We start from the raw sequence: 288,358 nt of genomic DNA, 5'->3' as shown, positions 1-288,358 counted from the left end.
GTGGAATGAGAGGTAGCGAGATATAAGAAGTAGTCTTGGTTGTAGTTGGGAGGATGCAGTAATGGTGCATGGGTCAACGTGTGTTTTAGTGCATCAAAAGATTTGTCAGCTATCTCATCCCAATAGAATGGAGTATTCTGTTTCAACAACCTGGTAAAACCCTTTGTGATCTCGGTGCAGTTAGGAATGAATCGACGTAAAAAGTTTGCTTTCCCTTGCAAACTTTGGAGTTGGTGAAGAGTCGAAGGAGGAGGCAATTTGACAATAGCTTCAACCTTCGAGGGATCGACACGAATGCTGGCTTTCGAAACAACAAATCCCAGTAACCGACCAATTTCTATACAGAAAACACATTTGTGTGGATTCAAACTAATCCGGTAATGCCTACACCTCATAAAGATTGCTCGTAAATGAATGAGATGATCAGCTCTACGTAATGAATGAGCAGGTAAGTCATCAAGATAAGGTTGCACAATGTGCTTGATTTCATGAAACGCGTAAGACATGGCTGTTTGAAAAGTTGCTCCGGCGTTCTTGAGCCCAAAAGGTAATTTGCAAGAAGCAAATGTCCCCCATGGACAAATGAAAGTCGTTTTTGGTTGATCAGCAGGTAGAATATTTATTTGATTGTAACTGGAAAAACCATCCATGAAGGAAAATATTTCACTACCGACACAATCATCAATGATTTGATCGATATAGGGAGTTGGATAATTGTCTTTTGGACAGGCTCGATTAATATCCCTATAATCGATACATATTCTTATTGTTCCCTGCTTTTGTTAACATGAACAATATTCGATACCCAATCCGTTAAGGGAATTGGATAAATGAAACCTGCTTTAAGTAATTTTTCAACTTCTGCTTTAATAGCTGCAGCTTTTCGCGGGTGAATCTGACACAAACGTTGCCGGACAGGTTTAGAATCTGGGTAAGTTTTGATTTCATGAACAACAATTACTGGATCAATTCTTGGCATTTCCTCATATGACCAGGCAAACACATCTCATAATTCTTGAAATAGGGCCTTATATATTTGAAATTCAGCTTCCGTACAAAAGGCACCTATATGAATGTTTTCAACAATTCCAGGTTTGACTGAAATGTCAATAGGAACTGTTTGAGAAATATTTCCCAAATTTAACTCAGAATCAGGATTTTGCAATGGATTCTGAGGTTCTTTGACATAATTAGCCGTAAAAATAGATGAAAAATAATTTTAAAAATTTAGGACCTTGAGGCTGCCCCCTAGACGGTAACTGGCCACCTTGAGTTTGCGGATTTGGAATTGTACCTGACATCATCAGAATATCTTCTACACTCAACGGCTTAGTTCTGTTATTACCAATTAATAACCCTTGTTCAATAGGTTGAGGAGATGCTCTTGAAAAAGTACCAGTAAGTGACTGATACCCAGAAGGAACAGAAGGACCGCCATATAAAAATGTTTCTAGAGATTGAGAAAACATGGATGACTGTCTCGACATATTCAAAGGAGGATAATAACCTCTAGGTGTTGGATGAAAAGGAATGCGAGGTGGTGAAAAACTTAGTCCCGGGTTTTCTAGAAAATTGGTCAATGAAAGATACCAAGCGTCCCTCCTAGGTGGACTGTAAAAGATCGATTCACGCTCCCTAAGTTCTATAGTTGGTTGATTTTTAGGGATAGATATACCTTCTTCTAGAGTGACAAGTTCTTCAATAGAAATTAGTCCAGAAGGAAGATTTTGGGTAATGACTCTTTCTACCCTGGGTGAACCAGGACCACTGGAAGTTGGAGAGGAAAATCCTGATGATGGAGTAGCAGCAGGTTCAGTTTCAGGTTCAGAAATTTCAGGTTCCTCGGCTAATTCACTAGTAGAAGAAAAACTACCAGTAACTTCAGAAAATGAAATAGGTTCAATAATATACTCTGGTGCTTGAACTTGATAATCAGGATGTACAACTAAAGAAGATTCTCCTTCTTCGGGTGACCCAACTCTACTGTCACTAGGAGTTACAAGGGCTCGTAGCCCTTCAAGCTGGCTTGGTGAAAACTCAGGAGGTTGGCCCCGAAGTCTACGGGACTACCTCGGTAATTCAGCCATGATTAAAAATTTTAATTACTTCACACACAAACAAAGAAAAATCTCAATGAAAACCACCTAAAGTCTCTAAAGAACAAAACAATTTGAAGCACACGCCTAAAGAATCTAGGAGTTCAAACCATACAAAAATAGTAACTTTCTGTACTGAAAACAATAGTTGGTGATGAAATCCAACCTCGCAGAATTCAATACAGAAATGGCGGTTGGAACAGTTACCCCGACAACCTGCTTAATGAATAGACTGGCACAAGTTTCTCCACTAAACCGTCTCGAGTGAAGAGAACCTCCCAGAAAATCCAAGTGAGTCTAGTCGACGTCTGCTCCAGGTACAGTGGGATCTTCCCTCCACCATCACCATAGAAAATAATCCTATAGAATATGGTCACTATGGTTACCAACGGAAACAAATATACCTGGGGGAACAGTCTGTGATCCGATACACACGCAAGGGCAGAGAAGCAAAGCTCAATCCCCTTGAAGGCTCCTTGATATAATCCAAGGTTTACCAACAAGTGACCCCAAGCTCCTCGACAATGGTTAATCCGAGGTTTGCCATTTTTAATATGTGTATATCTGCTATTGTTCCCAATGAGGAAGGATTGATTACCCCACCGATTCGGATATGACCTCGAGCTTGACTCCTTTAAGAGGAGCTTCCCAGAGCATAGATGTAACAATTTGAATTTATCTCCTACCACAAGATACAGCTACTTGTTTGTTTTACTATCTTGGAGAGTTAATTACTCCCTACTCCAAGATACTAGCCTAAGCTATGTTGGTGATAAAGAGCCCTAGAAATAAAAAGATTACTAGATAGATTTTACTTTAAGCGTTTATTTTTATGGTTGTTTCTTAAGTCAAAAGGTGCGGAAATGAAACTTTATGGTGTGAAGACTTGACTCCAAAACACTAAAAATGCACCTAAGATGATAAACAATCCTTTTTCTTCAATGAATTTCTAGCTGAAGAAAGAGTTGAGAATGCAATTGCTTGAAAAAACAAATCTTTCCTTAACAAACAAATGAAAAAAAACAACTTTTTTGTCTTTTTCAATAAACTCAAAAAACGGGACTACTAATTATGCTCATGAAAATTTCCCTTTCTTTTCAACACTCAAATACTGCAAAAACAAACCTTTTCAAAAGATATTTTTTATTTTTATTTTTATAAAAGACTCAAAACTATTAAAAAAATCCTAATCTTGAGATCTATAAATTCTAAAAATCTAATTGAAGTAAAAGCTTACAAAATTTCTTTTCAAGGACGTTTTACTTAGTTATCAGCAAACTAAGGACTAACTTGTTCAGAATAACAAATTAATAAAAAAAACCAGCTTTTGTTTTCTTTTTTAAAAATAAAAATCAAAACTTTCAAAACAAGTTCTTTTGAAGCTTCGCAAAGAGAAAAATGAGATGTATTCCTCATCAAAGGCAGATTTTACAAATCGGTCAGACTCATAAAGAAGACCAGCAAAAACCAGGTGATCTGAGGTTTCTAAGGCTTCTAAGCTCTGAGTTACTACAAAGACCAAACGAAAATCAAGCCAGGCACACAAAACTTCTAGATATTCACCTAAAACCTAAATGCCAATGGAATTAACCTACAAAAAGTTTCTGACAAGACACGTGCAGATCTGGGCAGAGACTAAAACACATAAACAAATCCTAGGCTTAACTGAATGAGAAAATTCTAAGTTTTTCAAAATTTTGACAGGGTCCGCAGGCTCCCAGTACAACCAGGTGTGGTACTGCTCTGTGTATAAAGCAAAAGTGCGGGGATGTACGCACTGTGTTACAACCAGAACGTGCGGTCCTCTTCCAAAAGCATGAAAAACAAAAAACAATTCAAGATCTAAAGAAGCTACCCAATCCCACACACATCAAGCAAAAACCAGAAACAAAGAAACAGTTTCTTAGGTCAAAGTAAAAGAAAAGGCAAAAACCAAAATTCAAGTCCCCAATGGAGTCACCATTTTGTCAGGCAGATAAATCATTCTTGCGGACAAGACCGATCTCCCTAGTATCTATGGATATCTAGCGACAAACAAACCAAACAAATTCTATCTTTCTCTAAATATGCGATTTATAAATAAAGGCTAATAGATGTTTTAGGCCTACCTCGGGTCTAGTGCTAGTTTGTGGAAGCCACGCTCCATTTGTCCAAATGAGTTCACTTTTGAAGAATCTGCAAACACAAATAGGCACACATATCAAATAACACCTGAAAAGCCAATATAATAAACCATATTTATCATGGTGATCAAGGAATTCATGAAATAAACCATAGAAGACAATTTATTGAGAAAAATGAATTTGATTGTATTAACTTTAAACAAAGAAGAACTTTACAACCTTGGTGCCTTGATGTTGTACAAGCTACTCCCAGGGTCCAGCAAGAATCTCCTCTACTTTGACAAGTTTCACTCTCTTCCCAAAGAAGCCAAAAGGTATGTAATCTCTCCTCTCAAGCTCAATTAGGAAGTCTAAATTCCAACAACATTTACCCTAAAAAATGTTCAGCGTTCAACCTCCCTAGCAACTAGCCCAATGCCTCAATTTATAGTGCAAAGGAGGGAAGTTACTAGGTCCTCCTTCAAAGGGATAGAGTCCTCCTTCAAAGGGATAAGCTCCTCTCATCAAGGGGTTAGCTCCTTTAGTTATGGGATGCATGAACCACCTAGGAGCAAACTTGCCACCTCAAGATTCCTTCTAGAAGCATCCAGAATTAATCCAAAGTGAGTTTTTAATAATAAACTTGCGCCTTTTTTACTTTACAGGGGTCCGCACCCACTCCTTTAGAGACAGAGCGGGTAGGTCCGCAGGTAACATGACTAGGGGGTGCGGGACCACAGGTAATGGTAAGAGAAAGTGCGGAACCAGAGTTTTAAAGCTTTTCAAGGAAATTCTCTCATTTTAAGGCTTTGACATGAAGAGCTGAGGTTTGAGACTTGCATAAGAGGACAGTATGAGTGATGATAGACTCACACTGATTGCAGAAATTCATGGTGACAATATTTTGTGTAACACATACAAGAAAAAAAGAGTAAAGGGGACAAAATAAACTTCATTATTTCATTTGATTCAATAGCAAAAAAAAAACAACAACAACAAAAAAATAAATAAATTAAAAATTAAAAGATGAAACCCAACTACTTTGATAGGTTCAACTGTCCAAGATCGACTGGTTATGGTTTGTAGTGGTCCTCAAACATTGTGTCCTGTTTTAATAAGATTCTGCAAATTAGCTGTGGAATGCAGCCTAATTCTGCAGTTAATTCTAAGGTTTAGCAGGGTACAGGCATCCAATGAAGACATCGACCACATGGGCATCTTCGGAATCATCCCGACATGGATCCTATCTTAGTCACCTAGCCCAGATTGATAAAAAAACCAGCTTAAGATCTTAGTCAAAGTCCTGTTTTTAGCATATTTTCCTTGAAGTCTTTGCTGCTTGAAATTGAAAATCATTGATCATTCTTATAAAATTTCACAATTTTAGAGAAAAAAAAAGGAAAACAATCTATGGCTATCTTCAATCCTAGATTTCACTGTGGCCTCAATAGAAAATGTTCATCTCGGTTCAAGCTTTGGCCTTAAAACAAACTAGCAAAAACATTTTAAAAAAAAATTAAAAATTAAAAAAAATATTAAAAAAAAAAAATCTACAAAAGCCTTCTCTAGTTGTTTGCTTGACTCTTGTAATCAACAGTAGTAGGCCAATGTTAGTGAAAATCTTCAGCCCTTTGTAAGCAACCCATTTGCATTCATCTGGATCATGTATCTTACTCATATGGAGAGCTTTCAATGGATTACAGAAATTGCTAAACAAAACTAATAGGAAGATTGTTGCTAAGGTGCAAGACGGCCTGCCAAGCCACAAAGAAATCACTGTTATTTTTCTTCCAGATTTATCTACATGCTTTCCTTCTTCAGAGAGTTGGAAGGGTCAGTATTTAGAGCATGAAAAGGCTAGAATTGAGAGAGAGTGTGAAGCTGCACTGCAAGTGAAACTTCTATTTTTTTCCTTTCTTTTTCAATCTGGTATTTCTATGCGGATAGTTAACAGAGTAGAGAGAAAAAAAAAACACAGTTTCAGATTATAAAATGCAAACTCGGCAGATAAAAAACCGGTGTGTTATTTAGGAAAAGTCTGACAGACAGTTGCTATCTCCAAGCACATAAAATCAATGCAAAGCTCCATGTGGTAGGTTTTCACTGTGGCTGCTCATAATACTGCTGCAAGAATTTTCCAAGACGCTCATGAACCTGCAAATGAAAAAAATTCAACCACAATAATCCACAAAAATTCAAAACGGAGAAAAAGTCAAACTTTAACTGCACGATCTGGCCAAACAGAGACAAATTTGGGAAAAATAAAACATGGGTTTTTTCGGCAATAGAGTCAGTTAGATAACCTAGAAATCATTTTAAGGAATTTGAAGCGGTTTGGGATATCTCCTTGGTTCTTTGAAGCTCATTTTTGCAGGCCGTGAGAAGAAAAACAGAATTTGAATTAATTAACTGGCAGTTGATTTAATTCGGCTGCTTCCGATTTGAAATCAATGGCGTGCTGATAATTAACCGTTTGCTGATTATACATCTCCCACCTCTTGCCACCCGTCTGTAACTCATTAACACCTGCTCTGCCACTTCCCGTTTAACAGCAAGATGGTTGAATACGACACTATTTGAATGGTTACTTAAATGACATGAGTGTTTCAAATTCAGAAGGAAGGACTCTTAGACAATTAAATTCAGAGGTTATTAATGAACTGATAGACGTGGCTTTTCCTCACCGAAACTCTCCACCACGTCCCCCACCATGCCTCACGCCTTCCGTTTTTAACTCGTACATCATTATGCCAAAGTGTCGTGGTCTATTTGATTGAAACTCTTGCAGCTCTATCTCTGTATTTTTCGGCTGTGGCTCTTGATGTGGCTCAAGGAATAAATTATTTGCACAGTAAATTGATCAATATGCCGCAAAGATTATTTCTGAATGCTAACAGAATGATCCAAATCTACGGCCTTCATTGGGAGAGCTTGTCATTGCTGAAGCTACTTGTTTCACCTCTGTGAGAAACATGGCCTTGTTCTTTTCACTACAATAAGAAGTTGTAAGTATCTAGATACGGATAAGATCATATGCTCTGAGAAACCTTAGATCTATTTTTTGGTTCAAGTTGTAGTAAACATGAGCTATGGCTCAGTATATGCGTACCTGAACTAAAAACAACTAAACTCTATTAAAGGAAATGTAGAAGACCATGGCTATCTCATTCAGCAACTATGAAATTTTGGGAAATGGTTTCTTGAGAATTGTCAAATCCAAAACAAGTTCGAGTGTTGCAGTAATTGGTCTGCAGAATAATCCTCTGTATCAAAAAAAAAAAAAGCCTGATGATTGGCTGTCTTTTAGCTGCGGAATGCATCTCTGTTCCGCAGCCAACTAGCAATTCCGCAGCCATTTTCATACTTTTGTAGGTTACAGGTGTCAAGAGATGAAACAAACCACAGGGGTAGTTTGGAAAATGTTAGTACATGGATGGTGTCCTATCCATTTGATCCAAATCGATGAAAAAGACCCCGGTCAAAGGAAGTCAAGGTGTGTGTCATCACTAAGTCGCCACGCTAAGTCGTCGCATGTTAAGAAAAAAACAATTTTGAATCAATGAAATGAATAAGTTTTGCTCACTTTTCTAAAGGTATTGATTAATTTTGGACTGATGATGAAAGATGAATGGCTAATTTTTTTCAAGATTTTTAGCTACAGAAACTATGCACATTCCACAGCTAAAGTCCAATTCTGCAGCTGTTCTCCAATTCTGCAGCTGAAAAACCTCAATGTTTAAATTAGCCTAACTTTCTCATACGAAATTAGATTTTGATGATTCAAGTATCATTGGAAAGATCTCAACAAGATCTACAAAATGAGAAATCCATCATTAGAGTTTGAAATGGTAAATAATGAAATAAATTGCTGAAAAGAAGCAACATCAACTTGAGGCACTAATTCCAAAACAGGTATAAATTCTTTTGATTTTTCCTTTGAGAATTTGTTTCATTAATACAAATTCTTAGTTTTGTGTGTAAATATCATAACTAGAGAGATTGGTCATCTCTCTCCTTTGATAATCTTACATTCCATTGCAGAAGAAGTATTAGGTTTTTTGCAGGTTCCAGGAGGAAGGACAAATGACTACAAGTGAATGGTGTCTCTCTAAGAGACCACTTTATTTTATAAGAGGATGATCAACAGGAAAGAGGAAATATGCTAATGCAAAAGCAGATCCAAATACTTGAAACTTTCAGATACCATTGTCTCCATCACATCCATACCTCATAATAAACCATTCACCTCATTTCACTTCATATTTTCCATTTACATTCACATACACTTTCCATCTCTTTTTGTCCATTCATAACCCAAAAATAAAAGCAAGAGGCTCATTCACATGCTTATTGCCCATTGTCATTTCTGCTCTCCATTTCCATCTTCCATTTTCATCTTTTATTTCCTGTCATTTTCATTTCGCAAATAAGACCTGCTTCAATGCAAATTATTAAGTCCATAGTCCTTTGAGTCTAAGTTCTTTGTAAAAACATCTTGAGGCTTGCATGCCTTAATGGCAAGTCCTCATACTGACAAACAATGGGAATACATTAATGTCCCTTGTTCATCAGATCTTCTAGGTGGCTCGACATCGGCAAAACTCTTCGTACCTAGCAAGATTTGTTTGTGCATCTTGACTCTCATTGCCATCAATGGTGAGAGTTCTCGTGTTGACTAGTGGCATCAATTAATGGCCACTAAGTCAACAATTTCCTACTATATTTGACATCAGAACATCTTTTCACATAGTAGGAATTGTGCCAATGAATTTTGAAGACATGAAGACTATTATTTTCAACATTTTGGAGCAGATTCAGCAAGTTTTAGTAGAAGCAATAAAAGGTCATCTTAACTCTTTATCCATGACTCCACTTGAAGAAGAATATGATCAAAATTTTTCAGCCACCACACATACAACTCATCCATTCCAAAGGGTAAGTTAAGGTACATCATTTTCTAACTTTTGACCATAGAATTCCATAAAAAGCTAGAATGATAATTGTTGGAAAAACATTTCTTTTCCTCATTTCATAAAATTGCCAATACCATCTGTTGGGGTGAGAATACATTCATATTCATATCTTGCCATGTCCATATCATATTTAGGAGCCCACATACTTCCAACATATATTAACTATTACATCGTTATTATGAGCATACACTGGCTTTTCAAAAACTGCTTAAAGGATAAATTGGATACAAACACAATCATAGTTGTCACACAAGAACCAACTATCATGCAATCCAATAAAGATATACTTTGCGACAATAATCAAAATATCATTATGCAAACTTCAAAGATCAAACTAGAATGCAACAACAAAATATGGTTGTTACACAAGAACCAACCATGTTGCAATACAAGAAAAACACTTTGCAAAAGTATGAAGTTATCAAATGATATCATGCAAAGTTAAGCCAAAGCTCAAGGATCACAAGAATTAATGTAATATATATTGCATGAGGACATGCTATAGCTTTAGTTGGGGGGTATGTTGGGTCTTGAAAATGTCATTCATTTCCATTACACTTTCACTATTATGTCCATTATATCACCTCCATTTCACCTCCATTTCATTACTATGTCATTACATTCATCCCACTTTCATTATCATTGGGCCACATTTATGTTTTTCCAAACTTTATTAATTCTTAGCCTTTTTAAGTGAATTTGTGGTTAAAATTAGAAAATAATGTGCATATGCTTATGCCTAACAAGTGGGTTGAAATTGTTGACATGTATGTCAAAAGGAGGCTTCTAGAAGACCTTTATATGGCACTCTAAGGCCAAATTCAAATTTGAGTGGAGAGAATGATGGGATCATGAGAATATGTGTCACATCTCCTAATTCTATTGAAACTCTAAGAAGACATGTGTCTTATCAGTTCCTATTTTGATTAGGAATCTAGAGGTAGAGGGAGAGATTCATGGACTCTCATTAATGTGATGACTTCTCATCTTTCTGTATAAATAGGAGATCTCTCTCCTTAATTTGTTAGTTCTTAAGCTTAGAGTTTAGAGTTGGTAGATTGGAGCTTGTAGTTCTTCTTTGATGGCTTTGGAAAGCTTTGGAGAGCTTTGTTGTACTTTGTAATTTTGAATAATCTGAATAAAGCTTTGATGTTCTCAACATGGAAGGAGATGTGAAGTAGATGTCATGCAGCCCATTAGAATGTAAGGTAGAGTAGATTTTATTTTGTAGTTTTTCTTTGATTTAATTCAAGTAAGTCATTTTATTGCTTTCAAGTTTGATAGATTAGAGTTTACATTCATGCAATTTTAATTCATGCAACTGTGTTCAACCAGTTGATTGTAGATTAGTTTTTACATGTTCTTGTATTTGCTTATCAGTTTTTGCTCGAGCTTTTTAATGTAGTTTTTGCATCAAGTAGTAGTCTGAGATTTGCTTCTCTGCTGATTTTTTATCTTTTAAATTTCAGTTGTTATGCATTGATTCTAGTGAGATTTGTTTGCTACTATTAGATAGTTTAGACCTCAATTCTTCATGTTATTTGACGTTATCTCCGGTGCCATGGCTTAACCCGAGAAGTTAATTGGCAAGCTATCAAATTATAAGTGAAGTAATTTGATTTTTCTTTCATTAATCTACAAGTAGGTAATTTAGATATCAATTCTTCATGTTATTTGACATTATCTCCGGTGCCATGGCTTAACCCGAGAAGTTAATTGGTGAGCTATCGAATTATAAGTGAAGTAATTTGATTTTGTTTTCATTAGTCTGCAATTTTTGGTTTTGAGTGCAGTAGTTTATATTTTATTTCTATAATTAGATGGACAACAGAGATAGTAACTTCATGGTCAACACTTCATCTTTTGATTGATTTAAGTAGTTGCATATTTACACTTTTGTTCAAATACTAATTTTATCAATAGCATGTTTGGAGATATTTTGAAGTGCTAAGTTTTGGAAGTTACCATGAGGGACATAAACCTTATCTTGAAATCTACATTCATATTTTACCTTTAAAAGTATTGTTAAGACCTTAGAATAGGATTTCCATTTGCATTAGACACTTTAGGAGATCAACAAGAACAAAACCCCAAAACAAGATAAAAGCTATAAAACAACGAAGTAAGAAAAAAATGTTAACTAAACACATATGTGCACCACACTTCATCAGCTTACGATACCCGGATTGATAATTTATGTAGAGCAATTTAAGACGTTAAATTGACTAGACAGTTGCCACCAAAACCTAAGTAGCCCTCTTAGCCAAATTTCTACACCCTGCAAGATAGTTGAACACAAAAGCCCTCTAGGGCAAGACTCCCCAAAATTCACTAGAAGCAACCAACCAAGCTAGATATATACACTACCGAATTCATTAGACACTGCTCGGGGCCAAAGAAGGTGAATTGAAGGGACAAATGTTACTAGCTCATCAGGAAAGTTGTGTTAGGCCCCTATACTACAAGTGTAACCCCTTATTGTTATTAGTACAACCCACTTATTATATTGATGTAGCCATGTAGTGCCCATATTGTTACTATTGTGCCCCATAGAAGCCCACTATTGTTATTATTGTGCCCTTATATTATTATTGTTATGTCGGCTCTGATTATGTTATGACCCCTTGGACTCCTATATATAGAAAGGAGGTATTTTCATTTGTATCATCCAATAATTGTTCATTTATGTAATGTAAAGGAGGTTTCCCCCTTGAAGAGGCTGAATTCTAAGGCGTTGATATATCTTTTCTATCTTTTCTTGAGCTGGTTTCATAACATTTGGTATCAGAGCTTTGGATTCTAGGGTTTCGCTGCTCCAAACAGGTCATCGTGGAATTTTCACTATAACGTTTTTTCTGTGATGTTTCAGAAGTCACCGAAAAAACCCATTTGAGAAGAAATCATGCTGAACCGTAGGTCCAAAATTCAGATATTTTCACGCTATATTGGCAGAGATATGATCTGAGGAATGTGGTCTTTTTGCAGACTGCTGAATTACATTCCAAACAGGTGACCTGGGGAAAATCATCATAACTTTCTCTCTGGGGATCGGATTGAAATTTCATAAGAAGGTACAGAAAGAGGAAGGATTGTAGTTTTCTTGTATATAATTTTCAAAGTCAAAGGTCGAAACAGTGACACGTGGCACTTCATACAAGTTCGCTCCACTGGACTAGTCTATAATCAGGTCACTGCGGGAGATTGTGCATAACTCTTTCTTCGAGAATCCAATTTGGATCAGACTAGTGGCATTGGAAAGAGGACACAGAAGGCTAATACAGATCACAATTTCAGAATATAAAGATCTGAAAGTACAGATTTACAATCGTTTCAAGGTCGAGCTCCTAAAATCAAGAAAAAGCAAGATGAGGAAGTTTGATGGCAAGGATCCGGTAAATTGGATACTTCAGATGGAGCAATATTTTGATGTACATGGTGTACAACTGTTAAAAAAGGTAGGTATTGCATCTTCATATTTAGAACCAGATCAATTTTTATGGTATGAAGGGCTTTGTTCTTGTAAACAACTTGTTACATGGTCAATTTTCACGGAGGAAATGATAGCGCATTATGAGGATACAAAGAGAAACACCTTCTTTAGAGCAACACCACAACAATTGGAAAGAGTAAAAGGGCTTTGTGACATATTGGAAAGAAAAATTATGGAAACCAAGAAGCATACCCCTCACAACTATAAAGATGGAAGTGTTGTTTCTCCTAGCCTTCCACAACCTACAAGGGTTACACCACAACAATTGGAAGAAAAAAGAGAAAAAAGGGCTTTGTTACAATTGTGATAGCAAATGCACTAAAGGTCATAAGTGTGCTGAGAAGAAATTATTTTACATAGAATATGAAGAGGGGGAAGAAAAGGATCAAGAAACATCAAAAGAAGAAGACATACACCAGGACCCCACCCCAGAGAAAGAAGAAATGAATCAGACCATATCTTGTAAAGCATTGGCAAGAATTACCACTCCTCAAACTCTCAAGATAGAAGGACATATCAAGAAGAAAAAGGTGAAAGAAGTGAAATATCACATTGAGAAAGAAGAAAGGAATCCAACCATATCTTGTAATTCATTAGTTGAAATTACCATTCCTCAAACTATCAAGATAGAAGGACATATCAAGAAGAAAAATGTTCAAAAAGTGAAAGATCACATCGAGCATCAAGAAATGAATCCGACCATATCTTGTAAAGGATTGGAAGAAATTACCACTCCTCAAACTCCAGAGATAGAAGGACATATCAAGAAGAAAAAGGTTCAAGCAGTGAAAGATCACATTGAGCATCAACAACAAGTTCTCCAAATTTTAAAGGATAATGCCACTTCGATGCAAAATCAAACAAAACAACAGGTAGATCAACATCGTGGTGAAAAATGTTTTGATGTAGGTGATTGGGTATTTTTATTGCTACATCTCAAGCAAGCTATTTATGAGAAGGAAATGTTGGCAATACTACATGCACTTAAAAAATGGTGACCTTACCGAATGGGAAGACTCTTCAAGGATGAGGATGTGGAAGCATTGTTTTGTGCTATTTCTATTATCCAACCAGATTGGATAAACGAAGCAAGGGATGAATGGAAGAAGGACGAAGAAGTATGGCCACTTATTCAAAAGTTGCGAAAGATCCCAATTCAAACAATATTGCCAGAAATTGAAGAGGAAGGAAAAATCATATCGTAACTTGGAGCAATCACAGAAAAAAGAACCCAACAGCTATGAAATTGATCAATTTCAGAGTATCTCATCAAGTGGAAGAACTTACCCGCTGAAGATTCCACATGGGAGGACAAGAATTTGATACAGAAGCATCAAGAACTACTCAAGCATTGAGGACAACGCTTTTTGAAGGAGAGGGGCATGTTAGGCCCCTATACTACAAGTGTAACCCCTTATTGTTATTAGTACAACCCACTTATTATATTGATGTAGCCATGTAGTGCCCATATTGTTACTATTGTGCCCCATAGAAGCCCACTATTGTTATTATTGTGCCCTTATATTATTATTGTTATGTCGGTTCTGATTATGTTATGACCCCTTGGACTCCTATATATAGAAAGGAGGTATTTTCATTTGTATCATCCAATAATTGTTCATTTATGTAATGTAAAGGAGGTTGCCCCCTTGAAGACGCTGAATTCTAAGGCGTTGATCTATCTTTTCTATCTTTTCTTGAGTTGGTTTCATAACAAGTTGCTTCAAGCTTCGAGGCCTCCCTCAACTAAGTAGCATTCCAATTGTGCATCCATACCATGCAACTGCTGACTGCGTGAAAATTGGTCATGTTTCCTGGGCCCTAAACCCAACAATTCACACCCTCACTCTCAACTAGACCTCTGACCCTGTCACTGGGACTAACTTCACTACGAAACAACCACGAAGTAAGGGGCATGCACAATCAACTAGCCTATGCATACTCCTCAACATTATCACCACCCTCCTCAGCTCCCATAACTACTATGAAACTCTGTCTCCAACTACTTACATACATCCTTATTGTAATGCCCCTAATAATAATAAAAGTAATAAATAATAAATAATATTAATATATATAAGTAAATAAATAATAAATAAAAGATAATAATATTAAATAAAAAAATAAGAAAATATAATAATAGTAAATAAATAAACTAATAAATAATGAAAGTTGTAAATAAATATATATAAATGTAAATTATAAAAATAATAAAAATTAGTAAGGTTAACAAAAAGTGAAAATGAATAAAATAAGAAAGAGTTAGATTAAAAGAAATATTGAATTAAGTAAAACTTAAAACAAAGAAATAAAAATTGCATGTTGACACATGGATTGTGTGCATGCGGATCCTTTTCCAATTCCCTTTCGTTTTTGGAACAGTTGGTTCTATTTAATGGACGAAGAGGGGAATGAGATGATCATTCTTCGGGAGAAGAGTGTTGAGAGGCAAATGAAACCTTGGTAGTAGTACATTGACTGAGGACTCAGGGGTGACTAGCTGTAGAAAGATTATGTGCAGCTGAGCCTATGGTTGGGTGGAGAGTAATCCCAAAACATTGTTGTGGTTATCGATATTCAAGTAGTGTTCAACTGCGAAATCACAAGTAACGAATGTCATCGCTACAAGTAAGTTGTCTATGCTCACGTTTTTCGAAATTCTATGTCAATTAGTTGAATAGTTGTGCATTGATTATAAATCACATAATGAATCTAATTAGTTGTATATTTAAATTATGAGTTGTTACATATGGTATCAGAGGGAGTTCAAACTCTGTGTGACCTCTAAATATATATTTGAAAAAAATACTTTATTAGATTTATCAATATATTTTTGAAATACAATATACTATTTTTTAACAATATATAAAATTATATATATGTTTTCTAAAATTAAATATTATTATATAAATTATTAAATAAATACCATATCATTTCCTTTAAGAAAGTAAATAAACTTTTTATTTCAATCATTAAATATAAACTTTAGATTTTTCTTATGTGTACGTTTGCATACTCTACAATATACTAACGTACAAATAACTCTACAATATACTAACATTCATACTCTAAATATGTTATTATAATTTTTTTTGAAGTAAAAAAAGCACAATCCCATCTTATCCATCCATGACCGCTATTGAATCACTATTGCCAACGCCATTGCTATTGACTCGTTGCTATTACCAACCAACATCAACATCGTTCATCCCTAATCAACATCAACATCGAACTCGACATGAATCATGTAACCTAACCATAAAAGCATTAGGTGTTACCACATAATAACATTCTATTTCCACTAAATTTGGCTAATCATGTTTGTTGTCAGTGCCATGAAAAGCCACACCATTCTTATGCTTTCGATATTGAATAAAATAAAACAACTATATGTTACATTTTTGTTTAAGGCCATCGGTCAGCTTCCATAACTCAGGTCTTCATTAAAACTAAAAGAACAAAAATATAGAGGAGATCAGGAAAAACATAGAGAACCACAACTACAGCTGCTCAATTACACCAACAATAAAAAACTGGGAGTGGATGATCTTTGCCTCTCCGTGATCCTTCTATTTATAGAATATTTTTATGTCGGTTACATCAATTAAAATATATATTTTTAGGCGGTGCTGCCCTTTTGTTTCTGGAGGTAGTGAGGCTGTGAGGTAGTGGTGACTTCTGGAAGATTCAAGAGCCAAGGTGGTAGCAGTGATGGTGACAGTAGATGTGAAATAATTATTCTTACATTTTTCCCCTTAATTATTTCACAAAAAGAACAAAACTTTGCTATTACATCAAAATGTTGTTACACCATGCATACCCCTATGTTTTCCCTGTGAGTTTGAAACAATTATTTTCCCAACGGTTTTGTAAATATGTCTGCAAACTGGTCTTTTGATCTGCAGAACTCCATACATATTTCATTATTGCTTACTAATTCTAAAATAAAATGATACCTCGTATCAATATGTTTACTCTTCTTATGGAAAACATGATTTATTGATAATGCAATAGCAAATTTGTTGTCACAGAAAATATGAGTGGGTTCTTTATGTTCATGCAACAACTCTTTCAAAATTATTCTCATCCACACAGTTTGACATGTTGTTGTTGTGGCTGCAACATACTCTGCTTCAACTGATGATAGAGTTGCAATGGATTGCTTCACTGATGCCCATGAAACTGCACCTGAACCAAAACTGAACACATACAGAGATGTGCTCCTCCTATCATCAATATTGCTTGCAAAATCACTATCTATATATCCAGTTAGTTTAAAATCTAAGTCAGATGCACACATGATACCATAATTCCTTGTTCCAGCAACATATCTTAAAATCCTTTTTCCAACTAGCCAATGGGTACTCTTCAAAGACTCCATGAATATGGAAATTAAACTTACACCAAACATTATATCGGGCCTTGTTGCAGTCAAATACATAAGACTTCCAACCAATTGTTTAAACAAGGTTGGATCAATATCTGAACCATGATCATCCTTATTGAGTTTTGTACCAATTGCAATTGGGGTTACAACTTGCTTACAGTTTCCCATCCTGAACCTTTTCAATATATCCTTTGCATACTTAGATTGAAAAATGAAAATACCATCTTCACATTGAGTTACTTCAATACCAAGAAAACATTTCATTAGGACTAAATCAGTGATATAAAATTCTCTTTTCATGCTTGTCTTAAAATCATCTATTGAGATATATCGAGTGAAAATCAAATCATCAACATACAAGCACACAATCAATTTTTTTCCATCCTCGTTTAATTTTGTATACAAAGTTGGCTCACTTGGACTCTTGATGAATCCATTGTTATTCAGATATTCATCAATTCTACTATACCATAATCAGGGTGCTTGTTTCAATCTATATAATGTTTTCTTTAATTTGTAAACTTTATCTTCTTGACCATCAATTTCATATCCAAGAGGTTGTTTCCCATAAAACTCTTCTTCCAAAAAACCATTTATTTTATCTGATATATTTCCCATTTATTTTGTGCAAAAATAGCTAATACCATTCTTATTGTGTCAAGTCTAGCTACAAGTGCAAAAGTTTCATTATAATCAATACCAAGTTGTTGACTGAACCCCTGAACTACAAGTCTTTCTTTATACTTTTCAATTTCACCTTCAACATTCACTTTAGTTTTGTAAATCCATTTAACACCTATAGTATTTTTACCTTTAGGCAAATTTACAAGTTCCCAAGTATTATTTCTTTCTATAGCATCAATTTCTTCATCCATGGCTTTTATCCAAACTTTTTCTTTCACAACTTCATCAAAATTTACTGGATCATATGCAAGTAATGCAAAATTTGAAACTTGATCTATTTCATCATTCTGCTCATACAATTCCTTTAAGCTTCTAGTCTTCTGACCTTTAATTCTATTCTTCAATGTAGCTATTGTAGGATTAGAATCATTACTTACCTTTGATCCTGTTGTTTGTTGTCCACCATAACCTGATGGTTCGCCATGTTCATGATTTATCGATGTTCTGAATTGTAATGGACTGACTCTTGGTGATTGCCTTGATGAGGTGCTTGCAGCAGGTGTATATGGAATTGGTTGTCCACCTTGTGCTTCTTTCTCATCTTCATTATCATCTCCATGAGATAATACAGTTGTCTCTGCAACAGATTTATCTATGCTTCCATCCCAAGCTTCTTCTTCCTTGAACTCAACATCTCTACTGATAATATATTTCTCGGTGATGAGATTATAAATTCTATTTTCTTTAGACTCGTCACTATATTCAATAAAAATGAATTTCTCACTTCTATCATCTAACTTATTTCTCAATTCTTTAGGAACATGTGCATAGGCAACACAACCAAAAATTCTTAAATGAGATATATGAAAACTCTTACCATTCCAGGCTTCTTCGGGAACTCGATCCTTCATTCTCTTAGTTAGACTTCTGTTAAGAATATAAACAACACAAGCTACATCTTCTCCCCAATATTCATTTGGTAGATGCTTTTCTTTCAACATACTTCGAGCCATATTCATAATAGTTCGATTCTTCCTTTCAGCTATTCCATTTTGCTGTGGAGTATAACATGTAGTAAACTGCCTCTTCATTCCATGCAATTGACAAAACTCAATGAAATCTGTTAGCATATATTCACCACCTCTATCTGATCTCAAAATTTTAATATGATTTCCACTTTCCTTTTCAACCATAGCTTTAAATATTTTAAATACAGAAAATGCTTCATATTTCTATTTCAAAAGATAAACCCATGTTTTTCGACCGTAGTCATCAATAAAAGTCAAAAAGTAAACATTACTCGCCAAAGAAGGTGTTTACATTGGTCCACATAAATCTGTGTGAACAATCTCCAATGGAGCTCTTTCCCTATATGAAACTCCAAATACAAATTTCTATCTATGATGTTTTGCAAGTATACAACTTTCACATGAGCTCGTCGGTTGTTGAATACTGGGTAACCCTTTCACCATCTATTTCTTCTGCAACAAATCTAGACCACCAAAATATAAATGACCATATCTTAAATGCCATAACCACGACTCGTCGAAATTCTTAGTTTTGTAAGAATTCAAGGAGGGAGTCAATTCATTTCTCATTACAAGCAGAAACATCCTATTCTTTGTCATTTCTACTCTTTCTATCAGCTACTTACTTGGATATTTGTCAATGATAGTACACACATTATTATTGAAGAACACTCTATACTTTTTCTCTATCAATTGTCCAATGCTCAATAAATTCCATTTCAAGCTAGGTACATAATAACCATCATCAATTGTTCTTCTATCACCATCTCTAGTATAAAAAACAATCATTCCTTTCCCTTTAACACATACCTTAATATCATTACCCAACTTGACTTTAGACTGAATACTGGTGTCTAGATTGGAAAACAAATCCTTGTTTCCAGTCATGTGATTTTTTCAGCCGCTATCTAAAAACCAAATATCATTCGAACATTCTTGAGTTACGTTACAAGTCATAAACACTAGCTTCTGACTGTCTTCAAATTATTTTGAGATGTGTGTAGATTGCTTACCAACATCTGCCTGCCTCTCGAAACACTTATTAGCAAAATGGCCATATCTTCTACAATAATAACATTGAAATTTAGACATATCATACCTTTGATTTCCTCGATGCCAGGTTCTATTGTAACTCCCCCTTAAATTAGGAGGACGTTGCTGATATTTCTCTTCATGATAATAATTATCTCGCAGACGTCTTTGATCAACTACTCTACCGCCTCGTCCTCTATTACTCGATCTTCATCTGCCTCTTCCTCTAAGAAATTGAAGCTGAGTTTTGAAGGCATTCTCCAATGTGCTATCATCATATCTTGACATCCTGGATTCATGTGCAATTAATGAATGAGTCAACTCTTCAATTTGCATTTGACTTGTGTCCTTAAACTCTTCTATGGATACAACAATCACTTCAAATTTCTTTGGCAAACTTCGAAAGACTTTCTCGATCACCCTCTTGTTTGAGAGTTATTCTCCATATTGTCACAATTGATTAACAACACTCATGGCTTGAGTCATAAAATCATCCACGGTTTCACTGTCCTTCATTTTCAGATTCTTGAAATCTCTTCTCAAATTTTTCAACTTGACACTCTTTACTTTTGCTACACCTTGATAACAGGATTCAAGAATGTCTCATTACTTCTTCAAAGATTCTACATTTGATACTTTTGAAAGTATCATGTCATCTAAACCTTGTTGAATAAGACCAAGAGATTTATTGTCCTTATTTTTGTTTTCTCTCAACAACGTTTGTTCAACATTTGTAAGAGCCATCTTTGCTGCCTCATTAGAAGGCTCAAGATACCCGTGAGTAACAAATCCCCAAATATCATGAGAACGCAACAATGTTCTCATTTGAATAAACCAAGAATCATAATTTTTCTCAGTTAAAATAGGAATTGACTGAGTAGTATTGGTATTTGAAGCCATTTTAAATTAGTTTACAAAGTACTTTAATTTCTCCAAAAAAAATCTCTTCCTTGACTCAATCCACAATGGTAAAAAAACTTTAACTAAGCTAAGTAGAGCCACACACAGTGAGACAAAAAAACTCAGATGGAAAAATAAATATATCCAATGCCAAAGCAAGTAGAGGTTTAATATAAATTCCTTCCTTTAACGTGTAGATAAAATTGCTGGAAACTTTATAACATAAATGTCCCCATCTACTCAACAATTGAAAATTCTTTGAATTTCAAAAAACATTCTATGAAGTCCTTCAAACATGGAATTTGAAAAATAATTCTACTTATAAAATCTGCCAATCAAAAACTGGCACTATCATGACAGAATAGCTTACAACATTTGTAGTTGCGACTTATGGTAGATTTATCTCTTCTTCTGACTCCTTCAAACTTCACAATGCCCCCTCCAAACATTGCACACTGGCCTCACAAATCTTCAACAGAATATTGCAGCTCTATTCGACCATGCTCAACAATGGATCCTCACAAAATAAATTCTACTTCACTCTCAGATTCCAGCACTGCACAACAATTATGGTTTCAGTGTAACATTAAACAACTCCAACTATTTCAGTCACAAGCGCTCTGCACAATAGTTCTGTTCATCCTCATGCAACAATGAATTTTAGGGACACAACAATGGCTTCTCACAGAATCTCAGGGAATAAAGACTTCCAACGAACTCCAAACTGGCTCTGATACCAGATGAAAGAACATTAAGGAATAAAGACTTCCAACGAACTCCAAACTGGCTCTGATACCAAATGAAAGAACAAAAATACATAGGAGATCAGGAAAAACACAGAGAACCGCAACTACAGCTGCTCAATTACACCAACAATAAAAAACCGGGAGTGGATGATCTCTGCCTCTCCATGATCCTTCTATTTATAGCAAATTTTTAAGTCGGTTACATCAATTAAAAAAATATATTTTTAGGCGGTGGTTCCCTTTCGTTTCTGCAGGTGGTGAGGCGGTGTTTCTGTAGGCGGTGAGGTGGTGGTCACTTCTGGAAGCTTGAAGAGCCAAAGCGGTGGCAGTGACGGCATACGTGAAATAATTATTCTTACAAAAACTACCAAATTATGCATGCATCCGCGTTGATCTAGAAGTTTTTAATACACAATGATTAATAATTTTAATACAAAATAATTAATAACTTTACTTTCGATGATGTGGAAAAGAGAATTATTAAAAAAACAAACACAATCGTATAATTTTTAGCAGATCCTTCTATTTATAGCAGATTTTTATGTGGGTTATATCAACTAAAAATATATATATTTTTAGGCAGTGCTGCCCTTTCGTTTCTGCAGGCGGTGAGGTAGTGGTGACTTCTGGAAGCTTGAAGAGCCAAGGCGACTTCTGGAAGCTTGAAGAGCCAAGGCAACTTCTGGAAGCTTGAAGAGCCAAGGCGGTGGTAGTGACGGTAGATGTGAAATAATTATTCTTAAAAAACTACCAAATTATGCATGCATCCGCGTTGATCTAAGAATTTTTTAATACACAATGATTAATAATTTTAATACAAGATAATTAATAATTTTACTTTTGATGATATGGAAAACAAGAATTATTAAAAAAATAAACACAATCGTATAATTTTTTAACAAAATTTAAAGTAATATACACATTTTAAAATCAAATAATTATTACATTAATTACTAAATAAATATCATTATTTATTTAACTTTTTTCTTTTTCGATACGAAAAAAGCTTGATATATATTATATTGATAATAGATATACATGTGGCATATTTATCAGATGCCATTTTGGGCGAAAAAAAACAATATATAGAGCCCATGATTTTCAATAGTTTACTGTGACCCTAAAAAAAAGTCGAAAGTCATGTACATCAAGTCAATATAGATAACATAATATGCATGATACAGTTCTCTGATGATAATGACATCAAAGAGCATATATCAGCAGCAAAAGTCTATGAAGTAGACAAAAACATCAGTTGTAGCTGTGTTGTTGACTTGCATTCCTATTGTAATAGATAGTCCCCCCTCTGGAGAAACCTGTAGCAACGGAAGGACCTGTAACATTTGAAACCAATCCAGAGGAGAAAAAGTTGTATCAATATAAACACAACTTGGTCAGCAGAGTGATGAAAAAACTTTTGTTTTGTAATGACACCATCTAACGAGGAGGCTCAAGAAAGTCCCTCGTAGAGGACACTGTTTTTGCCCAGTGGCCAGGCAGTCAACTTCAAAATTTTCAAAAAAGAGCATTTATGCATCCATGCAAAAACTAACACAGCAATTATAATAACAGTTGATCAGCCTTTTTAGGAAACTTGCTGAGTGTTGATTCTCCCAAAGAGAAGTCATGGGAAAATTATACATTATAAACCTATATAACAAAAATTTACACAAAATAAAGACTTTGAGAGGCTTGCATAGAGAAGGTTAACCCGGGTTTGGAAGGTTCTCCATGTCATATATGATCTGCTCCCATGTAATCTCTAGATACCATTGGTCAATGCTTCCCTGTAATCCTTTTTTTGATAGTCTGTCTGCATCCTTGTTAAAGCATCTTCCAATGTGTTGGATTGTGTATCTGTCTTGAGATTTCCATAAAAGTTCGATTCTTTCCATCCATCCTTGTAGTCTAGGATTGTTGATGGATGCCCTCCCCAAAACTTGGTCGATTATGATTCTTGAATCACCATATATATGTAGCATGGGGTTGCCAAGGAAACTGTTGAACCATAGGAGTCCCCAAAGAGCTACAGCTTCAGCTTTAGTATTAGTGCCAATCTCGCAATTCCAGTGCATCCTGTATGTCAAGTCAGCATTTATTGCAATCAAAAAGCCACAGGCACAGTTGTTTCCTTGCACGGCCCCATAAAAAAAACCCATAGGATAAGAGAATTGTAAGTCATTCCTCATTTTAGATTCCTCTTTAGAGCATAATGGTTGTGCAGAATAAAAAGAAAGATTTGTGATAATTTTTTCAATTATTATAGAGAAATCGTCTCTACTGTTTTGGAAGATGCTTCTATTCCTCCACTTCCAGATTTCCTAGAAAAGGAAAAGAGGGATAATTCACCAGGCAGGTTTTTGAGTGCTCCACCATTCCAAAGAATATCTAATACAAGTGTGCTGAATATAAGGGAAGCCAATGAGGGAAGAAATTTTTTTCCAAACCCAAGTAGTGAGGAGGCATTGTAAAAAAATGTGGTCATTTTCTTCTGAGTGGTTTTTGCATATGCAGCATATGCCCGGCCCATACCAATTCCTTTTTTGCAAGTTTTCCCAAACAAGGTTTCTATTATGGTAAACAAGCCAGCTGAAGATTATAACTTTGTTTGGAGCTTTTGTTTTCCAGAATGCATAAAGGGTATGGTTCTCTTCTTTCCTCGCAACTTTTTTTGTTAATATCTGGTAGGCGTCTGCTACAACTATGTTGTCAGAAAGCATTTTGCCCGACCATATAATTTTATCCTGGGTCCCTGATCGACATATGCCTAGTTGTTTCATAGTTGTGATGATCTGAATCCATTCTTCTTGCAAGTGACTGGTTAATCCCAGTTCATAAGCATTTTTCCAGATGGGGAGATTGCCCTGCCAGCCATTTATGACTTGGCCCCAGAAAAAGAAACCATGATCATTTAGGAGCTGTGTGATATTGTCTGAGATGGAGAGGTTCGGTTCAACACCCAGAATTGGGTCAAAACCAATCAGGATATTATTTCCAGTCTGGAATTTCCATGTCAGTAGTTGAATGAAGCGTTTCTCAATTTTCAGGAAACTTGACTAGATCGTTGAACCTTGTTTTTTCCCAATTGAACCAAAACAATACCAAAAAATGAAATCTTTGTTTTTTAGATATTTGTGTTGTATAATATTACTCCAATTACTTGCTCCAAATAAACCCCTCCAGAGCGATTTGATGAGTAAATCCTCGCTGAAACGACGAAGGTCTAAAATTCCCCATCCACCCATGTCTTTTGGAAGAGTTATATTTGACAGCTTGGTCAGATGGAATTTTTTCCTACAGTGTGCACCCGCCCAGATGAAATTTGCCATGAGATGGTTTATATCATTTATAATGGAGGAAGGAATATGAAAAAGATGTGCCCAATATACTCCGAGCTGTGTTAGAACGGTTTGTGATAGAATGGCCCTACCCCCTATGGATAGACATATAAATTCCCATCTATAAATTCTTTTATAGAACTTTTCAATGAGCCATTTCTAATCAGATATTCTATAACACGATGGTTTAAGTCTAAACCCTAAATACTTCAAACCATTTTGCATATTTATCATATCAGATTGACTATAATAAAGAATTGATTTGTTGGAATTCATGTACATTCCCGAAGCATTTGCAAATCTACTGAAAATATTAAAAAGATAATACCAAGAGAAACGGCATAACATACCCATTATGAGGATGTCATCGACAAAGAGGTTGTGTGAGATGTTTATATTGTTGCCCAGCTTCAGTGATTTGAAATGCCCCTCTATCACCGCTCTTTTGATATGCAGACTCAGACAATCCATTACCAGTATGAATAATAATGGAGATAAAGAGCATCCCTAACGAAGTCCTCTTTCAGATCGGAAGAATCTTGTTGGAAGACCATTTATGATGATACCATAATTTACATTTTCCACACATGCCATAATCCAGTTTATACACCTTGGCTGTAAACCAATCTTGCTGAGGATTAGTCTAAGGAATCCCCAATCCAAACAGTCATAAGCTTTACAGAGATCTACCTGCAGAATAGTCGCATCCATGTTCTTTGTGTGGATAGAGTCCATACTTTCCTGTGCATTTTCCACCGCGTCGTGTATGATTCTCCCTGGAAGGAAACCGTGTTGTTCAGGGGATATGAAAAGAGAAAGGGTATTGCGCAATCTCCCCGCAATAGTCTTTGATATGATTTTATATATGACGTTGCACAATGAGATGGGTCTGTAGTCCGAGAAGTTCTCAACAGATTTGTTTTTCGGAATCAGAGTGATGTATGTTGAGGAGATCTTTTGTTGAATATAGCCCATATTTCTTGATTCTTTGATCATACCCAGCAGATCCATCTTGATAATTTCAAAGAAGTGTGAAAACAGTTCAATAGTCCATCCATCAGGCCCAAGACTTTTGTCACATTTAAAAGACTTGAGAACCCCCAGCAACTCTTCCTCGGAGACTTCCTTAAAAAAATCCTCATTTTTCTCCAGATCAAACATGTTGGAATAAGGTTCAATACCCCAGATCATATCTTCCACAGAGGCATCTTCATTCCTTCTATAAGCATTTTGAAAGTGGTTTACAGCAGCATCACTTATTTCTTCTTGTGTGTGGAGTATTCGTCCATCCATGTCGGATATTTTCCATATGGAATTTATATTCTGATGGAAATTTGCATATCTGTGGAAGAATTTAGTGTTTCAGTCTCCCTCATTTAACTAGAGAGCTCTACTCTTTAGTCTCCATGTAGCTTCTTCCATCATTAGAATTTCCTTCTTTCTGTGTTCCAGTTTTTGAATGTTGGCTCAGATATGATCTGGAAGGAAATGTGCGGACATGGAAACTTGAAGATAGTCCAGTTGTTCTTGGATTTTTACAAGTTCTTTTTTGTTGTCTCTAATTTTCTTTTTCTGCCATAATTTTACTGATCCCTGGAGGGAATCAAGTTTCTCCAGGATACTGATCATAGGAGAAGAACCCGTAATATTAATATTTCCCCAAGTGTCATGTACCATCTTATTGAAATCAGGGTCCTATAGTAATGTTCTATTGAATTTGAAAGGGAGCCCCAAGCGGGGCACTCTTTCTCTCCATTGTAGAGTGATAGGTCTATGATCTGATATAAAGTTGCTGATGGTATTTACTCAAACATCTCCCAAACGATCCAGTAATTGTTCATGTATGAGGAAGCGATCCAGTCTTTTGGCCACATATGCAGAGCCCGAGCGACCATTGTCCCATGTCGGAGAGATTTTGTAGGGACATATATCCACAAAATTGTTCATGATGATGGCATTTTGGATTTTCCCTGCCAGAGGGTCAGTTTTCCTGAAACAACCCCAAGTTTCATCCAAGCTGATAGTGCAGTTTAGATCCCCTATGATAATGAGGGTCTGTAGTTCCATTATGCCAGATGATATGAATCGGTCCCAGAATTCCCCTCTTTCTCTGTATGGGGCATATATATTTAAGATATGAACACAACCCGGCATGCCACGAATATTTCCTTCCAGGAGAATACCTGCGAAGCATTTGAAAGCTTTAATGCTAACCCATCTCGGATCCCATAAGGCCACCAGACCTCCCGAGAGACCCATAGCAGCTGTTGCGGATATATGACAGGTTGGAAACATTTTTCGGAAGTATTGAATAGCATCAGGAACATTGTGCATCATTTCTTGAATGAGGATAATGAACAGATGTAGAGATAACAACAGGTTTTTGAGGGCTAGATATTTAGGGGTAGTCCCCAGACCCTGAATATTAAGAGAGATGATGCACATCATCGTAGGTCTTTTTCGGGCATTCGTGCTCTAAGGGCCTGTGAGGGGGAGATGTCAGCTATGGGGATGTCAACGAGAAACCTGTCCATAGGAGAAGAAAAAGGATTTTTATTGGGATGACCCCGAAAGTGGCGACTGCCATGGTTTTGTTTCCTGCGCACTGTGATGTTCCCCGCCGAGTTTGGGCTGATATGGGGGGATGAACTATCCACTGGTTTATGGATGGTGAGAGTACAGAGATCAAGGGTCTTCTTTTGTAGAAGGAGGTCAAGGTCACTCCCCACCGAATTTGTCGACGAAACAGTTGGGGAATTTGGTGGAGTAACACTGAGGCAAGGTCCTTTATCTTTTGATTGTTGGCGTGGCGGAGCTAGAGGAGAAACATATGCTATTTGTGAGGTGGATGGAATATCTGGGTAAGGATGTGGAGCTGTCAAGGGGATAGGAATGTCCTGGAAGTTTACAGGCTCTGGAGGTGGATGAGACATAAAGGCTGGTGGGCTGTCAGATGACGGAAAATCTGATTTGGCCGAATTTATCAGAGATGAGGGAATAGTAATGGGTGAAGAGACAATTGATCCAAAAGCATGTGGAAGGTGAGAGTTCTGGTGAGAGTGTGTACCTGATTGCTGTAGTGGAAACTTATGTGTCATGTTCTCTTTCCCTTTTTGAATCTGATGACCTTTTCGACCCGTTTCCAAGAGAGGTCCCGAGGTTCCATTATAGCATCTTCTGCCATGGAAGCGACCGCCCGACTAGAAAGGGCACTATTGTCACATGTGACTGGTTCTGTGGCAGAAAGAGCATCTAAACAGAACCCCCCAAAATCTTTGTTGGAGAAAGATGTCACCCCAATGCAGCTCAATGTGATCAGGGAAGCCCCCTCTGTAATCCTTTTCAATAAGGATCTAGGTGACCCTTTTGTCCTGTGCACCCAGGCAGCGTGGGTCCACGTATATAAATTTTCCAATGGCATTTCTGATGTCAGTAAGAGCCTGTTTTGTCCATAATTCCAGAGGGAGTCCTGGTAATTTTACCCATACCAACTTGTTGGAGGGGGTGTTACAAAGGGGATTGTACCCAATGTACCACTTATGGAGAGCTAGAAAATTTTTCCCATGAATCCATGGAATAGCTATAATTTTCTCCAAATCTTCCTGACTAAGGAAGTGAAAACTGTACCATCCCTTCAGAAGCCTAACGACCGTAGGCATGTACCCTAACATCGATTTCCACTTCTTCTCAATCCATTTATGTGTATCAGAGTCTTCCATCTCTGAAAAGTACCATCTACCTACTAGGGCTCGTTTTTGTAGACTAGTAATGCGGTCAACCAGAGTATCATTGTCCAAAGCCAGTGCAGGAGGAGGAGGGGCAGTTTTAATGGAGCGATATTTGGAACGACGATGTTGTTGTACAAGTCCACCAACCAAAGAATCAAGAGGCCTCTCCGTGACATCTGGCATGATACCGTCACCTAATATAGAGTGCCATGCATCAAGTGAACATGGGCTGTTTTGGCTGACATGGATATCAGCACCGATTCGCTTGGATTCGGCCTCTACAGTGGCACGAATGAGTGCAGAGGTGGCAGAGACATCTGATGGGTAATCCGCCATGATAATCGGACTTTTGAGAATAGTATGGTGAGTAAGATGGTGATAACTGACAGCTTATTTAAGTCACATATGGCCTGAAACGATATGGGAAGGATGTGAATCTGATGAGATTAGATGTGCATCCCTATTGGGATTGCCAATTCTGAAAAACCATGCAGTTCAGAAGAGTGCAGGTACCGAGGCTTAAAGGGTATTTTATGTTCGGATGCCGCCGTTGACAAACCTAATTTGGATTTATCTATTAATGAAACTCCCCAGAAGGCAAACTCAGACAGTAACAGGAAGTAAGAGCATCTTGTTTTCAAATACTTAACCCAGAAAAGAATATAACATTTTAGTTCCATCTGAGAGAAACAAAATTTGGAAGTTGACCCGAAAAACGTTAGACAAAATCTATTTCTCTGGGTTTTTGCTTTCAGTTAGTCTTGAGAAAAACATACATTTTTATGCAAAACCGTGATGTTTTCCTCTGTGGTCCATGCAACAATCAGCAACATGCCTTCTTCTTTGCCAAAAACTCGAGTGATAAACAGAAATAGGAAGAAAATTTTCTATGACAGAAACACCATCTACCCAGGAGACAGCGAAAATTTAAAACATACCAGTCTGAAACTGTCAATCCTAGAAGAGGACATTGAAAGCCCAGTGGCCAAGCTGTTAACCCATTACAGGCCAGGAATTCAAGCTAACGAAAAGAAAAACTATGACAGGGGCAATCTAAAGCCTCGTCAAGCTCAGCACGCAGGTGGTTGGGTGTTTTAGGCCTCCTGTCTTTTTCTGTGTTATGCCTTCCCTCTTGCAGGAACATACCCTTGATGCTAACGCAACTCTGTGCTTTAGGTCTATTCTCTACAAAATATTAATATAATTATACATGCTACCCCATAAAATATTATTCTAATATTAATTTAAAGTAATTCTATATGAACTCCAAATATATTATCATCATTTTTTATCTGGGATGAACGAAGGAGGGGGCCATTGGGATCGTGAAGAAATAGGCAGAAGCACCGGAGGATAGGATTCTGGTTCCGTCTTAGTGGATAGAACCGCTATATGTAAGGTCATTACATATGACCTCCCGGATTCAACCTAAACAAATCAACCATCAGAGTAACAGTCGAAATTTAGGGCCTCTTTCCGTGGCCTCCATGGTGCTTTATGAGAAAAGCAAAGCCATATTTGGTGATGTCTTGTCCATAGAGTTTCTTGAATATTATTAGTATTTTAAATTGCCTGTGTTTAGTGAATTTGCGATCGACCGAGGTTCGATTTTCATCTGTCATTACAGATAACTGCAGTGACCATATGGATTTCCACTATCTTTAGCGAGTGAAAGTATATTCATTAAGTAAAGAAGGATATGTGGGAATTAAAGTAATTGGCGAAGGCACCTCCTCTTAGTGATAACATATCTGGTAATTTATATTAGTCATACAACCATTGTTTTGTTTTCCAATGTGGAAAGTACCATTTCTTAGGGATACTCAAAGAACCCTCAGTTATTTCTATAAGGATTTAAGTTGAGTCGATTTGGAGATTGAAACATGGAATAGGAAATCCTAATTTGTAGTGTTATTTTAATTTTTGTCCTTCGCCTACATGGATGTATGCATTTTTAATGATTCATGCAATCTTCAGTTATAATTGTTCAAATATTCATGGGAATTTTAGCTTAAGATCATGTGCCAGCCTTTTTAAAGTTATTGGGATGATTAATAAAACGATGAATGCTTAAAAGGCATAATATAAACCAAAGTGATAAAAATAGTTAATAGTCAACACAATTTGTTTGGGGAGAAATATTTAACAGGTTTATATAATAGTGATTTTAACCACCATTTTTAATTATTTATATATATATATATATAAACACAATTTTTTTAATGTTAATAAATAAAAGTTTCCAAATTAACTTGAATTGAAGTGTATCAAGAGGTTAACTTCCTTTTTGACGCTTTCATTCTTTTAAGTTAGCTTAATGGTTTTTTTAACAATTTTTTGAGAAAGAATTCATCTTGATAAAGTAGTATTAATCATATAAATGATAAATTTGCAATAATAACATTTTAATTTATAAATAAAACTTATTTTTATATCAAGAATAGTTTTCTTTGAACTTTCCTATTAAGTAAGCATAATAATATTTATGTGTGTATTGGAAAGATAATTGTTCCCTCTATAACATAGTTTAGTTTGCATTTATAATTGTCCTGATCTACTCCAAGAGGAAAGGCATTAAGACAACTTTTTTATAATATTTATGTTGCTAATATTAAGTTTACGTAAACCTTAAATAATATTAAAATTCTTATTTCATAGGTATGTTTAAGTTAATTTTAAGTGGTATTATAATTTATTTATATGTTGGAATGATTAATATAATAAAATATTTTACATTTTAAATGTCAAATTTTCTCTTCACATGGTTTTTTTAATAAGAAGTTATAGTTTCAATTATTTGTTTATGTTAATCTGGAAATGTTGGATGTTTCACGGTGTGACGATATCTAGTAAATGAGACAAAGTTTCTAATGAAAGGTTAATGATGTCATGCACATGTGGTGTTTATATATTTTGTGATAATGGTGTGTACTTCCATGATGACATGTGAGAGTTAGCATGTGGATTTTTATTTTTTTGATATTATGGTGATATAACTAATGCATTGATTACATGTTGAGAGTTGATGATTGAAAATAAATCCACAAATGAGCCGAGATGGTCGGTTTATTTGATGATCTTGTGGGAGCCCATACCTACGAGGGAGAATATCTAACATCATATGGGATGGAGACATACTCAATCAACACTACATATGCTAGTGGTTCCTTTGTCTTGTATAGCTCTTGATGGATAGCTCTTGGAAGGTTATGGGACCTTCTTGAGGAGGCCGAGTGCTCGATATTAGATTGGGATGCCAAAGTCTAGTGGGGGTGTAAGGACTTCGATGCATGGGGTTGTGCACCATAGTGAGTGTGGAGGGAGTGGGCCAACCTTTCGATATGCCTAGAGTACTACTACATGGAGTACTGAGTCGGGTGTCTGCCTTAGGGCAGATGAGGTATGAGCTAGATACGAGCCTTGGGGGCAGCCTTGGGCTATGGTACACAATAATGAGGCTTTATGCCTAGTTCTGAAAGTTGGGAAAAATGACAGAGATTCCTTGGGATTTCCCACGGTGATGTGAAAACTTTCAATGACTACTGGTTATACTAGTTCAACAGAGGGTGTAGGGTAAACATGAAGTAATAAATAACTAAATAATATAAAATAAAAGTTAAAAGATTCAACTTAACTTCAGGACAAAGTTCTTTAAAGAGAGGTAGTATGTAATGCCCCCTAATAATAATAGTAGTAGTAAATAAATAAAATAATATTAATATATAAGTAAATAAATAATAAATAAGAAAGAAAATATAATAATAATAAATAATTAAGACAATATAATAATAGTAAACAAATAAAATAGTAAATAATATGTGATGACGACAGTCCAGTTCAGCCCCGCCAACCGAGAGGTAGGGGCCGCAAATCAGCCTCACAGCTAATGCATGACGCAACCCAATCCTACCAGACAAGTACCCCATCTCAGGTCTGAAAACTTATCTCAAATTGGGAGAGAAATCTTAACCAACAGGCAGAAGCAGAGATTCAATTAGAATATTGGAGAGACCCGGTCCCTGACCCTGGCCATTCTAGAGGTCGTACACCTCAATTCAAACAGACTGCTCACCTCTATTGGTTAATGAAGAACATTGTGGCCAAGGCCATAATGAACCCTCCAGCTGGCTCCTTAAGTTTGATCTTGATCTTCTAGAAATCCAGAAGGAATTTCAACTTATTCATTTCCAAATTCAACGGTAGAATGTCTGCCTCAACCGCATTGAAAAACACATTCTATGTCCTCCCTAGTCTGAATTATTGGGTTCAAGTGAAAAATATCCATCTCCAATGGATTCCTTTAATGAATAGTAGTATGCTTGGTTTTACCTGGTTTGAAATTTTGTTTAACTCTATATGGTAAATCTCCCATCAAGGTTATTATGTTTCAGCTACTTAGTTCTTTGAAGGTTTCAAGGCATTCAATCATATAAGGAACTATTCGACAGACTCAAACTTTTATGTTTCTAGATGGCTTATAATGTTATTCGGTGGCCAACATACCTGGTTTCCCTCTGGGCAAGTTGAGGCCACTGAACTCCTTGAATTATGGTTGTAACCTACTTTTTGAAGAATATGAATGAAAAGGTTCTACCAAGCTTACAAAAAAAGTAAAATAGTAATAATAAAATGGAGTTGTATATATATATATAAACTATAAAAATAGTAAAAATAAGTAAAGTTAACAAAAAGTGAAAAGGAATAAAATAAGAAAGAGTTAAATTAAGAGAAGTATTGAATTAAGTAAAACTTAAAACAAAGAAATAAAAGTTGCATGTTGACACATGGATTGTGTGCATGTAGATCCCTTTCCAATTTCCTTCCATTTTTGGAACAATTGGTTCTATTTAATGGATGAAGAGGGGAATGAGATGATCATTCTTCGGGAGAAGACTGTTGAGAGGCAAACAAAATCTTGACAGTAGTATGTTGATTCAGGTCTCAAGGGTGGCTAGCTGTAGAAAGATTATGTGCAGTTGAGCCTATGGTTGGGTGGAGAGTCATCACCAAAAATTTGTTGTAGTTAGTGAGATTCAAATAACGTTCAACTCTAAAATCACAAGTGAGGAATATCATCGCTACAAGTAAGTTGTCTCTACTGATATTTTTTGAAATTCTATGCTAATTAGTTGAATAGTTGTGTGTTGATTATAAATCACATAATTGATCTAATTAGTTGTATATTTGAATTGTGGGTTGTTACACTTATAACATTAATGCGAGTGTCGAACGTTCCAACGGTTCCCCATCTTGCGCTCCACTTGCCCTCATACTTAGTTGTCATCTAACACTTACGTTCCTAAAGTATTAACACCCCTGTCACCAATACTTGATTTCCTTAGGACCAACACCCCCACCAAGGTTATTAATTTTGTGTTTTTAGAAAAGCTTTATTTATTTATAAAATTAATTAATTTTACATTATACTTCCATTTAAATTTCAAAAATAGTTCACTATTATCAAATTATATAAATTAAATGGTTCATAAATGGTAATAAACATCAATCCATCATATGCATCAAAACACTTATTTCATGATATATTTCACATTGGAAAAGATTAAAAAAATCATAATGATTAACTAAATTATAACCTTATTTTAAATTATTGCTATTATTAATTATATATATATATATATCTATCTATCTATATATATATATATATATATATATATATATATAGTAAGAAACGCATGTGACAAGATTCTTAACTATGGAGATTCATGCCTACTTAGCTATGGAGTTCTTACCTTGTCAATAAGCTCTCTAGCAATATCATGGGTTGTCCAAAATAACCCATAACTCATTTCATATGACACTTATTTATATGACATTTTTTTTAATTCATCAAATTAATTAAAGGGGTAGAGAAGGAAAAACTACTTTTGAGATAAATCTCAACCTTACATATGTGACTAATACTAAAAATATTCTAGAATATTCCATGGAAATTAACTCCATACCATCCACCTTATAATTATTGATGATTCAATTAAAGTTCTAGAAACTCTATTATGAAATAAACACACCTATCGACATAATTATATAGTAAAAAACATTTTAACTCCGCATATATATATATATATATATATATATATATATATATATATATATATATATATATATATATATAAAATTTATTCTCATTTCCATGATGTAATGCATCCGCCATATTAATCTCGCTGGCTTTAGGGAGGCTCAATTTTCAAAGTTTCCATATCTCAGCAATATTGATAACAGGTGGTAGTGTTCATCATTACGAACCCAACGACGTGAATGACTCCTTAATTGGAGTTGTATGACCATTTTATGACCATCAAAAGTTTGCAAGTCGTAAGGGAATGTGGAACCCGCTTTGCTTATGCGGCGATGAAATGACCAATGAGCCTTTGACATATGGCACACCAGCATTGGCCTCCTTGCCCTACACAAAACACAAAACAAAATATTAAAATAATAATAATAATAATATAATAACCAAAACTCAAAATAAAGGGTTATTATATTAAACATAATGGTTATTAAGTTAACAACCACCTAAGCCTAAGTTTGGAGGTCAAATGAAAACCAACGAACATATTTTTGAAATGTTGGTAAGCGATATTAAATGGCATAACAAATTTTTGTTACATATGGCCATACTATATATTAACCACATTCTACAAATGAAAAAATGAACTTTGGGTCATTATAACGTGTGACCAATGACCATTATACATGGCAAAGCCCAATTGGTGGTCAAAAATTTTGGTTATAATATACCATGTGTATATGGTTCCAACAATGATGGAATTAAACTTTGGCTATACGTTATATTTGTGGTTATAATGACGGGAGGTACATGTAATAAATGGGCTCGATGGGTTTTGAACCCTAATGGACCCACCAACAGAAAATATATAATTTCATGTGCTGACCGATCTACCAACCGATAATCTCTTGACTTACTCGTTGGTTCTCAAACATATAAAGGATCCTCTTCATCCGACAACATAGGAGCACGAAGACGAACCACAAGGGAGCCGAGAGCCAGTTGAACAATGGCAGGTGGTGGAACATTGAATAGATGGTGGAACCATGATGCGGTGGAACCTTGAACTTGTGGAACCATGATGAACGGAATCTTGAAGGAATCTTTTAGATTTTTTGGAACTGAATTTTGACACAGACAAAATTATGCCAAGTTTATACTCAAACGAACCAGAACTTCACCAGGAGTTTGATAGCATGATTAAATTTATCATCTGAGAAGAAAATATTCAGTCAACTTGCAGAGAGGAATGTTTGTGGAATCACGAGGAATCTAAAAGATTCCCTAAGGGTCAAATTTTGACAGTTTCAGAACCAGGCCAACTCTATACTCATTTTACTCAGTTTTTCGCAAGGAGCACAACGATGAATTCAGATCTGTCATATGAGAAGCATAATTCCAGTCAACCAGTGAGAAGGGATCTTTGAGGAATATTTGATATTCCTGAGGGTCCAAATTTTGACCGAAGTAGAAAGAGGTCGAGTTTATAGTCATTTGAAATGATTTGATGCCAAGGATTCAACAGTTCATTCCATTTCTTCAGCAAAGGTTTGAATTTTCAGGTCATCCCTAGAACTGGAGGTATAAGGTGCATTTTGTACATGCATGTAATTTGATTTTTGCTAAAGATTGAATAAAAAGGCCTCCCCACTTTGAGTAGATCCCAGAGATGTAGCCCACTTTGGGTGAACTCCGTTATCAACCTGTTGTGTCTTTTCTTCTCATGGTCATCATTTATTTTTGCTTCTTTTATGTGTATGCATCTTATGACTACATTTTATTTTAAATGAAATTATGTATGCATCTTTGAAGTGAAAAGATCTAGATAAAGTTTGGTATCAGAGCGGGTCTTTTGTTGATGTGAATTGCAAATATATGATAACCAGGGAAAAGCTCCAAAGAGGTGAAGGAAAACTTAATTCCTTTGATCTAGAAGCGAGGTGTGCAACACGAAGAGGAAAAATGGCAGATGAAGATGCTCAGTTGGAGGAAGAGTGAAACTATTGCAAGGCCAATTATTCCATGGTAGAAAAAATGGACAAATTGTTTGCAGAGTATGAGAGGACAATGGAGAAACCAAAGAAGAAGGACCATATGATCATGCCTCAGTGAATCATGAAGGAGGAGGAGAAGAGCCTCCTAAACCTCCCTCTCCATCTTCTAGTGAAATTTCTTCTTCTTTCTCTTCTCGTCATTCTAGAGGCAAAAAAACTCACAAGAAACCCTTTTTCAAGCTAGATGCCAAGTTTGATCTACCTGTGTTTAGTGGATAATCTAATGCAGAAAAGCTAGATAACTGGATCATACAGGTTGAAGTATATAACTGCATACATTGAATCAAAGAGGATGAAGCCAGGATCCATCTAGCATCCCTTCGATTGAGTGGCACTGCTCTCATTTGGTGTGAAGGAAAACTGCAGAAAGGTGGTTAGAGTAGTCGTAAAATTCTTTCATCTTGGTTTGAGTTCGTTTCTACTTTAAGAGAACAATTTCACCCATTGGGTTACAGACAAAATGCCATGATGAAATGGAAACATTTGAAATAGAGTAAAGGTCAAACTGTTCAGAATTTTACAAAGGATTTTAGGAAACAAGCATTAGCATTGAATGTTCCATTAGACACTCCTGAGACGTTGATGAAATATATTGGATCTTTGCATAGTTATTTGCGTCATTCATTGTTATTATTTGAACCTAAAACTCTTGATGAAGCTAGTGTGAAGGTTGTACATCTTGAAAACAGGGGGAAGCATGAGCAAGAAGACAACCCAAAGAGGAAAATAACAACTAACAGAAAGGAAGCAAAGCCTTGTTGCACTCATTCTGAGAAAAAAGGGCATGATGAGGAACATCGCTGGAAATTGCATCTGGAATTGAGGCCAAAGAGGAACAATAGAAAAGAGAAGCAGAAGATAGTTGCAACTGTGCAACAAGACCAAGAATCTGAATGAGAGGATGATGAGAAGATCATGGATGCAGGATTTTGATGTGTTGGAACAATTGACCTAGGAAGAATCAGGTGATGAAATGAAGATTGCAGCTCTTGGGATTGCAAAAGATGGACCTATCGACTTGGATTCCAATTCAGGCGATGAGACAAACATTTCAACAGATGTTTTACCAAAAATAAGGAGGAAAAAAAATACTCCATGGCTCCAAGAACTCGAAGAGATGAACCAAAGCATTCAGGCAAAGAATGTTGAACTAGGAAGACTCCTAAAAGAAGCAAAGAAGGAGAAACAAAGGTTGCGACATCAACTACAAGCTAAGGAGGAGGCCTTGCAAAAGTTGTAGAATGACAAGCCTGAGGTAAAGAGTGATCCTTCAATTTCATGTTCTTTTTATGATTATGATTTCGCTATTTTTGAGAAACATACTATAGGAATTGGATCAAATTTTTTGAAGAAGATGGGGTATCAAGGAAAGGGCCTCGGAATTAATGGCCAGGGCATTGTGAATCTCATCAAAGTGGAGGAATTTCCTCGTTATGCAGGACTTGGGTATGTTAGAAAAGAGTTTGGAGAATGCTCTAAGACAACCAGTGACCAACCAAAGACGGATGATGGGATAACCTCATCACATTCCACTGATAGTGAGGATTCCACGGGCACTTACCAGAGGTGCACCAGGAATAAGCGTTCCAAGACGATACAAAAAGTTTGGAGGAGAAAGAATCATTGTAGTCACTGCAACAAGGATGGACACCAGAGAGCCACATGTCAGATACTCCATGCCCAAAAAACACCTATGAAGGAACCATTGGTGAAGACGTTCAACAAGAAAATTAGCCACAGGGGATGAACCATTGACTTTTCTAAGTGAGATATGGTTTTATTAGATATAGTAGGTTGTCGTGGCCATATTATTGTAAATCATATGTTGTGAAATGATTATAAAAGTGATGATGTGTCTTCCATCATTTTTGAAAGCAACATGATGATTTTTTGGCCTCTTTTTGTTGATAGCTAGGGTATTGGTTTCTATTATGATGTACACTTGACCAAAGAGTGTGCGTTTATAAACTCTTGGAAAGTATGGGATGCTTGGGTCATGATTGGCCATGTAATTGAACATGTAGTTCGCAAATATTGTACTACATGTTTGCAGAGAATGTAGGTGGTTATTTGTCGCTTATGGCTTTCAAGTACAAAGGTGAAGGAGAAGGAAGTGTGGATTGATAGGGCACTTTCAGGTTGCATATTGTGTTCATGCTTTTGGAGGACCAAAAACTCCTTAGTGGGGAGGAACGATCTAGATGGATTTAGGGAGGCTCAATTTTCAAAGTTTCCAGATCTTAGCAATATTGATGCCATGTAGTAGTAACCCAACGATGTGAACGACACCTAAATTGGAGTCCATATGACCATTTTATGACCATCAGAAGTTTGCAAGTCGTAAGGGAATGTGGGAACCACTTTTCTTATGTGGCAATGAAATTACCAATGAGCCTTTGGCACATGGCACACCAACATTGACCTCCTCACCCTGCACAAAAGACAAAACAAAATATTAAAAATAATAATTGTAATAATATAATAACCAAAACTCAAATTTAAAAAAAACAAAAAGGGTTATTATATTAGACATAATGGTTATTATGTTAATAACCACCTAAACCTAAGTTTGGAGGTCAAATGAAAACCAATGAACATATTTTCGAAATGTTGGTAAGCCATATTAAATGGCATAACAAAGTTTTGTTACATTGAAATGTTGGTAAGCCACATTAAATGGAATAACAATTTTTTTGGTACATATGGCCATACTATATATTAACCACATTGTACCAACGAAAAAATGAATTTTGGGTCATTATAACGTGTGACCAATGGCCATCATACACGGCAAAGGCCGATCGGTGGTCAAAATTATTGTTTATAATATACCATGTGTATATTTTTTCATTTTGGGTCATTATAACGTGTGACCAATGGCCATCATACACGGCAAAGGCCGATCGGTGGTCAAAATTATTGTTTATAATATACCATGTGTATACGGTTGCAACAACGATGGAATTAAACTTTGGCTATACGTTATATTTGTGGTTATAATGAGAGGAGGTACATGTTAAAAATGGGTTTGGTGGGTTTTGAACCTCAACCGACCAACCAAGAAAAAAATTCTAATCTTGTGTTTTGACCGACGTACCAACTAGGAAGCTCTTGCATTATTTGTTGGTGCCCAAACATATAAAGGATCCTCTTCATTTGGCAGCGTAGGAGAGCTGAGAGGAACCATGAGGGAGCCGAGAGCCAGCATAACAACGATAGGTGGTGGAACCATGACGTGTTGGAACTTTGAATAGATGGTGGACCCATGATGGAGTGGAACTTTGAACCTGTGGAACCATGATGTAGGGAATCTTCAAGGAATCTTTTAGATTCTTTAGAACTGAATTTTGATAGAGACAAAATTATGCCAAGTTTATATTCAAACTAACCAAAATATCACCAAGAGTATGATAGTGTGATCAGATTTATCATTTGGGCAGCGGATCTTCAGTCAACTTGCAGAGAAGAATCTTTGTGGAATCATGATGAATCTAAAAGATTCCCTAAGGGCCAAATGTTGACAGTTTCAGAAAAAAGTTGACTTTATGCTCATTTTACTCTATTCTTCGGAAGTTTTGTAGTGGTGAAGACAGATTTGTCATCTGAGCCGCAGAATTCTAGTCAACCAGTGAGAAGGAATCTTTGAGGAATCTTTGAGATTCCCGAGGGTCTAGCTTTTGACCGAAGCAGAAAGGGGTCGAGTTTACAGTCATTTGACACGATTTCATGCCAAGAATTTAACAGTGCAGTCCATTTATTCAGAAAAGGTGTAGATTTTCAGGTCATCCCCAGAAGTGGAGGTATAAGGTGCCTTTCATACATGCATGTAATTTGATATTTGCTGAAGATTAAATAAAAATGCCTCCCCACTTTGAGCAGAGCCCAAAGACGTAGCCCACACTAGGTGAACTCCGTTATCAACCTGTTACGCTAGTTACAAGTTTAGATACAGTTAAAGTTGTCTTAGTCATAGTACATAAAAACAAGTGCAAAGTTCATGAGATGGATGTAAATTCAATGTTATTAAATGGAATTTTTGAAGAAAAAGTGTATCTAGAGAAACCACCAGTATCTTTGATAAATGGCCACAAAGATAAGATATACATGTTGAAAAAATATCTCTATGGACTTAAGCAAGCTCCTAGAGGTTGGTATAGCAGGATTGATTCATATGTGATTTGTAATGGATTTAGCAAAAACAACAATGATCCTACATTGTATACAAAGGTGAATGAGCAAGAACAAATTCTAATTATTTCTCCGTGGAACACAAGAATTGATCTTAATGTACACTCCAAGAATCCTGATCTATGGAAACATCAAACATTAATTACTTTCACATGCGCTACATTTCTCCGTGGAACACAAGAATTGATTTTAATAATTTCTCGGTGGAACAAATGAATTCTGACCCATGGAAACATCAAACCTCAATTATTTCTCCGTGGGAAAAATGAATTGATCTTAATATACACGCAATTCGATATCACCCATTAACTAATTTCACATGCGACGAATTTCTCCGTGGAACAACTGAACGGATCTTAATATACACTCCAAAAATTCTATAAAGGAGAGGCTATTAAGAGGAGTTTGACCCACGGAAACATCACAAAACAATTGCTTTCACGTCTGCTTAATTTCTACGTGGAACAAATGAGTGAATCTTATTACATTCTCCATTAATTTTATAAAGGAAGGCTTATAAAAAGGAGTTTAACCCACGGAAACATCACAAATCAATAATTTTCACATGAGCTAAGTTTCTCCATGGAAAAGATGAATGGATGTTAATATGCACTCTAGGAATTCTATAAAGGAGAGGCTATAAAGAGGAGCCTCACCCATGTACAGTTCGGCAATCAATTATTTTAATTTGCAGTAAATTTATCTCCGGAACAAATGAATGGATATTCAAAATAGGAGCATATATTGGGTAAAATAATCTAATATAAATAATATGTTTTTTTCCAATATTATGGTTGATTCCCATTCTTATAGATTTTTTTTATTATTATTAATTTTTTCATTAAAGATGAGTGGAGGGAGGAAATATTGAGTAAAACATGTATTAGAGATAGGTGGATGGAGGAAATATTAAGTAAAATATATATCATATGTTTTTCCCTTATGTTTATTAATCCTTCACACTCTCACAATATAGTGGAGGAGGGAAAATATTAGGTAAAACAAGTTAGTCATATTACATAGTAAGTAAGATACATAACATGTTTTACTCAATATTTTCCTCATCTAACTACTCCCTCTCTCTCTTTCTCTCTCTCTCTCTCTATTTGGGTAAAATAATGGACAAAATATAATACATTATATATTTTGTCCATTATTTTGCCCTCACAATCTTATATAGCCTTTATATATGATAGTGGGGGTTGGGGGGATAATGGGGAAAATATAATCCCCCACCCATATGGAGGTTAGGCGAGGCAAGGGGGGAATAATAGGAAAAATATACAAAATAATGGTGAGGGTGAGAATAACCAATAGGTAAAGAGGGTATGGGTGTGAGGGAATAATAGGAAAAATATAATCCCCCCACCCTCATAAGGGTGGAGCAAGGCGCTGTGAATGGGATAATGAGAAAAATGTATTAGATAAGGTTGAACGTCACAGGAAATATCAATTAAATTATTCCCACCACCCCCACCCTATATCTCATATATTTTTCTTGCACCTCTCAGCTCCTCACTCATAGGGGTGGGAGACTATATTTTTCCCATATTCCACTCCTCCCCAACCCTCTACCCAGTATTTCCATCCACCCCCACCACTACCTCATATATTATTGGAAAAACATAATATTATAATAATATTATGTTTTTCCCAATATTTTCTATACAGGGATGGGAGAAATATTCGGTAAATTATAATATTTACGCAATATTTCCACCACTTTCACCCTCATAATTATGTTTTTCTCTAAATTTCCCAAGTAGGGGTGATAGAAAAGATTGGTTAAATTATAATATTTTTCCTAATACTTCCCTAACCCAACCCTTATATGCCCACCCTTATATATGAGGGTAAGGGTGAGTGTGGGTACTGGGGAAAATATTAGAAAAGACGGTTTTATTATAATATTATGATTTTCTCTATAATATATATGGGTGAGGGTGACACTGACGTAGGGGGGAATATTGTGTAAATTATGAGCGTGAAAGTGTTATTTATGTTGAAAAAATGGAGCAAGAAAGACTCAATTTGACTTTAGCCTTAGTCAAATTGAGTAAATCGAATTTCCACATCAATAGAACAACTTGGAGGCAGTTAACTTGTGTGACATGGCTCTTGTCACTCAATTAGCTCAGTAAATTCGAGTTAGAGGTCTTAGAGTTCAATTATGCATGTGTGATTGCTAAATTTTAGTGATCTAGTTTAGTTATTTTCAGTTAACTGACCTCTAACTATTGTTAGAGTCAGTTGAAGGTTAGTTGTGTAGTGGGACAATAGTCTATTTCAGAGATTTGTTAGCTAACTAATCGATCAACCTCAAAATAGATAGTGCATGCAAAGAATTTGAGTTCCTCAGCTGAAGTGGAGATGACAAGGAAGTGTAACAAGCAGTTGTAAACTAGTTTGAGTGTACAAGTGTTGCATGCGATCATATGATCAATCCTTGGGAATTGTGCAAGCAATTAGAGGAAAATTCCTAAACAATAGGGGAAAATTTCCTGAGGAATTTTGCAAGGAAATTAGAGCCTTGGTGAGCTGATATTTGGCTAAGTGTTGGCCAAAGTCTGTCATTGAGTAGGAAAACATTTATTCTTTTGTAGGTTTAGCTCAAAGATGGAGTTAGCAATTGTAATAGTTTCTCTATTCAACTAATTAATGAAAAGAGGCTTGAGGGGTTTTCCCAGTTGGGTTCCCCTAGAAATCACTGTGTATTTGCGGTTTTTCTTATTGCATGTCTATGCATGTTGTTATAAATTGTGAATTTGATTCTGTGGATTAGTAGAGTAGAATTGTGTCTCATAACTTTTAGTTAGAATTCTTGAGCAGTTGCAATTTCTATCAAATTTCTACATGGTATCAAAGCCCTGAATTCACATTAGAACTAGTATTTCGAACTTTCCTCTCAAGAATTTTGAATTTGCAGACTTCTTGTAGCAGTTTTTCTTGAGGATCAGGAGAATATCTTTCAACGGGCTAAGGTATGCCCTAGAGGGTAGCTTTAATTTCATAGCCTAGAAATATCGAATGGAAGCAATGCTCGATGACAATGGTGTATTAGAATATGTTAAAACTGACATTGCAAACCTCCATAGTCATATGCACAACAATTAGCCCAATGGAAGGAGGATGCTGCAAAGACTAGGAGAATTCTACTAGAAGATGTGAGGGACCATGTGGTCTCAAATTTCCATGGCAAAGAGAAACCATTTGTTATGTGGAAGCCACTGACTTAGCTATTCAAAAATAACAATGACCATAGAAAATTGGCCTTGAAAGACAAACTTTGAAACATTAAAATGAAAAATAATGATACTATTATGTAATATCTCACTAGATTTACACAAGTTCGGGATGAGCTTGGAGGGGTTGGTGTGACTGTTGCAGAAGATGACCTGGTGAGCCTAGTTCTTCTAGGCCTTCCAAAATTATGGCACAACAACTAGGGCTCTATGAATGGAAGGGAAAAATTACCAAATTGGGAATGGTTGTGGTCCGATTTGGTTCAAGAAGAGTTCAGGAGAAGTAAGCAGGATGGAACTTCATCTAGAGCATAGGATGAAGAAAATTTTGCCTTGGTTCGAAAGGGGAAGAAGAACCAAGGCAATCTTGAATCCAACCAAAATAATGGCAAGATGAAAGACTTGTGCAAGATCATGTGCTTCCACTGCCACAAGTTCATTTACTATGCAACAAAATGTCCACACAAGAAGTCTACTAGGAAGCCTTGAAGAGGAGCAACAGGTGAAGTAATGGCTTCATAATTCGAATTAGACTTCACCCCAATAGCATGCATGGCTAGCACTATTATGGGGAGTGTGTGGTACCTTGATTCTGGTGCCTCATTACATATGAAAGGGTGCAAGGCATTTTTCAGTAGCCTGGAGGAGAAGGATCTGTAGATGCATACCAAAATGGGGGATGATGGGAGGTACAATGTAATAGGAATTGGTATTGCCACCTTTGAGAGGGAGAAAACCTCTCCTCTTCCCCTCAAAGATGTTATGTTTGTACCTGGGTTGAAAAAGAACCTAATCTTTGTAGAAGTTTTGGACGATCATCGCTATGATGTAATTTTCAGTAAAGGGAAAGCCTTTCCAAGACACATAGATACTGTGCAGGTGAAGGAGATCGGGGTTCGACTGAAGAACCTATACAAACTAGAGGTGGGAGATTGTGCTACATTGAGCATCAAGGCTGATAAAGTTCCAAGTAGAGATATTGGTGAACTCTGGCATAGGATATTATGTTATCTACACCATGGTGCCTTAAAGATCATGCAACAAATTACCCTCAACCTCCCTAAAGGCTCCCTTGACCAACGGGACATCTGCAAGGGTTGCACATTGGGGAAATATGCTAAATCCACTTTCCATGATCGTGAGAGTAGAGTAGATGAAATCTTGGAGCGAGTCCACTCTTATGTTTGTTAACCCTTTTCTATAGCCTCCACAACAAGACATAAGTAATATGTTATTTTTATTGATGATTTCTTTGAAAAGTGTTGGATCTTCTTCATGTTGAAGAAGGATGAAGTTTCCTCCAAGTTTTTTGAATTCAAGGCACTGATGGAGAAGGATATTGGGAAGAAGGTGAAGGATCTTAGGAGAGACAATCGAGGTGAATTTGTTTCGCATGCCGTCAAAGATTCCTATGCGAAAGAATGCATTCAAAGAGAGTTGAAAACACCCCATAACCCACAACAGAATGGGGTAGCTCAAGGGTAGAACAAGAGAATAGTGGGATAAGCAAGGGCCATGCTGCATGATTAGGGGTTTCCATTGCATATATGGGCAGAAGCATGCAACACCACGGTCTACTTACATAACCAGAGTCCTCACAGTATTCTTGGCATGATCACACCAGAGGAAGATTTCTCTAGGAGAAATCCTCATGTGTCTCATTTCATAATTTTTGGAGATTTAGTTTTATTTCCATGTCTCCAAGGATTCAAGGAAGAAACTTGTAACACCATCATCCCACATTTACCCAACTTAACCAATTTGTTAGGGTAAACATGTGACAAGAGAATACTATGATGTGATTCAACTCCCCATGTATAATTAAGGAAGTGGAATCAATAAAAAAAAGGACTTTGACCTTCAACACATGCTACAAAACCTTCAGGAGCCAACCAACCCTTCCAGGTGACCAACCCCTGAGGAAAATTTCTTTTTCACTGCCCTAGAGCCTCAGTTTCTCCCATGACAAGGCATGCATTCGATTGGGACCCTCCAGTCGCTCCCACAACAAGGCATCCAAGCAATTTTGGCATTTTTCAGGTAGTTCTGTGCCAGCGACCGCAGATTCTGTGCCAATTTTCAGGGCCAAGGCTCAGGCCACTTCATAAAATTTCATGAAACTTCTAGAAATTATAAATAACATAGAAACACAGATACTAATGCAAAAATTTAATCAATGAATTGAATGGGACCCTTCTAGCCATGAAAGGAATTTCGTCAAACATATCACATATATGTCATATACAGGTCATAACAACAGATGTGAGCATAGGGGTCTCATACTAATCTATGATTTGTAAGGAAGCATTGATTCCTTATAAAAATAGTTGTATTATCATATATTAGGTCATATATTCATTGTTCATTCATTTTCTAATCAAAACATGAGGAGATCCATACATCAAGACTATCATAGAACATCATCAGAACCAACATATATTCAACGTAAATAAAAAATATATAACAACCATAAAAACAACATATGAACAAGTATATTTACCCATCAAATACAAGAGGATAGGAGCTATTATTAACATATGAAAAATGCAACCAGGTCTAGGACTTCCACGTACCACCCGACCATAGATTGGCTGAACCAAATATTTCTTTCAGCCAATCACCCTCGTGCCATATTCTAAGCATGAATGTGGGATCTCATGGAACAAATCAAAGAAAACAAAACTAAGGCTTCCAGAGGGCAAACCACCTCAACCCTCAACCAGTGATTCCACCTCACAGTTAGACCTAACTAACCATCACCATATTTGTATCTACCCAATATGTCTAGGGCTCTAGAGCTTTTGTTCCAACCAGGGCTTCCAAGACTAGTAACTCAATCCATAGTGTCGGGCTTCCAGAGCGTTTTCCCAACCAGGGCTTCCAGGACTAGTAACTCAACCCACCAAGGGCTTCCAGTGATTTTTTCCAACCAGGGCTCTAGGACTAATAACTCAACCCAAGCTATTACAGGGCTTCTAGAGAACTTATCCAGCGAAGGCTTCTAGGAACTAGTAACTCAACCCATTGTCATAAGGAACATGAGAACCAACCATAAAATAAAAGGAAAGACACCCATAACACCATGGCTATCCAGGAAATGGAAAGGATAGGAAAATCCACCATTAATCTAGGAAATCCTCCATGCCAATGAAAAATCCTAACCAAGAAACCACATGCATGTGCCATCCATGCCAAAACTAGCAAAGAAATCATACATGTGACTCAGTACCTACAAGAAAAACCCATTGTAGTTGTTGATCTCGATGTCCTCTTGTGATTTCCTGCTCTTATTTTTCCTTCTTGCTCCAAATCCCAAGTATGTTGCACTCCTCCAAGAGTGCTCCAAGAAAACTCTAAGTGTCCAAGAGTATGAGAGAGAGAGTACAAAATGAGAGCTCCAAAACTAAACTAGCAAAAAGCTAAAAACTAATCCTCATAAGATTTTTATTAATGAGGCCTATATTTTCTTCATTTTCCATTATTTTTCCTTCATTTTCCTCCTCACATGCAACCTATGACCTTTCACCTCCCTTTTCTCCTAATTTCCTTTAATTTCATAAATAAAATTCCAATTAATGCCACTTTTCCTTTCCAAATCCTTTACCATTTCCTTTGCCAATTTCCATAGCCAATAATTAATCACAAGTGATCCCCATCACTATGTTTTTTCCCAACATTCATCTTGGAATACATGTCCCATGACCATGGTTATTATTTTTCCTTTATTAACTTTATTACATGGATTTTTGACCACGGTTGTTACAGAACCCTCCCCCTTTGGGGAACACCGTCATCGATGTTCAATGATGCCTACAACCAACAATAATTTTGAAAAACAAAACATATTTCCCATGGAGGTTTATAACTTAGCTCATTGCAGTATTTACAATGATCATCCTATTGAGAAGAAAACCAACATGAGAAACATAACCACATGACAAACATAACAACATGACACCCATACTGCTTATTGGAGCTTTATAACACAACTTGTGGTAGTATTTACATCCATATACATATACATTTATACCAAACATCACACCAAAACATATGCCAAAAACATGCGCTCAACCAACGAATAGAGAAGGATACATGGCCCGCATATGATCCATCATGTCCCATGTAACTTCATCGGGACTAAAGTGCTTCCACTGCACTTTAACCTACTCGAGTTTTGGGTTCTGGAGGATGAACATATTTGTTTGAAAAATGCACTGAGGTTTCGACTAAAATTCCCCTCCTGGTTCCACATGCAATACAAACTAGTCCATCACATGATCAACATATTTAACATACTTCTTAAGAAATGAGACATGGAAAACATCATGGAATTTCAATGTCGGAGGTAGTGAAATTTGATAGGCTACTGGTCCAATCCTCTTAAGAATCTTGAAAGGTCCATAAAACTGAGGTGCTAGCTTAGCACATGATCCAATCCTCAAGGAGCTCTTCTTGGGCTTGATGTATAAGTACACCTATTCCCCAACCTGTAACTCCTTAAACAACCTGTTCTAATTTGCATAACTCTTCTATCTATCCTATGTTTCCTTCAGATTCTTCTTGATTACCTGCATTTCATATTCCATCTCTACCAACATGTCGGGTCCAATCAATAACCTATTCACTAGATCACTCCAACTTATGGGATTACTACAATTCCACCCACACAATGCCTCAAACGGACTCATCCTCAAATATTCCTGGTACCCATTGTTTTAAGCAAACTCAAATAGTGTAATATACTCTTCCCACTTCCGTGGATGATGCATCACATACATCCTCAACATATCCTCCAATATCCTATTGACCCTCTCTCTCTTTCCATCTATCTATGGATGATAAGTTGTGCTGAATGCCAAATTTGTACCCAAACCTGCAAGTAAGTCCTCCCATAATCTAGAAGTGAAATTGGCATCCCTGTCTCACACAATTTTATTCACTACACCATGTAACCTCACTGCATCACTGATGAATACTTGTGCTACATCATTAGCTGAATATGTAAACTTCACTACAATGAAGTGTGCTACCATTGTCAACCTGTCAACCACAACCATAATAGAATCATGTTGTCTAGATGTCCTCAGAAAAACTGTAATGAAATCCATGGAAATGACCTCCCATTTCCACTTTGGAATCAGAATCGGTTGTAGTAGACCACCTGGATTCTTACACTTTGCTTTTACATATTGACAATCCAAGCATCTAGCCACAAAATCTGCCACTTCCTTCTTCAAGTTCAACCAATAGTAGAACTTCTTCAATGTTGTCAACGTCTTTTGATATCTTGGGTGACCTGAATATGATTTAGCATGGAATTCCCTTAAGATAATATTCTTGAGCTCACTATTTTTCGACACATATATCCTGTGCCTAAATCTTACCAAACCATCTACTGTAAGATGATAGTCCACATCCTGATCACCTATACCCTATTGTAACATGTGCATAAGCTCCCTATACCAATCATCCTAGTGTCCTTCCTGCAAGATCTGATCCTATAAATATGTCCCATAAGAACTCATAGTTGCTATGTGATTTACCTATATCTTCTTGCTAAGAGCATCTGCAACCATGTTATCTTTACCTTTAATGTACCTGATCTCAAAGTTGAACTCACTGATCATGGCCAACCATCTAGCTTGTCTGGCATTCAGATTTAGTTGGTCAAATAGATACCTCAATCCACTGTGATCACTCATCAAGATAAATTGACTGCCAAGAAGATAGTGCCTCCATATCTTCAAAGCATGGATGATCGTTGCCAACTCAAGATCATGTGTTGGATAATCCTACTTGTGCTCATTAAGTTTCCTTGATTTATAGCTTACTATCTGTCCTTCCCGCATAAGGACTCCACTGAGCCCTCTCTTGTAAGCAACCATACATACCACAAACTCTTTTTTTGGATCTACGATCTTAAGAACTGGAGAATTTGTCAACAACTACTTTAACTGCTCAAAATTGGCTACACATTCCTCTGTCCATTCAAATTTATTACTTTTTCTTTGCAACAACGTAATAAGATAAGAAATCTATCAGAAGTTCCTCATGAACCTCTTGTAGTAACCTGTTAACCCCATGAATGATAGCTCTTATCTTTTTTAGATCCACTGCTACGCCTTCCTTGGAAACCACATGTCCCGAGTAATGTACCTCTATCTGGAAGAAACTACATTTGTTAAGCTTAGCATACAACTGATGCTCTCTCAACAATCTCAATAATACTAAATGTTTGGCATGTTCTTCTTCATTCTTAGAATATACCAATATATCATCATTGAATACAATAACAAACTTATCCAAATAAGGATGCAACACACTATTCATCAGGCACATAAAAATAGCTGTAGCATTAGTCAAACCAAATGGAACTACAACAAACTCATAATGCCCATACCTGGTTTGGAAAGATGTCTTGTAGATGTCCTCTTCCTTAATGCATACCTGATGGTATCCTGATCTTAGATCAATCTTCAAGAACACTGTGTCTCCCTTCAACTAGTAAAACAAATCATCAATCCTCAGCAACAGATAACTATTTTTTATGGTCACCTTGTTAAACTACCTATAATCAATGCATAACCTGAGAGAAACATCCTTCTTCTTCAGAAGAAACACTGGTCCACCCCAAGGCAATACACTTGGCCTAATGTATCCCTTGTCAAGAATTTCCTTCAATTGTAACTTCAACTCCACCAACTCTGGTGTGCTCATATTGTAAGGTGCCTTTAATGTTGGCGGTTCCCCTGATACCATCTCAATAGAAAATTCCACTTCCCTATGAGGCAAAAACTCTAAAATATCTTCCAGAAACACATCCCGAAACTGTTGTAAAACAGACTACCTGCTCAAGACATTTGTATCCTCAAATTACTTACCTTTTTCATTGGAAATATGCACTGTGAATAACACACACCCTTTCCTACGATTGTGCTTCACCTGCATACTTGTCACCATTCTAATTGATGTTGCCTTCTTCTTACCCTACAAGACTCTTTGTTCCCCATTGTCATCCAGACACTCAATAGCCTTGTCATAACAATCCACCTTGGTCCTATGAAGATACAAGCAGTCCATGCCCAACAACATATTATATGATCCCAACGCCAGTACATTCAAATGTGTTGATGTAGGGATACCACTCAACTAAAATGCATAATCTCTTACCCAATGATGAACTCTCTTCTTTGTGCCTATAGCCAACTGCACTAACCAAGATTCTGCATGCACTTCTTTATTCAAACCACACTTATCCACCAGGTCATGGTTAACATACCTATAATTAGATCCAGGGTCAATAAAAAGAAAAACAAATTGATCAAAAAGCTTACCGTCCATCTCAATAATAGATGCTTGGTGATCTTCCTACATGTTCTCTAATGTTGCATAGATCCATGGAATGATTTTTCCTACATCCCCCACTATCTGCACTTATTGTGCACTATAGATCTGCGGTCTACCACCTTGATGTTGTGGATAATCTCTCCTACGATTCTCTCCACCACAATTCCAACACTGTAAAGGTTTCCAACCTTCACCCTCATTCTGCTCCTCAAACCGAAATCCATGTCCTGTATTAGATGCATTGGACTTATTATGTGGTGCTGCATTCTCTTTGTTACTTGTATATTAAGGTCTTGTTCGCTTCTTGTCCCATTTTCCTTTATTATTTTCATTAGCTTTCTAGTTTGGCATCATCTTAGATCTATGCTTTGATTGCTCAATATAATTCTTTAGCTTCTGGATGGCCTCCTCGAATGATCTAGGCTCATCAAACTCAATCTTGTCCTTGAATGCTACCAACAACCCACTGATGAATCATTGTATCTTGGCCTTCTCCTCCTTGAGGTAAGGCACATACCTCAATAACTCCAATAATTTTCTAGTGTACACCTCATCGGTCATATATCCCATCTTTATCTCAGAGAACTCTTTTTCCCTGTCGTTATAGTATCTCTTGGATAGATACTTCTTCCTGAATAGTCTCTCGAACTCACTTTAAGTCAACTCCTCTTCATGAATACCTCTGACATTATTTACATATTCACACCAGATATTTGATTTACCTTTAAGACTTAATGTCGTTATCCTAGGCTTCATGTTTGCTGAGTAATCATGCAACCTAAAGAACTTGTTCATCCCAAGCAACCATGCTTCAGCATCCTGTGACTTCTTCATTTCCCCATAAAATGTAGGTGGCTTTTATTTCTTGAACCCATACAGAAAATATCCCCTGTGAGTCCTCTTGTAAGGATGATAATGATGATGACCATGATACCTGTCTGAACCAGAATTAGAGTAAATCCCATGTCAAATCCTCATCTATCGGGTGTATCCAAGAATCTTCCATATCTGACCGTGTCATCGCTATCCAACTTGTTCCCAGCATGTGGCTTGCTACCATATGATCCATTAGTCCTATCCTCGTGACCGTGAATGATTATAAGTGGTCCATGTCTCTGCAAGTCTAACAAGCTCTAAAGGATCACCGCATTAACCTCTGCTTGTTTCTCCTATGCCCTAGTAAGTCTCTCTTGTGATTGAATGATTCGGTCATTATCTTCTTTGAAAATCCTTATTTCTTCCTTCTCTGATACACATATGTAATCAACATGTATGCATGACCAACACACACTGCCCATCTAGTCCAAGGGGTGATCCATGCTCTGATACGACTCTGTAACACCCTCAATTTCCGTTTGGGGTAGCTCAATTGTCAATGGCCGTGGAAATGAAGTCTCAGGGAACCATAAGCCTTGGGTTCAATAATTGTGTTATCCCCCCAATCGGGGTGAGAAGTTGGACATCATGAAGATGTAGTCCTACCAAACTTACAAAAAAAAGATAATATTTTCCTTGTAAAACCCAAGGGCCAAGAACTAGGGAATCTTGGCTAGGGTCTTAACATCCTGCTTCAAAGTAAAATTCCACTCAATACAATGTTTAATAAAGTGTAATCAATTTTCAATGACAATATCATCAAGAAGAGATTAATACAATCACAAACATTCCACATTTTTTGGGCCACAAATAACCTCTAAACTTGACCATAATAGGTGTAATTATAAGATATTAGAGTGAAAGACCTTGCCAATGGTTTTCTCACATCAAGTGGAAATTTAAGAGCATTTAAATTCCTCTAGAGTACCTTATAAATTTAATTATATTCATCGATTTCCCTAATCACTCATTTGTCAGATAGGTCTTGTGCCTATGTGGGGACCTTCAAGGTATCCATGTCTCTACAATCCTTCAAGGTACAACACAAATCGTTTACTGTGAAATCCTTTGGCATGATAATTTTTGGGAAACAAAAAGTTTCATAGATTCTTCTTCATGCTTTGATGTGATTTCATTAGCGTATATCAAATCATTCAAAACTCCAAATCCAACCAATGAAGAAGCATCATTTAATATTTTGTACATATAACAATAATTCTTTTGTAGCTAACTTCTAATATGCTAAGTTAACTATGCGTATTTAACAATCATGTGGATACATTGAAACTATTTAATCTAATATATTTGACAATGTTTTGGTATTTCAAAAATCTTGAATAGATGAAAATTTGTTAAATTTAAAATTTCATTAGCATAGATACATACATACATATATCCATTCCATGGGTAAAATGATTCATAATGAATCTAAATGACAACCAAGCCAATTTTTCTTCCCCTTTGAGATGTTCTAAGGACTTGTTTCAAATTACTCAATTATTATTATAAGATGAATATATTGGCTTCACCTTCCAGTATTTGGCAAACATGGCGCATGCGCAGCGTGTTCTCTAGCTCTGGGTGACAACACAACAACACCAATTTCAACACCTTCTCCGTCTCGCCCACATCATATTTGTCCTTCCCCAGCTTTGTATCCGATGCCTCCAGCAGCCTCTCCTCGCTGTACAGCTCCCATGCCCATTCCACTAAAATCGTTTGCTTGGCGTCCTTTGATAGATCCATGGGCCTCCTCCTGCATGCCACTTCCAACAGAAGAACCCCAAAACTGAATACATCTGAGCTGGGAGTGGCCTTCCCCGTGTATATGAGCTCCGGCGCTATGTACCCCAATGTTCCGACCACATGAGTCGTCCAAGGATTCTCGCTCTGATCATGCAGTCGAGCGAGGCCCATTCAGCTCAGAATCTAGAAGTACGTTGCTTGCCTTGATGTCTCTGTGGATGACCATTTTCTCCCATCCCTCGTGCATATACAATAGTCCTACTACCACGCCTTTCAGGATCGCGTACCGCCGAGGCCACGACAAGACTATGGTTGGGTTTCCAAATATCAAATTATCCAAGCTTTCGTTAGTCATATAGTCGTAAACTATGAATAATTATTTTTCCCTCCAGCACCAGCCTCGGAGATGGACCATATTCCGGTGTTGTAGACGCCTCATGCTCGAGATCTCTACGACGAACCCTTTCATTCCCTCCATGAACTCCTTCGTTATGCACTTCACTGTGACTTCTTGGTTGCTGCTGGGGAGGATGCCCTTGTAAACTTTGGCAAAACCCCCTTGTCCCAAAACATTATCACCCCGGAATCTGCTGGTGGCGATGCTGAGCTCGTTGTAAGTGAATCTATGGGGCCAGTACTCTTCCTCCCATTCTTCGATCGTTTCCCTGTTTTTATCTCTTTTGAGAACCAAGGTGGCCACGGTGACGTCGACTATGAATCCCCAGCGTGAAGAGAACCAAGGTGGCCACAGTGACATCGGCTATGAATCTCGGGTCCAGACGTTTGGAATACATGTTAGCAAGTGAAGGGAGACGCGACACATTGATGGGCGGCGCCGTGCCTTCGTTGGTGAAGCTCCACACCATAACGTAATGGCCTTCCACTAACATCTTCTCTTTTAGAACACTGTGAAGATCAATTTTCATAGATATTAATGGCCTGTGCGGTCTCGGCAAGCCGACCAACGTGATGGTCATGTTGAGGCGGCTTTGAGGATGATTGTAATCGATCCAGGTCTGTACGTTCTGTCCATTCTTTAGGCTTAGTCCATGGAAGCTTTCCACACCATCCTAATAACTGGCATGCACGGTCTTCTCCGAGATGAGGTTGTTGATGTCTACACCCACGTGGTTGTTGTCGGGATCATTGAATTCCAGAGTCTTGGTCGTATCGAACTCCACTGCAAATAAGTAATTGTATGGCTGCCCATTGCTGGTGAGGTCTAACAAGCCCAAAGACTGGCACGCCATAACGCGAATGGGAGATTTGTGGGGCATCATGAAGAAGGCTAGTCCATGTCCTCCGTCGTTAGAGGGAGGATGCACAATGGAAAAAACGAAGGTAGTGCTAAAGGAGAAACGAGTCTCATTTCTTTTCATCTGCACGGGAATTGAATAGAGCGCACGACTGATCATAAAATGTGATTGCTTTGTGAGAGCAAGCACAGATTTGGAGCCGATGACAAAAGCCTCCTCTTCCAAGATCAGGTGGGTTCCGTTAAATCCGTCGAAGATGAAAGTGGTGTGTGGATGATCCTCATCGGCCTGTGCAGGAATAAGTGGTAAGAAGAGGGAGGTGCAGGCTATTAGGAGGAGTTTGTGCCATGGTATTAGCATCATTAGCCGTTTCTTTGGGTGGAGCTAAATTCCCCAAAATTCCTTCTTAGGAAGAATAAATAGATGATGGATATTAATACATTTTTTTATAAAGAAAAAAACACTAATATTCATTACATTGAAAACCATTTCATGGTGTAATATAGTCCATAATTGTTACCATCAGCCATAAGCTATATCTACAGACTTAATGAACTAACATAAAAAATATAACCATAGCCATTCTAAAGTCCATGGTAGATAGTTGCATCCCAATACAATGACCTGATCTCTAAAAAGAGATGTCCCTCTATCATCATCGAATACTATAAAAGTCCTACATAATCAAAAGCATATAAAAACCGAAGTATCAACCAACATTAACGATTGCTACATAAAACTATCAATAGAAATATTTAGCCAAATGGTATAGAGCCATCCTCCATCCTCGTACCATTTCGAAAGAACTGGAAATGCAAGCGCCCAGAAATGATGGATATTAATACATACTCAAATGAGGGATATTAATACATACTCAAGTTGTTAAGTGTGAAACCAAATTCATGCAGGATTTTAGATCCTTCTACACTGCCAGTAGTTTCTAGAATCAAATGCAGGATTCTAGATATTTCTACACCGCCATTAGTTTCTAGATCATTCCAGATCTCCATCTGAATCAGATACAGGATTCTAGATCCTTCTTTTGCTTCTATAAATTTGTAATTTCTCTGGCCAAGGAAAGCAAGTAAGCCAAGGTCCAGGCCTATTACGTAATGCAAAGTGATTTCTGTTCTCCAGTGATTGTTTTATATATTTCGCTGTTTTTTATTAAGTAATCTTGTTGTTTCTCCATTTGTCTGTCTTCGAGTATAAATCCGCTATGTGTTATGTATGCTTTGGTCTAACAATTGGTATCAGAGCTAGGGTTGAATATCCATTGTGCAAGCTTCTTAGTGCCATCGCCTTACTCTGGAGGCGTTCGTTAAAACGTTGGTTGTTACCCCTCGAGCTGTTGAAGGATCTGTCCAGGAAATAGTTGAGGAATGCTGGAACTAAAAGATAGTTGCTGCAAGAAAAACAAGGTCGTGGATCTATGTTGAAACGTGTTGCTGGAGTTTGAAACGTGGAGATTCGTGGAGTTTGGAGTTGAAACCTGGTGTTTGTAAGTTTTTTTTTTTCACATCAAGCTTGCACATATATGTCAAGTTTTTTCTCAAACCAACATATGTATGTGTGAAATGTGAAAAGGTTAAAACATTATATATGTTTTTATATTTATTATGAAACATATATAATTATATGTTGGAATTTTGAAAAGTATATTTTCAAAAGGAGCAGGAATTTTGAAAAGGGAATTTTAAAAGGAGAAAGAGTAATAATTAAAGTTTTATTTTTAAGTGGAGTTTTTGTGTTTTGGGGCATGAATTTGATTGAAAATGGAGACAACAGTTACAAATATGGAGAAGTTAAGCGTGGCTAACTTTGACCTATGGAAATCACAGATGGAGGATATACTGATTTTAAAGGATCAGTATTTGCCGATTGAGGGCAGAACAAAGAAACCCTCATAAATGACAAATGAAGAGTGGAATATGCTAGATAGAAAGGTGATTGCAACAATCCACCAATATTTAGCAAAGAATGTGTATTTCAATGTGTCCAGAGAAAAGACAGATAAAGGATTATGGAAGAAGCTCCTTGATCTATATGAGAAGAACACGACATCAAACAAAGTGTTCTTGATGAAGAAGCTTTATAATCTCAAAATGAAGGAGGGTGCTTTAGTTGCTGAGCACTTGAATGCATTTAATATTATTACTAATCAACTTGCCTCTGTTAAAATCATTTTAGATGATGAAATTAGAGCTATTTTGCTAATGTGTTCTATGCCAGATAGCTGGGAAAATTTAATTGTAGCTATGAGCACTTCAGCAACTATAGGGACCTTGAAGTTTGATGATGTCAACAACAGTTTAATGAATGAGGAGTTGCGACGCAATTCAATTGCGGAAAACTAGGGAGGAGAGGCTCTAGCTCTAGCTGATCGTGGTAGGAGAATGGATCGAGGCCGGTAAGGGTGATCAAGATCGAGAGGCCGATCAAAATCAAGGAGAGGCAGAATCATCTGCTTTCATTGTGGCAAACTCGGGCACATGAAGAAAGAATGTCGATTTTGGAAGAAAGGACAAAAAGATCAGAGACCGTCTAGTACAAATCACAAGTCATCCAACACAAATGAAGGTGAGACTACTGCTATAGCTACATATCGTGATGTGTTGTTTATTGTTTCAATAGAGGATTCATGTGTATATACATCTAACAGTAGCTTTGATTGGATCCTTGACTTTGCGGCATCTCACCATGTAACCCCATGCAAAGATAGTTTTGTTTCATATAATCCTGGTGATTATGGTAGAGTGCATTCGGGGAATAATCATTTTTGCAGTATTGTTGGAGTGGGAGATGTCCAGATCAAGATGAAAGATGGATAAGATATATTGTTGAAATAGTTCAGGCATGTACTAGAAATGTGCACGAATTTAATCTCTATGGGACGATTGGATGATGAAGGCTATTCGACAAGCTTTGGAAAAGGGGGCTAGAAAACTAGAAAAGGTGCATTAGTCGTGGCCAAAGGACCCAAGACAGGAACATTATACACATTGAAGACACTGATAGGAAAATCAAATTTGGCTGCTGTCACAAAAGAAGGAAATTCAACAGATCTGTGGCATAAGCGTTTGGGTCACATGAGCGAGAAGGGCTTAAAAATCCTTGTTGGTAAAAATTTATTGCCAGGTTTGAAATCCTACAATCTTGATCTTTGTGAGCATTGTATATATGGTAGACAAAGAAGGGTTTCATTCCTTAGAGGTGGTCATGGCAGAAAGAAAAATGTGTTAGAATTGGTACACTCAGATGTGTTTGGGCCTGTTAACATCAAATCATTAGGAGGAGCATCATATTTTGTAACATTTATAGATGATGCATCCAGGAAGGTTTGGATATATCCTATGAAAAATAAAAGTGAAGTGTTTGGAATATCTCAAAAATTCCATGTTGTTGTTGAAAGAGAGACTAACAAATTGCTGAAGTGTTTAAGAACATATAATGGTGGAGAATATTGCTCAAATGCATTTAAGGAATATTGTAACAAGTTTGGCATAAAGCATGAGAAGATTGTGCCTGGTACTCCTCAACAGAATGGTGTCACAGAAAGGATGAATCACACCATTATGGAAAAGGTGCAAAGTGTGTTGTCCAATTCTAGTTTGGAGAAGAATTTTTGGACTGAAGCAGTCAAGACGGCTTGCTACCTCATAAATAGATCTCCAACTACAGCCTTGGATGACGATATCCCTGTAGAAGTTTGGACTGGTAAGAATTTGAATTATTCTCACTTGAAAATCTTTGGATGTGAAGCATCGTACATATTCCCAAAGAAAATAGAACTAAGCTAGATGATAAATCTATGAAATGAATTTTTTTTGGATATGCGGATGAAGATTTTGGTTATCGTCTATGGGATTGAGTCAAACATAAAATTATTAGAAGCGGGGATGTTATATTTAATGAGTCAGAAATGTTCAAGAGGACTGTAGGAGAGTTGGAGGTCAAGAAGGTTATTGACAGGTTTGAAGAGCAGCAGGAAAACATACCACCAATACAAGAAAATGAACAGCAAATTCAGGAGCATGAAGAACAACAAGTGGAAAATGATGAACAACAAGAAGAAGGAATCTTACAGGAACCTTTATAGGAGATTCAACCTGATAATGCACCACCACAGTTGGTTCGCAGATCTTCTAGGCCTCATAAGCCTTCACAAAGGTATCCTCCTTCAAACTATATTTTGTTGACTGATGAAGGTGAACCTAATTTTTTTCAAGAAGCTTGTAAAGTCGAGCACAATAAAGAATGGAAGAAAGCAATGGAAGAAGAAATGAACTCTTCGGAGGAAAATAAAACTTGGGAGTTGGTAAATCTCCCAAAAGGTAGAAAGGCTCTACAAAACAAATGGGTGTACAATATTAAGCATGAAGGTGACGAAAAGAAGGAGAGGTATAAATCAAGGCTGGTGGTGAAAGGTTTTGCCCAAAAAGAAGGTATTGACTTCACTGAAATTTTCTCACCTGTTGTTAAAATGTCATCCATTAGAGTCATTCTTGGTCTAGTTGCTGCTTTAGACCTAGAATGTGAATATTTAGATATAAAAACTGCATTCCTTCATGGTGAATTGGAGGAAGAAATTTATATGGAGCAGCCAAAAGGCTTCATAGAAAAAGGCAAAGAAGGCCTTGTTTGTAGGTTGAAGAAGAGTCTCTATGGGTTGAAACAGGCACCTCGATAATGGTACAAGAAATTTGATTCATTCATGTTGGAACATGGTTTTCGGAGGTTGGAAGCTGACAATTGTGTCTATATCAAGAGGTATGATCAAGGAAAGTATATCATATTATTGTTATATGTGGATGACATGTTGATTGTTGGGCATGATAAGAATAAAATCAATAGGTTGAAGAAAGATTTGGGTAGCAAATTTGCAATGAAGGATTTGGGACTAGCACAACAGATATTGGGCATGCATATTATGCGTGACAGGAAAAACAAAAGGTTGTGGCTGTCACAAGAAAAATATATCAAGAAGGTGCTTGACAGGTTTAATATGAAGGATGCCAAGCCAATTGGTACACCCCTTGCAGCCCACTTCAAGCTGAGCACTGAGTTATGTCCTAGTAATGACAAGGAGAAAGAAGAGATGAGCAAGATTCCTTATGCTTCAGCGGTTGGCAGTTTGATGTATGCCATGGTATGCACATGACCAGAGATTGCAAATTCAGTGGGAGTAGTGAGTAGGTTCCTTGCCGATCTAGGCAAACAACATTGGCAAGCAGTAAAATGGATTTTGAGGTATCTCAAGGGTACTAGTCATTATTGTTTATGTTTTGGTCATGATGAGACTGTGTTTGAAGGATTTACAGATGCGTATATGGTTGGAGATATGGATACCAAAATGTCCACTAAAGGTTATTTGTATACATTTGCAGGTGCAGCAGTATCTTGGGTGTCAAGGCTACAAAGAATAGTAGCCCTCTCTACAACAGAAGCAGAGTACATAGCTACAACAGAAGCTTGTAAAGAGATGTTGTGGATGCAGCGATTCCTAGGAGAGATAGGAATAAAGCAGGACAAGTATGTGTTATATTGTGATAGTCAGAGTGCCATTCACTTGGCGAAAAACCCAGCATTTCATTCAAAAACCAAGCACATTGACTTAAGATACCATTGGATCTGGCATGTGTTGGAGGAATTATTTGAACACGTTATTTACCACCGAGTTCAAATGTGTTAACATTCCTCCAACACATGTCGGATCCAATTGTACCTTAACATGTGTTCAAATGTGTTAACATTTTCTATACTTTATTATCAACATGAATATATTTATTATGTTTTTCTTTGTATTTAGTGACTATTACAGAATTGCCCTTATTATAAAAAGTGAAGTTAGAAACTGCCTTCGTCATCAAAGATGACATGAGGAGATCTATTAATCTAAACAGGGATGACGGATGGAAAATTAGTAGTTGTTGGATCTCTCTCAGGTTTTCTCCTTCTTAGTTTAGTGCCCAGATTTTCACATTTTTTCCTTCATTTTGGTTTCTTCTATTTTCTCCCTTTGGGTTTATTCATTCCTCTTTGTTTCCCTTTTCCTTTTTATATTTTATATATTATATTTTTATGGATCTTAATTTATTTTGATTTACGAATTTATAATTTAGTCGACTTTCTTATTTATTAAGCTTTGTAATAAGAATAAATTTCCTTTACTTTGATAATAATCCCTAGCCTCAATTTATGAAATGTGTCCTAATATTTCATCCCTATATATATATATATATATATATATATATATATATATTTCTCATAATTCTTAGTCAAGTCAAAAGTTAGCTTGGAATCTAGGATTTTAAGTTATATATATTTAATTATTTAGATTATTATTAGAAGATTAATTTTTTAGTTAAGTAAAAAAAATCAAATTTTAGGTAAGAAAAGGAAAAGATAATATTAATATCTATTTATATACATTTCACTTAATTATTTAAATTATGATCAATTTAATTCTTCACCTATTTTTTACCCAGTCAAAAGTAAGTGTTTTTTTATAGCCAAAGGATATCTCTATCTATCTAATTCTTCATCTTGTGGTGATGATAAACCACACTAAACATTGGTTAGTTCTAAACGCGTTGACAAATATTCCTTGATGTGATTATTACTGATTTTTTTATTTTGTAAATATGAATCACAGGAGCCTAAACTCGATTAGAAATATATTATTTTATAACTAATAAAAATATGTAATTGATATCTATTTAGTCTTTACTATCAACTTATTCTATAACTAATAGAAATATAAGACAATATAGGCTCATTAATAAAATATTTGGTTTTCAAGAAAAGATACTTAAATACTACAAATATTCGTTTGGATGAATATTCTAGCTAGCAGCAGGAAATACTAATATATATATATGTTTTATTTTTTATTATTTTTTTAAAAATCTAGTTTTTATTTTCTATAATACAATAAATATAAATATAGTTTTGAAGTTGTATTATTTTTTATTTTTAATACGAATTATTTTTTTGTTTTTTTTTTTCTTAATAATTTTTTATTTAGTAATTACAATATAATAGAATTTTTATGAGTAATAATTTTAAGCAAATTCTTATTAAGTTTGTGTTTTTTTGTTTGGCAAAAAGATTTTATTATTTGTTCAAAAAATTACATTTAATTTGTTATTTTTGTCTTGCTCTCCTTGTTGCATTTTGACTGGATTTATTAGCTAGGAGAGTTATGTGAAAACAAAAACCAAAGTGTCATACATTACATCCAAAACTCAAGTCATAAACACCGATACACCAGAAAAATTCGGGATTACAAACAAAACAAATCATTATCAGAAATTTCTTGGAGGTGTGAGGCCTTGCCCGACATCTGGGGGGTCTAGGGGTCAAATTCCATCATGAGCATGGTATTCCAAGCGATCGATGCTTTCGTCAATTTGGTCCAACCGCTCCACTATGTGTCATTGGCTGCACTAGATAGAATCCATCCTATCCATCATGACCCATTGGTTGTATTAGATGTCATTCAAAAATGTGATCAACTCATTTCTATCTTCATGTCGTTGTTGCCTCATCTCTCCCAAGTCTTCCATGACCAATTGGAGCTAACTAGCTATTGATTCCAAGGAGGGAGAGGTGGTTGCTAGCCCAAGCACTGGTCCAAATTCTTGGGCCATTTCTCCATCAGACACACCATTGTGTCCACCTCTACCATGCTCGACCACTACTCTACCAACTCGGGACGACATATCACACCGAGGAGCTCCGCCATGCCTGCCCCAACCCCTTTGGTGAATCATTTTACACTCTTTATTAAACCAAGTAAACACCCACCAAGTCCCACAGTGTCTACTTTTCCTAGCCCCTGCCCACTTCATGCAAGAACAACTAGCAAAGACTGGTGTGCAGAGACTCCCCACCAAAGGGAGTGAGACTAAGAAAAACCAGAAAATTCCACAAAGTACCAAGTTGCAACATTCAAACAATGTAGAATTAAGACACCACCCACTACCAACTCTCCTAGTTGCCACCAAAACTTGAGTACCCCTCTCAGCCAAATTCCTACACCCTGCAAGATAGTTGAACAAAAAATCCCCTCCAGGGCAGAACTCCCCAAAATTCACTAGGAGCAACCAACCAAGCTAGATATATACACTACCGAATTGATTAGAGACCACTCTAGGACAAAGAAGGTGAATTGAAGGGACAAATGTTACCAACTCGTCAGGAAAGTTTCTTCAAGCTTCGAGGCCTCCCTCAACTAAGTAGCATTCCAATTGTGCATCCATACCATGCAACTGCTGATCGCGTGAAAACTGGTTGGGTTTCCTGGGTCCTAAACCCAAAAATTCACACCCTCACTCTCAATCAGACCTCTGACCCTGTCACTGGGACTAACTTCACTGCGAAACAACCACGAAGTAAGGGGCATGCACAATCAACTAGCCTATGCATACTCCTCAACATTATCACCACCCTCCTCAGCTCCCATAACTACTATGAAACTCTGTCTCCAACTGCTTACATACATCCTTATTGTAATGCCCCTAATAATAATAAAAATAATAAATAATAATTAAAATAAATAATATTAATATATATAAGTAAATAAATAATAAATAATGAAGAAAATATAATAATAGTAAATAAATAAACTGATAAATAATGAAAGTTGTAAATAAATATATATACATGTAAATTATAAAAATAATAAAAATTAGTAAGGTTAACAAAAAGTGAAAATGAATAAAATAAGAAAGAGTTAAATTAAAAGAAATATTGAATTAAGTAAAACTTAAAACAAAGAAATAAAAATTGCATGTTGACACATGGATTGTGTGCATGTGGTTCCTTTTCCAATTCCCTTTTGTTTTTGGAACAATTGGTTCTATTTAATGGACGAAGAGGGGAAGGAGATGATCATTCTTCGGGAGAAGAGTGTTGAGAGGCAAATGAAACCTTGGTAGTAGTACATTGACTGAGGGCTCAGGGGTGACTAGCTATAGAAAGATTATGTGTAGTTGAGCCTAAGGTTGGGTGGAGAGTAATCCCAAAAATTTGTTGTGGTTATTGAGATTCAAATAGTGTTCAACTGCGAAATCACAAGTAAGGAATTTCATCGTTGTAAGTAGGCTGTCTATGCTCACGTTTTTCGAAATTCTATGTCAATTAGTTGAATAGTTGTGCGTTGATTATAAATCACATAATGAATCTAATTAGTTGTATATTTAAATTATGAGTTGTTACATATGGTATCAGAGGGAGTTCCAACTCTGTGTGACCTCTAAATATATATTTGAAAAAATTACTTTATTAGATTTATCAATATATTTTTGAAATGCAATATACTATTTTTTAAGAATATATAAAATTATATATATGTTTTCTAAAATTAAATATTATTATATAAATTTTTAAATAAATACCATATCATTTCCTTTAACAAGGTAAATAAACTTTTTATTTCAATCATTAAATATACACTTTAGATTTTTCTTATGTGTACGTTTACATACTCTACAATATACTAATGTACAAATAACTCTACAATATACTAACACTCATACTCTAAATATGTTATTATATATTTTTTTTGAAGTAAAAAAATCACAATCCCATCTTATCCATCCATGACCGTTATTGAATTGCAATTGCCATCGCTATTGCCAACGCCATTGCTATTGACTCGTTGATATTGCCAATCAACATCAATGTTAGGCCCCTATACTACTAGTGTAACCCCTTATTGTTATTAGTACAACCCCCTTATTATATTTTTGTATCCATGTAGTCCCCATATTGTTACTATTGTGCCCCATAGAAGCCCACTATTGTTATTATTGTGCCCTTACATTATTATTGTTATGTTGGCTCTAATTATATTATCACCCGTTAGACTCCTATATATAGAAATGAGATCTTTTCATTTGTATCATCCAAGAATTGTTCATTTGTGTAATGTAAAGGAGGTTGCCTCCTCGAAGAGGCTTATTTCTAAGGTGTTCATCTATCTTTTCTATCTTTTTGTAAGCTAGTTTCATAACATTTGGTATTGGAGCTTTGGATTCTAGGGTTTTGCTACTCCAAATAGGTCCTCGTGGCATTTTCGCTATAACTTTTTTCTGCGACATTTCAGAAGCAAAAAAAACCCATTTGAGAAGAAATCGCACTGAACCTCTGGTCCAAATTTCAGAGCTTTTCGTGCTACAATTGCAGAGATATGATCTGAGGAAGTTGGTCTTTTTATAGACTCCCGAATTACATTCCAAACATGTGACCTGGGGAAAATCGTCATAAATTTCTCTCTAAGCATCAGATTGAAATTATGTAAGAATGTAAAGAAAGAGGACTGTAGTTTCCTGTGTATATTTTTAAGAGCCAAAGGTTGAAACAGTGACACGTGGCACATCGTACAAGTTAGCTCTACCGAACTAGTCTATAATCAAGTCATTGTGGGAGATTTGGCATAACTCTTCATTGGAGAATCAAATTTGGATCAGACTGGTGGCATTGGAAAGAGGACATAGAGGGCTACTATAGGTCACAATTTCAAAACTTAAATATTCGAAAGTACAGAGTTACAGTCGTTTCAAGATCGAGCTCCTAAAATCAAGAAAAAGTAAGATGAGGAAGTTTGATGGCAAGGATCCAGTAAATTGGATACTTCAGATGGAGCAATATTTTGATCTACATGGTGCACCACTATTACAAAAGGTATGTTTTGCATTTTCATATTTTGAATTGGATCAATTTTTATGGTATAAAGGCTTTGTTCTCGTAAACAACTTGTTACGTGGTCAATTTTCATGAAGGAAATGATAGCACATTATGAGGATACAAAGAGCAACACCTTCTTTAGAGCAACACCACAACAATTGGAAAGAGTAAAAAGGATTTGTTACATAGTGGAAAGTAAAATTATGGCAACAAGGAAGTCTACCCCTCACAACTATAAAGATGGAAGTGTTGTTTCTTCTAGCCTTCCACAACCTACAAGGGTTACACCACAACAATTGGAAGAAAAAAGAGAAAAAGGGCTTTCTTACAATTGTGATAGCAAATGCACTAAAGGTCATAAGTGTGCTGAGAAGAATTTATTTTATATAGAGTATAAAGAGGAGGAAGAAAAGGATCAAGAAACATCAAAAGAAGAGGATATGCACCGAGACCCAACCCCAGAGAAAGAAGAAATGAATCTGACCATATCTTTGCAAAGCATTGGCAAGAATTACCACTCCTCAAACTCTCAAGATAGAAGCACATATCAAGAAGAAAAAGGTTCAATAAGTGAAAGATCACATCGAGAAAGAAGAAATGAATCCAACCATATCTTGTAATGCATTGGCTAGAATTACCACTCCTCAAACTATCAAGATAGAAGGACATATCAAGAAGAAAAATGTTCAAGAAGTGAAAGATCACATCGAGCATCAAGAAATGAATCCAACCATATATTGTAAAGAATTGGAAGAAAGTACCACTCCCTAAACTCTCAAGATAGAAGGACATATCAAGAAGAAGAAGGTTCAAATAGTGAAATATCATGAAGAAAAGTATCAAGAAACATCAAAAGAAAAGGATACTCACCAGGAACCAACCCCAGAGAAAGAGGAAATGAATTCGTCCATATCTTGTAGTGCATTCGTCGGAATTAACACTCCTCAAACTATAAAGATAGAAGGAAATATCAAGAAGAAAAAGGTAATAGTGTTGATTGATTTGGGTAGTACCCATAATTTTATTAATTGTAATATAGCCAAGGACTTGAATTGCTTCCTAGATCCAGCACCAGAGTGTCAAGTGACGGTTGTAAGTGGAGGAACCATAAATTGCTTGGGAAAGTGCCATAATATCAAGCTATCCACGGGAGAATATGTATTGAATAGCCCAATGTTTTCCGTTCCAATGGGTGGTGCTGATGTTGTACTAGAAGTCCAATGGCTACAATCCTTGGGTACAATAGCTTTTAATTTTCAAGAAATTTTTATGAAATGTTATTTAGAAGGAAAGGAAGTTGAATTAAGGGGTATCGCAGGGAAACCAAGAAAGATAATCAACTCTGACGGAATGACAAAGCTTCTAAAGAAAGAACAATGAGGCATAATTGCACAATTATGTTCGCTAACTATTCCCACATCGAAATCATGTATTTCTCCATATCTCCAAAAAGTCTTGGACAATCATTCCAAGGTATTTGAGACTCCCAAAGGTCTCCCACATATTTGTTATCATGATCATGCTATTCATTTTATTCCAGGATGTGTTCCTCCAAACATCAAGCCTTATAGATATCCATATGCCCAAAGGAGTGAAATTGACCATATGGTTGTAGAAATGGTAGAGGTTGGCACAATTATCCAACCAAATTTGATAAACAAAGGAAGGTATGAATGGAAGAATGGAAAAGCAGGGTGGGAACTCATTCTTAAGTTGTCAAATATCCCAGTTCCAACAATATTGCTAGAACTTGACGAGGAAGGAAAAAGCATATTGGAACCTGAAGAATTTACAGAACCGAGAAGTTGACAGCTATGAAATCGATCAATTTCAAAGCATTTCATCAAGTGGAAGAACTTACCTATTGAATACTTCACATGGAAGGACAAGAATTTTATATAGAAGCATCAAGAACTACTCAACCATTAAGGATAGTACTTTTTGAAGGAGAGGGGCATGTTAGGCCCCTATACTACTAGTGTAACCCATTATTGTCATTAGTACAACCCCCTTATTATATTGTTGTACCCATGTAGTTCCCATATTGTTACTATTGTGCCCCATAGAAGCCCACTATTGTTGTTATTGTGCCCTTACATTATTATTGTTATGTTGGCTCTGATTATATTATCTCCCCTTAGACTCCTATATATAGAAAGGAGGTCTTTTCATTTGTATCATCCAAGAATTGTTCATTTGTGTAATGTAAAGGAGGTTTCCCCCTTGAAGAGGCTTATTTCTAAGGTGTTCATCTATCTTTTCTATCTTTTTGTGATCTAGTTTCATAACAATCAACATCGTTCATCCCCAATCAACATCAACATCGAACTCGACATGCATCATGTAACCTAACCATAAAAGAATTGGGTGTTACCACATAATAACATTTTATTTCCACTAAATTTGGCTAATCCTGTTTGTCATCAACGCCATGAAAATCCACACCATTCTTATGCTTTCGATATTGAATAGAAAAAACAACTATATGTTACATTTTTGTTTAAGGCCATCGGTCAGCTTCCATAACTCGGGTCTTCATTAAAACTGAAAGAACAAAAGTATAGAGGAGATCAGGAAAAACACAAAGAACCATAGCTACGGCTGCTCAATTACACCAACAATAAAAAACTGGGAGTGGATGATCTCTGCCTCTCCCTGATCCTTCTATTTATAGAATATTTTTATGTCGGTTACATCAATTAAAAAATATATTTTTAGCCAGTGCTGCCCTTTCGTTTCTGGAGGCAGTGAGGCGGTGAGGCAGTGGTGACTTCTGGAAGCTTGAAGAGCCAAGGCGGTAGTGGTGACGGTGACAGTAGATGTGAAATAATTATTCTTACATTCTTCCCCTTAATTATTTCACAAAAAGAACAAAACTTTGCTATTACTTCAAAATGTTGTTACATCATGCATACCCCTATGTTTTCCCTGTGAGTTTGAAACAATTATTTTCCCAAGGGTTTTGTAAATATGTCTGCAAACTGGTCTTCTGATCTACAAAACTCCATACATATTTCATTATTGCTTACTAATTCTCAAATGAAATGATACCTCGTATCAATATGTTTACTCTTCTTATGGAAAACATGATTTATTGATAATGCAATAGCAAATTTGTTGTCACAGAAAATATGAGTGGGTTCTTTATGTTCATGCAACAACTCTTTCAAAATTCTTCTCATCCACACAGTTTGACATGCTATTGTTGTGGCTGCAACATACTCTGCTTCAACTGATGATAGAGTCACAATGGATTGCTTCACTGATGCCCATGAAACTGCACCTGAACCAAAACTGAACACATACACAGATGTGCTCCTCCTGTCATCAATATTGCCTGCAAAATCACTATATGTATATCCAGTTAGTTTAAAATCTAAGTTAGATGCATACATGATACCATAATTTCTTGTTCCAGCAACATATCTTAAAATCCTTTTTCCAACTAGCTAATGGGTACTCTTCAAAGACTCCATGAATATGGAAATTAAAATTACACCAAACATTATATCGGGCCTTGTTGTAGTCAAATACATAAGACTTCCAACCAATTGTTTAAACAAGGTTGGATCAATATCTAAACCATGATCATCCTTACTGAGTTTTGTACCAATTGCAATTGGGGTTACAACTGGCTTACAATTTTCCATCCTAAACCTTTTCAATATATCCTTTGCATACTTAGATTGACAAATGAAAATACCATCTTCACATTGAGTTACTTCAATACCAAGAAAATATTTCATTAGGACTAAATCAGTCATATCAAATTCTCTTTTCATGCTTGTCTTAAAATCATCTATTGAGAGATATCCAGTGAAAATCAAATCATCAACATACAAGCACACAATCAAATTTTTTCCATCCTCGTTTAATTTTGTATACAAAGTTGGCTCACTTGGACTCCTGATGAATCCATTGTTATTCAGATATTCATCAATTCTACTATACCATAATTGGGGTGCTTGTTTCAATCTATATAATTCTCTCTTTGATTTGTAAACTTTATCTTCTTGACCATCAATTTCATATCCAGGAGGTTGTTTCCCATAAACCTCTTCTTCTAGAAAACCATTTAAAAATGCAGCCTTAACATCCATCTGATATATTTTCCATTTATTTTGTGCAGCAATAGCTAATACCATTCTTATTGTGTCAAGTCTAGCTATAGGTGCAAAAGTTTCATTATAATCAATACCAGGTTGTTGACTGAACCCGTGAACTACAAGTCTTGCTTTATACTTTTCAATTTCACCTTTAGCATTCACTTTAGTTTTGTAAATCCCTTTAACACCTATAGTATTTTTACCTTCGGGAAAATTTACAAGTTCCCAAGTATTATTTCTTTCTATACCATCAATTCATGGCTTTTATCCAAACTTTTTCTTTCACGGCTTCATCAAAATTTATTGGATCATATGCAAGTAATGCAAAATTTGAAACTTGATCTATTTCATCATTATGCTCATACAATTCTTTTAAGCTTCTAGTCTTCTGACCATTAATTATATTCTTCAATGTAGCTATTGTAGGATTAGAATCATTACTTACCTCTGATCCTGTTGTTTGTTGTCCACCATAACCTGATGGTTCGTCATGTTCATGATTTATCGGTGTTCTGAATTGTAATGGACTGACGCTTGGTGATTGCCTTACTAAGGTGCTTGCAGCAGGTGTATATGGAATTGGTTGTCCACCTTGTGCTTCTTTCTCATCTTCATTATCATCTCCATGAGATAATACAGTTGTCTCTGCAACAGATTTATCTATGCTTCCATACCAAGCTTCTTCTTCCTTGAACTCAACATCTCTACTGATAATATATTTCTCGGTGATGGGATTATAAACTCTATTTTCTTTAGACTCGTCACTATATTCAATAAAAATGCATTTCTCACTTCTATCATCTAACTTCTTTCTCAATTATTTAGGAACATGTGCATAGGCAACGCAACCAAAAATTCTTAAATGAGATATATGAAAACTCTTACCATTCTAGGCTTCTTCGGGAACTCGATCCTTCACGCTCTTAGCTGGACTTCTATTAAGAATATAAACAACACAAGCTACATCTTCTCCCCAATATTCATTTGGTAGATGCTTTTCTTTCAACATACTTGAATCCATATTCATAATAGTTCAATTCTTCCTTTCAGCTATTCCATTTTGCTGTGGAGTATAACATGTAGTAAACTACCTCTTGATTCCATGCAATTGACAAAACTCAATGAAATCTGTTAGCATATATTCACCACCTCTATCTGATCTCAAAATTTTAATATGATTTCCACTTTCCTTTTCAACCATAGCTTTAAATATTTTAAATACAAAAAATGCTTCATATTTCTATTTCAGAAGATAAACCCATGTTTTTCAACTGTAGTCATCAATAAAAGTCAAAAAGTAAACATTACCAGCCAAAGAAGGTGTTTGCATTGGTCCACATAAATCTGTGTGAACAATCTCCAATGGAGCCCTTGCCCTATATGAAACTCTAGATACAAATTTCTGTCTATGATGTTTTGCAAGTATACAACTTTCACATGAGCTCGTCGGTTGTTGAATAATGGGTAACCCTTTCACCATCTGTTTCTTCTGCAACAAATCTAGAACACCAAAATATAAATGACCATATCTTAAATGCCATAACCACGACTTGTCGAAATTCTTAGTTTTGTAAGAATTCAAGGAGGGAGTCAATTCATTTCTCATTACAAGTGGAAACATCCTATTCTTTGTCATTTATACTCTTGCTATCAGCTGCTTACTTGGATATTTTTCAATGATAGTACACACATTATTATTGAAGAACACTCTATACTTTTTCTCTATCAATTGTCCAATGCTCAATAAATTGCATTTCAAGCTAGGTACATAATAACCATCATCAATTGTTCTTCTATCACCATCTCTAGTATAAAAAACAATCATTCCTTTCCCTTTAACACATACCTTAATATCATTACCCAACTTGACTTTAGACGGAATACTGGTGTCTAGATTGGAAAGAAAATCCTTGTTTCCAGTCATGTGATTTCTGCAGCCGCTATCTAAAAACCAAATATCATTCGACCATTCTTGAGTCACGTTACAACTCATAAACACTGGCTTCTGACTGTCTTCAAATTATTTTGAGATGTGTGTAGATTACTTACCAACATCTGCCTGCCTCTCCAAACACTTAGTAGCAAAATGGCCATATCTTTTTTAGACATATCATACCTTTGATTTCCTCGATGCCAAGTTCTATTGTAACTCCCCCTTAAATTAGGAGGACGTTGCTAAGATTTCTCTTCATGATCATAATTATCTCGCGGACGTCTTTGATCAGCTACTCTGTCACCTCGTCCTCTATTACTCGATCTTCCTCTGCCTCTTCCTCTAACAAATTGAAGCTGAGTTTTGAAGGCATTCTCCAACATGCTATCATCATATCTTAACATCCTAGATTCATGTGCAATCAATGAACCAATCAACTCTTCAATTTGCATTTGACTTGTGTCCTTGAACTCTTCTATGGATACAACAATCACTTCAAATTTCTTTGGCAAACTTCGAAGGACTTTCTCGATCACCCTCTTCTTTGAGAGGTCTTCTCCATATTGTCGCAATTGATTAACAACACTCATGACTTGAGTCATAAAAGAATCCACAGTTTCACTGTCTTTCATTTTCAGATTCTCGAAATCTCTTCTCAAATTCTGCAACTTGACGTTCTTTACTTTCGCTACACCCTGATAACAAGATTCAAGAATGTCCCATTCCTTATTCGAAGATTCTGCATTTGATACTTTTGAAAGTATCATGTCATCTAAGCCTTGTTGAATAAGGCCAAGAGCTTTATTGTCCTTCTTTATGTTTTCTGTCAACAATGTTTGTTCAACATTTGTAAGAGCCATCTTTGCTACCTCATTAGAAGGCTCAGGATACCCATGAGTAACAAATCCCCAAAGATCATGAGAACGCAACAATGTTCTCATTCGAATAAACCAAGAATCATAACTTTTCTCAGTGAAAATAGGAATTGACTGAGTAGTATTGGTATTTGAAGCCACTTTAAATTAGTTTACAAAGTACTTTAATTTCTCCAAAAAAAATCTCTTCCTTGACTCAATCCATAATGGTAATTTTTTTTAACTAAGCTAAGTAGAGCCACACACAGTGAGACAAAAAACCCAAATGGAAAAATAAATATATCCAATGCCAAAGCAAGTAGAGGTTTAATATAAATTCCTTCCTTTAATGTGTAGATAAAATTGCTGGAAATTTTATAACATAAATGTCCCCATCTACTCAACAATTGAAAATTCTTTGAATTTCAAAAAACATTCTATGAAGTCCTTCAAACATGGAATTTGAAAAATAATTCTACTTATAAAATCTGCCAATAAAAAACTAGCACTATCATGACATAATAGCTTACAACATTGGTAGTTGCGACTTATGGCAGATTTATCTCTTCTTCTGACTCCTTCAAACTTCACGGTGCCCCCTCCAGACATTGCACACTGGCCTCACAAATCTTCAGCATAATATTGCAGCTCTATTCGACCACACTCAACAATGGATCCTCACAAAATAAATTCTACTTCACTCTTAGATTCCAGCACTGCACAACAATTACAGTTTCAATGCAACATTAAACAACTCCAGCTATTTCAGTCACAAGCACTCTGCACAACAGTTCTGTTCATCCTCACACAACAACGAATTTTAGGGACACAACAATGGCTTCTCACAGAATCTCACGGAATAAAGACTTCCAACAAACTCTAAACTAGCTTTGATACCAAATGAAAGAACAAAAATATAGAGGAGATCAGGAAAAACACAGAGAACCGCAGCTATAGCTGCTCAATTACACCAACAATAAAAAAATCGGGAGTGGATGATCTCCGTCTCTCCACGATCCTTCTATTTATAGCAAATTTTTATGTGGGTTATATCAACTAAATATATATATATATATATATATTTAGGCAGTGTTGCCCTTTTGTTTCTGCAGGCGGTGAGGCGGTGGTGACTTATGGAAGCTTGAAGAGCCAAGGCGGTGGCAGTGACGGCAGATGTGAAATAATTATTCATAAAAAACTACCAAATTATGCATGCATCTGCGTTGATCTAAGAATTTTTTAATACACAATGATTAATAATTTTAATACAAGATAATTAATAATTTTACTTTTGATGATATGGAAAACAAGAATTATTAAAAAAATAAACACAATCGTATAATTTTTTAACAAAGTTTAAAGTAATATACACATTTTAAAATCAAATAATTATTACATTAATTACTTGATCCAAATGGATCCTAGAATACTCTCTAAATCTTCAAAATCTCTTAAAAATGCTTAAAAGATCAAAACCATCGCATAAGGGGAACCCTCCAAAAGGCGGAAAAACACTATCGGGAAGTGAAAACATAGAGAAAACAGTGAAAACAGAGCAGTGGAGGCTTGAACAATGAATGCACAGTAGCCGTCAGATCTGGCCGATCAACAGTCTAGATCTGATTGGAAAATTGCAATCGGCATAGGCAGACGGAGGATATCGGTGCATATCATATATGAGTTGCGATGGCGATCGACGGAGTCAACGAGGACCATCGATCAAGCATGCAGATTGATGGCCCACGTTGCATCGCAACATCGCAATCGGAAACCACAATAGAGTGCTTACAACGGACCGGGGTTATCGCGATATGCGATTGCGATCAATCACATCACGATATCACAATCAGAGCTACACAGAGGACTTATACATATATATGTATGCGATGCAACCAGCCGGACTCGATGGTTATATAAACATTATTGCATAAGATTTGAGATCCGCAGAAAGGGCATTTTAATGTATTTTTGCATGTTTCGTTTATTAAACGAAATGCGAAGGATAAAGCATCGATGCAATAAACCAGACCCAAAAGGGTTCGTGAATGGAAATATATATTGTTTCAAGTCCGGAGGGAGCCGTTTTTACATTATTTTCATAGTTTTAACGTGTTTTTAAAATGCAAAGGAACAAGGCTGAAGCGACTTGTGATAGCGATTGAGGATGGACCCGATAGGAAAATAGACCAGATTTAAGGACTTTTGAAGTCCGAAATGAACAGTGTTTTGGCGGAATTTCACAGTTTTGAATGCATTTTCTTGTGTTAATAGAGAATGACCGCTTTTGGGATTTCGAAGGATTTCGAAGGCCCGATGACTTATTCCGTTACAGTACAGGTGGCCACCATCCCTAGAAGCGTTTAGAAATGATTGCTAATGCTCAGAAAGGGGTCTGAGTGGACAGAGGTTGGGGAGACAGAAAGCCGAGAAGTTGAAATGAACAGGCAGTACAATTTGGCTTTAAAGCCATAGAAAACAGAAGACAGAGTAGGCAGTGCCGAGGCAGTGCCAAGACAGAGCCAAGATAGAGACAGAGAGTGATTGAGAGAGTCTGTGTACTCAGAGAGGCTTGAGAGGTTCAAGCAAACTCTTGTTGTTGTATCTATTGTGTGTTGAGTCTCAAATGGAGCTCACACTGTTGTAAAACTCTACTTGAAGGCATAATAGAGAGGCCATCACTGAAGGCTAGACCAGGAGATGTAGCCCAGGAGTATTGGGTGAACTCCTTATTAAATTTTCTGTGTTTATGTGTGTTGTCTATTATGCTTCTTTACTACTTCTTTGTCTATGTATTTCGCAATCTTATCGATCCATTGCATAAAATAACATAGGAAAATCCATGCACATGAGTCTGTAATACCTTAATAAATGTCTTAGATCTCATTATCAAATCAAGTGGTATCAGAGCTTTAGGTTTGCTAAGATTAGACAAGCTTGTGCTAGATTGTTGAATGCTAACTAGGTTAAAGCTCAAATTAGGAGAAGGAGAATTGGTTGAGACTAACCCAGAAATTGGTAGAGTCTATCCTAGGAGGAAAATGATAGAGGAAATTCCCTTGGAATCAAACTCTCAGTTCATGGATAGTTTCATGACCATGAGAGCCATGGTAGAAGAGATGTACCGAGAATTTAAGAAAGGTCAAGATGAAGATACTTCAACCTCCAAACAGGAAAAAGGAACAGAGGAACCTCTTCTAGATGGCCATTCTGAAGGCAAAGGGAAAGGATAAAAGCCTTTTACATCAACACCTCCTGATAGCCCCGAAATTAAAGAAGAAAACATCTTTGATTAAGTTAGATGTAAAATTTTATTTGGCAATATATGATGGAGAATTAAATGTAGAAAAGCTAGATAATTGGATTAGATAGATTGATGTGTATTGCACGTGTAGAATATTGATTCATACAAGAGTAAAATTCAGCTGGCTAGCCTATGCCTTGGAGGAACTGCCTTAGTCTGGTGGGAAGGCAGGACACAAGCTGATTTGAAGAAGCATGGTAAAATTCTTTCTACCTAGAGTGAATTTGTTTCTGCCATTAAAAGACAGTTCTATCCACTAGCTTATATGCTATGACGAGTTGGCAAACTCTTTGCCAATTAAAAGGGCAAAGTGTACAAAGCTACACCCATAGTTATTTGAGGCACACCATTCTCATGTTTAACCCTACTAGCATAGATGTGGTATCTATTCAAGATACACATCTAGAGGCTAGAGGCAAGAATGTGAACCCAGAGATTGGGGATCATCAAAACCTACTGCAAGCAAGAACAAGGAAAAGAGGAAGCAGAAATGGAAAGAGAGGAGGGAAAATACTGTACAGAAGGCCAAACCTTCATGCACTAACTGCAAGAAGGATGGACATGATGATGAACATTGTTGGCCTTTGCATCCGGAGCTGAAACGCAAGAAGTTCGATGGCAATAAAAAGAAGACTGCTGCTGCTGTACAGAAGGATTTGGGGTCAGTCTTAGGTGATGAAACAACAATTATAGCTACAGGTATAAAAGGTTATCTACTTTAGAGAATGCGGAGATCAAGAAGCAGGTACAGGAGTTGCTCGAAAAAGGGTTCATAAGACCAAGAACATCACCATGTGGATCTCCAATTTTGTTGGTGAGAAAGAAAGCTGGTTCATGGAGGATGTGCATTGATTACAGAGCACTAAATAAAATAATGATCAAGAATCGTTATCCCCTTCCTCGCATTGATGATCTATTGGATTTTACTTTTCCAAGTTGGACTTACGTAGTGGTTACCATCAGGTCAGAGTAGCAGAGCAAGATGCATGGAAGATTGCTTTCAAAACAAAGCAAGGGCTGTATGAATGGCTAGTTATGCCTTTTGGCTTAACTAATGCTCCTGCACTTTCATGAGAGTTATGAATGATGTACTCAAGCCTTTTATTGACAATTTTGTAATTGTATATCTAGATGACATTCTTGTTTTTAGTAAAACATGGGAATAACATTTGAAGCATGTAAAGCAGACTGTAGATGTTTTGAAAAAAGAAAATCTCTATGTTAAGTTATCAAAATGTGAATTTGGTAAAACATATTTAAATTATTTAGGTCATATAGCAGGGGGTGGTGAATTGAAGATAGATCCCTCTAAGGTCGAAGTCATTGTGAACAGGCCTAAACCCAAGTTTGCTACAGAAGTTAGAAGCTTCCTAGGAGCAACACAATATTGGAGAAAGTTTATTGCTAACTTTTCCTTAATTGCAGCTCCCTTACATGCTTTGATAGGATAAACAAGGTTTTTTAGTGGGGAGGCAAACAACAAAAAGCCTTCAACATCTTGAAAGAAAAAATTAGTACAACACCAGTACTAGCATTGCCAGATCTTCAAAAACCATTTGAAATCAAAACAGATGCCAGTGACTATGCCATGGGAGCAGTGTTGATGCAACATGGTAAACCCATATGCTACCATTCTGAGACATTTAATTCTGCAGTAGTTAATTATCCCACACATGATAAATAATTGTATGCATTAGTACAAAGTGTGAAAAAGTGGAAACATTACTTAATGGGCAAAAAAACAGTTATACACACTAATCATCAACCACTTCAATATTTTCTCTCACAAACTAAATTGCAGCAATCAAGACACTATAGGTGGATGGGTTTTCTACAACAGTTTCATCTAGTCATCAGATATAAAAAGGGCATATACAATAAAGTTGCAGATATGTTATCCAGACCAATTATAAATGCATCTACTAGACTTAAGCATAACTCAGTATTGTAGGAAGGCAACATTGAATAATATGCTCAAGATATAGATTTTAAAGATGTATATGCAACTTTAAGTCATGACAAACAAGTAGAAGAATTGGATTATCATGTTAAGGACCAACTTTTGTATCATTTGGGAAATCTATGCATTCTAAAAACTGAAAGAGTTAACATAATTAGGGAAGCACATACTTCTCTGATATCAGGTCATTTTGGTCTAAGTAAAATGTTGGGTTGTGTTATATTCTTTCCACGACTAGCCCATGTAGTTAACCGGGGGGTTAGAGGGGGGGTGGAGCCCCCCTTTGTTGCACCGATTGTGTAGCAGGGGGCGATCACACGGGGTTTGAGGTGTACCCATAACCCCACTTTATGGGGTCTGGGACAGCGCCTCGGAAAATTTTGGTTTTGGACCCTATGTTAGGATGGGCAGACCCACCTATGGTTTTGTGCATGATTTTCGCACATGTTTTTGGACGCGATGGTTTTCGTTACATGGTATTGGACGCGATGGTTTTCGGTCCACGGTATTGGATGCTTCGGCATGTATAAATATGTATTATAACATTGAAAGGAACATAATGAAAAATCAAGCTGGTAGTCCCAGTTTTGGGATCCAGGGGAAATCTCTGTGTATATGTGTTTTATGTGTTATGCTCTCGCATTGTTTATTTTCCGTGTTTTAGAATTCGTATGCAGGTAATTTTTGTATGGGGTTAAAACCTATATTTGGTATCAGAGAAGTTTTGGCTTCAAGGGGACACCTTTGTTGCTGAGGGGTTTCGCTTAGGCATGTGGTAGACCCTGTTCAGTGGGAGATCTGTGAGATCGATTCTGGTGGTGAAAGAAGATGGCGAGCAGTGGAATGATAGAGATCGAGAAATTTAATGGTCAGAGTTTTGAGTTGTGGAAACTCAAGATGGAGGATCTATTGGTGGATAACAATTAGTAGATTGCGGTAGATCCAGATACTAAACCAACGGGAGTGTCCAATGAAGAATGGAAGAAGTTGGATCAGAAGGTAAAGAGCACAATACGATTGTGTGTCTCAGATTCAGTATTGCTGAATGTATCAGGGGAAGCTACGGTGAAGGCTTTGTGGGACAAGTTAGGGACTCTGTACCAATCTAAGTCTCTGGTGAATAAATTGTTCCTGCGGAAAAAGCTATATAACCTGAGGATGAAAGATGGAGACTCAGTGACAGAGCATCTAAACACATTTAATACTGTGGTAAGTTAGTTAGCATCTGTTGATATTAAAATTTCAGATGAAGATAAGTGCATAAGTTTTTTACATTCTCTACCAGATTCGTGGGATAGTCTGGTTATTGCAATACGTAGCAATGCAACTGCCTTGCAGTTTGATGAAATAGTCTCATCCTTGCTAATGGAGGAGATGAGACGGAAAATATGGAGAGCCAGAATGGTGATGCCTTGTCTGTATGAGCACAATCCCAGAATAGAAACAAAAATAAGTCATCGAGTGGGAGATCTAAATCTCCAGGAAAACCTGTAAAGGTGGTGTGCTGGAAATGTGGAAAGGAAGGGCACTACAAAAGGGACTGTAAATCTAAAGCTCCTAATAAAGGAAAGGGATCTGATGATGATCCTTCTACAGAGGCAAAAACCACCTCAGATGAAGGTGGGGATGTGTACATGGCTTCTTCAAGTACACATGTAGATCATGAGGCATGGTTGATTGACTCAGGTGCATCCTTTCACTTCACTCCCCACAGAGAGTGGTTCTGCGAGTATGATAAATACGATGGTGGTGATGTATTCTTAGGGGATGATAGGAAGGCTAGAATCATTGGTCATGGAAAAGTAAAGTTGAAGTTGCAAGGTGGAAGGGTTAGAACACTTCTGGGTGTTCTGCATATTCCTGCATTGGCCAGAAATTTGATTTCTGTAAGCAAGCTGGATGATGCAGGTGTAAAAACAGTGTTCGAGAAGGATACCTGAAAAATGGTTCGGGGAGCACTGGTATTGATGTGGGGAGTTCGAATTGGAACTCTATACAAGCTGCAAGGTAACACTGTTATTGATGGGTGCAACAGTTCTGTGGTTCCTGAAAGTGGAGCAGAAAATCTAGTGGTCTCTGGAGAGAAGACCATGTTGTGGCATCAAAGGCCTGGACATATTGGAGAGAAGGGCCTTCGAATACTTCATGGTAAAGGTATTGTAGAAGGTATGAGTAATAGCTCTCTAGATTTTGATTTATGTGAAAATTGTGTATATGGGAAGCAGAATCGGGTGAGTTTCCCCTCTGGTAGTAAGAGGGTGAAACAGATATTAGAGCTTGTGCACAGTGATGTGTTTGGACCTGTGAAGGTTCCATCATTGGGTAAGTCTATGTACTATGTATCATTTATAGATGACTTCTCAAGGAATACATGGATATATTTCCTTAATAAGAAATCTAAAGCCTTTGACAGGTTTAAAGAATTTAAGGCTCTCGTGGAAAATCAGACAGAGAAGAAGATAAAGGTGTTGAGGACAAATAATGGTGGAGAGTTTTGCAGCAAGGAATTTGAAGAATTCTATAAGAAGTGTGGTATAGCACGACAGAAGACTACTCCATATACACCTCAGCAAAATGGAGTTGCAGAAAGAATGAATAAGACATTGATGGAAAGGGCAAGAAGCATGCTCAGTGGTGTCGGGTTAGGACAAGAATTCTGGGCAGAGGTGGTGGATACTACATGTTACCTGGCCAACAGGTCACCTTCATCAACGTTGGAGGATAAGACTACACAAGAGTTATGGACTGGTAAGAAACCCTCTCTTTCAAATCTGAGGGTATTTGGATGTGTTACTGATGATGATCCCATAACTATGAAGGAAGCAGTAGATTCAGAGGATGGAAAACTATGGAAAGAGGCCATGGTTGATGAAATGGCATCTTTGCACAAAAATGAGGCTTGGGATCTGCTGGAGTTTCCGGCTGGAAGGAAACCCATTGGCAGCAAATGGGTGTTCAAGAAGAAGACAAATGCAAAAGGAAAGGTGGAGAAATACAAATCTCGATTGGTAGCAAAATGTTATTCCCAAGTGTCGGGAATTGATTTTGGTGATATTTTTTCTCCTGTTGCCAAGGTCACTGCTATTAGATTACTTTTATCTGTTGCCATTGCTTTTGATTTTGAGGTAGAACAGATGGATGTGAAGACAACATTTCTTCATGGGGATCTAGAAGAGGAAATATACATGAAGTAGCCTAAAGGCTTTGTGGTGAATGGTAAGAAAGAACTGGTATGCAAGTTAAAGAAGTCTTTGTATGGGTTAAAACAGTCACCAAGGATGTGGTATCATAAATTTGATACATTTATATGGGGACTTGGCTTCACTAGAAGCAAAGTAGATCACTATGTGTATTTTAAATTAATTGGTGACCATGTTATTTATCTGGTCTTGTATGTGGATGATATGTTGTTGGTTGGAAATGTCAAAGAAATTATCCAGGATTTGAAGACCCAATTGTCCTCCAAATTCGACATGAAAGATCTTGGTGCTGCAAACTATATTTTGGGCATGGAAATTAAAAATGATCGGGCAAAGAGGAAGCTCTGGTTAAACCAGAGGAAGTATGTCAAGATAATACTGCAGAGGTTTAATATGCAGGATAGTAAACCGGTGAAGGTTCCTATTCCTGTAGGTGTGAGGTTATCTGCTGAACAGTGTCCCAAGACACAAGAAGAGGAAGAGGACATGTCCCGTGTTCCATATGCAAGTACAGTTGGTAGATTGATGTATGCAATGGTCTGTACTAGACCAGACATTAGACATGCAGTGGGAGTATTGAGCAGGTTTATGTCAAAACCATGGAAGGAGCACTGGACAACAGTGAAGCAGGTTTTCAGGTATTTGCATGGCACTAGTGATTATGGTTTGTACTACCAAGGAAGATCAGGATTGGACAGAATGTTTGATATTCATGGCTTTGTTGATGCAGACTGGGTTGGAGATCTGGATCAGAGAAGATCTACAAGTGGGTATGTGTTTAACCTATTTGGAGGTGCAGTCAGTTGGATGAGTAAGAAACAATCTATAGTGGCACTATCAACTACAAAGGCTGAATACATGGCAGCCACTCATGCAAGCAAGGAAGCAGTTTGGTTGCAGAGATTGTGTTCAAGTATGGGGTTAGTACAGGGAGCTATAAGGATAGACTGTGACAGCCAAAGTGCAATTTTCTTGGCAAAGAACCCCGCATATCATTCAAAGACAAAGCACATTGATTTTCAGTATCACTTTGTGAGGGATATGATAGAAGACAAAAAGGTGTTGCTGGTAAAGGTGGACACTTTAAAGAATACTGCAGATGCATTGACAAAATCTGTGAGCTCTGAGAAGTTCTCTTGGTGTAGAGAGACAATGGGCATTTCAGGGCTGGAAAAATGACTAAGCTCTCTTGTGGCACCCTATGGAAAGAAAACAACAAGTGGGAGAATGTTGGATTGTGTTATATTCTTTCCACGACTAGCCCACGTAGTTAACTAGGGGGTTAGAGGGGGGGCGGAGCCCGCCTTCATTGCACTGATTGTGTAGCAGGGGGCAGTCACAGGGGGTTTGAGGTGTACCCATAACCCCACTTTATGGGGTCCGTGGTAGCGCCCCAAAAAATTTTGGTTTTGGACCCTATGTTGGGATGGGCGGACCCACCTATGGTTTTGTGCATGATTTTCACACATGTTTTTGGACGCAATGGTTTTTGGTCCATGGTATTGGATGCGATGGTTTTGAGTCCATGGTATTGGATGCTTCGACATGTATAAATATGTATTATAGCATTTAAAGGAACATAATGAAAAATCAAGTTGGTAGTCCCAGTTTTGGGATCCAGGGGAAAATCTCTGTGTATATGTGTTTTATGTGTTATGCTCTCGCATTGTTTATTTTCTATGTTTTAGAATTCGTATGCAGGTTATTTATGTACGGGGTTAAATCCTACATAAAATAGTTGCACAACTACAAAGATACTGCTATTGGCCAAAAATGCATGAAACAGTTTCTAGATATGTAAAAGGGTGTACCATGTGTGCTAAAAGCAAGCCCAACAATAGAAAACTAGGCTTGTACACTCCACTTCCAATTTCTTCTCGTCCTTGGGAAAGTGTTTCCATGGACTTTGTTGGGGATTGCCAAAATCTAGAAAAGGTCATGACTATTTATATGTTATTGTGGACAGGTTCAGCAAAATGTGTATTTTAATACCTTGTAACAAGCAGATTACAACTGAACAAACAACGAAGTTGTTCTTTCAGCATGTCTGGGTGCATTTTGGGTTACCCACTTCCATATTATCTAATCGAGATTCCTGATTTGTTGGGAAGTTTTGGTCGAGTCTGTGGGAATTGATGGACACCAAATTGAAAAAGAGCACAACCTTTCATCCACAAACAGATGGCCAAACAGAGGTGGTCAACATGACAGTGATCCAGTTGCTCAAGGGTTATTGCAGCAAGCATCCCAAGCTTTGGGATGAACATTTATGTTATGTGCAACATGCTTACAATCGTGCCAAGCATTCTTCTACACAAAGATCTCCTTTTGAGACTTATTTTTGTTTTATACCAAGGTATCCATTGGATTTTGTCTTTGAAAAGGACATAGCAGTTGATGGAAAAAGTAACCAGGTTCATTGAACAGATCTAAGAAATTCACTAGACAGTACAAGAACAGCTGGAAAAGAGCCAAGTCAAGTACAAGGCAAGGCATGATAAGTATCAGATGGAGCATAGCTTCCAAGTTGGTGATCAAGTTTGGTTGTATATCAGCAAGGTGAAGGAAAGAAGCTGAAGCCAATAAGGTATGGGCCTTTTAAGGTACTTGAGAAAATTGGTGAGAACGCTTTCCGCCTTGATCTGCCAGCATACATGCACATCTATTCAGTGGTAAATGCAGAAAAATAAAGACTATTTGAACCTTCATTAATTGAAGATCACCAAGAGCAAAGTTAATTGCCTTCCATTGATGATCTGTTGCCTGAATATCTTAATGAGCTGCAGGAAGATACAGTTCTGGATAGGAAGGTGAGAACCACATGCAGAGGGGATGTGGAGTACCTTAGAATTGGGCTCCAAGGTTCAAAACCCAACAGTGCAAAATGGATAGAGATTGGGCAAGTGAGGAAGCTGTATCCTCACTTGAGCGATGCTTGAAAACCAACTTTTGGTGGTCCAAAAGCCTTTTCAGTGGGAAGGCGTGATCCAAATGGATCCTAGAATACTCTCTAAATCTTCAAAATCTCTTAAAAATGCTTAAAAGATCAAAATCATCGCATAAGGGGAACCCTCCAAAAGGCTGAAAAACACTATCGGGAAGCGGAAACATAGAGAAAACAATGAAAAACAGAGCAGTGGAGGCTTGAACAATGAATGCATAGTAGTTGTCAGATCTGGCCAATCAATGGTCCAGATCTGATCGGCAAATCGCAATCGGCACAGGTAGACGAAGGATATCGGCGCATATCATATATGAGTTCCGATGGCGATTGGCGGAGTCAACGAGGACCGTCGATCAAGCGTGCAGATCGACGGCCCACGTTGCATCGCAACATCGCAATCAGCAACCACAATAGAGCACTTACAACAGACTGGGGTTATCGCGATATGCGATTGCGATCAATCGCATCGCGATATCGCAATCAGAGCTACACAGAGGAGCAGGACTTATACATATATATGTATGCGATGCGACTAGCCGGACCTGATGGTTATATAAACATTATTGCATAAGATTTGAGATCCGCAGAAAGGGCATTTTAATGTATTTTCACATGTTTCATTTATTAAACGAAATGTGAAGGATAAAGCGTCGATGCGATAAACCGGACCTGAAAGGGTTCGTGAATGGAAATATATATTGTTTCAAGTCCGGAGGGAGCCATTTTTACGTTATTTTCATAGTTTTAACATGTTTTTAAAATGCAAAGGAACAAGGCCGAAGCGACTTGCGATAGCGATTGAGGACGGACCCGATAGGAAAATAGATTGGATTTAAGGACTTTTGAAGTCTTAAATGAACAGTGTTTTGGCGGAATTTCACAAATTTGAATGCATTTTCCTATGTTAACAGAGAATGACCGCTTTTGGGATTTCGAAGGATTTCGAAGGCCAGATGACCTATTCCGTTACAGTACAGGTGGCCACCATCCATGGAAGCATTTAGCAATGATTTCTAACACTCAGAAAAGGGTCTGAGCAGACAGAGATCAGGGAGACAGAAATTCAAGAAGCTGAAACGAATAGGCAGCGCAGTTTGGCTTTAAAGCCATAGAAAACAGAAGACAAAGTAGGCAGTGCCAAGGTAGTGCCAAGACAAAGCCAAGAAAGAGACAGAGAGTGATTTAGAGAGTCTGTGTACTCAAAGAGGCTTGAAAGGTTAAAGAAAACTCTTGTTGTTGTATCTGTTCTGTGTTGAGTCTCAAATGGAGCTCACACTGTTGTAAAACTCTGCTTGAAGGCATAATAGAGAGGCCACCACTGAAGGTTGGACCAGGAGATGTAGCCCAGGAGTATTGGGTGAACTCCTTATTAAATTTGCTATGTTTATGTGTGTTGTCTATTATGCTTCTTTACTGCTTCTTTGTCTGTGTATTTCGCAATCTTATCGATCCATTGCATAAAATAACATAGGCAAATTCATGCACATGAGTCTGTAATACCTTAATAAATGTCTTAGATCTCATTATCAGATCATTACTATAAATATCATTATTTATTTAACTTAGTCTGACTTCTAGATTGCATGTCTATTCTCTACAAAATATTAATATAATTATACATGCTACCCCATAAAATATTATTCTAATATTAATTTAAAGTAATTCTATATGAACTCCAAATATATCATAATTTTTTATTTTGGATGAATGAAGGAGGGGGCCATTGGGATTGTGAATACCTAGGCAGAAGCACCAGAGGATATGATTTTGGTTCCGTCTTAGTGGATAGAACCACTCTATGTAAGGTCGTTACATATGACCTCCCAGATTCAACCTAAACAAATCAACCATCAGAGTAACAGTCGAACTTTAGGGCCTTTTTCCGTGGCCTCCATGGTGCTTTATGAGAAAAGAAAACCCATATTTGGTGATGTCTTGTCGATATAGTTTCTTGAATATTATTAGTATTTTAAATTGCCTGTGTTTAGTGAATTTATGATTGACCGAGGTTCGATTTTCATCCGTCATTACAGATAACTATAGTGACCATATGGATTTCCACTATCTTTAGCGAGTGAAAGTATATTCATTAAGTAAAGGATATGTGGGAATTAAAGTAATTGGCCAAGGCACCTCCTATTAGTCATACAACCATTGTTTTGTTTTCCAATGTGGAAAGTACCATTTCTACAAGGATTTAAGTTGTGTTGATTTTGTCCTTCGCTACATGGATGTATGCATTTTTAATGATTCATGCAACCTTCAGTTATAATTGTTCAAATATTCATGAGAATTTTAGCCTAAGATTATGTGCCAACCTTTTTAAAGTTATTGGGATGATTAATAAAACAATGAATGCTTAAAAGGCATATGATAAAAATAGTTAATAGTCAACACAATTTGTTTGGAGAGAAATATTTTACAGGTTTATATAATAGTGATTTTTTAACCACCATTTATATATATATTTTGTTGTGTTAATAAATAAATGTTACGAAATTAATTTGAATTGAAGTGTATCAAGAGGTTAACTTCTTTTTTCATGCTTTCATCTTTTAAGTTATTTTAATGTTTTTTTAACAATTTTTTGAGAGGGAATTCATCTTGATAAGGTAGTATTAATCATATAAATGATAAATTTCCAATAATAACATTTTAATTTATAAATAAAACTTATTTTTATATCAATAATATTTTTTTCAACTTTCCTATTAAGTAAGCATAATAATATTTATGTGTGTATTGGAAAGATAATTGTTCCCTCTAACATAGTCTACATTTATAATTGTCCTGATCTACTTTAAGAGGAAAGGCATTACTATTTTTAAGCGATAAGACAATTTTTTAATAATATTTATGTTGCTCATTTTAAGTTTAGGTAAACCTTAAATAATATTAAAATTCTTATTTCATATGTAGGTATGTTTAAGTTAATTTTAAGTGGTATTATAATTTATGTATATGTTGGAATGATTCAATATAATAAAATGTCTTACATTTTAAATGCCAAATTTTCTTTTCATATGGTTTTTTTATAAGAAGTTATGGTTTTAATTATTTGTTTATGTCAATCTGGAAATGTTGAAGTATAAGTTGTAATGATGTTTTACTATGTGACGATATCTGGTAAATGAGACAAAGTTTCTAATGAAAGGTTAATGATGTCATGCACATGTGGTGTTTATATATTTTGTGATAATGGTGTGTACTTCCATGATGACATGTGAGAGTTAGCATGTGGATTTTTTTTTTTTGATATTATGGTGATATAACTAATGCATTGATTACATGTTGAGAGGTGATGATTGAAAATAAATCCACAAATGAGCCGAGAGGGTCGGTTTATTTGATGATGTCGTGGGAGCCCATACCTACGAGGGAGAATATATAACATCATATGGGATGGAGACATACTCAATCAACACTACATATGCTAGTGGTTCCTTTGTCTTGTATAGCTCTTGATGGATAGCTCTTGGGGGGTTATGGGAGCATCTTGAGGAGGTCGAGTCCCTGATATTAGATTGGGATGCCAAAGTCTAGTGGGGGTGTAAGGACTTCGATGCATGGGGTTGTGCACCTTAGTGAGTGTGGAGAGAGTGGGCCAACCATTTGATATGCCTAGAGTACTACTGCATGGAGTATTGAGTCGGGTGTCTGTCTTAGGGAAGATGAGGTACGAGCTAGATACGAGCCTTGGGGGCAACCTTGGGCTATGGTACACACTAATGAGGCTTTATGGCTAGTTTCGAAAGTTGGGAAAAATGACAGAGATTCCTTGGGATTTCCCCAGTGATGTGAAAACTTTCGATGACTACTAGTTATACTAGTTTAGCAAAGGGTGTAGGGTAAATGTGAAGTAATAAATAACTAAATAAAATAAAATAAAATCTAAAATATTCAACTTAACTTCGAGACAAAGTTCTTTAAAGAGAGGGATTATGTAATTGTTATAGACATATTTGGGCACTACAACCCCAATCTCATATGTCCATAAACCAAGGTCTTCTAAGCCCCTAAAAGTGTTGTTGCATACCCTAAAGGAACAAGGTCAGTTGATTACATCATCTCCCAGAAGTTCTCCCTAAAAAACTACTCAAAACTGGTCAAAACTGGACCATACAGACTGCTCAGTGCTAAGGGTGTGATGCATCTCACCTGCCATATGCAAAAAGTGCGATGCATACTGAAAAGCCCTTCTGAAGGGTGCGATGAGTGAGAGTAGACAAATGGCAAAGGCAGTTGGCTAGGTGGAAACCCAGAGAATCTTCTAGAAACTGTCCATTTGAAACTTTCCTCTCTGAATTCGCCCAGGGATGAGTAAGAGATCATGAAATATCCAAGTGGAACCAAGAACTATCAACGAGATGACACTAATCAAAATCCCAGAAGCTGACTCACCCACCTGCAAATATCTATATATGGAGCCCTCATCCTAGAGATCCAGAGGCTGGAATTTTATATTTTGTAAGGAAGTGCTGTTGGTTTCTTTGTGAAATATTGTATTGTTGGGTGATCTAGCTTTTCATGAGGTGAAGAGGGATTTCATGCTGGGAGGATGGCACTGGGTCAGACCAATGGGTTGTAATCCGCTCTTCTATTACTTCTATTAATAAAGTTATTTGAGTTTTCCTCCATATTCTTGTATATCTCTGAATCTTATATTGATATATGCATTTGTATGGTTAATATACATCTAATCCTATATTGTTTATGGTTATAGATCTCTATGCTTTGATGGTATTATGCTGCTTTGACTCTACAGGTGTTCTTTGAAGCGGGACAAGGAAGGAGTGGCGAAGCTCTGTCAAAGGAGGGAGGAAACAAGCAAGGAGCCAAGCGAATGACTAAGGTTGGTACTCTCTGCTTCTCTCTCATCTATCTCTCATAAAGGAAAACAAAAGTAACTTTAGTTTGTTTGTTTCTAAGATAGCTATCCATCTTAGTGGGACTGGCAACTTTGAATGGACACTAGTTTTCCCGATAATAGTGATGCCCCCTAATAATAATAATATTATTATTATTATTATTATTATTATTAAAATAATATTAACATATAAGTAAATAAATAATAAATAAGAAAGAAAATATAATAATATTAAATAAATAATAAATAATGAAGAAGATATAATAATAGTAAACAAATAAAGTAGTAAATAATATGTGGTGACAACAGTCCAGCTCAGCCCTGCCAACCGAGAGGTAGGGGCCGAAAATTAGCCTCACGGCTAATCCACGACGCAACCCAATCTTAACAGATAGGTACCCCATCTCAGGTCCTAAAACTTATCTCAAATTGGGAGAGAAATCTTAACCAACAAGCAGAAGCAGAGATTCAATTGGAAGATTGGAGAGACCTGGTCCCCGACCCTAGCCATTTCAGAGGTCGTACTCCTCAATTCAAATAGACTACTCACCTCTATTGGTTAATGAAGAACATTATGGCCAAGGCCATAATGAACCCTCCAACTGGCTCCTTAAGTCTGATCTTGATCTTCTAGAAATCCAAAAGGAATTTTAGCTTATTCAGTTCCAAATTCAGCGGTAGAATGTCTGCCTCAGCCGCATTGAAAAACACATTCTATGCCTTCCCTAGTCCGATTACCGGGTTCAAGTGAAAAATATACATCTCTAGTGGATTCCTTTAATGAATAACAGTATGCTTGGTTTTACTTGGTTTGAAATTTTGTTTAACTCTATATGGTAAATCTTCCTTCTAGGTTATTATGTTTCAGTTACTTAGTTCTTAGATTCAGGTTTCAAGGCATTCAGTCATATAAGGCACTGTTAGATAGACTCAAACTTTTATGTTTTTGGATGGCTTATAATGTTATTCGGTGGCCAACAGACTTGGTTTCCCTCTGGGCAGGTTGAGGCCACTGAACTCCTTGAATTATGGTTGTAACCTACTTTTTGAAGAATATGAATGAAAAGGTTCTGCCAAGCTTACAAAAAAAAATAGTAATAATAGACTAGAGTTGTATATATATATATATATATATATATATAAATAAACTATAAAAATAGTAAAAATAAGTAAAGTTAACAAAAACTGAAAAGGAATAAAATAAGAAAGAGTTAAATTAAGAGAAGTATTGAATTAAGTAAAACTTAAAACAAAGAAATAAAAGTTGCATGTTGACACATGGATTGTGTGCATGTAGATCCCTTTCCAATTTCCTTCCATTTTTGGAACAATTGGTTCTATTTAATGGACAAAGAGGAGAATGAGATGATAATTCTTCGGGAGAAGACTGTTGAGAGGCAAAGGAAATCTTGACAGTAGTACGTTGATTGAGGTCTCGAGGGTGGCCGAATGTAGAAATATTATGTGCATCTAAGCCTATGGTTGGGTGGAGAGTCATCCCCAAAACTTTGTTGCAGTTGGTAAGATTCAAATAACGTTCAACTCTGAAATCACAAGTGAGGAATATCATCGCTACAAGTAAGTTGCCTCTACTAATGTTTTTCGAAATTCTATGCTAATTACTTGAATAGTTGTGTGTTGATTATAAATGACATAATTGATCTAATTAGTTGTATATTTCAATTTTGGGTTGTTACACTTATAACATTAATTCGAGTGTCGAACGTTCCAATGGTTCCCCATATTGCGCTCCACTTTCCCTCATACTTAGTTGTCATCTGACACGTTCCTAAAGTATTAACACCCCTGTCACCAATACTTGATTTCCTTAGGGCCAACACCCCCATCGAGGTTATTAAGTTTGTGTTTTTAAAAAAGCTTTATTTATTTATAAAATTAATTTATTTTACATTATACTTCCATTTAAATTTCAAAAATACTTCACTATTATCAAATTATATAAATTAAATGGTTCATAAATGGCAATAAACATCAATCCATCATATGCATCAAAACACTTATTTCATGATATATTTCACATTGGAAAAGAATAAAAAAATCATAATGATTAACTAAATTATAACCTTATTTTAAATTATTGCTATTATTAACTATAAAAAGTGTGTATATATATATATATATATGTATATATATATATAGATAGATAGATATATATCTATATCTATATAAAGAAAAGCATGTGACAAGATTCTTAACTATGGAGATTCATGCCTACTTAGCTATGGAGTTATTACCTTGTCAATAAGCTCTCTAGAAATATCATGGGATGCCCAAAATAACCCATAACTCATTTCATATGACATTTATTTATATGACATTTTTAATTGATCAATTTAATTAAATGGGTAGAGAAGGAAAAACTACTTTTGAGATAAATCTCAACGTTCCATATCTCAGCAATATTGATAACAGGTGGTAGTGTTCGTCATTACGAACCCAATGATGTGAATGACACCTCAATTGGAGTCGTATGACCATTTTATGACCATCAAAAGTTTGCAAGCCATAAGGGAATGTGGAACCCGCTTTTCTTATGTGGCGATGAAATGACCAATGAGCCTTTGACATATGGCACACTAGCATTGACCTCCTTTCCTTATACAAAAAACAAAATATTAAAATAATAATAATAATAATAATATAATAACCAAAATTCAAAATAAAGGGTTATTAAGCTAACAACCACCTAAGCCTAATTTTGGAGGTCAAATGAAAACCAACGAACATATTTTTGAAATGTTGGTAAGCCATATTAAATGGCATAAAATTTTTTTGTTAGATATGGCCATACTATATATTAACCACATTCAACAAATGAAAAAAAGAACTTTGGGTCATTATAACATGTGACCAATGACCATTATACATGGCAAAGCCCAATTGGTGGTCAAAAAGTTTGGTTATAATATACCATGTGTATATGGTTCCAACAATGATGGAATTAAACTTTGGTTATATGTTATATTTGTGGTTATAATGATGGGAGGTACATGTAATAAATGGGTTCGACAGGTTTTGAACACTAATGGACCCACCAACAAAAAATATCTAATTTCATGCGCTGACTGATCTCCCAACTGATAAGCTCTTGACTTACTCATTGGTGCCTAAACATATGAAGGATCCTCTTCATCCGACAACACATGAGAGACTAGACGAACCACGAGGGAGCCGAGAGCCAATAGAACAACGACAGGTGGTGGAACCATGACGTGTTGGAACTTTGAATAGATGGTGGAACCATGATGCAGTGGAACCTTGAACCTGTGGAACCATGATGAAGGGAATTTTGAAGGAATCTTTTAGATTTTTTGGAACTGAATTTTGACACAGACAAAATTATGCCAAGTTTTTACTCAAACGAACCAGAACTTCACCAGGAGTCTGATAACATGATTAGATTTATCATCTGAGCAGAAAATATTCAGTCAACTTGTAGAGATGAATGTTTGTGGAATCATGAGGAATCTACAAGATTCCCTAAGGGTCAAATTTTGACAGTTTCAGAACCAGGTCGACTCTATACTCATTTTACTCAGTTTTTCGCAAGGAGCACAACGGTGAAGTCAGATATGTCATATGAGAAGCATAATTCTAGTCAACCAGCGAGAAGGGATCTTTGAGGAATCTTTGATATTTCTGAGGTTCCAAATTTTGACCAAAGTAGAAAGGGGTCGAGTTTATAGTCATTTGAAACGATTTCACGCCAGGGATTCAACAGTCCATTCCATTTCTTCAGCAAAGGTGTGAATTTTCAGGTCATCCCCAGAAGTGGAGGTATAAGGTGCCTTTTGTACATACATGTAATTTGATTTTTTCTAAAGATTGAATAAAAAGGCCTCCCCACTTTGAGTAGATCCCAGAGACGTAGCCCACATTGGGTGAACTTCGTTATCAACCTGCTATGTCTTTTCTTCTCATGGTCGTCATTTATTTCCACGTCTTTTATGTGTATGCATCTTATGACTACATTTTATTTTAAGAGAAATTGTGTATGCATCTTTGAAGTGAAAAGATCTAGATCAAGTTTGGTATTAGAGCGGATCTTCTGTTGATGTGAATTGCAAATATATGATAACCAGGGCAAAGCTCCAAAGAGGTGAAGGAAAACTTAATTCCTTTGATCCAGAAGCAAGGCGTGTGACACGAAGAGGAAAATGGTAGATGAAGATGCTCGGTTGGAGGAAGAGAGAAACTATTGCAAGGCCTTTTATGCCATGGAAGTAAAAATGGATAAATTGTTTGCAGAGTATGAGAAGACAATGGCGAAACCAAAGAAGAAGGACCATATGATCATGCCTCGGTGAATCATGAAGGATGAGGAGAAGAGCCTCCTAAACCCCCCTCTCCATCTTCTAGTGAAAGTTCTTCTTCTTTCTCTTCTCGTCATTCTAGAGGCAAAGAAACTCATAAGAAATCCTTTTTCAAGCTAGATATCAAGTTTGATCTACCTGTGTTTAGTGGAGAATCTAATGCAGAAAAGATAGATATCTGGACCAGACAAGTTGAAGTATATAGACGCATACAATGAATCAAAGAGGATGAAGCCAGTATCCATATAGCATCCCTTCAATTGAGTGGCACTGTTCTCGTTTGGTGTGAAGGAAAATTGTAGAAAGGTGGTAAGAGTAGTCGCAAAATTTTTTCATCTTGGTTTGAGTTCGTTTCTACTTTAAGAGAACAATTTCACCCATTGGGTTACAGACAAAAGGCCATGATGGAATGGAAACATTTGAAATAGAGTAAAGGTCAAACTGTTTAGAATTTTACAAAGGATTTTAGGAAACAAGCATTAGCATTGAATGTTCCACTAGACACTCCTGAGACATTGATGAAATATATTGGCTCTTTGCATAGTTATTTGTGTCATTCATTGTTATTATTTGAACCTAAAACTCTTAATGAAGCTAGTGTGAAGGTTGTACATCTTGAAAACAGGGGGGAGCATGAGCAAGAAGACCGCCCAAATAGGAAAACAACAACTAACAGAAAGGAAGCAAAGCCTTATTGCACTCATTGTGAGAAAGAAGGGCATGATGAGGAACATTGCTGGAAATTGCATCTGGAATTGAGGCCAAAGAGGAGCAATAGAAAAGAGAAGCAGAAGATAGTTGAAACTGTTCAACAAGACCAAGAATCTGAATGAGGGGATGATGAGAAGATCATGGCTACGAGATTTTTACGTGTTGGAACAATTGACCTAGGAAGAATCAGGTGATGAAATGAAGATTGTAGCTCTTGGGATTCCAATTCAAGTGATGAGACAAACATTTCAATAGGTGTTTTACCAAAAATAAGGAGGACAACAAATACTCCATGGCTCCAAGAAATCGAAGAAATGAAGCAAAGCCTCCAGGAAGAGAATGTTGAACTAAGAAGATTCCTAAAAGAAGCAAAAAAGGAGAAACAAAGGTTGCGACATCAGCTACAAGCTCAAGAGGAGGCCTTGGAAAAGTTGTAGAATGATAAGCTTGAGGTAAAAAGTGATCCTTCAATTTCATGTTCTTTTTATGATGATGTTTTCACTGCTTTTGAGAAACATACTACAGGAATTGGATCAAAATTTTTGTAGAAGATGGGGTATCAAGGAAAGGGCCTCGGAATTAATGGCCAGGGCATTGTGAATCTCATCAAAGTGGAGGAATTGCCTCATTATGCAGGACTTAGGTATGTCAGAAAAGAGTTTGGAGAATTCTCTAAGACAACCAGTGACCAACCAACGACAGATGATGGGATAACCTCATCACCTTCCAATGATAGTGAGGATTCCACGGGCACTTACCAGAGGCATGTTACATAGCATTTTGTCACTATCCCTGTACTCCCCGTTCCACGATCCTGGAGGACCTCTACAGTGAACCATACAAGATTTCCCATCATGTCCCTCTTCATGAGCAGAGAAATTCCCTTTTGCATCATTTCCCAAGAATCGTCCTTTTACCCCAGTTTACAAGACCGGCGCTAATGACCCGTTTCCTCCTTGTGCCGATTTGCAGAGATTAAAAGTAGGACTAGCATCGTACGGTGCTACTGAGCCTTTTCTCAGTCGCGCCGATCCTCTTTTGGAAAGTTTTTAAATATGGAGTCGAAGCTTCTAGGTCTAGAAGCTTCGTAACGGAAGTCTGATAAATGGTTGGGTTGGATGGAGTTGAGGAAGTTAGTTTGGGATCCTTTCCCCTATTAGGATGGAACAAACCCAAGGGATAAGGCCTTCTCCCATGATAAGAGGAACCATCTCCCCTCCATCCAAGCTATATAAACCCCTCCTTTTACAAGCTAAACTAGTTTCAGTCTTAGTATTTTTGGAGCTTGAATAATCACCAAGACATCTATAGCTTGTAGCTCTCTAGTTTATGTTTGAGGGAGAATAGTGTGTTTGGTTTGGTTTGATACTAAAGGGAAGAATCATTAAAACTTCCATTGTTGGGGCTATCCATGAGATGCTAGCAGAAGTGTGGGAACTCAGATACATCGGAGGAGACCAGCAACATTAAGGCATTGGTTGTAATCTCTTTCTGAACTTATATGAATACAACTATTGATTTATTTCCTACATTAAAGTGTTATCTTACATTTGATGGCTTAATATTCCTTGACCTGTTAAGTAGGCTAAATGCAATTTGTATGTTATCACATTTGTTGTTGTTGTTTGTTTGCTTGTTTCAAGTATTCGATGGAAGGAAACGAAAAGTAGCAGGGGTAATAAAGCTAGATCATCACCAAGCGGAATAGCGTTCTAAGAGGTAGGCCCTCCTATTTGATTCTAGATTAAGGAATTTTTCCATAGATTGTTTGTTTGTGGCTAGACCCGCTCTCTCGGGCTAGAGGAATTGTCTTTGTCCGCATCGAGAATTTACCTATACCACAAATTAGCGGCTCTGTTGGGGAGCTAATCCTTCTGTTTGATTTATTGTCATTTTATGGTTTTGTGTGAACTTTTCTATTATCACCATTTCCCTTTAGTTTTCTCTACTTTGCCTGGTTTACTGCTCTAAGTCTGAAATTTATAGTGGCAAGTCAGGTTTTAGCCTTTGAAATTTTTTATTTTTTACCTTGAATCCTCGGTCAGCACGTTTATTTTTCTGACAGGCAAGTTTCTCTAAAATAGTCACGCCAACCCCCTTGTGGCGCTTGTTGTCAGTTAGGCAGTCATGCCGATTCTTGTAGGTGAAGATCAGGGTTTCCCCTAGATCATAACCAGTGTGTCTTTCCCTCTTGATTTTTGCCTCTTAGCTTGTTCTTCCTGTGTTCTCCCTATCTGGAAAGCTTCATTAGCTTGGTTTATGTGCTTGTTTGGTTTGCCTTTTCTTTACTTGGTTTCTTGAGTCCTTGGAAGGTTTGTGGCCCTAGGGCATCTAGGTTGTCATCCATTCAGCTGTTTGTGTGCTCAACAAGTCAAGTTGTTGGTTAAGTTGCTCCTTGCATTTTGTTTTTAGTCCTTTTGTTGCTTTGATTTCCATTTAACAAGTTTGAAAAGTTTCAATTGTTGATTAAGTGTCTCTTTTCGGGCATAGATCACATTGCTCATCTTTTTTTTGGTTAAGTCTTTTCATCATTAGTTTAGAAGGAATTCTCTTTTGTGCTTTGCATTTGCTTGAGGTTGATTATTTTGAAAAAATTTCATTGAAGTGTTTGTGAAAGATCCGTTTTATCATTTCATTGAAAAATACATAATTCTAGTTTTCTAAATCAATATGTTACATTAGCTAGCATCATTGAAGACTAGAGTTGCATCGTCATTTGCATTGGAAAAGAAATGAATTCTCTTTACTATTGAAAGGACTACTTGAAGTGTGTTTGATAGGAAAAATAGGAATGGTAAAGAGTTTTTCATTATTTTGTTTTCAAAAAGAAAAGTAGTGAAAAGGTCATTTTTCTTTCAATTGCTTGTTTGTTGCATTGATTGTGGTTTCTACTCTCATTAGTGTAAACAATTCATCGAATTGAAAGGGTCTTGTCTCATTTAGCTGCATATAGGATTTTTTCGAGTCACATCGATAAGGCCTGAGAACCGAGACATAATTTCAAGATAAACTTTAAAATGTATTCAATTAACCTAAGGTGCATTTGAAACCTAATGATCACATTTAGAAGGTCTAGGCTAGAGATGTGTTATGGTGTCTTTAACCCTAGCAGTTGTCATTCGCTTCGGCACTAGAAAACGCTAGTACGGACTTGTGCTCCCTGTACCATCATGTATATAAAGGGAGACCCCATTAAACACATATTTAATTAAATTTGGAATTAAATAGTAGATCTAGAATTTCAAAATAACCAAAAATCTAAATTCTAATCATGTCCTTGTAATAAAATATTTCCAATTTTAATGAAATATGTGTTATTAGGTTGAAATCCTTTATCCATAGGAATTCGAGTCTACTGCCTTGTAAACATGATACACCAAAGACAACATTCAGGGAGATTGTCTGCCCGTACTTCTCGGTTCACCGGGAGGTATTCTGTAGTTCACGGTTACCTGGTAATCATTTTTGCCTAGATTATCCTGAGTAGTCATTTTGATCTTTTGACTCCCTAAATATAAAAGATCATCTGAGTACTTGTCCTTTCGAGCTCGTTTCAAACCAAAAGTGATAGAGTCACCTCTTCTTTTTCTCGACTCTTAAAAGATGAAAAAGCACCAATTTGTTTTTGCGTCTTAAAAAGTTGTTGCCCACGATCATATAACATTCCTGTTAGTCTTTTTCTAGACCACATCGTGAGTATACCTTTAAATACATTTTAAAAACCTTGGAATCAATATCTCTCTTCTTGTTAATTGAGACAAAGTCATTGTGGCTGAACCATCAGGTTCACCTAGGTCCTCTTCCTCTCCTCTATCTGAAAGATCGTCTGAGGAGCCTTTTCCTGAATTGCCATAGTCACTTGAGGACTAAGGTGTTGAACTTGGAATTGTTCTGAGCATTCAACATTTGTCATCTCATCCTCCCCCTCCCTCGGATACTGGGTCACTTTCTGACATTGGCCCAGAATCTCCTGATAATCCTATCTAGACTCCTGAGAGTCCGTCGACTTCTGAAGGTCAGCTAGGACTGGTTGTTTATCCTCTGAATCCTTTGTTCGATCCTGTTGTGATATCACCGCAGCATCTGTATAGTCCGTACGATCAGCCGAGATGGAATTATCCCCTCGAACATCTTCGGTCATCCGTCGTCATTTGTTTCCACCCATGGAATCAGAAGGCGAAATCCCAGTTTCCTCTCTAGGTCACTCAGAGGTTTCCACTCCACACACTGTCGACAAGCAGGAATATCCTTTCCCTCGTGAAGGTTTCCCTTACACGGGAAGCATTCTGACCAGTGTTCATCCAGAGTTACCGTGTAATTACGTGACTTTAGCTTAGTTGGTTTCAGGTATGCCTAGTGCCTCATTGCCTATCTGGTCATCTGGAGCCATACCTATCTCATGTCCATTCATTCAAAACCTGACCTCCCAGCCGATTGTGCATTCCGGCAGTTACTTCAGTTCTGGTGCAGCCCACCATTCTGAATCCTCTTGTTTCATTAGTCCAAGTAACCCATCCGGTTCAACCAACAGTCTCGAGTCATGTCTCTACCAGTTCTTCGATCCCTCCAGTAAGTGGACAGGATGTGCCACTGCCTGGGGGGAAAAGTCTGAATGTTTCTATGATGTCTGGCACAACCAATGTGAGTGGCTCACAAACTCACATGGTTGGGATGAACTAGCCCTCTTCGGGTGGCATTCCAAACCCTGCTGGTCCTGTTGGATCGAGTAATGTCCAGTACCAATAGACGAACCCTGTTGGTCCATCTAGGTCAAGTAACATCGAGTACCAGCAGCCCAATGTGGCTCAGGTTTAGTACCAACCTCCTTATGTTCCATATGGTTCACAAGTGGTGGTTAATCCACCTTACATCCCTCAGCCTGGACCTTATGTTTAGCCTGGCTCGTCCGTCATGCTTGGTGGATATGGCCAGATACAGTTTGGGAACTTTCAAGGTGTCACTCCGGGAACTGTTCAAGTACCCTTCCAGCAGCAAGGACAACTTTTGTAGCAGCAAGGGAAACCTTTGTTGTAGCAAGGGTCATCCATGCAGTAGCAAGGGTAGATAATTCTGCAACAAGGACAACTGCAACAATCGTAGGGGAAACCCTTGCAACCATTGCAGTAAACCATGCAGCCATAAATGTAGTATGTTCAACAATCCTCCCAGCCTATGTCCTTGTAAGGTCAACCTCTACAGCTGCAAGGACAACCTTTACATCCGCAAGGCCAGCCCTTGCAGCAACAAGGTCAACCTGGGCAACAGCAACCCTTATACTCATATCAACAGGGTCAACCTTTGTAAGGGCAGGGTCAGGGTCAAGTCCTGCAGCAACAGGCCCAAAATCCTTATGTCCAAGGGCAACAGGTTCATAATCCTTTTGTCTAAGGGCAACAGGTCCAAAATCCTTATGTCCAAGGGCAGTAAGTGAAAAATCCTTACGTACAAGGGCAGTAGGTCCAAAACCCTTTTGTCTAGGGGCAACAAGTTCAAAACCCATATGCTCAGGGGCATGAGGTGCAAAATCCATATGTCCAAGGTCAATAGGCTCAACATCCTTTTAATGCGTATGTTGCTTATTAGCAGCCTATGGTTGGACAGTTTCAAGGCTTTGAAGGTCAGAATCATCCCTACGGGAAAGGTAACCTACAGTGGGGGCAAAATCAGATGCCATATGGACAAAACCCTCCACTATGGGGACTGAATCCTTACCAGCAAGGATGGGTTCCACTGGCTGGGTCCACTTAATAGCCTCAAATTCCTTTCCATACCCAATTGTCGTTCTTGGCTACACTGGAGTTGCCAGATGTGTCTAGGCTCATGAATGACCTAATTCTTCATTCGCCATACTAGCCTCCAGTTCCATCCAAGATCCCGAGCGATTGTCTGAAGTTTGAAGGAAAAGCGAAAGAGGATCCACAAGCCCATGTGATGACATATCACCTCTGGGGCTCCTCGAATTCCTACATTGATGATTCCATTCATCTTCGACTTTTCCAACAAATTCTTATAGGTGCTACAACCAAGTGGTATATCGATCTGCCTCGAAATACCTATCATGACTTTAACACTCTCGCCATGGCCTTTCTCACACATTTCGAGTTGCCAGTTCTCTATGAAACTGGCACCCATCTGCTAACGTGGCTCAAGAAAGACACTGCGACCCACATCTCCAATCACATCCATGAATGGAGACGTAGGCGTCGCCTGATTAAGTTTGAGATTGTCGATCAGTTGTTGACCGAGTGGTTCACCAAATCATTCGTCAGCAAAATTGCTGAGGAAATTTCTATGGGTGGATGCATCACTGAGGAACAAGCCATCACGCATGCCCAGTATCTAGACCTTGTCTATTCACAATCTGGCACGTTATATGATATGTTACCCGATGCGCCCAGACCATCATCTGATCTAGGGACATCTAAGTCTTCGGCTACACCTCCTGTTGATGGAGTAATTGGTTTAGTGACTTAGACCCCCACAAAATCTTCTTCCAAATAGAAGTCGGTCTCCAACACTGCTTCCAATGATTCCTCTCGCAATTCACCAGGCCCTGGTAAAACCTCAGAGGTTCACACTGTCCAGTCTACCACAATGGACAAATCCTCTAAAGGTAAGAGGAAAGGAAAAGGCAAGCTGATGAGCCCCAGAAATGGGTAATTATATGGGCTCATTTGGCCTTCTAACTTAACTTAATCCACCATTATCATTATTTTATTGCATGTTTTTTATTATATTTATGCTAATAGAGTGAATTGGATTAATCATTATGCCAAAAAGTCTAATGTGTGCTTTATGTAGATTTTTGGTCAATTTTGGGACAAATTCAAAGGATTAATGAGCATTTGGCAGCCAATATTCGAGGAAAACAAGGGAGAGGATTTGTAGGAGGGTGTCCCCCTCATTTATGACTCCCTACCTCGAATCCTCCTTTAGAAAACTTGGAGCACACACAACCACATTGATGCATCAAAGGGGCAGCCGAGCAAGTGAAGAAGAATTGTTGTCTATCTCTAGTCTTAGGAGCCGAGCCTCCTTGATTTTAGGAGAGCTGTTGGAGGCTCCAATTGTATAAATAGGAGGGCTTAGGTGCTCAGTATTTTAGTTGGTTTTTAGTCAAATTTTTTCACTTTTGTTGCAGCTCTTTCTAAGCTCATTTTCGAGCTTACTCTTGTGAACAGTTTATGTAATGTGACTTTTATTTTGATAATGGAGATCAAACATTTTCTGAGCCAGCACTGATATCTTTCGGAGGGCTGAAGCTCTTGGGTTAGGGCCCATCCAAATCTTCCCAACACCTCTTGCTTTGTACCTATATATTTTTGCTTTAGTTCATGAATTAATTTCTGTTAGATAGATTCATTTTACCTTGGTTAGAATAGATTGCTTTTGTTGGTTTACATAGCTGTTTCCATTTCAGTTGCTAAAGTAGGTTAAATAGTGGTAAGAGAAAGATACAAAAAGGCTATCAATAGAGCCTGACCTCTTTTCCTCCTTTGGGGACCATGAATTGAGGTCAAGATCTGCTTGTTGCCATAAAAACACAGTTTTTCTTTCCCCATGCAATTTCTAGTGTTATAGTTTGATTCAGGGGTTAATGTTTTGCTTCAGATCCATTTTTCCATGCTCATTTATGTTTCTACAATAGGTCTCTTTACATGCTTTCCTACTCATATAGCATTTTTCAATATTTTATGTTTCTAGGTCAGAATTTAGGTTAACATAAGAGATAACTCTGTTCTTTTGGTACATTTAGTTCTTTTCTTGCTCAATTTCAGTATCTTGACTTGCAGCTCTCTTACATCACACCTATACTCATGGTACATCAATAAATCAGCCATCATTATCTATTTTCTCACAGGTTTCACAAGTCATCCACAGCCCTTCACAAATCTGCCCTAATTTCTGCATTCTTCTCATAAGCTTCCCTCTTGTCTCTTGAACAAATCCAACCATCATTTTCTTTCCTAATCATCCTTGATGAGCTTCAGACACCTTGACACCTCCCTCTAATATTCATCTACCCTTTCCCACCATTTTTCCACCTTTAAAACCTCTAAAAATAGCTCGCGGCATCCTCCTCTAGATCCTCTTGTAGATCCCCTGCAACCTCTTGTAGAATTTTCTGAAAGTGACTTTTTGAAGTCTGATTGTAGAGGAAGTCTCCAGAAGGTTACCAGAGGCTTCTTTGGACTCCCCCACACTTTCCTACACATTTTCAAACCCCAAGGTCGTCTTCCATTGCCACCAAATCTCTGCCACAATCACAAATAGATAAATTACAAGCATAACAATTTCACATAAAACACTCAAAAACCCAAAAAGAAATTTTTTTTTTCTCATTTCCTTTTAGAAGTAGCTTGAATAGATGTAATTCACTTTCTCAGTAGTCAATGGCACTCATTTCATCAGTTTTCATCTTTTTTTCTGCAAAAGTAGGGTTAGTTGGAATAATTAGGGTTGCTAGGGTTTTCTTTACACTCCAGTTTTATTTCTCTTTTTGCAAGTAGAATAGCCTCTTTAGAGGTAGCTTTCTTTCATCACAACTAAAATATTCTTCTGGAAACTCATAGAAGTTGGCTTGAGCTCCTAGTGATCTTGCGCTAGCTGACCAAGTGACAGCCTACAGTAAGAGCTAGTCCTTGTGCATACAAAATCGTCACTTCCAAGTTTGTTACGAACTACCAGGTTGATAAAAGTAAAGTAGGAAGCCCCAGGAGTTGCAGCATTGTTGCTGCAATATTGGTGCTCACCAATTCTTGGTGTCGTTGCCTGGGAAGCGTCAGAGTATTTTGTGATTACTGCTTTTCTTCTATTTTCTACTGGAACATTCTGCTAAGTAGTTCATTTTAGAAAAAATAGAGTAGTTGTTTCTTTCAATTCCTACATTTCCTTGCTTTCATTTCAGTTCTGCAATTTCCTTTCAGCAAGTTCATTTCAGTTAGTTGCAATTTGTTTGTTCAATCAATTTCAGTTTTGCAGGTACAAGCAGTGAAGAAACAAAAATCACCCAAAAAAAAGAGATTCCCTTTCATGCCTCATAGGAACAGAGATAATTCAGGGAAATTCCTACCCAACACCCCCACCACATCACAAAGCCACCCTTCTCTCTTCTTCAGTGGCAGTGATCCAGAAGATCCTTTAGGAGAACAACCTGAGATATTTGAAGAACCTATAGGAGAAGAAGAGGAAGACACCATCCCTCCTGAGACAATGGCTGAAAATAGAAATGCTAGGGGGAATGGAGAAAGAGTAGAGGGTACCTTTCCCATCCGAGAGACCAATGGGGACACTAAAATGAAGAACATAAGCCCTTCAGCCCTACCTCACTTCCATGGATTGACTATGGAAGATCCTGACACCTTTCTGTTTGAGTTTGCGGTTATCTGTCAAACCTATGACTATGCAGGCGATGAGCAGAAGTTGAAACTATTTCTTCTACCCTCAAGGATGTAGCATTGCATTGGTTCATGGGGTTACCTGGCAACAACATCATAACTTGGGCTTAGATGCAGCAAGCCTTCAATAATAAATATCGGGACTACTGTAGGTCAAAAGATACCAAGGAAGAAATATTCTGAATGACCATGGGAAGTGATGAATCCTTGGAGGATTATGAAGAGAGATTCTAGCTCAGTTATAAAAGGGCCAAGTGCACACTTGACCCCAAATCTCTGAATTTGTTCCTGTTCAGGGGAATTCCAGAAGACCTTCTAGACACCCTCCATTTACTCACTTGGGGAGACATCTACCAGCTACCTTATGAAGACATAAATACTATCTTTAGAAACCATTCTAGGGCAGCCAAAAAGAGAGGTAGGGGGAGTCAACCCATAGCCAGTACCTCCTTGTCCATTTCATCCCTCAAAGGTGAACTTGGAAACATGCTGGAAGATTTCAAGAGTGAGATGCTACAGACTCTTGCCATGCAAATGGATACCTTGCATATCAAAAGGAAACAAGAGGAAGCAGAGAGGGCTTTGGCCATTTTTTGTCCTAGGTGCACCATAAAGCATCCTAGGAATGAATGTCCAATGAACTCTATAGAGGTTTGTTCAGTCTACGAAGAAGATAATTCTACAGATAAGTGCCCTTTCTTGCTCGGACTTAAAGCTGTATACCAAGGGGCCGAAGGAGCCACTGAGCCACTCTATTTCATAAACCAAAGGAGGCCGCATGGACCTAGACCTTACTAGTAGGGAATGCAAGGGACATCCCAAGCATACTACAACCCCAATCAAGCCACTTCCATGCCTTCTTGGGGCCCCCCTGCTCATCATTCCTGGTCCACAACACCTCCTTGGTCATATCCATCTCAATATCATGCTCAACCAGCTGCTCATTCATTTCACTCCTATGCTCAGCCATAGCCTCAGTGGAATGCACCTCATTAGGGGTGGAGGCCCCAGTACAACTCTCCTCCCACTCATTTGCCTCTACCACCTACTCCACCTCAACCATTTCCTCCTGCTTCACCAAGGCAACACCAAATTCCTGCTCAATCGTGTTGGAAATACTGAGAGGGGGGGGGGGGTGAATCAGTGTTTCTTTCAATTCTTTTTAATTATTCTAGTGATTCCCAAAAGCGTATATATATTTGTATATGTATACACAAACCACAGAAATCTACAGTTGGAATTAATGATTTTATTAAAGAAATGCAAAACAGTGCAATGAAATAAATACAGTATTAATATATATCTAATTGTGAACAGTTGCCAAGCTCCAACTTGGACTTCAGTGAGGCTCCAACCTCAAGAGCACCAAATCTGTTTTGCCAAGACACCTATCTTAGACTTAGGAGCACCAACTCCCAACGACTTCAATCCTGTTCAATTCTGAGGCTCCAACCTCTTTGGTATACACTGGTGTGCTGCTGCACTCTTTTCAGCTTCCACTGCTTCTACTGCCCCCTTTGCCTCTACTGCTTCCACTATCTCATACTCATGTTATACCATACACCAACAACAACCACAGTTCTCTGTTTTTGCTGCTTTTATACATTCCATGCCTCTGTCCATTCATTTCCTCTTTCTCGCTGGCTCTTCGGCTTCCTCAACGCTTGCTTAATCTTCTCTGTTCGCTTGACACTTCGGCTTCCCATTCCTTTGCTTCTTCTGTCTATAAAAGTGTTCCAATATTCGCAGGATGTGTTGTATCAATGGCAAGCACTGAGTCAGTGTAGAGGACCATATTCATAAGACTGTAACAGCGCTGCTTTGCCATTGATTGCAGGTATATACAAGTCAACATAGCTTAACAGATAGCCACGTCCCAATCGCAATCGATTTTGCCATGAATCACCCCATTCAACTGTTGTTCAACCTTCTGAACCATCGAAACAGCGATCACAAGCCTTTCGGCTTAAAACACCCCATGCAAGCCTTTCAACCATGGATTTACAGCTCTATCGGAGCCTTTTCCCTTATCGGAAGCCACTACCCATGAGCTTTAAAGCTCGCAAGCACCACATTACATTAATCAGGAGCAACCCATCCACACATCATATAATACATGGAAACCATATATATAAAAAACCCCCTTTTTATAACCGCGGCCACATACATATATATGTATATGGAAACAATACAAACCCCGCTTTTATCAAAACGCCGGACTTCAAATTATATATATATACCTTTGCAATTTTCGGCAGGTCCGATATCGGCCGTCGCAACAACAAATATTATACCGCGGACCCGATGACCCCCGATTTGGTTGCGGACCCGATCTGCAATGCACCACAGTTTATATTTTATCGCATCCGCCTCCGCCCAATGGTAATTCGTTGGTGATCGGCGATCGCTCGTCGCGGGTTATATCTGTATGCATCCGCCAATACAGAACCGGACCCGACTTGGCATTTCAACCCGATATATATTATATCGCGTCCGCTCTCATCACTAAGGGTTCCGATACGATATCGCTCCGACATGCCAATATCCCAATGCGATGGTATTATTGGACCTGATAAGCTCCACAGGAAAATTTAATATGATTTAAAGTCTACCAGTGCTTCGCTAAGGGTTTTGGCATCGATTCTCTATGTTAATAGCTTCTCCGCTCTCGGACTTTAGTTAACCCAGTTTTGCCTCCACTCCCGTTAATGTTAATACATGCATATGTGGGTTTTGATTGCCCGAACAACTCCCGATAGTATTAATGAAGACATATATGGGTTTTGATTGCCTGAACAACTCCCGATAATGTTGTCTGAGGCATATATGGCTCTGTTTGCTTCACTTGCTCCTCCGATGGCTCCTCTTGCTTGGTCTGCTCCTCTTGGCTCCGTCTGCTCCTCTGATGGCTCTGTCTCCTCCTCTTGAATATTGCCATATTGACATCAATGACAATCTGTGTCCAACAATCTCCCCCTTTGTTATTGATGGCAATATTCTTCTACTCTCTCCCCCTTTGACATCAATGGCAAAGGAATGCATACGAACTCCCCCTGTCAAACTGCTCCCCCTGTCCTGCTGCATCTTTATGAATGAACTTGAGTGATGATAAAGAAATAACCCCCATCTTTTGACGCAGATGTTTGAATGCTTCTCGAGGAAGAGGTTTTGTGAAAATATCAGCTATCTGCTCCTTAGTACTGATATATTCCAGGATGATGTTTTGTTCAGCTACTTGCTCACGGAGGAAATGATACTTGATTGGTATGTGTTTGGTTCTTGAGTGCATCACTGGATTTTTGCTGAGACTGATAGCACTTGTGTTGTCACAATAAATGGTAATTGGTTGATCTGTACATATGTCGAGATCTTTTAGAGCTTCCTTCATCCATAGTATCTGAGAACAACAGTCTGCTGTAGCTATATACTCGGCTTCGGCTGTGGATAATGATATGGATTACTGTTTTTTGCTGAGCCAGGATACTAAACAATCTCCTAGGAAGAATGTATTTCCACTAGTACTTTTATGATCGTCTATACTTCCAGCCCAATCAGCATCGGTGTATGCAGTTACCATCAGTGTTGAGTCCTTTGGGTACCAAAGACCAAAATCAGAAGTTCCCTTCAAGTATCTGAGAATTATTTTTACAAATGATAAATGAGATTGTTTGGGAGTAGATTGAAATCTTCCCACCATTCCTACTACTTGCATTATGTCTGGTCGTGTAGCTGTTAAGTATAGAAGGGCTCCAATCATTGACCTGTAATGAGTTGCATCTACTAGAGGAGAGTCATCATCTTTGCTCAATTTGTAGTTTGTGTCCATAGGGGTACTCACGGGTGCACAGTCTGGTTTGAGATACTTGAAGTCCAAGGAAGTGGGACAACTCTCCTATCATTGACATCTCAAACTCTTTTGCCATGCTTTGAGAAAATTCATGGCTCATTTAATTATTATTACTAGCAAAAATCAGATCATCGACATAAACAAGAGCAACTAGTAACTTACCTTGATCTGTCTTTATGTATAGATTGCTTCCAGCCATTCCATTTTTGAAGCCTTGTTGTTGGAGATAGTTATCTAGTCTTGCATACCAAGCTCTAGGAGCTTGTTTCAATCCATACAAAGCCTTTTTCAACTTACAAACTAGGTCCTTTCCTGCTGTCAGATCAAAACCTTCTGGCTGCTCCATGTAGACTTCCTCCTTGAGTTCCCCATTTAGAAATGTTGATTTCACGTCCATTTGATAGATTTTGAATCCTTTTGAGCAAGCAAATGCCAAGAACATCCCGATAGCTTCCATGCGGGCCACGGGTGCAAATGTATCTTCAAAGTCAACTCCTTCAATTTGTGAATAGCCTTTGCAGACAAGTCTTGCCTTATTTCTGATAACCTGTCCTTCCTCATTCATTTTATTTTTGAACACCCATTTTGTTCCTATTATGTTTTTGTCCTTTGGATGAGGTACCAGCTCCCATGTCTTGTTCTTCTCAATTTGGGACATTTCTTCTTCCATTGCTTTTACCCAGTGAGGATCCTTACTTGCTTCTGCAAATGTTTCTGGTTCTATCATAGATAGGAGGGCAATGACTTTTCTCTTGGGTGTAATTGATATCCTTCTTTGGGTCTGCACACCTTCATCTTTATTGCCAATGATCTGCTCTTCTGGATGATATCTTTCAATATACTTCATCTTTGAAGGGGTATGAGGTGGTTCTCTTTTCTCTTCTTCTTCTTCATCATCTATCTTTTCTTCTTTAGGTTCTTCTTCTTCAAGGAGAAAGTCATCTTCATGTTCTTCAATTTCCTTTGCTGGAAGATCTTCATCAACCTTTACATCAATGCTTTCCACTATTTTCTTCAGTCGATAATTGTAGCACTTGTAAGCCTTGCTCTGTGGAGAGTATCCAAGAAATATCCCTTCATCAACCCGAGAATCAAACTTTCCAGGTGAGCCATCATTTATTTTTATGAAGCACTTGCTTCCAAATATCTTGAAGTACTTCACCGAAGCAGGTCTTCCTTTCCATAGCTCATAAGGAGTTTTGTCACAATTTGGTCTTAATTGAGTCCGATTCAGTGTATAGACAGCTGTCCCTACTGCTTCTCTCCAGAATTTAGGCTGTAGGTCTGCTGCTAATAGCATGGTTCTTGCCATCTCTTGAACTGTTCGGTTTCGTCTTTCAACTACCCCATTTTGCTGAGGTGTTCTAGCAGCCGAGAATTCCCTTTTAATTCCATGAATATTACAGAACTCACTAAACTCGTTTGATGTGAATTCTCCTCCTCTGTCTGTTCTGAGGCACTTAATTTTTGAATCTTTTTCATTTTCTACAAGGGCTTTTAGATTCTTAAAGCACTCAAAAGTTTCAGATTTATACTTTATGAAATATATCCACATCATTCTAGTATAATCATCAACAAATAACACAAAGTACCTTTCTCCTTGGAGTGCTTGATTTCTAGTTGGCCCACACACATCAGCATGGATGATCTCCAAGGGCTTCGATGTACAGTGTTCCTTTGTCTTGTGGCTGGTTCTGGTCTGCTTTCCATGTTGACATGGACCACACACTGCTTGATTTGGTTTGAACAGCCTTGGGATATCTTGTACAGCTTTGATCTTGCTGATATTGATCAGATTTTTGAAGCTTGTATGTCCAAGTCGCTTGTGCCACAACCAACTCTCATCTGTCTGACTCAAGTAGCATTTATTTTCCTGAATCTTGTTGAAAATGTAAATGTTGTCTGGTGTTCTCACCCCTTTTGCTACAAGTTTCCCTGAGGCAGAGTTCCTTATCTCACAGTCTTTGGTGCTGAAAACAACCTTATGTCCTTGATCACAGATTTGGCTGACACTCAGAAGGTTGTGTTTGAGTCCGTCAACTAGCAGAGCATCTTGAGCTTTTCCTTTTCCATTTATCACAGTAATTGTTCCTTTTCCTGCAATTTTGCCAGTTTCGCTTCCAAAAGACACATTCCCTTCCTTCTTGCTCAGTGAGATAAACTTCCTTCTGTCTCCTGTCATGTGTCTAGAACACCCACTATCCACAAGCCACTGGTTTCCATTATTTTGGGCAAAAAGAGCCAGGCCGCATTTGTCCATGCCAGAGTTCTTGCTACTCGTCTTTCTTCCTTTGAGTGGGCAGTCTTGTTCATAGTGTCCATTATTGTAGCAAAAAGAGCAAGTCAGATCAAATTTGGTCAAGGGATCAAATGAATTGAATTGTCCCTGCCTTTTGGGGGCATATGAGTTGATTACTCAGTCCTTTTGCGTTGTATTTTCACTTCTGCGAGCCATACAGTGTCTAGCTTGGTGACCAAAGTTTTTACAGTGAAAACAGTGTCCAAGAAAGATGGTTTTGAAGCAACCATGGTTTAAGTCAATTTCCTTCCTGAGAATTACTCCTCCCTCGTCCTTTGGATTTTTGATGGGCACTTGTTGGAGTACAGGTTTGTATTTGCTGTAGTGTCCATGATTCGACCCCACATTCTTCTTTGGAGTAATTTTTTCTTCATTCTTGTTATCTAGGATGCACTTTTGATAACATACTTTTTCATCTTTTGGATTGCAGGAAAGTGCATCGGCATAGCTTTTCGCACTTTTCTTAGTGCTTGAGGATTCTCCTTTGAAACCTATTCCAGACTTATCATGTTGAGGTTTTTGATTTTTCAGAATAGTCTCAAGTATTTGAGAGCTTTTACAACCCTTTTTAATTTGCTCCAACTCCTTTCTCAAAGATACTATTTCGGCCTCGCGTTCTTCACAAGTCTCTTCTTTTTCTTTAAGTTTTGCTTCTAAGAGATCTTCTCTCCTTCTCATTTCCTCGTTTTCCACTTTGAGAGAAACGATTTTGTTCCGTAGTTTCTCGTTTTCTTCAATGGCGCTTATTAACAGTTCATCTACATTTCCTTCTAGTCCCGAGTCATCATCATCATCTGTGAGTGCCATGAATAATGCTTCTTGGCTTTCATCATGATCACTTTCCTCATCTGATTTCTTTTTGATGACCATAAACTCATCCTCATCAGACTCATCTTGTTTAGAGAAGAAGTTTTTCTTATTGAACCCTTTCTTTTTATATGCCATTCTTTTAGAATTTCCTTCATCATCACTGTCATTTTTATGAGGACATTTTGCTGCATAATGACCTATTTTACCACATTTGAAACAGATAAGAGGATACTTGCCTTTAAGCTTAGATCCTCTCTTCAGCTTTCGTACATATTGAGCCAATTCGGATTCCACATCTGACTCATCACTACAATCATTCCTTTCTTTCCCTTTCTTTGACTTTGAGGCCTTGAATGTTGTATCTTTGGAGCTTGGGCCACCTTTCCTCATTTCATAGGCAGTAAGAATTCCATGGAGTTCATCCATTTTGAGGGTTTCAAGATCCTTTGATTCTTCTATAGCACTTATTTTGGAGTCAAATCTGTCTGGAAGAGACCTTAATACCTTTTGAACAATGGTACTTTCTTCAACTTTTTCGTCCAATCCTTTCAGGGAATTTACCACTTCAGCTACTCGGAGGAGGTATGCTACAATGTCTTCTTCATCTTCCATCCAACTTTCAAATTGTCTTCTGTGAGTTTGAAGCTTTGCCTTTTTGACTTTTGAGTCTCCATCGTACAAGCCAACTAGCTTCTCCCACATTTCTTTGGCAGAGTTACAGTGCATGATTTTTGTAAACTCGGAATCAGTGATTACACTAGTGATAGAGTTCAAGGCCTTTGCATTTGCAATGTAGGCTTTCCTCTCGTCTTGGTCTATTGGAAGAGTGGAAGTCGCTTGGTATTCAGTTTGACAAAAATGGTAGACTTCAGGTCCAAGGGACATTAAGTAGTAAGTCATTCTTTTCTTCCAGAACCCAAAGTTAGTGCCATCAAATAGAGGAGGTTTTCCTGATGCTTCATGATTTCTCATCATGGCTGCTGATCCTTCTTCAAGCTGTTAGGCTAGTATGAAGAAGCCTGCTCTGATACCAACTGTTGGAAATACTGAGGGGGGGGGGGGGGTGAACCAGTGTTTCTTTCAATTCTTTTTAATTGTTCTAGTGATTCCCAAAAGCGTATATATATATTTGTATATGTATACACAAACCACAAAAATCTACAGTTGGAATTAATGCTTTTATTAAAGAAACACAAAACAGTGCAATGAAATAAATACAGTATTAATATATATCTAATTGTGAACAGTTGCCAAGCTTCAACTTGGACTTCAGTGAGGTTCCAACCTCAAGAGCACCAACTCTGTTTTGCCAAGACACCTATCTTAGACTTAGGAGCACCAACTCCCAAGGACTTCAATCCTGTTCAATTCTGAGGCTCCAACCTCTTTGGTATACACGGGTGTGCTGCTGCACTCTTTTCAGCTTCCACTGCTTCTGTTGCCCCCTTTGCCTTTACTGCTTCCACTATCTCATACTCAGGTTATACCATACACCAACAACAACCACAGTTCTCTGTTTTTGCTACTTTTATACATTCCATGCCTCTGTCCATTAATTTCCTCTTTCTCGCTGGCTCTTCGGCTTCCTCAACGCTTGCTTAATCTTCTCTGTTCGCTTGACACTTCGGCTTCCCATTCCTTTGCTTCTTCTGTCTATACAAGTGTTCCAATATTCGCAGGACGCGTTGTATCAATGGCAAGCACTGAGTCAACGCAGAGGACCATATTCATAAGACTGTAACAACGCTGCTTTGCCATTGATTGCAGGTATATACAAGTCAACATAGCTTAACAGACAGCCACGTCCCAATCGCAATCGATTTCGCCATGAATCACCCCATTCAACTGTCGTTCAACCTTCTGAACCATCGAAACAACGATCGTAAGCCTTTCGGCTTAAAACACCCCGCGCAAGCCTTTCAACCATGGATTTACAGCTCTATCGGAGCCTTTTCCCTTATCGGAAGCCACTACCCGTGAGCTTTAAAGCTCGCAAGCACCACATTACATTAATCGGGAGCGACCCATCCACACATCATATAATACATGGAAACCATATATATAAAAAACCCCTTTTTTTTTAATAACCGCGGCCACATACATATATATGTATATGGAAACAATACAAACCCCGCTTTTATCAAAACGTCGGACTTCAAATTATATATATATACCTTTGCAATTTTCGGCAGGTTCGATATCGGCCATCGCAATAGCAAATATTATACTGCGGACCCGATGACCCCCGATTTGGTTGCGGACCCGATCTACAATGCACCACAGTTTATATTTTATCGCATCCGCCTCCGCCCAATGGTAATTCGTTGGCGATCAGAGATCGCTCGTCGTGGGTTATATCTGTATGCATCCGCCGATACAGAACCGGACCCGACTTGGCATTTCAACCCGATATATATTATATCGCATTCGCTCTCATCACTAAGGGTTCCGATACGATATCGCTCCGACATCGCCGATATCTCGATGCGATGGTATTATCGGACCCGATAAGCTCCACAGGCAAATTTAATATGATTTCAAGTCCGCCAGTGCTTCGCTAAGGGTTTTGGCGTCGATTCTCTATGTTAATAGCTTCTCTGCTCTCGGACTTTAGTTAACCCAGTTTTGCCTCCACTCCCGATAACGTTAATACATGCATATGTGGGTTTTCTTTGCCCGAACAACTCCCGATAGTATTAATGAAGACATATATGGGTTTTGATCGCCCGAACAGCTCCTGATAATGTTGTCTGAGGCATATATGGCTCTGTTTGCTTCACTTGCTCCTCTGATGGCTCCTCTTGCTTGGTCTGCTCCTCTTGGCTCCATTTGCTCCTCTTGGCTCTGTCTGCTCCTCTGATGGCTCTGTCTCCTCCTCTTGAATATTGCCATATTGACATCAATGAAAATTTGTGTCCAACAATCGAACCTGAACCAAAATAACAGACAGGCTCAGTAAGTATATAGTGGGGAACCATCATGCCCAACCTATGCTTTGGAGATTCAGGAGATTAACCTATGATCTGGGAAGGTTCTCCCAGATAGCCAACCTCCCCCTAAGGAGGATGAGAAAGATAAAGAGGAAAGTGAATCGAAAGTAATTCCACCCTTTCCTAAGAGATTATCTGGAACAACACAGCCTACCCCAGAAGAAACTGAACTTCTGGGAGAATTGAAACAATTATGTGTAAAGATACCACTTCTCCAAGCCATAAAGGATGTGCCTATATACAACAAGATGATCAAAGAGAAGTGCTTTAGGCATCTAGGCAAGCGTAAGAGAGATGCCCCAACCATCAATGTCATAGGACAATTGTTTGACCTGATGTTGGGGCAGGTAATCTGTCCAAAGTATCTAGACCCTGGAAGCCCAATGGTTGATGTCCACATCAATGGCACCATGATCCCCCATACCCTGATTGATTTGGGGGCTGCCATTAATGTGATGACCAAGGACACTATGCTCAAGCTCAACCTCTAGGGCTCCTTGAGAAAGACCACAACAGTACTGCAGTTAGTAGACCGCTCCACCGTGACCCTTGAAGGGATTGTGGAAGATGTAATGGTCTCCATTGATTCTTGGGAGTACCCTGCTGATTTCCTAGTTCTCCAGCCGAAGGCAAAGCTCACTGGGTATCCTCTCATCTTGGGAAGACCCTGGTTGGCTACTGCAGATGCCTACATCAGCTGTCAAGCTGGGAACATGACAATCAAGAATGGGCATATGTCCAAGCAGCTAGTCCTATACCCTCCTGCCCAACCTTTGCTAGAACATGATCTACCTCTCTGGTTGGAGGAGGAAGATGAGGATGAAGTCTATTATGCACCACTATGTGCAGTGGAAACTGCCATGGTGGGGGAACCACAAACTGAGGATGATATCATTGAAAACTTAATTCAGAATCCACCCCCCAGTATGTTGCCATTAGAAGAGCTAGTGAAAGAAACCTTAGACAATCCCTTAGCTGATTTCTGTGTGGTAGACCCGACCTCTCTCTGAGTTAAGAATATAGAGTTTGACCCAGAAAGAACCTTGAAAATCAACTCATCCCTATCCACCTCCCAGGAGAAGGAGTTGTGTAGCTTATTGAGAAACCATTTAGATGCCTTCGCCTGGAGCTATAAGGAGATGAAGGGAGTGCACCCTTCAGTTTGTACTCATCACATTTACATTAAGGAAGATTGCAAACCAGTCAGGCAGCCTCAAAGGAGGATGAATCCAGCCCTTAAAGACATTGTCAAGGAAGAATTACAAAAGTTACTGGATGCAGGATTCATCTACCCATCTCTAATAGTGAATGGGTCTCTCCTTTAGTGCTAGTGCCAAAGAAAAATGGTAAGTGGAGAATCTATGTTGATTATCGGGAACTGAACAAGGCCACCAAAAAGGACCATTTCCCTTTGCCCTTCATAGATAAGGTGTTAGATGGTCTGGCGGGGAAAAGGTTTTTCTCCTTCCTAGATGGGTTCAATGGGTACAATCAGAGCCAAATCAGCCCGAATGACCAAGATAAGACCACTTTCACTTGTCCTTGGGGTACCTTTGCATATTGGGTCCTTCCTTTTGGTTTGTGCAATGCTCCTGCCATTTTTCAGAGAGCAGTGTTGAGTATATTTTCTCAACTGGTTCATGATGCAGTGGAAATATATATGGATGATTTTACTCCTTATGGTTCTAACTTTCAGGAAGCTTTATCTAACCTAGGAAAAGTTTTGGACAAGTGTATTGAAATGAACCTGTCCCTCAGTCCAGAAAAGTGTGAATTCTTTATGACTGAAGGGATCGTGCTAGGTCATGCAATCTCTCAACAAGGATTACAAGTGGACCCCAACAAAGTTGCCATCATCCAAAGGGTCCCACCTCCTCAAAAGGTGAGAGATGTCTAAAGTTTCTTAGGCTTAGCGGGATATTACAGAAGATTTATTAAAGATTTCAGTAAGCTAGCCTCTCCATTGTTTGGTCTTTTGGGAAAAGATGTTGAGTTCATATGGATTGACAACTGTTAAGAAGCCCTAGATACCTTGAAAAGTAAACTTGTGACTGCCCCAATTTTGAGAGGTCCAAACTGGGCCCTACCTTTCCACATTCACATAGATGCCTCGAACAAAGCGATAGGAGCAGCTTTAGGGCAAGTTGATGAGAAGTTACCTTATGCCATATACTTTATAAGTAAAAACTTGTCAAAGGCAGAGTTAAACTACACTGTGACTGAGAAGGAACTCCTAGCTGTAGTCCATTCCTTAAATAAATTCAGACATTACATCACAGGCTATCAAACCTTTGTACACACTGATCATGCTGCAATTAGGTATTTAATGAAAAAACTAGATGTAAATGCTCGCATTATTAGGTGCTTGCTTTTATTGCAGCAATTTGATTTAACCATTTTTTATAAGCCTGGTAAGGAAAATGTTGTTGCTGACTTTTTGTATAGAGTAAATTTGACTGCAAGTGAGGAAGGAATGGTGGATGATCAAATTCCAGATGAACACCTATTTTCTATCTCAGTACTCTGTCCATGGTTTGTTGATATAGCAAATTACTTGGTTTCAGCATAGTTCCCACCACACCTGTCCTCAAAAGAGAAGAGCAAGATTGTGAGGAAAAGTGCCCCTTTCACTTGGGTTGGGGGTAATCTCTTCAAACTTGGCCTAGATTAGATTTTGAGATGATGTGTTAGGGAGGAAGAAATTTTTGACATTCTCCTGACCTGTTATGATGAGCCTTGTGGAGGCCATTTTGCAGCAAAGAGGACTGCCTTCAAAATTATGTAAGCAGGATACTATTGGATACCTATACCAATAGGTTTCATATTTCATGATTGGCAAGAGAAAGTCCAAATATGCTCTGCTTTGAGTTCACAAAGATCCCATATTTCCTAAAAGAGCAAGGAGGTGTGTAAAGTGTTTCAAACGTTGATGACCCTATTACAAATTTTGATGGATGATCCAACAGTTTAACCTGGATCATGCCATATTTCAATTTTGTGTTATAGAATAGAGAAAGAAGTCTGTCCAAACAGCCTAATCTTGGCAGACAACTAGTTTAGGTAGAGAAGAAAAGGATCCCAACAGTTTAATCTGGGACCTTGGAAGAGATAAGGGTAGAAATAGATAGAGAAAAGAATAAAGAAAAAGCCAAAGAAAAGAAAAGGCAAGTAAGGGTTTGCAAGTCCAAGTGCACCCTCCAAGGAGAAACAAAAAATGCTATGTAAGCAGCTGGGTAGGTAGTCGGGGTCGCAGAAAGTGAGTCCTATCATTGCAAGAATGGTGATGATGGGCAGCAAAGTAAAAGACTACAGCAGGAGCATGACTAACCTCCCTCTCCCCCTTCATTTCATCACTAACATTCCCTCTCTTTTTAGCTGAGATTTATGGAGAAAGATCATGGTTTTTAGGTGGTTCTGGTTCATTCAGAAGCCACATTTCTTGTCTAAAATCTTTTCATTTTGATCTACTCTCAAAACTGAATCACTTTCATATAAACTCAGTGAGATCCCCTTCATTTGCTCCCTTCATTCATATTAACACTAATTCTATTGTATAAATCCTCATATCGCCTATTCCCCTAATATTACTAACACCAAGGTGTATAAATCCCAAACTCTTATAAATACCCACCCCCTTGGCATTATAGCCAATAAAGTTACAAGTCAGGGATCAAATGACATCAGGTCATGTTGATAAACCTATGCCAAATACCCCTTTTCCTCATAAGCCAGTTCCTCTATCTCTACCCCCTTTTGCACATAAAACCTTTAAAAAGGGCCCTAAACCCCACCTTACCCGCTTCAAAGAGCCAAAAGAGCATAAAACCCACTTTCCGCCTGTTAGCCAAGGTTGGCGCATATAATTGTTTTTATCAAAATACATTAGAAAAGCGCTCAAAAGCAGGTTTATTTGCCTCCGCCCTCATCCGTATATTCCACATATGTCACCTCCCCGACCACCATTAGATCAAGGGCCTACAGATCCGACGGCCCTGATCGCGTTGGACCCCTTCCGACGTCTGACCGATACCTGTACTAACCTCCCGTCACATCTGCCTCGCGTCCACCGTCCGATCAAAGTCTGTAGATCTAACGATCATCGTGACGTCGGAGCCCATCCGATGACCGATAGATATCTCCCGACGTCCGTATCTGGAGGACGTCATTCCACTGCGACGTGCCCTCACCACCATACGTCGGAGGTACTACTGACCGATACCGCCCCGTACAAGAGGCGGTGCGATATGAAACCACTGCTGGTTTCCGGATTTCCTTATCCCGCCCACCCACGTCATCACCGCATCAGCAACGCGTCAGCAACACGTCAGCGCCCCGTCACCCAGGTACGCTGCCCCGTCGACCTCCCTGTCCCTGCCATTGGTCCACCTGTCCTGCCATGTCACCGCCACCGTGTACCAACCAGACAGCGCCACGTCACCCAATGACGTCAGTATGACGTCATCCGACCTTGACCCCACCCTATGACGTCATGCTGACGTCAGCACATATTCGCGCCAAAAGCGTAAAAAGGTCTATTTCACCCAAAATTTCGCGTTTTTTGGTCATTTTGTGTGTTCGTCGTTATTCTGCTCTGCATGCAAACAACGTCCAAATTGTCTACCAACCTGCTAAACTGACCAGAAGACCTCCAGCGCACCAGTTCAAGCTGCGGTCACGACTTCTGCGCGTTGTTTTACCAGGTATTCCTCATCATTCATCCTCTGTGCGCCTGCAATTATCTATTTAACGCCTTAGAGAGCTTAAAGAAAGCCGAAAATCAGAAATTCACCACTGAATTCCTCAGCAAAGCCTTGAAGTTCCAATTATCACTTCGAAAAACACCAGCCGAGCCTTTTCCCAGTGGCATTCTGCTAAGAAACCAGGCCCTGTCTGCGCAATCGTGGCAGGCGCATTTGAAACCAATTTTTAACATTGAAAGGTGCCAAAAAAAGGGCTAAGCTTCGCTCTTAATTACCATAAAGCAGCATTTCAACTGCTGCACACCCTGCATTTACCTCCCACTTGCATTTCCATCCCTCTACAAAGAAACTTTGCTGTTGTTACTCTGCATAGTAACACAGCCCCTGAGTAAGAGTAAAATTTGCAAAGGAAAATCATGGACCCCCCTGTAGCTCCCATAGCCCTCAATGTGGCTCCCCTGAATGTTCCTAATAGAACATTTGACACCAGAGCATTGGCAGACCTGGACTACAAGATAGCAGAGGAAATGATGAGCAGAAGCAGGTTCCATCTGCAAATATTAAACGAGATAAAGATCAAACATGAGAGGGGGACAGACATCCTGGGAATTTGGGAGTCATTCCTCCCAATATTCAAACTTCCTCAGGTTAATCAATTCCCTGAGCTTGTGCACATAGTTGCTGAACACTATGATGCATCCCAGAGAGCAGTGCTAGATGCTGAAGGTTCAATCCTGTTCCTCATGACCCCTGAAGCCATCAGGGAGATGTTGCAATTCCAGACAGAGCATAAGTTGGTCCCTCTGTCACTAGCTGATTTAATAGTACAGGGAGCCAGAACCACAGAGGCCCAAATCACTAAGGTCAACCAGCTCTTCGTCAAGGCTGACACTTTGCAGATTCCTCCCATCAACTGCGTTTACCTCAATCAATTGGGCCAAGACCTGGTTGACATGATCAGTCCCATCCTGGGATATGATTCAATAGAACATATTGATGAAACAGTTATACAAATGATGCTTATGTTCTCCCCAGGAAGGAAACCAATCCACTATGATTATGCAACATACATATCAGACAAAATGCATGAACAGTTGATGAATTTGCCAAGAGAAAGAGTGTTTAGGTACACCTCCTACCTATATCATTTGCTCATATACTTCCAGCATGATAAATTCTCCTTCCCAAAGAAGAGAGTAGATGCACAGGGCAATCTGAGATCAGTAGTATATTGGACATCTGTTTTCCACGTATCATGCTACTCTCCATATACCTACTGTGAGTTTATTGATCTCTTCATCCATCCAGCCTTGACTCTACTGATTGGTTCACCTCCTCCTAGACTGACAGAGGACATGAAAAGGTGCCTACATTTGTCAAAAGTATACAGTATTGGGGACTGGTATCTTTACCAACACCACACCGTCATCAGAATATATGGGTGTGAGTTACCCCCATTTAGACTACCCAAATTTGTGCCCATGAGGCTATTTGCCTTAGAATACTTCAGGCAGTTTGGCTATGTGGATATGTTCCACTTCTCAGGCAGAGGCAAGAAAGCACAGCTGAAAATCAAGAGCCAACTTGGCCATTTAGTCTACAATGAAAGGGATGAAGGGTGGAAGGAGGCAGATAGAATACTGGTGGGACTTGGTTTGAAGTACAGTTTTATATGGAAACCCTATGACCCCAACAACTTCATCACAATGAGGAGACTCAAATATAAACTGTCTGCTTACGGTCATCATAGCCTCCCCAAAATTGAAAAATATGCCAATCAAAGCAAGTGGAAAAGGGGAACTCTAGAAGAAGATATAACTCAAAAAGAGCTTGATCAAAGAGCTCTGAACAATCAAAAGAAGATGGCTGACCTTGAGTTTTATGCACAGGTCCCCTCACTGCCAAGCACACAAATTGGAGCAGCAGCCTCCTCTTCAACTACTCCACAGCAAACTACAAAAGTTGCTGGAAAAGTATCAGAAAAAGGAAAGGAAAAGGAAATGGAGGCAGAGCAAGAGCAACAGCAGGAACACCAGCAAAATCAAAATCAGCAAACACAAGAACAAGTAGAAGGACTACAGCAAGGGCAGCAGGAAGACATAGGACAGCAAGAGGAACAACAGCAAGAAAAACAAGGGCAGGAGCCGCCTGCCCAGCAAAAGGAAACAGTGGATACTCCCCAGACCACTGAACAAGTCATGCCTACAAGGCAAGACTCTACATTTGATGCCTCGGTCCTCCAAACCCCTCAAAAGGAGGACACATTTCTCTTTAGGAGAAGGGAAAGAGAAACTCCCTTGACATCCTCTATCAATCAAGGAGAGAAAAGGCAAAGACTCAACGATTTTCCAGAAGAGGATATAGCCATCCGAGAAGCATTGGGCATGGGCCCACCAAGTCAAGAAATTTCAGCAAGTTCCTCCCAGCAGGAACTAGACAGGACAATGGGAGGGGAAGTCACCTCCTCCAGCCAGCAGAAAGAGGAAAGAGTGAGCATAAAGCAGCAGTTCATAGGCATTAAGAGAAGGAGTGACCCAATCAAAGTTCAATTATACAATCACCTACTTAACATGGCTCCTTCCAATCAGCAGAGACTCATGTCTGCTTTTGATGTAGGTGAGGGCAAACTGACATTGAGTCATTTTATGCCTACGGCACTCAAGCCACAGTCTTCTGCTGATTATCTCAGGACCAATTTAGAGGTCCTTGCCAAAGATATACACCCCATGGACAAAATTGAGTTGCATAAACAAACAGGGGAAATGGTGTATGCTTCATTGGCCGATAAGACCTTGGACAACTACAAGTTAACAAGCAGTCTGAATGCTACGGCTTCCCAGCTGGAGCTAGAGAGAGCCTCTTCTCAGGCCAAAGACAACATGATCAAAACCCTGGAAGAAATCATCATAGAGATTGGGCACAATCCCAATGATATTAAAGGGATACAAGAGATCTTAAAAATCAGAGATGCTGATATGGCTGCACTAAGGAAGAAGGTTAAACTTCCAGCCACTATCCATCCACAGACCGATGAAGTGGCAAAACAAAGGTATGAGCAGGATTCCACTGCTCTGTTAATTTCTGTTTACAAAGAACTTCTGAAGGCACAAGAAAAATTGGGGCAATATGAGGCCACACAAGCACCTTTGAAAGGATCATCAACACAAGCGCAAGAGGGGCAAACATCTCAGCCCCCTCCACAGGTCATTAATCTTGAGGAGACTGCTCCTACTACTGCACCTCCACCTCAGCAGGTTGAACAACCAGCCACATCTACCTCAGCAGCACCCACCAGCACAGATCAGAGCTTAGACATGCAAAAGCTAAAAAGCGAAATACAAGCTTTAGAAGCACAAATGATGCAGCTGAATGAAACTAAGGAGCAGCTGGCCAAGGTGAATGAAAGGCATGACAAAACAAAAAGAGAAGTAGGAGAGAAGGCCAAAGAAATCAAAGCTCTTAAAGACAAAATCAAGGAGCTTGAGAAAGAGCTAAAGCTAGATAAAATCATAGCCGAAATCAGAGCAATGATATGGTCCAATATTGGTAAGTCCATCAATAACCAGTGGCCATACATTGAGACAATCCATGAGCAACTGGAGCTCATTCCAAAAGCACAGAGGGAAATCAGAACATCAAGGGCCTTGTTGGGGAACATGCCTGAAATTGCAACAAAAATGATCAATGTGCTCAATCATAAGACCAGTTCTCAGTTGACCATCATGGGAATCGCAAACAGAACTGATACTATCCAAATGATCAAGAGGGTTCTTACTCTTAGAAGTCTGATGCAAACCTTAGACAGAAGAACCCAGGATATGCAAACTGAGGTAAACAGGTTCTTTGAGAGGTTTCGGGTATTGGAAAGTAAAGGACTCCCTAGCTTACTGAATAGTGGAGGGAGATTATTCACCCATGAAGAATATGCCAAGAGAGTGAATGTTTTTGCCTCATCACAGGTAAATGAGAAAGCTAGCACCTCAGAAGATACAGGGCCTATCACAGGACAGATGTTCTATGGTAAGATAGAAAATCTACTTTTTATAATGAATGAAATGAATCATCTATTTGATGTAGCCCCCAACTTTTTCAAGTATACAGAAGCCGAAGAAACAATGCAGGCCATCCTCAAGCATCAGCTCCCTACACAGGAATGGTGGACAGATGCTATCCAGAGAATTTTGTAAACATTAAGCCATGCATCAATTTCTGTTTTTTCTATAAATTTGATGGAAAAAACAGTCAGCAAAATCAGCAGGCATCATAAAGTCAAAGCTGAGCCAACTCAGCAGATGGAGCAGCCAACAAAGCAGGAAAGACAAACGCAGCTGGCAAAGCCGAGAAATTCATTGCGCAGGCAAAAGTAAATGCGTACCTACAGGATCGATACATAGTAATGTAACCGACTCAGTGACTCCTTAAAGTCAAAACAATCATCTGACAGACATAAAGGGCATTTACTCTGCATTTAACGTTGTAATAACTCCCTGCCTACTTTCTGAACACTACTGAAGATATTTTCTCTCTCTCAGATGACTCAATGCCTGAGATATTTTGTATACTTATTTCTATATAAACCCCTGCGCATGATAGAGCAGGGGTTGTTGTAATTTTCCTTTGAAGAGCTCTCGCTTGCTGTAAGATTCTCAGAGAAATAATACAAAGGGAGAATGGAATTTCCAAAGCTTGGTGTACTTTGATGCGTTGTGGTGAATGGTGAATGTTGCAGGATTCCAGACTGTTTTCATAAAACAATAAGTTTTCTCAAATCTTTGTATTACATGTTTTCGAGTCTTTTGTTCTCTTTTATTGTTCAGATGTTTTACACTTAATAGCAAAGTAGAAGAATGGTTCCAGGACTTAATCCATGATTACCCTGAACTCAAACTGAGCTATTATCCATGTTTTCCTCAGATACAGTAACAGAAGTGTAATTCTTATTTGCTGCACTTTGAAACTATATCTTTCGCTGTGATAGACATTCCCAGGGATTCAAGTTTGCCCCTGTGACATCTGTCTTTTCTCATAACCAGTTTGGTGGAAACATTTAAAAAATGAGTGAAAATTCTTGAATGCTTTCATTGTTTGTCTTACCTGTTTCCTGTTATTAATCAAAATTTGTTCTATGAAGCATCCAAATGGCCCTGTAAGTTTCACCGGTTCATCTCAAAGTTTCTAGACGCCTACAGCCACAGACTCCATTGCCCAATGATACTTGACTCTCTGAATATTACGTCACAAGAGATCTAAAAGAGATTCTCCAACCAAAGTATAAACAAAACCTGTGCTCAATACCTAGCCTAAAACATTATCATTACAGATACAAATCATAAAGAGAGAGCCCTCTCTGATCACAGTTTGGCTAGAAACAGTGATCAAAAGATTGGTTAGTGGTTACCCCGGCCGTATTCCCTTGGGAGTCATAGGGAACAACCTGGGTGTTAACAGATACTATTGGCCCACTCTTCATCAAGATGTGAGGAGATATATCAGCCAATGTGATCGGTGCCAAAGGATGGGGAAACATACTCCAAAGGATGAAATGCCCCTGCAACCTCACGTGATTTTTGAGCCTTTTGAGAAGTGGGGCATGGACTTTGTGGGTCCTATCAACCCTCCATCAAACCAGAAACAATACATCATTGTGTGCACTGATTATCTAACAAAATGGGCAGAGACAAAGGCAATCAAGGTAGCAACAGAAGAAAAAGTAGCTGAGTTTTTAAGAGAGAACATATTCTATAAGTTCGGGTATCCAAGAGAACTGGTTACAAATCAAGGCAGTCAGTTCACCTCCAATCTGATTGAAGACCTGCTCATACATCATAAAATCAAGCACAGGACTTACACCCCTTACCATCCACAAGCCAATGGACAGGTGGAAGTCACCAACAGAGCTTTAGAGGGAATTTTGACTAAGGTAGTGAGCGGTAGCAGGAAAGATTGGGCAGATTGATTGGTTGAGGCCACCTGGGCCTACAACACCACATGGAAGACCACCACAGTGTTTACACCCTACGAGCTGGTCTATGGGAAGAATGCTTTGCTGTCAATAGAATTTGAATACAATACACTAAGGATGGCAGCTCAGCTAGACCTAGATCTCAGCCATGCACAAAGGGAAAGGTTACTCCAGCTAAATGGATTGGATGAACAAAGATTGCAGACCTTTCTCCACACAGAAGTAATCCAGCTTCAGAGGAAGATATGGCATGACAAAAACATCAAGGAGAAGCAATTCCAAGAAGGAGATTGGGTGCTGCTGTATGACTCAAGGTATAAAGATTTCAAGGGCAAGCTGAGGACAAGATGGCTGGGACCCTACACGGTAGAAAAGTGCAATGACAATGGTTCAGTTCTGATCAGGACCATTGATGAGGAAGCCATCCCCATGCTTGTCAATGGGCATAGGTTGAAAATCTACAAGAATCCCCTCTCCAAGCAAGAATTTATTGAAGATCTGAGTAAAACAGTGTTGATAGTGGAGCAGGTCTCTGCCTCCACTCCACCCACTCAATAATAAAAAAGAAAAAATAATAAGGACTCCAGTGAAAACCTCTATGAGGCGCTTGAGTCCCATCATTAGGCTGAAAACCTCTTTTGAGGCAACCCAGTGATGAAAAAAAAAGAAAAACGAAGAGAATAAAGATCCCTGGGTGAAAACCTCCCTTGGAGGCGCCCAGGGCAGGTAGGTAGGGTGAAAACCTCCTAGAGGCACCCTAGTTGTCTTTTCAAAAAAAAAAGAAAAGAGAAAAAGAGAAAAAGAGAAAATTGACTTTTTGAGTGCATTATAGGTCACAGATGGACCCCAGGTCACAGAGAGCCTGTAGACCATCCTACAGCCATCCACCATCCTAACCCTCCATCCCACACCTGCACCACCTCATTTCCAATTATTTCTTTCCTTCCTGCAAATAAAACACAGAAACTTGTTTTTCAAAAAAATCGAGGAAATAAAAAACATCACCCCTACAACTCACCTACAGCCTACCAGATGCTTCTCCATTACCATCAAATTCTTCAAGAATCCTCCTCATATCCCCCTGCATAAGCCTCAGCTAAAAATTTTAGAGGGAGAAGCAACTACAGGAGCTCCTATAGGACTCCTGTAGCAACTGATCCCCTTAAAAATCAAGCTCCAGCAGCAGAATAGGTGCAGCCACAGGTATGCAGAAGATGTCCAAAGCAAGATCCAGCTAGAGAGCACCTGTACAAAGTGACTGAGCCACATATCAAGAAGCCACAAGCATATGGCAGCAGGAGTACAGATATGCAACACCAGAGTCTGAGCATGCAACAGCAGCAAAGCCTCGCAGCACTGTAGCACGAACATTTCGACTTGTAGGTTCCTCTATTGCATCTGTATAATTCGAAACTGCATAAACAAATGGAATGGTTGGGATCAAACTAGAAAGGTGGCCGGTTAACTAGCCACCCTGATCTAGTTCGATCACGCTCATCCGAAGATCACACTGCATGTGTGTCTAGTCAACTCACGGAAAATCTAAAAAAACAGGTAGTGGCGGATGTTTTGAAATCCAGCACCAATGATGGGAATTGATTGCGGGCAGAAAGCATAAAGTCTCATGATGACACTATAGTGGGGACCAATGGTCCGAATAATGGTAATGTACCCTTTTCACCACCTCACCTCGTCGCCGAAAACCTCTCCCGTAAGAATAAGTACGCTCTCTCGAGCTTATTCACCACCTTTGTTTCCATTTTTATCATCGTGCCCTCGACTGCAGCGAGCTCCTTACCACCTCCAGAGCCTCAAAACCATCACTCTCTATCATTTTCAGAACCCCTCCACTTATCAGGTTCTACAGGAACATTATCAAGTTCTACAGGAGCAGTAACAGGTCCTGCAGGAGCCTTTTCTACAGGAGGGCCAGTGAGCAATCTTGCAGAAGAAAAAACGGGATTTTCATTCAAATTCAGGCTCGAAGAAGTAGGCTCAGTGCAAACCCACTTTGCATATTCGTATATACGAAGGGTGATGTGATTTTAAGAAAGAATTGAGCCTGAAAAGGAAGAGGAATTGCATTCAAAAGTTATGCCTGCTTCTTAAGAAAAAACACAGTTTTTGTATACTCTCTGTTTCTGAAGTATTGTCTCCTTCTCCACCTTGGTACTCACATATACAAGGAGTGATGCAATTTTAGGGAGAATTAAGCCTAAAAGAAAGAGAAATTGCATTAAAAAGTCTGTCTGTTTCTTAAAGAAAAACACAGTTTTTTTTCCTCTGTTTCCTGGTTTTTGAAAATTGTTGTCTCCTTCTCCACCTGAGGCATTCCAAAGAGTCTAAACATAATGATAGGAGGATTTATGCGGAAGGAACCTCTAAACTCAACCAGGCTACATGAACACCCTGAGGTAGTAGCCCTTTTTACCAGAGCCAATTGGATGCCATTCTTTGAAAAACTTCGTGGGTATGATCAAGAAGTAATGCAAGAGTTTTCCCTATCCTTGATACCTCACTCAAAAACCCATGCCACTATTAGTTTTAGGGGTCTCAACATGGAAATCACCCCAAAGTTCATCAGTAGGATTACCGGTCTCCCACTTAGACTACCCTGGAGCAAGGAGGAAAAACCACTGGGTCAAGTTGCCAAGAAAACCTTCTTCCAGCCAAATGAGCATCCTGTAGAGGAAAAAAATGGCATTAGGAGAACAAGCATACCTTACCCTTGGGATGAGGTCAGTTATCAGATTATCAAATACATCTCCTGTGAAGGAAGGTACAACATAGTTTATGGGTACCATTTCAGACTTTTGCATGAGTTAAGATATGGCATGGATCTTCCTGCACCCCAAAAACTCAGTATTCCCTATTTTCTCCTCCAGTCCCTAATAGATTCCAGCATCAAATTGAAGGCAGGAGGTCCAAACCAATTGGCTCACCATGGGCTAATTAAACTGCTGGTGGAAGAGGCCCTCCACACCTTCACAATACCCATAGCCTGGGAGATTTTTAGAAATATGACAAGGGAAGATGATGTAAAAGCCCTCACATATGACCTCAGTCCATCTGAAAGTGAGGGAGAAGAACAAAAAGGGGAAGATGAGGAGGAAACCAAAAAAGAGGAAGAGAAAACACAAACAGAGAAAGAGGAACCTAACACAGGGAAGGAAGAAACCCAAACAGAGAAAGAAAAACATGAAACAGAGAAGGATAAGACCAAAGCAGAGAAGAAGGAACCTAGGACAGGAGGACAAATGACTAAAACAGAAAGGAAAAAGAATAAATTAGTGAAGACAAAGACTACAACAGAGAGGGCAGAAACTAAACAAGAAGAAGAGGAAATTAAAACATGGATAGAAGAAACAAAACTAGCAGAGGCAGAAAAGACAAAAGAAGAAGAAACAGAAGCAAAGAAGGCAGAAGTGTCTCTTGAAACACTGGAAAGGGAGGCAGCAACTATTCTTGCTACACTCAGCACCCTAGTTAAGCCCAAACCAAAGAGAAAAAGGCAACCATCCATGTATTTCAAGGCTCGAAAAAGCACCAGGATAAAAATAGGGAAGCCACAACCACCCTCAAAAGAGCCTATCACCATTGAAGATTCTCCTACTGCCAAAAAGGAGGAATCTCCATCCAAAACCCCCATCACCTATGAAAGAGGAAGCCCTAGATCTTCCACTTGGAAGGAAAGGATAAAACTACAGGACTCTAAAACTGTCCTACAAGAGGTGTAGACCACTCTATAGGAGACCTTGACAAAGCTACAGGAGACTGAGAAACTGGAGAAAAGGGTAGAAGAGCAGACCAAGGGGAAGGATGAAACAATAGGGATACCAGAACCTGACCCTCAGCCCAGTTTAGGCTCTTATTACAACCTTCTGGAAGGAGGGAAAATCATCCCACAGAAGTTTGCAGTCCCTCTTTTCTTTGAACTGGAAAAAGAAAGGGTAAGGAGCCATAGATGGATGTAGATCGCAAAGTCCAAAGGGGTGGAAGACATTGGGCACATGGAAAACAAGTTGAGAGAAATGGGCAAGGAATTGAGCACTGTAAGACATACAGAAGCCATCAGAAGATTTCACTTGGAAGTAGAGAATGAAATGTTAAGAAAACAGCTGCAAGAAAGGGAAACCCAGGTAGGGACTGAAATGTTAAGAAAACAACTGCAAGAAAGGGAAACCCAGTTAGCATGCATGGCTAGCTGGGCTATGGAGGCACTACAGTGTAGACAACCAGCCAAATATGGAGTATACCTCAAAGATCAGTGGCTACAGTTCCAGATCAAGACTCTGGCCCAGAGAGGCACCATACCTTTCCAGGACTATAGACAGTTCATGGATTTATGTGATCACAGTTCAACAAAGGACAAGGTGAAGTTGGCAGAGTTTTATTTACATAACATGGCCCTTACTGATATGAACCTATGGGACCCCAATGCTAGGTTAGGAGACTTGCAGCTGATGGCCATGGCATCATGGATGAGTCATGAGGAGAAAAGAGCAACAGAAATCAAGAAGTTGATGGCAAAAGAACAAAATGAACCCCTGATGATTAGAGCAGAGCTAGCAGACCCTATGGCTCTCCTTAGCACCCACCAGCAACTTGCAGCTGATCCTCAAAGTGCCCCCAAGCACATCAATGATCAGGCCCAGGCTATTGCACATTTTGAGGACATGGAGAGATTGCTTGGAGATGACTGCATTCATGCCTGCATGAGAAGGTGGAACACACTGCCACACAACCTACAGATCAGGGAGTATCACTCCCCAAACAGGATGAGAGAAGCATTGAGGAGAGTGCCACTATATAAGCACTCTATGCAAAGTTTGAAGGCCAATTAGATTGGCCTCAAGTTGAGTCCCCCACTGTTGCTAGGACTGCTAGAGGGCACAAAGGAGGAAGAAGAAAGACAGTAGTGGGAAGAGGTGGAAAGGAAGGCTGGATTCCTTGATAGGGAAGAGGATCTCACAACAGAAGCCTGGAATTTTAGGGAGGCCATCAGGACCATCAAAGATGAGGAGATAGACTAGTTGCTCAGAGGATGAGCAACCCATTTAGTAGGGGGGTGATGATGAGCCCCAGAAATGGGTAATTATATGGGCTCATTTGGCCTTCTAACTTAACTTAATCCACCATTCTCATTAGTTTATTGCATGTTTTTTATTATATTTATGCTAATAGAGTGAATTGGGTTAGTCATTATGCCAAAAAGTCTAATGTGTGCTTTATGCATATTTTTGGTCAATTTTGGGACAAAGTCAAAGGATTAATGAACATTTGGCAACCAATATTCAAGGAAAACAAGGGAGAGGATTTGTAGGAGGGTGTCCCCCTCATTTATGACTCCCTACCTCGAATCCTCCTTCAGAAAACTTGGAGCACACACAACCACATTGATGCATCAAAGGCGCAGCCGAGCAAGTGAAGAAGAACTGTTGTCTATCTCTAGTCTTGGGAGCCGAGCCTCCTTGATTTTAGGAGAGCTGTTGGAGGCTCTAGTTGTATAAATAGGAGGGCTTAGGTGCTCAATATTTTAGTTGGATGTTAGTCAAATTTTCGCACTTTTGTTGCAGCTCTTGCTCAGCTCATTTTCGAGCTTACTCTTGTGAACAGTTTATGTAATGTGACTTTTATTTTGATAATGGAGATGAAACATTTTCTGAGCCAGCACTGATCTCTTTCAGAGGGCTGAAGCTCTTGGGTTAGGGCCCAACCCAAGCTGCCCAACACCTCTTGCTTTGTACCTATATGTTTTTGCTTCAGTTCATGAATTAATTTCTGTTAGATAGATTCATTTTACCTTGGTTAGAATAGATTGCTTTTGTTGGTTTACATAGCTGTTTCCATTTCAGTTGCTGAAGTAGGTTAAAAAGTGGTAAGAGAAAGATACAAAAAGGCCATCAATAGAGCCTAACCTCTTTTTCCTCCTTTGGGGACCATGAATTGAGGTCAAGATCTGCTTGCTGCCATAAAAACACAGTTTTGCTTTCCCCATGCAATTTCTAGTGTTATAGTTTGATTCAGGGGTTAATGTTTTGCTTTAGATCCATTTTTCCATGCTCATTTATGTTTCTACAATAGGTCTCTTTACATGCTTTCCTGTTCATATAGCACTGTTCAGCATTTTATGTTTCTAGGTCAAAATTTAGGTTAACATAAGAGATAGCTCTGTTCTTTTGGTACAGCTAGTTCTTTTCTTGCTCAATTTCAGTATCTTGACTTGCAGCTCTCTTACATCACACCTCTACTCATGGTACATCAATAAAGCAGCCATCATCATCTCTTTTCTCACAGGTTTCACAAGTCATTCACAGCCCTTCACGAATCTGCCCTAATTTCTGCATTCTTCTCATAAGCTTCCCTCTTGTCTCTTGAACAAATCCAACCATCATTTTCTTTCCTAATCATCCTTGATGAGCTTCAGACACCTTGAAACCTCCCTCTAATATTTAGCTACCCTTTCCCACCATTTCTCCACCTTTAAAACCTCTAAAAACAGCTCGCGGCATCCTCCTATAGATCCTCCTGTAGATCCCATGCAGCCTCCTGTAGAATTTCCTAAAAGTGACTTTTTGAAGTCCGATTGCAGAGGAAGTCTCCAAAAGGTTACTAGAGGCTTATTAGGACTCCCCCACACCTTCCTGCACCTTTGCAAACCCCAAAGTCGCATTCCATCACCACCAAATCTCTGCCACAACCACAAACAGATAAATTACAAGCATAACAATTTCACATAAAACACTCAAAAACCCAAAAAGATGTTTTTTTTCTCATTTCCTTCCAGAAGTAGCTTGAATAGATGTAATTCACTTTCTCAGTAGTCAATGGCACTCATTTCATTAGTTTTCATCTCTTTTTCTACAAAAGTAGGGTTAGTTGGAAGAATTAGGGTTTGCTAGGTTTGCTTTACACTCCAGTCTTCTTTCTCTTTCTGCAAGTAGAATAGCCTCTTTAGAGTTAGCTTTCTTTCATCACAGCTAAAAGCTTCTTCTGGAAACTCATAGAAGTTGGCTTGAGCTCCTAGTGATCTTGCGCTAGTTGACCAAGTGACAGCTTGCAGTAAGAGCTAGTACTTGTGCATACAGCACCATCGCTTCCAAGTTTGTTACGAACTACCGGGTTGATAAAAGTAAAGTAGGAAGCCCCAGGAGTTGTAGCATTGTTGCTGCAATACTGGAGCTCACCACAAGTGTAAAGTCGATGCCCTGAAATAGGGCCCTCCTAAGTCATCTGCTGGTGATGCTTCCCAACGGAAGCCCAAATATCCATGCCTCATCTGTGAGTAGGATCACTATACTAAGGATTGTTCCAGACGATCTGAAGTTAGTCGTTTGCTCAAAGGGACACCAGTTGTCCTAAAAGAGCCCTTACTATCCCAGCAGACCCAAATGGTAGAACAACCTCAGCTGTCTGCTTCCTCAGGTTCACAAGTGTTCATGATGAATACATCGATTAACGTGGCTACCAGGTCAAAAGATTATCAAACTCCTACCCCGACAGCAGGGAAAGAGAAAGAAGGTACCCCTTCTTCTTCTACCCTCTCCAGTTCTGGTCCTCTCCATATAGAGCGACCTAATCTTGATTCCGTCATTCGACCACATTCTCGAGGTGTGCTATGAAAGTCCTCGTACAATCCAACACTCGAGCTGCTCAACATTATAACATTGTTGAAGATTTGGCACAAGCGAGATCATTGACGCTAATCTTAACTATAATATTCTACTCAGACGGAGTTGGACTCATGCCATGCATGTTGTAGCCTCCTCCCTTTTCCACGTGATTCATTTTCCCCATCAAGGGAAGATAGTCACAGTCAACCAATTGTCCTTGTTTGCCTCTTCATCCTTGGATGGCAATTTTCCTTATGTAAAGCACATCGGTGCTCCTTATGAGAGTGTGGGGGCAAGACTCTTTAAAGATCTTGCCTTGATGGGTATTTTTCCGCTCCCACCTCCTCATGTTGCCTCTGTCAACATGATCTCAGTCAAGTCTGATCCTTGGGTCATTCCCTCACCAGATCTTGTTGATACATGGGGCGAGGTTATGCCATTAAGTCCCGTCGAAATTAACTATGTGGAGATTGTTTCAGCCTCAACTTTGGTTTCCTCCGATCATCCTGTTTCAAGAACATCTCTTGATGCTTATTCTCAATTCCTGTGGCTTGGTTCTTCAAAATCCCCTGATCCCTTAGCCGTGACTTTTCTTTCTGACGAGAGTATCATGGAAGTTATGTCTCTAGAGGAAGTACCTTGGAACGACACTCATCATCGTTCCTCGTTCTTACCTGGCCCAGCAGTCATGTCTACTTGTCTTGAGAAGTTCTTTTCTCAGTTTCCGACCCTACCACTTCAGACATCGATCATGACTCATGAAGTTTGGTCGGTAGGGAACATGGGTAACATTACCCAAGCAATTCCAATTGATATTTCTATCAAGCCTGGTGTCATTGAAAATGTCCATATCAGGGTAACTTGTTCTCTAGATGAGATCAAACTCTACACTCGTTGGTTCCAAGAGTTCCAGGATGTTTTTGTGTGGTCATATGAAGAAATTCTTGGCATTTTCCCAAGTATTGTCATGCACGAAATTCTGACTTACCCTCATGCAAAGCCTGTTCACCAATGGCTTTGTCCAATGCACACCAGAAAAGAGGACACCATCAAGGGTGATGTTGAAAAACTTCTTAAAGCTAGATTTATTTATCCAATCCCTCTTACAGATTAGGTGTCGATATTATACCAGTGACAAATAAACAAGGCACTATTCACGTTTGTGTCGATTACCATGATCTGAATCGTGCTTGTCCAAAGGATACTTACCCCACTCCCTTCATTGACCAGATCATTGATGAATGTGCTGGGAGTGAAATATTTTCCTTTATGGACAGTTTTTCTGGTTACAACCAGATAAACATTGAGCCGACTGATCAAGATAAGACAACCTTTTTCTGTCCGTGGGGGACCTTCACATATAAAAAACTTCCTTTTGGCCTTAAGAATGTTGGGGCTACATTTCAGAGAGAGATTTCTTATGCGTTCCACGACATTCGGAACATCATTCAGCCTTACTTGGATGATCTCCCCACTCATTCTCGTAAGCGCCATGATCATCCTGATCATCTCCGACAAATTTTTCTTCGTTGTAGACACTACAACATTCGGTTGAATCTACATAAATGTGTTTTCTACATCGAATCAGGATGACTCCTCAGATTTATCGTTTCTAAAGAAGGCATTTGCCTTTATCCTCTTAAAGTCGAGGCCATTGTTAATTTACCCCCTCCATCTTCGTTGCATCAACTACAGAGTCTACAGGGAAAAGAAAATTTCCTTCGTTGTTTTGTACCGAACTATGCTGAGCTAGCTTCAGCGTTCACCCGGTTGCTCAAGAAAGGAACCCCATTTGTTTGGGATGAGGCTACCCAAAAGTCTTTCAATGACCTAAAAGATGTCCTCATAAATTCTCCTTTGCTGCACCCTCTGAACTATCATCGCGATTACTTCCTTTATTTAGCTTCTGCCTCTAGTACCATCGCTATGGTGCTGGTACAAGACGATGACGAAGGCAATGAACATCTTATTTACTACCTCAGCCACAATCTCCTTGACATTGAGACGCGTTATGCTCACACCGAGAAGTTGGCTTTGGCTGCCGTATAGGCTGTTCAATGCTTCTGAAATTACATTCTCCTCTGCACTACCATTGTGATTTCTGAATGCAACCCCATGACCTACATCTTGACTCATCAGTTGCTGGGGGGAAAGTATTCTAAGTGGATTTTCATCCTCCAAGAATTTGATTTGGTGTTCACTACTGCCAAATCTAAGAAATCGTTGGTCTTCACTGAGTTGATTTGCTCCCTTCCCTCTGCTTCTCTTCCTACTGGTGCTGATGAGTAGCTCCCGGATGAGACTCTTTTTCTGATTAGTACTCTCGACCCCTGGTATGGTGATATTATCGTGTATCTCCAAAAATCCACCTTATGGTCTGCGTTGACCAAGGATGATCGCCAACGCATTCGGCATCAATCCCAACCTTACTGTATCATTAGAGATACTTTATACCGTGTCGGTGTCGATTCAATTCTTTGTCGATGTCTAACTCTCGAGGATGCTGAGAGAGTATTGAATGATTTCCATTCTGGTGCATGTGGCAGTCATCTGTCTGGATATGCTACTACTCAAAAAATACTTCGTGGTGGTTATTTTTTGCCCTCCATCTTCAAGGATTTCATCCTTACTATTCACAAATTCCATGAGTGCCAAATTTATCAGCGAAAAATGCACACCCCGCCCGCTCACCTACACCCCGTTATTACCGTTGGTCCTTTTGCCAAATGGGGCATCGACTATATGACATGTAACCCTCATTCAGCCGGGGGGCATGGTTATATTATTGTTGCCATGGATTACTTCACCAAATGGGCCGAAGTGATGCCTACATACTCTGCAGATGGTAAAACGATGGCTCAATTTCTATTCAATCACGTTATTTCTAGGTTTGGAGTGCCTCAGGCCATTGTCACCAACCATGGCTCCCATTTTTGAGATTACATTATGGCTGAGCTAACTTCTACATTGGGCTTGTGCCACGATGGCTCAACCCCGTATTACCCTTGGCCAATTTCCAAGTTGAAGCTGTGAACACAGTCTTGGTTACGATGCTTCAACGCACCATTGGGATGCACAAGTTAATTTGGCATCTCATGCTCTTTTCATCTCTGTGGGATTACTGAACCTCAACCTAGGAAGAAACTGGATTCACACCGTTCCAGCTAGTCTATGGTCTGGAAGAAACTTTACCAATTGAGTGCGAAATTCCCTCACTCAAGCTGGTTGTTGAACTTCTCCCTGAGACCTCACCTCAAGAAGAGCACCTCTTGTATTTAGAACGATTGGATGAGACTCGTTGTCTTGCTGCTTTGGTCATCGAAGCACAGAAAAAGTGGGTCAAGTCCCATTTTGATCAGTTGGTCTCCCCTCATGCTTTTTCTGAGGGTGATTTGGTTTTATTGTATGATCAGGCTAATGATAAGCTGGGGGCAGGTAAGTTCAAACCCATGTGGCATGGTCCCTACATTATTAAATGTGCATTACAGAAAGGGGATTATGAGCTAATTGATTATGAGGGAAATCCCTTAGACAAGCCCCATAATGGGCTTTATCTCAAAAAGTACTATGCCTAGGTCATCTTGCATGGCTACTTTTGTACAATAGTGTGTTATTCATTTTTGTGCAAATTGGTTTGGTGTGTTTTTTTTTCAAGCAACTTTCCTGCTTATTATGTTTTTACCTATTTTGCAAATGTCTGTGTCTCCTCACGTCAGTTTCGTTGATGTTGCTTGTCGTAGTACCCGAAATCTATCATCTGTGGCACGGGCCATTTATGACCCCCATGGTGAGTTGATTGATCTTCAAGGTATTTGTTTAGGTCGAACAACTAATAGCATTGCTGAGTATAACGTAGTTATCGAATTGTTGTCAAAAGCTATTGCTCTTGACATCCAGGAATTGGTTGTCAACCTTGATTCACAACTTGTTGTTCTTCAACTCAACAAGAAATATTCTATCAGAAACCCTCAGAAATTGAGAATGTATTTGCGGATTCATCTATTGGAGAGAAATTTTGATTACATTACATATCATCATATTCCTAGGCATATGAATACATTGGCAGATGCATTAGCTAATTATGTGTTGGATAGACATTTGCAAAACACGTGAAAAAAAAAAAAAAACATTTGTACCATAGTAAGCAAGGAAATATGTATATATGTATATATATATATATATATATATATATATATATATATATATATATATATAGATATATATATATATGTCGATAATGTTTGAGTGTCATACATCAAAACCCCAAAAAATAATATATGTGTTCAAATACATCCGTGGCTCGTAGGCCACAAAAATGTAAAATGCTAATCCTATGGACTACTCGGCATTATCCTCATGATAGCACGTAACAGCTCGAACTACACGAGTCAGTAGTGGGCGGATCCGATCAGATACCCCCACTGTGTGCCTCTGATACTGGCGTGGGATGTCACCCACCCAGGCATACTTTGGGATACCTCTGGTCAATCCCTCGAGGTTTCACGTGATTTCCTCCTCATTATCGCTTCCTTCCTAATAAGGAGCGATATCAAACTGCCAAGCAACCCACCTGGCAATTGGGGACATCCTAGCAGGACGCTCTGGTCCCACATCTACATTTACAAAATCAAAATGTCATGAATCCATGTATTTCAAAAACAATAAAAAATCAAAATTTAAAATTGTTTTTACCTCCATCATCATAATCTTCTCCCTCTGGGAGCAGCATATCTGGATCGCTGCGGAATTCGGTACCGCTATAAGGCCAATCCTCTACTACGATCAATTGTTGCCATAGCCACGAAAAGAAGGTAGGCTTATATGACGTATGTTGGCCCCTGGTAATTCTAGGCATCAGTGCACTCCAATGGACCATCCGTGGGTCTCATGGAAATAGCGGATTCACCTCAGCAAGATGATAGTGAAATAGTGGGATCCACTCCAAAAATAAGGTCACTAGAATGGAACCATATCCGAACTGCTTCAGGTTTCCTGCCTTGGCTTTGGATAGCTGGCATTTCATGTTTACCTTCATGGCTTCCACCCAGTTGAAGATAGTTGGCGTCGTACAATCTATAGCATACTGAAACTTGGACTTGTTGGACTCATGTTGTGCCTGAGCCCCAGCCACTCTGTTTATGGTCAACAACAGCTCTTTTAGCACAAGGTCCCGAATAGTCATGATCCCTATCTTGCTGCTCTTTTATTTTAGTGCTTTCGAGCAGTGTTCTGTGAGCAACATGTTCACACTTGCCCCAATAGGCTTGGACCCATATAGATTGACTGTTTCCCCTCTTCAGGATAGTCCAGTGATGAAATAAATGTCGAAAGTTTCCAACTCTAGTTCTTGGTCCCGGATCATAAAAACTTCCTGATTGACATCCCAAATATTGATCAAATACTGTAGCAATTTGGGTTGAGCCCGAAGACCTAGTGTGAGGAAGAATTTAAGGAGCCCACAGTTCCTCAGGGAATTTAAGAAGTCTGGGTCTGCCATTGTGTGTGAATCAATGTGCTCATGGTCACGTTCCTTCCAATCAACCATTTTTCGCTGTGTTTTCCCTGCAAAAACCATAAAATCAAGTCAACAATCATCCTTGGTTGAAGAAATTTGGATCAAAGCAGAGAAATCTGGGCAAAAATCAAAATTTTTGTGTTCATGGCACTGGCGTGACTGTTTTAAAAATAGTAGTGCTGATGGCATGATTCACAGAGTTAACAACCCTTGATCGGTGCGATTACGTGCCGAAAAATCGCGCCGACCGAGGGCGATCTTTTTTTGCTAAATCCTCCTCAAGAAATCTGAAAAATGATTAAAAACAGGAAAAATAAACATTAAAATGAAGCTAAAGGTCTCGACTCTTACCTGCAACTGACGGATCGTTGAGTGGCCTCCCGAATCTCGCGCAATCTGCTCCTGAAAATCTAGGGCACAAATGGGTGAAAAGTTCTCCATACCAGGTAAAAAGGTAAAATGGTAAAAATTATTTACTTTGTCCTTCTTTAATTCATTTTTCATGAAATATTAGGGTTTTAAAAGTATTTTCAACCAATTTTTACCTCAAAAATTGGATAATGCGTTTACCTTTTGTGCAGGGACAGGTGACAGATTACTGATGATGGTACTGGAGTCGTGTTTAAGCTCTTTTCTCGACTCGTAAAACTCAAATGAAAATATCGTCGAGTATTTTTCCCTTTTTGACTTGTCAAAGAGAATAAAACAGGGGGTCTTCTTTCAAGCTCTTTTCTAACTCTTTAAACACGAAAATATTGTCGAGCTCTTGTCATTTTGAACTCGTTAAAGGTTGTGAAATGTCATTTACCCAGTATACGTTTTGTAGGTTTTAACCCTGTACAGAAATTACCTGCATACGAATTCTTAAACAAAGAAAATAAACAATGCGAGAGCATAACCCATAAAACACATATGCACAGAGATTTTTCCCTAGATCCCAAAATCGGGACTACCAACTTGATTTTTCATTATGTTCCTTTCAATGTTACAATACATATTTATACATGCCGAAGCATCCAATACCATGGACCGAAAACCATCGCGTCCAATACCATGGACCGAAAACCATTGCGTCCAAAAAACATGTGCGAAAATCATGCACAAAACCATAGGTGGGTCCGCCCAACCTAACATATGGTCCAAAACCAAAATTTTCCGGGGCACTGCCCTGGACCCCATAAAGTGGGGTTACGGGTGTCCTTCAAACCTCCTATTAACTACATGGAAAGAATATAACACAACCCAACAATCTCCCACTTGTTGTTTTCTTTCCACAGGGGGCCACAGGAGAGCTTAGTCATTTTTTCAGCCCTGAGATTCCCATTGCTTCTCTACACCAAGAGAACTTCTCAGAGCTCACAAATTTTGTCAATGCATCTGCAACATTCTTCAAAGTGTCCACCTTTACCAACAACACCTTTCTGTCTTCTATCATATCCCTCACAAAGTGATATTGAACATCAATGTGCTTTGTCTTTGAATGATAAGCAAGGTTCTTTTCCAAGAAAATTGCACTTTGGCTGTCACAGTCTATTCTTATAGCTCCCTGTACTAACCCCATACTTGAACACAATCTCTGTAGCCAAACTGCTTCCTTGCTTGCATGAGTGGCTGCCATGTATTCTGCCTCTGTAGTTGATAGTTCCACTATAGATTGTTTCTTACTCATCCAACTGACTGCACCTCCAAATAGGTTAAACACATACCCACTTGTAGATCTTCTCTGATCCAGATCTCCAGCCCAGTCTGCATCAACAAAGCCATGAATATCCAACACTCTGTCCAATCCTAGTCTTCCTTGGTAGCACAAACCATAATCACTAGTGCCACGCAAATACCTGAAAACCCGCTTCACTGTTGTCCAGTGCTCCTTCCCAGGTTTTGACATAAACCTGCTCAATACTCCCACTGCATGTGCAATGTCTGGTCTAGTACAGACCATTGCATACATCAGGCTACCCACTGCACTTGCATATGGAACACGGGACATGTCCTCTTCCTCTTCTTGTGTCTTGGGACACTGTTCAGCAGATAACCTCACACCTATAGGAATAGGAACCTTCACTGGTTTACTATCCTGCATATTAAACCTCTGCAGTATTGTCTCGACATACTTCCTCTGGTTTAACCAGAGCTTCCTCTTTGACCGATCTCTTTTAATTTCCATGCCCAAAATATAGTTTGCAGCACCAAGATCTTTCATGTCGAATTTGGAGGACAATTGGGTCTTCAAATCCTGGATAATTTCTTTGTCATTTCCAACCAAGAACATATCATCCACATACAAGACCAGATAAATAACACGGTCACCAATTAATTTAAAATACATACAATGATCTACTTTGCTTCTGGTGAAGCCAAGTCCCCGTATAAATGTATCAAATTTCTGATACCACATCCTTGGTGATTGTTTTAACCCATACAGAGACTTCTTTAACTTGCATACCAGTTCTTTCTTACCCTTCACCGCAAAGCCTTCAGGTTGCTTCATGTAGATTTCCTCTTCCAAATCCCCGTGAAGAAATGTTGTCTTCACATCCATCTGTTCTACCTCAAAATCAAAAGTAGCAGCAACAGATAAAAGTAATCTAATAGAAGTTACCTTGGCAACAGGAGAAAAAATATCACCAAAATCAATTCCCGGCACCTGGGAATAACCTTTTGCTACCAACCGAGCTTTGTATTTCTCCACCTTTCCTTCTGCATTTGTCTTCTTCTTGAACACCCATTTGCTGCCAATGGGTTTCCTTCTAGCCGGCAACTCCACCAGATCCCAAGCCTCATTTTTGTGCAAAGATGCCATTTCATCGACCATGGCCTCTTTCCAGAGTTTTCCATCCTCTGAATCCACTGCTTCCTTCACAGTTTTGGGATCATCATCAGTAACAGACAAAGCAAAATTTGAACTGAAAGCAGATGGACTATACCTTTCTTTCTGCCTTCTTTCTCGAACTAATCTTCCCACAGCCGGAGTTTGTGGCTCTTCATCTTCTGATTCCTCCTCTGCTGCAGAGTCTGATTCTTCCTCCTTTGGCTCAAACTCTATCTTCTCAGGTTCCTTTGGTTGGACCTCATGTTGAATAACATCTTTTACCTCTCTGAACAACACATCTCGGCTGTACACAACCTTCCGTGTGACTGGGTTCCAAAGCTTATAACCCTTTAAACCATCCTTATACCCAATAAAGATGCACTTTTCAGATTTACTATCCAACTTGGTTCGTTTCTCCTTTGGAACATGTACATATGCATCACATCCAAATACCCTTATATGTGAAAGAGAGGGTTTCTTACCAGTCCATACTTCTTGTGGAGTCTTATCCTCCAACGCTGATGAAGGTGATCTGTTGATCAGGTAACATGCAGTATCCACCGCCTCTGCCCAGAATTCCTGTCATAATCCGACACCACTGAGCATGCTTCTTGCCCTTTCCATCAACGTCTTGTTCATTCTTTCTGCGACTCCATTTTGCTGAGGTGTATATGGAGTAGTCTTCTACCGTGCTATACCACACTTCTTACAGAATTCTTCAAATTCCTTGCTACAAAATTCTCCACCATTATCTGTCCTTGGCACCTTTATCTTCTTCTCCGTCTGATTTTCCACCAGAGCCTTAAATTCTTTAAACCTGTCAAAGACTTCAGATTTCTTCTTAAGGAAATATATCCATGTATTCCTTGAGAAGTCATCTATGAATGATACATAGTACATAGACTTACCCAGTGATGGAACCTTCACAGGTCCAAACACATCACTGTGCACAAGCTCTAATATCTGTTTTGTCCTCTTACCACCAGAGGGGAAACTCACCCGATTCTGCTTCCCATACACACAATTTTCACAGAAATCAAAATCCAGAGAGCTATCATTCATACCTTCTACCATACCTTTACCATGAAGTATTCTAAGGCCCTTCTCTCCAATATGTCCAAGCCTTTGATGCCACAACATGGTCTTCTCTCAAGAGACCACTAGATTTTCTACTCCATTTTCAGGAACCATAGAACTATTGCACCCATCAACAACAATGCTACCTTGCAGCTTGTACAGAGTTCCAATCCGAACTCCCCGCATCAATATCAGTGCTCCTCGAACCATCTTGCATGTATCTTTCTCGAACACTGTCTTTACACCTGCATCATCCAACTTGCTTACAGAAATCAGATTTCTGGCCAATGCAAGAATATGCAGAACACCCGGAAGTGTTCTAACCCTTCCACCTTGCAACTTCAACTTTACTTTTCCCCGACCAATGATTCTAGCCTTCCTATCATCTCCTAAGAAGACATCACCACCATCGTATTTCTCATACTCGCAGAACCACTCTCTATGGGGAGTGAAGTGAAAGGATGCACCTGAGTCAATCAACCATGCCTCATGATCTACATGTGTACTTGAAGAAGCCAAGTACACATCCCCACCTTCATCTGAGGTGGTTTTCGCCTCTGCAGAAGGAGCATCATCAGATCCCTTTCCTTTATCAGGAGATTTAGATTTACAATCCCTTCTGAAGTGCCCTTCCTTTCCGCATTTCCAGCACACCACCTTTGTAGGTTTTCCTGGAGATTTAGATCTCCCTCTAGATTTAGATCTCCCACTCGATGACTTATTTTTGTTTCTGTTCTGGGACCGTCCTCGTACAGACAAGGCATCACCATTGATCTTCTCAATCTCTATCTTTCCACTTCTCGCCATCTTCTTTCACCACCAGAATCGATCTCACAGATCTCCTACTAAATAGGGTCTACCACAGGCCCGAGCGAAACCCCTTAGCAACAAAGGCATCCCCTTGAAGCCAAAACAGCTCTGATACGAAATGTAGGTTTTAACCCTGCACAGAAATTACCTGCATACGAATTCTTAAACAAAGAAAATAAACAAGGCGAGAGCATAACCCATAAAACACATATGCATAGAGATCTCTCCCTGGATCCCAAAATCGGGACTACCAGCTTGATTTTTCATTATGTTCCTTTCAATGTTACAATACATATTTATACATGCCGAAGCATCCAATACCATGGACCGAAAACCATCGCGTCCAATACCATGGACCGAAAACCATCGCGTCCAAAAAACATGTGCGAAAATCATGCACAAAACCATAGGTGGGTCCGCCCAACCTAACATATGGTCCAAAACCAAAATTTTCCGGGGCGCTACCCCGGACCCCATAAAGTGGGGTTACGGGTGCCCTTCTAACCTCCTATTAACTACGTGGAAAGAATATAACACAACCCAACACGTTTACCCCTTTTTCGAGCTGGGATAACTATTTATGAAAAAGGTACTCCTTGACTGAAATGGTCAAGCGGTTCTCTCAAGTATCGTTTTCTACCTTTTTGGGCTCGAGAGACACAAATGTATGAAAAGGGAACATGTGGAGTTTTCTTTTCCACATCTTTTTCAAACTCTCTAAACATGAAAAATATACCAAGTTACACCTTTGTCGGACTCGTTAAAACATTAAACGATATTAGATTCGTCACCATGACAGATATGAGCTTCTGCTTCCTATGGCTCATTAAAATTACTAGGTCAGATTCATCTGAAGGATGAACTTACAGTGCAAGCACATGTTATCCCCTTCAAGATTGTGATTAAAAAATAATTGGGGTACCTGCCAAAAATGGTGGGGGAAAATGGGAAATTCTATCAGTTGTGTCAGTAGCTCACTCTTGAACATGACACTTTCTGCTTTGTTTCAAGTTGGGATATCCTCACTTCATCACTGACCTTCCTGGGTTGGACCGTGCATTTTTTGCCTTCGATTTGATCTCTGCCATGTCATGATGACCACCGATCCTATGGATCCAAAAGCTGCCAAACTCTGGAGTCGTGTCGTCGATATGTTCAAGAGTTAGTCCTTCTATAGTTACACTTACTCCTGATTCTCTATATCATCTCAAATCATTACATCCCTTTGTATCGTGTCGATTGTAGGTCTTAACCCCGTACAGAAATTACCTGCATACGAATTCTAAAACACAAAAAATAAACAATGCGAGATCGTAACACATAAAACACATATACACAGAGAATTCCCCTGGATCCCAAAACCGGGACTACCAGCTTGATTTTTCGTTATATTTCTTTCAATGATACAATACATATTTATACATGACGAAGCATCCAATACCATGGACCGAAAACCATGGCATCCAATACCATGGACCGAAAACCATCACGTCCAAAAAACATGTGCGAAAATCATGCAAAAAACCATAGGTGGGTCCAACCAACCTAACATAGGGTCCAAAACCAAAAATTTTTGGGGCGCTGCCCCGGACCCCATAAAGTGGGGTTACGGGTGCCCTTCAAACCCCCTATTAACTACGTGGAAAGAATATAACACAACCCAACATTCTCCCTCTTGTTGTTTTCTTTCCACAGGGGGCCACAAGAGAGCTTAGTCGTTTTCCCAACCCTGAAATGCCCATTGTCTCTCTACACCAAGAGAACTTCTCAGAGCTCACAGATTTTGTCAATGCATCTGCAGTATTCTTCAAAGTGTCCACCTTTACTAGCAACACCTTTTTGTCTTCTATCATATCCCTCACAAAGTGATACTGAACATCAATGTGCTTTGTCTTTGAATGATATGTAGGGTTCTTTGCCAAGAAAATTGCACTTTGGTTGTCACAGTCTATCCTTATAGCTTCCTGTACTAACCCCATACTTGAACACAATCTCTGTAACCAAACTACTTCCTTGCTTGCATGAGTGGATTCCATGTATTCTGCCTCTATAGTTGATAGTGCCACTACAGATTGTTTCTTACTCATCCAACTGACTGCACCTCCAAATAGGTTAAACACATACCCACTTGTAGATCTTCTCTAATCCAGATCTCTAGCCCAGTCTGCATCAAAAAAGCCACGAATATCCAACACTCTGTCCAATCCTGGTCTTCCTTGGTAGCACAGACCATAATCACTAGTGCCACGCAAATACCTGAAAACCCGCTTCATTGTTGTCCAATGCTCCTTTCCTGGTTTTGACATAAACTTTCTCAATACTCCCACTACATGTGCAATGTCTAGTCTAGTACAGACCATTGCATACACCAGGCTACCGATTGCACTTGCATATGGAACATGGGACATGTCCTCTTCCTCTTCTTTTGTCTTGGGACATTGTTCAACAGATAACCTCACACCTATAGGAATAGGAACCTTCATCGGTTTACTATCCTACATATTAAACCTCTGCAGTATTGTCTCGACATACTACATCTGGTTTAACCAGAGCTTCCTCTTTGCCTGACCTCTTTTAATTTCCATGCCCAAAATATAGTTTGCAGCACCAAGATCTTTCATGTCGTATTTGGAGGACAATTGGGTCTTCAAATCCTGGATAATTTCTTTGTCATTTCCAACCAACAACATATCATCCACATACAAGACGAGATAAATAACACAGTCACCAATTAATTTAAAATACACACAGTGATCTGCTTTGCTTCTGGTAAAGCCAACTCCCCGTATAAATGTATCAAATTCTTGATACCACATCCTTGGTGACTGTTTTAACCCATACAGACACTTCTTTAACTTCCATACCAGTTCATTATTACCCTTCGCTGCAAAGCCTTCAGGTTGCTTCATGTAGATTTCCTCTTCCAGATCCCCGTGAAGAAATGTTGTCTTCACATCCATCTGTTCTACCTCAAAATCAAAAGCAGCAACAATAGATAAAAGTAATCTAATAGAAGTTACCTTGGCAACAGGGGAAAAAATATCACCAAAATCAATTCTCGGCACCTGGGAATAAGCTTTTGCTGCCAACTGAGCTTTGTATTTCTCCACTTTTCCTTCTGCATTTGTCTTATTTTTGAACACCCATTTGCTGCCAATGGGTTTCCTTCCACCCGGCAACTCCACCAGATCCCAGGCCTCATTTTTGTGCAAAGATTCCATTTCATCAACCATGGCCTCTTTCTAGAGTTTTCCATCCTCTGAATCTACTACTTCCTTCACAGTTCTTGGATCATCGTCAGTAATAAATAAAGCAAAATTTGAATAGAAAGCAGATGGACTATAGCTTTCAGGCTGCCTTCTTTCTCGAACTGATCTTCTCACAGCCAGAGTTTGTGGCTCTTCATCTTCTGATTCCTCCTCTACTGTAGAGTCTGATTCTTTCTCCTTTAGCTCAAACTCTATCTTCTCAGGTTCTTTTAATTGGACTTCATGTTTAATAACATCTTTCACCTCTCTGAACACCACATCTTGGTTGTACACAACCTTTCGTGTGACTGGGTTCGAAAGCTTATAACCCTTTAAACCATCCTTATACCCAATAAATATGCACTTTTCAGATTTACTATCCAACTTGGTCCGTTTCTCCTTTGGAACATGTACATATGCATCACATCCAAATACCCTCAGATGTGAAAGAGAGGGTTTCTTACCAGTCCATACCTCTTGTGGAGTCTTATCCTCCAATGCTGATGAAGGTGACCTGTTGACCAGGTAACATGCAGTATCTACTGCCTCTGCCTAGAATTCCTGTCCTAACCCGGCACCACTGAGCATGCTTCTTGCCCTTTCCATCAAGGTCTTATTCATTTTTTCTGCAACTCCATTTTTCTGAGGTGTATATGGAGTAGTCTTCTGCCATGTTATACCACACTTACAGAATTATTCAAATTCCTTACTGCAAAACTCTCCACCGTTATCTGTCCTCACCACCTTTATCTTCTTCTTTGTCTGGTTTTCCACCAGAGCCTTAAATTCTTTAAACCTGTCAAAGACTTTAGATTTCTTCTTAAGGAAATATATCCATGTGTTCCTTGAGAAGTCATCTATAAATGATACATTGTACATAGACTTACCCAGTGATGGAACCTTCACAGGTCCAAACACATCACTGTGCATAAGTTCTAATATATGTTTCTCCCTCTTACTACCAGAGGGGAAACTCACCTGATTCTGCTTTCCATATACACAATTTTCATAGAAATCAAAATCCATAGAGCTATTACTCATACCTTCTACCATACCTTTACCATGAAGTATCCGAAGGCCCTTTTCTCCAATATGTCCAAGCCTTTGATGCCACAACATGGTCATCTCTCTAGAGACCACTAGATTTTCTGCTCCACTTTTAAGAACCACAAAACTATTGCACCCATCAATAACAGTGCTACCTTGCAGCTTGTACAGAGTTCCAATCCGAACTCCCCGCATCAATACCAGTGCTCCCCGAACCATCTTGTAGGTATCCTTCTCAAACACTGTTTTTACACCTGCATCATCCAGCTTGCTAACATAAATCAGATTTCTGGCTAATGCAGGAATATGTAGAACCCCTGGAAGCATTCTAACCCTTCCACCTTGTAACTTCAACTTCACTTTTCCACGACCAAAAATTCTAGCCTTCCTGTCATCCCCCAAGAAGACATCACCACCATCATATTTCTCATACTCGCAGAACCACTCTCTATGGGGAGTGAAGTGAAAGGATGCACCTAAGTCAATCAACCATGTCTCATGATCTACATGTGTACTTGAAGAAGACAAGTACACATCCCCACCTTCATTTGAGGTGGTTTTCGCCTCTGCAGAAGGAGCCTCATGAGATCCCTTTCCTTTGTCAGGAGCTTTAGATTTACAGTCCCTTTTGTAGTGCCCTTCCTTTCCACATTTCTAGCAAGCCACCTTTACAGGTTTTCTTGGAGATTTAGATCTCTCTTTAGATTTAGATCTCCCACTCGATGACTTATTTTTGTTTCTGTTCTGGGTCCACCCTCGTACAGACAAGGCATCACCATTTTGGCTCTCCATATTTTTCCGTCTCATCTCCTCCGTCAACAAGGATGAGACTATTTTATCAAAATGCAAGGCAGTTGCATTGCTACCTATTGCAATAACCAAACTATCCCACGAATCTGGAAGAGAACACAAAAAACTGATGCAGTTATCTTCATCTGAAATATTAATATCAATATAAGCTAATTGACTTACCACAATATTAAATGCATTCAGATGCTCTGTCACCGAGTCTCCATCTTTCATCCTCAGGTTATACATCTTTTTCGGCAAGAATAGTTTATTCACCAGAGACTTACATTGGTACAAAGTCCCTAACTTGTCCCACAAAGCCTTCGCCATAGCTTCCCCTGATACATTCAACAATACTGAATCTGAGACACACAATCATATTGTGCTCTTTGCCTTCCGATCCAACTTCTTCCATTCTTCATCAGACACTCCCGTTGGTTTAGTATCCGGATCTACTGCGATCCACTAGTCTTTATCCGCCAACAGATCCTCCATCTTGAGTTTCCACAACTCAAAGCTCTGACCATTAAATTTCTCGATCTCTATCTTTCCACTGCTCACCATCTTCTTTCACCACCAGAATCGATTTCACAGATCTCCCACTGAATAGGGTCTGCCACAGGCCTGAGCAAAACCCCTCAGCAAGAAAGGTGTCCCCTTGAAGCCAAAACAGCTATGATACCAAATGTAGGTTTTAACCCCATACAGAAATTACCTGCATACGAATTCTAAAACACAAAAAATAAACAATGCGAGATCATAACACATAAAACACATATACACAGAGATTTTCCCTTGGATCCCAAAATCGGGACTACCAGTTTGATTTTTCATTATATTCCTTTCAATGTTACAATACATATTTATACATGCCGAAGCATCCAATACCATGAACCAAAAACCATCACGTCCAAAAAACATGTGAAAATCATGCACAAAACCATAGGTGGGTCTGCCCAACCTAACATAGGGTCCAAAACCAAAAATTTCCGAGGCGCTACTGTTATAGACATTTTTGGGCACTGCAACCCCAAGCATGAAATGTCCATAAAACAAGGGCTCCTAAGTCCCTAAAAGTGTTTTTCTAACCCCTAAAGGAACAAGGTCAACAGATTACAGCTTCTCCCAGAAGTTCTCCATGAAAAACTACTCAGAATTGGTCAAAACAGGATCATTTCAGCTGCTCCACAGGCCAGGTGTGTTGCATCTCACCCAAATACACTGTGTGGGTGCGTTGCATTTCAAAAAGCCCTTCTATGGGGTGCGATGGGCGAGAAATGACAAATGGCAGTGACATTCCGCGAGGTGGAGAGGAAATGGAAGCTTCCAGACACTTCCCCTGTGACACTTGCCTCTCTGAATTCGACCAAGGATGAGTAAGAGACCATCAATCTCCAAGTGGAAGCAAGAACTATCAGAGAGAAGACACTAATCAAATCACAAGCTGACTCATCCCCCTTACAGATATCTATATATGGATCCCTCATCCCAGAGATCCAGAGGCTGGAATTTTGCATATTGTAAGGAATTGTTGTTGGTTTCTTGAGACAAACATCAGATTGTTGGGTGATCTAAGCTTTGTATGAGGTGAAGAGGGGCTTCCTTGCTAAGAGGTTGATGCTGGGTCAGAAAAACTAGTTGTAACTCCTCTTGGCTCTTTCTTGTTTATCAATAAAAGCTATTCAAGTTTTCCTCCATACTCTTGTGTCATTTATGTTTGCTGCATTTGTATGGTCAATTTACATCCGATCCTAGATTGTTTATGATTATAGATCCATGTCTTTGTATAGTGCTATGCTACTATGATCTTACAGGTACTTTGTGAAGCTGGGCGTGCAAGGGAACAAGTAGCGAAAGACTATCAAGGAAGAGAGGAATCAAATCAAAGGATTAGCGCAAGACAGAGGTTGGTCCTTATGTTCCTCTCTATCTATAATTCATAAAGGAAAAACAAAAGTAGCTTTACTCTATTTGTTTCTAAGGCAGCTGTCACACCTTAGTGGGATAGAGCAGTTCTATATAGACACTTTTCCCTGTAACAAAATGGCGACTCCGCTGGGGACGAATTAGTTTGTTTGTTTATCATTATTTGTTGTCTTTTTCATAAACTTACAGGTGGCATTTGAACTACATTTGCCATAAAAAATGCAAAGTAGATAAATGTTACTTCAATCCATCTACTGGATCTGTTTATGATTTAAACAACTAATTCACAAACTATCTGATTGCCCTTGTGATAGCTCTTAGATCCTCCTTAGATCTACCCCTGATTGTTGTATTACTGATTACCTTTTGCTCGGCCAAAACCCACGAACTGAACTGCAAACTATGACCCGGAACCCAAACAGAGTCTCGTTTCTGGCCCAGCGCAGGTACTGTTCAGAGAATCTGAACTTCAGCGCACTTCCCAAGTGGAGAAGGTGCGCTGCATTTCAAATTTCCTGTGTTATAGGTGCGCTGATCAGATTAGTCTTTGTGTAGTTTTGGTTTTTGTGATTCATTCTTTCCAGTTCTATTCCTGAGTTTTGCTGCCTGTGATCAGTATATGTCTGTTTGAAACCCCTTTTCCTTGCTGTTATTCTGCCTCCTTTGTACAAAAGAACTGTAAATTTTTTTGTGTGTTTTTTGAGTCATTTTCAGTTCTCCTTTGCAAAAGTAGCATAATCGTACTGTCGTCCTTTGATTTGAAACTATCACAAGTGTCGATTTCGATCATAGGAAAGAGTTTGATTGCTGTTGATAGTCGATTATCCTGTTACTATTGTTTTTGGTCTGAATTTGTAATTTTCTAGTGTCAAAAACAAGTATTCATTTCAAAATTGTAAGGTGTTGTGATCGTCTCCATTTTTGATTTCGAAAAGAAACTTGTTGATGTTTGTCGCTTGAAAAGAAATTCAGATTTGTGCATCAACTTTCTTCTTATCATTCATATACTAAGAAAGTCGAAAACAAATACATGCATGTGCATTTGCATATAGACAGTCTGATTGGTTTGATTTAGGAAAGTGCATTTAGAGTGTGCTCTTTGCTCTTTGTGAAAATATTCTGTCTTTCTTTCCTTAGTAGCTAGAATTTTCATTGCACAAAGAAGATAAAAAGATTGTTTATCATCTTAGATTGTATTTTAGGAATTACATCTACATCTTGCGGTGAACCTGAAAGGCAAACTTCATAAACAAGATCAACTATAAAATAAATTCAATGGATCTAACAACGCTTTGGAACTTAACGCACAACATTTAGAAGTCTAGGCTAGAGACATATTCCGGCGTTGTAAAGCCTGGTAACTGTTGTTCTTACTGATGGTTGGGTGATTCCTCCACTTTAAGACGATAAGTGCCAGTACGGACTTGTGCTCCCACATACCGTCGAGTATATTTTGGGAGACCCCAATAGGCTTAATCCTTTATCCATAGGAAGCCGTGTCTGCTGCCCTATCGATCGCAATGCACTAAACACAGCATTCGGGAAGATTGACTGCCATACCATAAAAAGTATTCTGCAGTTTTGCGATTGGTTTGGTAATCCCTCTACCTAGATTTCCAGAGCAGTCCCTTTCGTTCCTTTTCAGACTCTTTAACAGAAAAGGTCCATCTGAGCACTCGTCACTTCAGGCTCATTAAAAATCAAAGGCAACTAGAGTCATCTTTTGTTTTTTCTCGACTCTTAAAAACTGAAAAAAACAAGTTGTGTCAAAACGTCTAAAATTCATTTAATTCAGAAACATACTTCCCCTTTATTTTTAGTTGGTCCAGTAATCCGCAATCGTGGAAGAAAGTCAATTGAAACCCCGTCATTCGCGAAGGCTTACGAGTCAACCGTCTTTGTCTCCAGAATTGAAGCTAGTACGGACAAAGCGAACTCGTTTAACCGGTTCCAAATCTCCTGTTAAAGTTAGAACAAGTGTTCCAACAACATCAGAGACTCCGGTTACTCCAAACATTTCTCGTATCCCTGCCTCTACAGAAGAAGTTTAGCAGCCACAGAAGGACAGTAGTACTGATCCTGGTCTGAGGGTAAACACTTGTGTTACCGAACCAGTTCCATTTACAACCGGTTCGGAGAGTCTTGCTCCTCAAACATCTGTCGCCGCCGATTCCATACCTTCTTCGGCACCAGAAATATTCTACGGACCTGACGGTCTACCCCTTCCACCTGGTTTGATTGCCATAGAAGAGATTGTGGAAGATCCTCCAACCAGTAATCCATCGCAATTTGGAGTCGGGATCACTCTGTATCCTTCTTCATCAGAAGTTAGTCTACCGCCTGCGGAAGCTCCTGTAGAATCGCTAGGTAATCTTTTGGATAGACTAGAAATGTCTGAACAACCGTCAACATCTAGGACTATGTCGTCTGACACAGCGACAACAGAACTCCCTGCTATCACTCCAAAAATGTTCGCCGATATACCATCTATCCTAACTAGCTCTCAATCGCTAGAAGGAGCCCACTCAGGGGCCATTTCGACGGTATGGTCTGTTCCTGTTTGTTCATCCGGAATAATATCCGGGAACTCTTATGTTGAGTCTCAACAAATTGATCCATTTGGAGGTCAATTTGGGCAGTCCGGCCCTCAAGGGCCCTAAAGGGGGGCAGTATGCCCTTTCATTATCCCCTTAGGGAGGACAACCATACGGGAGTTCACAACAAAATTCGGGTTATGCTGGAATTACTTCAATCGGTTGGGTACCGATACTACCTCAACAACCAAGAGTTGTATATTCGATGCAACAATGCTTACCTATGTCAAATATACCAACTACGCCAGCTATTGTGACGGTGTCGCAAGTTCAAGCGCTGCCTGTTGTATGCCAACCTCAGGTTTCTTTGGTTGTAATGCAACAGCCCCTTGACCCTGCGACTCAACCACAATCGCCGACTGGTGGAATGACACAGGTTCAGACGGGTACAATTACCCCTCATCTTGGTCAAACAGTTAGTATTGGGCAACAGCACATGGCTTCAAAAACATGGCTATTACAATACCAACAACCGCAATTCCAACAAGTATACCAAGGTTCTGAGCAACAAATATTTGCAAATAGTCGGCAGCCGTATATTCAAAATGGTCAAAATCAACCATTTTACAATTGTCATGCCCACCAACCCTACCAGAGTTACCAACATCAAATGAATTATGCCGGTATGCAAAGACCAATTGCTCAGGCAATCCCATCTTATCCTGGGTATGCTTCACCTAACTTGAATCAACAGTTACCCTTCATGGAAACTTTAGAGTTACCTGATTTAAATCGGTTAACAAACGATCCAATCACTTATGCCGCTTGGTGGCCAGCGATTCCATATAAACTTCCATCAGATATTCCTAAATTTAATGGAAATCCGGGTGAAGATCCATCGAATCATGTGATGAAATTTCATCTGTGGTGTTCTTCAAACACCCTAAATGATGATTCGATAAGGCTTTACCTTTTTCAGAGGACGTTAACTGGTTCGGTGGCAAAATGGTACATCGAATTGCCTAGAGCTTCGTTCGACAACTTCAACACCTTAGCCACAACCTTTTAAACCCATTTTCAATTACCAATAAGGTACGAAACGGGAACGAAACTCCTTACCAACTTCAAACAGACAACGGCCACTCACATATCTGATCATATACATGAGTGGCGACGTCGTCGTGGAATGGTAAAAACGTATGTTCCCGATCAGCTCTTAGTTGAATGGTTTATCAAGTCATTACTACCGTCCATCACAGAAAATGTGGCAAAGGGGGGGGGGGGTCGTAACAGAAGAGAAAGTTATCGCTCGTGGGAAATATTTGGACTTGATTTACACTCAGTCTGGCACGCTCTACGATAAAATACCTGACGCCCCTAGACCGGAATTCTCGGTTCCTCCTCCTCCTAAATCAAACAATGACTTTCATGCTGGCGATGGCATGATTGGCGCAACAGACATGAAATCGACAAAGGCTACATCCAAAAAGGCCCGTAAGATTTCAGGTCAAAATGCAAAAGATGAACTTCTTGCCTCGGAAGTAAATGCCGTATCGACAGATAAAGGCAAAGAAACCAAGCAACCAGGGGGCAAGAAGAAAGGCAAAGGGAAGAAGAAGAAACAGGAAGAATCATGACCTGAAAAATCTTCTGCAAACCCTCCTGGAGATAGGAAACAAAAATTTCCATGCATGATATGCGATGAGGATCATCGGACACTAGATTGTCCACACAGAGCTGAGCTTAAAAAATTCTTCAAGAATTCAAAAACCTCCACAGTGTTAACTGATCCGTTTCCAAATCCAGGAACAAATCTGGTTGACAGTGGAAATGCTTCCCTGTCTCAAGTGCTAATGTTGTCGGTTTCAAAACAGCAAAATGATGCTTTGATATCGACAAGGAACAAAGATTATGGGAATCCACAGCTGTCGAACAACAAGGATAAAGATCAACCTAGTAGTTTGACAACAACTTCGACAGAAGTTGCACCGCCCATCATTCCTGAATTGACAATAAAACCGCCGAAGGGAGTAGTACACAAGTCGACGTTTAATCCCCGCGCTAGAGTGGCACAACATTATAATATAGTGGAAGATTTGGCCCAATCGCCATCCGCTATGTCAACTCTTGAAGTACTACAAAATTGCCCATCCCAAAAGCAGGCTTTATTATCAGCCATCGGTGGGATAGACCCAAAGGATTCCAATCTTGTATCCTTCGATCATAAAGGATACGATCCTCAATTACTAGCTCAACTAGCTTTCCTTGTTCAAGTGAAAGCCCTCAACAAAACTGTTCATCGAACAATTATTGATGAGGGGGCATCTACATGCATTATGTCGATGAGTTGCTGGAAAACTTTACGATCTCCAACCTTGTCGCGATCTTCGACGACATTAAAAGCATTCGATGGAAGGACATATACCCCATATGGTATTCTAAGTAACTTGAAGGTTGAACTAGGAAGGAAAACAATAGAAATAGATGTTGAAGTAATCGACGAAAATCTCAATTACAACATCCTGCTGGGAAGACCATGGATATATGCCATGGCTGCTGTTGTGTCGACCTATTTTAGGAAGATTTCATTTCCTTTCCAAGGAGGAATTACAATCGTCGATCAACAAAACTTCCTCCCCAATGGTTCTCAAGTTACGAGAAGCATTCCTATGATCCATGGAAGCCCCCATTCGCTTCAAAATATCAGAGTAGGCCTACTAAAAGATCCTATATTAATGGGAACTTTCACTCTTCCACCTCCAATCAATCTGGTGGAAGTAGCATCGGTAGGAACCTGCAATATGATATCTTCTAAAAAGATCTCAGAAAACGATATCGACATGGATCATGCAATGGTTTTGCCTCCAAGCCTAACGGAAATATTGTAGCAATCAATGTTCCTAGCCTAGATGGCAAACCGAAATCAACGCTCATCGAGTGTTTGGATAGATAGGTATGAGGAATATGGTACCCCTTCAGATCCTTGGTCGCGAGTGCATGTCACCGACGAAGGAATTGTCCAATCAATGGTAGTTGAAGGAACACCATGGAATGATTCCCACCATCATTCCCTTCTTCCAAATTACGAAGAAGATACTCCTGATGACCTTTATCATCCTTCAGTTTTTGATTTTCTATCAAATATTGTAAACACGGTGGATTCCGAGCGAAACTTGTCCAACATTGAAGAGACTATCGCCATAAATATCTCGACCAAAACAGATGTTGTAGAGAATATTTATGTTGGCAAATGTTGTTCTCCTTCAGAACTAGAAATATATAAAGCTCTTTTTCGTGAATTCAGAGATGTCTTTGCTTGGTCATATATTGAAATTCCAGGCATTGACTCGAGTATCGTTGAACACGAAATTAAGATGTATCTAGATGTCAAACCAGTACGACAATGGCTACGGCAGGTGCACCCCAAGAAAGCCGCTGCCATTAAGGCATAAGTTGAGAAACTTCTCCATGCTGGTTTCATTTACCCGGTTCCTCTAACCGGTATCGAACATTGTCCCTGTTATGAAAAAACAAGGAACAATTAGAGTGTGCGTCGATTATAGGGATGTAAATCAAGCTTGTCCAAAAGACAACTACCCTACACCCTTCATTGACCAGATAATTAATGAATGCACCGGATGCGAAATCTTTTCATTCATGGATGGATTCTCTGGGTATAATCAAATAAATATCCGTCCATAGGACCAGTCAAAGACTGCATTTATTTGTCAGTGGGGCACATTCGCATATCGAAAATTACCCTTTGGTTAAAAGAACGCAGGGGCGACATTTCAGAGGGCAATGAATTATGCCTTCCATGACATCAAAAGCATCATTCAACCATACCTCGATGACCTTCCAGCGCATTCGCGAAAGCGGACTGATCATCCGTAGCATTTAAGAGCGATATTTCTACGTTGCCGACACTACAAGATACGACTCAATCCACACAAATGTGTATTTTGCGTCAGTTCTGGTCGTTTACTTGGCTTTGTAGTCTCAAAGGACGGTTTTTGTCTCGACCCATGTAAGGTTCAGGCAATCATAAATTTGCCTCCACCTTCGAATTTGCTTCAGATTCAGAAACTCCAAGGGAAAGCAAACTTTCTGAGGAGGTTCATTCCAAATTACGCCGAACTTGCTAAAGGTTATACGCGTCTTTTGAAAAAGGAAGTACCCTTTGTCTGGGATCAAGCTGCGCAAGCTTCCTTTGATGCTTTAAAAGAATCCCGAATGAAAGCATCATTAATGTACGCTCCTGATTATCAAAAAGATTTTAACCTGTATCTGGCTGCAGCGGATACGACCATCGCTATGGTTTTAGTTCAAGAAGACGACGGAATCGAACATCCTATATATTATTTAAGTAAAAACTTAAATGATACAGAAAGAAAATATTCTTACGTTGAAAAGCTAGTACTCGCAGCTGTTCAAGCGATACAGAGATTTCGACACTATGTCCTCTTTCGAAAAACTACCATTCTGTCAGATTGCAACCCCATGACTTATATATTGTCGCGAAAGTCACTGGGGGGAAAATATTCAAAATGGATAGCAATCCTACAAGAGTTTGATCTGGAATTTGTAAAATCCAAGTCAAAGAAAGCTCTGGTTTTCGCAGAATTATTATGCGATATTCCATCGTCATCCAACGATGAAACATCTGATGAAACAATCGTGGAGGAAAGTTTGTTTCTGATATCTTCAAGCAATCAGTGGTATGGGGATATAATCATTTATCTCCAAACCCAAAAATATAGGTCAAATACATCTCGCTCTGAACAAAAACGTATTCGATACCAAGCAAAAGACTACATGATCGTCGGTGATACACTTTACCGTCGCGGTATCGATACAGTTCTGAGAAGGTGCCTCACCCATGAGGAGGCCTAAAAAGTCCTGAATGATTGCCATTCGGGCGTGTGTGGGGGGCATCAGTCCGGTTATGCTACAACACAAAAAATATTATGAGTAGGATACTTCTGGCCAACAATGTTCAAAGATTGCATAACCACAGTCAGAAGTTGCCATGCTTGTCAAATTTTCGATAGCAAAACCAGAAGACCACTCGCACCTCTGCAGCCAATAGTTGTTGTTGGGCCATTTGCCAAATGGGGCATCGATTCATGACATGTAACCCCACCTCGACCGGGGGGCATGGGTATATCATAGTCGCAGTTGACTATTTTACCAAATGGGCCGAGGCGATGCCTACATTAGATAATACTAGTGAAACAGCTGCCCTCTTCTTTTTCAATCATGTAGTCACCAGATTCGGCGTACCACAAGCTATAGTCACAGATCATGGATCTCATTTTCGCAATCACATGATGGTTGAATTAGCTGCCAAACTAGGGTTGTCTCACGATAGCTCTACTCCATATTATCTGCAAGCCAACGGACAAGTTGAAGCAATCAACAAGGTCCTGAAGCGCATGCTGCAAAGGATGATTGGAGTTCACAAAAGAAGATGGCACCTAATCTTGTACTCAGCTTTGTGGGCTTATCGAACATCGGTAAGGAATGCAACCGGGTTTACACCTTTCCAATTGGTATATGACCTGGAAGCAGTCTTACCAATCCAGTGCGAAATCTCGTCTCTCAAACTCGCAATTGATCTCCTCCCCGGAACTTCAGAAGAAGAAGCTCGTTTCTTGGAACTAATCCAATTGGATGAAACCTGTCGTGATGCCGCTTTGGCTAACGAAGCCCATAAGAAACGAGTCAAAGCGCAGTTCGACAATAACGTCAAACCCCGTGTCTTCTCAGAAGGTGACTTGGTCTTGCTTTACGACCAAGAATCCGATAAATTGGGAGCAGGTAAATTTAAGTCTTTATGGATGGGCCCCTATATTGTTAAGCGGGTGTTAGCAAAAGTAGCCTACGAGTTAATGGATTATGACGGAATTCCACTGGCGCAACCTCGTAACGGGTTGTACCTCAAGCGTTACTATGCGTATTTCAGTATGGTAACCTGTATGCTTTTGTTACGTTTTTGTTTTTGCTAAAGTGTTTATTTTGGTCAAGTAATCCACTTTTTGAATTCATTGCAGATGTCAAACCTATTGGAGTCATGTGTTGGATATGCCGACGGAGTGAGTCGTAGTTCGCGGAACCTATCTTCCGCGGCATGGACCATTTTTGATCCAAGCGGCGAGTTAGTAAGTTTCAGAGGGGTATGTATTGGTCGATCAACGAATAACATCGCTGAATATAGCACATTGATAGAACTTCTCTCTGATGCCATCACACATGGTATATGCCAACTGATTGTCAGGCTAGACTCACAACTCGTCATACTACAACTCACTGGTATCTACTCTGTTCGAAATCCAGCTATTTATCGCATGTTCCTAAGGGTTAAGATTTTGGAAAGACAATTTGATTTTATTCAATATCAACATATTTCCAAAAACTTAAACACATTAACTGACTCATTGGCAAATTATGTGTTAGATAGACATTTGCAACATTTATAAAAAGAAGCAAGCATACCATCAATGTTTGCATTTGGATCATGTAATTTAACCAAAATAAAACTCCGAAAATCAAAAATATATATAACTGTTTATGTTTTACACATAATGTTCTGTAACCAAGACAAAATTAGTCAAATGACCAAAAAACTCAAAATGCTAGGGGGCACCCTAGTCTAATGATGCTCGTGATAGCAAGTCACAACCTGTGCGATCATGTGTAAGAGATGAGTCCATCGTCTTGGCACACCAGTAGTATGCTGCTGCAACCTCAAAGGCAGCTCGTCAGTCCTCACATCTGGAATACCAAGAGTGAGGCCCTCAACTTGCTCCTGTAATGCTGTGAGAGGCTCGGCCACATCGAGGTCGCGAAGGATAGCCCTTCCAACAGCCTCCCCTGTTGGGGCGGCAGCTGGCACTCTCAAGTGTGCTACTGGCCGAACAGGACCAACATCTGCATGAACACATGAGTTTGATTAAGTCTTGACAGAATAAAGCACAAGGACATTATAAATGAAAAACGATAAACAGGAATATGGTCAAAGAATTTACCAATGGTGCCCCACTGTTCGCCATCCAGCAGTACTAAATCTGGATCACCCCGGAAGTCCATGCTAGCATATGGATACTCGGAATAAACCATCTCCTGATGATCAAACCACCTGAAGAAGGTATTAGAAAATGAAATCTGAGACTGACCAGCGTGCCTAGACATATGGTCAACCCATCTCTGCATACGTGGTTCAGCAGGTGAAGGTAAATCGAGTGCAATATACTGCGGCTGTATCAGTGGTATCTTTTCCAAGGCAAAGGCGGTCAAAATAGAACCATACCCAAAGTTCTTCAACCTCCTGCTCTTTACCTTGGACAACTGTTCTTTCATCACAAGAAGTACCGCGTCACACCAGTTGAACACCTTTGGTTGGAGGCATTCCAAGGCATACTGCATATAAGATCGGTTGGCTACAGGAAGAGCTGCACCACCAACCATCCTACCAAAAGTAAACAGAATAGTCCTGAGGGACCTGTCAATGACATCACGGATGATGATCTTGCCGTCTTTACTCGGCTGAGATCTCTCTCTGCAATACCGGCGAACATAATCTCTCACAGATTCACCTCCTCGGGCCGAACCTGATAAAGAGATGGGGGCACCCTGCCTCGACAAGCCAGTCAAGAAATAGATGTCTACTACATTCAAGGGGATGGATTTGCCCCTGATCTGGAAAACCTGGTTGGTAGGATTCCAAGCATCGAGAAAATACTGCAGTAAGTTGATCTGTTGTCTCATGCTAGAAATGCGGAAAAACTTCAGCAAGCCACAGTTCCGCAGTGCGTTTACTGTAACTGGATCATGAAGGGCAAGCATGTCCTCTTCTTCATGCTCATGTTCTCACCATGTAATAGTCATCTTACTCCAAAGATCTCTGAAAAACAAACAAGAGAGGAGTTAGATCTTGATTTTGGTAAGAAACAGGCAAAATTTCCATCAAAAACTGTGCATAAAATTCCTTCTCTGCGCCCATCGCACCTACAGTAGTGCTCTGGGTGCGTTGCATGTCAGATGGCCATTGTACAGGCCAAAATCCAACGCACCTTTCGATACACAGAGGGTGCGCTGAAGGCAGAACGAGTTTTTCAAACCCCAGAGGCTCAGAAAAACCAGGGATCAAGCTCAGAATGCAAAATGGAAAGCATGAAATGAAAGAGCTCAGGTTTAGCTCCTGTTACACTAAAATTTGTCACCATGACTATTTGCAGTTAGTATGGCTCCATCAATAACCATACTGTCCTCTTTGGCAAGTCTTATACCTCTGCTCCTCATGTCAAACTCCAAAAAAGAGAGAAAGCCTTTAAAAAATCAATATAACTCTGGTTCCGCACTTTCTCTTACTCTTACCTGCGGGCCCGCACCTCAATTACATAATACCTGCGTACTTGTACGCTCTGTCTGTAAAGGGGTGGGTGTGTACCCCTTTAAAAGTCAAAAAGCGCAAGTTTTACTTCAAAAAACTTACTTGCGGTCAATTCTAGAGCATTCTAGAAGATGGTTTGACGTGGATTGAGCGCCTCCAGATGGTTCATGCATCCCAATGAAAGAGGAACTTATCCCATGAAGAGGGGAGCTATCCCTTTGAAAGAGGGGCTTATCCCATTGATGGTGGACCTGTTTAACTTCCTCCAAAGCATTATAAATACAGGCATTGGGCCAGAGGCAAGAGAGGTTGAAAGCTGAACATTCCTAAGGGTAGATGCTGCTGAAATTAGGACTCCCTTATAGAGCTTGAGAGGAGAGATCACATTCCTTTCTTAGCTTCATTTGGAAGTGGGTGAGCTGATCAAAGTAGAGGAGAACTCTTGCTGGACCCTGGGAGGGACCTGCACAACACCAAGGCGTTGGTTGTAAGGTTTCTTTTGTTTCCAATTAATACAATTAAGTTCATTTTTCTCAACAAGTTGTTATATATAATTTGTTTCATAAACTCCTTGGTCTTTATGATGAATATGTTTTATTATATGAGTTATTCAGGTGCTATGTAATCGTTTGCTTGTTTGTGTATGCAGGCTTCAAGGAGAGGAGCTCATCTGGATCGAAGAGGCTTGGCCGCTACAAACAGCGTTGGACTAAAGGTAAGCCTTAAACACCTGGTTGCTTTTATTTTAAATGCATATTTAGGGAAAGATAGTGCTTGATTGTTTTGTTTGTGATTAGAAAAGCCTTAGTTTCTAGGGAGGTCGGTTTTGTCCGCAAAATTGACTCTTTCCACATGACAAAATGGCGACCATACTGGGGAATCGATGGATTTGATTGATTTCTCTTTTGATTGATACTTTGATTTGAGAAACGTTGATTTCTTTCTAGTTTTTGACTGATTGACTGTGAATTTGGGTAGAATAGCTTAGGATTGAGTTAGCTTTTTATTTTTCTTGTTTTTCAGAGAAGTACGCACCCTCTGAGTTAAGCACAGTGCGTATCTGTACGCACTTCTGCTTTGCACACAGAGCGGGGCCACACCTGTGCAAACGGGCTGCCTGCGTACCCTGTCAAAAGTTTAGAAAAATTCAATTTTTGTTTTCCTTTTTTACCTATTAGATCTTGTTTATAACTTATTTATTGCTGCCCAGATCCACTGGTTACCTGTTAGAAGTTTTCATCTACGCTTGTTTCATTAGCATCAAGGGTTTTAGTGAAGTTCATAGAAATTCTAGCCCTAGGTTTGATTTTTGTATTGGTCTTGTAGTGACTCTGGATTTAGAAGTTGTAGAAACCTTGGATATCCCTGGTCTTTTCAGTATTCTTAGGAGTTAGACCATTCGTAAAATCCACCTTTGTTTGAGAAACCTACCGTTGTGTTGTCTCTTTGCGGAATTTCGAGAAGGCTTGTTTGTTAAGCTGTGAATTTCATTCTTAAGAAAAAGAACAAGAGCTTTTATTTTTGTTTTTGACTGATTTATGATTCTGCATGAATTAGTCCTTGGTTGAATTGTAACTGAGTAAAACAACCTGGAATTACATTTTGTAGGCTTTTACCTCATTGGATTTGCTTTTAGATAAATTTCTCTCAGATTTTCATAGATCTTAAAATTGATTTTTGTTAAGTAGTTTTACATGCTTTGTTAAAATAGGAAAAATACAAAACCTCTTTTGAAGAAAGTTTGTTTTTGTAGTGATTGAGTGCTTTGAAAAGAAAAGGGAAATTTGTGTGAAATAGCTAGTTGTCTCGTTTTTGAGTGCTTTGGAAAAGGAAAAGCTCTTCTTTTAATTTGTTTGATTGAGAAAGATTTGTGTTTACAAAGTATTTGCATTCTCAAACTCTTTCTTAGTTTAGAAGTTCATCGAAGAGAAAAGATTGTTTAAATCATCTTAGGTACATCTTTTTAGTGATTTCGAGTCGAGTCTTTACACCACGAGTTTCATCTCCACCACCTCTTGACTTAAACAACAACCACTAAAATTAACGCTTAAAGTAAAATTCACCTAGTAACATTTTATTTCTAGGGCTCTGATACACCAACTTAGCTTAGGCTAGTGTCTTGGAGTAGGAGAGTAATTAACTCTCCAAGACAGTAAAAACAAACAAGTAGATGTATCTTGTGGTAGGAAGAAATCCAATTGTTGCATTTATGCTCTGGGAAAGCTCCTCTTAAAGGAGAAGCACGAGATCGTGTCCGAACCAGTGTGGGAATCAATCCTTCCTCATTGGGAACGACGCCAGATATTCACGTATTAAAAACGGTAAACCTCGAATTAATCATTGTCGAGGAGCCTGGGGTCACTTGTTGGTAAACCTTGGATTATGTCAAGGATCCTTCAAGGGGATTGAGCTTGCTACTCTGCCCTTGCGTGCGTATCGGATCGTAGACTGTTCCCACAGGTGTATTTGTCTCAGTTGGTAGCCTTAGTGACCATATTCTTTAGGTTTCTTCCTAAGGTGACAGTGGTGGGAAGATCCCACTGTACCTGGAGCAGACGTTGGCTAGACTCACTTGGATTTTCTGGGGGGTTCACTTCACTCGAGACGGTTAAAGTGGAGGAACTTGGTCCAGTCTATTCATTAAGCAGGTTGCCGGGGTAACTGTTCCAACCGCCATTTCTGTACTGAATTCTGCGATGTTGGATTTCATCACCAACTAGTGTTTTCGGTCCGGAAAGTTACTGTTTGCGTGTGTTTGATCTCTAGATTCTTTAGGCGTGTGATTCAAATTTGTTTGGTTCTTTAGAGGCTTTAGGTGTTTTTCATTGAGATTTTACTTTGTTTGTGTGTGAAGTAGTTAAAAGTTTTTAACTGTGGCTGAATTACCAAGACAGTCCCGTAGACTTCGGGGCCAGTCTCTTGAGGTTGTAACCGTGGCTGATTTACTGAGGAAGTCCCATAGACTTCGGGGTGAACCTCCTGAAGAAGTCCCGAGCCAGCTTGAAGGCTTGAAAGTCCTCGTAACTCCTACTGGCAGTAAAGTTGGGTCACCTGAAGAAGGAGAGTCTTCGTTGGTTGTTCATCCTAATTACCAAACTCTAGAAACAGGTTATAATCCTGAAGCTATTTTGGTTTCCGAACTTGCTGGTAGCTTTTCATCTACTAGTGATATAGGCGAAGAACCTGAGATATCTGAACCTGTTACTCCAACATCGGGGTTTGTCTCTCCAACTTCTAGTGCTCCTAATTCACCTAGGGTAGAAAGAGTAATCACCGAAAATCTTCCTTCTGGTTTGATAGCTATTGAAGAACTTGCTCCGGAAGAAGAAATAGGCATCCCTATCCCTGAAAATCAACCTGTTATTGATCTAAGGGAGCGTGAATCCATATTTTACAGTCCACCTAGAAGTACTACTTGGTATCTTTCTTTAACTAATTATTTGGAAAACCCAGTGTTAAGTTTTTCACCACCTCGTGCTCCTTATCATCCTAGGGGTTTTTATACTCCCGTAAATATGTCAGGTCAGTCGTCCATGTTTACTCAATTGCCTGAATCTTTTTTGTACGACAGTCCTTCTATTCCCTCTGGGTATCAGTCACTTTCTAGTACTTTTTCGGGAGCATCTCCTCAACCCATTGAACAAGGGTTATTCACTGGAAGCAATGGTGCAAAGCCGTTGAGCGTAGAAGACATTCTTATGATGTCAGGTTCTATTCCCAATTCTCAACCTCAAGGTGGCCAGTTACCGCCTAGGGGGCAGCCTCAATTAATGCCTGGGGGGCAACCTCAAGGTACACAATTTGCATCTGGGGGGCAACCTCAAGGACAGTACGTGCCTACGGTGCATTACGTTCCTCAAGGTCAACCCGAGACTCAATATGTACCCCAAGGTCAACCCCAGTATCAATTTATACCTCAAGGTCAACCCCAGTATCAGTACATGCCTCAAGGGTATCTACCCCAAGGTCAGTACTCGAACCAAGGTTTCCAACCACCCCAAGGTCAATCTTATGTTCAAGAAACGGGAAATGTACCTTTCAATTATCAATCCTACCCTCAACCCGGTTTTGGATCTCAATATTCTCAACCTGTTATGGGTCAGTACCCCGGAATGAACATAGTGTGGGATCTATCACAAACTCAATAGGTGTTGCAGCCAAATGTACAGTTGTCATCTCAAACTGGACAACCCTTAGTTTCTGGTTCACCCCAGCAACCAGTCTAGTCTAATATTCAAACTTCTGTACCTTCGGTAGTTTCTCAGTCTGGGCCTATTGCGCCTCATACTCCATCTCAAACGACTGCTGCAACTGCCGCAACATCTGTTCAATCTACCCCACCTACTTCTGGAGTATCGACAGCTCCGGTTTCTACTGTTCCTGTATCTACTCCTCAGACATCTTTACCACCGTCTGGATCCACGATTCAAACTACAGTTCAGATGCCTGTAGGACAACCTGGTTTAAAAACGGTTGTCACAAGTCAACCACAATTCACTTATCAACCGTACCAGGGACAGTACCAATTTGGTCCTGCTGTCCAGCAGCTAGTTTATCAGTATCAACCGTATCCTGGGTACACTTATCAACAACCACAACAACCCCAGTACGGTCCGGTTAATCTTGGTTTTCCAGGAGGATACAATATCTCGAACGCGATTCCTATTCCTAGTTATCTTGGATATCCTCCTCCTGGGGCTGGTCTCATGACCCAGAGTTTTAGGGATCCTAATCGGCAGCTACCATTTATCGCAAATTTGGACTTACCAGACTTGTCGCACCTAACGAACGATCCAATTAATTATCTTCCGTTTTGGCCGCCAATGCCGAATAAGTTGCCCAGTGACATTCCCAAGTTCGAAGGTAAATCTGGAGAGGGCCCGTCGAACCATGTGATGACTTACCACCTCTGGTGTGCGTCTAACTCCATCACATATGATTCGATCCGTCTTAGACTTTTCCAGCGCACTTTAATTGGTCTCGCGGCCAAGTGGTACATTGAGTTACCGCGAGGCACTTTTTATAATTTTAGTCAGTTAGCTACCTCGTCTTTAACTCATTTCCAGTTGCCAGTCCGATATGACAATGGCACATAATTGTTAACTTCGCTAAAACAATCGACGTCCACGTACATTTCAGATCATATTCATGAATGGAGACGTCGACGACGTTTAGTGAAGGTATTTATTCCGGATCAAATCTTGGTTGAGTGGTTTGTAAAATCTTTGTTGCCAAGGATCACTGAAGATGTTGCTAAAGCCGGAGTTGTTACTGAGGAGCAAGTCATTGCTCAAGCACAGTACCTTGACTTGGTCTATACTCAGTCAGGTACGTTACACGAAAAGATCCCCGATCTTCCCAAGTCAAATCAAATCGCTGCAGCTCCTTCGGGGTCTCATGCTGCTGATAGCATGATTGGTACGGTGAACACAAAAAGTAAGAAGAAGTCTTCCAAGAATTCTTCTCCTATCATAACCTTACTAGATTCCCCGACAGGAGATTCTTCCGCTGAACTCTCCGCCGATATTCATGTTGTAGAGTCATCTACAGCTAAATCCAAATCCGGTGGGAAGAAGAAAGGGAAGAAGAAGAATAAAGCAGACAAAACTCCAAAGGAGAAATCCGAAAAGGCAGAATCCAATGATGAAAAGCGCAAACCTCATTATCCATGTCTCATTTGTGACGAAGAACATTTTACAAGAGACTGCCCTCATCGAGCAGAGGTTGCAAAAATCGTCAAAGGTTCCCAAACTCCTGCTGTTTTGAAGGATCCATTTCCAAATCAAGATAGCAAGATGATAGGTTCTTCCTCGAGTGCCAATGAAGAACCCATATTGATGATGTCCCATGTAAGGATTGCGACTCGATCGCAAGATTATGGTAGTAAAAGTCCTGTTGATGGCAAAGAAGCAGAATCTTCTCATTCTAATCCATCAACCTCAGCTCCCGGTTCCGATCCACTACAGATCGAGAAGCCTAATCCAGACTTAGTAATCAAACCGCCCGCCAAGGGTATACTTCGAAAGTCTGCTTTCAATCCACATGCAAGAGCGGCCCAGAATTATAACATTGTTGAGGACTTAGCTGTTTCACCCTCAGCAATGTCGACTTTGGAAGTGCTGCAATCATGCCCAGCACAGCGTAAATTACTTTTGTCGGCTATCGGAGTTGTTGATGTTCAGGACCCGAACCTAATAATCTTTGATCTAGAAAATAGTACACCGCGTTTGCCTCATCAAATGGCTTTCCAGATCCCAGTGATAGTAAAAAATAGGCCTATTCATCGGACTGTAATTGATGAGGGAGCTTCAACGTGTATTATGTCGATACAGTGTTGGAGATCGCTTGGTTCTCCTTCACTAAATCAATCCCCGACAATTCTTAAGGCCTTTGATGGCCATGGGTTTCATCCTTTTGGCATTCTACAAGATTTGCCTATAGGGGTTGAAGGAAAAACCGTTAGTCTAGATGTGGAGGTGGTTGATGCCCCTCTAGACTACAACCTTCTCTTGGGTCGAAGTTGGTCTTATGCTATGACAGTGGTCGTTTCATCAGTCTTCCGAGTAATAAAGTTCCCACATAATGGAAAGATCGTCACAATAGACCAGCTGGCTTACTTTTCATCCGACCCAGCCTCTTCAGAGAGTATTCAGTATGTCGGTAAAACGACTATCCCATATAAGGATGTTGGAGTAGGATTAGTTAAAGATGCCGGTTTACTGGGAACTTTTCCTTTTCCTCCAATCAATGCATCATCTTCATTTGCAACCATTCATATGATTACATCAGACACTATTTTTTATGACAATCCTTGGATCGTTCCTTCTGAATCTGAAATAGACTCATTTGGTAATTTTATGCCTTTGAGTCCATATGAAATTGCCTATGAAGTCGTGCAGTCTTTTACCGACCCGTGTTCAACCGAAAAAGACTTAATGAATGTGGTCTGTGAGGAATCACTTTTCACATCAACCTCGGATTTAACTACGTTTTCTGAACTTGTTCACTCTGATGAGCAAATTCGTGAAATCCTATGTGTAGATGATTTACCATGGGAAGATCTCCATCACAGATCTTCGTTTTTACCTGAGGATGATCATTTTGAAAATGATTTCTCATCAATCTTTACGATTGAATATGTCAAGGAACCTCAGAATCCAATGAAACATTCCGATTCAGAGTTAAATTTGGGAAACATCTCTCGAACTATTCCCATTGACATTTCGGTTAAGCTTGGAATTGTTGAGAACATTCATATAGGTGCCTCGTGTACAGATGACGAAATCCAATTATATAAGGCCATATTTCAAGAATTTCGTGACGTGTTTGCCTGGTCCTATGAGGAAATGCCAGGAATTGATCCCGCGATTGTTGTTCATGAGATCAAAACTTACCCGGATGCTAAACCCATCTGGCAACGTTTGCGTCAGATTCACCCACGAAAAGTTGCTGCAATTAAAGCAGAAGTTGAAAAACTATTGAAAGCAGGTTTCATTTATCCGATCCCGTTAACGGATTGGGTATCGAATATTGTTCCGATTAACGAAAAACAGGGAACAATAAGAATATGCATCGATTATAGGGACATTAATCGAGCTTGTCCAAAGGACAACTACCCAACTCCCTATATCGATCAAATCATTGATGATTGTGTCAGCAGCGAAATATTTTCCTTTATGGACGGTTTTTCCGGATACAATCAAATCAATATTCTACCTGCCGATCAACCGAAAATGGCTTTCATTTGTCCATGGGGGACATTTGCTTATTGTAAATTACCTTTTGGGCTCAAGAATGCCGGAGCAACTTTTCAAAGGGCGATGTCTTATGCGTTTCATGACATCAAACACATTGTGCAACCGTATCTCGATGATTTTCCCGCTCATTCATTACATCGAGCTGATCACCTCGTCCACTTACGTGCAATCTTCATGAGGTGTAGGCATTATCGTATTTGGTTGAACCCACACAAATGTGTCTTCTGTATAGAAACGGGTCGATTACTGGGGTTTGTAGTTTCGAAAGCCGACATTCGCGTTGATCCCTCGAAGGTCGAAGCTATTATCAATTTGCCTCCTCCTTCGAGTCTTCGCCAACTCCAAAGTTTGCAGGGGAAAGCAAACTTTTTACGACGATTCATTCCTAACTACACCGAGGTTACAAAGGGTTTTACATGGTTGTTGAAACATAACGTTCAATTCTCTTGGGATGAGATAGCCCAGAAATCTTTTGATGCACTCAAGCATGCGTTGACCCATGCACCGTTGTTGCATCCTCCCAACTACAACCAGGATTACTTTTTGTATCTCGCCGCCTCCCATTCCACCATTGGAATGGTCTTAGTTCAGGAAGATGAATTCAGAACGGAACATGTGATATATTACCTTAGTCGAACGTTAAATCCAACTGAGCTAAAATACTCACATGTGGAGAAATTGGCATTGGCAGCCATTCAAGCTGTCCAACGTTTTCGTCACTACATTTTACTACGTAAAACTACAGTCATTTCGGATTGCAACCCTATGATCTACATTTTGACCAAACAATTGCTAGGGGGCAAGTACTCTAAATGGATTGTTATCCTGCAGGAGTTCGACTTGGAGTTTGAGAAATCTAAGTCTAAGAAATCTTTAGTTTTTGCAGAGTTAATGTGTGACTTCCCGCGTGCTGACACGGAAACTGTGGCAGAGGAGCCCATTGCGGACGAATCTTTGTTTCTAATCAGCACTTTAGATCCGTGGTATGGGGATATCATTGTCTATCTCCAGACCCAATCCTTTCGGCCCGAAGTTTCAAAGTCGGAATGTTGGAAAATTCGATTCCAGTCCCAACAATACAAAATTATTGGAGATACTCTTTATCGCTGTGGGGCGGACTCTATTTTTCAATGTTGCTTAACTCACGAAGAGGCTGAAAGGGTTCTAAATGACTGTCACTCTAGAGCGTGTGGCGGTCATATGTTTGGGTATGCCACAACCCAAAAGATATTGCGCGCTAGCTACTTCTGGCCATCCTTGTTTAAAGATTGTATTACTGCGGTCCGAAAATTCCACAACTTTCAAGTGTTTGATCGAAAGATGCACGCTCCACCTTCTCCTCTCCACCCTATAATTGCCATTGGTCCTTTTGCCAAATGGGGTATCGATTTTATTACATGTAACCCTCACTCGGCCGGGGGGCATGCGTATATCATCCTTGCGGTAGATTATTTTACTAAGTGGGCCGAGGCGATGCCTACAATCGAGGCAGACGGCAAGACAGCTGCAATTTTCGTGCTCAATCATATAATTTCTAGGTTTGGTGTCCCACAAGCGATAATCACTGACCATGGGTGCCATTTTCGAAACGTTATGATGACAAAACTTACAGGCCAGCTTGGTTTGCGTCACGATAGTTCAACTCCTTATTATCCACAAGCGAATGGTCTGGTTGAGTCCATCAACAAAGTTTTAGTTATCATGATCCAACGAATCATTGGTATTCATCGGTCGAATTGGCATAACATGTTATTTTCAGCGCTTTGGGCGTACCGAACCTCAGTGAAAACATCAACAGGGTTCACTCCTTTCCAACTAGTTTATGGTTTGGAAGCTGTGCTACCCATTGAATGCGAAATCCCGTCACTGCAAATGGCTATCGAGTTACTTCCAGCCACTTCCGAAGAGGAAAATCATTTATTATACTTAGCTCAATTAGATGAGAATCGACGTGATCCTACATTGGCGATCGAGACTCACGCAAAACGTATGAAAGCTCAGTATGATCGAAATGTGACCCCTCGAAATTTTTCGGAAGGAGACCTAGTGTTATTGTATGATCAAGCTAATGATAAATTAGGTGCTGGAAAATTTGTTCCTATGTGGCATGGGCCCTATATTTTCAAGCGAAAGCTAGCAAAAGGGGCCTATGAGTTGGTAGACTTTAACGGGGACTCTTTAGGTAAACCCAGAAATGGTCTTTACTTGAAGAGGTATTATGCTTAAAAGAATGGGTATGGAGATTTTTAGTTAGGTTAGTTTTTCTTTCTAGCAAGTGTGTTTTGGTTTAAAAAGTGTGCTTAGCTTAGAGAGTGTTTTTCGTCATTATTCTGGCTTATCTTGGTTTTACTCTTGATATTGCAGATATCGATGCCTCTCCAAACATACATTGGATTTGCTGATGGTGCTTGTCGTAGTACACGGAACATTTCTTCTGCAGCTTGGGTTATCTATTCGCCCTCTGACGAGTTAGTTTCTATGCATGGGGTAAGCCTCGGTCAAACAACAAACAACATTACCGAGTATAGTGCAGTGATTGAGTTATTATCTGAATCTATTTCATTTGGGATTCGGAGTTTGATAGTGAGGTTAGATTCTGAACTCGTTGTATTACAGCTTAATAGAGTGTATGCCATTAGAAATCCAGTGTTATTAAGATTATTTTTGAGAGTGCGTCTCTTGGAACGTGAGTTTGATTACATTGAATATCAGCATATTCCAAGGTCTTTAAATACATTAGCAGATGCAATTGCTTCTCGAATGTTAAATAGACATTTGCAATAATCATACATGTGAATTTAAAACCATTCCATAACATGATTTACAAGATAAGCCTGTAATAATGATATATATATATATAGGAGTGTGTCAAAAAATACATCGTCTTTGATCATAGGTTGAAAAACACCTTATGATCGGCAAAAATGATAAGTACAAAAAACCAAAATGTCACATGTGTCTACAAAACGACCATCCAATCACTGGTGATGATCTCTATATGACACCACTGTACGGGCCACCCTACACAAGAACCTCCTAAAAGGTCCTGGGACCCCGACTACATAACGCTGAAGCCTGATTGGAATATCATCTATGGTAGTCTTCGGTATATCTGCTGTAAGATGCTCCAGGTGACTTTCCAACTCAGCCAAAGTCTTTGTGGCCTCGTCCTGTGGGACCAGTGCCGCTGCAGCTGGTAGTCTCCTCTCGTAAGGCCGGAGATTGGCTGGACGTCGTGGGCCTACATCTGCATTTTGAAAATTATTACTATCAGTTTTGGGACGATATAAAACAAACAAAAATAATAGATAGTTTAAAAAACTTGTGAAAATGAAGTTACCTATATCATCCCATTGTTCTCCCGGTGGAAGAACCATGTCCGGATCTCCACGAAAATCAACTCCGGCATAAGGAAAATTGTGTATAGCAAAGACCTGGTTTTCTAACCAGCGAAAGTACTCCGGAGTAAATCGGACGACCTCCGTCCCCTCATCAGGATGACGGGCCATAACCGCAACCCATCGCATCAATTTGGGCTCTCGAGGAAGCCCAACCTCAACAGTGAGCTGCCGTGGGATCAGCATCGGAACCCTCTCTAAGCCAAAACTCACAACTAAAGCCCCATAACCAAAGGTCTTTAGCTGTCCGTTTTTGGTTCTAGTCAGTTGGCCTTTTACATTGGCCAACACAGCATCACACTAGTTGAAAATGGTACCTCGATAGCAATCAACTGCCATCCGCATCTGGGATCCAGTGGCAATGTGTAAAGCGGTAGCCCCGCCAAGTCTGGTAACTGTAAAGGCAATCACCATAACTTCAGGACGGGATATAGTTTTGATTTCTATCCCCTTCTCCTGAGACTGAGTGTTACACCACTCTAGTCGGAGACTAGCGACAGACTGGCCACCTGGCCTAGTCCCGAACAGAGTCAAGTGTTCGCCTCTCTTGGGCAAACTAGTGATAAAGTAGATATCTGCCAGCTCCATCTCAAGCTGGTGCCCTCCAATATAAAAACACTGGTCCTGAACGTTCCATCTTTCTACTAGCCACTCTAGAAAGCTCACTTGGGCCCTCATGCCAGGTATGGCCCAATATTTATAAAGGACGCATGCCTTCAAAGCATCAATTGACGGTTGATGATTAATGGCGGCCAAATCAACATCTTCGTGCTCTCTCTCACGCCAATCGAGCATGGTGAACAATCTACATACCATAAAACATCCATTAGATTCCATAAAATCAAAAAAATTTGGTCCATTTTGGAGAATTTAGGTTTTAAAAACTCGTTGCATGGGGTACGCACCCCGCCTTTAGGAACAGAGCGTAGGTACACAGGGTCCCTGAAGGCAGGGTGCGGACCCCTGACATTTTTCCAACTGAGAAAATGTCGGGGTCTGCGGGTCCCTAGTGTGGCGCCTGCATACCCCGAGAGGCGGTTTTTGAAACCATAAAACCTCCCAAAAATGAAATCTGGGGCCTAAAAAAGAATTCTAAACGGATGAAATTGAAGAGGAGGATGTTGTAGATTACCTGGAAGAGATGGCGTTCGATTTCGACGGTCGGATTCTCCGCAATGTCCACGGGAAGTTTCTTGCCAAAAGCCCTTTTTCTCTCCTCAAATAGTAAAATGGTAAAAATGAATTGGTAAAAGCCCTTTTTATTGGTTTTTTGGGTAAATAAATGGTAAATTTGTTTATTTTTCACCATGAAAAGGTATTCTTCAAAGTATTTTTATCTATCTTCAACAGGTATGAGTAATGTGTTGGTTTTTGTGCAGGATAAAGGATTTTCGGGGAAAATTGTCATTTTTTACAAACAAAAACATCAGAGTCATCTTTAAACTCTTTTATGACTCCTAAAATGTGAAAAGATTGCCGAGTTTTCTTTTTAGCTCATTAAAACAGAATTAAAAAGACGGTCCTCTTATAGCCCTTTCCTGACCATAAAAACATGAAAAGATTACCGGATTTTTGTCGTTTCAAATTCGATATTGGAAATAAAACGACGTGTCCTTGATCGCTTTCTAATTTTCAGATCAGAGACACTAATCATGAAATTACTCCTTGGTCGTAAAGATCAAGCGATTCTCTCAAGTATTATTTTATACTTTTTTGGGCTTGGGAGACACAAATTTACGAAAAAGGTCAACCCTGGAGTCTTCTTAAGTTTTTCAGACTCTCTAAAATTGAAAAACGCCGAGTTTCTCCTATACTGGACTCGTTAAAATTTCACAGTAAAGGACCTGTTCGATTACAAACAGGAACGGACCACTCCTTCTTAGGGTTCGAATCTAAACTAAGTTGGACTCATCCGAAGGATGAGCTTATAATCAAGCAAGTGTTATCCTCCTCAAGCTTGTAAAAAATAAAGAGGTACTTGCCAGAAATGGTGGGGGAAAAGAGATGAAAATGAGCCTATTTGTTATACTTTGTCTCGGAAAAACCTTATCACCACTCTTGAACACGACACTTTTCATTTACCTGGGTTGGGAAATCCTTTGCCTAATAGTTGATCAAACCACATTGAAAGTCTTCAGCCGGTTTCCGGGTATTAACTTTGGGACAATTGTCACCAAACCATCTGTAGTGTCGTTATGTGTTCAAGAGGAGTCTTGCAAATAAACCATTCATCTGCAAAATATCTGTCATCCATCTTGACCATCCCTGAGTCAGTCCTTACAGCTACATTTCTTCAACTTGATCTATGATTTCGTGTTGTGGGCTTGCCTGCAACGGATCGCTTTCTATCGACTTCAGTTCATTATCTAGAAATCATCAGTACCTTGGGATCTGCATGCCTCAATGGCAGGTTTCTCGCCTTTGATGACAGGTTACATCAATGACCTTCGATAAAGGGATTCTGTGACATGTTTGACATCAACACATTCATTCACATCTCATGGATTGTACTGGGTACTTTGAGAGCCATTGACATCACTGGTGGTCTCTCTCACACTTGTTAACAGTTTACATCATTGACTGGTAATCAAGTGGTTTCTACCATGTTCGACATCAACTCATTTATTCGCATGGATAGAATCGTACTATTTCGGGAAGCAGAAATGAAGACCCTGGATCTAGTTTCCGCCATCCAGGCTGCGAGGAGTTTTGTATTCATTATACAGTAGACTAATTATAAACAAATGGCTGCATCCATACTGTGTCTACATATGTCTATGATTATGATGTATTGCGAAATCATTCCTATATCAGAGCAGTAGTTAGTTTGCTAGTTAAGTTTTTAATCTGAGTATGGGAATGCCTACCTCAGCGATGATATGATCTCATATATGTATTTTGTGTTGAATATTTGCAGGTTCCGACTGGGCTCTCCACAAGATAATCCTCGAGATGATAAAGTGATTCACCCTTCCTAGATGATATAGAACCCTGATCTACTACAGACCTCGCACTTTAGGGGGTAATCTGTTACACTAAAATTTGTCACCATGACTATTTGCAGTTAGTATGGCTCCATCAATAACCATATTATCCTCCTTGGCAAGTCTTATACCTCTGCTCCTCATGTCAAACTCCAAAAAAGAGAGAAAGCCTTTAAAAAATCAATATAACTCTGGTTCCGCACTTTCTCTTACTCTTACCTGCGGGCCCGCACCTCAAGTACATAATACCTGCGTACTTGTACGCTCTATCTGTAAAGGGGTGGGTGCGTACCCCTGTAAAATTCAAAAGGCTTTACTTCAAAAAACTTACTTGCGGTCGATTCTAGAGCATTCTAGAAGATGGTTTGACGTGGATTGAGCGCCTCCAGATGGTTCATGCATCCCAATGAAAGAGGAACTTATCCCATGAAGAGGGGAGATATCCCTTTGAAAGAGGGGCTTATCCCATTGATGGTGGACCTGTTTAACTTCCTCCAAAGCATTATAAATACAGGCATTGGGCCAGAGGCAAGAGAGGTTGAAAGCTGAACATTCCTAAGGGTAGATGCTGCTGAAATTAGGACTCCCTTATAGAGCTTGAGAGGAGAGATCACATTCCTTTCTTAGCTTCATTTGGATGTGGGTGAGCTGATCAAAGTAGAGGAGAACTCTTGCTGGACCCTGGGAGGGACCTACACAACACCAAGGCGTTGGTTGTAAGGTTTCTTTTGTTTCCAATTAATACAATTAAGTTCATTTTTCTCAACAAGTTGTTATATATAATTTGTTTCATAAACTCCTTGGTCTTTATGATGAATATGTTTTATTATATGAGTTATTCAGGTGCTATGTAATCGTTTGCTTGTTTTTGTATGTAGGCTTCAAGGAGAGGAGCTCATCTGGATCGAAGAGGCTTGGCCGCTACAAACAGCGTTGGACTAAAGGTAAGCCTTAAACACCTGGTTGCTTTTATTTTAAATGCATATTTAGGGAAAGATAGTGCTTGATTGTTTTGTTTGTCACTAGAAAAGCCTTAGTTTCTAGGGAGGTCGGTTTTGTCTGCAAAATTGACTCTTTCCGCATGACAGCTCCTACCTGGTCCAGACGGCGCCGAGAATCGTCCACAGAATCTCCCGAAATTAGCTGATGAAAATGAAAGGGGGAAAGCACCTCCAAAGCTCCAACAAACCAAAGTTCAAATGAAATGGTAAAATGAGAGGTAAAAGCACTTTTTCATTACTTTTTACGTAGTTCAAGGTAAAATATTAGTGTTCTAACTTATTTTTCAAGCATATATTGTTCATTTCTGACTAGTTTGATGAAGCAATTGAAAATACAGTACAATCTTTGAAAGAACAAAGCCATTTATGGTAAAGTCAAAAAAGGACCATTTAATCGAGCAGTTTTAGCACATAGTTCAAGCTCGTTAAAAAATAAACATAAGCCATGAGCAAATGTTCCCCCCCGCGTTTAAGCTCATTAAAAATGAACTATTCCTCGGTAAATAACCATCGTGAATGTAGTACTTCAGCCATTAAAGCCTTGGTCGTGTTTGCACCGTCACCTCCACTTTTGCATTGGCTGATCATTCACCTCCATTTGATTGTTTACCCATTTTGAGGAACAGGTGCGAAGAGTGATCTCACTAGCCATCCTTGTAACACTGCCGTGATTGGAAAATTCCAAACCTTACCTGGAATCAGTTGCTACCCATTTTATCACTCGTTCCTCAAAAGACGAGTCTCCTTTAAGCTCTTTTCAACTGACTCGTAAAATATGAAAAGATTGCCGAGCCATTGGCCTCTCTAGCTCGTTAAAGGGATAGGAAGTGCTATCCCTCCTCTAAATTTTAATCTTTTTGGACCTGAGGGATTATTACACAAAAAGATCGAGCGCTTGTTTTGTTCGGCTCGTTAAAAGTATCGAAAATTCATCCCTTTTGTATTGTTTTATACTTTTTCGGACTTAAGGGATTAGATGACGAAAAAGGAATTTTGGAGTTACCTTTACGTTCCTTTTCAGACTCTCTAAAATTGAAAAGGACTGAGTTATCTTTGTCGTTAAACTCGTTAAAATTCTTAATAGTGACAAACTTGTCTATAGACGAGAACGAGTTTCACTATCGCTAGGCTCGTTAAAACATAGCGATGGGTTTGCCCGAAGGGAAAATTATAGAACAAGCATATGTTATCCTCCTTAAGCTTGATAAAAATAAAGAGGTACTGGTCAGCAATGACTGGGGAAAAATTGGGAAGAAAACTTGAAGAAACTTTGTTGGTAGCAAGTCGCTCTTGAACATGACACTTTCACTCCACATCCAAGTCGGGTTGGGTTGTTTCAGTCACCAGTCACATCACCATGGTCCCATCATACCATCCACATTTGGGGTTAATGCTGCCAATCCATCACGTCAGTGTCACCGATATGTTCAAGAGAAGTCATTCAGAGAGTTCACCTGTGTCTCACCCACTACAATACACTTATACTCCATTCTTTCATGACCGCCACCCTGAACCTTATATCACCATATTGTTTTCACCTCCATTAAAATCATTTACTCCGTTCTGTGTCATTGATGTGGGATTCATTAAGGCCCTCCTATGACAGATCACTTCTTGTCGACATAAGCTCATTATCCAAGAAGTTGATCTAGGAACACCCCATTCAGTACTTTGAAGCTTGCATGCCTCAATGGCAAGTTTCTCACTTCCGGCGACAAGTTTACATCAATGACCTTCGACCGAAAGATTTTGCGTGGTGTTCGACGCCAAGTCCTTTATTCACACCACGTGAATTGTACTGCAGTACCTTGAGGGTCATTATCATTATCGGTGATTCCTCTCGTGCTTGTTAACAGCTTACATCATTGGCTGGTAATCAAGCGATGTCTTTCCATGTTCGACTTCAGAACATTTCTCACATGGATCGACTTGTACTATGAGTGAAGATCGAACGATATTGAAGACCCCGGATCTAGTTTCATCCATCCAGGCTGCGATATATATTCAGGAAAATAAAGACATCAAATGTACATCATTGCTGCACAGATAATCATCCAATCAAAGGGATGATGGCTCTATTAGAATCATCAGTCTTCACTCAGACGATTGTCTGTCCTATGTACATGAAAATGAATTTATAAAGCTGAGCATGGGAATGCCCGCCTCAGCTAAATCATGAAAATATTATGAAGATAATGTATTGTATTGTATCTTATTACAGGTCTCCTCCCGGCTTGAAAGAACTTCGGATCCTCATAATAAAGTATTTCACCCGACATCAAAAGATTAACAACCTCATGCTTTCGGGGGCAACTGTTATAGACATTTTTGGGCACTACAACCCCAAGCATGAAATGTCCATAAACCAAGGGCTCCTAAGTCCCTAAAAGTGTTGTTCTAACCCCTAAAGGAACAAGGTCAACAGATTACAGCTTCTCCCAGAAGTTCTCCATGAAAAACTACTCAGAATTGGTCAAAACAGGATCATTTCAGCTGCTCCACAGGCCAGGTGCATTGCATCTCACCCAAATACACTGTGTGGGTGCATTGCATTTCAAAAAGCCCTTCTATGGGGTGCGATGGGCGAGAAATGACAAATGGCAGTGACATTCCGCGAGGTGGAGAGGCAATGGAAGCTTCCAGAAACTTCTCCTGTGACACTTGCCTCTCTGAATTCGACCAAGGATGAGTAAGAGACCATCAATCTCCAAGTGGAAGCAAGAACTATCAGAGAGAAGACACTAATCAAATCACAAGCTGACTCATCCCCCTTACAGATAGCTATATATGGATCCCTCATCCCAGAGATCCAGAGGCTGGAATTTTTCATATTGTAAGGAATTGCTGTTGGTTTCTTGAGACAAACATCAGATTGTTGGGTGATCTAAGCTTTGTATGAGGTGAAGAGGGGCTTCCTTGTTGAGAGGTTGATGTTGGGTTAGAACAACTGGTTGTAACTCCTCTTGGCTCTTTCTTGTTTATCAATAAAAGTTATTCAAGTTTTCCTCCATACTCTTGTGTCATTTATGTTTGCTGCATTTGTATGGTCAATTCACATCTGATCCTAGATTGTTTATGATTATAGATCCATGTCTTTGTATAGTGCTATGCTACTATGATCTTACAGGTACTTTGTGAAGCTGGGCATGCAAGGGAACAAGTAGCGAAAGACTATCAAGCAAGAGAGGAATCAAATCAAAGGATTAGCGCAAGGCAGAGGTTGGTCCTTCTGTTCCTCTCTATCTATAACTCATAAAGGAAAAATGAAAGAAGCTTTACTCTGTTTGTTTCTAAGGCAGCTGTCACACCTTAGTGGGATAGAGTAGTTCTATATAGACACTTTTCCCTGTAACAACTGCCCCAGACCCCATAAAGTGGGGTTACGGGTGCCCTTCAAACCCCCTTTTAACTACGTGGAAAGAATATAACACAACCCAACATTGATGCTGTGGGATACATCATGGCCCTCCTTCGACATGGTCACTTTCTATTGATTTCAGCTCATTATCCAAGAACCTGGCTGAGAGACTCCCTTTCATTACCTTAGAGCTTGCATGCCCTAATGGCAAGTTCTTCGCACTCGATGAAAAGTTCACATCATTAGCTTTTGATTGGGTGATTTCACGGGTGTTCGACTTCAATTCCTTTATTCACATTCTGTGGATTGTGATGCTGGTACCTTGAGAACCATTGTCATTATTGGTGGTTTCTCTCACGCTTGTTAACGGTTTGCATCATTAACTGGTAATCAAGTGACTTTCTAGCATGTTTGACTTCAACACATTTATTCACATGTTAGAATTTGTACTTTGATCGGGTCCTGTTGGAGCGCAAGACACTGGGCTTAGATTACAGAAGTCTAGGTTGCAAGGCAATGTGACATGATCATGTTGATATACATGTCTCTTTTAGATGGATGGTTGTGACCATACCATGAGTTGTCATATGTGATCCTTCTCATTATTGGATAGCTGCGATCATACCTTGGTTTCGATATGGTCCTCCTTACTAGATGGTTGCACCCATGCCTTGGATCCATTTACATGATCATTCTCTGGATGGCTGCGTCCATACCATGATTCATGTATCATTTGTCAGATTTTTCAGTGATGTATATGTATCTATGCTTGCTTGCAGGTTTTCCGACGATAGACTCTGGTTCCCCGCATCTACTTGTAAAGCATTTCACCCCTCACTTTAGTTCGGCCTTCACGCTTTAGGGGGCATCTATTACACAACATTTTGTCACTGTCCCTGTACTCCCCATTCCACGATCCTGGAGGACCTCTACAGGGAACCCTACATGCTTTCCCATCATGAAGAAACTCCCATCATGTCCCTCTTCATAAGCAGAGCAATTCCCTTTTGCATCATTTCCCAAGAATATTCCTTTTACCCTAGTTTACAAGATCGGTGCTAATGACCCATTTCCTCCTCACGCTGATTTGCAGAGATTAAAACCAGGACTAGTGTCATACGGTGCTACTGAGCCTTTTCTCAGTCATGTCGATCCTCTTTTGGCAAGTTTTTAAATATGGAGTCGAAGCTTCCAGGTCTAGAAGCTTTGTAATGGAAGTATGGTAGATGGTTGGGTTGGATGGAGCCGAGGAAGTCAGTTTGGGCTTCTTTCCCCTATTAGGATGGAACAAACCCAAGAGATAAGGCCTTCTCCCATGATAAGAGGAACCATCTCCCCTCCATCCAAGCTATATAAACCCCTCCTTTTACAAGCTAAACTAGTTTCAGTCTTAGTATTTTTGGAGCTTGAATAATAAACAAGACATCTATAGCTTGTAGCTATCTAGTTTATGTTTGAGGGAGAATAGTGTGTTTGGTTTGGTTTGAGACTAAAGGGAAGAAGCCTTAAAACTTCCATTGTTGGAGCTATCCATGAGATGCTAGTAGAAGTGTGGGAACCCAGATACGTCAGAGGAGACCAACAATGTCAAGGCATTGGTTGTAATCTCTTTCTGAACTTATATGAATACAACTATTGATTGATTTCCTACATTAAAGTGTTGTCTTACATTTGATGGCTTAATGTTCCTTGACCTGTTAAGTAGGCTGAATGCAATTTGTATGCTATCACGTTTGTTGTTGTTGTTTGTTTGCTTGTTTCAGGTATTCGACGGAAGGAAATGAAAAGTAGCTGGAGTAAGAAAGCAGGATCATCACCAAGTAGAATAGTGTTCTAAGAGGTAGGCCATCTTATTTGATTCTAGCTTAAGAAAGTTTTCCATAGATTTTTTGTTTGTGGATAGACCCGCTCTCTCGGGCTAGAGGAATTGTCTTTGTCCGCATCGAGAATTTACCTGTACGATAAGGCGCACTAGGAATAAGCATTCCAAGACGATACAAAAGTTTGGAGGAGAAAGAATCATTGTAGTCACTGCAACAAGGATGGACACCAGAGATCCACATGTTAGATACTCCATGCCTAGAAAACACCTATGAAGGAATCGTTGGTGAATATTTTCAACAAGAAAACTAGCCGTAGGGGGATGAACCATTCACTTTTTTGAGTGAGAGATGGTTTTATTAGATATAGTAGCTTGTCGTGGCCATATTATTGTAAATCATATGTTGTGAAATGATTGTAAAAGTGATGATGTGTTTTCCATCATTTCTGAAAGAAACATGATGATTTTTTGACATCTTTTTGTTGATAGCTAGGGTATTGGTTTCTATTATGATGTACACTTGACCAAAGAGTGTGTGTTATAAACTCTTGGAAAATATGGGATGCCTGGGTCATGATTGGCCATGTAATTGAACATGTAGTTTGAAAATATTGTACTACATGTTTGCAGAGAATGTAGGTGTTGGTTCGTCACTTATGGCTTTGAAGTACAAAGGTGAAGGAGAAGGAAGTGTGGATTGATAGGGCACTTTCAGGTTGCAGATTGTTTTCATGCTTTTGGAGGAACAAAAACTCCTTAGTGGGGACGAACAATCTAGATGGATTTAGGGAGGCTCAATTTTCAAAGTTTCCAGGTCTTAGCAATATTGATGCCATGTAGTAGTAACCCAGCGATGTGAACGACACCTAAATTGGAGTTCGTATGACTATTTTATGACCATCAGAAGTTTGCAAGTCATAAGGGAATGTGGGAACCTCTTTTCTTATGTGGCGATGAAATTACCAATGAGCCTTTGGCACATGGCACACCAACATTGACATCCTCTCCCTCCACAGAAGACAAAACAAAATATTAAAAATAATAATAGTAATAATATAATAACCAAAAATCAAATTTAAAAAAACAAAAAGGGTTATTATATTAGACATAATGGTTATTATGTTAATAACCACCTAAACCTATGTTTGGAGGTCAAATGAAAACCAATGAACATATTTTTTAAATGTTGGTAAGCCATATTAAATGGCATAACAAAGTTTTGTTACATATGGCCATACTATATATTAACCACATTGTACCAATGAAAAAATGAATTTTGGGTCATTATAACGTGTGACCAATGACCATCATACACGGCAAAGGTCGATTGGTGGTCAAAATTATTGTTTATGATATACCATGTGTATACGGTTGCAACAATGATGGAATTAAACTTTGGCTATACGTTATATTTGTGGTTATAATGAGAGGAGGTACATGTCAAAAATGGGTTCGGTGGGTTTTGAACCTCAACCGCCCAACCAAGAAACAATCTCTAATCTTGTGTGCTGACCGACCTACCAACTAGCAAGCTCTTGCCTTATTTGTTGGTGCCCAAACATATAAAGGATCCTCTTCATTTGGAAGCGTAGGAGAGCTGAGAGGAACCATGAGGGAGCCGAGAGCTAGTAGAACAATGGTAGGTGGTGGAACCATGACATGTTGGAACTTTGAATAGATGGTGGACCCATGATGGAGTGGAACCTTGAACCTGTGGAACCATGATGCATGGAATCTTCAAGGAATCTTTTAGATTCTTTAGAACTGAATTTTGACAGAGACAAAATTATGCCAAGTTTATACTCAAACTAACCAAAATATCACCAAGAGTATGATAGCGTGATCAGATTTATCATCTGAGCAGTAGATCTTCAGTCAACTTGTAGAGAAGAATCTTTGTGGAATCATGATGAATCTAAAAGATTCCCCAAGGGCCAAATTTTGACAGTTTCAGAACCAAGTTGACTTTATACTCATTTTACTCTATTCTTTGGAAGTTGCGTAGTGGTGAAGACAAATTTGTCATATGAGCAGCAGGATTCTAGTCAACCAGTGAGAAGGAATCTTTGAGGAATCTTTGAGATTCCCAAGGGTCTAGATTTTGACCGAAGTAGAAAGGGATCGAGTTTACAGTCATTTGACATGATTTCGTGCCAAGAATTTAATAGTGCAGTCCATTTCTTCAGCAAAGGTGTGCATTTTCAGGTCATCCCCAGAAGTGGAGGTATAAGGTGCCTTTCATACATGCATGTAATTTGATTTTTGCTGAAGATTAAATAAAAATGCCTCCCCACTTTGAGCAGAGCCCAAAGACGTAGCCCACACTGGGTGAAATCCGTTATTAACCTATTGTGTCTTTGCTTCTCATGGTCATCATTTATTTCCGCTTATTTTATGTATATGCATCTTATGATCACATGCTCTTTTAAATACAATTGTGTATGAATCTTTGAAGTGAAAAGTGTTCACACCTAATCATCAGGATTGGGTGAATAAGTGTAACTGATGTAAATAAATAATGGAAAATATGAAGAGTCACCGGGAGATGAAATGAACAGTCTCTCCCTCATGTATATAATAAAGACCAACCTGAATGAATATAACGAATTGTTTTTGAGGAGTTACTGCCTGGTCTGACATGGTATCAGAGCCAGTGCCATTTTTGGCTTCCCTCTGCTTTGTAACTCCCTATTCTGACACTGAATCCTATGCAGACTGGCTAGCCTGGCAGCTCTGACGCTTCCACTGGCCTGAACACATCATTATTTCCCTGCTATTCACTATTATTCTTTGCTACGCTGCTCCTGTCCTGTCCCTGCTCCATCTGAATACAAAATGCTCATGGTTATTGTCTGTTATGATCAGTCGCAAAATGCCCACCGCCATCACTGTATATCACTGCAGCAGGAAGGACTGTTCATTTTGGCAATCTCGGCTCTTGGCTCTCTCCACTCCTGCTATCACACCCTTTACTATGAGTGTCATACTCAGCTTGACGCGCTGTCCATACCAATCCACTCTTGCTCCTGCTCTCATTTTTTTTTACATTTCATTTTACTATGATATTAAGCTGTCATAAAACATTTGCACCCTCGGCTTCTCACGCTGTATATTCCAGACAACGTATCATGTGCAGCAGAATGGTATCATCGTATCATCATTCCTGTATTTTACGATTTAAAACCTGAGCTCGTGACTCGTCGGTGAATTGTTGACAACGTCCATCATGGTTGATTGGCGAGAGGATCATGAATATCTGAGTTAAGTGATGATGCACAGGAGGTATCTGAATAGTGTATGCAATCGTGGTTTGTGGCTTTTGTTGTTGTAAGCCTGCTCTAGTTTTTTGGATGGTTTTAATACACTATTTTTTTAATACATCATTTTAATACATGCGCACTTGGAAAAGACAAGGGGGAGATTGGATCTGCTTCTCAGGAGTTCTGATCCCATGGCGTGTTGTTGAGCGATTTAGAATAGTATTTTTGATCTATTTACATATATTGATCTATATCCGGTTTTGGATGGTATTTATATGGTTAATATTCAGGGCTAGCAATGGTTAGAAATTTAATGCAAATCACTATAGAATACCGGCGTATTTTTGGGCTTTTGACGCATTGATATAACATGATGCTGATCTAGTTGAAATGAAGTGAACTGGTATCTACTATCTATTCGTTTTTGAAAGGATGGCAAATTGATGAATAAGTTTCGACCGTGTAATTTTCAGTTCATTATTTGTGGAATGTAAGATGGTTTCTTTGGAAAGTTAATACAGAGGCAGCAGCCAGGCAAACGTCCGAAGCCGTGAGAAAATGTATATGGCTTGGATGGTATGGATCTGTATACAGTATATGCTTCCTGTGCATTAAACATTTTTGGAGACTGCATTAAATTTTTTTGAAGACTATGTATGCATGCTCCGAATGCTTTTTATTTGGTGCATTGGATTTTTAAATATGAATGCATTGGCTCAGAAATATGTATGGTATCCATGGTGCATGCGTTGAGAAAAGACATCATTAAAAATCAATTGAAATCTTTTATATGTTGAGCCATATGTGATCGATATATAATGGGCATATAATATAAGAAGTGCATGTCAACAAAAAAAAAATCTATCAGCAGAAGTTTTTTGCCAGCAGAAGTATTTTTACAGCACTCAGATTTTACAATGCATTCAATCATATCTTCTTCTGAAAAGGCTGTGTGCCTTGCTCATAAAGAAAAGAATCTCGCCCAAGATTCTTCCAGAGGAAGAGATGGTCGAAGAGGAAGAGGAAGATATTTCAGAGGCAGGGGGGGCAGACACTTTCAAGGAGAAAAGTCAGATTTGCACTGCATACACTACAAAAGAAATGGATCACATGATGCCTCCACATGCAAGTTACCTTGGGACAAAATTGAGTAGCAAAGAAACCAACCTAAAGGTAAAATTAATGACACAGACAAAGGTAAAGCACCTGAATCCACTCATTATGTTGTGGCACAATGTAATATTGGAGTAAATGAAGTTTTATTTAATGCTTCACTTGCTTCTTAGAAAAATGATTGGTTACCTGATTTAGGAGCAACTTGCCACATGAATCATAGAAAAGATTTTTTTGAAGAATTTACTGACAATGTTGATGGAGCAGTATACTTTGCAAACCAATAAAAAATCAATCCATCAGGGCTTGGCACAATCAGGCTTAAATTCCCTGGTCTTCCAAATTTTCTTCTGCATCATGTTTTATATCTCCCACAGTTGAAGAGAAACTTGCTACCCTTGGTCCACATCCACCAGCAAGGTCACTCCATTCATATGTTTGATGGCAAGCTTGAGGTGAGAAAAGCATCTGACCACTCACTTGTCATGAGGGGGATAGAGGAAGAAAGGCTTCTCAAGTTGCAGGGTACCTCTGCTCGTGCACAACATTTCTCATACAAATCTCATTATCAAGAAGGTACACTTCCATCAAGTTTATTATGGCATGCTAGATTTGGAAATTTGAACTATGACAGCCTCCGCTTGTTGAAGAAAAATGGTGTTACTAGTTTGCCTAAAATTCCTAGGAAACTTAAGCAATGTGATGCTTGTATTCTAGGAAAGCATAGCAAATAGTCTTTTCATGATTCACATTCAAGAGCACATAGGAAACTTGAACTCATTCATTCAGATTTATGTGGTCCAATGATTGTTCCTTCTACAACTGGAAACAAATATATGATGACATTTATTGATGACTACACCAGAATGTGTTGGGTTTATTTCCTGAAGAACAAATCTGATGCTTTTCAAACATTGAAGAACTTTCATAAATGGATTCAAAATGATGCACAATCTCATATTGGATATATTCGCACTGATAATGGAAAAGAATACACTTCAAATGAATTTGAAAACTATCTTCGCCAACATGGGATGAAACATCAAACAATTGTGCCTTATAATCCCCAATAGAAGAGTGTAGCTGAAAGAATGCATTGGAAAATCTTAAATATGGTGCACTCCATGATGTTTTTCAAAAATGTAAAATTGATGTTTTGGGCTGATGTAGTTCTATGTGCTATATATATAAAGAATAGATGTCCATCTAATGCTATCAGAAACAAGACTCCCTATGAAATGTGGTATGGGCACATTCCTTTGGTAAAGCATCTCAGGGTCTTTGGTTCCACCTGTTATGCCTTGATACCAAAGGTACATAGAAACAAACTTGGTGCAAGAAGTCATAACTGTATCTTCTTGGGGTATTCAAACACCTCCAAAGCATACCATCTCTATGATGAAGCCAATAAAAAGTTTGTTGTATCTAGAGATGTAATCTTTTTTGAATCATCCAAAACTGACAATGTTGTTGAGTGGCAACTTGATCACTTGGATAGACTCGCAAATGCAAAATCATTTCAAGAATTTGATAATCAGATTCCACATCTTGAAGGGGGGATTCCTATACTAAATCAACCTATGGAATCTTCTTCTTAAGCACTATCTCCCCCACATGAAACTCCAACAACGGATGAGACTTTAAGTGATGTGATTGATAGAATTGGGAGACTCAATCTTGATTCAGTCCCAACTCAATAAACGGAGCAGCCTGGACCATTTGAGAAAGGTCCCCCAAAGTGGCTGACAAAGACACTTGAAAGTGTTCATCCTGATGAGGTTGGAAAGACAGGAACTAGAAATTCAAACCGGAAAAATGGAGGTGATGTAGATGACTCTGATTCACCTATTGATATGGATGTTTCTTATGATTGTGAATTGAATTTGTCTACAGATTTCGAACCAACTTCCTTTAAAGAAGTTGCTTCTCATGATGAATGGAAAGAAGCGGTGCAAAAGGAGTATGACGCCCTAATAAAGAATGTCACTTGGAAGCTGGTTGATCCTCCATTAGGAACAAAACCAATTGGCTGCAAGTGGGTCTACAAGAACAAGTACAAAGTTGATGGCTCACTTGACAAGCACAAAGCCAGGCTTGTGGCAAAAGGTTTTGCACAGAAGGAAGGGGTTGATTATGAGGAGACTTTTTCCCCCACAACAAAATGGGTTACCATTTGGACACTCTTTGCCCTAGTAGCTCACAACAGTTGGAAAGTCCATCAAATGGATGTAAAAACTGTTTTCTTGAATGGAGATCTAAAAGGGAATGTTTTTATGTCCCAGCCTAAAGGATTTGCTGTTAAAGCACATGAACATAAAGTATGCAAATTTGTGAAATCCTTGTATGGCCTCAAACAAGCACCGTGAGCCTGGTATGAAAAACTAACTGAGCATCTTCTGAAACTCAATTTCAAACATTATGATCTTGGTGATGCAACTTTATTTGTCAAGAAAGTTGGAAAAACAGTTGTATATCTTGTGGCATATGTAGATGCTCTTTTGATGATAGGGAACAATGAAAGCTACATTGCATCCATAAAGAAGGAATTGAGAAAACGTTTTGAAATGACTGTTTTGGGCTATGTTCATTACTATCTTGGTATTGAAGTAACTCAACATTCGAAGTCCATATTTATTTCCCAAAAGAAGTACATTGGAGATCTGTTGAACAGGTTTGGCATGACAGAATGCAATCCTCTTACTACTCCAATGGAACAAAACTTAAAGCTCACATCCATTGAAGGAAAAGAATTTGAGGATGCAACAAAGTATAGACAGCTTGTAGGAAGTCTCAACTACCTAACTACTACCAGACTAGACATTTCGTTTGTTGTTGGAATCCTCTCCAGGTTTATGCAAAAGCCTTGTGAGGGACATTGGTCTGCTGCAAAAATAGTTCTAAGGTACTTGAAGGGAACTCAAGACTTTGGAATCAAGTATACACAGGTGGACGACTTCAGCTTGATTGGATACTCTGATTCAGACTTCGATGGAGACAAAGAAACTGGGGTATCTACTTCAGGTTATGCTATGAGTCTTGGATCAGGAGCTGTCTCCTGGAGATCACGCAAACAATCAGTTCCAACAAATTCCACAATAGAAGTAGAATATGTGGCAGCAGCTGAGGTAACAAAAGAAATTGTATGGCTCAGGAAAATTCTTGAAGATTTGCAGGTAAAACAAGTACAATAGACTCCACTCATGATTGACAATACCTCAGCAATAAAGTTGGCCAAGAACCCAAAGTTCCATGATCAAACAAAGCACATCAATACTAAATATCATCTAATTCGACATCATGTTGAGGCCAAAACAATCCATCTCCGCCATTGTTCCACTAATGAGCAAATTGCAGACATCTTCACCAAAGTGCTTGGAAGAGAAAATCTTGAAAGATTTAGAATGATGCTTGGACTCACCAACATCCCTTCAAATTAAGGTGGGGAATGTTGACACCTAATCATCAAGATTGGGTGAGTAAGTGTAACTAATGTAAATAAATAATGGAAAATATGAAGAGTCACCGTGAGATGAAATGAACAGTCTCTCCCTCATGTATATAATAAAGACCAACCTGAATGAATATAACGAATTGTTTTTGAGGAGTTACTGCCTGGTCTGAAAAAAAGATCTGAACCACATAATAATGGATCTGCTACTAATAACTTTGCTAAATTATTTTTTCTCAAACTTCTTCAATTGGAAAAATTCCTAAACATAAGTGAGATAGTTTTATGGTGACTCCCTAAACGTGATCATTCGGATGAATGAGAAATCAAAGATAAAAAATCACACTCTCCTTCCTTTGTATCAAAACATCATTAACGGGGTTAGGAATGTATCACATCTCTCCTTCTGCCATGTATATAGTGAAGGAAATCATGAAGCCAACCTCCTTTCATAAAGAGGACTGGTGTTGGCTAAGGGTCAATGGGAATTTAATGAAAATAGGGAAGGAATGCTCAACCTTCTCTAGCTCCACCCATGGGAATAATTGATTTGTCTGTCAGTAGTGCCTCATTGATTTGATATGTACCTTAGCAGTTCCTTTCTCAGATGGAATTTTATGGAGAATTATATATGTTTTAAGTAGAATGTCTACATTCTAACTGAAGGATTCTTATCTCTATTTTTGTGGGGTGCATCAGTCTTTATCACACATAGTACTCTGGGATCTATTTGATTTTCTTTGTTATTCTTCCACACAGGTTTGGAGGTGGCTCAAGATACATATGAGACGTATATTTGGGCACTGGATGGTTGGAAAACAATTTATTTTTTAGCTGGACAAAGTCAAATTTAGTGATTACTTTAATGAAGGGAGAAACACATATTTTTTTTAGCTTCCTTTGTTATATGTATATGTTCAATAATGGATATTTGCATAGGCATCTTGGTTTCCCAGATCTCTTGGAATGCCATAAGCATATATGATATTGTATTTTGTTAAATCATAATGGAATACTATGTTCTTTTGTTTTGAATATGTGTGTGTGAGTTTGTGTGTGTTTTTATGTTAGTTTGTTAATGTGATTCTCACTTTGGAGTAATTTATGGTCTAAGAAATGGTTTAGTCTAATTGTTATATTTTTTTGCCATTTTGCTAGAATTGTAGGATAAAATTCTTAGTGGTATTGTAATTTTTAATTTAAATTACATTATTGAATGTATAAAGAAATCAAGTATTCTAAAAAACCATTTAAGCACTTAGATTGTGCATATCATACAAGGACAAAATTACTAAAAATATCCCTTGAAAAGAGAAAAAGTGGAACATTTAGAAACCTTTACCTAGGGGTATCTAAGCCATCAAAATCACTTGGGATTAAATCTGAACCACACCAACTCTTAACATGGATATTTTTATTTTGAATATTCTCTCAACAATCATAATTTTGAACCTTGGCTATCTTAAAAAATAAAACCCTTAAAATCTAATATATTAAAAAATTTGACAAACACACACACATATAATTTAACTAATTTATATTTGATATTATACTCTATATACTTATTTTTATGAATTTGATATGTATATATATATATATATATATATATATATATATATATATATATATAGAAATAGCAATTGAGTTAGCCTTGTATTTGCTTGACATAGGGTCAATTTTTCTTGCTACCACTATACTTCTAGACCTATGACTTGCCCTCTTCTTTGTAGACTAGATTACTTCCGAGGGATTTGAACCTTGAATCTTTTAGTTTACATAATGCTTCATATAATAATGATCACCAACTAAACTACACTTATATATACACTTATATATATAAGCTCGTATACACTTATATATATATATATATATATATATATATATATATATATATATATATATATATATATATATATATATATATATATATATATATATATATATATATATATATATATATATATATATATATATATATATATATATATATATATATATATATATATATATATATATATATATATATATATATATATATATATCTATCTATATATATATCTATATATATATATAAACTACAAATAGCAATTGAGTTAGGCTCGTATTCACTTACATGGGGTCGATTTGGTTTACTGCCACTATGCTTCTAAATCTATAACTTTCCCTCTTCTTTGTAAATTAGATTACTTCCAAGAGATTTGAACCTTGAATATTTTAGTTTACATAATACTTCATATAATAATGATCACCAACTAAACTACGCCAAAAAAAATTATTTTATATAATTTATAAATAAATTATATTTAATAAAATTAATTAACATTTGTTTTAAACAAAATAACTTAACAATAAATAAATAATATAAGTATTAGTCATTTCTCCTTAATTCAAAAATGACATTCAAAATAAATCGTCGGTGAAAACATCAAACTTTTTTAACAATATACGCTCATTAAATTTTATTAGTCGTCATCTATTCCATTGAAGCATACCAATAGATTCTTTGGCAACACTTAAATTTCTTGTCGGAGCAAATGAATGAATGTAGTACTTTATAGATGAACAGTGATCACGGTTCCCCTCGGAGGAAATGAATGAATGTAATACATTATAGATGAAGATAGTTTTATAGTTTTCGGTAATTTATATAGAATAAGGTACACTGGCGTAGCGGTAGTCCCTGCCGATGTGCAAGATGTGAAATTTCAAAACAAAAATGCAATTTCAAAACATAATTTTTTGTTGCTTTAATGTTACAATATTTATGTTATTCAACCCACTCGGTTATACATATTTTGTCCATTGCCATCATTACGCGGCGTGTCATTGCACATTGCTTAACCCTTGCTACATTCACACTTTATCTCACAAGCAATATCATGAAACAATGCACAGAAAGTCGATCTCATTAATTTTTGTCAATGCACACATCAATATATAATCATTTTGATTCCATTTCTTTGTGTAACTCAAGTGGGCACAATGACATCAATCAGAAAATCACATTGGAAAATGTCTATGAACGCGGGTCCATACGTGAAGAAAAAGATAACCACGTGGTCGTTCATTTGCATGTACCCAACAATTGTCTTCCCATGGCACTTACATGATACAAACAATGTTCTCGCATGGCACTTACATGAAACAAACAGTGTTGTAGGATGCCATTTCCATGAAATGGCAAGAATGAAGATAACAATATCCATTATTATTGACAATCTTTTTCTCTCGGCCTTTCGAATCTTTTTCTCTTGGCGTTTCGCCTCTGTGTGCAGTGGCCATTATTGACAATCTTTTTCTCTGTACCCAATTTTTAGGGCTCTGCAATAGCCATCTCTACTCCTAACTCTGCCTATTCCCTGGTCAGTGGTGCGAAACATAAAACCACCTCACATGCATGATACTTCTCTTAGCTGCGGTATAGCTTTGGGCTCACTCTTTCCTGGGGAGGCGAGGGGATATAATTCATTTGTAGAGCCCTGAAAATATGCGACTACATTCATGCCGATAGGGTCGATAAAGCTCATCGACTTGCAAATTCAATCTTAGAACAGCATAATGACCAACTCGTAGCTATTATTTCCCATATTCAACCCTCATGTCATTACCAATAGTGTCATTGCTAAATTTAGAAGCTTAAAAACCAAAAACAGAGATAAAGTCAGTGGACGTAACATAGATATATGAATCTAAAAGCTCTGCATCGCTGCATCATTAGTCAAGCCAAATTTAGAAGTGTAAAAACCAAAAACATAGATAGAGTCAGAGGAAGTAACATACATATATGAATCGAAAACCTCTGCATCGTTTCATCATTAGTCAATGGGGGTACGTGTCGACCATCCAACGCCTGCAAGCATTGTATGACTATTTAAATTAAGGACTGCAAGTAGGAAACATCTATTTCTGAACAGATACTCCTTCAATGTGCCTTTGTTTCATCGCCTAAGAGAGCCTATGTAGAAAAAATTTCATAATAGGGTGCATCAGTGGATGGCTTCTTTTGCTTCGTTACTTTATGGATGGAGAAAATTTGGAGAGGGACAAGTTACTCTATGGATGGAGCAGCTTTGGAGAATGACAAAGACAGGTATGAGGAACACGTGGAAGGAAAAAAATACACATGCATGGCGAAGATACACATGCAAGGTCATGCTATGTCAGCGTGGAAAAATGGTCAACAGATGGGCGCATGCAAGACATCTCCTGTCACCTAATTTTGTGATCTTCACCATTGGTTGATGGTTAATTAAGGGTTGCGATAATTTGAGTTACATGCATAGTCAATTCCAGCCATGTATTACAGTTTTTATCCATCCCTGTTCTCTTACGACACCCACACCAAGCCCCTTAATCAAAATCAACAAGAGGCGGTCGCGAAGACCGTCTGAGAATCCCATAGGAAGTAGATCCACTGGTTTAGGGGCTATGGTAGCAACTGATATGGAGGCTAGATTGGGATGGAGGCGAAGGCGTCAGGGAAACTTGTTGCGGCAAATGCCTGTGGATCATCTTGACCAGTGAAAAGATACAAGTGTTTGGGGGTAATCTCAATGAGGTTACACTCACCAGGTAACTCTATTTGGAGAAAAATGAAATATAAAAATCATGTAGGAGCCCTAGCAAAAGACAACTACTTTCAACCTAAACCAAGGCTGGTCGAAAGAAATTGAGAGCTAGTCCAACCTTCGGCTCAGAACATTTAATGCCTTTTCCTCAATGCAAGTCGAGCTTATGCATTGAACCCATTAGTTGGGAAAAAGGTTGGTCGGTCAAAGTAAACCTAGCTTGGTCAAAATAAATTGAGGGGTAGTCCAACTTGTCTCAGGCTCGAGCGGGTTTTGGTTTATGCAACAATATTTGATGCTACTAAACATTCATTTATAAGCATTTATAAAACGTTGTTTATATTCTTACTGGCTAACGCATATGTGTATGGTTATGCAAGGGAGAGTGTTAACTCTTTTTTAGATCATGTATGCATTTATGGTAGTAGTTGTATATATGTGTTTATACCAAGAAGATGCAAACTCGTATGCATAATGATGAGGTGACGTGACTCTGTTCAGAGGTTCAGGAATTTTTGCACCTTTGTTATACATGCTAATGCGATGATGGAAGAGTCCAACTCTACAAATTATAACAGTAGAGGTATGAATAACCAACATTTTGAAATGCTTACAGATCATAACAGAGTTAAAATGCTTATTCCTTCCTGAACATTTGTACCTATGATTGAGGCCACCATTTACCTTCTTATACCTTCTTATTCAACATTGAAAGCATCAAAACGAAAACAAAAACCTTGTTTTCCAGTTTTTCCTTCCTGCAATTTTAAATTACAATTTTCTTCTTTCCTAAACATATTTAGGTATGATTGAGGCCACCATTTTTTCCTTCGACCATTCTCTCTTTGTACATTTGCACGAAGTCCATTCTCTCTTTGTATATTTGTACGAAGTTATGTAGTCTATGACATCAACGCCAGGGAATAATACAATGAATAGAGATAAAGTGATTTGCAAGTATAAACAAGAAATAAAACCTAGAAAATGTAAGCACGTATTGCTATTTCTTTTTTTGTAATTATAACAAAATCACTAGTGATTGATATTTTTACTCTAGCTCTTTTACTATATATTGAATAATTGTTAAAATTTGAACATACCTTTCAGTGTGTTGGTTTCAGTTTTTCCACTGTCTTGGTTTTTGTTTTTTTCTTTGAACACCGTTGAGCTTGGCATGAACACTTTTGAGAGAATTTTGGGATTTCTTTTTTCGTTGAAGACTGTTGAGCTTGCTATGAACACTTTTGAGTGACTTTTGGGACAGTATGAATACACTGCTACTCAGAATCTGAGTGTTTAAATCCATTCTACAATTGACAAGATGACACTCTACAAATTCTAATGTATCTGTGTGAACTATATTTGCAGGAAGCAAAAGAACCACTCCAGAATTTTTGAATCACTTCGCAAATTCCTCCGTAAATACTTGGAGGGCATGAAAAAATGCAACTAGGGCAGAGGCAGAGGGGTTAAGAATCTGTAGAGCTTGAAGCTCATATGGTGGCAGGTGTACAATGGTGGCAGAGCTTGAATGAAGATGAGGCATTGCCCCATCGTAGCTTGGTCATAAAAATCTATGTGGTCTAAAACAAACCTAATTACTTGAAGGAAGTTACTATTTCTTAACTTTCATAGATGATTATAGCGCAATACTTGGGTCTATTTTCTTGCAAAAAAATATGACACAGTGTAGATAATTCAAGGTAATGGTAGAAAAGAAAAGTGATCATTAGATTAAAGTGTTAAGATTAGATAGAGGAGGTAAGTATGATTGAAAAGATTTTCATAACTTCTACAAGCATCATGGGATCAAAAGATAGTTCACAACAATGTACAGAATACAACAAAATGGTATAGCTAAGAGGAAGAATAGAGCCAAAATGAATATGTCTAGAAGCATGTTAAAGGCAAAACATTTATCAATTTTTTTATGGAGAGAAGCAATAGCTTGCTAAGTTTATGTTTTGAACAAATATCCCACTAAAATTATAAACAACAAAGTTCCATGAAGTGTGGACAGATATGATTTGTAGTGTAGAATACTTCATGGTATTTGGTTGTGTGGCATATGCTCATGTGGCCAAAGAGTTGCGAAGGAAGCTAGATTATAGAAGTGGAAAGTGCATTTTTATTGAGTACAGTTATCACTCCAAGGCATATAATTTTTTTAACTCAATAAGAAATAAATTGTCAATTATCAAATATTTAGAATTTAAAGAAAATGAAACATGGGTTAAACATGGGATGGAAACATTGACAAATCTATAATAGTTGGAGAAACAATACCTTAAGTAGAAGACAAGGCAAAGGAATAATTTGTTAAAAGAAGATAGCAAGGTTCACAAACCCAATCATCAATTAAAAGTACTCCAAGAAATCCAAGACACTCTATTCAAGGTGAATCATTTAGTCTAACTACTTAGTCTACTCCTACTACTCAATCAAGTAGTGATTCTAATCCTACAATTGATTCCTTAAGGTCTAGAAAGACTAGAAGTTTGAGAAAATTTTATGAAGGCTTATATGTGAATTCAAATTTTGCATTGTTTACTTGTCAACCCATATGTTTTGAAGAAGCAACAAAAAATAAAAATTGGGACAAAGCAATGCATGAAGAGATGGATTCCATAAAGAAGAATGATACATGGGATTTAGTAGAATTTCCTAAAGGTAAAGATTGCACAACTATAAAATGGGTTTATAGAATAAAGCTCAATGAGAAATGTAAAGTTTAAAAGTATAAAGATAGATTGATAGCAAAAGTTTTTTCATAGCAATGTAGAGAGGATAATGGTGAGACATTTATGCCAGTTACAAGTTTAGATACAGTTAAAGTTGTCTTAGTCATAGTACATAAAAACATGTGCAAAGTTCATCAGATGGATGTAAATTCAGTGTTGTTAAATGGAATTTTTGAAGAAAAAGTGGATCTAGAGCAACCACCAGTATCTTTGATAAATGGGCACAAAGATAAGATATACATGTTGAAAAAATATCTCTATGGACTTAAGCAAGCTCCTAGAGCTTGGCATAGCACGATTGGTTCATATGTGATTTGTGGTGGATTTAGCAAAAAAACAATGATCCTACATTGTATGCAAAGGTGAATGAGCAAGAACAAATTCTAATTATTTGTTTGTGTTGATAATATAATCTTCGTGGGGAATCTATTAGTAGAAAAGTTTAAATTCGCTATGAGGCATGAATTTTCAAATGCGAAATGAATGAGATTCCTTCTTGATATGTCATGGATGTGTTGAAGAGGTCCGGGATGATGAACTATAAACTAACAAATTACAGTATGAAGAAATCTTAGTAAAATATAAATAAGATCCAACATAAATCTAACTCTACTAAAAAGATTGGTTGATAGTCTTATGTATCTTATTAACACTAGAGTAGACATTATATATATTGTTAATTTTATTACCAAATTCATGGAGTCTCCAAAAGATTCTCATTAGCAGAATGAAAAAAGAATTCTAATATATATAATATATTATAGTGTAACATTAACGATAATATCGTTGTGATGACTGATTTTACAATTATTACAAATGACTAAAAGATTACTTCAATATATATTTTTCATCTTCTTTTAAGTTAATTATTACAATCTCATTATTAGTCCCTGCCTCCGGCATAGCAGGGACTATAGCATTCGATCGAGCGTTGACCAGGTATTAGTTGCCGTTGACTACGCTGTTCACCAAAGTTTAAGCCAAGGTTTGGGCATTTCAGTTTCGCGCAATGAAGTTTTAACCAAACTTCTGAATTTAGCCTCTTATTGCAGGCTTCACGTGCCCCAATGCTGTTTTTAGCGAGGGGAAGCTATTTTATCCTAAGTTTTTGAACTGACGGTAAAGTTTTTGAAACAAAGGTCGAAGCAAAGTTTTCAAAAGCTATTTTATCCTAAGTTTTTAAACTGAAGGTTGGGGCAACCGGTAGAGCTTACAAGCTTACACTTGTCACTGTTGGCTGCCAGGATTGTTTACAGCTTGCGCTCTTCATTCCATTGCATGTTAGCTTCCGCTCGGGTACCTGAAATTGTTTACACTTCTTCCTGTACGTAGGATTAGTGGCAGCATCAATCCAGCTTGATAGAAGGGCGAATACACCCATTTTCACCGGCTTGGTAAAATAGACAGCAAAATCACAGGGGGTTGCTAGCGCCATTTAAATTCTGTCGAGAAATCCTGCAGAAACAAGGCAATAGACACAGATATCTGATCTCTGCCAGCGTGATGGTAATGACCAGAAGAATAAACCCCTAAAAATTTGTTAGCACATATTCATTCAATGTTTTCTTTTCTTTCCATGCACATATTCTTGTTGTAATGACAGTGTCCAAATTATCTATTGGATTTGGGACTTTATATTATCATATTCCTTTTGTTGATAGAAACTGGAAACTGAAAAACAGTATCTATTTCTACCTTTCCTGTAGCTGAACAGAATGGCAAAGATGACAATGGAATATAGGGATTTCAAAATGTTTAGTGCATTAACAATGCTGATTTCCTTGACATGGCCAACAAATTGTAAGGTTAAGCTGAATACATTTTTAATGTTTTGATCTAAAAATTCTTTTGAGGAATCTGATTATGTCTGGTACTTTCAAATCCTTTTGTAGTTAACGCTGCAGTGTACCTTGATTGTGCCACTACTCCCTGCGTAAGTGACACTAACTGCACTACAGCTGGGACTCAATGTCAACACGTTAGAAAACATTTCAAAGCTTGTTGCAGTGCAGATTGGATTCCCCAAGCTACACGCAAATTGCCGAAGCCTGTTGCAGGGAATTAGTTATAGACTGTCATTTACTTAAATCTGTTACATAGATAATGGAACAGATGTGTGAACTTCCCAAAGATTTATGTTCATGCATTCATATATTGATGGTTGTAAGTACGTTTTCACATTATCTTTGTTTTCATTAATTAGTTTATATTACTCTACTTCTAAAAATAAAAATAGAAAGGGAGATTGCTCGTTCAATACCTGGAACATTGATGTTCTTCCAGGACATCTTCTCCAATGAGTTTCTGTGTCCCAAAACAAGCTCCCCTGCATTCATGGTATGCCCCATTTTATCCAGTAAGGAATCATTACTTTGAAGCCTTCATTCTATATAGAAACCTCATAAAATTGTCAATATATACCTTTGTTAGTTGTTTTCTGAACATAATTTGTTTACCTGCAAATTATGGTTTTGAGTGCGCCCTACAAAATGAAGAAACAAAATATAATCCTATAGCATAAACAGAACTAGCACTAATAAGCACAGAGCAATGTGTTCTGGTACGTCAGGTCATTCATTTTGCTCACTAAGACATTCACATGTACCTGTCTCAATTAAGGCACATCTTAAATAACAATAAAAATTATTCAAACCAAAAATTCGGAAACATAAAATAATTAGAAAACGCGATTTAATTTTGATTGCACTTTGAAAAGTTACAGGTCGAAATAACTTTCCTTTTTATCCTAATCGAGAAGAGAGACTATGTATGCTTTGCAACTTTTGAAACTGCAATTAGTCATGCCTATTTTCTGTACCTTTCAATCAAGGAATGATTTTATGGGTTTTCAGCATATCGATCCATTCAAGACAAGACCTCTCTGTGTTCCTAAACCCCAGAAAACCATAGTCCTTGCTCTTCTTCATGCTCATGCTCATGCTCACACCCTTCATCAAACTCCTGTTCAATATTCTGTCAACAGATAATCACCATTGTTCCCCCACTTCTTCAAGCCTGCTCTCCACAAGCCCCTTCTCCTTCACTATCTCCTCCCACACACCGCTCTTACTTTTCATTTCCTCTGCCAAGGAAAATCAACGCCCCTCATAATCACCCGCCTCCACCTCCAGCTTCTCTGCAACCACAGTCCACAGATTTTTCCATCTGAATACATCCCCGTTGCTCACATTAAATACCTTGTTCTTCCCATTTGGTTCAATGCACGCCCATATCTGCTGCTCTGCAATGGGTTCTGCATCTGAAGCCTCCGAAAGCCCCTCCCATGTGATGGAATTCCCCGGGAATCTGAACTGCGTGCCCTCCTTCTTGCAGATCGCAGCGTAAACTGCGAGAGAAACCAGGAAATTCATGGAGGAGTAGCTAGTCAAAGGAGAGAAACCGAATAATATTACAGTGGGGCGATTGATGGACCAGCTGATCTTAATATCACTCTCTCCTCCTAATTTTTCAAACAGTACGTCCTGCAACTTATCATGGTGGCTGAATTTCGAGCCATTAGTCAGCCTGGGCGGAAATATCATGAACGCCCGGATAATGCTCCGTTCCCGTTTGCAGACACACATGTTCCAGATTGGGGGCATTGGGAATAAGACAATCCAAGACATTTGCAAGCATTTTACTGTTCAAATTGGCCTCTTCGATTCCTCGGCGGGCATTTGCGATCACCCAGAAGACGTGCGTGACATCAGTGAGAGGCAACGTGGGTTGCATGCAAGCACGATGTGGACCCACAAGTTTGTTGCGTTGTTTTTATCTCCTGATGTGAAATATTGTTTTAGTGAATATAAAGATTTTGATGATAGGTTTATTCGCTAGGGTGCAAGCATGACTGGTAGGGCCCATTAACACAACTCAACATCCCTTTATTATTGTTATTTGCAGATCTGTCAATTTGTGTGTTTCAAATTGTAGTAACTGTGTGATCTAAATATTATATCGGCTTTTAGTTAAGTGCCCTCGTGTTATCATATGATATCTATGCTCTGTTTGGTGATGGATCAAGTATGGTCTCTAACCTATATGTTCGGTTTCCTTTAAATATTGGTTTCGCTATGAGAACATTAAGATTAAGATTGAATTCAAGAACATTCAATACAAGTATGCTTGGTGTCCAAACCTACTCACTAAAAAACAAAGCCAAACCTCACGGAATAGCTCACTATTGCATATCAGCAGGGGCTATTGCCACCTGCGGATCTTGTTTGAAGTAGATAATTAGGAACAACAACAACAATTTAACTACATGGGTTATTGGGTGATCTATAAAAAAGAACACGACCAACTAAAAGTGTACCTTATTAGTAGATATAGTAAAGCATGGTAAGCATATTGATATCACATATCACTTCATTGGTAAATAATGTAAAAATCTATTGTAATCTTGTAAATTGAAAGAACAATTCACAAAGCCACTAACCAAAATTGTATTTGAGTTTCATGGACAAAATTTAAAGATGGTAAGCGGTTAAAGCATACATAGAAATAATTACTCCCAATTAATTTTTAATTTCTCGTAGTCTACTCAAGTCTAAATTAAAAAAAGAAAAAGAAAAAGTCTAACATGTGTTCAAGATCTAAAATAGGAGTAGCCATTATTAGCTCTCTAAGTGCTTTCGCAATTTGGTTTCCTCCTGTCCATCGATTCATAAGGCGACGACTACGACTATTTCATCAAATTACGACTATTTGACCAAATTAGATGAATATTTGTTATTTGGTTCACTCATTGCTCCAGGGAAGCATAACCAGTCGATTCTTTCACATCAGCTAAATTTCTCCTCAGAGCAAATGAATCCGATGTAATACATGGATGAATGTATATTTAGAATACTTGGATGCAGGATAATGATTTTTCTTATCTGATATTGCCGTTGGCGTCTCTCACTCCCGAGGTCCACCCCAATTTAGAAGGCGGCGACGACCACTAATTCATCACATTAGATGACTCCTTTTTATTTGATTCATTCATTGAGCCGAGGAAGCACGGCCAATCACTAGCTAAATTTTTCGCCGGAATGAATGAATGGATCTTAATATCACACGAATGAATGGATCTTAATGAGAGGAGTACTTACGTAAACATCACACGACAATTACTTTCACATGCGCTAAATTTCTCCGTGGAACGAATGAATGGATCTTAATATACACTCCAAGAATCCTGATCTATGGAAACATCAAACATTAATTACTTTCACATGCGCTACATTTCTCCGTGGAACACAAGAATTGATTTTAATATACGCTCCAAGAATTCTATATCACGCATCAATTTCTCCGTGGAACAAATGAATTCTGACCCATGGAAACATCAAACCTCAATTATTTCTCCGTGGAAAAAATGAATTGATCTTAATATACACGCAATTCGATATCACCCATCAACTAATTTCACATGCGATGAATTTCTCCGTGGAACAACTGAACGGATCTTAATATACACTCCAAAAATTCTATAAAGGAGAGGCTATTAAGAGGAGTTTCACCCACGGAAATTATGGGACCAGCCCGTACTTTGGTTTATGACTCTTATTGATATCAGTCCCGCGTTATGATTAACAATGTGTTATTAACAATAATGTGGGATCATTCGACTTATGATTAAACACTAATCAAACGTTAATCAACTGATATTTCTCGACGTTAGATGGAGCATTTATGGTAGCTCTTAATGTGGTGTCTAAGCTGTACTTACCTCGATTCTTGTTTCCGGCTCATCGAACTTGGCAAAACCCTCAGCATTTTCGCATTCGGTCACTTTGGTTTTTCACTTTGCATGGTGAATACAGTGAGGGTTTAGTTTGTAAGAGAATTGTTTTGGCTGTGGATGGTTGGAAACGAGCCACAGGCTCTGCCTACACTGGCTATGGGCTCCACTACTTGCCAGTGTGGCTCTGTTGCTTGTTTTGATGACTGGTTTGCTCGGCTCTTTGGCACAGAATGGTGGTTCTGTTCGCTTGCGTGAGTGAATGCTACAATATGTTCTTGTGCGGTTGCTTGACTTATATTTGCTCCAATGTTATTGTTTTTTTTGTGGTCGTTCTGCTGGTTAGACTTGATTAATGGTGTTGTGCATACTACAGGTCACACCTACGGTGGCCTCCTCCTGCTCGCATTTCGCTCCAGGTAATTATTCCTCCATGATTTATTTTACTCTTTCTATTTTTTGGTTCTAACGAAAATCATTCCTCGGTCTCAAGTGGTCACTGAGATTTTTGGCTCAATGGTTTGCGTTCTGTCCGTGCTGCTAATCCTCCAAGTAAAGGAAAAAACTCTCTCTGTGTGTACAGTTCTTTGTTTCTTTTCCCTTTCTCTGTTGATAGTTGGGCTAACAACCTTGCCCTATTTCGATTTCGTAGGTCGGGGGTTTGCTATTGGGCATGCTTGGTATGAACGCCACGGCCCTCTCCCGATAGGCTCTACCACTGTTTCAACTTGTTTTAATGGCCAGTCTCTATCGTTTAGGTTGATTTGAGTCCCAGTACTTGTTTGCTTATGTGCCTTTGTCATCACTATGCGACCTGGGTTATTTGGCACAAACCCTTGTTTGATTCTATAAGGTTTGTAATTATACAATGTTTATAAGAGACTGTTTGAAAGGCTGTTCGAAACCCTTGTCTAGGGTTTTACTGGTTCATTTGGCTCTTTAGCTGTTCGTTGGGTTATACCTGGACTCTGTCATATGTATACAGACATTTCATTTTTGTAATGAAAAGAATTACAGTGGAATTCGTTTGCATTTGTTACCTTTGTCCTGAATGTGGTTACTCGGCATTTGTTTTCTCATTCTGGACTGAACTTATTCGAACCGTGCCTAGTTATTTTGGTTATGGACTCCATTTGTTGTTTGCCAGCCTTCGTGCTGGGAGTTCTCATGCAATTTCCTTTGCTTGGCTTCCGTTATTTAGAAGAGAAAATAAATGAAAGAAATATGCATGCACTGTATCTGCTTATTATAGGTTATTCGATGACTAGGAAAACGTAGATAAACATGTCAATGATGTTACAGATGGATTCGAAATGAAAGAAAATTCTTCTCTGTCTTCTATTATTGTATGCGTATGCTGAACCCCTCAGAATGATTTACATTTTTCATTTGTACTTTTCGTCCATAGTTATCTGAACTATGCATAGTTACTTTTCAGTTTTTATTCTATTAGTTACATAACTATTTATGCATTCGGTTCTGCTTGCACTGCAAGATTTTACATTTGACATGATTGTCTTTTTTTCTAAAATGAAAGAAACAGTTATAAAACAATTATTCACTAAAGACAGACAATTGTGACAGTGACCCTAACTAACTAGACTGTTCCCTAACTAATACTGAAATTAAAAAGAAACAAATTCCTACATTCTGCTTTGACTAATTAAACATAAAGAAACCAAACACTGATAAAACTTTCCACCTTGGTGGAGACCAACACCTGGTCATGGTGCCCTTAGCTGGATGCTCCTGCATCAGGCTCCTGGGGTAAAAAGAAATCATGACTCTGGTCCATGAGCTTCTCGACTGAATAACCCGCCTGCTCTATCTGCCTGGCATCAAGCCACGAACTATCCTCAATAGGACGGTTCTTCCACTTGACCAGATATTGTAGATACTCTTTCCGCCGAGTTCATTTGGCCACCTGAGTGTCGAGGATTCTCTCGATCTCGGGAGGCTGAACGTAAGGCATTTGTCTCATCCAAGTTTCACTTCCGTCTTGGGTGTCCCGTGTAGGCCGTGTGGTTCTATCTTCTTCTGGATCAACGGTGTATGGAAACGGGTCTGCCACATTAAAGATGGGTGAAATGCCTATTCCTGGTGGCAGTTGTATTTCATAGACATTTGCTGAAAATTTTCGGAGGACTTTGCAAGGACCTGTCTTCTTGTACTTTAGTTTGTTATACGCACCTCTAGGGAAGCATTCCTTGTGCAAATGTGCGAGGACTTCATCCCCCACATTAAACTGCACTTCTCTCCATTTCAAATCTGCTTGTTGCTTGTATTTTTTACTGTTGTCCTGCAATTTAATTTTCACCTGCTCGTGCAAATCTTTCATCACGTTAGCGAAATCTTCCCCATCAGCACTTCGTCTTTCCTGTTGTCCTAGATCTCGCAACTCATGCACTCCGTGAGGATGCATGCCATACAAGATCTGAAAAGGACTATAACCCGTGTTGCGATTGGGCAAGTCATTATAAGCGAACTCTGCCTGGGCAAGTACTTGATCCCATATTCGTGAATTTTCACCAATCAAGCTTCGTAGCAGGTTCCCCAGACTCCTGTTTACCACCTCTATTTTCCCGTCAGTCTGCGGGTGATAAGCAGAGTTAAATCTTAACTGTGTGTCCATCTTCTTCCACGGGGTGCGCCAAAATTTCCCTGTAAACTTCATGTCCCTGTCAGAGAGAATGGACTTAGGTAAACCATGTAGCCTGACAATCTCTGTAAAGAACAAGTGGGCCACGTGAGTGGCATCGCTGGTCTTTCTGCAAGGGATGAAATGCACCATCTTCAAAAACCGGTCCACTACTACCATCACCGAATCATAACCCCGTTGTGTCCTTGGTAGACCCAAGATGAAGTCCAAGCTGACTGAGTCCCACGGTCTACTTGGAATGGGCAATGGTGTGTAAAGTCTCATATTTTGACTGTGTCCTTTTACTAACTGACACACTTTACATCTGGTCACAAATCTCTGCACATCCCTTCGCATTTTTGGCCAATAATAAAAATGGCTAAGCTGCTCTAATGTCTTGTCTATGCCGAAATGTCCGGCTAGACCTCCACTGTGTTTCTCCCGAATGATATTCTCTCTCATTGAGCAGTTAGGAATGCATAACTGTCCTCCTCTAAATAATAGCTTCTCCTGCAAATTATAGTCCAGCCACGGACTATTGTCTCTTACCAAAGGATTCTGACATGCTTCATAAGCTTCCTTGAAATCCATGTCAGTCTGATACAAATATTTCAAGTGCTCAAAGCCCAGCACTTGTATAGTACTCTCCTGCAAGAGTAGGGCTCTTTTGCTCAATGCATCCGCCACCTTGTTGGCCTACCCGTTGATGTGTTTCAACACAAAGGTGAAACTCTGCAAATATTCAACCCACTTAGCATGTTTGTGATTCAGCTTGTGCTGTTGCATCACATATTGCAGTGCAGAATTATCTGAGAACAAAACGAACTCATTCCCCAACAAATAGTGTCTCCAGTGCTTCAGTGCTTGGACGACAACATATAATTCCTTGTCGTAGGATGAATACTTCTACCTGCTTTCATTCAACTTCTCGCTGAAAAATGCAACAGGTTTATCCTCTTGGCTAAGTATAGCTCCAATGGCGGTACCGCTTGCATCACAGCAAACCTGAAAAAGCTTTTTAAAATTTGGCAATCTCAGGATCAGTCTCTCTGTGATCTTCTTTTTCAGTAGCTGAAAACTCCTTTCTGCTGCCTCAGTCCAACGAAAAGGCTGACTTGCCTTCTTTATAGTGTCCAACATAGGTGCGCAGATTTCACTGAAATTTCTTATAAATTTTTGGTAAAAACTCGCCAGCCCATGAAAACTACGTACCTCAAACAAGCTTTTCGGGGATGGCCAGTTGACTATTGCTGCAATCTTCTCTGGGTCCATCTTCAACTCATTTTCTGCAATTACAAAGCCCAGATAAACCAATTCTTTTTGTAGAAAAGTACACCTTTTTAGATTTATCAACAGCTTATTCTGCTGCAATTTTTCTAGCACTTTTCGAACATGTTGAAAGTGTTCCTCTTTTGTCTTGCTGAAAATTAATATGTCATCCAGGTACACTATTACGAACTTCCCAATGTATTCTTTCAGCATTTCATTCATTAATTGCATAAAGGTACTGGGTGCATTGCTCAGTCCGAATGGCATTACCAGCCACTCATACAGTCCCTCGTTAGTCTTGAAGGCTGTCTTCCACTCATCCCCTTCTCGAATTCGAATATGATGATACCCACTCTTTAAATCAATCTTAGAAAAATATGTTGCCCTGCTCAGGTAGTCCATCATGTCGTCCATCCGTGGCAGTGGAAATCTGTACCGGATGGTGATCTTGTTGATGGCCCTCGAATCTGTGCACATTCGCCATTCTCCTCCTTTCTTGGGAGCGAGAACTGTTGGAACTGCGCAAGGGCTCAAACTCTCCCTTATCAGCCCTTTATCTAGCAATTCCTGCACCTATTTTCTAATCTCCTCATTGTCTTTGGGGCTCATCTGATATGCTGCCTTATTCGGCAAACTTGCTCTGGGTATAAAGTCAATATGATGACTTATACTTCTTTTAGGGGGCAGTTTATCTAGCAAGTCATCCACCACTATATTGCTAAACTCCTCCAACATCTGCTGAATTTTTGTGGGCAAATCTGACACCTTTGTGTGTAGCAGCATTGTCTTCACTCTTTTTACAACAGCATACCCTACCTCACTGTTTTCAATTTGATTCAAAAATTGCTTTCCACCCATTATTAGCACTCTCGTCTCACTTGTCCCCGCTGTCTCCTCCTCCTTGATGGGCACAAGCGTGTGCTTGATCCCATCTTTGACAAACTTATAATAGTTTGTCTTCCCGTCATGTACCACCTTCTTGTCATACTACCATGGCCTGCCTAGCAGTATGTGACATACATCCATCGGCATTATGTCACAAATGACCTTATCCTTATATCTGTCGATATGGAACTCCACTTCGCATTGCTCATCTACCAACAGTTGATGGCCTTTTTGCAGCCATGATACCTTGTAAGGAGTGGGGTGCTTCAACCGCTTCAACCCCAACTTCTCCACCATCTCCGTGGCAACCAAATTGTCTGTACTCCCACTATCGATAATCAACTTACAACATTTTCCATGTGACTTACAAACTGTCCGAAACAAAGCTTTCCTTTGAGTCTGTTTAGTTGTTTCTTTGGCTGGTTTTAACAACACCTTGTTCAAAACTAAGACTTCCCCTGTTTCCGACACATTTTCTGCTTCTTGGGGAGGTGCCTATGCTTCCTCTGGTTGTGCGACATATGCACCTCTCTATCCAGCTTGTTCTGCCTCAGGACACTCAAAAGATCTGTGCCCCCACTTGTGGCACCTGTAACATTGATAACTAGCTCCTCTACCTCGGCCATTTCCCCTGTCTCGCTGATATGGCCTACCACCTCTCGTGTTGTTGATGAGCCCCAAAAATGTACAATTATTTGGGCTCATTCAACCTCCTAATTTGACTTAATCCACCATTCTCATTGGTTTCTTGCATGTTTTTGATTATTTTTATGTTAATAGAGTGAATTTGGTTAGTCATTATGCCAACAAGTCTAATGGGTGCTTTGTGTAGCCTTTTTGGTCAACTTGGAGACAAAATTGAAGGTCTTAATGAGCACTTGGCAGCCAAATTCGTGGGAGAACATGCTAGAGGATTTGTAGGAAGGTGTCCCCTTCATTTATGGGCCCTTACCTCGAATTCTCCACCATCAGCTCGGATTTCAAGGGCCACCGAATCAATCAGCACAAGGGCAGCCAAGCAAGTCAAGTAGGACTGCTGTTAACTCCAAGTCTTGGGCAGCCGACTCCCTAAATTGTAGGAGGACTGTTGGGTCCTCAAATTGTATAAATAAGAGGGCTGAGGGCCTCATTTCAGTTAGTCATTTTGGGGGAGCTAGGTGTTAGTCATTTTGTAGCTGGTAGTTAGTCATTTCATAGTCTTGTTGTAGTCATTTTGTAATTCGATTTTTAGGCAATAGATTAGTTTTGCTGTCAGCTCATTTTCAAGTTCTCCTTGTGGACAGTTTTGATGTAACTCTTCATTCTTGATTAATAAAGATGAATCCAGCTTTGCACCAGCTCTAAATCTCTCTTGGGAGGCTGTAGCTCTTGGGGTTGGGCCCATCTCAAGCGCTCAGTACCTCCCTTGTTTATCTTTATGTGTTTGCTGCGTTCTTAAAATGAAATCTGCTCTTTAGATCTTGCTTTGTTATTTTGGTTGTTTTTGATGGTTAAAGTAGCTTTTTATGGTTAGAATCGATTGGTAGGAGTTTGTCATGCATTTAGATCTTTTTGAATGTTCTTACTCACGTGATGTACATGGTTCTCTTTCCAAACAGAGCTGCTGTTTATTCATTTCATTGACAGTTGGATTAAGTTAGCTAGGACTTGTTTTGTTTGCAAGGATTCATTGATTCGTTTGAATGAGCATTGTGCAGGGCATTTCTATCACCTTCATCACCTCCTCGTTCATCTGAGCCTCGTCCATATCAGCTCCTCCATCACCAAGTCTGTTTCCTCATCTCCCATCTGCTCTTTTGCCACGTAACCCCACCTTCTTGCCTTTCCATTGCCTAAACCTTCTTTGATGCAAGCTAGACTTCCACACCCTCTCATCACCTCATCCCTCAGCCATTGGGTCATTCCAGGCCCCTACCCTACCTCCCTACCCATTCATGCATTCTCTCCCACTCACCTATCAGTCAAAAACCCAATCACGAAACATCCTGTAGAAGAATTACAGAACTTCCTGTAGAAACCCCTGCAGACTTCCTGTAGAAGTTCATAAACACGGTTGCATGGCATCCTGACTTTGTGAAACTCTCTGAAAGGATGATAGGGATCCCTTAGACCCTCTCCGAACCTTCCCAACCTTTCCCAAGCATTTCTCCTCCTTGATCCACCTCTGCACAGTGAAAAGCTAGTTAAAAGCACATGCATGATAATTCTAATAACTTAATCAAAAATACAAAAAGATGTTTTCTTCAGATAGTGATAACTTAGACACATGCATTTTACCTTCCTAGAAGTAATGGAATCTCTTCTCGTAGTTTGCATTCTCATTTTTGCATCAGTAGGACTAGTTGGTAGAATTAGGGTTTGCTAGGGTTTGCTAGGGTTTGTATTTCTTTTTGGCTTTCAGTTTCTTTCCGCAAGTAGATTAGCTTCCTTTGAGTTAGCTTTCATCCATCAGTTAAAAAACTTCTTCTAAGAGCTCATAGAAGTTGGCTTGAGCCCCTAGCGGACTTGTGCCAGCTGACCAAGTGACAGCTGCGGCAAGAGCTAGTACTTGTGCATACAGCACCGTCACTTCCAAGTTTGTTACGAACTACCGGGTTGATAAAATTAAAGAAGGGAGTTCCAGGAGTTGTAGCATTATTGCTACAATACTGGGGCCCACCATCTTTTTGGTGCCGTTGCCGGGGAAGCGGCAGAGTATTGGTGATTGTTGCTATTCTTCTATTTTCTACTACAACTTTCTGCTAAGTAGTTTATTTTATTTCCCTTATGCAATTTCATTTATGCAAAAGTAGATTAGCATTTCTTGCTTTCATAGATTAGCATTTCAATTCCGCAATTTCATTTCTGCAAGCGTAGATTAGCATTTCAATTTCGCAAGCGTAGCCTAGCATTTCATTCCTGCAATTTCATTTCAGCAACATAGATTAGTCCTTTCCTGCTTTCATTTCAATTCCGCATTTTCGTTTCAGCAAGATAGTTAGTTGCAATTCAACCTATTTTAGTTTTGCAGGTGCAAGAAGAAAAATGCAAAAATCAACCAAAAAGATTTCATTTCATGCCTTGTAGGAGTAGAGATAAGTTAGAAAGATGATTTCACAACACCCCCCATTGCCTCACACAGCCAACCTTCTCTCTTCTTCGATGGCTGTGACTAAGAAGAACCCCTGGGTGGACATCAAGGCATATTTAAAGAACCTCTAGGGGAGAAGAAGAAAGAAACATTCCTCTGAAGCAAATGGCTACAAGCAGAAATGTTGGGAGCAGTCCCTTGTCCAAAGATGAATTTGCAAATCAGATCGAAGATTTCAAGAGTGATATGAGGCAGTTTCTTGCCATGCAACTGGATACCTTGCGGATCCAAAAGAAGCAAGAAGAAGCCAAGAGGGCTTTGGCCATTTTTTGTCCTAGGTGCACTAGAAAGCATCCTAGGAACGAATGTCCAATGCACTCTCTAGAAGTGTGTTTCATCTGTGAAGAATACCATCCTACAGATCAGTGCCCTTCCTTGCCCAGAATCAAAGCTGCATACCAGAGAGCCAAAGGAGCCACTGAATCACTCTGTTATATGAACCAAAGGAGGCCACATGGACCTAGATCTTACCAGCAGGAACTGCAAGGGACATCCGAGACCTATTATGACCCTTATCAAGCCACCTTCATGCCTTCTTGGGGTCCCCCTGCTCATCCTTCCTTGTTCACACCTCCTCCTTGTTCCTTCACAGATCCACATTATGCCCAACCAGCTGCTCATTCATTTCACTCTTATGCTCAGCCACAGGCTCAGTGGAATGCACCTTATCAGGAGTGGAGGCCCCAGTACAACTCTCATCCCGCTCATTTTCCTCCACCACCTGCTCATCCACAACCATCGCCTTCTCCTCCACCAAGGCAACCCCAAATGCCTACCCAACCACAATGCCATCCATCTCCATCTCAATTTCACACCTCCACTCAAATACCCGTACCATTTCCAAAGCCATACAATGGAGCAGCTCAACTCCATTGCAAATCTGAAGCACAACATGTGTAAATGATTCCTCGTGAGCTCAATGATCTTCACCATAGCTCAGGAAAAGCATTGCAAAAAAGAGATCATCTTGAAAGCATTGAAGGATCACATCCAGCAAAAGAAGATTCCAAAGAGGAGATCAAAGAACCATGGGCTGCACTTGATGAAGAGAAGAGATCAGAATCAGAGATCGAGAGAGTTCCCTCATGGTTACCATCAAATCTTCCATGTACTCAAGAGAAAGATCAACAAAAAGAGGAAGATCAGAAGGTCATGATAGAGGGTGACATGAAGAATGATCCAGATCAGCAAAAGAACCAAGGATATCAAAGTTATATTGAGATATGGTTTCAGAAGGTCACTAAGTTGCAGCAGTACTTTCTTCCTCAACTTCGTTTGATCCCTTCAAAGCCAGATCATTTGGTCTCTGAGATCTGGGTACCTATCAAAGCATGCATTTCGAGCCTTCACATCATTTTGTCTCTAATCTCGATGTGCACATGGCTCCATTGGAAGTATTCTTATACTTGAAAATGATTTTGTTTTTCAAGTAGGGTAGGGTAGAAAAAAAAAGAAAAAAAGAGAAAAAATGAAAATAAGAGAAAAATAAAAATCTAAGGTGAAAACCTCCTTGGAGGCGCCTTAGATTGGCTCATTGATTGAAAACCTCCATGAGGCGGTCAATGGGTTGGAAAAAAAAGAGAAAAGAGAATAAGATCTCTGGGTGAAAACCTCCCTTGGAGGCGCCCAGGGCAGGCAATTAGGGTGAAAACCTCCATGAGGTGCCCTAGTTGTTTTTCAAAAAAAAAGAGAAAAAAGAAAAAGAAAAATAAAGCTAATCTCCATTGAATAATTTCATGTTGCAGCAATGACATTGCAGGTTGCAAGAAGGACGTTTCATGATAGGAGGAGCACTCAAATCAAGGTCAAAGTAATTTTTCTTGTGCCTTCTACAGGAAGCTTTGTATTTCTACAGGAAACATCCTGTAGAACCTTTGGACGAGCCAAATCCAATTTCAAAAGTGAATCTGATGGTGGGAATCTGTTGATTAGGCCTACAAGCACTTGTGTGTCCATCCCTTGCCTTTCTCCATCATTTTTTCCACCTCCTTGTGCTTCTCATTGTGCTTCTACAGGAACTTCCTGTAGAAATTGTGGGAAACTAGGCATGCATTTCAAAAAGTGGTTTGGTGAACATGGTAGCTTCCTCAAGGGTTCAGAAGTCCCCATGCAAACTTCCAACTCCTCTTCCATCATCTCCATACCTGCATCACAGCCCAAGCTCAGTTTTCCCTTCCATGCAACCACTTGCAAAATGCCTTGAAGAAAAAACTCATGGAACAAAATTTGTTTTTGCCATAACTTGAAAACCATGCATCCATTTGACAAACCGTTTTATGGGGAATTGTACAAGGTTGATGACAACATGCCTGAGCAGTTTCATGCAATTCCGGTGCACGGTTTCCAAGAAATCAGCCTCCATCACCATCAGCCATTTTTGCATTTTCTCCATATCCGTGCATCCGTTTCAAAACCTGTTTCATGGGGATATGCATGTGAGTGATGGTAACCTACCCAAGCAGTTTTAGCCGATTCCGATGCACGGTTTCCGAGAAATCGAGCTCTGAAATCTTCAGCCATTTTCCATTTTTCTCGAAATCCGTGCATCCATTGATCACGATTTTGCTATGGGAGATGCATAATGATGATAGGAACATGCTCACCGAGTTTCAGATCAATCCGGTTTACCGTTTGAGAGCAATGGCGAAAACAAGTTCTGGTTTTGTGACCATGCAGCAGCAACAGCTTGAAGGTGCAGATCTGAACATGGAAACAATTGCATGCAGCTCAGATCCGGCCAGATGACACCTGCACAAGGAAAAACAATCAAAAATCATTAGCCAAACCTCATGCAACCAAAGGATCCAAGCATGCAGCAGCAGAATCAGAGCATGCAGCAGCAAAAAGCTTCACAAGCAGCTGTTTGACTTCAGGTACGTGACAAAGCCTATTCATCTATTGCATGAATCTAGTCTAAGCATTGCATGAACGAATGGAATGGTGAAATTAAGCCGTGAATATAGCTTGATACCCAGTTCTCTAGCACTCTCGAGAAAGTCACGCAGCATGCATGGGTCAGTCATGCACGTGAAATTTAAAAAATACAGACAGTGTGGGCAGTCTAACTCCAGTACAACTGATGGATGAGATCACAGGCAGAGAACACACAGTTAACCACTGCAGTTCATGATAGCACAATAGTTGCATGGGCCAGCACACGTCTTGGCCACCTCACTCAACCAAAAATCACGCAGAAGTCTGAGCGCTCAGCTGAAATTCAAAGACGGTTGTTCAACTTGCACTTGCAAAGCATGTTCTTTTCACCCAAGCTGGCTACGTTGTTGCATCAAGGAAGCAATGTTCGGGTTTTCTTGCCTGGTTCCCTTTCTCACATTGTCCAACACACAGCTCCAGGTTATAGAATCTTTACCAAAACTAGGTAGTCTGTGTCAGATTCAAAGTTCCGCTGATATAAATGACGATACATCTTTGTCTTCTGATTGTTCCTTTAGTGAAGGAAGTTGCAGGGCCCTGAAAGTGGATCTGATCAAGAAATTGATCAATCATATGTGAGTGAAGGCTCAGACCTTGAAATTATGTGCAAAGATAGGTCAAGATATTCACCAAGTAGCTTGACTAGAAACTCTTGTGTGAAGTTGAAAGCTTCCGAGTCAAATGAAAATGAGTAAAGAGGTAGAAGGTCCAGTTGCATATGATGAGAATACCAACGAATCTAGGTTACAAATCTAATATACATCATATTTCTTTATGATGGGCAGTTTAAAATGCCTCTATTCTTAGAGATTTATGCATGTTTTTCCGAAGCCTAGATTGTTTGGCTGTATTTGTCTTGGTTAATGTTGCAGGTATTTTTCACCAACAGGGGATTTGCATTTGTGACTTCCAAGACTGTGGAGGCTACTAAGTAAGCCCGTAAGGAACCAAACAAAACCATTGATGGAAGGATTGTTACTGTGAACCTTGCAGTTGATGGACAGAGAAGACTGTGTATGTATATTGCAGAAATAACAAGGGTTACATCTCGGCTCTATATTCAGATCTGTCTAGACATATCACAACGAATATATGTGATACTCAGTATACCTGTGATTAAAGGAAATATCTATGGATGTATAAACCTAGGAACATATATGAACATCATCTCGTCAACCTGCAAGTGTTTTTATCAAAGAGATGAAGTTGAAGGGTCTGTCCTATGATCAAGGATCTCAGCATACAGTTTATATTGGCCTGCATACCTCAGGGTGAACTGCAAATTGATATCTCTCAATGGGTATTTGAATTCCACGGTTGCAATCACAGTTTAGACACACATGGAGATCTAACCTTCAGGTAGACTTCATGGATATGATAAAGAAGCAACAATGAGCCATTATTCCACCTTTTTGGCTTTTTGGTTTGCCTAGCATCAACTGCTGCCAGAGCACTGAAATCAGTTGTTTAGGGGCTCCTGCTTACCTCTGAGGCAGAGAAGCTTCACTCTATGAATTTGCTCCTGTACATGGCACCAATTGCTGCGCTGTTATTGCTTCCTGTTACTCTTTTTGTGGAGGGTAATGTATTAGCTATCACTATTGAAAAAGCTAAAGGAAACACCTTTATCATATTCCTGTGCTTGGAAACATGACCATGGCTTATCTTGTGAATTTAACCAACTTTCTTGTTACAAAACATACGAGTGCCCTCACGTTGCAAGTTTTAAGAAATGCCAAGGGCACCATTTCTTCCATATGATTGCATATACTTGTGCACTCATAACAAGGCTGAGGATTCACTAAGAAAAGCAGCAGACAGTGAGGAAGAAGAGCAGAAGGGCGAGAAGACGAAGGCTGCCACAGCCAAGCTGAAAGGAAAAGCACCCTCAGCCAAGCAGGCTAAGACAGTGCCGAATGTTTCTACAGGAAGTTAGCAGACTATTTCTACAGGAAGACAGAGGACTGTTTCTACAGGAAGCCAGCGAACTGTTTCTACAGGAAGTTTGAAAAGAGGGAATCCAAAGGAGAAATTGGCCGAGATGTTAGCCAAAGAAGCCACCAGGGCCATCAAAGACGAGGAGAGATTGGTTGCTCAGAGGATGAGCAACACTTTCAGTAGGGGGGTGATGATGAGCCCCAAAAATGTACAATTATTTGGGCTCATTCAACCTCCTAATTTGACTTAATCCACCATTCTCATTGGTTTCTTGCATGTTTTTGATTATTTTTATGTTAATAGAGTGAATTTGGTTAGTCATTATGCCAACAAGTCTAATGGGTGCTTTGTGTAGCCTTTTTGGTCAACTTGGAGACAAAATTGAAGGTCTTAATGAGCACTTGGCAGCCAAATTCGTGGGAGAACAAGCTAGAGGATTTGTAGGAAGGTGTCCCCTTCATTTATGGGCCCTTACCTCAAATTCTCCACCATCAGCTCGGAGTTCAAGGGCCACCGAATCAATCAGCACAAGGGCAGCCAAGCAAGTCAAGTAGGACTGTTGTTAACTCCAAGTCTTGGGCAGCCAAGTCCCTAAATTGTAGGAGGACTGTTGGGTCCTCAAATTGTATAAATAAGAGGGCTGAGGGCCTCATTTCAGTTAGTCATTTTGGGGGAGCTAGGTGTTAGTCATTCTGTAGCTGGTAGTTAGTCATTTCATAGTCTTGTTGTAGTCATTTTGTAATTCGATTTTTAGGCAATAGATTAGTTTTGTTGTCAGCTCATTTTCAAGTTCTCCTTGTGGACAGTTTTGATGTAACTCTTCATTCTTGATTAATAAAGATGAATCCAGCTTTGCACCAGCTCTAAATCTCTCTTGGGAGGCTGTAGCTCTTGGGGTTGGGCCCAGCTCAAGCGCTCAGTACCTCCCTTGCTTATCTTTATGTGTTTGCTGCGTTCTTAAAATGAAATCTGCTCTTTAGATCTTGCTTTGTTATTTTGGTTGTTTTTGATGGTTAAAGTAGCTTTTTATGGTTAGAATCGATTGGTAGGAGTTTGTCATGCATTTAGATCTTTTTGAATGTTCTTACTCACGTGATGTACATGGTTCTCTTTCCAAACAAAGCTGTTGTTTATTCATTTCATTGACAGTTGGATTAAGTTAGCTAGGACTTGTTTTGTTTGCAAGGATTCATTGATTCGTTTGAATGAGCATTGTGCAGGGCATCTCTATCACCTTCATCACCTCCTCGTTCATCTGAGCCTCGTCCAAATCAGCTCCTCCATCACCAAGTCTGTTTCCTCATCTCCCATCTGCTCTTTTGCCACGTAACCCCACCTTCTTGCCTTTCCATTGCCTAAACCTTCTTTGATGCAAGCTAGACTTCCACACCCTCTCATCACCTCATCCCTCAGCCATTGGGTCATTCCAGGCCCCTACCCTACCTCCCTACCCATTCATGCATTCTCTCCCACTCACCTATCAGTCAAAAACCCAATCACGAAACATCCTGTAGAAGAATTACAGAACTTCCTGTAGAAACCCCTGCAGACTTCCTGTAGAAGTTCATAAACACGGTTGCATGGCATCCTGACTTTGTGAAACTCTCTGAAAGGATGATAGGGATCCCTTAGACCCTCTCCGAACCTTCCCAACCTTTCCCAAGCATTTCTCCTCCTTGATCCACCTCTGCACAGTGAAAAGCTAGTTAAAAACACATGCATGATAATTCTAATAACTTAATCAAAAATACAAAAAGATGTTTTCTTCAGATAGTGATAACTTAGACACATGCATTTTAACTTCCTAGAAGTAATGGCATCTCTTCTCGTAGTTTGAATTCTCATTTTTGCATCAATAGGACTAGTTGGTAGAATTAGGGTTTGCTAGGGTTTGCTAGGGTTTGTATTTCTTTTTGGCTTTCAGTTTCTTTCCGCAAGTAGATTAGCTTCCTTTGAGTTAGCTTTCGTCCATCAGTTAAAAAGCTTCTTCTAAGAGCTCATAGAAGTTGGCTTGAGCCCCTAGCGGACTTGTGCCAGCTGACCAAGTGACAGCTGCGGCAAGAGCTAGTACTTGTGCATACAGCACCGTCGCTTCCAAGTTTGTTACGAACTACCGGGTTGATAAAATTAAAGAAGGGAGTTCCAGGAGTTGTAGCATTATTGCTACAATACTGGGGCCCACCAGCTGTCACCTTTTTCTATTGTTCCGGAGGCTCTGGAACTACTGCCTTCTTCATTACTGCTAGTAGTTCACCCTCTGCCATAAGATTGTCCTCTTCCTCTACCGGTTCCCCATCCTCTCCTAGCATTTTGTTTTCTAGTGATCTTCTCCTCTGCTTTCATAGCACTTTGATATGCTTCTTCTATGTTTTTCGGAGAAAGAATACTAATTTCATCTAATATTTCTAACCTCAAACCATTTACATACCTTGCTGTTTTCTCTGGGGTGTCCTCTATATAACCGGCCCTCAAATTCACTCGGTAAAATTCTTCAGTGTACTCCCTTACTGTCATCCCTTTCTGCTTCAGATTCTGCACTTGCCAATGTAGTGCAATCTGGTAATCTTTAGGCAGAAATCTGCCTTTCAACTTGGCCACCATCCTTGACCATTTCTTAATTGGCAACTTGTTCAACCTCCTTCTCTCTGTTTGGACACTGTCCCACCACAGGGCTGCGTGTCCCTTCAACTTTGTTGCAGCGAACTTGACCCTTTGGTCTTCACTAACCTCTTCACACTCAAAATACTTGTCCAGTTCGTTGATCCAGTCCAAAAAAACTTCTGTGGACAAGCTGCCATCATAATTTGGGATTTTTGGTTTAGGCTTGCTGCTCGCCAATAGGACCGACCTCAGCAGTCTCATTTCTGGTCCTTCTTCATCTGATCCATCTGTTGTCACTATGGCTTCCTCTTCGTTGTCATCACCTACCTCTGGATCCCTTCTTCTCCCTACTTCAACTGCCTCCAAACGGGCAGTAAGGATCCTGATCTCCTCTCGCAACCCTTCATCCGCTGCTCTCCGAGCACCTCTTCCATGTCCTCGTCTTCCAACTTCCATTCCTCAAGAAAAACACTAAATCCTGCTCTGATACCACTATGATGGGACCAACCCATACTTTGGTTTATGACTCTTATTGATATCAGTCCGACGTTATGATTAACAATGTGTTATTAACAATAATGTGGGATCATTCGACTTATGATTAAACACTAATCAAACATTAATCAACTGATATTTCTCGACGTTAGCTGGAGCATTTATGGTAGCTCTTAATGTGGTGGTTGAGCTGTACTTACCTCGATTCTTGTTTCCCACTCATTGAACTTGGCAAAACCCTCGGCATTTCGGCATTCAGTCACTTTGGTTTTTCACTCTGCATGGTGAATACAGTGAGGGTTTAGTCTGTAAGAGAATTTTTTTGGCTGTGGATGGTTGGAAACGAGCCACAGGCTCTGCCTGCGCCGGCTATGGGCTCCGCTACTTGCTGGTGTGGCTCTGTCGCTTGTTCTGATGACTGGTTTGCTCGGCTCCTTGGCACAGAATGGTGGTTCTGTTCGCTTGCGTGAGTGAATGCTACAGTATGTTCTTGTGCGGTTGCTTGACTTATATTTGCTCCACTGTTATTGTTTTTTTGTGGTCGTTCTACTGGTTAGACTTGATTAATGGTGTTGTGCATGCTACAGGTCACATCTACGGTGGCCTCCTCCTGCTCGCAATTTCGCTCCAGGTAATTTATTCCTCCATGATTTATTTTACTCCTTCTATTTTTCTGGTTCTAACAAAAATTGTTCCTCGGTCTCAGGTAGTCACCGAGGTTTGTGGCTCAATGGCTTGCGTTCTGTCTGCGCTGCTAATCCTCCAGGTAAAGGAAAAAAACTCTCTCTGTGTGTATAGTTCTTCGTTGCTTTTCCCTTTCTCTGTTGATAGTTGGGCTAACAATCTTGCCCTGTTTCGATTTCACAGGTTGGGGGTTTGCTATTGGGCGTGCTTGGTATGAACGCCATAGCCCTTTCCCGGTAGGCTCTGCCACTATTTCAACTTGTTTTTATGGCCAGTCTCTGTCATTTAGGTTGATTTGAGTCCCAGTACTTGTTTGCTTATGCGCCTCTGTCGTCACTATGCGACCTGGGTTATTTGGCACAAACCCTTGTTTGATTCTGTAAGGTTTGTAATTATAAAATGTTTATAAGAGACTGTTTGAAAGGTTGTTCGAAACCCTCGTCTAGGGTTTTACTAGTTCGTTTGGCTCTTTAGTTGTTCATTGGGTTATACTTGGACTCTGTCATATGTATACAAACATTTCGTTTTGTAATGAAAAGAATTACAGTGGAATTCATTTGCATTTGTTACCTCTGTCCCGAATGTGGTTACTCGGCGTTTGTTTTCTCGTTCTGGACTGAACTTATTCGAACCGTGCCTGGTTATTTTGGTTATGGACTCTGTTTGTTGTTTGCCAGCCTTCGTGCTGGGAGTTCTCGTGCAATTTCCTTTGCTTGGCTTCTATTATTTAGAAGAGAAAATAAATGAAAGAAATATGCATGCACTGTATCTGCTTATTATAGGTTATTCGATGACTAGGAAAACATAGATAAACATGTCAATGATGTTACAGATGGATTCGAAATGAAAGAAAATTCTTCTCTGTCTTCTATTACTGTATGCATATGCTGAACTCCTCAGAATGATTTACATTTTTCATTTGTACTTTTTGTCCACAGTTATCTGAACTGTGCGTAGTTACTTTTTAGTTTTTATTCTATTAGTTACATAACTGTTTATGCATTTGGTTCTGCTTGCACTGAAAGATTTTACGTTTGACATGATTGTCTTTTTTTTTTTTAAATGAAAGAAACAATTATAAAACAATTATTCACTAAAGACAGACAATTGTGACAGTGACCCTAACTAACTAGATTGTTCCCTAACTTATATTGAAATTAAAAAGAAACAAATTCCTACATTCTGCTTTGACTAATTAAACATAAAGAAACCAAACATTGATAAAACTTTCCAATTTGGCAGAGACCAACACCCGGTCATGGTGCCCTTAGCTAGATGCTCTTGCATTAAGAAACATCACAAAACAATTGCTTTCACATTTGCTTAAATTCTATGTGGAATATGTTGGAGTCACGATTGCTGTTACACCAAAACACTCCAAAAATTCCAAAAATTCCGTAAAAGAGAAAAGTACTTACGTAAACTTACTTTCACATGTGCTAAATCTCTCCCTAGAACGAATGAATAGATCTTAATATACACTCCAAGAATACTGATCTATGGAAACATCAAACATTAATTACTTTCACATGCGCTACATTTCTCCGTGGAACACAAGAATTGATTTTAATATACGCTCCAAGAATTCTATATCACACATCAATTTCTCCGTGGAAGAAATGAATTCTTAATATACACTCCATGAATTCTGACCCATGGAAACATCAAGCCTCAATTACTTTGACTTGCGCTCAATTTCTCCGTGGAAAAAATGAATTGATCTTAATATACACGCAATTCGATATCACCCATCAACTACTTTCACATGCGCCAAATTTCTCCGTTGAACAATTGAACGGATCTTAAAATACACTCCAAAAATTCTATAAAGGAGAGGCTATTAAGAGGAGTTTGACCCACGGAAACATCACAAAACAATTGCTTTCACATCCGCTTAATTTCTACGTGGAACAAATGAGTGAATCTTATTACACTCTCCCTTAATTTTATAAAGGAAGGCTTATAAAAAGGAGTTTAACCCACGGAAACATCACAAATCAATTATTTTCACATGAGCTAAGTTTCTCCGTGGAAAGAATGAATGGATGTTAATATACACTCTAGGAATTCTATAAAGGAGAGGCTATAAAGAGGAGCCTCACCCATGGACAGATCGGGAATCAATTAGTTTAATTTGCAGTAAATTTATCTCCGGAACAAATGAATGGATATTCAAAATAGGAGCATATATTGGGTAAAATAATCTAAGTAATATAAATAATATGTTTTTTTCCAATATTATGGTTGATTCTCATTCTTACAGATCTTTCTTTTATTATTAATTTTTTAATTAAAGATGAGTGGAGGGAAAAAATATTGAGTAAAACATGTATTAAAGATAGGTGGATGGAAGAAATTTTGAGTAAAACATATATGTCATATGTTTTTCTCTTAGTTTATTAATCCTTCACACTTTCACAATAGAATGGAGGAGGGAAAATATTAGGTAAAACAAGTTAGTCATGTTACATAGTAAGTAAGATACATAACATGTTTTACTCAATATTTCCCTCATCTAACTTTTATATATCTAACTTATATATATATATATATATATATATATATATATATAAGGGTGGGGTAAAATAATGGACAAAATATAATATATTATATATTTTGTCCATTATTTTGCCCTCACAATCTTATATAGCCTTCATATATGATAGTGGGGGTTGGGGGGATAATGGGGAAAATATAATCCCCCACCCATATGGAGGTCAGGCGAGGCAAGGGGGGAATAATAGGAAAAATATACAAAATAATGGTGGGGGTGAGAATAAATAATAGGTAAAGAGGGCATGGGTGTGAGGGCATAATAGGAAAAATATAATCCCCCACCCTCATAAGGGTGGAGCAAGGCGCGGTGAATGGGATAATGAGAAAAATGTATTAGATAAGGTTGAACGTCACGGGAAATATCAATTAAATTATTCCCACCACCCCCACTGTATATCTCATATATTTTTCTTGCACCGCTCAGCTCCTCACTCATAGGGGTGGGAGACTATATTTTTCCCATATTCCACTCCTCCCCAACCCTCTACCCAGTATTTCCGTCCACCCCCACCACTACTTCATATATTATTGGAAAAACATAATATTGTAATAATATTATGTTTTTCCCAATATTCTCTATACAAGGATGGGAGAAATATTTGGTAAATTATAATATTTACCCAATATTTCCACCACTTTCACCCTCATAATTATGTTTTTCTCAAAATTTCCCAAGTAGGGGTGATAGAAAAGATTGGTTAAATTACAATATTTTTCCTAATACTTCCCTAACCCAACCCTTATATGCCCACCCTTATATATGAGGGTAAGGGTGAGTGTGGGTACTAGGGAAAATATTAGAAAAGACAGTATTATTATAATATTATGATTTTCTCTAGAATATATATGGGTGAGGGTGACAATGACATAGGGGGAAATATTGTGTAAATTATGAGTGTGAAATTGTTATTTATGTTGAAAAAATGGAGCAAGAAAGACTCAATTTGACTTTAGCTTTAGTCAAATTGAGCAAATCAAATTTCCACATCAGTAGAACAACTTGCAGTTAACTTGTGTGACATGGTTCTTGTCACTCAGTTAGCTCAGTAAATTCGAGTTAGTGGGCTTAGAGTTCAGTTATGCATGTGTGATTGCTAAATTTTAGTGATCCAGTTCAGTTATTTTCAGTTAACTCACCTCTAACTCTTGCTAGAGTTAGTTGAAGGACAGTTGTGTAGTGGGACAATAGTCTAACTCAGATATTTGTTAGCTAACTAATCGATCAACCTGAAAATAGATAGTGCGTGTAGAGAAATTGAGTTCCTCAGCTGAAGTGGAGATGACAAGGTAGTTTAACAAGCAGTTGTAAACTAGTTTGAGTGTACAGGTGTTGCATGAGATCATTTGATCAATCCTTGGGAATTGTGCAAGAAATTGGAGGAAAATTCCTAAACAATAGGGGCTAATTTTCGAAGGAATTGTCCAAGGAAATAGGAGCCTTGGTGAGCTGATATTTGGCTAATGGTTGGCCAGAGTCTGACATTGAGTAAGAAAAATTTTATTCTTTTGTAGGTTGAGCTCAAAGATGGAGATAGCAATTGTAATAGTTTCTCTATTCAACTAATTAATGCAAAGAGGCTTGAGGGGTTTTTCCCATTTGGGTTCCCCTAGAAATCATTGTGTATTTGTGGTTTTTCTTATTACATGTCTATGCATGTTGTTCTAAATTGTGAATTTCATTCTGTGGATTAGTAGAGTAGAATTGTGTCATAATTTTTAGTTAGAATTCTTGAGCAGTTGCAATTTCTATCAAATTTCTACATGGTATCGGAACCCTGAATTCACATTAGAACCAGTATTTCGAACTTTCCTCTCAAGAATTTTGAATTTGCAGACTTCTTGTAGAAGTTTTTCTTGAGGATCAAGAGAATATCTTTCAACAGGCTAAGGTATGCCCTAGAGGGTATATTTAATTTCATAGACTAGAAGTATCGAGTGGAAGTAATGCTCGATGAAAATGGTGTATTAGAATATGTTAAAACTGGCATTGCAAACCTCCATAGTTGGTTACACAACAATTAGCCCAATGGAAGAAGGATGTTGCAAGGCTAGGAGAATTCTACTAGAAGATGTGAGGGACCATGTGGTCTCAAATTTCCATGGCAAAGAGAAACCATTTCTTATGTGGAAGCCACTGACTTAGCTATTCAAAAATAACAATGACCATAGAAAATTAGCCCTGAAAGACAAACTTTGAAACATTAAAATGTAAAATAATGATACTATTATGTAATATCTCACTAGATTTACACAAGTTTGGGATGAGCTTGGAGGGGTTGGTGTGACTGTTGCAAATGATGACCTGGTGAGCCTAGCTCTTCTAGGCCTTCCAAAATTATGGCACAGCTACTAGGGCTTTGTGAATTGAAGGGAGAAATTACCAAATTGGGAATGGTTGTGGTCCGATTTGGTTCAAGAAGAGTTCAGGAGAAGTAAGTAGGATGGAACTTCATCTAGAGCACAAGATGAAGAAGATTTTGCCTTGGTTCGAAAGGGGAAGAAGGGAAAATGAAAGAAGAACTGAGGCAATCTTGAATCCAACCAAAATAATGGCAAGACAAAAGACTTTTGCAAGATCATGTGCTTCCATTGCCACAAGTTCAGGTACTATGCACCAAAATGTCCACACAAGAAGCCTACTAGGAAGCCTTGAAGAGGAGTAGCAGGTGAAGTAATGGCTTCACAATTCGAATTAGACTTCACCCCAATAGCATGCATGGCTAGCACTGTTATGGGGAGTGTGTGGTACCTTGATTCTGGTGCCTCATTGCATATGAAAGGGTGCAAGGCATTTTTCAGTAGCCTAGAGGAGAAGGATTTGTAGATGCATATCGAAATGGGGGATGATGGGAGGTAAAATGCAACAAGAATTGGTATTGCCACCTTTGAGAGGGAGAAAACCTCTCCTCTTCCCCTCAAAGATGTTATGTTTGTACCCGGGTTGAAAAAGAACCCGATATTTGTAGAATTTTTGGAGGATCATCACTATGATGTAATTTTAAGTAAAGGGAAAGCCCTTCCAAGACACATAGACACTGTGCAGGTGAAGGAGATAGGGGTTCGACTGAAGAACCTATACAAACTAGAGGTGGTAGATTGTGCTACATTGAGCATCAAGGCTGATAAAGTTCCAAGTAGAGATATTGGTGAACTCTGGCATAGGATATTGGGTCATCTACACCATGGTGCCTTGAAGATCATGCAACAAATTACCATCAACCTCCCTAAAGGCTCCCTTGACTAGCGGGACATCTGCAAGGGCTGCACATTAAGGAAATATGCTAAATCCACTTTCCATGATCATGAGAGTAAAGTAGATGAAATCTTGGAGTGAGTCCACTCTTATGTTTATTAACCCTTTTCTATAGCCTCCACAACAAGACATAAGTAATATGTTATTTTTATTGATGATTTCTTTGCAAAGTGTTGGATCTTCTTCATGCTGAAGAAAGATGAAGTTTCCTCCAAGTTTTTTGAATTCAAGGCATTGATGGAGAAGGATATTAGGAAGAAGGCGAAGGATCTTAGGAGCGACAATCGAGGTGAATTTGTTTCGCATGCCTTCAAAGATTCCTGTGTGAAAGAATGCTTTCAAAGAGAGTTGAAAGAACCCCATAACCCACAACATAATGGGGTAGCTGAGAGGAAGAACAAGAGAATAGTGGGATAAGCAAGGGCCATACTGCATGATCAAGGGTTTCCATTGCATATATGGGTAGAAGCATGCAACACCAAAGTCTACTTACATAACCAAATTCCTCACAGTATTCTTGGCATGATCACACTAGAAGAAGCTTTCTCTAGGAGAAATCCTGATGTGTCTCATTTCAGAATTTTTGGAGATTTAGTTTTATTTCCATGTCTCCAAGGATTCAAGGAAGAAACTTGTAACACCCTCCTCCCACATTTACCCAACTTAACCAATTTGTTAGGGTAAACATGTGACAAGAGGATACTATGATGTGATTCAACTCCCCATTTATAATTAATGAAGTGGAATCGACAAAAGAAAAGGACTTTGACCTCCACACATGCTACAAAACCTTCAGGAGCCAACCAACCCTTCCAGGTGACCAACCCTTGAGGAAAATTTCTTTTTCACTCCCCTAGAGCCTCAATTTCTCCCATGACAAGGCATGCATGCAACTGGGACCCTCCAGTCGCTCCCACAACAAGGCATCCAAGAAACTTTGGCCTTTTTTAGGAAGTTCTGTGCCAGCGACCACGGATTCTATGCCAATGTTTCAAGGCCAAGGCTCAGGCCACTTCCTAGAATTTCATGAAACTTCTAGAAATGATAAATAACATAGAAACACAAATACTAATGAAAAAATTTAATCAATGAATTGAATGTACCCCTACAAGCCATGAAAGGAATTTCGTCAAACATATCACATATATGTAATATACAGGTCATAACAACATATGTGAGCATAGGGGTCTCATATTTATCTGTGATTTGTAAGGAAGCATTGATGCATTGAACGTCATGGGAAATATCAATTAAATTATTCCCACCACCCCCACCGTAAATCTCATATATTTTTCTTGCACCGCTCAGCTCCTCACTCATAGGGGTGGGAGACTATACTTTTCCCATATTCCACTCCTCCCCAACCCTGTACTGAATATTTCCATCCACCCCCACCACTACCTCATATATTATTGGAAAAACATAATATTGTAATAATATTATGTTTTTCTCAATATTCTCTATACAAGGATGGGAGAAATATTCGGTAAATTATAATATTTACCCAATATTTCCACCACTTTCACCCTCATAATTATGTTTTTCTCAAAATTTACCAAGTAGGGGTGACATAAAAGATTGGTTAAATTATAATATTTTTCCTAATACTTCCCTAACCCAACCCTTATATGCCCACCCTTATATATGAGGGTAAGGGTGAGTGTGGGTACTAGGGAAAATATTAGAAAAGACAATATTATTATAATATTATGATTTTCTCTAGAATATATATGGGTGCGGGTGACAATGACATAGGGGGAAATATTGTGTAAATTATGAGTGTGAAATTGTTATTTATGTTGAAAAAATGGAGCAAGAAAGACTCAATTTGACTTTAGCTTTAGTCAAATTAAGCAAATCAAATTTCCACATCAGTAGAACAACTCGCAGTTAACTTGTGTGACATGGTTCTTGTCACTCAGTTAGTTCAGTAAATTTGAGTTAATGGGCTTAGAGTTCAGTTATGCATGTGTGATTGCTAAATTTTAGTGATCTAGTTCAGTTATTTTCAGGTAACTCACCTCTAACTCTTGCTAGAGTTAGTTGAAGGAAAGTTGTGTAGTGGGACAATAGTCTAACCCAGATATTTGTTAGCTAACTAATCGATCAACCTGAAAATAGATAGTGCGTGCAGAGAAATTGAGTTCCTCAGCTGAAGTGGAGATGACAAGGTAGTTTAACAAGCAGTTGTAAACTAGTTTGAGTGTACAGGTGTTGCATGAGATCATTTGATCAATCCTTGGGAATTGTGCAAGCAATTGGAGGAAAATTCCTAAACAATAGGGGCTAATTACCTGAGGATTGTCCAAGGAAATAGGAGCCTTGGTGAGCTGATATTTGGCTAATGGTTGGCCAGAGTCTGTCATTGAGTAGGAAAAATTTTATTCTTTTGTAGGTTGAGCTCAGAGATGGAGATAACAATTGTAATAGTTTCTCTATTCAACTAATTAATGCAAAAAGGCTTGAGGGGTTTTTCCCATTTGGGTTCCCCTAGAAATCACTGTGTATTTGTGGTTTTTCTTATTGCATGTGTTGAAAATAGCAACAAGAAATGCAAAAAATAGATTCATGCTAAAAATAACACTGCTATAAATAACAGTTAGGGTACCAGTGATGGACATAACAACTAGGAATGAAAAATGGAAGTGATAAAAATAGCATTGCTATAAATAGCATTTCGGGTTAGATTCCTATTTTAGTTAGTCCCTAAACTAAAATAGAGAAGTAAAATTCGAATTTGATCTTAGCAGCTGTTTGTAAAATAATTAATTAATTCATCTTGAGTTAACTAGTTGTAGAAAATCAAACTTGAAGTCTATGTGGGGACATGCAACAGTTTCTCCATTAATTGAAGAATTTATCCATCAGTTAAAGAGATAAGGATGAGTTGTAATATTGAGTTGTAATTAGTTGGCTTAGTTAACTGAGTCAAGTCCAGTTAGATTAATTCAAACAGTTTGTTGAATTAATTGTGAGTTCAGTTAGTTAATGCATGCATGCATGTAATTGTTGCACTTCAGATAACTGAATATTCTCTCATAAATAACTCATGCATGTCAGTTTAGTGAGAGACCCAGTTGAAATCAAAGGAAGGGACAGTGTACTATCGGTTGGAGGATTTTTCCTTATAGGAAACTCATCCATGCAGAAGGAATGATCTCCTTCAGGATTGCGCAGTTAGATTAGAGGTTAGTGAGTGTGTGAAGAGGCCAACTCACACAGGTGGCATCACTGGACCCTAAGGAAAAATGCGCAAGGAAATAGGAGGCTTGGAGGGAAGAGGAGAAGGTTTGTGAGAAGCCTTTGACTATCTATAAGCATCAGTTGGATTATAGAGAGAGCAGGATAGCTTGTGCGCTGATTCTTTTTGTAATCTGAACATATTTCCACTTGTATGATAATACATAGATTGGGGTTTTAGGCTGAGGCTTTCCACAGAGTATTCTTCTGTGTTCATGTGTGATTTCTTTCTCATTCTTAGTTATATGTGTTCTAATTGAACTTTCTCATATTTGATTAAGCTTCTGCAAAGTTTGTTGTAGAAGTAGATCTTGTATTTTGCTTTAGTATATTGCATAATCTGTTGATCTACAGTGGGAATTTCTACATGGTATCAGAGAAAAGGTGATCAAAGTGAAGAACAGTATACAAGAAGTTCAAAGTTCAAAGTTTGACGTTCCTGAATATAGAAATCGAGTTCTTATCACATCTCAATTTCACCAATGTCGTTCAATGGTTTAAGACTTGAGTATGCCCTTGATGGCAACTCGAATTATATGGCCTGGAAGGATCACATGGAAGAAGTATTATAGGATAACAGTCTAAAGGACTTCATTGATCAAAAAGTCCCTAAGCCGATAACGGCTAATGCTACAAAATTGGCAGAATGGAAGAAACATGTGGCTAGAGCAAGGAGAATCCTTCTAGAGCGAGTTTGAGACCAAATAGTCTCGAGCCTCCATGGGAAGGAGACACTGTTTTCATTGTGGAAAACATTGAAAGATCTATATCAGAACAAAAATGATTAAAGGAAGCTGGTGCTGAAAGAAAAGCTTAAGAAAATCAAGTGTGAAAAGGGCGACACGATCTCTACATATCTGAACAAGCTCACCACCTGCAAGGATGAGCTTGGAAGTTTAGGGATCACGAAAGCCAATGATGACATGGTGAGTCTTACACTCCTTGGTCTTCCTAAGAGCTGGCATAGCTACCGAGATTTAGTTAATGGAAGAGAAAAACTGCTAGATTGGGAACGACTTTGGTCGGATCTGATGCAAGAGGATATAAGAAGAAGCACCAAAGATGGATCCTTATCAAAGCAAGATGATGAGGAAATTCTAGCCTTAGCGAGTAAGGTGAGGAAAGGGAAGGGAAGGCGTCCCATCCCAAATCTAGTTCTTCCCATGGTGGGAAGAAGTTTGACAGATTGAAACTGTGATTCTTTCATTGTCATGAAGTGGGCCATTATGCTAATAATTGTTCATAGAAGAAATCCAAGAAGGGATCCTCGAAGGGATCTGATGGTGAGGCACTAGCCTCACAGTATGAGTTGGATTTCTCTCTTATCACATGCATGGCTCCATCCATGGTGGGATGTGGTTGGTTTCTTGACAGTGGAGCTTCTTTCCACATGACCGGTGATAAGAGTTTGTTCAGTACCTTGGAGGAGAAAGATCTCCACACACTCATAGCGAAGGGTAATGATGAAAAGTATAGTGTCTCAGGTGTAGACACGGGGGAATTTCGAACCAAGTGGGCAGAGGGATCACATGCAACCATGCCTTCAGGTGGGAGGTGGGGTGATGTGGAGTGACAGTCCCAAGAAGGCTAGAATAGGGGCAGGATCATTGAGGTACCCAACCTCTTTGATTAGACCTTTCTACAACAGCCCCGATGAGGAGTAGAAGGGCTGGTTGAATGGGTAGAGGCAGATGTGGATGGAGTGGCAGAGAGAGCTATAGTGTAGGAATCCCAAGACCGTGCAGAGCTAGCAGGCTGCAACAATGCAAGAGGCACAGGACTATTGCATCAATGCAGGATGGCACAGAGAGGTGTGCAACAGTGCGAGATGCATTGAGTGTTGTAGTAGCTCAGAGGTCACAGAGGGAGCACTTGTCAGTGGCAGAGGGAGCTTCAGCATCAGAGGATGTTTCTAGCCCAACAGGAAGGTTAGTTGGGAGATTTTTTTGTTTCTAGAGTTGTTGGAGCAACAACACCTGGGAGAAGTGTTGCATGTAGAACATTCTAAAGGTTCAGGATTGGGTTTGAGTTGAATGCCTTTCTTGTTGAGAGGGAGTGTTGAAAATAGCAACAAGAAATGCTAAAAATAGAAGTGCTAAAAATAGCACTGCTATAAATAGCAGTTAGGGTACTAGTGTTGGACATAGCAACAAGGAATGAAAAATGGAAGTGCTAAAAATAACATTGCTATAAATAGAATTTCAGGTTAGATTCCTATTTTAGTTAGTCCCTGAACTATATTAGAGAAGTAAAATTAAAATTTGATCTTAGCAACTATTTGTAAAATAATTAATTAATTCATCTTGAGTTAATTAGTTGTAGAAAATCAAACATGAAGCCTATGTGGGGACATGCAATAGTTTCTCCATTAATTGAGGACTTTATCCATTAGTTAAAGAGAAAAGGATGAGTTGTAATTAGTTGGCTCAGTTAACCGAGTCAAGTCTAGTTAGATTAATTCAAACAGTTTGTTGAATTAATTGTGAGTTCAGTTAGTTAATGCATGCATGCATGTAACTGCTGCACTTCAGATAACTAAATATTCTCTCATAAATAACTCATGCATGTCAGTTCAATTAGAGACCCAGTTGAGATCAAAGGAAGGGACAATGTACTATCAATTAGAGGATTTTTTCCTATATAGGAAACTCATCCATGCAGAAGGAATGATCTCCTTTAGGATTGTGCAGTTAGATCAGAGGTTAGTGAGTGTGTGAAGAGGCCAATTCACACAGGTGGCAGCACTGGACCCCCAGGAAAACGGCGCAAGGAAATAGGAGGCTTTGAGGGCAGAGGAGAAGGTTTGTGAGAAGCCTTTCACTGTCTATGAGCAGCAGTTGAGCAGGATAGCTTGTGAGCTGATTCTTTTTGTAATCTGAACATATTTCCACTTGTATGATAACACAGAGATCGGGGTTTTAGGCTGAGGCTTTCCCTAGAGTATTCTTCTGTGTTCATGTGTGATTGCTTTCTCATTCTCAGTTATATGTGTTCTAATTTATCTTTCTCATATTCGATTAAGCTTCCGCAAAATTTGTTGTAGAAGTAGATCTTGTATTTTTCTTTAGTATATTGCATAATCTGTTGATCTACAGTGGGAATTTCTACAACATGTCTATCCATGTTGTTCTAAATTGTGAATTTCATTCTGTGGATTAGTAGAGTAGAATTGTGTCATAATTTTTAGTTAGAATTCTTGAGCGGTTGCAATTTCTATCAAATTTCTACATGGTATCGGAGCCCTAAATTCACATTAGAACCAGTATTTCGAACTTTCCTCTCAAGAATTTTGAATTTGCAGACTTCTTGCAGAAGTTTTTCTTGAGGATCAGGAGAATATCTTTCAACAGGCTAAGGTATGCCCTAGAGGGTAGATTTAACTTCATAGGCTAGAAGTATCGAATGGAAGCAATGCTTGATGAAAATGGTGTATTAGAATATGTTAAAACTGGCATTGCAAACCTCCATAGTTGGTTACACAACAATTAGCCCAATGGAAGAAGGATGTTGCAAGGCTATGAGAATTCTACTAGAAGGTGTGAGGGACCATGTGGTCTCAAATTTCCATGGCAAAGAGAAACCATTTCTTACGTGGAAGCGACTGACTTAGCTATTCAAAAATAATAATGACCATAGAAAATTGGCCCTAAAAGACAAACTTTGAGACATTAAAATGTAAAATAATGTTACAATTATGTAATATCTCACTAGATTTACACAAGTTCGAGATGAGCTTTGAGGGGTTGGTGTGACTGTTCCAAATGATGACTTGATGAGCCTAGCTCTTCTAGGCCTTCCAAAATTATGGCACAGCGACCAGGGCTCTATGAATGGAAGGGAAAAATTACCAAATTGGGAATGGTTGTGGTCCGATTTGGTTCAAGAAGAGTTTAGGAGAAGTAAGCAGGATGGAACTTCATCTAGAGCACAAGATGAAGAAAATTTTGCCTTGGTTCGAAAGGGGAAGAAGGGAAAAGGGAAGAAGAACTGAGGCAATCTTGAATCCAACCAAAATAATGGCAAGACGAAATACTTGTGCAAGATCATGTGCTTCCATTGCCACAAGTTCAGGTACTATGCACCAAAATGTCCACAGAAGAAGTCTACTAGGAAGCCTTGAAGAGGAGCAACAGGTGAAGTAATGGCTTCACAATTCGAATTAGATTTCACCCCAATAACATGCATGTCTAGCACTATTATGGGGAGTGTGTGGTACCTTGATTCTAGTGCCTCATTGCATATGAAAGGGTGCAAGTCATTTTTCAGTAGCCTAGAGGAGAAGGATCTGTAGATGCATATCGAAATGGGGGATGATGGGAGGTACAATGCAACAGGAATTGGTATTGCCACCTTTGAGAGGGAGAAAACCTCTCCTCTTCCCCTCAAAGATGTTATGTTTGTACTCGGGTTGAAAAAGAACTCGATCTTTGTAGAAGTTTTGGAGGATCATCACTATGATGTAATTTTAAGTAAAGGGAAAGCCTTTCCAAGACACATAGATATTGTGCAAGTGAAGGAGTGATCCGAATTGGATCCTTGAAAATTATTAGAGTTTCTATGTCTGTTTCAAATTATGACAGACTCCAAAATCTTGTAAAAAATGAGCTATCAGGAAGGACCTCTGGACTGTGGCAGTTTGTAGCTAGCACAGAAAAACGAGGACCCTCGGTCATAGCGCACTAACCGTTGGCACATGGAGACTGCACAGTGGTGCGAACTAGAAAATAGGGAGTCGGAATCAGAAGACAAAGGCCATTTCTAATGCGTGATTAGTGCATCGCGCATCGTAGGATAAAAACCTCAGAGAAGGAAAAGGTCCGACACCTGGTCATGTGAAAAATAGAGAAAACAATGGGAAAAGTGCTAAAACCGATAGGCGAGTCCCACGCTCCAAAACCAGTGGAATATCGGAGGCATTTCGGGCAGTAAGTGGGTTTGGCAGAGGACCATGGCGATGCCATACATTGAATGACGCGTGTCCAGCGAATTAGAGAGAAAACCACTCTCATCGTAGGGTAACAATCGAGCAAGTCACTTGTGCAATAAAAGCGATGACCGTAGGATCTGGAGGCCCCGGATCAATGGTGGAGATTGCACCCGATGGGAGACCGGATCTGACAGAATAATAGGCTGAGGCATATGACATTTGGGGTCTGACATGACCACTGAGCTGGCGGATGAATCATTTCACAAAATAACCAAAGTAACGACTGTTCGAGGAAAAGTTGGTGCTCAGTTCATAAGGAGACAAGTGGCCACCTCTCTGTGAAAAGTTACATAGTGGTGATGACACAGAAGTAGGGAATTCCAGCGGACAGAGGCAGGCGATCCAAAGAGACAGAAGAGGAAGCGAACAGTCAAGGGACAAATTGGCTTTAAGCCATGAACATACAGAGAACAGAAGGAGACAAAGGAGACAGAATAGAGAGTGAAGCAAGAAGCAGAGAACAGAGAAGTCGAGCTGACCTACAGAGCTAATGCAAAATTGAGCAGACAGAATCAAGAAGGCTTGAGAGGTTCAAGCAATCCCTATGAGGATATTTGTCAGGAACTGAGTACCAAATTGGACTCATCGCATTAAGACCAGTTGAGGTCAAGACTTGGTAAGGGGGAGTCTGTGTATTCTAGTGGCTTGGGGAATCCAAGTACCACCCTACTAAGCATCATCTGTTACAGGAGACTCAAATTGAGCTCCTCATTGTAAAAACTCTGCTTTAAAGACACAATAGAAAAGGCCACTAAAAGCTGGACCAGGAGACGTAGCCCAGGAAGATTGAGTGAACTCCTTATTAAATTGTTGTGTTTTGCGTTTTCTTGTCGTGTTTCTCTTACTGTTTTCCAGTATCTATTTATTTTTCAATCTTATCGATCCTTTGCCTAAGATAATATAGACACACACACCAGCACATGAGTCTGTAATACCTACATTAATTAACTAAGATCATTCATAAGTGATTTTCAGATCAAGTGGTATTAGAGCTATAGGTTGTTAAGGTTAGACAAGCTTGTGCTAGATTTAGTTGTTGAATGCTAACTAGATCAAATCTCAAATTAGGAGAAGGAGAGTTGGTCGGAACTAATCCTGAAATTGGGAGAGTCTATCCTTAGAAGACAATGTTAGAGGAAGGTTCTGTGGGGCGAGACCCTCAATTTATAGATAGTTTCCTGGCCATAAGGTCCATGGTAGAGGAAATGTATAAGGACTTTAGAAAACATAAAGATGAAGATTCATCAGGCTCCAAATAAGATAAAGGAGAAGAATTGTCTCTCCTCCATGACCACTCAAAATGAAAGGGGAAAGAAGAAAGCTTTCTCACACCTCCTAATAGCCCTGAAAATAAAAAGAAGACATCTCTGATTAAACTAGATGTTAAATTTGATTTACCAATATATGATGGAGAGTTGAATGCAGAAAAGCTGGACAATTGGATTAGACAAATTGATGTTTATTACAGAGTGTAGAGTATCGACTCAGACAAGAGCAAGATTTAGCTGGCCAGCCTACGCCTTGGAGGCACTACCTTGGTTTGGTGGGAAGGCAGGACCCAAGCTGACATGAAGAGACATGGTAAGACTCTTTCAGTCTGGAGTGAATTTGTTTCTCCAATTGAAAATTAGTTCTATCCACTGGCCTACATGCAACAAGCCATGATGAGCTGGCAAACTCTTTGTCAGTTGAAAGGGAAAAGTGTACAAGGTTACACCCAAGAATTTAGGAAGAGAGCATTGATTCTAGGAATCTCATTAGACTCACCTGAGACTTTGTTGAAGTACATCAGTGGCCTACACAACTACATGAGGCACACTATCCTCATGTTTAATCCCACTAGTATAGATGAGGTATTTGTTCAAGCTACGCATCTAAAAGCTAGAGGAAAGAATGGAAACCCAGAAGTTTGGGGATCATCCCAACCCACTGCAAGCAAGAATAAGGAGAAAAGAAAACAGAAATGGAAAGCAAGGAAGGACAACACTGCACAGAAAAGAAAATCTTCATGCACTCACTGTAAGAAGGATGGGCATGATGATGAGCACTATTGGATTCTGCATTCGGAGCTAAGACCCAAGAAGTTCAAGGGCAAGAAGAAGAAGACTGCTACAACTATTTAGAAAGATTTGGGGTCAGACTCAGGAGATAAAAAAACCATTGCAGCCACAGGTATAAAAGGTAAGAATTCTGAAGCATCTACTAGTAATTTTTCACAATCTACTGTTGATGAAGAAAATCAGAGAAAAAGACATGAGCTTTTCCATATTCAAGTTATTTCCAAACATCAAAATATTGATAATTTGTTTGATAGTGGCTCACAAGTAAATTTAATTTCTGAAGCAATTGTAAAGAAGTTGGGATTACTGACTACACCTCACAAGAAACCATACCCATTAGGATGGTTAAGTGATAAAGCACAACTACAAGTGACTAGACAATGCAAACTCAAGTTTTCTTTTGGGTCAACCTTTGTAGATGAGGTTGAGTTAGACATAATTCCTTTGGATATATGTGGAATTGTTTTAGGAAGTCCTTACTTGTATGATAGAAAAGCTATTTTCTATAGAGCTGAGAACAAGTATCCACTCGTTAAAGATGGAATCGAATACTTTGTAAGAGCTCATAAGCTCAAGAATAATTACACTCTCATAAACTCAGGGCAGATGAAACAAATGATAAATTCATGCAAACCATTTTTACTGATGGTTGTAAAGGAAAAGAAACATGATAAAACCAATGTATTTGAGGGTTGTGATTCTAAACAACAAGATGATTTAGAAAAAGTTGTTTTAGGGTATGATATTTTGTTTCAAGAACCCAAAGGTCTGCCACCCAAAAAGGAAATAGTGCATGAAATTAATCTGCAGCAAGATGCTCCATTGCCTAACATTAGAATGTACACATTTTCTGCTTTAGAGAATGCAAAAATCAAGAAGCAGGTGCAAGAGTTGCTGAAGAAGGGGCTCATTAGACCTAACACATCACCATGTGGGTCACCAATCGTTTTGGTGAGAAAGAAAGATGGCTCGTGGAGAATGTGCATTGATTACCGAGCACTGAATAAGATAACAATAAAAAATCGTTATCCCCTTCCTTGCATAGATGATCTGTTAGATCAATTGAAAGAAGATGTTTATTTTTCCAAGTTAGACTTGCATAGTGGATATCATCAGGTCAAAGTTGTAGAACAAGATGCATGGAAGACTTCTTTCAAAAAAAAGCAGGGATTGTATGAGTGGCTGGTTATGCCTTTTGCTTAACTAATGCTCCTGCTACTTTCATGAGAATAATGAATGATGTACTCAGACCTTTCCTTTATGATTTTTTTATTGTGTATCTGGATGACATTATGATATTTAGCAAAACATGGGAAGAACATTTAAAGCATGTTAAGCAGAGACTAGATGTTTTGAAAAGAGAAAAACTTTATGTTAAACTCTCAAAATGTGAATTTGGCAAAACATATTTGAATTATCTAGGACATATAGTAGGGGGTGGTGAATTGAAGATAGATCCCTCTAAGGTGGCAGTGATTGTAAACTGGCCCAAACCCAAATCTGCTACAGAAGTTAGGAGCTTCTTAGGAGCAACACAATATTGGAGAAAGTTCATTTCTAACTTTTCCTTAATTGTAGCTCCCTTACATGCTTTAACAGGATTGAACAAGGTGTTTCAGTGGGGAGGCAAACAATAGAAAGCCTTTGACACCTTGAAAGAAAAGATTAGTACAACACCAATACTAGCACTGCCTGATCTTCAGAGACCATTTGAGATCCAAACGGATGCCAGTGACTATGCCATGGGAGCAGTGTTGACACAACATGGTAAACCCATATGTTATCATTCTAAGACATTTAATTCTGCAGTAGTTAACTATCCCACATATGACAAAGAATCGTATGCACTAGTACAGAGTGTGAAAAGGTGGAAACATTACTTAATTGGAAAATAAATAGTTATACATACTGATCATCAACCACTTCAATATCTACACTCCCAAACTAAGTTGCAGCAATCAAGACATTATATATGGATGGGTTTTCTACAAAAGTTTCATTTAGTCATTATAAAAAGGGCATACACAATAAAGTTGCGGATATGTTATCTAGACCCATTATAAATGCATCTACTATACTTAATCATAATTCTATGTTACATGAGAGCTACATTGAATAATATGATCAAGATATAGACTTCAAAGATGTATGTGCAACTTTAAGTCAACGCAAATGAGTAGAAGAATTGGATTATCATATAAAGGACTGACTCTTATATCATTGTGGGAAGTTATGCATTCCACAAACTGAAAGAGTAAAGATAATTTGAGAAGCACACACTTCTCTAATATCAGGTCACTTTGGGGTAAGTAAAACAGTTGCATGCAAAGATTTTGTTATTGGCCAAAAATTAACGAGACAATTTCTAGATATGTAAGAGGGTGTACTATGTGTGCTAAAAGCAAGCCCAACAATAGAAAACTAGGCTTGTACACTCCATTACTAGTTCCTTCTCATCCTTGGGAAAGTGTTTCCATGGAATTTGTTGGAGGACTGCCTAAATCTAGGAAAGGTCATGATTATCTGTATGTTGTTGTGGATAGGTTCAACACAATATGTATTTTGATACCTTGTAATAAACAGATTAGAGCTGAACAAATTGAAAAACTGTTCTTTCAACATGTATGGGTTCATTTTGGATTACCCACTTCCATTATATCTGATCGAGACACCCGATTTGTGGGAAAGTTTTGGTCAAGTCTATGGGAATTGATGGACACCAAACTAAAGAAAAGCACAACTTTCCATGCACAAACTGATGGCCAGACATAAGTAGTCAATAGGACAATGATCCAGTTGCTCAGGGGATATTGCAACAAGCATCCTAAGCTTTGGGATGAACATTTGTGTTATGTGCAGCATGCTTACAACCGAGCCAAACATTCTTCCACACAAAGATATCCTTTTGAGACCTGTTTTGGTTTCACACCAAGGTCTCCCTTAGAATTTGTCTTTGGTAAGGAGACAACAGTTGAGGGACACATCGATGTGGACAAGGAAACTAGGTTCATTGAACAAATCCAAGAGATCCACCAGGCAGTATAGGAACAACTGGAAAAGAGCTAGGCCAAATACAAGGCAAGGCATGACAAGCATCGGATGGAGCATATTTTCCAAGTTGGTGATCAAGTCTGGCTGTATATCAGCAAGGATAGGATGCAAGGTGAAGGTAAAAAGCTAAAGCCTATCAGGTATGGACCTTTCAAGATACTTGAGAAAATTGGTGAGAATGCTTTTCGCCTTGATCTACTAGCTTACATGCACATCTACTCAGTCGTAAATGCAGATAGCTTGAGACTATTTGAACCTTCGTTAATTGAAGATCTTGAAGAAGAGAGTCAATTGCCTTCTATTGATGACCTGCTACCTGAATATCTTAATGAATTGCAGGAAGACACAGTTCTGGACAGGAAGGTGAGAACGATGCGCAGGGGAGATGTTGAGTACCTCAGAATTGGGCTCAAGGGTTCAAAGCCGAGCAGTGCAAAATGGATAGATATTGGACAAGTGAGAAAATTGTAACCTCACTTAGCTGATGCTTGAAAACCAACTTTTGGTGGTCCAAAAGCTTTTTCAGTGGGAAGGCCATGATCCAAATTGGATCCTTGAAAATTATCAGAGTTTCTATGACTATTTCAAATTATGACAGACTACAAAATCTTGTAAACAATGAGCTATTAGGAAGGACCTCTGGACAGTGGTAGTTTGTAGCCAGCATGGAACAACGAGGACCCTCGGTCAAAGCGCGCTGACCATTGGCCCATGGAGACCGCGTAGTGGTGCAAACTAGAAAATAGGGAGTCCGAATCAGAAAACAGAGGCCATTTCTGATTCACGATTAGTGCAATCGCGCATCGCAGGATAAAAAAATCAGAGAAGGAAAAGCCCCGGCACCTGGTCATGTGAAAATAGAGAAAACCATGGGAAAAGCACTAAAACCGATAGGTGCATCCCGCGCTCCAAAACTAGTGAAATATCGGAGGCATTTCGGGCGGTAAGTGGGTTTGGCAGAGGACCAAGCGATGCCATACATTGAATGACGTGTGTCCAGCGGATGAGAGAGAAAACCACTCTTATCGTAGGGTAACAGTTGAGCAAGTCACCCATGCGATAAAAGAGATGACCGTAGGATCTGGAGGCCCCAGATCAATGGCGGAGATTACACCCAATGGGAGACCGGATTTGATAGAAGAATAGGCTGAGGCATATGACATTTGGGGTCTGACATGACGCTGGGTTGGCAGATGAATCATTTAATAGAATAACCGAAATAACGACCGTTTGAGGAAAAACTGGCGCTCAGTTCATAAGGAGACAAGTGGCTACCTCTCTGTGAAACATTACACAGTGGCAATGACACAGAAGCAGGGAATTCCAACAGACAGAGGCAGGCGATCCGAAGAGATGGAAGAGGAAGCAAACAGTCAAGGGACAAATTGGCTTTAAGCCATGAATAGATAGAGAACAGAAGGAGACAGAGGAGATAGAATATAGAGTGAAGCAAGAAGCAGAGAACAGAGAAGTCAAGCTAACCTGCAAAGCTAAGGAAGCATCAAGCAGACAGAATCAAGAAGGCTTAAGAGGTTCAAGTAATCCCTATGAGGATATCTGTCGGTTACTGAGTTCCAAATTGGACTCATGCTATTAAGACCAGTTGAGGTCGAGACTTGGTAAGGGGGAGTCTGTGTACTCTAGTGGCTTGGGGAATCCAAGTACCACCCTACTAAGCATCATCTGTTACAGGAGACTCAAATTGATCTCCTCATTGTAAAAACTTTGCTTTAAAGACACAATAGAAAAGGCCACCACTAAAAGCTAGACCAGGAGATGTAGCCCAGGAGGATTGGGTGAACTCCTTATTAAATTGTTGTGTTTTGCGTTTTCTTGCTGTGTTTCTCTTACTATTTTCTAGTGTCTGTTTATTTTGCAATCTTATCGATCCATTGCCTAAGATAATATAGACACACACACCAACACATGAGTTTGTAATACCTACATTAATTAACTGAGATCATTCATAAGTGATTTTCAGATCAAGGAGATAGGGGTTCGACTGAAGAACCTATACAAACTAGAGGTGGGAGATTGTGCTACATTGAGCATCAAGGCTGATAAAGTTCCAAGTAGAGATATTGGTGAACTCTGGCATAGGATATTGGGTCATCTACACCATGGTGCCTTGAAGATGATGCAACAAATTACCATCAACCTCCCTAAAGGCTCCCTTGACCAGCGGGACATCTACAAAGGTTGCACATTGGGGAAATATGCTAAATCCACTTTCCAGGATCGTGAGAGTAGAGTAGATGAAATCTTGAAGTAAGTCCATGATCCGAAATGGATACTAAATCAGGAAGAAAATGTATTACAGATTCATGTGTAGGAATGCTTATATTACTTAGTGCAATGGATTGAAAATATTGTGAATAATATAGACATTTAACAACTGTAAAACATAACAATTCAACACATCAACATAGAAAAAATAATGAAGGAGTTTACCAAACCCCTTGGCTACGTCTCCTTGTGCAAGCTATCAATGTTTACCTCTATATTATGTTTTCAAGAATAGATTATTACAAGTGTGAGCTCAAATAGAGTCTCAACACAATAGTGACATTAACACAGGGATTCACTCGAAATCCTCGAGTCTAAAAGAGTACTAGCCTCTCCCTCTTCGTGCCTCTGTCCCTCTATTTGCATCTCTGTGTTTTCTGTGTTAATCATCATTTTTAACACCATTTCGTTACCCTCATGGAAACTGTAACTGTTTACCAATGAAGGGACCGGTGAGCGTGGGTGGACCCGACCGTTGGCCTTCCTTTGACACAAATCATGAAACAGATGGATCGAACAGCTGTCATGTCTCGTTTGCCAATGCCCCTTGACATTCCGCACCATTTGATATGCCTTCATCTGAAATTTCGCATCCAACCCGATCATCAAACAGCTCGCTCAATCTCCACCATCTGATCCATGATCGCTAATCCAACGGTTGATGGCCATTTTGGGTGGCCCACTTGCAAGGAGATTACCTGCCCGAAAAAGAAATTTTCTCTCTCCTGTGGCGTGCTATGTGTCTGTCAATGTATGGAATCAGAGGCAACCCTTCCAATACCACTTACCGCCTGAAGCCTGCCCAAAATACCGTTTACCATAGAACTCAAAAGGTTCTCTATTTTATTCATAAATCCATCGGGTCCACTGCCTAATGAGGTTTAGCAGTAAACAATGTTTAACATCATTAATCACGTTTTCCCACTTTTACCCTATTCCGCATCTTTGATGCCATGAGCCAATCTCCGACTACCACCTCATCCACTACACTGACATCACCAGAAACCTATGACTCTATCCTGGGTTGCCACATGTCCTGCTAATGTAGCCATTGATTCTCTAGTTCAAAGTTTGACTTGGTTCTATTCTTGGATTTGCATGCAATTCAATCTCGTTCGTTGATCCCGTAGATCCAACAGCTCTGGGGCATTAACCCTGCGCTTCTTCACTCCTCACTGCATTTGGGTTTTTCGCCATTCTGTCATTGTTTCTTCGCCATACTCTATTTGTGTTTTTTAACATATTTGAAGACTTAGACTTAGAGGTTCTATTCAAGATCCATTTTGGATTACGCCTTCCCATTGAAAAGCTTTTGGACCACCAAAAGTTGGTTTTAGGCATCGATCAAGTGAGGATACAGTTCCCTCACTTGTCCAATTTCTATCCATCGTGCCTTTCTTGGATTTGGACCTTTGAGTCCTACTCTCAGGTGCTCAACATCCCCTTGATGCATAGTTCTTACCTTCCTATCCAGAACTATGTCCTCCTGTAACTCATTGAGATATTCAGGTAACAAATCCCCAATAGAAGGCAACTGACTTTTCTCTTCAGGATCTTCAATTAATGAAGATTCATACAATCTCAAGTTTTATGCATTAACAACTGAATAGATCTGCATATAAGCTAGCAAATCAAGGCGAAAAGCATTTTCACCAATTTTATCAAGTATCTTGAAAGGTCCATACCTTATTGGTTTTAGCTTCTTACCTTCACCCTGCATCTGTCTTTGTTGATGTACAGCTAGACTTGATCACCAACTTGAAAACTATGCTCAACTTGATGCTTGTCATGTCTTGCCTTGTACTTGGCTTGACTTATTTCCAACTATTTTTGTACTGCCTGGTGAATTTCCTGGATTTGTTCAATGAACTTGGTTGCTTTGTCCACATCATTGTGTCCATCAACTGCTATGTCTTTACCAAAGACAAAATCCAAGGGAGAATTTGGGATAAAACCAAAACAAGTCTCAAAAGGAGATCTCTGAGTAGAAGAGTGCTTGGCATGGTTGTAAGCCTGCTGCACATAACACAAATGCTCATCCCAAAGCTTGGGATGCTTGCTGCAATAGCCTCTAAGCAACTGGATCAATGTCTTGTTGACCACTTTTGTTTGACCATCTGTTTGTGGATGAAATGTTGTGCTCTTCTTCAACCTGGTGTCCATCAACTCCCATAAACTTGACCAAAACTTCCCAACAAATCGAGAATCTCGATCAGATATAATAGAAGTGGGTAACCCAAAATGAACCCATACATTCTGAAAGAACAACTTTGTTGTTTGTTCAACTGTAACCTGATTGTTACATGGTATTAAGATACACATTTTATTGAACCTATCCACAACAACATACAAATAATCATGACCTTTCCTAGATTTTGGCAATCCCCCAACAAAATCCATGGAAACACTTTCCCAAGGACGAGAAGGAATTGGAAGTGGAGTGTACAAGCCTAATTTTCTATTATTGGGTTTGCTTGTAGCACACATTGTACACACTTTGATATATCTAGAAGCTGTCTCATGCATTCTTAGCCAATAACAAAACCTTTGCAATTGTGCAACTGTTTTACTTACACCAAAATGACCTGAGATGAGAGAAGTATGTTCTTCTCGAATTATGTTAACTCTTTCAGTTTGTGGAATTTATAACTTTCCCAAATGATACAAGAGTTGGTCCTTTACATAATAATCCAATTCTTCTACTTTCTTGCCATGACTTAAAGTTGCATATACATCTTTAAAATCTACATCTTGGGCATATTGTTTAATGTAACTTTCATGCATTACTAAGTTATGCTTAAGTATAGTAGATGCATTTATGATTGGTCTTGATAACATGTCTGCAACCTTATTGCGTATGCCCTTCTTATATCTGATGACAAGATGAAATTGCTGTAGAAAACCCATCCATCTATAATGTCTTGATTGCTGCAATTTATTTTGTGAGTGCAAATACTAAAGTGGTTGATGATCTGTATGTATGATTGTTTTTTTACCCATTATGTAATGTTTCCACTTTTTCACACTTTGTACTAATGCATACAATTCTTTATCATATGTAGGATAGTTAACTACTGCAGAAGTAAATGTCTCAGAATGATAGCATATGGGTTTTCCGTGTTGCATCAACACTACTCCCATGGCATAGTCAATGGCATCTATCTCAATCTCAAATGGATGTTGAAGATCTGGCAGTGCTAGTACTGGTGCTATACTGATTTTTTCTTTTAAGGTGTTGAAGGCTTTCTGCTGTTTGCCTCCCCACTTAAACACCTGTTTCAATCCTGTTAAGGCATGTAATGGAGCTGCAATCAATGAGAAGTTAGAAATATACTTTCTCCAGTATTGTGCTACCCCTAGGGAACTCCTAACCTCTATAGCAAATTTGGGTTTAGGCCAGTTCACAATGATTTCAACCTTAGAGGGGTCTATCTTCAATTCACCACCCCCTACAATATAACCCAAATAATTTAAGGATGTTTTGCCAAATTCACATTTTGATAGTTTTACATAGAGATTTTCTCTTTTTAAAGCATCTAAAGTCTGCTTCACATGCTTTGCATGGTCTTCCCATGTCTTACTAAAAACAAGAATGTCATCTAAATAAACAATTACAAAATCATTAATAAATGGTCTGAGTACATCATTCATGACTCTCATAAATGTAGCAGGAGCATTAGTTAAGCCAAAAGGCATAACCAACCATTCATACAGTCCTTGCTTTGTCTTGAAAGTAGTCTTCCATGCATCCTATTTTGCAACTATGACCTGCTGATAGCCACTTCATAAATCTAGCTTAGAAAAGTAAACTGCTTCTTTAATTGATCTAACAATCATCAATACGAGGAAGAGGATAACGATTCTTGATTGTTATTTTATTTAGCACTCTATAATCAATGCACATTCTCCACGAACCATCTTTCTTTCTCACCAGCACGATTGGAGATCCACATGGTGATGTGCTTGGTCGTATAAACCCTTTATTGAGCAACTCCTTTACCTACTTCTTTATCTCTGCATTCTCTAAAGCTAACAACCTATACATTCCAATGTTAGGTAATGGAGCATCTTGCTGCTAATAAATATCATGTACTATTTCTCGCTTGGGTGGCAGACCTTTAGGTTCTTGAAATAAAACATCATATTTTGAAACAAATTTAACTAAATCAACTTTCTATTTATAATCACAACCTTCAAATGCATTGGATTTATCAGGATCCTTTGCCTTTACAATCATTAGTAAAAATTTCTTACTTGAATTCACAATTATTTTCATCTTTCTTGAATTTATGAGAGAATAATTACCTTTAAGTTTATGAGCTCTTACAATATATTCTATTCCATATTTAGTGAGTTGATACTTATTCTTAGCTCTATAGAAAATAGCTTTTCTATCATGCAAGTATGGACTTCCCAAAACAATACCACATATATCCAATGGAACTATGTTTAACTCAACCTCATCTACAAATGTTGATCCAATAGAAAACCTAAGTTTACATTGTCTCGTTACTTGTAGCTTTGTTTTATCACACACCCAACCTAATGGATATGGCTTCTCATGAGGTTTTGTTTGTATTCCCAATTTCTTTACAATTGTTTTAGAAATCAAATTTACTTGTGACCCACTATCAAATAAATTATCAACCTTATTATGCTTAGAAATCACTCTAATACGAAAAAACTCATTTCTTTCCCTCTCATTATTTTCATTATCAACAGATTGTGCAGAATTACTTGTGGATGCTTCATAATCTTTACCTTTAATACCTGTGGCTGTAACTGTTGTTTCATTGCCTAAATTTGATCCCAAGTCCTGCTGAATAGCAACATCATTCTTCTTCTCCTTTCCATTGAACTTCTTAGGTTTCAGTTCTGGATGCAAAAATTAGCTGTGTGCCTCATCGTTGTTATAGACATTTTTGGGCACTGCAACCCTAATCATAAATTTACATAAACCAAGGGCTCCTAAGTCCCTAAAAGTGTTGTTCCAACCCCTAAAAGAACAAGGTCAACTGATTACAGCATCGCCCAGAAGTTCTCCATGAAAAACTACTCAGAACTAGTCAAAACTGGACCATCTCACTTGCTCCATGGTCAAAGTGCGTTGCATCCCACCTAAATGCACACGGGAGGTGTGATGCATACTGAAGAGCCCTTCTATGGGGTGAGATGGGTGAAAGTGGACAAATGGCAGGGTCAATCTGTGAGGTGGAGGATCATGGAATCTTCCAGAAACTTCTCCTGTGACACTTGCCTCTCTGCATTTGCCCAGGGATGAGTAAGAGATCATCAATCTCCAAGTGGAATCAAGAACTATCAGACAGAGGACACTAATCAAATCTCAGAAGCTGACTCACCCCCCTTGCAAACATCTATATATGGATCCCTCATCCCAGAGATCCAGAGGCTAGAATTTTGTATCTTGTAAAGAAGTGCTGTTGGTTTCTTGGTGTAACATCATAGTGTTGGGTGATCTAAGCTTTTCATGAGGTGAAGAAGGGCTTTCTTGCTGAGAGGATGACACTAGGTCAGAACAATTGGTTGTAATCCTCTTTTCTATTCTTGATTATTAATAAAGTTATTCGAGTTTTCCTCCACATTATTGTATGATTGATGATATATGCATTTGTGTGGTCAATATATATCTGGTCCTATATTGTTTATGATAGTAGATCTTTGTTCTTGGATAGTGTTATGTTGCTTTGATTCTACAGGTACTCTTTGAAGCTGGGTAAATGAGGAAGCAAGTGGCAAAGATCTATCAGAAGGGAGAGGAATCAAGCAAGGAACCAAGCACAAGACAGAGGTTGGTCTCCTTCTTTCCCCTCTTATCTACCTCTCATAAAGGAAAACGAAAGAGGTTTTAGTTTGTTTGTTTCTAAGGTAGCTACCAGCCTTAGTGGGACTAGCAGCTCTGCATAGACACTAGATTTCCCGATAACAAAATGGCGACTCCACTGGGAAGTGAATAATTTTTTTGTTTGTCTATATTTGTTTGCTTTATAAACTTACAAACGGAGCCTGGAGTCAAGCCAGCTAGCCTTTGAACTGCATTTGCTATGCAAGTGAAAAGTAGATCAATGCTGCTTCAGTCTATCTCTGGGTTTTGTTTATGAACTGAAAAATTGATTTACAAGCTCTCTAATTGCCCTTGTGGTGGCTCTAGTAACTTCCTTAGATATACCCTTGTGATTTATTTACTGATTATCACTTGCTCGGCCAAAATCCTGAACTGTGCTGCAAACTGTGATCAAGAACTGGATCAAAAGTCTCACACAGTACCATCGCACCCTCCCTTCAAGGATATTAGTATGCATCGTACTTCCCGTGTGCTGTAGGTGGGATGCATACTGGAATCCTTGTGTAACAGGTGCGCTGATCAGAAAGGGCTAATTTTGCCTTCAGACTTTGTTTTTTTCACTCTTTTCAGCTCTATTCAGGAGTTTTGCTGTCTGTAGTCAGTATACCTCTGTTGGAAACCCCCTTCCTTGCCATTATTCCACCTCTATTTTGCAAAGAACTGTAAATGTTTTTATGTATTGTGATCCATTTTCAGTTATCTTTTACAAAGAAGTAGCGTAATTGAACTATCGTTTCTTGATTTGGAAGTGTCACAAGTGTCGTTTTCAGCCATAGAAGAGAATCCGATTGTTCTTGATAGTCAATTACACTGTTACTCTTATATTTGATTTGAATTAATAGTTTTTTAAGTGTCGAAAGCAAGTTTTCAATTCCAAATAACAAAGTGTCATCATTGTCTTCATTTTGTCTTGAAAAGAAACTTGTTAGTAATGTCGCTTTGAAAAATAATTCAGATTTGCTCTTAGCTTTCTTTTTATCATTCACACATTAAGAAGGCTGAAAACAAATACATGCATGTGCATTTGCATATAGACTGTTTGTTGGTTTGATTTAGGACAATGCATATAGTGTGTGCTCTCTACTCTATGTTGAAAGCATATCGTCTCTCTTTCCTTAGTAGCTAGGATTTTCATTGCAAAAAGAAGATTAAACGATTGTTTATCATGTTAGATTGCATTTTAGGAAATTGTATATCTACATCACGCGGTGAACCTGAAAGGCAAATTCCTTAAGCAAGATCAACTATAAAATAAATTTAATGAACCTAAAAACACTTTGGAACCTAACGCACAACATTTAGAAGTCTAGGCTAGAGACGTATTTCGGCGTCGTTAAGCCTGGTAACTGTTGTTTTCATTGCTGGTTGGGTGATTCCTCCACTTTGAGACGATAAGTGCCAGTACGGACTTGTGCTCCCACGTACCGTCGAGTATATATTGGGAGACCACAATAGGCTTTATCCTTTATCCATAGGAAGCTGTGTCTGCCGCCCTATTGATCACAATGCACTGAACACAGCATTTGGGAAGATTGACTTCTGTACCGTAAAAAGTATTCTGTAGTTTTGCGATTGGTTTGGTAATCCCTCTGTCTAGATTTCCAGAGTAGTCTCTTTCCTTCCTTTTCAGGCTCCTTAAAGGAAAAGGTCCATCTGAGCACTTGTCACTTCAAGCTCATTAAAAATTGAAGGCGACTAGAGTCATCTTTTGTTTTTTCTTGACTCTGAAAATTTTAAAAAACAAGTTGTGTCAAAGCGTCTAAAATTCATTTAATTTGGAAACATATTTCCCCTTGATTTTTAGTTGATCGAGTAATCCGCAATCATGGAAGAAAGTCAATTGAAACCTCGTCATTCGTAGAGACTTACGAGTCAACCATCTTTGTCTCCAGAATCAAAACTATTACGGCCAAAGCGAACTCGTTTGATCGGTTCCAAATCCCCTGGTAAAGTTAGAACAAGTGTTCCAACACCATCGGAGACTCCGGTTACTCCAAACATTTCTGGTATCCCTGCCTTTACAGAAGAAGTTCTGCAGCCACCAAAGGACAGTAGAGCTGATCCTAATGTGAAGGTAAACACTTGTATTACTGAACCAGCTCCATCTACAGCTGATTCGGATGGTGTTATTCCCCAAACATTGGTCACTGCAGATTCTATACCTTCTTCGGCACCAGAAATATTTTACGGACCTAACGGTCTACCTCTTCCACCTGGTCTGATTGCTATAGAAGAGATTGTGGAGGATCCTCCATCTAGTACTCCATTGCAATTTGAAGTCGGGATCACCCTATATCCTTCTTCATCAGAAATTAGTCTACCGTTATCAAAAGCTCCTATAGAATCGCTAGGAAATCTTTTGGATAGACTAGAAATGTCCGAATAACCATCGACATCTAGGACTGTGTCATCCGACACAGCAACATCAGAACTTCCTGCTGTTACTCCAACAATGTTTGCCGACATACCATCTGTCCCAACTAGCTCTCAATCACTAGATGGGGCCCACTCAGGGGCTATTTCGACAGTATGGTCCGTTCCTATTTGTTCATCCGGAATAATATCCGGGAACTCTTACGTTGAGTCTCAGCAAATTGACCCTTCACGGTGTCAATTTGGGCAGTCCGGTCCTCAAGGACAAACAATTCCTTTGAGTACCGGATTACCGCCGTATGGGGGGCAATATACCCTTTCATTGTCTCCTCCAAGAGGACAACCATACGAGAGTTCACAACAAAATTCAGGTTATGCTGGAATTACATCTAGCAGTTGGGTGCCAATACTGCCTCAACAACCAAGAGTTGTATACTCGATGCAACAATGTTTACCTATGTCTAATATACCAACTACGCCGGCTATTGTGACGATGTCGCAAGTACAAGCGTTGCCTGTTGTATGCCAACCTCAGGTTTCTCAGGTTGTAATGCAACAGCCTCTTGTCCCTGCGACTCAACCACAATCGCCAACTAGTGGAATGACACAGGCCCAAACAGGTACAATTACCCCTCATCTTGGTCAAACAGCCAGTATTGGACAATAACACATGGCTTCACAACCATGGCTGGTGCAATATCAACAACCGCAATTCCAACAAGTTTACCAAGGATCCGAGCAACAAATCTTTGCAAATAATGGGCAGCCGTATATTCAAAACGGTCAAAATCAACCATTCTACAATGGTTATGCCCATCAACCTTACCAAAGTTACCAGCATCAAATGCATTATGCTGGTATGCAAAGACCAACTGCTCAAGCAATTCCATCTTATCCTGGGTATGCTTCGCCAAACCTGAATCAACAGTTACCCATCATGGCGACTTTAGAGTTACCGGATCTAAATCGGTTAATGAACGATCCAATTACTTACGCTCCTTGGTGGCCAGCGATTCCGCATAAACTTTCGTCATATATTCCTAAATTTAATGGAAATCCGGGTGAAGACCCGTCGAATCATGTGATGACGTTTCATCTGTGGTGTTCATCAAACACCCTAAATGATGATTCGATTAGGCTTTGCCTTTTTCATAGAACGTTAACTGGTCCGGCAGCAAAATGGTATATCGAATTACCTAGAGCTTTGTTTGATAACTTCAGTACCCTAGCCACAACCTTTTTAACCCATTTTCAGTTACCCATAAGGTACGAAATGGGAACAGAACTCCTTACCAATTTCAAACAAATGACGGCCACTCACATATCCGATCATATTCATGAGTGGCGACGTCGTCGTAGAATGGTAAAAACGTATGTTCCTGATCAGCTTTTAGCTGAATGGTTTATTAAGTCATTATTACCTTCCATTACAAAAGATGTGGCAAAAGGAGGAGTCGTCACCGAAGAGCAAGTTATTGCTCATGCGCAATATTTAGACTTGATTTATACTTAGTCTGACACGCTCTATGATAAAATCCCTGACGCTCCCAGACCGGAAGTTTCCGTTCCTCCTCCTCCTAAATCAAACAATGACTCTCATGCAGGCGATGGCGTGATTGGTACGGCAGACACGAAATCAACAAAGGCTACATCTAAAAAGGCTTGTAAGGTTTCTGATCAAAATGCAAAAGAAGAACTTCTTGCCTCGGAAGTAAATGCCGTCTCAACTGATAAAGGCAAAGAAACCAAGCAACCAGGAGGCAAGAAGAAAAACAAAGGGAAGAAGAAGAAACAGGAAGAATCATCACCTGAAAAATCTTCTGCAAACCCTTCTGGAGATAAGAAACCAAATCGTCCATGTCTTATATGTGATGAGGATCATTGGACAAGAGAGTGTCCATATAAAGCTGAGCTTAGAAAATTCTTAAAGAATTCAAAAACCTCAGCGGTATTGAATGATCCGTTTCCAAATCCAGGAAAAAATCTGGTTGCTAGTGACAATGCTTCCCCGTCCCAAGTGCTGATGTTTTCAGTTTCGAAATAGCAAAATGATGCTTTGATAATGTCAAGGAATAAAGATTACATGAATCCACTGCTGTCGAACAACAAGGATAAAGATCAACCTAGTAGTTCGACAACGACTTCGACAGAAGTTGCGCCGCCCATCATTCCAAAGCTAACAATAAAACTGCCAAAGGGAGTAGTACACAAGTCAAAATTTAATCCTCGTGCCAAAGCAGCATAACATTATAATATAGTGGAAGATTTCGCCCAATCGCCATCGGCTATGTCGACACTTGAGGTACTGCAAAATTGCCCCTCCCAAAAGCAGGCTTTATTATCAACAATAGGTGGGATAGACCCAAAGGATTCTAATATTGTGTCCTTTAATCACAAAGGATATGATCCTCACTTACCAGCTCAACTAGCTTTCCTCATTCAAGTGAAAGCCCTCAACAAAATTGTTCATCGAACAATTATTGATGAGGGGGCATCTACATGTATTATGTCGATGAGTTGCTGGAAAACTTTAGGATCTCCAACCTTGTCGCGATCTTCGATGACATTAAAAGCATATGATGGACGAACATATACCCAATATGGGATTTTAAGTTACTTGCAAGTTGAACTAGGGGGAAAAATAGTAGAAATAGATGTCGAAGTAATCGACGGAAACCTCGATTACAACATCCTATTGGGAAGGCCCTAGATATATGCTATGGCTGCCGTTGTGTCGACCTACTTTAGGAAGATTGCATTTCCTTTTCAAGGAGGAATTACAATCGTTGACCAACAAACATTTCTCCCCAATAGTTCCCAAGTTACGGGAAGCATTCCGATGATCCATGGAAGCCCCCATTCGCTTCAAAATATCGGAGTAGGCCTACTAAAAGACCCTATACTAATGGGGACTTTTGCTCTCCCGCCTCCAATAAATCCGGCGGAAGTGGTGACAGTAGGAACCTGCAATATGATATCTTCTATTCAAAAGATCTCAGAAAACGATATTAACATGGATCATCTGCAGGTATTGCCTCCAAGCCCAATAGAAATATTGTAGCAATCAATGTTTTTGGCATGGGAGGCAGACCCAAATCAACGCTCATCAAGCATTTGGATAGATAGGTCTAAGGAATATGACACCCGTTTAGATCCTTGGTTGCAAGTGCATTACACCGACGAAGGAATTGTTCAGTCAATGAGAACTGACAGGGTGCCATGGGAAGACTACCACCATCGTTCCCATCTTCCAGATTGTCAAGAAGATACTCCTGATGACCTTCACCATCCTTCAGTTTTTGATTTCTTATCAAATACTGTAAACACGGTGGATTCCGAGCGGAACTTGTCCAATATTGAAAAGACTATCTCCATAAATATCTCGACCAAAACAGATGTTGTAGAGAATATTTATGTTGGCAAATGTTGTTCTCCTCCAGAACTGGAAATATACAAAGCTCTTTTTCGCGAATTCAGAGATGTCTTTGCTTGGTCATATGACAAAATGCCAGGCATTGACTCGAATATAGTTGAACACGAAATAAAGATGTATCCATATGTCAAACCAGTATGACAACGGCTACGACAGGTGCACCCCAAGAAAGCTACTGCCATCAAGGCAGAAGTTGAAAAACTTCTCCATGCTGGTTTTATTTACCCGGTTCCTCTAACTGATTGGGTATCGAACATTGTTCCTGTAATGAAAAAACAAGGAACGATTAGAGTGTGCGTCGATTATAGGGATGTAAATCAAGCTTGTCCAAAAGACAACTATCCTACACCCTTTATTGACCAGATAATTGACGAATGTGCCGGATGTGAAATCTTTTCATTTATGGATGGATTCTCCGGGTATAATCAAATAAATATTTGCCCACAGGACCAGTCAAAGACTGCATTTATTTGTCCATGGGGCACATTTGCATACCGCAAGTTACCCTTTGGTTTAAAGAACGCAGGGGCCAAATTTCAGAGGGCAATGAATTATGCCTTCCATGACATCAAAAACATCGTTCAACCATATCTCAACGATCTTTCAGCTCATTCGCGAAAGCGGACCAATCATCCGTAGCATTTGAGAGCAATATTTCTACGTTGCCGACACTACAAGATACGACTCAATCCACACAAATGTGTGTTCTGTGTCAGTTCTGGTCATTTACTTGGATTTGTAGTCTCAAAGGGCGGGATTCATCTCGACCCATGTAAGGTTCAGGCAATCATAAATTTGCCTCCACCTTCAAATTTGCTTCAGATTCAGAAACTCCAAGGGAAAGCAAACTTTTTGAGGAGGTTCATTCCAAATTACGTCGAACTTGCTAAAGGTTATACACGTCTATTGAAAAAAGAAGTACCCTTCATCTGGGATCAGGTCATGCAAGCTTCCTTTCATGCTTTAAAAGAATCCCTAATGAAAGCATCATTAATGTATGCTCCTGATTATCAAAAATACTTTAACATGTATCTGGCTGTAGCGGATACAACCATCGCAATGGTTTTAGTTCAAGAAGACAACGGAATTGAACATCCTATATATTATTTGAGTAGAAACTTAAATGATACAGAAAGCAAGTATTCCTATGTTGAAAAGCTGGCTCTCGCAGCTGTTTAAGCGATACAGAGATTTCGACACTATGTCCTCTTTCGAAAAACTACCATTTTGTCAGATTGCAACCCCATGACTTATATATTCTCACGATAGTTGCTGGGGGGAAAATATTCAAAATGGATAGCAATTCTTCAAGAGTTCGATCTGGAATTTGTAAAATCCAAATCGAATAAATCCCTCGTTTCCACGGAATTACTATGCGATCTCCCATCGTCGTCCAACGATGAAACATCCGAAGAAACCATCGTGGATGAATCTTTGTTTCTGATATCTTCAAGAAATCCGTGGTATGGTGATATAATCATCTATCTCCAAACCCAAAAATATAGGTCTAATACCTCTCGCTCGGAACAAAAACATATTCGATACCAATCAAAAGACTACATGATTGTCGGTGATACGCTTTACTTTCGTGGTGTCGATACAGTTCTGAGGAGGTGCCTCACCCATGAGGAGGCCGAAAAAGTCCTGAATGATTGCCATTTAGGTGCGTGTGGGGGGCATCAATCTGGTTATGCTACGGCGCAAAAATTTTTACGAGCAGGATACTTCTGGCCAACAATGTTCAAATATTGCATAACTATAGTCAAAAGTTGCCATGCATGTCAAATTTTCGATAGCAAAACCAAAAGACCACCCGCACCCCTGTAGCCAATAGTTGCGGTTGGGCCATTAGCCAAATGGGGCATAGATTTCATGACATGTAACCCCACCTCGACCAGGGGGCATGGGTATATCATAATCGCGGTAGACTATTTACCAAATGGGCCGAGGCGATGCCTACATTAAACAACATCGGCAAAACGGCTGTCCTTTTCTTTTTCAATCATGTAGTCTCCAGATTCGGCATTCCACAGACCATAGTCACAGATCATGGATTGCATTTTCGCAGTCACATGATGGTTGAATTGGCTGCCAAATTGGGGTTGTCCCATGACAGCTCTACTCCATATTACCCGCAGGCCAATGGACAAGTTGAAGCAATCAACAAAGTCCTAAAGCGGATGCTGCAAAGGATGATTGGAGTCCACAAAAGGAGTTGGAACCTGATTCTGTACTCGGCCTTGTGGGCATACCGAACATCAGTGAGGAATGCAACTGGGTTTACACCCTTTCAACTGGTGTATGGCCTAGAAGCAATCTTACCAGTTCAGTGTGAAATCTCGTCCCTCAAACTTGCAGTCGACCTTCTCCCCGGAACTTCAGAAGAGGAGGCTCATTTTTTGGAACTAATCCAATTGGATGAAACCCGTCGTGATGCCGCTTTGGCTAACGAAGCCCATAAGACACGAGTCAAGGCGCAGTTCGACAAAAATGTCAAACCCTATGTCTTCTCAGAAGGTGACTTGGTCTTACTTTACGACTAGGAATCCGATAAATTGGGAGCAGGTAAATTCAAGTCTTTGTGGATGGGCCCCTATATTGTTAAGCATGTATTAGCAAAAGGAGCCTATGAGTTAATGGATTATGACGGGATTCCACTGGCGCAACCCCATAACGGGTTGTACCTTAAGTGTTACTACGCATGATTCAGTGTAGTAACCCATATGCTTTTGTTACATTTTTGTTTTTGCTAAGGGTAATTGTTTTGGTCAAGTAATCGACTTTTTACATTTGTTGCAGATGTCGAACCTATTGGAATCTTTTGTTGGATATGCCGATGGAGCGAGTCGTAGTTCACGGAACCTATCTTCTACGGCCTGGGCCATTTTTGATCCAAGCGGCGAGTTAGTAAGTTTCAGAGGGGTATGTATTGGTCAGTCAACAAATAACATCGTTGAATATAGCGCATTGATAGAACTTCTCTCTGATGCCATCACACATGGCATAAGCCGACTTATTGTCAGGCTAGACTCACAACTCGTCATCCTACAACTCACTGGTATCTACTCCGTCCGAAATCCAGCTATCTATCGCATGTTCCTAAGGGTCAAGATTTTGGAAAGGCAATTTGATTTTATTCAATATCAACATATTTCCAGAAACTTAAACACATTAACAGACTCATTGGAAAATTATGTGTTAGATAGACATTTGCAACATTTATAAAAAGAAGCATTTCATCAATATTTGCATCAGGATCATGTAACTTAACCAAAATAAAACTCCGAAAATCAAAAATATATATATAACTATTTATGGTTTACATATAATGTTCTGTAACCAAGACAAAATTGGTCAGATGACCCAAAACTCAAAACACTAGGGGGCACCCTAGTCTAATGATGCTGGTGATAACAAGTCACCGCCTGTGCAATCATGCGTAAAAGCCTAGTCCATCAACTCAGCACGCCGGTAGTATGTCGCTGCAACCTCAGAGGCAGCTCGTCAGTCCTCATGTCTGGAATACCAAGAGTGAGGCCTTCGACCTGATCCTGCAATGCTAAAAGAGTCTCGGCCACATCAAGGTCGTGAAGGATAGCCCTTCCCACAACCTCTCCTGCTGGAGCGGCAGCGGGCACTCTCAGGCGTACTACTGGCCGAACTGGTCCAACATCTGCATGAGCACATGAGTTTTGATTAGTCCTGATAGAAGAAAGCACAAGAACATTATAAAGAGAAACGATAAATAGAGATATGGTCAAAGAATTTACCGATGACACCCCACTGCTCGCCAGCCGGTAGTACCAAATCCGGGTCACCCTGGAAATCCATACCAGCATATGGATACTCGGAAAAAACCATCTCCTGACGGTTGAACCACTCAAAGAAAGTATCAGAAAAGGAAACCTGGGACTGACCAGCATGTCTGGCCATAAGGTCGACCCATCTCTGCATCCGTGGCTCAGTCGGTGGAGGTAAACCAAGTGAAACATATTGCGGCTGCATCAGCGGGATCTTTTCCAAGGTGAATGCGGTCAAGATAGAACCATATCCAAATTTCTTCAATCTTCCATTTTTCACCTTGGTCAGTTGTTCTTTCATCACAAAGAGTACTGCATCACACCAGTTGAACACCTTTGGTTTAAGGCATTCCAAGGCGTACTGCATATAAGACCTGTTGGCCACATGAAGAACTGCACTACCAGCCAGTCTAGCAAAAGTGAACAGAATGGTCCTCAAAGACCTGTCAGTGACATCTCGGATATTGATCTTTCCATCCTTACTCGGCTGAGATCCCTCTCTGCAATACTTACGAATGTAATCTCTCATGGATTCACCCCCACGGGCTGAACCTGATAATGAGATAGGGGCACCCCGCCTCGATAAGCCGGTCAAAAAATAGATGTCCATGATATTCAAGGGGATGGACTTGCCCCTAATCTAGAACACCTGGGTGGTAGGATCCCATGCATCGAGAAAATATTGCAAAAAGTTGATTTGTTGCCTCATGCTAGAGATGCAGAAAAACTTGAACAGGCCACAGTTCCGCAGTGCATTTACCGTAACCGGATCATGTAAAGCAAGCATGTCCTCTTCTTCATGCTCACGTTCTCGCCATGTAACAGGAATTTTGCTCCAATGAATCTCTGAAACAAACAAGAGAAGAGTCAGGATCCTGATTTGGTGAAAAACAAGCAAAAATTTCCATGAAAAACTGTGCATAAATTTCCCTCTTTGCACCCATCGCACCCCCAACAGTGTTCTGGGTGGGATGCATGCTAACTGGCCAATGGCCAAGCCAGCATGCATCACACCTTTCGATATAGAAGAGGTGCAATGGAGCCAGGGCGAGTTTTTCAAACCCTAGAGGCTCAGAAAAACCAGAAAACATGCTCAGAATTCAAAAAGGAAAGGATGAAACTGAAGAGCTCAGGTTTAGCTCCTACCTGGTCTAGATGACACCGAGAATCATCCACAGAATCTCTCGGAATCAGCTAGTGAAAATCAAGGGGGAAAGCACCTCCAAAGCTCCAACAAACCAAAGTTCAAATGAAATGGTAAAATGAGAGGTAAAAAACCACTTTTAAATTACTTTTCACGTAATTCAAGTAAAATATTAGTGTTTTGACTCATTTTTCAAGCATATATTATTCGTTTCTAACTAGTTTGATGAAGCAATTGAAGAGGCAGTACAACCTTTGAAGGAAAAAAGTTGTCAATGGTAAAATCAAAGTAATCAATGACCATTATATCGAGCAGTTTTAATGTGGAATTCAAGCTCGTTAAAAAATAAACATAAGCAATGAGCAAACGTTCCCCCAGAGTTTAAGCTCATTAAAAAATGAACCAATTTCCGGTAAATAACCATCGTGAATGCATTATCATCAGCCTTTTAAGCCTTGGTCGTGTTCTCATCATCACCTCCACTCTATATTGGCTGATCATTCACCTCCATTCGATTGTTTACCCTTTTTGAGGAACAGCTGCGAAGAGTGATCCTATTAGCCATCCTTGTGACACTGCCGTGATTGGAAAATTCCAAACCTTACCTGGAATTAGCTGCTACCTGAATTTATCACTCGTTCCTCGAAAGACGAGTCTCCTTTAAGCTCTTTTCAACTGACTCGTAAAATATGAAAAGATTTCCGAGCAATTGGCCTCTCCAGCTCGTTAAAGCGACCGGAAGTGCTATCCCTCCTTTAGATTTTAATCTTTTTGGACCTGAGGGATTATTACACAAAAATATCGAGCGCTTGTTTTGTTCAGCTCGTTAAAATTACCGAAAATTCATCCCTTTTGTATTATTTTATACTTTTTTGGACTTAAGGGATTATATGACGAAAAAGGATTGTCAGAGTTTTCTTTATGTCCCTTTTCAGACTCTCTAAAATTGAAAAGGACTGAGTTATCTTTGTCGTTAAACTCGTTAAAACCGAATAGCGACAAACTTGTCCATACAGACAAGAACGAGTTTCACTATCGCTAGGCTCGTTAAAACATAGTGATGGGTTTGCCCGAAGGGAAAATTATAGAACAAGCATATGTTATCCTCCTCAAGCTTGACAAAAATAAAGAGGTACTGGTCAGCGATGACTGGGGAAAAATTGGGAAGAAAACTTGAAGAAACTTTATTGGTAGCAAGTCGCTCTTGAACATGACACTTTCACTCCGCATCCGAGTCGGGTTGGGTTGTTCCGTTCACTGGTCATATCACCATTGGTCCATCACACCATCCATATTTGGGGTTAATGCTACCAATCCATCATGTCAGTGTCGCCGATATGTTCAAGAGAAGTCACTCAGAGAATTCACCTGTGTCTCATCCACTACAATACATTTACGCTCCATTCTTTCATGACCACCACCCTGAACCTTATGTCATCAGATCATTTTCACCTCCATTAAAATCATTTGCTCTGTTATGTGTCATTGATGTGGGATTCACTAAGGCCCTCCTATGACGGATCACTTCTTGTCGACATCAACTCATTATCCAAGAAGTCAATCTAGGAACGACCTTTTTAGTACTTTGAAGCTTGCATGCCTCAATGGCAAGTTTCTCACTTCTGGTGACAGGTTTACATCAATGGCCTTCGACCGAAAGATTTTGCGTGGTGTTCAATGCCAAGTGCCTTATTCACACCACGTGAATTGTACTGTAGTACCTTGAGGGTCATCATCATTATCGGTGATTCCTCTCACACCTGTTAATAGCTTACATCATTGGTTGGTAATCAGGCGATGTATTTCCATGTTCGACTCCAGAACATCTCTCACATGGATCGACTTGTACTTTGAGTGAAGATCGAACGAGATTGAAGACCCCGGATCTAGTTTCATCCATCTGGGCTGCCATATATATTCAGGAAAATAAAGACATCAAATGTACATCATTACTGCACAGATAATCATCCAATCCAAGGGATGATGGCTCTAAAAGAATCATCAGTCTGCACTCAGACGATTGTCTGTCTTATGTACATGAAAATGAATTTATAAAGTTGAGCATGGGAATGCCCGCCTCAGATAGATCATGAAAATATTATGAAGATAATGTATTGTATTGTATCTTATTACAGGTCGCCTTCCAGCTTGAAAAAACTTCGAATCCTCATGATAAAGCATTTCACCCGACATCAAAAGATTAACGACCTCATGATTTAGGGGGCAACTGTTATAGACATTTTTGGGGACTGCAACCCCAATCATAAATGTCCATAAACCAAAGGCTCCTTAGTCCCTAAAAGTGTTGTTACAACCCCTAAAAGAACAAGGTCAACTGATTACAGCATCTCCCAGAAGTTCTCCATGAAAAACTACTCAGAACTAGTCAAAACTGGACCATCTCACTTGCTCCATGGTCAAAGTGCGCTGCATCCCACCTAAATGCACACGGGAGGTGCGATGCATACTGAAAATCCCTTCTATGGGGTGTGATGGGTGAGAGTGGACAAATGGCAGGGTCAATCTGTGAGGTGGAGGATCATGGAATCTTCCAGAAACTTCTCATGTGACACTTGCCTCTCTGCATTCGCCCAGGGATGAGTAAGAGATCATCAATCTCCAAGTGGAATCAAGAACTATCAAGAGAGGACACTAATCAAATCTCAGAAGCTGACTCACCCCCCTTGCAAACATCTATATATGGATCCCTCATCCCAGAGATCCAGAGGCTGGAATTTTGTATCTTGTAAAGAAGTGCTGCTGGTTTCTTGGTGTAACATCATAGTGTTGGGTGATCTAAGCTTTTCATGAGGTGAAGAAGGGCTTTCTTGCTGGGAGGATGACGCTGGGTCAGAACAATTGGTTGTAATCCTCTTTTCTATTCTTGATTATTAATAAAGCTATTCGAGTTTTCCTCCACATTCTTGTATGATTGATGATATATGAATTTGTGTGGCTAATATATATCTGGTCCTATATTGTTTATGATAGTAGATCTCTGTTCTTGGATAGTGTTATGCTGCTTTGATTCTACAAGTACTCTTTGAAGCTGGGTAAACAAGGAAGCAAGTGGCAAAGATCTATCAGAAGGGAGAGGAATCAAGCAAGGAACCAAGCGCAAGACAGAGGTTGGTCTCCTTCTTTCCCCTCTTATCTACCTCTCATAAAGGAAAATGAAAGTGGTTTTAGTTTGTTTGTTTCTAAGGTAGCTACCAGCCTTAGTGGGACTAGCAGCTCTACATAGACACTAGATTTCTCGATAACAATCGTGTCCTTCTTTCTTGCAATGAGTGCATGAAGGTTTATCCTTCTTTACAGTGTTTGCTTTCCTCTCCTTCCATTTCAGTTTCTTCTTTTCCTTGCTCTTGCTTACATAATATTTAGATGATACCCCAATCTCTGGGTTTACATTCTTACCTCTAGCTTCTAGATGTGTGGCTTGAATTGATACATCATCTAAGCTAGTGGGATTAAACATGAGAATAGTATGCTTTAAATAGCTATGAAGACCACCTATATACTTCAATAAAGTCTCAGGTGAGTCTAATGATATACCTAGAGTTAAAGCTCTCTTTTTGAATTCCTGAGTATAACTTTGTACACTCTGACCCTTCAACTGATGAAGAGTTTGTCAACTCATCATTTCCTACTACATGTAAGATAAAGGATAGAATTGCTTTTTGATAGCATAAACAAATTCATTCCAGGTAGAAATGATTTTACCAGGTTTTTGCAAATCAGCTTGTGTCTTGCCTTCCCACCATACTAGTGTAGTTCCTCCAAGTCGAAGGCTAGCGAGTTGAATCTTCTTACTTTCTGAATCAACATTTTGTACCTTGCAATATACATCAATTTGTCTTATCCAATTATCTAGCTTTTCTGCATTGAGTTCTCCATCATAAATTGGCAAACCAACTTGACATCTAATTTGATTAAGGAAGTTTTCTTATTCTTCTTAGAAGAGCTAGTGTTATGCGAAGAAGATGATGAGGATGATGAAGGTTAAGATGGAGGAGATGGTGGAGGAGGCATTTCTCCTTTCCATTGCCTTCTGGAGGGGCAAGTAGAAAAGGTTCCTCTGCTCCTTTGTTTGGTTTGGGTGTTGCAGTGCTTTCACCTCGACCCTTCTTAAATTCCAGATACATCTTTCCCACCATGGCTTGGAGTGTCTTAAAACTTTCAATAAATTGAGATTCTGATCCCAATGGAGCTTCTTCTGCCATTATCCTTTGAGAATAGACTCTTCCAATCTCTGGATTATCCTCAACAAGTTCTCCTTCTCCTAATATGAGCTTTAATCTAGTTAGCATTCAAAATCCAGCACAAGCTTGTGTAACCTTAATAAAACCAAAACCAAATGCTCTGATACCACTTGATCCGAAATGGATACTAAATCAAGAAGAAAAGGTATTACAGACTCATGTGCAGGAATGCCTATATTACTTAGTGCAATGGATAAAAAATATTGCGAATAATACAGACATTTAACAATTGGAAAACATAACAATTCAACACATAAACACAACAAAAATAATGAAGGAGTTCACCAGACCCCCTGGCTACGTCTCTTGGTCCAAGCTATCAGTGTTGACCTCTATATTATGTTTTCAAGAATAGATTACTAAAAGTGTGAGCTCAAATAGAGTCTCAACACAACAGTGACATCAACACAGGGATTCACTCGAATTCCTCGAGTCTAAAAGAGTACTAGCCTCTTCCTCTTCGTGCCTCTATCCCTCTATTCACATCTTTGTGTCTTCTGTGTTAATCATCATTTTTAACACTATTTCGTTACCCTTGAGGAAACTATAACGGTTTACCAACAAAGGGACTGACGAGCGCAGGTGGACCCAACCGTCGGCCTTCCTCTGACACGAGTCCCAAAACAGATGGATCAGATGGCTATCATGTCTCGTCCACCAACGCCCCTTGACATTCTGTACCATTTGATCTACCTTCATCTGATGGTTCGCATCCAACCCGATCATCAAACAACGCAATTAATCTCCACCATTTGATCCGTGATCGCTAATCCAACGACTGACGACCATTTTGGGTGGCCCACTTGCACGGTGATTACCCACCTGAAAAAGTGGTTTTCTCTCTCCCATGGCATGCTACATGTCATCCAGTGTATGGAATCAGAGGCAACCCTTCCAATACCACTTACTACCTGAAGCCTGCCCGAAATACCATTTACCATGAAACTCAAAAGGTTCATTATTTTATTCATAAATCCATCGGGTCTGCTGCCTAATGAGGTTTAGCAGTAAACAACGTTTAACCTCATTAATCATGTTTTCCCACTTTTAACCCTGTTCCACATCTTTGATGTTGTGAGCCAATTTCTGATTGCCACCTCATCCACTGTGCTGACATCACCAGAAACCTGTGACTCTATCTCGGGTTGCCACATGTCCTGCTGACATAGCCATTGATTCTATGGTCTGAAGTTTGACGTGGTTATATTCTTGGATTTACATGCGATTCAATCTCGTCTGTTGATCCCGTAGATCCAGTGGTTCTGGGGCATTAAGGATGCACTTCTTCGCTCCTCGTTGCTTTTGCGTTTTCTGCCATTCTGTCATTGTTTCTTCGCCATACTCTATTTGTGTTTTTTAACATATTTGAACACTTAGAGTTAGAGGTTCTATTCAAGATCCATTTTGGATTAGTCCACTCTTATGTTTGTTAACCCTTTTCTATAGCCTCCATAACAATACATAAGTAATATGTTATTTTTATTGATGATTTCTTTGAAAAGTGTTGGATCTTCTTCATGCTAAAGAAAGATGAAGTTTCCTCCAAGTTTTTTGAATTCAAGGCAGTGGTCGAGAAGGATATTGGGAAGAAGGTGAAGGATCTTAGCAGCGACAATCAAGGTGAATTTGTTTCGCATGCCTTCAAATATTCCTATGTGAAAGAATGCATTCAAAGAGAGTTGAAAGCACCCCATAACCCACAGCATAATGGGGTAGCTGAGAGGAAGAACAAGGGAATAGTGGGATAAGCAAGGGCCATGCTACATGATCAGGGGTTTCCATTGCATATATGGGTAGAAGCATGCAACACCACAGTCTACTTACATAACCAGATTCCTCACAGTATTCTTGGCATGATCACACTAGAGGAAGCTTTCTCTAGGAGAAATCCTGATGTGTCTCATTTCAGAATTTTTGGAGATTTAGTTTTATTTCCATGTCTCCAAGGATTCAAGGAAGAAACTTGTAACACCCTCCTCCCACATTTACCCAACTTAACCGATTTGTTAGGGTAAACATGTGACAAGAGGATACTATGATGTGATTCAACTCCCCATGTATAATTAGTGAAGTGGAATCGACAAAAAAAGGACTTTGACCTCCACACATGCTACAAAACCTTCAAGAGCCAACCAACCCTTCCAGGTGACCAACCCCTGAGGAAAATTGCTTTTTCACTACCCTAGAGCCTCAGTTTCTCCCATGACAAGGCATGCATGCGACTGGGACCCTCCAGTTGCTCCCACAACAAGGCATCCAAGCAACTTTGGCCTTTTTCAGGAAGTTCTGTGCCAGTGACCATGGATTCTGTGCCAATGTTTCAGTGCCAAGGCTCAGGCCACTTCCTAGAATTTCATGAAACTTATAGAAATGATAAATAACATAGAAACACAGATACTAATGCAAAAATTTAATCAATGAATTGAATGTACCCCTACAAGCCATGAAAGGAATTTCGTCAAACATATCACATATATGTAATATACAGGTCATAAAAACATATGTGAGCATAGGGGTCTCATACTTATCTACGATTTGTAAGGAAGCATTGATGCCTTATAAAAATAGTTGTATTATCATCTATTAGGTCATATATTCATTGTTCATTCATTTTCTAATCAAAACATGATGAGATCCATACACCAAGACTATCATAAAACATCCTCAAAACCAACATATATTCAACGTAAATAACAAATATATAACAACCATAAAAACAACATATGAACAAGTATATTTACCCATCAAAATAGGAGCTATTATTAACATATGAAAAATGCAACCAGGTCTAGGACTTCCATGTACCACCTGACCATAGATTGGCTGAACCAAATCTTTCTTTCAGCCAATCACCCCTGTGCCATATTCTAAGCATGAATGTGGGATCTCATGGAACAAATCAAAGAAAACCAAACTAGGGCTTCCAGAGGCCAAACCACCTCAACCCTCAACCAGTGATTCCACCTCATAGTTAGACTTGACTAACCATCACCATATTTGTCTCTACCCAATATGTCTAGGGCTCTAGAGCTTTTGTTCCAACCAGGGCTTCTAGGACTAGTAACTCAATCCACAGTTGTTGTCAGGCTTCCATAGCATTTGTCCAACCAGGGCTTCTAGGACTAGTAACTCAACCCACCAAGGGCTTCCAGTGATTTTGTCCAAACAAGGCTCTAGAACTAATAACTCAACCCAAGCGGGCTTCTAGAGCACTTATCCAGCCAAGGCTTCCAGGAACTATTAACTCAACCCATTGTCATAAGGAACATGAGAACCAACCAGAAAATAAAAGGAAAGACACCCATAACACCATGGCTATCCAGGAAATGGCAAGGATAGGAAAATCCACCATTAATCCAGGAAATCCTCCATGCCAATGAAAAATCCTAACCAAGAAACCACATGCGTGTGCCATGCATGCCAAAACTAGCAAATAAATCATACATGTGACTCAGTACCTGCAAGAAAAACCTGTTGTAGTTGTTGATCTCGATGTCCTCTTGTGATTTCATGCTCTTATTTTTCCTTCTTGATCCAAATCCCAAGTATGTTGCACTCCTCCAAGAGTGCTCCAAGAAAACTCTAAGTGTCCAAGAGTACGAGAGAGAGAGTACAAAATGAGAGCTCCAAAACTGAACTGGCAAAAAGCTAAAAACTGATCCTCATAAGAGTTTTATTAATGAGGCCTCTATTTTCTTCATTTTCCATTATTTTTCCTTCATTTTCCTCCTCATATGCAACCTATTACCTTTCACGTCCCTTTTCTCCTAATTTCGTTTAATTTCATAAATAAAATTCCAATTAATGCCACTTTTCCTTTCCAAATCCTTTACCATTTCCTTTGAAAATTTCCATAGCCAATAATTAATCACAAGTGATCCCCATCACTATGCTTTTTCCCAACATTCATCTTGGAATACGTGACCATGGTTATTATTTTTCCTTTATTAACTTTATTACATGGATTTTTGACCAGGGTTGTTATAGAACCCTCCCCCTTTGGGGAACACCATCATCAGTGTTCAATGATGCCTACAACCAACAATAATTTTGAAAAAACAAAACATATTTCCCATGGAGGTTTATAACTTAGCTCATTGCAATATTTACAATGATCATCCTATTGAGAAGAAAACCAACATGAGAAACATAACCACATGACAAACATAACAACATGACACCCATACTGCTTATTGGAGCTTTATAACACAACTCGTGCTAGTATTTACATCCATATACATATACATTTATACCAAACATCACAGCAAAACATATGCCAAAAAAAAGTGCTCAACCAACGAATAGAGAAGGATACATAGCCCGCATATGATCCATCATGTCCCATGTAACTTCATCGGGACTAAAGTGCTTCCACTGCACTTTAACCTACTCAAGTTTTGGGTTCTGGAGGATGAGCATATTTGTCTACAAAATGCACTGAGGTTTCCACTAAAATTACCCTTCTGGTTCCACATGCAATACAAACTAGTCCATCACATGATCAACATATTTAACATACTTCTTAAGAAATGAGACATGGAAAACATCATGGAATTTCAATATCGGAGGCAGTAAAAGTTGATAGGCTACTGGTCCACTCCTCTTAAGAATATTGAAAGGTCCATAAAATCGAGGTGCCAGCTTATCACATGATCCAATCCTTAAGGAGCTCTTCTTGGGCTTGATGAAATAGTACACCTATTCCCCAACCTAAAACTCCTTAAACAACCTGTTATGATCTGCATAACTCTTCTATCTATCCTGTGTTTCCTTCAGATTCTTCTTGATTACCTGCATTTCCTATTCCATCTCTTCCAACATGTCCGGTCCAATCAACAACCTATTCACTAGATCACTCCAACTTATGGGATTATTACAATTCCACCCACACAATTCCTCAAATGGACTCATCCTCAAATATTCTTGGTACCCATTGTTTTAATCAAACTCAACCAGTGGAAGATACTCTTCCCACTTCTGTGGATGATGCATCACATACATCCTCAACATATCCTCCAATATGTTATTGACCCTCTCTCTCTTTCCATCTATCTACAGATGATAAGTTGTGTTGAAGGCCAACTTTGTACCCAAACCTACAAGTAAGTCCTTCCATAATCTAGAAGTGAACTTGGCATCCCTATCTCACACAATTTTATTCGGTACACCATGCAACCTCACTGCATCTCTGATGAATACCTGTGCTAAATCATTAGCTGAATATGTAGACTTCACTAGAATGAAGTGTGCTACGTTTGTCAACCACAACCATAATAGAATCATGTTTTCTAGATGTCCTCAGAAAAACTGTAATGAAATCCATGGAAATGACCTCCCAATTCCACTTTGGAATCAAAATCGACTGTAGTAGACCACCTGGATTCTTACACTTTTCTTTTACATATTGACAATCCAAGTATCTAGCCACAAAATCTACCACTTCCTTCTTCAAGTTCAGCCTATAGTAGAACTTCTTCAATGTTGTCAACGTGTTTTTATATCCAGGTGACCTTTATATGACTTAGCATGGAATTCCCTAAAGATAAGATTCTTGAGCTCACTATTGTTCGACACATATATCTTGTGCCTAAATCTTACCAAACCATCTTCTGTGAGATGATAGTCCACATCCTGATCACTTGTACCGTATTGTAACATGTGCATAAGCTCCCTATACCAGTTATCTTGGTGTCCTTCCTGCAAGATCTGATCCTGTAAATATGTCCCATAAGAACTCATAGTTGCTATGTGATTTACCTATATCTTCTTGCTAAGAGCATCTGCAACCATGTTCTCTTTACCTTTAATGTACCTGATCTCAAAGTTGAACTCATTGATCATGGCCAACCATCTAGCTTCTCTGGAATTAAGATTTAGTTGGTCAAATAGATACCTCAATCCACTGTGATCACTCATCAAGATAAATTGACTACCAAGAAGATAGTTCCTCCACATCTTCAAAGCATGGATGATCGCTTCCAACTCAAGATCATGTGTTGGATAATCCTACTCATGCTCATTAAGTTTCCTTGATTTATAGCTTACTATATGTCCTTCCTGCATAAGGACTCCACTCAACCCTCTCTTGCAAGCATCCATACATACAAAAGAATATTTTTCTGGATCTACAATCTTTATAACTGGAGCATTTAACAACAATTGCTTTAACTGCTCAAAATTGGCTGCACATTCCTCTGTCCATTCAAATTTCTTACTTTTTCTTTGCAACAATGTAATAAGATAAGCAATATGTCAGAAGTTCCTCATGGACCTCTTGTAGTAACCTGCTAACCCCATGAATGATATTACCTCATCCACATTTGTAGGAGCTTCCCACTCCATCATAGCTCTTTTCTTTTTTAGATCCACTTCTACGCCTTCCTTGGAAACCACATGTCCCAAGTAATGTACCTCTATCTAGAAGAAACTACAATTGTTGAGCTTAGCGTACAACTGATGCTATCTCAACAATCTCAATACTACTAAATGTTTGGCATTCTCTTCCTCATTCTTAGAATATACCAATATATTATCATTGAATACAATAACAAACTTATCCAAATAAGGATGCAACACACTATTCATCAAGCACATAGAAATAGCTGGAGCATTAGTCAAACAAAATGGAACTACAAAAAACTCATAATGCCCATACCTGGTCTGGAAAGAATTCTTGTAGATGTCCTCTTCCTTAATGTGTACCTGATGGTATCCTGATCTTACATCAATCTTCAAGAACACTCCGTCTCCCTTCAACTGGTCAAACAAATCATCAATCCTTAGCAACAGATAACTATTTTTTATGGTCACCTTATTCAACTACATATAATCAATGCATAACCTAAGAGTACCATCCTTCATCTTCACAAGAAACACTAGTGCACCCCAAGGAAATACAATTAGCCTAATGTATCCCTTGTCAAGAATTTCCTTCAATTGTAACTTTAGCTCCACCAACTATGGTGTGCTCATCTTGTAAAGTGCCTTTAATTATGGTGTTTCCCCTGGTACCATCTCAATAGAAAATTCCACTTCCCTATGAGGCAGAAACTCTAAAATATCTGCCAGAAACACATCCCGAAATTGTTGTAAAACTGGCTACCTGCTCAAGACATTCCTATCCTCAAATTCCTTACCTTTTTCATTGGAAATATGCACTGCAAATAACACACACCCTTTCCTATGATTTCACTTCACTTGCATAGTTGTCACCATTCTAATTGATGTTGCCTTCTTCTTACCCTGCAAGACTCTTTATTCCCCATTGTCATCTAGACACTCAATAGCCTTATCATAAGAATCCACCTTGGTCCTATTAAGATACAACTAGTCCATGCCCAACAACATATTATATGATCCCAATGCCAATACATTCAAATGTGTTGATGTAGGTATACCATTCAACTGAAATGCAAAAGCTCTTACCCAGTGATGAACTCTCTTCTTTGTACCTGTTTCCAACTGCACTAACCAAGATTCTACATGCACTTCTTTATTCAAACCACACTTATCCACTAGGTCATGGTTAAAATACCTATAATTAGATCCAGGGTCAATAAAAATAGAAACAAATTGATCAAAAATCTTACCGTCCATATCAATAATAGACGCCTGGTGATCTGCCTACATGTTCTCTAATGCTGCATAGATCCGTGGATCACTTTTTCCTACATCCCCCACTGTATGCACTTCTTGTGCACTATGTATATACGGTTTACCACCCTTATGCTGTGGACAATATCTCCTATGATTCTCTCCACCACAATTCCAACACTGTAAAGGTTTCCAACCTTCACTCTCATTCTACTCTTTAGACTGAAATCCATGTCCTCTATTAGATGCATTGGACTTATATGTGGTGCCACGTTCTCTTTGTTACTTGTATATTAAGGTCTTGTTCACTTCTTGTCCCATTTTCCTTTATTCTTTGCATTAGCTTTCTAGTCCGTGTTGAGATTGCAACAAGATGATGGAGCTTAGTGAAAAGAGTCGCCTTCACTATGTGGGCCGCAGGTTATTTTTGGCGCAAGTCTATTTTTAGACTATGTCTATTTTTAGACATATGGATCATGTCTATGGATTGCAGGTTGCTGTTTATGGATGATTGGTCAAGTTGGAAAAAATAGATGGACTTCTATTTTTGATCAAAGTGTGAGTGATCACAGTGTGAGTGATCAAAGTCTATTTTTAGACTGGCTGTCAAAAATAGAAAAGTTAAATATTATTGTCTCATAATAATATTTGGACTATAAACTTGATCTTATTCTCTTGGAGCACTTCAGTTTGAGCTACAGAGGTGGCACATGTAGCTATCAGAAGGAAATACGCTTTTCTTATGAGTCAGTTGAGTTGTTGCATGCATGACTTCAGTTAGAACTCAATCAGTTGAGTTTGGTGGAGTTGATTGTGGAGTTGATGGAGTTGTGTTCAGTTTGACTTGGTTAAACTAGTTGTAATTAGTCTAACTGCAAATAGACTAATGATGAGTTGTTAAACTAATTATTAACTCATGATGCAACTAATGAATACATCAGTTAACTCAGTTGCATGTTAGTGCATGTTCAGTTCAACAGGGACAGGTGGTAGAGAATCAGATTGCTATCAGTTGTGACTATAGTTGTGCACCAGATGTTGCACAATCAAGGGATTGAGTATGCCAATGAGTTTGCTCACATATTTTCCCAGTATTGTAGCCTTTTCTCACGTCCAACAAAGTGTGAGTGATTATTTTGAGGTGAAATACGATTTTGGTGAGCCATTCTCATCAGTTCTTGAGCAGGTATTGATCAGTGGAGGCAGGCAAGCAGTGGAATAGATTTGGAGATCAGATCTGAGCTGTATTGTGTGTAACAGGTGGAGCTGGTACTGGATTGCTTGTGATAAGCATTGTACTTTGTAATGTTACATGTTCTCAATCATTAATATACAGATAGTTGGGGTTTTTAGCGAGATGCTTTCCCCGGGTTACATACTGTGTTAATGTGTGAATGCTCTTGATGTTTTATTGTTATTGATGCTGCTATATTGATGATCAACGTAGAGGAGCTTATGTATTGTGTATGTATTCCGCAATAGTACATGATCAGGATAATCTCTATTGAATATGTGTTAAATTATTCAAAATTTCTACATGGTATCAGAGCTGTTGATCATCAGATCTAGTATTCAGGAAGTGTCTACATTCTATTTCTTCAGGCAGAGTCTATAATCGGGCCAAGTAGCCTCTGGATTCATCCTTCCTTTGGAAGGTGAGATATTCGGTGAATGCCCATACAGTCAATCTCTGTACGAGAAATATTTTGTTCTCACGAATCTTAGATCAGAAGCAGTTGAGTTTGGAGCTGGTGGAAAATCGAATTTGTAGCAGTGTTGTTGAAATGTCTTTCAACGGATTGCAAATGTTATTCCAAAGCAAGAGTGACCTGGTGCTCAAGGATAAACTCAGAAAAAATAAAGGTGAGAATGGATCTTCATCAAAGTTATCTGATGGAGAGAATTGCGCTTTGGCTGCCAAAGCAAAGAAGGGGAAGAACAAGAAAGCTTCTCATTCCGGTGCGAAAGGCAAGAAGCAGGATATGTCCAAGGTGAAGTGTTTTCACTGTCACCAGCACGGACACTATGCCACTAACTTTCCGCAGAAGAAGAAGAACAAGCAGGCTGCTGGATCTTCAGCACGAGAGGCTCTAGCCTCATAGTTTGAGCTTGATTTTCATTGATTGCATGCTTGGTTTCAAGTGTGATGGCATCAGTGTGGTTCTTGGACAGTGGTGCGTCTTTTCACATGACGGGAGATAGAGATTTGTTCTCTGATCTGGAGGACAAAGATCTTGGAGTGCACATCGAGATGGGCGATGATGGTAGATACAGTGCGACCGGTATCGGTACCATTTCCTTTGAGAGGGATTCTGGTAAACCCTTCATATTGAAGGAAGTCATGCATGTTCCGGGATTGAAGAAGAATCTTATCTCAGTGGCGATGTTAGAAGACAAGGGGTATGATGTTGTTTTCAGCGAGGGAAAGGCTTTCATGCGCAGCAAGACAACTGGTGAGACCTGGAAGATAGGGGTTCAAGTGAGGAACCTTTATCAGTTGCATGTAGATGGATGCGCAGCAATGGCGGTCAAGGCAGAAGGATTGGTGAGTCGGGATGATGGCGAGTTGTGGCACAGGAGATTGGGTCACCTTCACCATGGAGCCTTGAAGATACTACAGCAGATCACTACAGGGCTTCCTAAAGGCACACTTGCGTAGTCAGATCAGTGCAAGGGGTGTACTTTGGGGAAGTTTGTGAAAGCCACCTTTCACGAGAAGGATAGTCGTGCCACGATGATCCTTGAGAGAATTGACACAGAAGTGTCTGGACCTTTCTCAGTTGCTTCAACAGCAAAACACAGGTATTATGTGATTTTTGTTGATGATTTCTCTCGTAAGTGCTGGATCTTCTTCATGCAGAAGAAGAGCAAGACATATTCAAAGTTCTGTGAATTCAAAGCACTGGTCGAGAAGGAGTCGGGGAAGAAGGTGAAGGATCTTAGGAGCGATAATGGTGGTGAATACATCTCGAACGAGTTCAAGGATTTCTGCAAGGCAGAAGGAATTCGTAGAGAGCTCATAGCTCCCCATAACCCACAGCAGAACGGGGTAGCTGAGCGGAAGAACAGAATGATCGTGGGTGCTACATGGGAAATGTTGCATGATCAGGGCCTACCCCTTCACTTGTGGGTGGAAGCATGCAATACAGCAGTTTATGTGCAGAACTGTTGTCCTCATAGGATACTTGGCATGAGTACACTTGAGGAGACTTATTCTGGTAAGAAGCCTGATCTTTCTCATTTGAGGATTTTTGGTGCTAACGTTTGCATGCATGTGACGAAGGATGCCAGGAAGAAGTTGGATCCGACCGCAGAGGTTGGGATATTTGTGGGGTACACTGATATGCCCCACAACTATCGTGTGTATTTGCCAGAAAGTGGTAAAACTGTTGTGCGACGGGATATAAAATTTCAGGAGGAGAAAGCCATGAAGTGTTCGCTTGAGAGGGAGCTACACTTGCATGCAGATGAGGAGCTATTAGTTCCTAAGGATGAACTTCAGGATGTGGATCAGCCACAGGATGAGGTTCATGGAGTGGACGAGTCCACTCATGCAGCGCCAACCATCAGAGGGTGAAAGCGCTTGACAGAAGCTGAGTGACTGGCTCAAGATGCAGAGAAAGTTGTAGGACCACCTACAGCCCAACGCAGGCAGAGACAGTCACTTGATCGGTACACTGGATACATGGCTCTTATGAGCAAGTGTGTTGTGACTGAGCCATACTCTTTCGAGGAAGCTGTGGAGGATCCCACATGGGTAGATGCCATGGTGGAAGAGTATGATTCTATTGTCAGAAACAGTGCATGGGAGATTGTTCCTAGACCGGAAGGGAAATCAGTGGTGGGTTCGAGATGGATCTACAAAGTTAAGCAGGTAGCTGACGGGAGTGTGGAGAAGTACAAGGCAAGATTTGTTGCTCGAGGCTTTTCACAGATTGAGGGGATCGATTATGAGGAGACCTTTGCACCTGTCGTAAGGTATTCTTCCATACGGACGATTCTTGCTCTCTCAGCGCAGATGGGATGGCATATTCATTAGATGGATGTCAAGACTGCGTTCCTCAATGGAGTCATTGAGGAGGAGGTGTACATTGAGCAGCCCGAAGGCTTTGAGGTCTTCAGCAGCGAGTCGCATGTGTGTAGGCTCAAGAGAGCGCTGTATGGGTTGAAGCAAGCACCACGTGCTTGGTACACACGGATAGACAGCTATTTCACAGGATTTGGATTCTCCAAGAGCGAGGCTGATCCTAACCTATACCAGATTGTGGTGGAGGGTAAGTTGCTGATCATTGTACTGTATGTTGATGATTTGATTCTAACGGGTGATGAGTTGTTGATACTGTCATGCAAGAAGGATCTTGCTACAGAGTTTGAGATGAAGGACTTGGGCCTCCTTCACTATTTCCTAGGATTGGAAATATGGCAGCGTAGTGGTGGACTGTTTGTTTCTCAGGGAAAGTATGCTCGGGAGATACTGAAGAAGTTCAACATGCATGGCTGCAAGCCTGTTGATACTCCTCTTCCTGGAGGTTGGAGGAAGGAGGATGCCACTTCGGGAGAAGAAGTGGATGCCACTGTTTATCGACAGTTGGTGGGGTCGCTGATGTATTTGGTCAATACACGACCCGATATATGCTATGCAGTTAACCAGCTTTCACAAGCTATGGTTAAGCCTACCAAGCTCTTCTGGAAGGCGGGAAAGCATGTATTGCGCTACTTGAGAGGCACATCGGGATATGGTTTGTGGTACAGAAAGGAGGATGAGGTGAAGCTATGTGGCTTCACGGATGCAGATTGGGCAGGGAGCCCAACAGATAGAAAGAGCACATCAGGAGGTGCCTTCAGTATCAGATCGACAACAGTTTCTTGGTACAGCAGGAAGCAGAGATCCGTGGCACTCAGTTCAGCGGAGGCCGAGTATATGGTAGCAAGTTTGGCTGCATGCGAGGCTATATGGATGAGGAAGATCCTGGTTGGTTTGTTCAGTTCTCATTTGGATCCTACTGTGATTTACTGTGATAACCAGAGTTGCATTAAACTCTCCGCTAATCCTGTATTTCATGATAGCTCTAAGCATATTGACATCAGGTACCATCATATCAGAGATTGTCTGCAGCGGAGGATCATGTTGCTTTCATACATTCCAACGGAGGATCAGGATGCTGATATTCTGACGAAGGCTCTCACCAAGAGAAAATTTGAGTACCACCGAGGCAGGATAGGGGTTGCTGATAATCCATATCTTTTCGAGAGGGAGTATTGAGATTGCAACAAGATGATGGAGCTTAGTGAAAAGAGTCGCCTTCACTAAGTGGGCCCGCAGGGTATTTTTGGTGCAAGTCTATTTTTAGACTATGTCTATTTTTAGACATATGGATCATGTCTATGGATTGCAGGTTGCTGTTTATGGATGATTGGTCAAGTTGGGAAAAATAGATGGACTTCTATTTTTGGTCAAAGTGTGAGTGATCACAGTGTGAGTGATCAAAGTCTATTTTTAGACTGGCTGTCAAAAATAGAAAAGTCAAATATTATTGTCTCATAATAATATTTGGACTATAAACTTGATCTTATTCTTTGGAGCACTTCAGTTTGAGCTACAGAGGTGGCACATGCAACTGTCAGAAGGAAATACGCTTTTCTTATGAGTCAGTTGAGTTGTTGCATGCATGACTTCAGTTAGAACTCAATCAGTTGAGTTTGGTGGAGTTGATTGTGGAGTTGATGGAGTTGTGTTCAGTTTGACTTGGTTAAACTAGTTGTAATTAGTCTAACTGCAAATAGAATAATGATGAGTTGTTAAACTAATTATTAACTCATGATGCAACTAATGAATACATCAGTTAACTCAGTTGCATGTTAGTGCATGTTCAGTTCAACAGGGACAGGTGGTAGAGAATCAGATTGCTATCAGTTGTGACTATAGTTGTGCACCAGATGTTGCACAATCAAGGGATTGAGTATGCCAATGAGTTTGCTCACGTATTTGCCCAGTATTGTAGCCTTTTCTCACGTCCAACAAAGTGTGAGTGATTATTTTGAGGTGAAATACGATTTTGGTGAGCCATTCTCATCAGTTCTTGAGCAGGTATTGATCAGTGGAGGCAGGCAAGCAGTGGAATAGATTTGGAGATCAGATCTGAGCTGTATTGTGTGTAACAGGTGGAGCTGGTACTGGATTACTTGTGATAAGCATTGTACTTTGTAATGTTACATGTTCTCAATCATTAATATACAGATAGTTGGGGTTTTTAGCGAGATGCTTTCCCCGGGTTACATACTGTGTTAATGTGTGAATGCTCTTGATGTTTTATTGTTATTGATGCTGCTATATTGATGATCAACGTAGAGGAGCTTATGTATTGTGTATGTATTCCGCAATAGTACATGATCAGGATAATCTCTGTTGAATATGTGTTAAATTATTCAAAATTTCTACAGTCCAGATTCATCTTAGATCTATGGTTTGATTGCTCAAAATAATTCTTTAGCTTCTAGCTGGCCTCCTCCAATGATCTGGGCTCATCAAACTCAATCCTATCCTTGAATTCTACCAAAAACCCACTGATGAATCGTTGTATCTTGGCCTTCTCCTTCTTAAGGTAAGGCACATACCTCAATGACCCCAATAATTTTCTAGTGTACTCCTAATTGGTCATATATCCCATCTTTATCTCATAGAACTCTTTTTCCCTGTCGTTATAGTATCTCTTGGATAGATACTTCTTCCTAAATAGTCTCTTCAACTTAATTTAAGTCAAATCCTCTTCATGAATACCTCTGACATTATTTACATACTCCCACCAGATATTTGCTTTACCTTTAAGATTGAATGTCATTATCCTAGGCTTCGTGTTTGCTGAGTAATCATGCAACCTGAAGAACTTGTTCATCCCAAGAAACCATGCTTCGGCATCCTGTGACTTCTTCATTTCCTCATAAAATGTAGGTGGCTTTTCTTTCTTGAACCCATATAGAAAATATCCCCTGTCACTCCTCTTGTAAGGATGATAATGATGATGACCATTATACCTATCTAAACCAGAATTAGAGTGAATCCCATGTCCACTTCCTCATCTATCAGGTGTATCCAAGAATCTTCCATATCTGACCGTGTCATCTCTATCCAACTTGTTCCCACCATGTGGCTTGCTACCATATGATCCATTAGTCCTATCCTCCTGCCCATGACTGATTATAAGTGGTCTATGTTTGTGCAAGTCTGACAAGCTCTAAAGGATCATTTCATTAACCTCTACTTGTTTCTCCTATGCCCTAGTAATTGTCTCTTGTAATTGAATGATTCAGTCACTATCTTCTTTGAAAATCCTTATTTATTCCTTATCTGATACACATATGTAATCGATATGTATGCATGACTGACACACACCACCCATCTAGTCCAAGGGGTGAGCCATGCTCTGATACCACTCTGTAACACCCTCCTCCCACATTTAGCCAAGTTAAGCAGTTTGTTGGGGTAAACATGTGACAAGAGGATACTATGATGTGATTCAAATCCCGTGTATAGTTAAGGAAGTGGAACCAACAAAAAAAAACCATTCTAACCTTCCATACATGTTACATAACCTTCAAGAGCCAACCAACCCTTCGAGGTGACCAAATCTTGGGGAAAATTTCTTTTTCACTGCCCTAGAGCCTCAATCGCTCTCATGACAAGGCATGCATGCATATGGGACCCTCCAGTCACTCCCACAACAATGCATCCAAGCGACTATGACCTTTCTTAGGTAGTTGTATGCTAGCAACCCTGGATTTTGTGCCACTTTTTCAGGGCCAGGGCTCAGGCCACTACACAGACCTTCATGAAACTCCCTAAAATGATAAATAACATCGAAACAAGGATACTAATGCAAACATTTCATCAATTATTTGATTGGAACCATACTAGCCATGACATGTATTTCTTCAAACATATCACAAATATGTAATCTACAGGTCATAACAACATAAATTAGAATAAGGGTCTCATACTTATCTGAGATTCATAAGGAAGCATTAATGCCTTATCACAATAGTTGTATTATCATCTATTAGGTTATATATTCATTTTTCATTCATTTGATAATCAAAACATTATGAGATCCATACATCAAGACTATCATAAAACATCCTCATAACCAATATATATTCAACATAAATAAAAAAGATATAACAACCATAAAAACCACATATGAACAAGTATATTTACCCATAAAATAAAATAGGGTAGGATCTCTTATTAACATAACAAAAATGCAACCACATCTGGGAATTCCATGTACCACCCGACCATAGATTGGTTGAATCAAATATTTCTTTCAGCTAATCACCCCCATGCCATATTCCAAGCATGAATGTGGGATCTCATGGAACAATTCAAACAAAACCAAACTAGGGATTCCATAGGCCAAACCACCTCAACCCTCAACCAGTGATTGTGCCTCATGGTCAGAGATCACTAACCATTACTAGATTGGTCTCTACCCAAGTTGTCCAGGGCTTTAGAGCATTTTCTCCAACCAGGGCTTCCAGGACTAGTAACTCAACCCACAAATACTGTCGAGATTCTAAATTATTTTTCCAACCAGAGCTTCTAGTCCTAGTAACTCAACCCACCAAGGGATTTAAGAGCGTTTTTCCAACCAAGGCTTCCAGGACTAGAAATTCAACCCAAGATGTTACATGGCTTCCAGAGTTTTTTTCCAACCAAGGCTTCCAGGAAGTACTAACTGATCTAGGAGGATCTCGTCAGATCAGTTACACAGGTTCAGTGTCATCGTCGGCATTCAGTCTGGTGTCTTCAGCTTTGACAGTGTTGTTTATGGTTCAGGTTGTTCAAGTGATCGTTGGGTGTAGGAATTACACTTAAGCAAACTCATCAACACTTAATTGTCAACCCGAGAGATTCGTAAACTTAGAGATGAAGCACAGGCAATGCTAGAGATGGTATGAATTTTTCTGATAGAAATTCTTGCTTTCTTAAAGAAAAGCTTGCAGAATTGAAAGAGTAAAAGATAACTGAATCATCAAAGTAATCTAGTGCTGGAACAAGAAAGAATGCATTTGCAAAGGAATCAAAATAAAAAGGCAATCACTCCAACTGATCAATGTTTAATTACTGACTATGCGCTATGTTTTTCTTTAGCAGAGACACTTGGAAGTCTCGTAGAATGGGCCCTTAAACCTGCTTCTTTAGAGATTTCCTTCTTGCACTAATCTGTCTTTCACTATCGCAGTCTTCTTGCACTAGCGCAGGAACAAAGGTTTATGCAGGAGGTATAAATGGTGTCTTTACCAAAGGCTTTTTACTTCATGCAAGGGCTCGAACTTCCAGGGTTCAGAGCACTCAGATCCTATGACAAGAAACTAGTTCTTGCACCTGATCAGAGCTTCCTACACTTAGCTATTAATTCTTAAAATGAGTGCTTAATTATTGCAAGTGTCAAATTAAATTGCACACATAAAAAGTGAATGTTCCTTATCTTAACAAAATACAATAATGAAGAAACAATCAATATACATTTATCATGTCATAAGCATTTAATGAAATAAAAGAAGATTGTGGGAACTAAGCTAAAAATTCTTGCTGCAACACACCAACGTGCACTGGTGCAGGTTCATTTCTCCTGCTTGGACCAAGCCGGGAAAACCAATCAAATAGAATTGTAGGAAATGAAATATCACACCAACGTGCACTTGTGTAGGTTCGTTTCTCCTGCGTGGACCAGGCAGGGAAAACCAATCAAATGGAATTGCAAGAAAGGAAATATCACACCAACGTGCACTGGTGTAGGTTCATTTCTCCTGCTTGGACCAGGCAGGGAAAATCAATCTGAAATCAAGTGCGGGAGAAGAAATTGCAGGAAAAGGAAATTTATCTACTTCATACAATGGATATGTTCACACTTTGACAGGAATGCATGAGCATGGAAATAGAATTCAATTAAATCACACTTAACAATATAAACACATAAATTAATACAAAATCAAAATAGGGTAAACGAGCTGGGTTGGCTGGGCCCTAGCCAACCAGCGCGTTTCCCTTCTAAGAAAAGACGCTGCTCAGTAACTCAGATCAGACTCATTTGTTTAAAGGAACAAATAAGATTTGAAAAGCATGAGGTGGAGCTCCTTCTTCCTATTAATTCACAAAGGCAAAATAAATAATGAAATATAGAGTCCAACCTAGATTTGGGCGATAATAAAAGGTACATTCTCTCGTTTAGAAATAGAGTCCTGTTACCGCTTACCCACCCCCCCCCCCGCCCCCATGTGCATAATCACTCCTCCTTTTATAATATGTTTACATGATAATTAATCGTATCCTTTGTAAACAATCATGGGGATTTCATCCCAACTAATTCTAATTAAATAGAATATCAGTACAACTATTCCCCTATTAAAAAATAGAGATTTAATACGAATTTTCCAAATCATGGCGTTTTCTAGATTTTTGGAAAAATTGGTATTTTTAAGAAATTGCCTCCAAAGACCTCTTTGTATCTCCTCAACCATTACGCATTTTGGAAAATGGCCCTCGAATTATTCAATTTCCTATGATGGGAAAAAAACCCATGTTTGAGAATTTTTAGATTCGCAACGATCAGTGTGGAAATTGAGGAGTAAATCAGCTCTCGGGAAACCACTGCGAATTCGGGTGGAAGTTGTAAAATCTAAACTGGTGCAGAAATGTGTGGTGCAAGAATCCTACCGGTACTAGTGCAAGAATGTGTGGCGCAGGAACTTTGCCTCTATGAGAATAGGCATATAACCAACTTTCGAAACCTGTAAACACACAAACTATTATTAAATATGCGTTTAATGTTTAAATCTCATTAAAACAAAGGAATAACAAATACTTACTTATTATCTCCGAGAATGCACAAAACTATGACAATGACTATTCAAGATAAACAAAAGCATGAGTGATTTTGAGTAAAAGGTGATATAAAGCAAGGCAAAACAGAGGCCCAACATCCCCCCATGCTGACCTTCTTGCATGTCCTCATGCAAGGAAATCAATTGTCGCGTTGTTGCTCCCTTGCAAAAAGCAAGATTAAAAACATTTATGGGCATTTGTAATGATGTTTCCTGCAATTCTATGTGATCACATTTCCTATGCTAGATAAAGCTTGTTTCAAGAACAGAGTGTTTGTTGGACTCTTTGATTATTTATACTAATTTCAAGAAAATCTATCACAAGGACTACAATAAAAATACCAAATTGCAAGGATGGTGCGTGCTTGCACTGATCTGCTTACACTACCTAAACTGCACTGCTTTGCTGGCACTTTTCTGCTTGCACTACTGTATATTACAATGTGATTGCACTGGTGCAAGCATAAAATCTGCTAAAAAAACAGGGAATTTTGGTAAAACGTGGGCTGGACTTTAACATGACTTCCTCAATCATATGGAAGGTTTGCTTCACCATTTCTTTGATGCTTCTGAGCATATCCTTTTGCTCTTTCTCTAGTAGATCCTGCAATAAGTTCATGGGGGAACAAAGAAGTGGGAAAAGGGAAAAATTCAAAATGGGAAGGAAGTTTATTACAGGGATTCCAGGAACAATACCATCAAGAGGGCATAAATAGAAGTGGGATAGGAAAATAAATTCAAGGGGTAAAGTGGGATTTATGAAACAGATGGGAAGGTAATCATTCTGGGATTGAAGAAGAAAATTGATGGGGAATTATGAAAATGGGATATGAAGAAAGGCAAAAAATTTTCTGGAAGGTCTGCCTGCTAACCACGTTACAGTTCTAATGAAAATATCAATTGTAAGAATGCAACAAGATTAGGTACAAAAAGTAGAAAGAGTATGGTACATACCTGTTACCTTGTCCCAAATGAATTCCTTGTTTTGTTTCTGCCCAAAGTCTTATAATGAAAATCAAATTTTGTTGAAAAGGTGCAATCTCAAAATAACTACCACAAGTTCATGCACCTACTATAGCAATCTTGTACCTAGATTATGCAGCGCATATTTAGAGGCAACCACCATCAATACACATTGTTGCCAACCAACATCTTGTGAGGAGTCATCATTGAGTAATTCATCACTCTAAATACCATGAAAGTTAAAATGATTTATGATACCAACTAGCAACCTCTTTATTGAACACTCTAAATTCTGTTGTCATCCGGATTTAAACTAATTTTCCTCTTAATATAGAACAAAGAATAACCTTTACTAAGGGTACCACATCCTTAAAGATTCTTTATTTTTTAAAGATATAACTCAAAGCATCATGTTCAAATCATCTTTAAAACCATTGTCCAAAAAAAGGATATGTTTAGGGGAAGAGAAAGATAGCCAAGAAAATCATAGTATGCAATTAACTTTAATACCATAGACATAGCCTTGATGTCCGCAGGTGTCCATAACCTTGGCAGGGGTGTCTTTTGACCCATCGAAATGTCTATGTCCCACTTACTAGGCATGGATTCAGAGTTATCTTATTTTAATTTTAGATGAAGGCAACTATTCTGGCTTTGGTAACCAACTAATGGCAGTGCCACTCATAATAAGGAACATGGATGAACATGTCAGCAAGTGATGAGACCTCCTGTCTTCCAAATTTTCGGTTGAAAGCCATTACTCTGGCTTGGTGACCAAAAGCGGTAATGTCATGCATGCTAGGTCTCATGATTGTGGTAGGTCAACTCATCACGAGACCTCCTATCCTCCCCTAAATCTTTTGTATACTCTGATTATGATTAACCTAAAAGGTTACTTAATAAGTGGGGAGACAGATCTACTCCTTAAGAGTATGGGATGGCGTGAAAAGTTTTTAATGACTAATCATTACTAACTAGTTCCTCTACCCTAAAGACTTATTAAAGATATCCCATATAATGACTAAAAGACTCCTTGAATTAAGAATGCTAGTGTTCTCATGAATAGCTTATTATGATCTTAACAAGAGTGGTCCTCCATAGGGGGTTTCCAATAGTACCTTCTAAGGGAAACTGAAATCATATATATCAGATGACAACTTCTTAGAGTGATTAGTCATGGTTACTTTGAAAAATCATGAGGTATTAGAGTGAATCATACTCAACAAGATGTGTCACAGATGTGTGTGTTAACAACCAATGCAGATCAAAAGTAGTTTTAGTGACTACACTTTAAAAATCAAAAACCCTAATAGCATCTTAACAACATTATTCACCAACCCTACTTTACCTAAGAGGCGGAAGACTTCCTTTTATGTATATGAGTACTTCCAATGAAGCCATGTGTAGACCAGGTGAAAATATATATTCATGCTCAAATTTATCATACAAACTTGAAAGTGTGCATGAGCATGAAAAACCAATGAATGTAAATGATATTACAATAAGAGTTTTAGAAGAGGATAATGTTACCATGCTTGAGTAGTTGTTTGGAACCAATGTTCGATGTAATCATGGTAGCCTTGGTCCATTTCTTGATTTGGCCCATGCTACACATCTTCTTCTTCCTTGTCATGTCGATTGTCCTCCTTAGGGAAATTAGTCTCTTGATCACATTCTGGATCTGCTGATAGACATGTCAAGAAATTTTTGTTCTCAGGTTCCAATGGATATCCTTCATTGATTATAGTACATGATTCATTCATCTCCTCAAAAGAGACTTCTAAATCCTCTTGTGATGGTGGAGAAATGGACAAGTCCTTGACTATTGTCAAGAATTTTTCTTCCTGAGAGGTAGATATCAAGATCCCAGTAGCTGCTAGGGCTTGAGTGAGAACCTTCATACTTGTTATCATCTTTAAGTCCATCTGGTTGATTGATAGTCCCTGTCTGCACACACATTATAGTAACGAGGGTTCTTACAACACCCTAAAAATGATATAATGTTAAAGATTAGGATATGAAGATAACTGATTTAAAAAGTTATTGGCTAAAATAAAGCTCACCACACTTGCATAAAAAATTCAAAAAGATAAAGGCAAACTTACCCCTATTGCATCAACAGAAAATTCTTACCAAATCAAATCGCCTCCTCGGCAGTGGCGCCAAAATGTTGGGTGCAGGAATTACACTTAAGAAAATTCCTCAACACTTAATTGTCAACCCAGGGGATTCATAAACTTAGAGATGAAGCACAAGCAATGCTAGAGATAGTATGATTTTTTCTGATAGAAATTCCTACTTTCTTAAAGAAAAGCTTGCAGAATCGCAAGAGTAAAAGATAACTGAATCATCAAAGTAATCTAGTGCTAGAACAAGAGAGAATGCATTTTCAAAGGAATCAAAATAAAAAGGTAATCACTCCAACTTACCAATATTTAATTACTGACTATGCGCTATGTTTTTCTTTAGCAGAGACACTTGGCAGTCTCATAGAATGGGCCCTTAAACCTGCTTCTTTAGAGATTTCCTTCTTGCACTAATTTGTCTTGCACTATCGCAGTCTACTTGCACTAGTGCAGGAACAGAGGTTTATGCAGGAGGTATAAATGGTGTCTTTACCAAAGGCTTTTTACTTCATGCAAGGGCTCGAACTTCTAGGGTTCAGAGCACTCAGATCCTATGACAAGAAACTAGTTCTTGCACCTGATCAGAGCTTCCTGCACTTAGCTATTAATTCTTAAAATGAGTGCTTAATTATTGCAAGTGTCAAATTAAATTGCACACATAAAAAGTGAATGTTCCTGATCTTAACAGAATGCAATAATGAAGAAACAATCAATATACATTTATCCTATCATAAGCATTTAATGAAAGAAAAGAATATTGCGGGAAGTAAGCTAAAAATTCTTGCTGCAACACACCAACGTGCACTGGTGTAGGTTCATTTCTCCTGCTTGGACCAGGTGGGGAAAACCAATCAAATAGAATTGCAGGAAAGGAAATATCACACCAACGTGCACTAGTGCAGGTTCATTTCTCTTGCTTGGACCAGGCGGGGAAAACCAATCAAACGGAATTGCAAGAAAGGAAATATCACACCAACGTGCACTGGTGCAGGTTCATTTCTCTTGCTTGGACCAGGCGGGGAAAACCAATCTGAAATCAAGTGCGGGAAAAGAAATTGTAGGAAAAGGAAATTTATCTACTTCACACAACGGATCCGTTCACACTTTGACAGGAATGCATGTGCATGGAAATAGAATTCAATTAAATCACACTTAACAATATAAACACATAAATTAATACAAAATCAAAATAGGGTAAACGAGCTAGGTTGGCTGGACCCTAGCCAACCAGTGTGTTTCCCTTCTAAGAAAGGACGTTGCTCAGTAACTCAGATTAAACTCATTTGTTTAAAGTAACAAATAATATTTGAAAAGCATGAGGTGGAGCTCCTTCTTCCTATTAATTCACAAAGGCAAAGTAAATCATGAGATACAGAGTCCAGCCTAGATTTGGGCGATAACAAAAGGTACAATCTCTCGTTTAGAAACACACTCCTGTTACCGCTTACCCCCCTACGTGCATAATCGCTCCTCCTTTTATAATATGTTTACATGATAATTAATAGTATCCTTTGTAAAAAATCATGGGGATTTCATCCCAACTAATTCTAATTAAATATAATATCAGTACAACCATTCCCTTATTAAAAAATAGTGATTTAATACGAATTTTCCAAATCTAGGCATTTTCTAGATTTCTGGAAAAATTGGTACTTTTAACAAACTTCCTCCAAAGACCTCTTCATATCTCTCCAACCATTACGCATTTTGGAAAATGGCTCGTGTATTGCTCAACTACATATGCTGGGAAAAAAACCCATGTTTCAGAATTTTGAGATTCGCAACGATCAACGTGGAAATCGAGGAGTAATTCGGTTGTCGGGAAACTATTGCGAATTCAGGTGGAAGTTGTAAAATTTGAACTGGTGCAGGAATGTGTGGTGCGGGAATCCTACCAGTACTAGTGCAAGAATGTGTGGTGTAGGAAATTTTTCTTTATCAAAATAGGCATATAACCAACTTTGTAAACCTGCAAACACACAAACTATTATTAAATATGCGTTTAATGTTTAAATCTCATTAAAACAAAGGAATATCAAATACTTACTTATTATCTTTGAGAATGAACAAAACTATGAAAATGACTATTCAAGCTAAACAAAATCATGAGTGATTTCGAGTAAAAGGTGATATAAAGCAAGGCAAAACATAGGCCCAATAGTGATGTCAATGGTTTCCATGGTGATATGGTTTGTACCTAGCTGTCGACATGTGGCTGTCATCAGTTCTGCCAGGATTTGGTCGTCGAAATGTGTGTGTCGTCCACCTCATAGGATTTGGGTTGTCGACATGTTGTTGTTGTCCACTTTGTAGGATTTGGTTGTCAACGAGTTGTTGTGATGCGATGTTGCTAATGTCGCTTTGTGACATTAAGTGGTAAATGGGTTACTTTAAAAACCTAATGTAGAAACCAAGGCTTCAAACCCTAAAGAAAATAACCCTAATTGCTAAACCCTATCAAAACCTTTGTTACATTACAAACTATGTATGACTACATTTCAAACCATGTATTAAAGCCTAAACCCTAATCCTAAACAAAACCTAAACCCTAACCATATTCCAATACAAACAATGTATTAAAAATGTTTTAAAAAATACATAAACCTAAGTGATGTTAACAGTCCCTTAACCGCGGAGTCTGACCACGTCAAAACTACAGTCAACCATGTGATCAATGTGTAAGCCTTGGAGTTAACCGCATCGGATTTCACCAAACCGCAGCAACTACCGTGGCAAGTTGTAGCATGTGAACATAGTCTAACCGTCGAGAATAAACCACCGGGCTTGGAAACCGCGGAGGAGACCGTAGCGGGCTATTACATGTGAACAGGGCCAGAGATTATGTCACTGCATTGGAACCACCAGGGTAAGCCACAATGGTCAGAGGTAACGTTGGCACATGCAAAACCACCGGAGCATTGTTAGCGGAACCGCTGGAGTTAGACCACCAGCTGGAAAGTTGTGGTTAGACCACAGCCTATTCACATGGGTGGTCAACCAACTCCGCCCGGTCAGCAAGCCACCAACAGCTATGTTTTATTATAAATTTTATATTCGGGTTTTTTTGTTGCAGTTTGTTAAAAACTAATTAAAATACCATGAATGATAACCCTAAGGTGGCAAACCATGATAAGACCTTAACTCCAAGAACCCAAATTAGACCAAATTCATTCCTAAACTTGGTGGAGGGAGTTCAAATGTACTTGTAGGGCTATAAGAGGCAGTTTTTGCTCATTGAAGAAGAGGAGAGTGGTTTTGAGTTTCATGTGTAGGTTTTGGAGGGATAGAGGTTGTTTTGTTTTCAGTGTAACAAGAGCATTGGGAGTTGGAATTGGGAACCATGAAAGGCATTGGAAAACTAGTTCAGAGGGATTTCTCATGAAAGTGACTAGAAGTGCCTGCATGCACATTCAGTTCAATCAAATTTCTATGTAATCAACTTCCTTGGTTTCAATCTTAATAAAGCGGTTGCCCATCTTGAAAGCAGACCTAGAGATGTAGTCCATAAGGGATGAAATCCGTAATCAATCTTGCTGTCTAGTATCACTGTGTTTTTACTGTTTTCTCTTTTGTTTTGCATCTTGATTATGTTTTATCAACTGTCATAAAGTCTTTGTTCTCAAGCAGTTCTCTCGGTTTCTGCACTTTCAGTTAACATTCTATTCATTAATGGCATAATTAATTCTACATCAGTTTAACATATGATCATTTCAGATCATATAATTTGGTATCAGAGCAGGTTGCGTTTGTAGAATTTTCCATTGAATGTTAACCAGGTCAAAGTCACAATGTGGAGAAGGAATCCTTGAGTAAGTTGATCTAGAGATTGGAAAGAGACGATTCGTTCATAATTCGACCATGATAGGATCTGATGGAGGTGAAAATACTAAAACTACGATGAATGATGAACAGTTTCAGCAAGCATTCTTGACTATGCAGCAGATGTTGGGAGAACTCTATGAAGACAAGAAGGCAAGAGATGTAGCTTCTTCTTCAAAGACATTGAAGAAGGAGAAAGGTAAAGGCAAGGCTGATAAACAACCTTCACCTCCATCATCTCCATCATCATCATCATATTCTTCTTCTTCCAGTGTAGAATGTGAAACAGAAAAGAAACCTAAGAAAACATCTCTTTTGAAAATTGATGTAAAATTTGAGTTACCTATTTATGATGGCGAAATGAACCCTGAAAATCTAGATAAATGGATTAAGCAGTTAGAAGTGTATTGTCATATTCATAACATTTCTGATGATAAAATGAAAATTCAGTTAGCTACACTTAGAATGGGGGGAACAGATTTAATTTGGTGGGAAAGTAAAACTTAGATAGATGTAAAGCGAAAAGGTAAAGTCATCTCTTTATGGTCTAAGTTCTTAAAAGCTCTTAGGAAACAATTCTATCCTTTAGGATACATGCAGCAAGCTATGATTTATTGGCAACATTTGAGGCAAGGTAAAGGGAAGAGTGTTTAGGAATTTACTCAGGATTTCATAAAGAAAGCATTGGCGCTTAGTATTTCATTGGATACACGTGAAACTTTATTAAAATATGTCAATAGTTTACATTCATATTTGCAGCATACATTATTGATGTTTAATCTTGATGATTTTGATGAAGTGCGTGCTCAGGGCATACATATGGAATCAGGTTGCAGACCATTCAAGTTTTCATCACAATCATCCAAAGAGTTGGAAATCAAATATTCCAATGGCAGTAAAGGGAAGAAAAATTCAAAGAGAAAGAAATAAACGATAGTTCAGAAGGAAAGACCTACTTGTTGTCATTGCTAGAGAATCAGTCACGATGAATCTAAGTGTTAGAAACTTCATCCAGAACTTAAGCCCAAAAAGTTTCTTAAGGAGAAGGATGGAAAGAAGGCAATTGTAGCAGTCTAGCAAGTTCTAGGTTCAGATTCAAGTGATGAAAGGAGGATAACTGTCATGGTTACGACAAATAAAACTGCCGACACTAGTTCAAGATCGAATACTATTGCATCTTCATCAAACATAAATCCTTCAAATGAGGATAAAAGAGTTGGATTATTTAACATAAGTATAAATTCTAAGCACACAAAGATAGATACCATGTTTGACAATGAATCACAGGCCAATTTAATATTTGAATATCTAGTTAAGAATTTGGGTTTGGAGACATAGAATCATCCAAGACATTACCCATTAGGATGGCTAAATAAATCAACTCAGATAAAAGTCACAAAACAATGTCGATTAAGATTTTCCATTACAGCTAATTACATTAATGAAGTGGAATTAGATGTGGTTCCCATAGACATATGTGGAGTTGTCTTAGGAAGTCCTTATCTTTATGATCGTGATGCAATATTTTATAGGAGAGAGCATAAATATCACCTTAAGAAAGATGGGGTTGAATTTATTGTCAGGGCACATCAAAGTAAAAATCACTTGAATTTAGTTGCTAATCAGATGAAGCGATTAATAAGTTCAAATAAGAGATTTGTAATCATGTGTATAAAGGAACAACATAAGAATCGACATGATGTTTGTTCAAGTTATGAGTCTCAACTTAAAGATAGTTTGATTAGATAAGTAGAAACTTTTCCAGTTCTATTTAAAGAAACCAAACATCTTACTCATAAGCAGGGAATACAACATGAATTATAGTTTGTTCCTAAAGCTCCTCTTCCTAATGTCAGAATGAATCAATTCAGTTCAAGTTTGGAAATTAATAGTTACATGGATGTAGGTCAGTATTGGGGAAAGTCAGTGTTACATTTCTCTTATATTGTGTCACCATTTCATGTTTCAAACAGTTTGGAAGCCTCTTTTCAAGTGGAGAGGAAGCCCATTTGTTTTCATATCAAAGCCTTTTCTAAAGCAGTGTCAAAGCATTTAAGGGAAACTTATGCATCAGGGGAAAGTGCTAATCAATGGAAACATCATTTAATGAATAAGGAAAAAATGATTCAAACAAATCAACAACTAATTCAATACTTTCAAAATCAAACTAAGTTGCAACAGTTTTCACCTTACAGTTTGATGGGTTTATGGCAGCAAGTTCACTTAGTAATTAGGAAGTAGGAAAGTATGTCAATTCAAGTAGCATGTTTGATGTAAAAAATGTCTTTGATTGTCTGTATTATTCCACAAAATAGATTGTTAATACATGTCAATGGTATTGAATAATATCTTATAGAGACTATTGTCAAAGATGATTATGAATCACTAACTCATGGTATTTCATGGAAAGAAATCAATTTCCATGTTCATAATAGGTTGTTTAACCATCGTCGCAAGTTGTACATATTGTAGATGGATGGAACAGGTCACTGATTCAAAATGTGCCATGGTTAGCATCATTAGGGTCATCACTTGCAGGTGATTGATCGAATGTATTGGTACATCATCAGGACAAGGTGCAGAGTGAGGGAGATCTACCCTCATTTGTTATCTGTCTAGTCAAACTTTTGTGGTCCAAAAGCTTTCAAGTGGAGAGGATTGATCGAGGATGATCTCGTCAGATCAGTTACACAGGTTCAATGTCGTTGTTAGCATTCAGTCCAGTGTCTTCAACTTCGACAATGTTTTTTATGGTTCAGGTTGTTCAGGTGATGTCAATGGTTTTCATGGTGATATGGTTTGTACCTGGCTGTCAACATGTGGTTGTCGTCAGTTCCGCCAAGATTTGGTCATCAACATGTGTGTGTCATCCACCTCGTAGGATTTGAGTTGTTGACATGTGGTTTTCATCCACTTTGTAGGATTTGGTTGTCGACAGGTTGTCGTCATGCGATGTTGCTAATGTCGCTTTGTGACATTAAGTGGTAAATGGGTTATTTTAAAAACCTAATGTAAAAACCTAGGCTTCAAACCCAAAAGAAAATAACCCTAAGTCCTAAAT

General features: G+C 39.0%; 1 long non-coding RNA gene and 1 pseudogene across 1 annotated transcript; one reads left to right on the top strand and one right to left on the bottom strand.

Moving 5' to 3' along the window:
* Nucleotides 1–198,400: 198,400 nt before the first annotated feature.
* LOC149160471 ((S)-8-oxocitronellyl enol synthase ISY2 pseudogene) lies at nt 198,401–198,889 on the bottom strand (annotated as a pseudogene).
* A 1,966-nt stretch (nt 198,890–200,855) lies between these two features.
* LOC149160470 (uncharacterized) lies at nt 200,856–201,967 on the top strand. Its single transcript, XR_016261376.1, has 3 exons — nt 200,856–201,287; nt 201,410–201,452; nt 201,686–201,967. It is a non-coding gene; the product is annotated as an uncharacterized LOC149160470 (long non-coding RNA).
* The last annotated feature ends 86,391 nt before the right edge of the window (nt 201,968–288,358 follow it).

Source organism: Pinus tabuliformis, chromosome 5_2 (assembly GCF_031772625.1).
Source record: "Pinus tabuliformis cultivar Carrire ecotype Pingquan chromosome 5_2, CPIR1, whole genome shotgun sequence".
Lineage (NCBI taxonomy): Eukaryota > Viridiplantae > Streptophyta > Pinopsida > Pinales > Pinaceae > Pinus > Pinus tabuliformis.
Note: the sequence above shows the minus strand (reverse complement) of the source record. Positions and strands in the feature narration are given on the sequence as shown.